Consider the following 288,358-nt stretch of genomic DNA (forward strand, 5'->3'; position numbering starts at 1 on the left):
TTCCAGTTCATACTGATATATGCATGATTTTGTCTGTTAATCTACTCCAGCTTCCAGTTCACACTGACATATCCATGCTTTTGGCTGATAATCTACGGAAGCTTCCAGTTCATATTGACATATGCATGCTTTTGGCTGATAATCTACTCAAGCATCCAGTTCATACTGACATATGCATGTTTGTGTCTGTTAATCTACTCAAGCTTCCAGTTCATACTGACATGTGGATGCTTTTGGCTGATAATCGACTGATAATCTACTCAAGCTTCCAGTTCATACTGATGCATGCTTAGGTCTGATAATCTACTCACGCTTCCAGTTCACACTGACATATGCATGCTTTTGGCTGATAATCTACTAATAATCTACTCAAGCTTCCAGTTCACATTGACATATGCATACTTTTGGCTGATAATCTACTCAAGCTTCCAGTTCATACTGACATATGCATGCTTAGGTCTGATAATCTACTCAAGCTTCCAGTTCATACTTACATAAGCATGTTTTTGACTGAAAATCTACTCTAGCTTCCAGTTCACACTGACATATGCATGCTTCTGGCTGATAATCTACTCAGGCTTCCAGTTCATACTGACATTTGCATGATTTTGGCTGATAATCTACTCAAGCTTCCAGTTCATACTGACATATGCATGCTTTTGGCTGATAATCTACTCTAGCTTCCAGTTCATGCTGACATGTGCATGCTTTTGGCTGATAATCTACTCAGGCTTCCAGTTCATACTGACTTATGCATGCTTTTGGCTGATAATATACGGAAGCTTCCAGTTCATACTGACATATGCATGCTTTTGTTTGATAATCTACTTTAGCTTCCTGTCCATACTGACATATGCATGCTTTTGGCTGATAATCTACTCAAGCTTCCTGTTCATACTGACATATGCATGCTTTTGGCTGATAATATTCTTAAGCCTCCAGTTCATACTGACATATGCATGCTTAGGTCTGATAATCTACTCAAGCTTCCAGTTCATACTGACATATGCATGCTTGTGTCTGATAATCTACTCAAGCTTCCAGTTCATACTTACATAGGCATGTTTTTCTCTGAAAATCTACTCCAGCTTCCAGTTCACACTCACATATGCATGCTTCTGGCTGATAATCTACTCAGGCTTCCAGTTCATACTGACATATGCATTCTTTTGGCTGATAATCTACTCAAGCTTCCATTTCATACTGACATATGCATGCTTTTGGCTGATAATCTACTCAAGCTTCCAGTTCATACTGACATATGCATGCTTTTGGCTGATAATCTACTCTAGCTTCCAGTTCATGCTGACATATGTATGCTTTTGGCTGATAATATACGGAAGCTTCCAGTTGATACTGACATATGCATGCTTTTGTTTGATAATCTACTCAAGCTTCCAGTTCATACTGACATATGCATGCTTTTGGCCGATAATCTACTCAAGCTTCCAGTTCATACTGACATATGCATGCTTTTGGCTGATAATCTACTCAAGCTTCCACTTCAAACTGACACATGTATGCTTTTGGCTGATAATCTACTCAAGCTTCCAGTTCATACTGACATTTGCTTGCTTTTGTCTGATAATATACTTAAGCCTCCAGTTCATACTGTCATATGCATGCTTAGGTCTGATAATCTACTCAAGCTTCCAGTTCATACTGACATATGCATGCTTTGGTCTGATAATCTATTCAAGCTTCCAGTTCATACTGACATATGCATGCTTTTGTCTGATAATCTACTCCAGCTTCCAGTTCACACTGACATATGCATGCCTTTGGCTGATAATCTACTCAAGCTTCCAGTTGTGCAGCAGAGAGGGTGAACGAACCTTTTGCTTGAGCGTCATTTTTGACAAAATTAAGCTTCCTACGAAAACGACAAAAATAATGTCACTAACGTTAAACCATGGCCTCTAACTTTACCGAGAATTTCTCTTACTCGTTTACCCACTGGACGTTTCTTTAAGGTCGTACCCTCTCTGCTACTATAATTAGATCATTATTATATCATTAATGGCGCCAGCTATGGAATCTTATACCGCTAGATTAGCTAGAGAAAGACTAGAAGCAAACAAAAAGGTTTTGCCTGTTCGTGATTCTCTTAGAGAAATCTTCAAGAACGTCAGGAAGCTCAAGTTGAATTTGCAGAAGATACGGAAAGGTTTTTTAAACCTATTATAAAGCCTTGAGAAAGAACTGCTGGGCAAACTGAAAACAATAGCGATAAGAACTAAACAAACAAAAGAAACTGAAGAGATCTTTCAGCTGCTGCTCAAGCTAGACCTCCTCATCTTGAAGATGAACTTGAAGGTGCTGATGGTTGACAACCAGAAAAGAAAACAAAAGAGATAAACTACCTGATGAATTTGCTGAAGACGTTGTTGGTATAGTAAAAAAAATGAAAACAGCAAGATATTCAGCAGAATTTGCTGTTACAGGTTTTAGTAATAAATATAAATATTTAAAACATGAATATGCTGATAAATCGGTTTCAAGGGATACTTAGACAAGTTGGTTGCTGCGATTACGTAAGGGAGGTAAGCAAGCTAGGGGAGGTAATTTTGATTTTATTGCATATAAAAATGAAATAGGAAAATTACTGGCTCTTGGAGAACAATTAAAAATCCAACCTAAACCTGGACCTGTAGTTAACCCTCAAAATAAATTTACGAAAAAAGGTTTTAAAACTGTCGCAAAGGCAGACCCAGAAGATGTTTATAGAATTGCTTTAAAGTATGAAAATAGGGGTAAATATGTGAGAGTGAAATATGTTAAATCTTTGACAAAAAGAATGATTGGGTTAAAGATGTGTATATCGTCTCTACTAATCAAAGTTCTCTCAAGGATGATGATCTTAATATTCAAAGATTTAAAGGAGAATTAGACCAAATGGAACAATCACAACAAATTGTAACCAAAGAACAACCACAATCTCCTTCACTACCACCACCTCCTACACTACAACCACGATCTTTTAGACCTAAGCTCAAATTTACAGATGGTCTTGGATTACTTATTGTGAATCAATTTACACCTGTTGGTTTAGAAACTATCAGAAGTAAAATTTATTCTGAGGTAATAGACATTGCGGCTATATGAAAGTAGTAAATATTTATTACCTGAAAAAACTGCAGGAAAAAGTTGGGCTAAAGATGTATTAATGGTTAAATATGGTCCTGGACGATATCGTGTATCGTGATGGAGTTTTTCAAAATTCATTTCGTGATGAAGTGAAAAAAAAGACAAAGATTTAAAAGAAGAAGAAGCTATCTTTGCTGAATTATCAAAATATACGCAAAGCTTTGAACCACAAACCGGATGTGGTTGCATTGCCTGCCCTAGCAACATCATCTCCGACGTTGACAGACCAGAAGTTATGATTGAAGGAAAGCGCGCAGGAAATAATTCTCCAAAAATTATCAACGAAATATCTGATATTTTTCAAAGATTATTTACAGGAGGTGATATGGGTCGCAATATTTGTCATTCTCTCATTAATGAAACTGTCGATGATTAATTATCACAGCGACTGAAACAACTATTTATTCAGTATACAATTAAAAAATGATTATACACACTGCTCAACATGGACCTGTATTGGTTAGGGTAGTAAACTCACGATCGCTAATTTACAAAGTGATTTACGGAGATGGACTCGGTGATGTTGTTCAAGGTTTATTTAAGAGAATGGCTCCAAAAGAAATACCGACTGCAAAACAATTAGGGATGAAGGCTATTGAGGCTGTTCGTGATAAAGGTATTTGTGCTATTGGTAATGTTGCCGGTAAAGCATTTTCATCAATCAAAGAAAGATTAGCTCGATTAGTACGAAAAAAATCACAACCAGTAAAATTACCCAGCACTGAAGTTATGCCTGCAAATGTCAGTAAAATAATAAATCAAGCTGCAAATCAAAAACTAGCAGACTTGGCTGGTATTCCCATATCAGAAAAAGAAAAGAAAAAATATAATTGCAAGTTTAATGGCAGGAACTGGTCTTCGTGTTAGACGATAACAATTATAATAAATGTTACAACATGTATCCGACTCAACGTTCGATATGGACTCAACGATTCCTAAAGATGAATCTATACGCGATTATCAGTAGTATTATTATGTTATGACGCACGTGTATCTCACGCACGAGGAAGAATCGAATTACAAGTTCTAGATACAAGCAGGTATTTCTTACATGCTGAAGCATTTCTTGAAGTAGAAGGTAGAAATTTGAAAGCAGATGATACAGCGTACGGACTTGGTGATCAAGTTGGTTTTGTTAAAAACGGTGTCATGGCATTATCTAACAGTGCTATATACATGATTGACATTTGTTGATATTGCTACGACGATACATGGTCTCGCAAGATATTCAGATGATTATTCAAAGTCAGCTGGTACGTAAATGATGTTTGCAAAGGACATAGTTGATCAGCCTGAGAGTAGAAACGTACTAAATGCAGCTGGAACTGAAGTTGCATCGATGAACGAAAATTTCAACTTAGGACCTGCCACACGTGGATCAATGTTAATGACGAAGAAAATGTATCATGCGTGAATCCACTGCCTTAGAATTTTGTAGAAATGTTAGAAAATTTTTTTGGGCGCTAAACATAATGTGGTATTTTAAAAAATGCCACCGACAATGATGCAATCTGGCGACCTAATGCATTGATGCTGGTAAAGGAATAATAGCAAAACTGTCACTATGGGTGCCTGTAATGACTCCATTGCTTGCTGAAGAAAAAGAACTAATTGTTGTAATGAATTCAGGTGGTTAATCATTGTTGTCATGGTTGACAATGACTACAGATATCGTTCAAAGCAATGCGGCTGGGTTATTCACATGGCAAATAGCATCACATCAAGGAGTTTCCGCGCCACGACATATATTCATCACATTTCAGGAAAATGCTAGAATAGATTCACAGGAACGAAATTCCATGGTATTTGACACACTTGGAGTTTCTGAAGTAGCTTTGAGGATAAACGGACATCAAGAACCATCTGAAGAAGTATTGTTAAATTTTGAACGCATGTTGCACGTGCTTATCATCGGTTGATGACATTTATGGCGCGTGATCAAAATGATGACACTGGTTTACAAATATCTCAGCGGGATTTCACAACATTATATCGGATTTATTACTTTTCGTTGGAACTGTTGGATTTATTCAGGCAATCTGTCGTTGATATACACTTCCGAGCTCGTGTAGCTCGACTGCCCGCTGGTGGTTACAGAGCAATTGCTGTCATACTCAGCGACAAATCAATGTTACTTGAAGGTTTTGGTGGACGAATGAGAATTATTGACGCTCCAGTAGAAAAAGTAATTAAATCACTTATCGTATTATAAAAATGTCACTCTGACTTCCGGTCAGGTGAAAAACTTACAATCAAAACTTGCAAGTAAATGCGGAACAAAAGTAACAATAAAAAAAATCGAATTTCTAGAGTCCGTCCAAAAAAATTATCATTAACCACTACTCAATTCAGACACTTTAATAAGGCTTTAGAACAGAAAACCGGAGTTCAACTTCATCTTTCTCCGGGTTCCATTAAAGACTCAATTAAAACAGGCGGTATATTTCCACTTCTTGCAGCTATACCAGCGTTAATAGCCGTTATAGCTCCAGCTATTGCAAAAACAGCTGCACTTGGTATTTTAACTGGTGCTGCAGGAGGTTTTGGTAAAATGGCTGTTGATAAAATAACAGGAAAAGGATTTAGAAAAAGGGGAAAAGGCCAAAGATTACCAGGAACCCATATCGGTACGGAAAAGGTCTGAGACTTCCAGGAACACTTCGTTAATTCTTCCAATGTCAAATTTTTATTTACTTGATGCTGCTAAAAATTAAATATCGAACATTTTAGAGGAGTTTTTATGCGCGATCAATTACCGAAACAGCTGCATAATACTGAGACAGGAATTATAAATCTTGATGATAATTCAGGGCCTGGTACTCATTGGGTTGCATACGCATTTGATCCACGTGGTGCTATTTATTTTGAGTCATACGGGCTTCATCTGCCAATATAAATTTTAAAATACGCCAGAAACATTCCATTCTGGTATTCATCATTGCCAATACAAACACTAACTGATCCGCCAATGTGTGGTAATGAAGTAATTAATGTACTCAGTGATATATCTTCATCAACATTACCACCCCATAAAGCCGTGCACGATTATACAAGTAACCTGCGTCGTTTTAAACAGATCTTAAAGTATGATGGTTTATATGTACGGAAGATCTTCCATCAAAAACAAGAAAACAAAGATGATATTGATTTGTCAAATTACACGACTAAAGATGAACTCGCTGATATTATGAACCTCTATGGAGTTGACCGAGATGAAGTTGTTATTTTTCAGGATAAAAACGGTGTTTAAAGACGAGCAATATCAAATAGAATGACATAATTCGTAGGGTTCTAGGTGCTTATGAGGATAACATTGCAGTATTTAGTGACAGTGGTAGAATCAGAGATTCATATAAATCAATCACATCTATTAGAAATGAAATTGCAAAAAGCGTTGCTAAACGTTTGAGATCTACCGGTGATATAATTACAGGTGTACTCAGCAGGAACGGAAATAAAATAGTTGTTTTAAGAGATCCAACATCTGATGAGGTTGCTGAAACAAACAAAAAAATATGTAGACACAGTAGATACTAAATTAACCACGCTGCGAGCTGAGTATGACGCTCACGTAAGTATGTTACAAATCTTCGTAGAAAGTTTAGAAAAAATTAATGAAACCGCAGAGGAGTTCTTTGGAAATCCGTTGACTGTTGATGTTAAACTATCAGAAATTAACACAAAACTTGGTGATATTAAGACAGCTATGTCAAACATTGAAACGATAAAATAGCGATTAGGTGTTATCAGAGATCCTAAATCATTTTCAGAGTCAATCACGATAACGAAGAGTAATATCGACGATATTGGAAAGAGACTAGAATATGTTATAAATGTAATTACTGATATAGTAAAAAAAATTAAACTGATTAAAATTCCCCATAAGCGAATTACCAATATAGTATACACAGTAGCGCCTGACCAAGCATTATGTTCACCACTCAATAAAACCATTAAACATCACGCTGAGGTTACCGGTATATACAGGCTTTTAGTACTTGGTGTTGTAGCATTTATAATATCTACCACGATTTCACGGCGTTATCTGTCAGGTGGATCTATGTTAGTGATGTTAGATCAAAACAACGAGGTAACATTTATTGTGGGAACCGAAGAATAGATAAAAACTCGGCTTAATTTATTATTCATGCCTTGAATTAGTAGCTAAATTCCCATCTAATTAAATAATGAGCCTTCCGATCAACGATCAACACTATAGATACAATCAAGCACGGGAATGGCAAACAAAATTAACAAATATCGTTTACGAGTATATAGTAAAAGCGAAACAATATCCCAGACGTGTAGTTATTGTTGACATAATTGTTTATTCAGCGTCTGCTGTTATTACTGGAACTGGCATATTATTATCAACAATAATACCATCACTAGTGATGGCACCAGTACTTGCAACAATTTGTGTTTCAGCTGCAACAACGGTTGCCGGTATTCTTAATATCATTGCAAAAAAAATATGTACATGCACAAATGCAAAATTGCGTGATTATATAATAACATTACACACAGCGACGTTAGCATACTCCAAATTATCCTCGTTATTATCAACAAGCCTTAGTGATGGAAAAATATCAGATTTTGAGTTAATGGATATGATCAAATCTACAAAGAAGCAATGACTGTAATTGACTTTGAAAATTGGGATTTAAATAATGTCAACTCCGAACGAGCTACTTCAACAAAATGTAACGAACAAAGCTCCAACAAAAACAACTATGTTATCAGTTAGCTCAACTAATCCATAATTTTGTGTTAACTTTCCAACACAATTCCAGTGAAAGAAATCGTACTAGCACAATTACGAGTATATCACAGTTGGCCAAATATCAGATCAAAATCATTTGGTGGATTACAGGCAAATAATTCACTTGTATTTGCAAATAAAAATAAAGATGATGGAACACCAGACTGGAATGTTTTCGCTATTCCTACAGGTAATTATCAGACTGAATAAATCAATGATGAATTCCAACGTAGAATAAAATATATAAGTGGAAGAGAATCCAAAAATGATATAACAGTTTATGAGCCAACTTTAACATCTGCAATTGAAATATATTCTCCCGATTACGTTGTAGATATTTATCAATCATCAATTAGATCTGTTTTAGGTTCCCTGGAATTCCACCAGGGCATCATGGACCATTAGAACTAAGTTAAATGAATTTCTAACAAATGAGAAAAATGTATGACAACTCCAGAATACCGAGATGGATATCCGTGGCGTCAATATACAGATAATCCTATTAAACTTTATAATGGTAGAATATTTCCTAAAGCACCGTTTTCAATAACTGAAGTTGACAGAAAAACTTACACTGAAATTGTGCATGAAACAGATTTCAGGTCATTGGCAGATAAAATTAACACTGAACGTATAACTACATTCACGACATTAGTGCAATTATTTAAAAATTATATCCTGGAGTATCCTAATAAAGATCTAAAAAAAGAAAATTACTGAAACGATACAACATTTAAATCAGATTGTATCAGTTCTTGAATTTGCTAATCGAGTTATTATCGAAATAATAAATGCTAATACTTATGATATAGAAAAAGGAAAAGAAATAACAAACATCAGGCAATTATATATTGATCACTATAAAATAGCTGAAGAGGATTTATTAAAATTTGTACTACCAGGATTTGAAACAGATGATCTAAAATGAAGACTTAACGATTTCACCAACGGAAACTTTTTTAAAATGATCGAGTCATGGAGAAAAAAAAATTCCACCAGCAGGTATTCTCAAACATAACAATGATCCATACGGTGGTGGCCGTCGTATTTCACCAGGAATTGTAAATATAACATTAAGTCAATCAAGTTGAAAAAACAATTATGCGAATTTACGTGAACAACAACCTCAACGTGAGCCACAAATTCCTAAAACTGAACCACAAAAACCAAAAATTCCTGAGCCACAAATTTTTTAAATACAAAAAGTTCAAAAACAACCTCAACTACAATATTTTAAACCACAATCTTTTAAACTACAATCTCCTAAATCACAATTTCTACTAATTGATATTAAGAATAAATTTACAACTAGTGGTTTAGACAATATTTGTTTTGTGTCATCGACGTCTTTTCCAAATTTGTCTGGGTTGTACCACTGACTGCCAAATCGAGTAGTGAGTTAGTGCGAGCCCATAGAATGGTGGTGAAACGGAGTGGTCGTCACCCTATTAGATGGCAAACTGACAAAGGCACCGAATTTCAGAACCAAGCGTTCCAAAAAGAATGAAACAAAAACGTGACATTCATTTTTTCACCATCGAGAATCCCGAAACTAAAGCTAGCATCGTGGAACGTTTTCAACGCACTTTGAAAGAACGCATGTGGAAATATTTTACGCATCAACACACTCTCAAATACATCGACATCTTACCGTACCTGGTTCAAGCGTACAACCAATCTTACCATCGGAGCATTGGGTGTGCCCCCCAAAAAAGCGACTCCCGACAACGAAGTGACTGTTTATGAGCGCCTGCTTGATACATCCCCGACGATGGCTGTTCCCAAGAAAGGAGGAGTGTTGGCAGCAGGAGATTTCGTTCGGTGTCCCCGGTTTTGAAACTGGTGGTGACACGAGGTTTGCACGCTTTGAAATAAGCCGCATTGACACACGGCAAAGAATTTTATTCAAAGAAGCTTTCTTGAGAGCAGGCAAAGACATTTTGGGCCGACTATAAACTCCTATAAATGCTCTGGACGCTGCGGAGTCAGGCATTCCTGCTTCCCTAACGTCACAGCAAGGTCAATGCAGAAGGAGACGACGAAGACACTCCTCAAGAGGACTTCACACCCCTTACTAGAAAGACCAGGAAAAGAAAGCCGTCTGATACTTAGACGTCTTTGATTATTAAAAAACAGAGGAAAAAAAGAAAGAAAGAAAATGGTGCATCGATAGTCTTGTGCCTGTTCCAAGTCGGAACTGGATTTCTTTTCCATGCCACCCAACGTGATGACGATGAAAGAATCCCAACGGGTCGAATGTCATCCCGTCTCCTCTGTAGAGGACTCAGGATTAGTTTCCATTGAGTCTGAAATCAAAGGACAGCCCGACGATTACATTGATCTGAATAGCAGTTCCTTGTACTTGTACCCGTCAACAATTTTATGCATTCATTGTTCAGTTGAGTCGATTTGTACTTGAATAACAAACTAGTCAGTAGCAGCATGGACACTTACCCTTACCGATCGTACCTGGAAAATCTCTTGACGTACGGAAAAGAATCCAAGAACACTTATCTCGATGCTTGCGTGGTATGGAAACCTGACAGAGCAGGCAAATTCAACGATACCGGTTTGATTATAAATAAAGAACCAAAACACAATGTGGGATTGAACGGTCGACGAAACAAAATCAAAGTACCCAACAAAAATTTAGAACTGATGCATCGTTTGCATTTAGACATGTAGTTGCAAGAGAAGTATTTGATGAACGTAGTGAATGTTAGCCTGAGACTGAATAGTAGCAGTGCCGCTTTCCATTTGATAGCTGAGTCTGCCTATTACAAAACCATCATTCAAGACGCCAGACTGTACGTGCGACGTGTGGAAGTGTTACCTAAAGTGGGAAACGACATCAGTCACACTTTGAGCAGAACGACCTTCATGTATCCGATATGAAGTGGGGAAGTGAAACATATTACCATTCCCGCTAGACATAAATCGATGATCGAAGATAATCTGTTCCAAGGACAGTTAACCAAAGCTTTGATCATTGGTATCGTCAAAAATACAGCCTTCAATGAAGTCTTCGTGGAAAATGCTTTTGCGTTTCAGCCCTACAACGCGTCCAATATCGAAGTCAATCGAGATGGCAAGACACTGTGTACCAGGCCTTTCGAACCTGACTTTAGTGACGAGAAGAAGAATTACTTGACATCGTACCTGTCCCTGTACGAAGCCACCGGACAGTTAGGAACCAATACCAGTCACTACAATACGTACGAGGATTATACAGAAGGATACACTTTGTGGGCCTTTGATTTCACTCCAGACCAAGGCAGCGACGAGGGACATTTCCGCTCTATAAAATCTAGCTAGATTCGTGTGAAACTTCAGTTTGCTAAGCCAATACCCTTAAATAACACGGTGAACTTAATCTTGTCTGCCGAATTCGATAATACCGTAGAAATCAACAGTTTGAGAGAAGTCACTCTAGACTATTAGAAACTACGGAAGCCTGTTATCCTTCTTTGAATAGTGGAGAATCTTTGGAAATGGAATGGGAGAATACCTTGAAAACAGAACCCTAAGACAAAAACGAAGAGGTCATAGTCCAGATGGTCAGAACAAGAACAACACTTAGTCTCCTGTTTTGCCAACCACCTGGCCGAAAAATTACGGAATTGATCAAGAAAGATTGCTCTGGATGTCAAACGATCATCCCAGTCAAATTTAACACGGCAAATGTCTGATGATGAGTAAAGAAGAAACATTGGACGAGTATCTGGACGAAGCTAAGAGTCTCATCTCGGAAGAAGTGGTGTGGCAACAGTGGTATAAAGATTTGCGTGATCATTCCACTCCTCCATTGATTGCCCTAGAGATCCATCACATCGAAGCTCTCTAGACTCAGAATGCAGAGCCGAAGCGAAGAAACGGTTATTTTTCAGACATTGTCAAGCAAAAATTCAGGATTGAATTGATGACTTATCATTACCTGTGAAACAAACAACAAAAACAAAACAACAAAAAATTGATACCTTGGAACTTTATTACCTTTTGAACCACAGTTGGTTGTTTTTGAATAAAAAATGTTGTGTTTTTAAAAATGTGTCGGTCGTTTGTTTTCAATTTTTATCATTATACATGTTCTTGTACTTCTCTCTATCGCTCACCCTAAAATCAACAATTATAGTGTTCCGACCCGAAACAAAAAAATTGTATGGATGTTTTATATCGCGTCCGAGCTTGAACAATATAAAGCGAAGCCTTTGTTCTCAAGCAAAGCGGACTAAGCTATTGTTAATATGGGAAGAAAACAGCAGAAACATTTGTAGAGGTGCCAATAGAAGAAATTGGAGAAATGCGCCACCAACAGCCCATTTCTAGGCTACCCCAATACTCTAGAAAAGACATACTAGCTCAATTGCCAATTGTATGTTAGTAAGTTAAATAATAGAAGTGTGTCTATAAGCACTTAGTTTCTTTGTTTTATGTATAAAAAAATAGAAGTGTATCTATAAGCACTTCCTTTCCCTAGCTTGTCAAAAATTAGTCTGTATGTGTTTGTGTTTGTAGCTAGTGTTTGTAAGTTAAAAGTGAATGAGTGTTTCTTTTAGGTCCGTGTGTTCCATGCTTTTTTGTTATAATATGGGTCTTGTAAGTTTTGGTAACAAGGTATTTTCCTTCACGTCCACGCTTGCCATATATAAAGGAAGCGCTCTTCAGTCTGGTTACAGTCCACAGCGAACAGAGCGGCTAGCAACACAACACTAATAGAGCTAGCGACGGATATAATATCCGCTCAAGCACTGAGTGCACTTAAGGGCCTCGGCCTCGTAGTTGCTTCATGATGGCGCCTACGAGAACAGGTGAAACGTACAATCTTGCTCTTAATTTGGGAAAACGACTAAGAAAGCAAGCAAATGCCCAAGAGTCGTAAGAGGAGACAGCAGAAACAGGTGGAGCAGCCTACGCAGACCCAGTTATCGTGCCACTCTAGTTTTACGAGCCACAAAATGAACAAATTTCAGCAGCCGACCTCTCCTAAAATTTCAGCCAAAGAGGCCAGGACAAAGTTACAGGATATTCAACAACAACAACCGACTAAACAGTAGTCTTTCGTATGCCAATTAGTTCAAGATTTTGTCAGTCACATAGAGGCATTAAGGCAAGAATTTTCACATTATTAGCAAATTTAAAAGTATCCTCCTCTAGCAAAGAAGAGGTAGAGGAACTGGAAATATTAGAGGTGGTGGATTCTGACACAGTTCAAAATGAATTCCGGGAAATGGGCTTGGGACCAGCGATGGACGATGTGAAAAGGACGGGACATTTGATCAGTGCAGTGAAATACCTCGCCTGACGATATCTGGACACATACAAACCCTGACCGGCTCAGTGGCACTATGGAGTCTGAATAAGCAACTGTTTCTACGGAGATGCCTATAAGAGATACCCAATGCATCAGCTAGTGGATGCGGCCAGCTACATAGCTGCGTTACAGAACTACCAATTGCCTGAAACTATCAGACAGGACAACGTCACCGCTGAGAAATACAAAGAGGCAGAAGAAAGACATGTAACTTTTGCCTAAAATGCCCTTCCAAGGGTTACCAATATTGCATCTTATCCAGGAAGCCATTCTGGCTTGGTATCCAAATTCGATAAAACCAAAGCCTCGCCCGGACCACCTGTATCTTGACGGAGATATGGAACCATTTCCACACGTCAAACCCAAGTATCCTATGTGACATCATCGTAGCGACCAAACGCAACAGGCGTCACATACTGCTTTGGTTGACACATGGAATAGTCAATAACAGACTGCAATTCATCCTTTTTGAACATGTGTGTGTTGGGTCCATTACCTTTCATGAAAGCCTTTCATTCAGGTCGTTAGGGACATTTAGTTCCACGATCTGGACATAAACGCTAGAGAGTGATGCTCTAATTCCGACCCCCCCAGGAGTATTTATCAGTCCTCCTTGCGAATATAAACCAGTGACACATGTACAATTTTACAATTACGCAAGCCACTATAATTTAATCAATCAATCAATCAATCAGTCTGGCTACCCGTCGTCAATTCGTGAGCTACGAAAAATGAGCAACAGAATCGCAAAACTCCAAATGCATCTGGAGTATATCAGGCGCATTTTAGACAAGCTAGCCTAGCTATGGAGGCCACAGTTGAACAAGGCAGGATATAGAAGGAGGAAGAGGAGAAAAATAAAAAATAAGAAGAAGAAAAGAAGATATGTATCCTGCCTCACCTCATGCTGAGACATGTGTATGAAGTCAAGCTGAGGTGAGGACGCATTCACGGGCATTAACAGCACCAGCACAACCACGTCAGCTCCAGCAACTGCCACAACCACTACCAAGAGCAGTAATCCTCCACATGGAAAACTGGAAGGAGGTGTTGGAAGTAAGGAGACCACAGCAGCAGCATCCACCAGCAGGAAGAAGAATTGCAATGTAGAGAGTCTTCAGGGTCCCGCAAACTGAAGCTTGTGATGATGATGCTTCTCAAGATGCCACAAAACTCTCAGCAGCTACAGTCTATTGAGACATTTACTGCAGCCGTCGTTGTGTTCGCGATGCCAGGCCTGGGAGATGTTTTAGTTTTAGTTCGATTTTTTTTTTTTCTTTGATAGGATTTAGTGAAAAGTATCTGTGTTATGACCAGTATTATTAACGTTACAGTTTTGATCCCTTGCAGAATTTTAGTGTTTAAATAACAATTTAGTGGATGTGATATTAAAATTAACATCTCTATGACTTCATAATTCATCGTGCCTAATCAAAGACTGAAAAATTTAATTGTTAATAATTTTGAGTCCACCCTACAGGATGTGTTTAAAAGGTCACCATAAAGATGTCTCCCCATATTGGATGATGGCACTTCAGCTTTGGAATGTTCATGGTTACATCTAGCACGCGCCTGTGCTCAATCAGAACCCGGATGAATTTCCACAGGAGTACCACTATTCAGTAGGGCATTGACAAGGGAGACAACTTCTACCATTATGTCCAATTGAAGGAGGAAGAAAGTTCTTCACAGATTTAGTGTCTTTAACACTTTAAATACTTTCTGTCGAAGTTAAAACATACGAAAAAAATTTTAGACATGTTATTACTAGAATCATATTCAACATGAGTTAAGGTGGACTAATACAAACAAATAAACGAGTATGCAAAGTTTATTTGACATTCGTAAAAAGTAACATTATTTATTCTGATAAGTTGAAAATGAATGCAAGACTTAAAAATAAACAGGTAAACTGATAATTCATCCTATTAGTATATTTCTCAACCATGTAATAGATTATTTCTATCTGACCATCAATGCATGACATATGGGTAAATATTTGTCGAGGAGCAGCTCCATACAGTGGCTCGAGGCCTCGATCAATTAGGTAATGTAAGACGGAAACGTCACAGCAGAACAATGAGTTATGGCTCCTTTACAATTTTCAACCTCGTTGGCCATAATAGGATTTTTCTCAGCCAAGTACTGGGTCGTTTCCAACAGACTCATGATACATGGAGCATGTTCCTGTGTAGTTGTGGTTCCAGGCCCTGAACAATTAAGTATTGCAAAATGTTGATATTACTTTTTAGAACAGCATACTGAGGCACTGTTTCTTACGAAATATGAAGTGCATTGATCACATCAAGATAGTTCACATAGATAGACTCGGACCAGTTAGATATTGTAAATGGGATACCCTAGTGTTCTGAACATCAAATTAATCTAATGCTGCTTTATAATTGTCCAGCTCATTGATCCTATCACGATTTTTCTTAATATTCCCCGTACAAAGGTAGCCATGGGTCGGGGAGGGTGCCCATCCCATGGATTTCCTTACAATTCCTTTTTTCTGTACATTTCATGTCTTCTGTATAACGGGTTAAAGCTGCTACATTTTGAGCTATTATAAGGGGACAAGGTACGAGAAGAAACGAGGATAGCTTGAAGAAAGAATACACTATAGGATGAAGGAAAGAAAAGAGAAAAATATGTGAAGAAAGAACACACTATAGGATGAAGGAAAGAAAAGAGAAAAATATGTGAAGCAGAAGAGATAAAGAAACATGAGTATTGTAAGAGTATAATTAATAATAGGCACACGTATACAGCTTATAAAACTTTTATGACGATATGTACAAATGAATAACCAAGACATAAGTCAAGATTGAAGATGCATCAACTAATATTCATACATATAACTTAAAGATTTCAAACAATAGACAGAAACAGACTGTGATACTACTATGTTGATAAATGTGTGCCATTCAGTTTCAAACCATTCCAGATTGTAATTTCTTTTGGCTCATTCGATCTCACAAATGTGGTGTCGTTTAAAAATTATAACAAAAATATATCGATGGAGGTTTTTGGCACATATTATATATGTATCATTTAGATATCAGCAATATAATATTAATTATATTGTCTGTTTCTGATATACCGACAACTATTCCTGTATTTTTATAGCATTTTTTTTTCCTTTCTACCTTTGGTGGAGATACAAGAGTTAGATTTAGGTATTAACCAACTGATTTATAGGTAATCCTATATTCTTTATAATTTGAGCAGTACGGTGTGGTTGTCTATGTGTATCTCGGCGACAGTGCACAGTGAGTAATGAGACATTGATACTGATCAGGAGGTGAAATCTGACACCCAATGTACGGTGTTATGTTTATTGTCTAGCCTCTCATAAAAGTGCCGGATAACCTATGACAAGAACATCACCGTGAGTTCATCTTGGAAGGTACTTTAGAAAGATTTATTATCGCTTGGACACAAAGGAAAGTTAAAAATGTAGAGAGTATATAGGAAACGTAATTGTGCTCTGATTCGGTCGCACACAGTATATTTGTTTGTAAACGACGACATTGAATCTCGGGCTTGTATTTCAGTAGAGCGAGGATATCTGCATAGGAGTCGGACGTTTTAACACATTAACCCCTGGTGACGAGTTTAAGTGGCAGGAGGTAGTAGCCTACTGCCGAGCTCTGTAGCGTCAAGGTCATGTAGGATACACTAAAGTGGGTGGTATTATAGAAAGGTAGACAGATGTAACTCTATAATGCTACCAAAAAATCAGGAATTTCTAGTTGCACTACAAAATACAGAGGGCAAAACCTAATTTTTTTAACCCGATTTTTCTACCCAAAATTCGCCCCTGGTCGGAATCCGATTTTGTGTCCGGATTTTAGACTTTTTGGTCTCAGATCTAAGGCAGACCGGTATGAACTGCAAAACAGACAGATGAACCTTTGCAAAAATTAGAATAAGATGGGCATTCGGAATAAAGAGTGGTCTCGATACGAACATAACGGGTCCTTAAGGTGGCGCTATACAGTTTCGCATTTTCCATAGGGTTAAGATTTTAAAGAAAAAGAATTTCCCCGGCTTTCCTCACTGGTTATACTGGCTATTTAAAAAAGACCTTGTATATCTTAGGTATAATTAAAAGAACCTTTAATTCCCTTTATTTTGATGTATGATTGATGGGTGTACTATGGGTTATAGAGTGTACAGCTTGGCCTTATTTCAAATGTGAACCTTTCAAAAAAGTGCTAGCTCTACTTGGTCATTTTCACTTCCTGAACTTCAGAGGTAAATTGTATAAAAAAGAGCCGATAACTTTTTATACATTTTATATATTTGGTAATTCATTCATTGCACTTTCAGAGGCTGGTATTGTCTAGTCTGGCAAAATTAATTTTCCCTGTTTTAATAGCTGCTATGTATAGTGTACTTTAGACTAATTCAGGCTGATTTTTTACCACAAGGGAGCAGTCATTTTAGTTAGCAGTGTGCTTAAATCATGTAAAATTTCCAAAAGTACAATATCCAAAGAAATATCATCCACATTACATTACTGTAGCATATAGGTATGCCAACATTCTCTCCATTGTGCATGTTTTAAATGCAAACTACTTCACCTTACATACGTCACTCTCTCTAAAGTACATATTAATTGGTGAGCGCCCCCTAAACAACAAAATAATGAAACCTCCAACTTGTACCCTTCTGCTCATGCGCGAACAAAATAGCCAATGAAAAAGGATGTTCCTAACACAGCTAGGCAGTATGTTATTGGAAGATCACCTAGAAGTTGGTGTTTTATGATTTATTCAGAAATAGCTTTCAAAATGTGTTTCCTACTCGAATTTCAGACGAAATCGACAAAAACCTCCAGGGGTTAATGTGTTAACAATAAAGTACGATGAAATCTCTGAAACGAAATCACCTTATCGGTACTATATATTAACACAAGGAGTACAAGGGTGACACCAACCACGGGGGCTTGTATATTTGCTTACAATTTACCTGTCATACATATACTATATATTATATACGCTAGTACATGTATGACAGGTAAACTGTAAGCAATGATTATGATACGAGCTTCTGTGACTCCAACGGATGGCTCGATTCTACTTTTGTCACGCGTCTTTTATCGCTTCAGATTTGCAAGAAGACTGAAAAAACTACAAATGTCCATTCAATAGACAGTAACGTACCCAGGCACGACTCTCGGACGACCATTGTATGAATGTAACCCGGTGAGTTAACCTTTATTGTCACCATTACGGTCACAAAGTCTTTCTTCAGGAAGTTGTAACTACAGATTGGCCTGCTGTTTAAAGCCGCAGCGTAGAGGGTCACGTGATTTGCGTGAACTATAAACGTGCAGACGGTACACTAACAGAATATTAATGGAAGTGATATGATTACTAAGTGAAGTGCTATTGCAAACAGACCTGGTACTTTTAGAATAATGACATATGATTCTGATACATACATCAATATTGTCATTATGCCTGCATTTACTAAATGTATGTTTTTTTTAAAAAAATTCGTTATTTGATCTTTTTATATTTTTAATGATCAATTTTGGAAACATACATCTCTCGACATAACACTTTTTAAAATAAATAGACTAAATACTTAAAACGTTGAACAGGGATCTACTAAAGACCTATAGTATACATGAACCGTAAACACGGTGAGACATATACACAGAAATACATTGTCAAACAAATCATATCATTATCGGAAACACTTTTTTTCCTTTAAAACTGAACTTTTCTAAAGCAAGTTATGTCAAGAAAATCAACTATACTTTATGCTTGAATAAATCAAGTTCATGTTCATTTTAATAAAATATCGTCTCTTCGTTACATTTGCCTTTTATTGCATTTTGCCTTCCGCCGCATAGTCATTAATACAGTGCATTTTTTTAATGTTCACCGTTTGTCCATGCTTTGAGCAGCTTACTCAATACTTTCTTAAGCCCGTTTGTCTATGCATCCATCCATAAACATACCTGACACCCTTCCAGCGTCCTAAGTAGTGCAGTGGGGCACAACGGGGGAATCCTGTGTCAAAAAGATCTGCGGAATTTAGGGCTAAACGGGAATTTAATATTAGGCCGCCATTTATCAGCACTTATGGTACAAAGGAAAATTAACACCAGTCTACCGCCTTTGTCGTTTTAATGTGAAAAGTGTTAGTGCTATGTTGTACTTATATATATATATATATATATATATATATATATATATATATATATATATATATATATATATATATATATATATATATATATATATTCAGACTAACTATGAAATAAAGTGAATAATGTTAAAAAGAAAGCAAAGGAAATAATATTTTTCGATTTTTGTTATTAAAGGAATAAATTATACATTTCGGCTGTCCTCTGCTTGTTGAAAAAGTAAATGGTTCAGACAAATTGAATTTTGAGGATATTGAAAACGCAACCTATCTGAATGACTACTTTGCATCAGTCTCCATCATTGATGACGAGCAGGGGAGTTGTGCTCTGAGAACGGTGTTCCATTACTGGGGAATTTTTTGGTTCTTTTGCGCGTTCTCTTACTTTGTTGCACTCTCCATTGTCCCGCTCAAATCTAAGTAACATGCTTCCCCACTTCCTTATTGCGTTCTCTCACGTTCTTATTTAGCACTTCACCACTGATAATAAAGACATTGTCCTAACTCCACAATTGTAAGGCACTGACAGAACTTTTGACTATGTACAAATTAGAGAACACGAGATCTTACGTCATCGTGTAAATGTCGCGTGTTTGGGCAGCCGGGCCAGATCTTATCAGTCAAGATCTACTCGGGAGAGTCTCAAATTCCATAATCAAACCCCTTGTACTTCCCTTTAATAGATCTTAAAATTAGAGATGATTTGCTACCATATAAAAAATTTTTAATATTTGCCTATTTTCTAAGACTGGAGATTAATGTTTATTATTCAATTATCGTCCTTCGTTGCGTGGAAAAGATTTCTGAAAGGATTTTGTTTAGGCATTTGTTTAAAAAAAAAAATTCGGAAAATAAACTTACGTATAAGTCAGGGTTTCAACCGATCACTTCAACAGCATACAAGCTGACCGACATCCATTTTCATCTTTTTTTAAATTATCAATCACAGGACACTAGACTTTTTAAATGCCATTATTCCATCAGTTGTTGCCCACAGTGAAGGCCCAAATATAAGACATTCGAATTCTCTTTCTGTCTTCCAGACATAATTAAATAAAAATAGCAAATTCATCTTGCTGGTCCATAAGCAAAAGAAAGATGTTTTGCATGCTACACTGATGAATAGCTATCCAGTGCTTAAGGCGGATTTATATTTGAACCTGAGAGCGTTTGCTACGTAGCTATTTATAGAATTAGGGATTCTCCATCGGTAACGTAGAAACTGTGTCAGCATCAAACAAATAATTCTACTAATGGTAGGCGATCAATATGGTCTTAATATTTTATCTAAATTAGCATGCGTGACCTGAGTAGAAGATCAATATTCAACAAAAGGATGTGTTGTTTTGCTTGACATACGAATGACTCTTTGATTTGATGCTTTCATGAGTTCATTGTGACTTGGCCGAATTTGACTTAGTATTTGATATTCAAAAAAAATATCCTTCTGCATTTGATTTTTTTAAGCCTGATATCTGAAAAGAGCTGTGCTAAAATGCACGTTGTGAAGCTCTTGTGACTTTGTGTTCCACCAATTTCATTTAGTGAATGATTTGGACTTCATATTTTTATTTGAATTGGTGTGTGACTACCATAGTTTAGTTTTAATGTGTTCAGGTGGAATATTAGGTAATTTTTGTTATGTAAGTCTCCTTTTCTATCCACCGCCCCTGTGGCCTGTGGTTAGAGCGGAATCCTTGGATGCGGGAGTTCTCGAGTTCGAATCCCGGCCGTGTCATAACAAAGACTTATGAAAATGGTACAGACAGCTGACTCGCTTGGTGCTCAGCGTTAAGAAGTTAGTGTTAGGACTTGTCGGCCTGTTGTCAGGATAATGTGACTGTAGGACATGATGATATATGTCTGTGGCATGATGCCCCCATTGCTAGGCATCTCTATCAACTACCACAGTGTAGATATCGTAGCGATATGATTAAAATTGTTAAAGTTACGTTAAACAATTCCAAATAAATCTGTTTCTATAGTAATACATGCACATATAGAGCTTTACCTTGACCTTTTACTCATTTAATGCATAATATGACAGGGCTGATAATATATTTCAGTCTTAAATTGAAGGGAGATAAATGGTTATAGTAACAAGATAACTCTTGATTAGACAGACTTATAATAATACTTCTGATTATCTGAAATGCAGTTCAAAATCTTAAATGTTGCCTGAAATGCATCATTGCTATTATTGATGTATATGAATTTGCCATATAATTAATACTCATTCATGTAATCTTTGACAAGCAGGACTATGCACACTATTAACCAATGCACTTTACTAATATTCATAGATCTATCAAATGAATCAATGATATAGGACTCCCGATACACAATGATATGGAATAATGTGAACCAGTCTAGAAAAGGGTGAAGATAAAATAGAGCATATATGGGTTTGGCGGGTCAGGATTGGTTGATAATGAAAGGAAGATTTTAGTAAACAAGAATCTTTTGATAACTTATCTAAGTTGTAACTGGAGACAAAAACCCAGAGACATGGTATAATTGATGTTATTTCAGTTCTTTTACAGACTTGAGCATGGAAAAATCATTTCTGTAATTAGCTCCTGACACTTTGGTGCAGAACTTAGAGCTAATTTCAAACACAAGATCCAGAAAATGCCACAGCTCGGATGGTTTTCTCTGCACAGAAGCTTTCATCAAGGATGTATCTATATTGATAAATATAGCATTGGTCCAGAGCATTCAGAAATTTAAAGGTATTGAATTTTAATATAATTGTGTATGCATAGGGTTACTATGGGAACTGAATTAGTACCACGAGTCCTTTAATCTTCCATGTATCATTTCCGGTGCACGACTGCATATATCATAAAAATATCTTCCTGCGTTAAGACCAGGTATATTCAGTTTTGAAGTACAAAAATACTACCTCCGGGCTGCACGTTATTTGGACCAGATACATCAATATATCCTTTATTAACGCAAGAAATTAATACATTATCTATACCTTTTCTCAACTGGAATTTCTGGACTCAAAATTAACGCGTGGATTATCACATTGTACAAAAACGGAGTGTTGAAATGTTTCATCAGGTAGTTTCCATAGAAACTTCAAGGTTTCCATGGCATCCTCCATCTCTAATGTGATGTACTTGTTGTCAGGGTCTCTTGTAAACATATCTGTGCTCAGCACATACGTCTGGAGTAATCTGACGCATATAACAAGTTTTAAGATTCTCAGTTCTTGCTCGTGTAATTTAAATTCTGATAAATAACCATATATAATCAGTCTTGCTACCTCCAACGGATCATACTGCCTTTTGCAAGACGTCATCAAGTCTGCCACGGCTGTTGCGATCTCGTACACGTAATATCCTACACAACTGTCTCCAAAATCAATAACGGCAACGATCTTCAGATCAGTATTATTTCCTTCCCCTGTGATCTGTTTGGAATCATCTGATGCACCACCGTTCACAATTACGTTACAGTTGTTGATATCGCCGTGGCACGTCCCTGAAAAGCATAACAAACTAAAACTTTGCTAGTGTTGCGTATTGTGTAAATCACACACATACACACGACAGTGATAATTAAAACTTATAAAACTTTCGTTATGACGTGCTTTTAGATCTTTAATCTAACGATGCATCACATCATTACATTAAAACTCAGGCTTGGTTTGGTTTGGTTTGGTTTAATAGGGCTAAACACATTCTTTAATATCTTATAGGGCTATAAATAACGACCAATTTATTTTGGTGGAGGAGGAAACCTCGAAGACTCCGAAGAGAACCATAGACTCACGGAGAGCTACTGAGAAGTGATCTCACATACCCACGTTCATCTTTGCTAGCCAAGGTTCCGATAGGATAATCCTATCTACACCTTGGCGGATCGAACATATATATTGGGATCTTGTCCTAGCGACATTAATTGAATTTCATAAGTTGCAGTATGTAGCGTTGCGCATTGTACATCGGCCGAAAATGATGGTGGCAATTAACCTGAAAAGGACAACTGGAAGTTTGACATCGCAAATATGACTATGTACCAGAGGGAAGCCATTACATGTGTATTTGAGTGAAAGGTATTTGTGCAAACACGGACCGGCAGAGGAAAACTGTTTATTTATCAGTCCATTCAAGTTGTGTGCTCCCTACGTCATTTAGAATCAGTGTTCAGATTTGAACAACTTAATTTTGATTGGATGCGGTAAGTTGCCGCCGCATCCAGTGAAATTCATAGACCCGAAGCACAGAAATATTTGCTCGATAGCTTACACGTAAAGTCCAGGAGCTGCTGAAGCCGCAATGATTACCACCACCACCCGCTCCCCCTTAAACATGAGCTCGTAAGAAGCGGAACTTTTCCTAGAGGAAATTTAGAAAATAACTAAGTTCTCTTCACAGCTTCATAGTTAAAATTACGCACAGGAAGCGGATCAGAATCGCGAGATTTCAGGGCTTTACCATTCTCTAGACCGCTTGCCTAATTCTAGACCCGTCCTTGTGGAGATGAGAAACGCTTGCTTATCTAGGTATCATGGGACGTTTTGCTCGATAGGTGCTTTTTGCAAGCCTGGCGGTACATCAATATGTATCTTTTCCAAAAACGTATGTATATATGATGAGATTGGGAGAGTAACTCTCCTCTACTTTGTAGAACCAAGCTAAAAATGTTCCTCTTATACAACAAGGTTATAATATTACTAAATTACCCCTTTGCAGAGTGTCCAGTATCGGTAAGACACTGTCTTCATATGCCTTTATCACTGCCCTTCCCAATTCCTGTTGGTCAGCAGAAAGGCTGGTCAGCAGTGAAAGGAGTGCGGTCACGCTGGTCAACTGCCAATCGTATATTATTTCCAATGCCGGATGATAAAAATTCTGTTAAGAGTGAACGATATTAAAATATTTCTCAGTGCGAAAAGTATTTTTTCATGACAAAGTATTGACCTTCCATTATATCGTCTAAATTGCTTACAATATCTGCGTGGAAGTAATTGACCTGCCATTGAACCAGTGACTGAATTAAAGAAAGATATTTTGGTATTCAAACAATAATTGTGCAATACACAATTGAAATTTACGAAGAAGAAAAAAAAACAAAATAGTTAACACAAAAAATGTTTCCCTGTGTCTTCTTAACAGCCTTTGTGGCATTTCTAGATGATGTTAATAAGTTATGTTGTGTTCTTTCCAAGATTGTTACACTTCGAATCCACAAAACTATTTGCTTTATATGGATACAATGTAGTTTGTTTTTCAGAATTTAAAACAATTGTTTGAATCTATTGATACATTCTTCATTTATGTTTCAATTTTTTTATCTTAACAAAGAAATAAAAAAAGCAAGCAGTACCCTTCAAATAAACAACAGACACACCAAACTAGTCACTAGAATAGCAGCTATAACAGGGGTCGGCAACCTACGGCACATATGCGTACGAATACATTAAAACTGAGTTACATCTTTCCGGAATTCATTACTCGTGGTTTAATTTTATTGAATAATTAACTTTATGAACAGCGACGACAAAAAGCGTCTCTTTTGAGACTCTAACACCATAGTAGAAAAACTGACGCAACATGAAAAAATTTGTCTTGTCTTTACGAAGCTGCATCTATTAATTCCTAATGCTTTATTTCAATTAAAATTTTAATCAAATAAACCTTTTTATTCCTTTTAGGAAAGTGACTTCTTTTCTAGAGTGCACAAAATGACAAAATGTTGCTCTAGGAAGCATTTTCTAAATTATCTGTCAAACATTACTATACCATACGTTACAATCTTTTCACACATACCCTGAAAGAGTTGTCCACCATTCCAGTAAGCTTTCCTATTTCCGGGAGCAGATGAAGAGGATTTCCGGCATCTAAGAAGGTAGAACCCGGAATGTATTCCAACAATCTCAAAATGAATTTTTCTGTGACATAAAAAAACAAAAACTAAATAAATAAATATAAAGGTACTAATTTATACCGCGCGGTGACATCATCTCTTGTGCGCGGTGACAGCAGTTATTCCACTGGTTTATTTACAAACTGTGCAAACAAAGAAAAAATTACAAAACATTTCTTTATGCAGCAGCAAATATTTTTATTTCCATTAATAAACTATGAATGATATTAGTAGATGAAAAATGAAGTGCAAACTAATAACAACCAAATGTCATTCACACATATTATATTCATGTTTTATTTCACATCTTTTTTACACACAAAGAAAATAATCTTATCTTACCCAGTACAATATTACTGTTCATTGACTCATCGTGTGTCATATTTAAGTTCTAAACAAGGCATACTATAAACGCATAATGTTAACCCGCACAAAAGATTACTTCTTACGCCAAAATGTTTTTTTTTTTTTATAATAATGCAAGTTTCTCAGATTATATGAATGCTGTTTCCTAGATTCTTTCTTACTTCCTTCCCTTCTAGTTTTGGAGAATAAGAGAACGGGGGTTAACAAAGCTTAATATACATGCGTAGGCAATGAGAAAACATGCACTAAGAAAGGTGAATATGCGTAGAAAGAGAATTCAACGTTATTATCGTCAAATCCAGCGGAGGGGTAGCGGTGTCAGCGTCACTGTGATCGAGTGACTAGTGCTATAAAATTGTAAATAAATGGTACGTGGTTGGACTGCGATTGGGATCTATTAAATGAAACCTGGAAAATTGAAAATCAGTGTAAATAGACTTCGAATATTGATGTCACAAGTACCAGCGTGTGTTCTCAAAAGTGAGACATAGAACTAATAATGTATGTATGTATGTATGTATGCATGCATGCATGCATGATAGATAGATAGATAGATAGATAGATAGATAGATAGATAGATAATTTTTTCATCGACTTGTCACATACATATCTTGCATTATTATTAGCTTTTAATTTTCTGCCCCACTCACCACCGGACAGCAACATCTGCCTCATTCACCATCGGAAGGCAACATCGTTATCGTCCAAAGAAAGTGATAAAATTGCTGGATTTTATAAATAAGACAGAATGCAAGTAATGACAGTTTCGTACGAGAAGATTTCCTTTTAAAATAATTTAAAAATTAATTCTAAAATAACTTGTGGTGCTAATGAGAATGCACATGAACCATACTAAATAAAAACGTGTCATATTTTGCGTACGTGAATCATACTAAGTAAGAACGTGTCATTATTGTATACACGTGAATCATATCAAGTTTGAACGTGTCAGTATTGTGTGCATGCGAATCGTACTAAATGAAGAGTGTGTCGCTATTGTATGCACATGAATCATACTAAGAAAGTGTCATTATTTTCTGAACGTGAATCGTACTAAGAACGTGTCATTATAGTATGCAAGTGAATCCTACTAAGAACGTGTCATCATTGTATACAAGTGAATCATACAAAGAATGTGTAACTATTTTCTGCACATGAATCATACATATAACGTGTAATCATTGTATGTATGTGAATAATTCTAATTAAGAGCGTGTAATTATTGTATGCACGTGAATCATAGTAAGAACGTGTCATCATTGTATGCACGTGAATCATACTAAGCACGTGTCATTATTGTATGCGTGTAAATCTTACTAAGAACGTGTCCTTATTGTTTACATGTGAATCATACCAAAAAAAGAACGCGTTATTAATGTTTACACGCGAATCATAAATCATACGCAGTAATGACGTGTCATTACTGTATGCACGTGAAAACATACTCAGTAAGAACGTGTCATTACTGCATGCATACTAAGTAAAAGCGTGTTAATTCTGTATGCACGTGAAACATACTAAATAAGAACGTGCCATTACTTCATGCATGTGCATTATACTAAGTATGCACGTGCCATTATTGTACGCACATGAATCATACTAAGTAAGCACGTATCGTTATTTTAATAATATAGTGAGAGTCTCACACACTAAAATTAGTACATTATGTGACACAATTAAAAGTATGGATTTCATGCTTACACTGAGAAGAAAACTTTAACATCCATTAATGCAAAATCTATCACAACTGTTTATATATAAATTAAATTGTATTTATGTCCGCTTCAAATGTACATCATTCAGAATATCTACATAACCATTTTTTCCTTCTTGCTGGTGAAGTCATACAAAAATGACCAAGCTCACCCAGCCCTGTATGTCAATGCTAATTCGTAGAAGCAGCACATACAAAAGGGTTCCTTAACTGATGACACGTGGTGAGAATCGTTACAAAGCTTTCTTCTTAGCAAAATTCCTCGTCATAGATTTCTGCACCATTCGCTTTGCCTGATGATGCGTCACTTCCGATTCCACACAATGATATAATTCATCGGCCTAATCATCTTCCGAAATGCCTCCAGAGGCTCTCCCAGTCGGTGCCATCGAAGCTCCTTCCATCTCAGAGAATGAGATGTCAGGCTTAGGGAAGGCAGGTTTGAATTTTTTCCTTACATCTGCCATGTTTGAAAGTTCTGAGATTTTTGTAGCATGGCCAGAAGCCGATTCAATATCCTTGAAATTTCGCATTAAAACATTACTTTTTGCTCCCTTACTCTTTAGCTTAGAGAATACATGCTCGTGAATTTCCTCTTCTTCAATTTCCCTTCCAGCCGCCACTTCAAGCTGTACTTCCTCGTCCACGTTGCCATCCATTCTTCCAGGGACATCTCTTCTCTCGCACCACCAACGATAACCCGAGTTAGCAGCTTTGCCTTTCGTAGAGGGACGTACTGACCACCGGTTATGTAGGCAATCGCCATGAAAAATTCCTTAAATGGTGTGATGTCAGGTTCGCATACGACTAAATAAATAGTGTTTCCCATTTCAGCCATTTGTCTTGTGATATCCAATGGGTCTAGCCCTAAGGGGCAGCCAGTGGGAAACCCGTCACTTCCGCGTCCAAGCCCGTGCGGGGGAGCGTCTGATATAAATACACAAATTTTGGTCGCTTCTGGACGCCAACTAAGTTTTGTCAAATCGTGAAGAACATCAGCGACTGCTTCTGCCGTGTCCCCTTCCCCTTCAGCGCTGCATGCGTCTAACCATGATTTCATGGTTTTGGGGGATGGGGTAAAGTCGTGTACCCGTGTCCCAAATTAACTGTCCTGGGGCGGGTGATCCGAGTACTCAACTAAAGCCAGTTTAATATCAATTTTCTCGCTGGCCACTATTTCCTCTACAATTGTTCGAATATTCTGTCTTGCCGTTTTGATATACGACCCCATATTTCCAGTATAGTCCATGGTAAAAACCAGATCTAAAACTTTACTGTCATGCCGAACAACTTGTGGTCTCTCGTCTTTCTCCACTGATAGCACACCGGTTTTTGATCCGGGTTTTGACGCAGCCCCTGTTGAGTCTGGTTCAGATTTACTTTCCCCAGAATTGGACTTTGAATCATCTTCACCATCAGCTCCAACAACACCGATCATACGTTTCAAATAATCCATTCTTAAGGAAAAGCCATATGCAGTTAGTTTATGAAGGTTAACACTACTTTTATATGTGTTCGATGTGATCAACTAAACATTGCAAGTTCTCTAGCTGCAATCTCGGTTGCAAATCCGCGTAAACAAACGTCACGTGACTTTGCAGTTTAAAGTCTATTTCTAGAGTATTACATCGGCTTTTACGTGATTTACGTGATAAGACAGGTTAGGCGTAGCAGTATTTTCTCTCATATCTATTAATAGCAAAACTAAACACACGTGATTGAATGTGTTGAACACAGTGAATGAAACTCTACACCGTAAATCTCTTTTTTGCGTTAGATCTGTGTCATTGAAAGTTTTAGAACAGTCACTCAACAGGCAGGCTTCCTCAGCGTAATTAAATATGCATGCTTCATCTAAACAAAAACGTTACAAAATAGGCATAAACGGGACTCAAAGCCTTACTCCGTGCCGTCTAAACCTAAGATTACTTACTTGTTTATTTGATTATTTACTATGTCTGGCCACTGAAAATGATATTTCGTATAGTCAAGAAATACTGCATGCGTGATTTGGGACATGCAGACGATTTTATTTAACGTCATTTTGCATATTTATTGAAGATAAATTTATTGACAGGTACAAAGAAACAAAAATATTAAGAAAAAATATTCAGAACTTTATCAATAATCGTTTTATGTCGACATTTCATTTAACGGGTATGTTATGTAATCAAAATTATGTACTGAGCTGGATGATGACGACCACGAAGACGACGAAGATAATAAGAATGATGACAAGATGGCAGTTCTGGACTTATTCATTTTGCGCAAGTCAAAATAGCGATACCATTGGAGAAAAGGACAGTCAGACAAACAAAAATCATATACGTACTGTACAATCCATCTTCTGTAGGCAGATCCTCTACACTAATTAGCTGTTTTTCCAGATTGAGAATAACCCCAGTGGTCGGGATTCCAGATTTCTTTAGATGCATAATTAACTGACTTTGGGCTTCTGCATTAAAAGAGATGTGTAAAGTAATACAACATAATTAAGGTGTGAAAAGGTAATACAAGATAATTAAGATGTGATAAAGTAATGTAACATACATGTAATTAAGGTGTGAAAAGGTAACGCAACATAATTAAGATTTGACAAATTAATACAACATAATTTAGCTCTTTTCAATAAACATAAGAGTTGAAAAGTGAAATTATCGTCTTCAGAATAAGCCTAATAATCGTCGTTCGTGTTATCGTTGTTAACACCATTATATTGAAGAAATAACGATCGTGCTCGTGTAATCGTTTTCTTCGTGGCTTATTTTAAATACAACTGATGGATCATATATCAAACATGCGGACCTAATATATACAGAAACACAAACGAAATTATCTCCCTGGGGATGACAACGACAACGAAGATGGTTTATCTCTTCTTTGTTGTCTTAGATGTGTTTCACCTAAAAAAAATAACGTCTTCGGTTTATTTTCAGAATGTAAAGTACAGCTTTAAAAGTGAATCACAATATATACAAATAACACTAACCAATGACTATTATTGCATACCTAAATAATTGACGTCAGCCAAACTTTCCGATCCAACGATCTTCAAAACATATCCGGTGCAGTGTTTCTCCACATTGTCATACGGATCATTATCCTCATCTCGTGCCACCTGAACCTTCAAATTTAGATCAGTATATCCAACTAGAGGTGTTATTTTCAAGGCTTGTAAACCATGACGCTTTTGGACGAGACTTGTAATATGTTCCAATGTCACCCTTGGCTTTACACAAGTCTTTTTTGTATCCATTTACATCCATACATTAAAAGGCCACTCCCATACCCATCGCATAATGGTCACAAAGTGCGAGTTGTCCAAGTATTTATAGGTGTGACAAAACGAATGTTCACAGCGCGATTGCAGACTAAGGGAGACAACTCATACTATTCTTAAAATAATTGAGTTTTAAGACTGGTGTTTAACACTTAGATAATGATAATAAGAACAATAAGATTGATACTTTACAAAAGTGTGTGTGTGTCTGTGCGTGTTTTATGGATTTTTAATGTAGCTTTAAAACCTTCAACCGTATCACTGTAATTGCTTCAGTGTGGCAGTTGGTAGTGACGTTTAGCACTGGTGCATCATGCCGCAGACTAGTCCTATATGTAAGACCTTGACGCTGGTATTTATGTTTTGGGCGTACAACATGTGCTATGTCTTACACTGTATGACTTGCCGCAGGCATGTAGCATGATGTCCCACCCAATAACATTATCCTGACACGAGGCCGACCAGTCCTATCACAACATCTTAATGCTAAGCACCAAGCGAGGAAGCTGCAAGTACCTTTTGTATAAGTCTTTGGCATGACTGTCTCGGATAACTCTGGGTTCGAATCCGCAACCTCGCGCAATCTAGGCAGACGCTCTAACTACTTAGGTCACTGTAGTCTGAGTTTCCTCTGACCCTTGCCACCCCATTTTTGATATTTGGACATTTATGTTGGGGTGTAAGGTCAGAGTCCATTCCCTATCGAAAAAGGGTAGCCGCTTACTAGCCGGCCCAGCAAACTTGAACGACCTTTCATTGAGATATACCTGCATGAAATTGATAGAAACAGAAGAAAAACGAGAAATGTAATTACAGTAGTGATAGGTAACTATTATCCATGTTGTAAATGTGTACACATTCTACAAGGAATACAGCACTTGATGAAATTCGCCTGGAATACAGCACTTGACGAAATACACCTGGAATGTAGCACTTGATAAAATATACCTGGAATACAGCATTTGAAGAAATGCACCTGGAATACAGCACTTGATGAAATTCACCTGGAATACAACACTTGATGAAATATACCTGGAATACAGCATTTGAAGAAATGCACCCAGAATACAACACTTGATGAAATATACCTGGAATACAGCACTTGATGAAATTCACCTGGAATACAACACTTCATGAAATAAAGATGGAGTACAGCACTTGATGAAATAAACATGGAGTACAGCACTTGATGAAATTCACCTGGAATACAGCACTTGATGAAATATACCTGGAATACAGCATTTGAAGAAATGCACCCGGAATACAACACTTGATGAAATTCACCTGGAATACAGCACTTGACGAAATAAACATGGAGTACAGCACTTGATGAAATAAACATGGAGTACAGCACTTGATGAAATAAACATGGAGCACAGCACTTGATGAAATACACCTGGAATACAGCATTTGAAGAAATGCACCTGGAATGCAGCACTTGATGAAATTCACCTGGAATACAGCACTTGATGAAATAAACATGGAGTACAGCACTTTACGAAATAAACATGGAATACAGCACTTGATGAAATAAACATGGAGTACAGCACTTGATGAAATAAACATGGAGTACAGCACTTGATGAAATAAACATGGAGTACAGCACTTGATGAAATAAACATGGAGCACAGCACTTGATGAAATATACCTGGAATACAGCATTTGAAGAAATGCACCTGGAATGCAGCACTTGATGAAATTCACCTGGAATACAGCACTTGATGAAATAAACATGGAGTACAGCACTTGACGAAATAAACATGGAGTACAGCACTTGACGAAATAAACATGGAGTACAGCACTTGATGAAATTCACCTGGAATACAACACTTGATGAAGTACAAATGGAATACAGCACTTGATGAATACACCTGAACAGAAATACTTAACATATGTACATAAGCATAAATAATAATAATAATAATAATAATAATAATAATAATACTAATAATAATATGTAATAATAATAATAATAATATAATAAGCATCAACGTTCTTTTAGTTGAGAGAACGATTTTCGATATTCTTTTATGAATAGAAGTGAGTTTTTTCCTTCATTTAAACCACTCTTTTATATAGTACAAATTCTGACAGAATTACTACCCACCCCTCCCTTTATGAACGCTTTCAATGGACCAATACTTATAATTTTATTTGTTGCTGCCGTGGTTGTTCCCGGTTCAACGTCATTTTTTTTCAGCACATAATAATACATGGCATAACGAGCTCCAGTGTTTTTTATTTGCCTTAGACAGAAAAACATGACCTTTTTCTCAGTTCTTTTATATCGGTCGATTCGAAAAATGATCACCAAAATATTAACAATATCGGTAAGAATAAAACGCTCCATAAGGCAGTGTAAAGATAATTTTCCCACGATCATAGTAAATCAGTAAAGAGAATACCGTGCAAGAAGTTCAAGGGCTTATTCGGACCAATCAGAATCACATAAAATGACATGTTAACGTATGATAATATAAAAAATATTAAGCTGCACAAGCTATTTGTAAAGTGTACAGACTATGTAATAAACAATAATATGAGTCGAAAATGAAATATAAATATATCTCATTAAGTATGAAAAATACAACTAGGAAGTTGGGGATGTTGGTTTTTAAAATCAGACTTCACAGTTTTAGCATATATTAATATTCAGTGAGTTAAGTTAAATGATTAAAAGTCTTGGTTCAATCCACTACATATAATAGACCCACATGTTCGCACTTTTCTTTCATTGATGCAGATATTCCTTTCAGTATCAGTAATTCCAAATAAGCCTTTAAAATGCACTACGAAAGCAACTGTGTAACATTTTATGTTATTTATTTGATAACTTGCAAAAACAAATATGTTGGACAAACACCGTCAGCAGGTATTTATATGCATAAATGAACATAGATTTGACATAAATAACTTTATCGTCCATCTTTTAAGTCTCGTGTCTCCACGCGCTTTAATGACGGCTTCCATAATTTATTTCATTTGTTTTCATTAATTGCAATTGGCATTGTTAATTAGGAAATGGAACTTATGTTTAAAGACATATTGCATTCAGCGTGTGGATACTATCTATCAAACGGGTTTAATTATAAGATCATACATAAACCAGATTGATAAATTAATTATATTTGTTCATTTCTTTTGTTTTTGGTGTAGGTCATAAACACATACTCTAAACCAGTGTGTTTGGGCTTAAACCGCTTTGAAGAATATGCCTACAATGTTTTGGAGTATCTCTACTTCTCATAGGTAACTTACACAATGCAGCTGTGCTTTTTTCATACGTGTTTGGTCATGTTTTACATGATAAAAGGATACAAAAATGTATCCAAAAAAATATGTACATGATTAAAAACAAAACCACACCTTTTTTGGTGTCAGAACCGTGCTTTAAAAAGTTGATTTAGTTCGGCTAAGCTCATTTTGAGATAGTGTGCTGACAGTGCTTTGGGTCATTTCTATATCCCCATGACTACTTTCAATCTGTGATTATTGGTGTGTTTCTTTTACACACACACACACACACACACACACACACTACCCCCCCCCCCCCATCCCCCAGAGCAATCTGATTTGGTTAGGCTTAGTGAGCCATCTGTGTGTTTGCCTATAAGGCTTTCGTTTTTTTTTTTTTAATTATGAAATGATCATTCGCTGTGCAGAGAAAACTAGAGCGCAAGATTATTTCATTGTGAAGAGAAACCAGGATACATGTACATTAGACTGGTCCCTTCTTTCCCCAGTTCTGCTTTATATATAACGAAAATTAGCTTAGCTATAGTTATGGAACTGAAGATTTTTAATTTTATTTATTATTCGAAACAAAATGCTCAAAAAGTCAATACGCATGTATGCTTCCGGACAGTTTTCTGGAAGATACATTACCTGCAATTTTCCCTACTTTAGGATGGTCTTAATGACCATTTCCATTTTTAAGGCTTGTGAGAATTTCCAACAGAAAATATTTAATTAATGTACATGTTTTACAAGTTATAAAATCGGAGTCAAGACCAAATACGGACAAGGTAGAGAAAATGTGAATATGCACTACTGCTTGTGTGTGGGGTTTTTTTTTTTTTTTTTTTTGTATTTTTTTTTTTTCTTAAACAAATTCAATCTTATGTTTGATTTCCAAATCTCTGCAGGTAACGTAGTGTAACGGATTTTGGCCGTTTGGTACTTTATTTCTCTATCACTTTTGATACAACTACGGCATGTACTTCTGACGCTTTATTTGTTATTGACACCTTATGCAATAAACTGGATTAAAAGCATGAGAGAGTCAGACTTTTGTATGCATACTAAACACATTTATTCAAGAGCCAAGAGTCAAATACATTACACAGCAATAAACTGAATAGTCAACAATCACCTAGATTCACATCATGCTAGATTCACATCATGGTGGTGGAGATGCGAACTTTGACTTCAGGTCTGACATTCGAGTATTTTTCTTGTACGGTTCATTTTTATCATTGCTTACAGTTACTGATGGGGGTGGGGGGAATATCTCCAACTCTCTGTACATATGTGACTTGTCTCCTAAATAGTTTATATATGCTTACTGGCTGTGATCAAAAGGGGGGGGGGTACTACTGAGAAGTTTCTCTTTATTCATATAATACACAATCTTGGGCAGAAATTCTAATACATAATGTTGACATAAGTTAATGGGACTGCAAGTCAATGAAGGTAACTCGTCCTATGACTGTTTCCTAAACATAAAAGAGTTGTGTCCCAAAGACCGCGTCCTAACCGACGATTATTTGAATATGGATGTGGTATGGGAGGGGGAGATGCGTCCTAACCGACGACTACTTCAAGTTGGATGTTGAATAGAGGGAGATTATGTTCGCCCAACATACATTTATAGAACTGAATAGGTGCGATATGAGAAAATAATTATTTTCATCCAATGATCACCCAATCTTTACTAGTAAAAGCGTGATATGTGAAGAGATAAATGGGCTCATTCAATGACCACACATGACTAGTTAGAAAGGGGCGATATGTGGTGAGAAAACGTCACCAATGATCACCCAACGAAGTTTTCTAACTCTAGTGTATCCCGACCTCAAGGCAAACTCTTTTACATTTACACAACTGGGACTTGCAAACAAGTCTTATAAAAAAAAAAACAGGAATTAAATGTGACATAGATAAATATCTCAAAGTCATGAATATGGATCATAGATGAAATACTGGAAGTGAAGAATTTATTATTTAAGAATAATACGAGAAACTGAAGTTCTACTTTAAGTACTGAAATTACAACATTATCTCTATGTATCTGAAAATGATTTAACTAACGAAATTGTCAATGCGACAAAAGTAATTGCAAATAAATACTAAAAAAATGTATAGAAGATTCTAAAATAAATTGAAGTAGACAACCATGTCTCACTATATTGACTCTTAAACCTGGCTGTTACATGTTACTTTATATACCCAACAAATCTTGGCTTCGGAAGGTCTCTTGCCTCCCTGCTTATGCATCGGCGTTCTGGAGTTCTGGTTCCCAGTTCGAACTTTCCCGGGACTTAAATACCATATAGTTGGAATTTTGCTGGAAAACCGTTGAAAGTTGGAAGAGTGTTGGAAAAGTGTTAGATGTTGGATAAGTTGGAAAACTGTTTGAAAATCCTAACTCATCTTGAGACCATAAATCTATGCAAAATTATAATTTCCAATTAAAACGATACTTTTGTTGAAATTATCATCAGGGAAAAATACTTTATTGAAATTTATCCAACATCCATTGTTGAATCGTTGAAACATACATTGCCTGCGTATGTCTTTGTGGTGTGTGTGCTCCAATATTTTAATAGAAATTTAAACAAATAAAACATATTTGTTAGCAACAAAATTACGAGTAATTTATAAACTTAATATGGGCCACAGCAGTACAATGGAGGAAGATTACGTCTATTAGTCTATGCATGTATTTTCTATTAATATGTACATGTATTTTCTATTAGTCTATGCATGTATTTTCTATTAGTCAATTTATGCATTGTCTATTATTCTATGCATGCATTATCTATTAGTCTATGCATGTATTTTCTATTAGTGTATGCATGCATTTTCTATTAGTCTATGCATGTATTGTCTATCAGTCTATGCGTCCATTTTCTATTAGTATCTGCTGTATTTTATATTATATTGCATTCTATTTTCCATTTTCTCTTGTCATAATTGGTCACTCCAGTGATGCCTCATTACAACAACATTTAAGATTGCATCTTTACCATTTTTATGCCTTTGGTACGACTCGGCCAGGGTTTGAACCTGCGGCCTCCCACATTCGAGACTGATGTTTAAATCACTTAAGCCATCGGAGAGGTGATAAATTAAATTTATGTCAATGCTAGTCCAGTGGGTACAAAACTGAGCCAACACCTTTGTACTTACGTAAGGTAAAATATATTGTGAAAAGTTCGATTATTTTATATCTATATTCTTGTTGTGTGGCCATTGGTATAAACTTACTTTAACAATGAAACTAAACAATACGTTGAAATTTAATATAAATGGCTACTACAGGTCAAGCTTTGTACAAAGAATAAATTTTGTTGTTGGAAAATTAAGACACTACTCTTTAAGGTATGTGAGTATAATTAATTACCCATTTCAATTACAAGATACGTGAAGTAGTATTTTGTTTACAAATTTTATAATATAATGCTATTGGACTATGATGGGAATTTTTTATACTACGCTAAAAATCCATCTCAAAAACACACACACACACACACACACAATTTGATCAAAGAAATATGTATACTGTAACATAAGCAGACAGTATTATTTAATATGAACAAAGAAATATTCATGCTGTATCATACGTAACCAATACTATTCAATATGACCAGAGAAAAATGCATGTTATACCATAAACAAAGAATACGCCTATTGTACCACAAGTAAACAGTATTTATAGGTTACTGCATTTGTATGGGAAAATATGAACGAGTTTTGGGATGGAATACTGCACGACCTGGGGAGTGAAGTATATCCTTCCGACAAAACGAGTTCGTATTTTCCCATACAAATACAGTAACCTTTTTATTATATGCTCATTTTCGTATTCTACCTAAGGTTTAATTATATAAACACAATACACTACAAGAAACAACGTAAATGAATGTATGCCGCATTCCAAACTAAATACACAAGCGCATATTCATCATTACACAACAACAACATTATTACTGTGCACATAACTCCGCCCAAATTTGAACTTAGTCGCGCGCTCGACATAACGCTGGTATGCAAAGGAAGAGTCCATGCGGAACTTGCCAGGCGGTGATGTAGAGTTCGTGCTGAAACGGGGTATCTTGTATCGATACGCCCGGAAAGGATCCGAGAGTTATAAGCAAATGATTGTACCTCAGTCTAAAATAGAAGAAGTGCTTAAACTAGCACATGAGAGTCTACTTGTTAGTGACATGAGCGTAGCAAAGACGAGAGATAGGTCAGTGAGGTAATTTTCCTGGCCAGGTGTTTATGGGGATGGAAGGAGGTTATGTCTGTCGTGTAACAGATGTCAGCGGGTGGCACCTAAGACCTCACATCGCCCAGGGCCACTAGGAACCATCCCTCTTTTTGATGAACCTTTCTCGAGGGTGGCGATATACTTGTTCGGTCCGATAAAGCCTGCGTTGGAAAGTGGTAATCGTTATATGTTATGCTACCCGATACCCGGAGGCCGTTGTGTTGAAGAACATTGATTCAGTTTCGGTGGCTGAGGCTTTGTTAGGAGTTTGGTCCAGGGTTGGTGTATCTGAAGAGATACTAACCGACCAAGGGACACGGTTTGTTAGCCAGGTGATGGAAGAAGTGAACCGGTTACTTTCCATTAGGCACCTGACTACTACCTCGTATCACCCGCAGTGCAAGGGTCTAGTAGAGCGTTTCAATGGGACGTTGAAGCAAGCTCTGAAAAAGTTGTGCGAAGGTCGACCCAACGACTTAGATCGATACCTTCCCGCGATACATTTCGCGTACCGCGAAGTACCCAGGCTAGTCTAGGATTTTCACCTTTCCAACTAGTATATGTAAGGACAGCGAGAGGGCATAAGGCGGTATTGAAACAGTTGTAGACGGATGAAAAAGCATCAGAGGAAGTACGAACAACGTATCAGCATGTTGTTGATCTCCGTAACAAACTGGACGAAGTTTGCAACTAGGCCGATAAGAATCTCTGTGACGCACGGGACGTCAAGCCAAGTACTACAACAAGAAGATGAAGGAACGGAAGTTTGAAGTGGGTGACAAGGTGTTGTTGTTGTTGTTACCGTTGGAGTACAACAAACTCCAAGTATCCTGGGAGGGACCGTTCGTTGTAACGGAAAAGAAGGGTGGGCAGAATTACCGTGTCCGGGTAGGAGATAAAGAGAAGTTGTACCACGTTAACCTTCTTAAACGCTATTGTGAAAAGGAGACACCCATTGAGTTCGGGGTTGCTACAGTTGTGACTGAAAAACCCGACGACAACGGAGGAGTGGCGGAAGTACCTCCTAGTTGTCCTTTGACGAGGGTTGAAACCTACGTCGACGTCATCCTTGACGTAACATTAACTTCAGAACAACGTGAGGAGGTGGATGAAATACTCCACGACTACTCAAGTGTAATGACAGAAAGACCAGGCATGACATATTTGGAAGTTTTCAGTTTGAAGCTGCTGGATGAAACGCCTGTGAAATTGAAACCGTATCCACTACCTCATGCGATGTTAGAAACTGTACGGGACGAAATTAGAACTATGCTTGACTTAGGGGTCATTGAACCAGTCGAATCTGCATATAGTTCACCGGTTGTTTTGGTCAAGAAAAAGGATGGTGATCACCGCTTTTGTGCCCACTATCGGAAATTAAACAGGATAACAGAATTTCAAGTCGAAATGTTACTGGATCCGGCGTCCATATTTGCAGGAGTAACCAACGCCAAATATTTCTCTAAAACAGACCTGTCCAAGGGATATTGGCAAATTCCAGTTCGCAAGGAAGACCGTCCAAAACTTGCCATTACAACACCAGATGGGAAATACCAATAGGTAGTCATGCCTTTCGAAGTCCAGAATGCACCCAGCATTTTCACCCGAATGATGAGGAAATTGCTAGAACCTTTATGAGGGACCGGAGTTTCAAATTTCATGGACGATTTGTTCTTGGCGACACCTACTTGGTAAGAACACATGGTCTTACTGAGAAAAGTTCAGGAACGACTTAGACAAACGGGGCTCACTGCCCTACCGTCTAAATGTCACATCGGGTTTCGGAGAATGACTTGTCTAGGACACACACTCAGTGGAGATACAGTAACCCCAGACAGTGCTAAAGTCGACCAACTTCGTAATGGTGCACGTCCAACTAAGAAGACAGAAGTGCGATCTTTTTTAGGACTTGCAGGTTATTATAGTAAGTATGTCGCAAACTTCAGCGCTATTGCTAGTCCGTTGACTGACTTGACACGGAAGAATGCTAAGACGAAGATTTTTTTGGACAGGCGCTTGTGAGATAGCATTTCAGAGTTGAAGCATAGGTTAGCGTCACACGCCGTAGTGAGGCTACTGGACGTGACAAAGGACTTTGTCTTACGTACCGACGCTTCTGACAAGGGTCTTGGTGCAATTTTACTGCAGGAACATGATGGGAACTTATTTCCGGCTGCTTATGGTAGCAGAAAATTATCGCCAGCAGAGCGTAATTATTATGTTACCGAAAGGGAATGCCTAGCGATTATCTTTGGAATCTCTAAATTCTAGCGCTATCTGTATGGACGAAAGTTTATTCTGGAAACTGACCACCAACCACTTGCTTATTTGGCCCAAGCTAAATTGACAAATGGACGTTTAATGAGATGGTCATTTAATGAGATGGTCATTATTTCTCCAGCAATATCAAGTTCAGTTTCGTTACATTAAAGAAAGCGCCAATGTAGGAGCAGATTTTCTGAGTAGACTACTTGATTCTGAGGTGAAGGGGTCACTTCAGGACATGTAAACAATGACTGGGAATACAGCTTCAGAATTCGGAGAGCAAACTCCCTTATTTTACTCTTAAAGAGGGGCCTATGTGAAGTTCGAATTTTGAATTACGGAAAATTTTAAAGCTGAATGCATTGAGCATTAAAGTCTTGTCGCATTTAAGCCTGAACAGTCTTTGTGAAGGGTCACTTCGACCTTTCTCCGTTCATCTCCCCCATGTCAGTGTAAACTTCAAAGGGACATCATTCCGACCCATTGTAATTGACAGGGGTATCTTGACACGGTCCTTAGAAAGTAAACATTTGAGCTGCCAACCTATGTCCACTTATCATATTTTCAAAGGGAAATTGTCACGCACTGCCGTTTACAGATTATAAACCTGATGAAAGGAATTATTTCTTTGGGAAAGATTAGAGACCACCGCCTATGATTGGGCAGAATAAATTAGGGCGTTCACTTTAGAGCAATCTGACTTTAAAGTGATGACCTTAGTCTGAAAATTTCCTAGAAGATGAAACTTAGTCGACTGCGAGGAGGCCTAAAGCCATTAGTGCTTTCCTCGTGAAACAAGGGACCAGGTGTTCGTCGTGTAAAAAGAAGGCATGTTTAGTGTTATGACGCACAAGTCCTGAAAGAAACAGCGATACGGTACGCAATTTTAGTTTGGTGTCATATTCTATTATTTGATTGTCTGTTTTATGCAAATATGTTTGCTATGACTAGGTTTCCATATTGTGTATCGTTTATTCAATTCAACAACTTCATGCTTGAATAAATCAAGTTCACGCTCATTTTAATGAAATATCGCCTCTCCATTACGTCTCTTCGTTAATTGTGCCTTTTTTTCATTTTGTTTTCCGCCGCTTAGTCAGGCGAGCATTAATACAGTGCATTTTTTTAAAAATATAAACCGTTCGTCCATGCTTTTAGCATATTACTAAATGCTTTATTAAGCCAATTTGTCTATACATCCGTCCATGTACAAACATGAAACCCTTCCAGCGTCCTAAGTAGTGTAGTGAGGCACAACGGATGAATCCTGTGTCAAAAGGGTCGGCGAATTATAGTGCTAAACGGGAATTTAACATTAGGCCGCCATTTTTCAGTACTTAGGGTACAAAAGAAAATTAACGCGAGATCACTACCTTTGTCGTTTTTTAGTGATAAGTGGAAATACCTTGTGCTATATTTTTCTATGCTCCTCTGCTTGCTGAAAAAGAAAATGGTTCAGACAAATTAAATTTGAAGGAAAAAGCAACCTATCTGAATGACAACTTTGCATCAGTCTTCATCACTGATGACGAGCATGGATGTAGTGCTCTGAGAACGGCGTTCCAGTACTGTTTTTTCATCTTTTTTGCGAGCATTTCCTTCTACTTCGTTTTAGTAGATCTTAAAATCAAAAATATATCGAACCATATGGAAAATGTTAATGTAGTACATATTTTTAAGAATGGAGATTATGGAATGGATGTATCGTCCAGGATCCATTCTTCGTTGCAATTACGTTACATATGTTGATATCGCCGTGGCACGTACCTGAAAAGCATTAAAATAAAAATAAAACGTTGATAATGTTGCGTATTGCGTAAATCACACACACACACACACGACAGTGATAATTAAAACTTATACAATTATCGTAATCAATTACTTTTAGAACTTGAATCTAACGATGCGTCATATCATTACATTAAAACTCATTTCAATACATTATATGGTTATAAATATAGTGGCCAATATATTCTGGTGGAGGAGGAACACTGGAAAGCTCTGAATAGAACCAGAGACCCACGGAAAGCTACTGAAAAGTGATCTCACATACCCATGTTCACCTTTGCTAGCCAAGGTTCTGATATGATAATCATATCAACACCTTCGCGGATCGAACAGATACATTGGTGCCTTGTCCTAGCGACATCTATTGAATTCCATGAGTTGCATTCCGTAGTATGTAATGCCAACAAACCAAAAGCGTAGTACATTTGACATCGGCCGAAAATTGTTGGGGCAACTGACCTAAAAGGGTTACCTGGAAGTTTCATATCGCTGAGCAATCCACGAGATACGACAAGGTCTCACTGGACAGTTTATCTGGTGAATTTTCATCCAGCAATGATCAATTAGAGAAAAATGAGAATAATTTTGCACTGAAGATACAAATAAAAACAAACTAATGATTTTTGTAGAAAGCATATATGGGAGATTTTGACTGCAGTAATCAGGTTAATTCCTGATGCAACTGGTGACTTTATACTGAACCAACACTGCCACCAACCCCTAAATTTTACATTCATTTTTGACAAGAAATAGCTATTTTGAATATTTTCCTGTGACAAGGCAGCTAAAAGAATCAGTATGTGCCTTATGCATGAATAAAGTTCACTAGTCCTATAACAAATTAGCATACTTTTCATCACCCCTCAACCATCTAGAGTTTTAGATATTTACCTATGTAGCAGACACACATAAGGGGGCAGGGTCCAGTTTTTATGTACAAATTTAATGCCGCAATCAGTGACCTAGTATAAAAAATCATAAAAAATCAAATACACAAGTGAGGTCAAAAATGTCCATATTTTTAGATACCTATATTAAAACAAAGCATAATAATAGTATTCACTTGACCAGAGAAGTCAATGGCAGTTCACAGCAGAAGAGGATCATGCACCCCAACCCCTATTTTATACCTGAATTTTTCACATCCAAATGCCATTTTTGACAGCATGTGGTGCTCACAGTGCAAACGCAAGCCCTTTCCCTGGATGAAAATTTTGAAAAACATTGTCTACTAAATAGTTGGATGCAATTCAGAATAGTTGTCATCCAAGCCGTTTTTGAGATACTCTAGTTGCCTTGAACCCACGTGTTTACTGCTATGGGAGGCTAGCTCTTCTTCCTAGCCAACTATTGGTATTTCACTATCAACATACTGCAGAGCAGCTATGGAAGGTGTACATGACAGACATCAATTTCAAGAACAACACCAGCCCAAAACACCTAGTTCATAAATATATCCATACCTATCAATACTAAACAATAATAGCTGAAAAAGTCACACCATAGCCTTAAGTTAAGAAATTTGCCAGGGGCCAATTTACGAAACTGGACCCTGCCACCTAAATACGTAAGCCAAGTTGGCAGCTCATTTGCAGCCCAAGTTACGCATTTGATCTCAACTGCTCATCTGTGACAGGCAGTCACCAACAAGCTAACCTATTTCCAAGCCTAACTCAAAGTAAATCTAAACCACATTATAGATTTAGCTTATGTGTGAATTTATAAATGCTAGGCTTGTGATAATTTGGTTCATGCCTTCTACCTTAAAAATTAGGGGGTGTCAAAATACGAAACTATCCAGTGAAACCCAAGTGAAAGAAATGTCAGTGGAGTATGTACTTGTTTTCTGAAATGAAGTGGCGCGTGGGAATGCTTTCCTTACTTAAGTTCACCTGTCAACCATTTTACGTAAGTTCACCTGTCAATTACTTTAATCTGCGTTATTAAATTATAGCTTACAGGTAAAGTCCATGAGCTGCTGGAGCTGTAATTCACCCACACACCCACACACACCCCAACGAAAAATGAGCTCATAACAAGCGGAGGTTTAGAAAATATGTTTTCTTTACAAGTTTGAAGTTGCAATTATGCCCAGGACGCGGTTCAGATACATGAGATTTCGGGCTTTACCATTTTCTAGACCACTTGCCTACTTCTAGATCCGTCCTTGCGGAGGTGAGAAACACTTCCTTTACACGGGTATCAAGGTGCTTTTTTCCAAGCTAGACGGTACACGAATTGGCTTGTTTCAATAAAAGTATATATATATGGGGTAACTCTCCTCTACTTTGTAAAGACTACCTAAAAATGTTACTTTTATACAACGTTATAATATTACTAAATTAATTCTTTGCAGAGTGTCCAGTACCGGTAAGACCCTTTCTTTATATGCTTGTATTACTGCCCTTCCCAATTCCTGTTGGTCAGCAGATAAAATTGATGCAAGTGAAACTGTTATCTCAAATTCATTCCTCGTGGTATAGTTGTGTTCATTACGTTATTTACATATGAAAAGCGAAGCGAAAAAGCGTCTCTTCTGAGAATCTAACACCTTAAAAGAAAAACTGACGTCACATGAAGAGATTCGTATCGTCATTTCGAAGCTGCATTTATATATTCCTAATGCTTTATTTCAATTAACATCTGAATCAAATAAACTGTTTATTAATTTTAGAAAAGCTATTTCTTTTCTAGAAATCACAAAATGACAACTTGTTGGCGGGTGGTGGTGGACAGTTTCTTAAATGACCTATCAAACAGCAATGTATCATACTTTGCAATCTTTACACACGTACCCTGGGAGAGTTATCCACCTTTCCCGTAAGCTTTCCTATTTCCGCGAGCAAATGAACAGGATTTCCGGCATCTAAGACGGTAAAACCCGGAATGTATTCCAACAATCTCAAAATGAATTATTATGTGACATAAAAATAAATAAATAAATAAATAAATTAAAAAAGGTGTTACTGCTACGGACTGTGCAGACAAACGAAAACTCAAAATGTTTTTTTTATGCAGCAGCAAATAGTTTTTAATGCCATTAGTAAATTATTAATAACATTAGGAGTTGAAAAATGAAGTTCAAACTAATGACAACCAATCGTCATTGAGGCCTGTTTTACTTATGTACTTATTGCATGTCTGCTTTAAAAAAATGATCTTACCCAAAATAATATTACTGTTCATTGAATCATCGTGTGTCATATTTAAGTTGTATAATAAGCATATTGTAAAAGCCTAATGTTAGACCACACAAAAGACGACCGCTTACGCCAAAATGATTTTATAATAATGCCAGTTCTCCGATTATAGTACTGCTGTTTCTGCTTCCCTTCTATTTTTGGCGAATGAGAAAACGGTCATTAACAGAGGTTAATATACATACGTAAACAATGACAGAACATGCATTAACTGATATTAATATACATACGTTGACAATGACAGAACATGCATTAACAAACGTTAATATGCATAGATAAAGGGTTCAACATTATTATCAACAAATCCGGCGGAGGGATAGCGGGTGTGAGTCATCAGCGTTACTGAGATGTAGTGAATATTGCTATAGAACTGAATAGATGGTACGTAGCTTGACTGCGATAAAATATATATTAAACTAAACCTGGGGTCACGTTATAAGTAAGGAACAATAGCCAGATTGTAACATGTATATGCTAGGCCCTGAGGCTAATTATTCGCCTCATAAATTTTGCGAATGTCAGCCTGCGAACAATGAGTGTCAAAGCGATGTGTGCACAGCTGGCCGGCCGGCTTATGTTACGATAGTATAAGCCGACATCAAAAGGACGGGTGGGAAGCCAGTTGTATATAACATGGCCATAGGAACTTATTACTGGCGCCTTATTTGGCTGCATGCGATTCACATGTAAGTGGCATGAATTGCCGGTGTTGGGCTCAAAGGAACATCAAGTGGGGGTCGTAAATTCACCCCGACAGACTACCGGGGAGGGGGCAGTGTCGGCTAATTATGTAGACCATGTGTGAATCGACATCCACTCGGAATTGAGCAAGGCGTGGACACCACTGGAATCGCAAGTTTAAATCTAGTGTCTTGAAACTAAACGTCAGTAGTCGCTAAACCATCTTGCGGGAATTATATAAGGAAGTATACGCTACTCCGACGTTATTCGAAATTGGCGGGAAACATTGTTATTCTGGGAATTACAAAGGAGCTTCGGACAGGTCAGTGACTTCTTTGCTCGACTGTCGCAATCTATTACGGCAATGTAATTGTACTTTAATTATGTGCGGTATGTATACATCATTACTAGAGTCGTTAGTACGTAGAATTGTCCTTTTATAGTGTTGGATCTGCGTGCATATTTTGAGATATGAGCAAAGTAACCTCGTGCATTTTTTCATGTGATATTCTAGATTTGCAAATGTTGAATTGAATTATAACTTTGTATAATGGTTGCAGTGCGCAACATTAGTTAATAGGGGTATTTGACTATTTGTGTATACTTTGTAGGAGTATAATGTGTAAGGATATATCAGCGCATGGATATGTGGATATCTGTGTACACTTTGTAGTAGTGTAACGTACAGCAATGCGTCTGATTATGTGATATTGTTCTGTATAATAAGATCTATGAGAATCTATATATACCAATGTGATGAAATCTATTGATATATGCATGATAAGCAGTTGATGCCGTGTATACCATACCAGAAAGTATGGGTATTTCGATGTGCACGAATGCGTGACCAAAGAAGGTAATGGCTTGTCTGATGATAGATGGTTGTTTAGTATGAGACTAGATAGCTAGAGGAATATACTAATGTCCTTGTGTGTGTTCGGACAGGAAGCTTTTAGGGACCGGAGGAGCTGTAGGAGACAGAGAAGGGAGATACCCTGGTACAGTTTTTCCTGAGTCTCTGGGAGACAAGGAAAGGAGAGAACGGAAGTGGAGGAACTGGAAGGGTGAAGAACGTGGTTGTTGGACTGAAGGGGTACTGGGTACCAGTCAAGAAATACTACAGATGAGTAGAAACTCAGGACAGGAGGAAAATTTATCACACTAAGTCAGATCATGAAATAGGCCGTCACTTGGTCGAGTGAAACACGAGTGATACGGTTTGGAATACTGAATTTCATATGAGGAAGGACTATTTGTTATTGAATGGCATTAAATTTGTTGTTTATTTGAATTTCACCTTTTGTGTATTCAGTAATTTAACTATCGGCATCGCTGACTGGGGGCTCGGAGCTTTCATCTCTATCACTACTTCAATTTCTAACAAAAACGAGCCAGGGTGGGTCTTCTGAAATAATTAAAGATAATACTGGGAGCACCCAACCCCAACCTAAGGTAGTCTACGAGACCTTTACACCTGGAGAATTGAAAATCAGTATAAATTGAGTTTCAATAGTGATGTCACAAGTACCAGAGTTACTGTGATGGAGTGAATAGTGCTAAAAGCTGTGAATATATGGTACATCGTTGGAATGCGAAATAATTCTCTTAAATTAAATCTGGAGAATTGAAAACATCTGCCTCATTCAACATCGGTAGGTAACATCTGCTTCATTCACCACCGGTAGGTAACATCTGCTTCGTTTAACACCGGAAGTCAACATCTGCTTCATTCACCAATGGAAGGCAACATCTACTTCACTGACCACCGGAAGGCAACATCTACCTCATTCAACACCGGAAGGCAACATCTCAGCGTCCAAAGCAAGTGATAAAAGTTTTTGGATTTTATATATAAAATAGAAAACACAGAGAAAGTGTTAAGTTCAAAATTGTATATTTTATCATGCTTTAAATCTGAGCCTGCTGGGAGATCGTGGTGGCGTGTGTCTACTATAAACAGGCAAACACTAACACACTGAAAGATAGAGGGGAAAGGAAACAGACAAATAATGTTTCTAATATGCAATAGTATGTTATGGAAGAGTATGACAATGAACGCTGATGTATTAATCTTTTTTATGTGGTGTTCTTCAATATAAAACACGTCGACAAGGACAAATAAAAAAGGCTGAAAGAAGCTATGAAAAAGTTACATACAATTCATGCTTCATTGAAATGAAAACGATTTTTCACATCAAGTTTAAATATGAAAGGAGTAAATGTTTACAATCACACACAACAAACAAGTTAATATTACAAAATATTTCACGCTACATTATTTCCTTGGGTCAGTTAGAAAGAAGAGTAAATTGTGTCACACAAAATGTCCAGTTTTGGAGTAAATTTCGAACAAACAAAACAAACGCATGCATGTGAGCACAGGAAACAAAATGTATCTATATAATACAAACAATGATAAAACAGTGACACTTTCTGACGAGAAGATTTTCTTGTAAAATGATAAAAGAGATTCATTCTAAAATAACTTTGGTACTAATGAGAATGCACATAGAACGGGTCATTATTATCCATACGTGAATCATACTAAGAACGTGTCATTATGTATACACGTGAATCATATTAAACAAGCATGTGTCGTTATTGTATGCAGCTATTCGTATTAAGTAAGAACATGCATTCTAGCTGAGCAAATGTCATTACTGTATGCACGTGAATCATACTAAGAAAGTGTCATTATTTTATGCACATGAATCTTACCAAGTAAGAATGTGTCATTAGTGTATGCACGTGAATCATACTAAGAACGTGTCAGTATTGTATGCACGTGAATCATACTAAAAACGTGTCATTATTGTATTCACGTGAATCATAATAAGAACGTGTCAGTATTGTATGCACGTGAATCATACTAACAACGCGTCATTATTGTATGTACGTGAATCATACTAAGAAAGTGTCATTATTTTATGCACATGAATCATACCAGGTAAGAATGTGTCATTATTGTATGCACGTGAATCATACTAAGAAAGTGTCATTATTTTATGCACATGAATCATACCAAGTAAGAATGTGTCATTATTGTATGCACGTGAATCATACTAAGAACGTGTCAGTATTGTATGCACGTGAATCATACTAACAACGTGTCATTATTGTATGCACGTGAATCATACAAGAACATGTCATTAATGTATGCACGTGAATCATAGTAAGTAAGAACGTGTCATTATTTTATGCACGTGAATCGTACTAAGAACGTGTCCTTACTGAATACACTTGAATCACACCCAGTAAGAATGCGTTATTAATGTATACGCGTGAATCGTACTAAGTTATAATGATTTATTACTGTATGCACTCGAGTCATACAAAGAACGTGACCTTACTGTATGCACGTGTGTCATATTAAGAGCGTGTTATTACTGTATGCATACTAAGAACGTGTAAATTCCGTATGCACGTGAAATATTCTAACAAGAACGCGTCATTACTGTATGCATGTGCGTCATACTAAGTATGCACCTGCCATTATTGTATGCATATGAATCTATCTAAATAATCACGTATCGTTATTTTAAATTAGAGTGACTACCAGTCGCTTACACTAAAACTAGTACATTGTGAAAAGCAATTAAAAAATATGGCTTTCATGCTTACACTGAGATAAAAACTTTAACTTCGATTTATGCAAAATCTATCACGATTGTTTTTATAAAAAAATCAATGCGATTAAAATGTACATCAATCAAAATATCTACATAATCATTTTTTCTTCTGGCTGGTGAAGTCATTCAAAAATGGCCAACTTATTTTTAATGGGAGCCCACAAAGCCTTGTATATTAATACTAATTCGTAGAGGCAGCACATACAAAATGGTTCCTAAACTGATGACATGTGGTGAGAATCGTTACAAAGCTTTCTTCTTAGCAAAATTCCTCATCATAGATTTCTGCACCATTCGCTTTGCCTGATGATGCGTCACTTCCGATTCCACACAAAGATATGATTCCTCGGCCATGTCATCTTCAGAAATGCCTCCAGAGGCTCTCCCACTTGGTGCCATCGAAGCTCCCTCCATCACGGAGAATGAGTGGACATGCATAGGGGCGGTAGATTTGAATTCTTTCCTTACATCTGCCATGTTTGAAAGTTCTGAGATTTTTTTAGCATGGTCGGAAGCCGATTCAATATCCTTGGAATTTCGCAATAAAACGTTAGTTTTTGCTCCTTTACTCTTCAGCTTAGAGAATACACGCTCGTGAATTTCATCTTCATCAATTTCCCTTCCAGCCGCCACTTCTTGCTGTACTTCCTCGTCCACTTCCGCCATCCATTGTTCCAGGGACATCTCTTCTCTCGCGCCCCCAATGATAACTCGAGTTAGCAGATTTGCCTTTCGTAGGGGAACGTACTGACCACCTGTTATGTAGGCAATGGCCATGAAGAATTCTTTAAAAGGTGTGATACTAGGCTCACATCCTACTAAATAAATAGTGACTCCCATTTCAGCCAGCTGTCTTGTGATCTCCATGGGGTCTAGTCCTAAGGGGCAGCCATTGGGGAATCCGTCACTTCCGCATCCAAGCCCGTGAGGGGGAGCATCTGATATAAATACACAAATTTTGGTCGCCTCCGGACGCCAACTAAGTTTTGTCAAATCATGAAGAGCATCAGCGACAGCTTCTGCCGTGTCCCCTCCCCCTTCAGCGCTGCATGCGTCTAACCATGATTTCATGGTTTTGGGGGATGGAGTAAAATCATGTACCCGCGTCACAAATGAACTGTCCTCGGGAGGGTGATCCCGGTACTCAACTAAAGCCAATTTAATATCACTTTTCTCACTGGCCACTATTTCCTCTACAATTGTTCGAATATTCTCTCTTGCCGTTTTGATGTACGACCCCATACTTCCAGTACAGTCCATGGCAAAAGCCAGATCTAAAACTTTACTGTCATGCCGAACAACTTGTGGTCTCTCGACTTTCTCTACCGTTATCATGCCGGTTTTTGATCCGGGTTTTGATTTATCCTCTGTTGAATCCGGTTCAGATTGACTCTCAGCAGTATCCGACTTAGAATCAGTCTCACCAGCTCCACCAACACCAATCATACCTTTCAAATAATCTATTCTTAAGGAAAATAAATACGCAGTTTCTATGTGAAGGTTAACACTACTTATATGCGTTCTTTGTGATCAACTAAACATTGGAGTTCTCAAATAGGGGAATAATCGCTGTACAGATCGCGTAAACAAACGTTGCGTGACCTGGCAGTGTTAATGTCTATTTATAAAGTATGACATCGGTTTTTACGTGATAGGATAGGTTAGGCGTAGCAGTATGCGCGCTCCTATATATTAACAGTAACACTAATCATGGTGTCGGTTGATGTAGTAAACACATTAAATGAAACTCTGCAACGGAAATCTCTTTTTCTGCGTTAGATCTGTGTTACTGAACGCTCTATACATAAACGTTAGAAAATTGGCATAATCGGGACCCAAAACCTTACTCCAGCCGTCTAAACCTAAGATTACTTATTTATTTATCTAATTATTTATTATGTATTGTCGCTGAAAGTGATATTTCATAGAGTCAAGAAAATACTGCATGCGTGATTTGTGACATGCATACCATTTTATTAAACGTTATTTTGCATATCGATCAAAGATAAATTTACTGCATGGTACAAAGAAACAAAAATATTAAGACAAAATATTCAGAACTTTATGAATAATCGTTGATTGTAGAAATTTCATTTAACGGGTCTGTTATGTAATCAAAGTTACGTACTGAGCTTGATTATGATGTCGAAGACGACGACGACGATGATAATGATGATGATACCACGGTAGTTCTGGATTTATGCACTGTGCGAAAGCAAAAATAGCGATACCGTTGGAGAAAATGACAGACAGACAAGCAAATATCTTGTACGTACTGATACAATCCATCTTCTGTAGGCAGATGCTCTACTCTAAACAGCTGTTTTTTCCAGATTGAGAATAACCCCACTGGTCGGGATTCCAGATTTCTTTAGATGCATAATTAACTGACCTTAGGCTTCTGCATTAAAAGAGACGTGAAAAGTAATACAACATAATTAAGGTGTGAAAACGTAATACAAGATAATTAAGATGTGAAAGGAAATACATTATTAAGATATGAAAAGTAATGCAACATAATTAAAATGTAAAAAACCATTACACCATAATTAAGCTATGAAAAAGCAATACAACGGAATTAAGAGGTGAAACGTAATACAACACAATTAAGATATGAAAAAGTAATGCAACATAATTAAAATGTGAAAAACTAATACACCATAATTAAACTATGAAAAAGCAATACAACAGAATTAAGATGTGAAACGTAATACAACATAATTAAAATGTGAAACAAGTAATACAATATAATTAAAATGTGAAAAATACAACATAATTAAGACGTGAAAAGTAATGTAACATACTTAACAAGTAAAAAGTAATCCAAATTAATTAAGTTGTGGAAAAGTAATACAACATAATTAAGATGTGGAAAAGTAACACAACATAGGATGTGGAAAAGTAATACAACATACTTAAGATGTTAAAAATTAATACAACATAATTTAATGTGAAAAAGTAATACAACACAATTTACCACTTTTCAATAAACACAAGAGCTGGAATGTAAAATTGTCATCTTCAGAATAACCTAATTATCGTCGTTTGTCATGTCGTTGTTACAGACATTCTCTCGAAGAAATAACTATCGTGTTAGTGTTACCGTTTTCTTCATGGCTTACTTTGAATGAAACTGATGGATCAGTATAAACATGCTGACTTAATACATATCAAAACACAAAAACATAATTCTCTTGTTGCTGATGATAAGGACGATGACGACGAAGATGGTTGCTGCTCTTCTTCGTTGTCTTAGACGTTTTGCCCCAAATATAATAAAGTCTTCAGTTTACTTTCACAATGTAAAGTACAGATTTCAAAGTGAATCACAATCTATACAAAGTAACACTAGCCACTGGCTATTATGCATACCTAAATCATATAAGTCAGCCAAACTTTCCGAGCCAACGATCTTCAAAACATATCCGGTGCAGTGTTTCTCCACATTGTCAGACTGATCATTAACCTGATCCCGTGCCACTTGAACCAGGAAATTTAGATCATTAAATCCGACAAGAGGTGCGATTTTTTTCAGGGCCTGTGAACCAAAACGCTTTTGGACGAGACTTGTAATATGTTCAGATGTCACCTTTGGCTTTACACAAGTTTTCTTATCCATTTACATCCATACATTAGTGTTAACTCCCATACCCATCGCATAATGGTTAAAAAGTGTGACTTTGTCAACATATTAATAAATACTACTGGGGAATGTTATCAGAGAGATTGCAAACTAAGAGAGAAAACGCATAATATTCTTAAAATAATTGGGTTTTAAGACTGGTGTTTAGTACTTCGATAATGATAATAAGAACAATACGATTGATACTTTATAAAAGTGATTGTTTTATGGATTTTTAATGTAGCTTTAAAACATTTAGTCATACCACTGTGATGTTTGCACTGTGGCAGTTAGTAGTGACGTCTAACACTGTGGCATCGTGCCGCAGACATGTAGCATGATGTCCCACCCGGTAACATTATCCTGACAAGAGGCAGACCTGTTCTATCACAACATATTAATGCTGAGTACCAAACGAGGCAGCTGCAATTACCATTTTTATAAGTCTTTGGCATGACTCTGTCTCGGTTCGAACCCTCAACCTCTGCATCTAAGGTTGACGCTATAACGATTTAGGCCACTGGAGCAGTCCTTTACAAAATTACCATGAGAAGATGCAATAATACTAGCATGTAAGAAAGAATAATGGCATGTAACAAAGTTGTAAATGAGGTTAATAAGCATGAGCAATGACATGTAACAAAGTTGTAACTTAGACTAAATTGCAAGAGTATGGGCATGTAACAAAGTTATACCTGAGGTTAATATGCAAAAGTAATGGCATGTAATAAAGTTGTAAATGAGGTTAATAAGGATGAGCAATGGCATGTAACAAAGTTGTAAATGAGGTTAATAAGGATGAGCAATGGCATGTAACAAAGTTGTAAATGAGGTTAATAAGGATGAGCAATGACATGTAACAAAGTTGTAATTTAGACTAAATTGCAAGAGTAATGGCATGTAACAAAGTTATATCTGAGGTTAATATGCAAAAGTAATGGCATATAATAAAGTTGTAACTGAGGCTAACAAGCATGAGTAGCGACATGTAACAAAGTTGTAACTTAGGCTAAATTGCAAGAGTAATGGGATGTAACAAAGTTATACCTGAGGTTAATATGCAAGAGTACTGGCATGTAACAAAGTTGTAAATGAGGTTAATATGCAAGAGTACTGGCATGTAACAAAGTTGTAAATGAGGTTAATATGCAAGAGTAATGGCATGTAACAAAGTTGTAAATGAGGTTAATATGCAAGAGTACTGGCATGTAACAAAGTTGTAAATGAGGTTAATATGCAAGAGTACTGGCATGTAACAAAGTTGTAAATGAGGTTAATATGTATGAAATATTTGAAAATGAAGCTTGTTTGTTGCATATCAATTTTTGCTGCATGGGGTTTATTGTGTTTATAAAAAAACATTATTTTGAATATGAAGTGATGGTCAAGTTTGTTATACGACAAATAAGACACATATTTTGTGGCACATACGAGAAAGTTGTATAATCACAAAAAGAAGGGTATAATAGAAACAAAAGAAAAACGAGAAATGTAATTACAGTAGTGATAGGTAACTATTACCCATGTTGTAAATATGTACAGATTCTAAAAGGAACACAGCACTTAATCCAATACACCTGAATGGAAAAACTTAACATATGTACATAAATATAAATAATAATAATAATAATAACGGTCAAAGATGAAATATAAGCATGCGTTTTAAGTATGAAACAATACAACTAGAGAGTTGGGCATGTTGGTTCTGAAATCTGACTTCACAATTTTAGCATATTTCAATATCAATGAGTTACTGTTGTTAAATGTTTAAAAGTCTTGGTTCGTCAACTAAATACAATAGGCACAGATGTTCGCACAGTTCTTTCATGGATGCATATATTCATTTCAGTATTACTAATTCCAAGCAAAGCATGTAAAATGTGTTAGAATACTAACTATGTAACATCTAATGATATTTATTTGATAACTTGTAAAAAGAAATATGTCGGACAAACACCGTCGGCAAGTATCAAACAAACATAGATTTGACATAAATAACTTTATCATCCATCTTTTAAGTCTCATGTCTCCACGCGCTTTAATGATGCCTTCCATAACATATTTCATTTGTTTTCATTAATTGCAATTGGCATTGTTAATTAGGAAATGGAACTACTGTTAAAACCGTTTTGGATTCAGCGTCTGGATACTGTATGTCGAACAGGTTTTTATTTTAAGATTATATATAAACCAGATTGATAAATTAATTATATTTGTTCATTTTCTATTGTTATTGATGTAGGTCATAAATAAATGTTCTAAAACTGGTGTGTTTGTGCTTAACCCAATTTGAAGAATTTTCCTATAATATTTTGGAATATTTTTACTTCGCAGAGATATCTTACACAACGCAGCTGTGCTTTTTCCGTCCGTGTTTGTTCATGTTTTACATGATAAAAAGATACAATAATGTATCCACAATAATATGTACATTATTAAAAACAAAATCGGGGGGGGGGGGGTTGTTTTCTGTTTTGTGTCAGACCTGCGCGCTGAAAAGCTGGTTTAGTTGGGTTGGCTCATTTTGAGATAGGTTGCTGACAGAGCTTTTGGTCATTTCTGTATCTCCGCGACATTTTTCTATCTGTGATCATTGTTGTGTTTCTTTTACAACACACGCTTAGTAATCTGAGCTAATTAGACTGAGCCCTTCGTAAAGCGTTTTGTCTATAAGGTTTTCGCTTTTTCTTCAATCATGGGATGATCCTTCGCTGTGTAGAGAAAACCAAAGCGCAAGATTAATTCATTGTGAGGAGAGACCAGTTTACATATACAGTAGACTGGGCCTTCTTTTTCCAGTACTGTTTTATATATAACGAAAATTAACTTACCTACAGTTATGGATCTGAAGTTTTATAATTGTATTTATTGTTCGTAGAAAACACACAAAAATTGAATACCCATGTATGCTTCCGGACAGATAAATTGACTTCAATTTTCCCTACATTAGAATGGTTTTAGGGGACCATTTCCAATTTTAAGACCGCTCCGGTGGCCTAGTGGTTAGAGCGTCCGCCTCAGATGCGGGATGTCGTGGGTTCGATCCCCGACCGGGTCATACTAAAGACGTACAAAAATGTTACTAACAGCTGCCTCGTTTGGCACTCAGCATTAAGAGGTTAGTGTTAGGACTGGTCGGCCTGGTGTCAGGATAACGTGACTGGATGGGACATCATGCTACAGCACTGTGGCATTATGCCCAAGTGCTAGACATCACTATAAACTGCTACACTGCAGACATCGTAGCAATATATGACTGAAAAATTGTTAAAGCTTCGTTAAAAAATCAAAATGACACATTTTAAGACTTGTGAGAATTTCCAACAGAAAATATTTAAATAATGTCCATGTTTTACAAGTTATAAAATCGGAGTCAAGACCAAATACGGACACGGTAAAGAAAATGTGAATATTCACTACTACTTGTGGTTTTTTTTTTTTTTAACTTTCTTTTTCTCAAACAAATTTCATCCTTGTGTCTGATATCCAAATCTCTGCTGGTAACGTAGTGTAACGGATTTTGGCCGTTTTGATACTTTATTTCTCTATCACTTTTGTTACAACAACACATGTACATCTGATGCTTTTTTTGTTATTGACACCTTATGCAATAAACTCGATTAAAAACATGACAGAGCCAGATTTTTGTAAACATACTAAACACATTTATTCAAGAGGCAAGAGTCAAATACATTACACAGCAATAAACTGAATAATCAACAATCACCTAGATTCACATCATGGTGGTGGAGATACGAACTTTGACATCAGGTCTGACATTCGAGTACTTTTTCTTGTACAGTTGATTTTTATCCTTGCTTGCAGTCGCTGATTGGGTGGGGGGGGGGGATATCGTCAACTCTCTGTATCTATGCGACTCGTCTCCTACATAGTTTATTATTGCTTACTGGCTGTGAAAAAAGGGGGGACGGGTACTGTTGAGAACATTCTCTTTATTCTTATATTACACAATTTTGGGCGGAAAATGACTTTATCACTTAGAATTCTTGTAGATAATGTTGACTGAAGTTAATAGGACTGCAGTATATCAAGGAGACAACTCGCGTGCACCTGTTCCTAAACACTTAGAAAGCGTCCGAACCGAGCACTACTTGAATTTGGGGGGGGGGGTTAAGGAGGAGGGAGATTATGTTCGCCTGACGAACGCATGTAAGTTCATCAGACGGAGAGTTTTAGACAATGAAACTGTGATATCTGAAGACAAATATATACAGTCAATGATCACACGTACATTTATAGAATTGAATAGGTGTCATATGAGGAGATAATTATTTGTATCCAATCATCACACGATCTATACTAGTAAACTCGTGGTATGTGTAGAGAAAAAGAGCTCATCCAATAACCACGCACAACTAATATTAGCAAAAGTGTGGTATGTCAAAGAGAAACTGGACTCATTCAATGACCACACATGACTAATTAGAAAGGAGTTATATATGGTGAGACACCGTCACCAAAGATCACCCAAACGAAGTTGTATCACTGCAATGTATACTGACGTAAAGGCGAACTCTTTTACTTTTATACCACTGGGAGTTGCAAAAAAATCTTTTCATAGAACAGGAACTAAATGTCACATAAAAACATCTCAAACTCATGAATATGGATCTTATATCAAATATTGGAAGTGAAGAAATTACCATTTTAGAATAATACGAGAAAAAAGTTCTACTTTAAGTATTGAAATTACAACATTATCTCTATATATTTTAAAATAATTTAACATACGAAACTGTCAATGCGATAAAAGTAATTGCAAATAAATACTATTTTAAAAAAATAGAGAAGTAACTAAAATAAAGTGGAAAAAAGTCATATTTGTTGAAATTATCGTGGCTGGAAAAAACTTTATTGAAAATTTATCCAACATCCATTGGTGAAACGCATTTTGGTAACTCGTATCGCCCTCTTTACGGGTATAACATACTGGACCTATCTTGCTCAGTGAGCTGTTTAGGTTCGAAAAAGTAATATAAGAAAGAGTGAAAAGAACAAGCTTTGAAACATTTAAGAAAAAATATATTAACCTGGAAAAACACTGTAAAAATGAAAAAATAAGAACTTACCGTTTTAAGAATCAAATCCAAAAATATTCCAAGAATATTCGACGAATACAATTTTAGAAGTCATAATAATGAAATGTTCTTATGAATTCAAGTTCGAGTCCCAATGAAAATCCAAGATGGAAGGCGATGACATCTGCTGTGTCCTGTAAATTGCTGTAGTCTACAGTCTCTTGTAGAAACACAAGAAATAACACTCTGGTGTTGGAAATCCGAATAAAAGTTTTAAGAAATGTCTTTGTTCAAGAATTCTGTATGAGCACTCAAATTTTTACAGAGAAACGAATTAAGCTTTCAGAATCCAAATAATCTGAACTAAAATTAACATATAACTCTAAAACTGGTTGCAACAGAAGAAAAAGACTTGACATCAAGTGTTTTAAGCCCAGACTGAGATTATTTCTCTAAAACAATCATTATACAGTAATTTGAAACGTAGAATATGTACTCGTATGAGGGTCACGAAATCGTGATTATATCACGTACTCCTAACATGACCCTGACAAAAACCGATCAATTTACTCTAAGAATAAAATATTTTTAAAAAGTTGTTTACTTCACTAAAACTATTTACAAGTCTAGGGTCGCATATCCCATACAGCCTCGATCTCACTCTTATTAGTCCCACAATAAAAATAAATTTAAAAAAAAAAAACAACTTGTTCATGTGGCTGTTACTAATTTTAAATTAAGGTCAGGAACTAGGTCAGTATTAGGTGTTTACAATTACAGTCAGGTCAAATTGATTTTCTGAAGAAGAAAAAATCAAAATCATGTAAACAATGTTATTATATTAAAAAAGCATGTAACAGAATATAAAATTAAATCTGAGAAACAAACAATAAAATTAAAATAAATATAAATTAAATCAGATATACGTAACACTTTCCCCCATACAGAAAAAGATTTCTATGATAAAGCTTTCTTTTTACCATATATTAATTATACACGAGGTTAAAGAAACACATAAAAGTACTCTCATGAATTATACACAGTGCACATGAGACAATACATTTCTACACACGGGAAAGTGCATCTGCTATTAAATTATCTTGTCCCTTGATATGCATGATTATTATAGTGTAACAACAAACTCGACCTTAGTAGTCTTTGATTTTTGTTTTTGATCTTGCCGATGAAAGTAAGGGGGTTGTGGTCACTAAATACATTAATCGAAGAAGGGGCTGAAATAATGTAAACTTCAAAATATAGTAATGCCAATATCAAAGCCAAACATTCCTTCTCGATTGTTGAATAATTTCTTTGATGCGGATTTAATTTCTTAGAAAAATAGCACACTGGATGATCAATACCATTTTCATCTTCGTGAATCAAAAAATTGATAAATTAATTGTCAAACTTGCATCTGAGTATGTCAGAATTTACGAATTATTGCTAAATGTTCTTTCCGGGTGTCGTAGATGATGATACCATCGGTGTAAGCATCACAATTTTCTAGACTAGAGGTGATCATATTCATAAACGTTGAAATTTACTTGGCGACCCTTTCATTCCAAACGGCATTATTTTATATTAGTAAAGTCCATCCTGAGTCACGAATGCCGAAAATTCCTTTGCTATTTCCGTTAGTTGAATTTGCCAAAATCCTTTCAGAAGGTCAAATTTGGTGACATACTTGGCATTTCCGATCTAATCAATAGTCATCGATTCTGAGTAATGGAAATGAATGGGTTTTTTCCACACTAATCACCATCCTAAATCAGTGCACATATGGAAAGTATTATCTGGTTTTAGAACAAGTATGCATGGTGAACTCCAGTCACTTTTACTGGGCTCTGTAAAATCATTCTCCAGCAAATACTGAATTTCTCTTTCAACTATTTCTGTTTGAGAGGGTTCATCCTGTACGGGTGTTGTTTCACAGGTTTGGAATTTACAATTTCAACGTCATGACAATTTTTGTTGGTTCTTGTAGAAACATCTGGAAATAAGTGCCCATATTCAAATAATACCTGTTTAAATTCATTTCTTTCTTATTCTTGCAACTGTGAAAGTTTCTGGTCCAATTCTTTCATAAATTCTGATTTCCGAAGATTTGTCATTCCAATATCAATAGAAAACGACGATATTCGTTCACTTAAATCTTCACTGAATGGAACAGGTACAACAAAATTAATTGCACGTTTAACCTGGCTATCTCTTTCAATATAATGGTACTCCTATAATTTATTAAGATCCCAGGAGCATTAACATTATAATTTAACTCATTCATTTTATTCTTGAGTTTGTAAGGGCCGTAATATCTAATCTAAAGAAAAATTTCAAGAATGAGCAAGAGACAGAACTCAATTACCAGACTTAAAAGTTCTCTCCATTGTAGTTGTCAAGCCATAATTTCACCTTTGACTTGAACTGCTGAATTCCAAATTCAAGTATAGCAGGTTGGAAAGATCCAGACTTAAAAATTGACCCTTGACCCGATTGGACAGATTTGGGAAGGCCAAATTGAGTAAAACACGTTATCAAAGTTTTAATATTCCTCAAAGAAATTGCCTCTGGAAACCTTGATGACGGACACGGTCTTAGGTAAGGTACCAACACAATCTACCATAATTCTACTAAATGATTCGTCAAAGGCAGAACTATATTGTAGATGAGCCTTATGTATCTTCTGATTGTGTTTTTCTACCATTTGATAAGTATAACAAGATCTACAGTATTTACCAACATCACATTTTATTTTTGGACAATAGAAGTGAGTCAAGATCTTGTGACAAGTTTTATTAATCCTTATATGACCAGCCAAAGGAGTTTCATGGGCCACACTAAGTATTTCCTGTCTGTAAGGTTTTGGAACTACAATTTTATAGTTCACTGATCACCAATCACGAGGAAGTACATCGGGAGGTCTCCATTTTCTCACAAAAATTCCATTTTTAATGAAATAACACACAAGAACTTCAGTCGCTTCTGTTTCACTAATGGCCATTTAAAACAAACAGGAGATCTCATGATCTTTTACCTGTTCGACGACAAGTGATTGTTATTTATCACCCTGATTAGAATAAAGAGATTGAGTAGTTACAAGAGGTTCACTGTGATCAATACATTCTGACTGATCCAAACAAGGAGTGAAAGTGACCTCATCAAATGCCTGACCAATACATGTGACAACTAAAGGAATACTTTCCTGATCAGCATCATTCTCAAGAGCTTTCTTTGTCATAGCACTAGTAACTGCACAAGCTGTGTATAATCAGGGAATTCTTTTTCAATAGGATCGACTTCCTGAATCAAACAAGGCTTGTGAGTTACAAGTGGATTACCCATAACAATATATCCAGCTAGGTCGTTGCCTAGTAATAAATAAATGCCCTCAACAGGTGAAACAGACACTGTTCTGTCATCGGTCCTGAAACTAAGTCTGATGACATATTCACACACTGGAGAGGAACATCAATAAAGCCTCCCTGAATAAAAACACTCATTGGAAGAAGATTTCTCCGTAAAAGACAACATACCTTATAATAAAAGACTGATAATATCCTGTCCTTTAAAATTTTAATAGGGATGGGATTGGCCGAATCACACAAGAGTGATATAGAACCCTTCAATATGAATGCTTCATAATTCACTATAATAAAATCAGACTGGGGTTTATTAGATCCCACAAATGTATTGCTTTCAATACATGATCATGACCGAGACCTTGACCTCCTAGAAATAAGGGCATTTGGAACTGGTCTGTCCTGATTCTGATGCTTATTTTTCAATTTGTAGCAACTAGAAATAACGTGTCCTTTCTTCTTACAATAGGTACACGAAAGAAGAGACAAGAATTTTTGATCAAGCTTATCAGAAGCTTGATTTCTAAAAGTTGTGCTAGATTGAAATCAAGTGCTTGTATTAGGCTGAAATACATTTCTACCAGAAAACTGCCGAGTTGAAGACTTGCCTACAAAATAAATTTTATGAGCTAAGAAAGACTCGTCAGCAGTGAGCAGCATTTTCCAAGGTTTCAACCTTATGCTCATCAAGATAATTCTTAATGTCAGTATGGACAGTTCTTGAACGCTTCAAGTAATACAAGTCGTCTGAGATTTTCATACTCTTGACCATTTTTTCTAGAAGTGAATCACCTATCAAATTGTCGTGCTTTTCCCATGCAAATTCGACACAGGTCTGGTCTTTTGATTTTCTAGAATTCCTAAAACCTTGTTGATAAGCCTCAGGGACTAACTCATAACCTTTCAAGACATAGTCCTTAACTAAATCTTAGTCAGCACTCTGCTCTAGTGACAGTGAAATGTAAATATCACGAGCTTTACCAGTAAGTACACATTGTAATAGTAGAGTCCAATGCTCTCTTGGCCACTTCATTTCAGCAATTTTTTTTCAAAACGAAGACAATATTTGTCTACTTCTTTTACCAGAGAAGGGGGTACTAACTTGATATTTCTTAAAGCATCAAAAGTAGAAGAGTGATTTTCCTTGCCAGCTCTAATTCTTATAATTTAATTTGAAATTTCCTTTCTTTCTTTTCTCTGTGCATTTGCATTAGCCTATCTTGTTTTTCGTTCTGCAACTGAATTTGTCTTACTTCCCTCTCTCTCTCCATTTGTATATTTTCTATCTGAACCTGAACTTATCTCTAATTCAAACTTTTTAAACTGTACTTCCTATTTAAAAACTGCCTACCACTCCTGGGTAAAATTAAAAAATTATCTTCATTTGATTCTACCGTAAAACAAAAAGCCTGTTGATATCACTAAAGATTTCTAAAATGTGAAATAATACTTGGGATTTAATAAATTTCAAAAACTGGAGGAATTTAAATTTGAAAGAACAAAGTTTTTAGAAATATTTTAACCAAAATTCATATATCTCTTGTTATGTGTCTAGGCTCTTATAAAAAGTAACAAGAAAAAAGTGAAGACAACAAGCTTTGTAAAATTTAACAAATAATTTATTTTCCTATAATTTCAAGTGAAAAATGAAAAAAAAGAACTTAGTTTTACGAATCAAATCCAAAAAATAATCCAAGGAGAAAAAAATGTCCTAGTAATTAAAAGTCCTGAATAAAATGAGTTCAAATCCTGATGAAATCCAAAATGGAAGATGACATCTGTTGTAACCTGTGAAGTGATGGAGTGTCAACAGTCTCTTGTTGAATCACAGAAAATATTATTCCAGTTTTTTAATTCTGTATAAATTTCGATAGATCTCCTTGCCCAAGAATTAATTTAGAGCACTAGCATTTCCAGGGAAAATAATCACTTAAAATCCAATAATGTGAAGAAAATAAAATCTATGCCCAAACGAGTCACAATAACACAATTTAACATGTCAAAAGTTTAAAGCCCACTGACTATTTCTATACAAAACATTAGGTATAAGGTTGACTTAAGATGCAAAACAGATTCCAGGATAAGGGTCTCATGGTCATCCTTCCAGAACAAAACAGACATATTTATGAGAGAAAACACAAACTGACATATCTTCCTTGTTCTAATTAAAATATTTATATACATTTTTATGCTAAAAAATGTATGCATCTGCACAATGAAATTCTCAATTTAAGTCTTCCGGTCAAATTATCTATAATCATTTATAAAACAAAAACACATAACAGATAATATTCTACATAATACATATACATTTTGCTAAGGGTAGTGTACATGAGATATTATAACAAATATACTTAATTTTAGGTTTCACGTTGTAACACAGCTGCATAAAATACATACTAGATTACATATGAGAGAGAGAGAGAGTGAAACTAATGACGAGTATTTTAACAGTATTTAGTTGCTGCAATATGAAGCTCTTACCAGTTAATTTTATTGTTTGTTTTTATTTTTCAAGCTTTTGCATGCGTAAATGGAAAGCCTGTCATTACTGGTCAATATCGTCAATCATATTTGCTCCATCATTCCATACAAATTAGAAAGGAAATAATTTTGTGTTTAGTTTGTGCCCCTCCACACACATACACACACTTACAGTACAAAATAAATTGATAAACATACACTTGTTTGAAAATAAAATGAAAGAAATTAACCTTGCATTGTTATCATATATTCCTTCTTTTTTCATCATGCGAAAATTATTTTTACAAAATATATATCCACTAACTCTGTATACGTAGCGGATGCTGGCTTGCATATACATCCTTAGTGAAGTGTGTATCACTTATGTCAAATAACAAAATCGCAAATGAGACGAAAGTATCACCCGACTCCTTGAAGGCACCTGCCATTTATGCATGATAAGTTACTTATTGCAAACTGACCCAGATTCATTGTATCCAGGTTAACTATATGTCTGTATCTCGCAAATAATGAAAATCTATTTTAAACTACATTCAATGTGAGTGCAAATGATAATCTTTTTGCTAGCATGAGTTACAAAAGTATTATTAAAGCAAGTTATTATTGTGTATACTATTTGCCCTGCAAACATCAATTATGATTACATATGGCAAACAAATAGAAGCCCAGGTGATAAACACAACCGGCAGGGAGCAATAAACTCATTGCTTAAACTTACCAATAGGATATCAAATACATAGGTTATTTTATTACAATGCAAACCAACTCTGGAAATTTGACTTAAGTATCTTTTTAGTGTGCCAATTTTTTCTTCTGAAGTCGGCCAACAAAAGAAGTTAAGTTTGGTTCCTTTGGATTCTTTAAGTGTGTCAATTTCTTTCATCTTTTTTTAACTATAAAGTCTGCCGACACAGGGAAGCCAGGATTGATTATTTTTGCATGTATTAATGGAAATTTTCAAAATAAATTGAAACAATGGAACAGTTTTGAAAGCGACACAATCTAGTGCGTTGTGCACACATACCGATATAAGGCTGAACAGTAAATTAGTTTTCATTAGTTTCATCTAAATATTCCCTATCCATAGTTTATAGTGTTTTATTTTTTGACAACAAGAAGCATATACTTCGTCTTGTAGGGATAAATGTACGTCATTTCCGGTTGCATTCTCAATAGGTGGAAAATTGTAACTAAGGGGAAGTAACAGTGTTGTATACTTCTATTTCAAGTTATTAAATTATTATTTCTTCTTTACACTTGATAATATTTTTGTTCTTTTTGTGCAAGTATAACTATTTTTAATCATGTAATGCAAATCTGATATAAACAGGAAAATGTTGAAGTATGGCCAGTGACCTTTAACAGTGTATTATAAAATGAAATGTCAATTTGAAAGAGAAAATTTAGAGCTGGAAAGGCACAATTAAGAATGCTAACATAATATTAAAAATGCACATAAAATCACTCATATGGAATCCAATGAACAAAACTGCATCATATCTAAGACACTCAGTAATAAATATTGACAGATGTAAAGATGCAATCCAGAATATGCATCCTACATACAGAATAATATAAATCAGAAAATAAAGCATGTAATAACAATAGAAAATGCTTACAGAGAATTATTGTTTAATGCCCCACCAGAATACAATAAAATACCTTTACAGATTTCTCATTTAAACATATTTTGTCCCTATTGTATATTAACTGAAATATAGCAACAGATTTCACATTTAAACAGACTGTGTCCCTATTGTGTATTAATTGAAATATAGCAACAGATTTCACATTTAAACAGTCTGTGTCCCTATTGTATATTAGCTGAAATATAGCAACAGATTTCACATTTAAACTGATTGTGTCCCTATTGTATATTATCTGAAATATAGCAACAGATTTCTCATTTAAACAGATTGTATCCCAATTGTATATTAACTGAAATATAGCAACAGATTTCACATTTAAACAGACTGTGTCCTTATTGTATATTAACTGAAATATAGCAACAGATTTCACATTTAAACAGACTGTGTCCTTATTGTATATTAACTGAAATATAGCAACAGATTTCACATTTAAATTATTGATATTAGTTTTTAAACAGAAATCACCAAAATCACATTAAGCATTTAAAAGGTGGCATTCATTTTTCTTTGGATACTTTTATCCTCTTGATGTTTAAGTATCCAGTGCCCTCTCTCTCTCTCATTTATCTTCTTAATCTGTTTCCTTGTGTATTAAAAATGACAAGTAATCCTTTATTTATAGTTATACATTTATATTACGCATGTAATATTCTATGTATACATTTATATTATACATGTAATATTCTATTTATACATTTATATTATACATGTAATGCTTTATTTATACATTTACACTACACAAGTAATATTCTATTTATACATTTATATTACACATGTAATATTCTATTTATACATTTATATCATACATGTAATGCATTATGTATACATTTATATTACACCTGTAATATTCTATTTATACATTTATACTATACATGTAATGCTTTATGTATACATTTACATTACACAAGTAATATTCTATTTATATATTTATATTATACATGTAATGTTTTATTTATACATTTACATTACACAAGTAATATTCTATTTATATATCTATATTATACATGTAATGCTTTATTTATACATTTACATTACACATGTAATACTCTATTTATATATTTATATTACACATGTAATACTCTATTTATACATTTATATTACACATATAATATTCTATTTATACATTTACATTACACATGTAATACTCTTTTTATACATTTACATTACACATGTAATACTCTATTTATACATTTACATTACACATGTAATACTCTATTTATACATTTACATTACACATGTAATACTCTATTTATACATTTACATTACACATGTAATGCATTATGTAGACATTTATATTACACATGTAATATTCTATTTATACATTTACATTACACATGTAATACTCTATTTATATATTTATATTACACATGTAATACTCTATTTATACATTTACATTACACATGTAATACTCTATTTATACATTTACATTACACATGTAATACTCTATTTATATATTTATATTACACATGTAATACTCTATTTATATATTTATATTACACATGTAATACTCTATTTATACAGTTACATTACACATGTAATGCATTATGTATACATTTATATTTCATATGTAATACTCTATTTATACAATTATATTACACATGTAATACTCTATTTATACATTTATATTACACATGTAATACTCTATTTATATATTTACATTACACATGTAATACTCTATTTATATATTTATATTACACATGTAATACTCTATATATTTACATTACACATGTAATACTCTCTTTATATATTTATATTACACATGTAATACTCTATTTATACATTTACATTACACATGTAATACTCTATTTATACATTTATATTACACATATAATATTCTATTTATACATTTATATTTCATATGTAATACTCTATTTATACATTTATATTACACATGTAATACTTAGAGGAATAGCAAATATGTTCAAGCTCATCTACAGTTATTTGAGCTGTTATTTTAGTTGTATTTGTTTAATAGTCGGACATATATTTCTCAATCACACTCAGAGTTAACTGTATTTGTTACCCAACACTTTATTCAGAAATTTGGAACAATTCACACACAAAGAGGTACATGTAACTGTATTCATCACCCAACACATTATTATTCAGACATTTGGGACAATTGTATATCATGATGTTTAATTTGTTACCATCGAACTAATTTTAACAGATTAAGTATGGTTTGACGTCATAAATGTAGACAGGTATGTATAATTTCCTTTATGCAATATTCATCAAAGTGGATGCCCATTTTATACATTTGTATTTAAAAATTATTCTGACAATTATTATAAAGCAGATAAACATTTGCATTGATCTATGAGGGCAGTTTCAAAATAGTTCCGTTTAACATTAAAATTGTAAATTTATCTTCTTTGACATAATTTGATTAAAATAAAGATCTCTGACATAGCTGAGACTTTTTGGAAACTGACAATAGGTCATACTCTGCTGACCTTTGGAGTAACCAATTAAATTACTTGTGAAAGTCAAAAACTTCGTTCAGAATATACCATTTCTGACAATTACAGTCCCTAATATGTAATGCAAAGCTTATTTCTACAGGTTACTAAAAATTAAGACCAGGTATTCCAAACTTGGCAGAAAATGAACATTTGGTAGTGTCAGAGAGACATATCTATTTATAATAAAATGATCTCGATTTCAATCAGATTGTTATTTAAGGTTAAATTGGCTTTTTTATGAACTAGCTTTATACCAGTTATCAATTTGTATTAATATAGATCAGAACCAACATTTAATCGCATCATTTTATATGCCATATCTGACAGTTTATTTTCCCTACCATTGACGAGTTAGATGTAAAATGATGTAGCTAACTAATCACACCAGGTAGTAGAGTGCTGTTTGCTTGCAGCCAAACATGTCAGTCCTATTTACAAACAAGCTGATTTCTAAACATGTGGTTATTTCTTATTACTTTGTCTTTTTATTCTTTCATTTAGTTGGCAAAGTGTTGCTTCTTTTTTGAAAAATGTAGATATTTGTTCATCTATGTGCATTATTTTTTGTGTTTGTGGCTCTATGTATGTTTTTTTATTGGACACTACTTGAGGTCAGTACATGCAGAAACTTTGTTATATTCCCCATACCAATGTCCATTTTTGTGTCATAATATAATACGTGTACTGCTGGGTTTGCACTCCCATCTTTTCTAGTTCTGAACCTCTTTGGAATCTTGAACCTGTCAAAGCTTAGATCTTTGGCTACCTTATGCGAATGTGCATGTCAGCTCATAAATGCAAGTTCAAGCAACTACAGTAAAACCTGTTATGAGAGACCGCCCCTTCTGCCAACCAAAAGTGGTCTCTCAAGACAGGTGGTCTCTCATAAGAGTTGTGTGAAAATGGACTGATTTCAGGGTCAATAGTTAGCATTGTTGAAAAATAAATAATACCCATACTCACTGTACATGTATCATATCCTTTATTCATAAATCTTGTTAAATATTGCATGCATTCCTCTCAAAATATCTTTATATAATCAAGATATACATCTATCAAACAACGAGAATAAAATTTATATTTCAACATCACATTAATATGTACAAAAAATGAACAGTTAGATATGATGTATATATCTTATTCTATACACTTATTCACTTGTTTTTTAAGAAATCCATTATACTTCTTTCTTGACATGTTTTACTCAGCTGTTGACTGTGTATATCCATCATTACTCCCTTTGATGTTACTCTTACTGGCTATTCACATGACTTCGGCACTACAATGGTGGTTAGTGACATGTACTTTAGTCTGGTTTACTGCAGTTTACAAATGACACCATATGCTGGAGTTGTAAATTTTACAAAACTGGTACTGTAGCAAGACAAATTCTTTTTAAATACTTTATTAGAGCAATCTTTACTATTTATGCAGTCTTTGTTACAAAGGATTAAATGATGGTTAGAGGTGTTTATCTCAATATATGGTTGTTCAACTATAGTGTTATTTAATGTGCACTTTGTTTGCATACTACATTTATCCCGAGCTCTAGTGTTTACAAAGGATTAAGTTAAGGTCAGTGGTGTCAATCTGTTTTGTTTGTTTGGCAATGCGGTCGTTCATAGCAGTGTCAAAATGCATATTTTGCCAAGAAATCGCGGTCGCTGGTCATGTTCAGCAGGTGGTCGTTCATAACAGAGCATTTATATAGTAAAATCGATCCGTGCATTACGATTGTGGTTGAAAATGACAGGTGGTCGCTCATAGCAAAGGTCGCTCATGACAGGTTTTACTGTATTGAAAAAAACACAAAAAGGAAAGAAATAAGCACATGGCTGCTACATTTTTGGTTAAATTTGGTGTCATTTATCTTCTTTCCTAAACCATTTATTTAGGATTACTTTCTCTGCATAAAATGTTTTAGTAATGTATACACCAGAGCTGTCGCAATGATCATGCACAACCTCAACTTGAAATTAATAACCTTGGAAGTGGTTCATAGCCCTACCCTTAAATTATGTACACCTACATAGTATTATAAGGGGAGTAATACATGCAGTGAGTGTGGATTGCTGGGTTTGTTGGCCCCTTCCCCCCAACCTGCTCTCTTTGACTCAACTTGGAAACCGTTGAGATTAGCACCCAAAACAGATGTGGTGGTTCAGAGATTAATGCATAGGGCACATGACCTAAAAGATGCAAGTTCAATTCCCATCACCTGATCAAACTGGATTGACTACCAAATTTCTTAGGATTTTGTGTACAAGGATATTACACATGTACCAGTGAAATAACTACATTGGTACAGGCTTACATGCATGTGCAATGTACTTGATCCAAACACACACACCAGTGGAGACAGATAAATGAAACTGGATTTTTCTACAATGCTTTAACAATTTTCCAGTCATAATGCTGTCTGCAGTGTGGCACTGAGGCATCATGCCATAGACAAATAGCTTCATGTCCCACCCAGTCAAATTATCCTGACACCAGGCCGACCAGTCCTAACACCAACCTCTTAATACTAGGAGCCTAAACAGGCAGCTGCTAGAAAACATTTTTATGTCTTTGGTATGACTTGGTCAGAGTTGGAACCTGCAACCTCCCACATCCATGTAGGATGCTTTAACAGCTTAGGCCACCAGAGCAGTCAATGCTAGTCCAATGGTGGTTTGAGCGTCCACTTCAGATGCAGGAGGTTGTGGGTTTGAACCCAGGCTGAGTCATACCAAATACATATAAAAATGGTACTAACAGATGCCTTGCTGGATGCTGAGCATTAAGAGGTTAGTGTTAGGACTGGTCGGCCTGGTGCCAGGATAATGTGACTGGGTGGGACATCATGCTACATGTCTGTGGCATGATGCCCCAGTGCTTGACATCAATTTAAACTGCCAGATTGCAGATATCATAGCAATATGACTGAAAAATTTTTAAAGCTTCATTAAAAATGCAAATTACAAGCACACAAACACACAAACAATTGGATCAAAGAAATATGCATGTTTCATCATAAGGAAACAGAATTTTCAAATATGACCAAAGAAATATGCATGTTGTAGTTGTACCATAAGCAAGCTGTATTATTTAATGTGACCAAGCAAACAGTATTATTTAATGTGACCAAGGAAACTGTATTATTTAATGTGACCAAGCAAATGGTATTATTTAATGTGACCAAGCAAATGGTATTATTTAATGTGACCAAGCAAATGGTATTATTTAATGTGACCAAAGAAATGGTATTTTTTAATATGACCAAAGAAATGGTATTATTTAATATGACCAAAGAAATATGCATATTGTATCATAAGCAAACTGTATTATTTAATGTGACCAAGCAAACTGCATTCTTTAATATGACCAATCTGTATTTTCTTTAATGTGACCAAGCAAACAGTATTATTTAATGTGACCATGCAAACTGAAATTCTGTTATGAGCTTCAAATATGCAACTGAATGGTAAGATACAAATCAGTTAACTTTGTTGTCTTTTATTACATTAAAACAGTAATCAATGTTGTATATGAATATACTACTGACAGAAAGCAAAACATGTAGCAAATAATCACCTCATGAACTCAGATATTTCTTTCATAGGTACACTCCTAATGCTCTGTAATAATTTATATTCAGCAGGTACATATTTAGTCATGTAATTAACATAAACCATATTTCTGCAAAACTAAATATGCCTTGAATCAAAAAGGGACACAATGGCAAGCAGGTCTGCATGGATCACGACTGCTTGGTGCGCTCCTCCAGAAAAACTTTAATCCCTGTTTTTGCTTTCATTATCAAATCTGGAAAACGCTCCACTTTATGACTCAGGTCGACTTTTATTTTGAACCTAAAATAATGAGCAAAAGTTAAAGCAGCTTGTGTAAAACTTTTCATGGGTTATGGGTATTGATACAGATACTAGTATTGCATGGGTTACGGGATATGATACAGATACTAGTACTAAATGGCTTATGGGTAATGATCACATACCAATATTGTATGGGTTATGGTGTATGATACAGATACTAGTACTCTATAGGTTATGAGTTATGATACAGATACTAACACTGTATATTTTATGATACAGATACTAGTACTGTATGGGTTATGATATAGATACTAGTACTGTATGGGTAATGATATAGATACTAGTACTGTATCAGTTATGATATAGATACTAGTACTGTATGGGTTATGGGTTATGATGTAGATATAATATATGTGTTATGGGTTATGATACAGATACTAGCACTGCATGGCTTATAATACAGATACTAGTACTGCATGGGTTATGGGTCACAATACAGATACTAGTACTGTATGGATTATGATAAAAATACTAGTACTGCATAGGATATGATAAAGATACTAATACTGTATCGGTTATGATATAGATACTAGTACTGTATGGGTTATGGGTCACAATACAGATACTAGTACTGTATGGATTATGATAAAAATACTAGTACTGTATGGGTTATGATACAAATACTAGTACTGCATGGGTTATGATACAAATACTAGTACTGTATGGGTTATGATACAAATACTAGTACTGTATGGGTTATGATATACAGCTACTAGTAGTGTATGGGTTATGGATTATGATACAGATACTAGTACTGTATGGATTATGATAAAAAATACTAGTACTGTATGGGTTATGGGTCATGATACAGATACTAGTAGTGTATGGGCTATGATAGATATTCTAGTATGGGTTATGATACAGATACTAGTAGTTTATGGGTTATGGGTTTTGATACAAATGCTAGTACTGCATGGGTTATGGGTTATCACACACATATTAGTACAGTATGGGTTATCATACAGATACTAGTACTGTATGTGTTATGGATTATGATAGAGAAATAGTACTGTATGGGTTATGATACATATGCTAGTATTGTATGGGTGATAGGTCATGATACAGATGCTAGTACTGCATGGGTTATGGATTATAATATAGATACTAGTACTGTATGGGTTATGCATTATGACAGATTCTAGTACTGTATGGATTGAGTTATGATACAGATACTAGTACTGTGTGTGTTATGATACAGATACTAGTAATGTATTGGTTATGATACAGATACTAGTACTGTATGTGTTATGGATCAGATACTAGTATTGTATGGATTATGATAGATATTCTAGTATGGATTATGATACAGATACTAGTACTGTATGTATTATGACAGATATTCTAGTATGGGTTATGCATTTTGATACAGATACTAGACTGTGCTGTATGGGTTATGAGATATGATACAGATACTAATACTTCATGAGTTATGCATTATGACAGATTCTAGTACTGTATGGATTGAGTTATGATACAGATACTAGCATTGTATGAGATATGATACAGATACTAGTACTGTATGGGATATGCATTATGACACAGATTCTAGTACTGTATGGGTTTTGATACAGATACTAGTACTGCATGGGTTATGATACAGATACTAGTACTGTATGGGTTATGATACAGATACTAGCACTGTATTGGTTCTGATAGAGAAACTAGTACTGTATGAGTTATGATACAGATACTAGTACTGTATGAGTTACAAGTTATGATAAAGATATTAGTACTGCATGCGTTATGAATAGTAACAAAGTTTATTGATTTCTGCAAACAGACTAAGGCTATAAAATAAATAAATATGAATCTGCTTTAATGAATCATAACAAATTATAAACTCTCAATTAATAATAATAATGTTTAGAATCTAATCATGCAGAAATAAAAACTGTGCTTTAAAAATACTTGATATGCCCACAAGATGACCTATTAATAAAATCTAAGGACGTAATTTGACCCTAAGTGCTCATGGGCATGACCCTTAGTCCCTATGGCCCCATGGGCATGACTCTTAGTTCCCATGGCCATGACCCTTAGTCCTGATGGCACATGGGAAGGATCCTTAGTCTCTATGGCTGTGCGCATGATCTTGAGTCCTACAGGACCATGGTCATGACCCTCAGTCCCCATGGGCATTACCTTTATTCCCCATGGGCAGGACCATAGGGAATGAATGCTACAGGTATAAGGGAAGAATATGATGTCTTTATATATGTGTAAATCAGATGCAAAAAAGAACAACTGTAAGCAGCAAATTATCATATTTTTTCCACCTCTCCCATTCAAAGAGAGAGACCAAGAGCAAAATTGGTACAAGGTGATATGAAAAAATATGTAATCATATTTTTTTTAAATGAATAGGATACACAATTGTTGTCCTACTTCTTGACTATATTGCTCAACCTAGGACATAAGCATGAGGCAAAGGTGATTTTTGGAAAGAGGGTTTGGTTTGCTTTCTGGATTTAATGCCATTTTCTGCACTTGTTAGGTTATACATGACAATCAGTATATCTTGTGGAGGAAAAACCTGAAAAGATCCTGGAAACAACAAAACGACCCATGGGAAGCTACTCGCAAGCTTTCTCAAATATCGACTTTGGCTGAGCCAAGACTCAAACCCACATGGACTGAGGTGAGATGTGAGTGATCTGTAAACGCGTGTGCCTTAGACCACTCAGCCATCCCTGGCCTTAGACCACTCAGCCATCCCTGGCATTAGACCACTCAACTATCCCTGGCCTTAGACCACTCAGCCATCCCTGGCATTAGACCACTCAACCATCCCTGGCCTTAGACCACTCAGCCATCCATGGCCATAGACCATTCAACCATCCATGCCCATAGGCCACTCAGCCATCCATGACCATAGACCACTCAGCCATGCACAACCTTAGACTACTCAGCCATCCGTGGCCTTAGACCACTCAGCCATCCATGACCTTAGACTACTCAGCCATCCATGGCCATAGACCATTCAACCATCCATGCCCATAGACCACTCAGCCATCCATGACCATAGACCACTCAGCCATGCACAACCTTAGACTACTCAGCCATCCATGGCCTTAGACCACTCAGCCATCCATGGCCTTAGACCACTCAGCCATCCATGACCTTAGACTACTCAGCCATCCATGGCCAAAGACCACTTAGCCATCCATGACCTTAGACTATTCAGCCATCCATGGCCATAGACCACTCAGACATCCCTGGCCTTAGACCACTCAGCCATCCATGACCTTAGACTACTCAGCCATCCATGGCCAAAGACCACTTAGCCATCCATGACCTTAGACTATTCAGCCATCCATGGCCATAGACCACTCAGACATCCCTGGCCTTAGACCACTCAGCCATCCATGGCCATAGACCATTCAGCCGTCCGTGGCCTTAGACTACTCAGCCATCCATGGCCACAGACCATTCAGCTATCGATGGCCATTGACCACTCAACCATCCATGACCCTATGGAAAGAGGGAAGGATGGGATCATATAATATCCAAACTATGATAAGCATAAGTGAATTATGTGAAATCTTATTTACTTTAAAAAATAAGAAGAAAAAAAACAAGAAATGGGTGGTCTACTTTTTGACCCCAAGGCCACATCTAGGAATGTAACCCAAGAGACAACACAGTTTTGGGACAAAAGGTGACACAGGATCATACAGGTAATATTCCAGGTTTGTAATGAATTGTACATAAAGGTTAATTAAGGCATGAGAAATATAATCAAAATTTTAACCAAAAGGCATCCAATATACTGATCTTATAATTAATAATAATAATAATAATAATAATAATAATAATAATAATGAGGACTTTGTATAGCACCTAATCTTTAGAAGCTCTAAGCGCTTTACAACATTAGACAACATCTATAACATAAAAAACATGTATAATGATACGATTACAAAAAACAAACACCATGAAATTATAAAACATAAAAAAAAATTTTTTTACAAATCCCACCCAGCAACTTGCCTTAGGGGTTGGAGTGGTATATTCCATGAGGCAAAGTGTATGATTCCAAACATGAAGTGAATTGGACACAAGTAAAAGAAAAACATTTAAACAAAACAGTTGTCCCTTTAATAATTATTGACCTCATAGACCCATCCAGGGTCAAAATCTAGAGGAATTAGTGGTACTGACAAACCCCATCCAGGGCCAAAAATCAATAGGAATGATTGCTACTGAGAGACTTCATCCAGGGACAGAATCAAAAGGCTTTAGTTCAATAAAATTGGGAATCTTTTATTTGCCAATCAATTGTTGGTGCTTGCATAACACACAGTAGTGTAGAACATGGTTTCTTTGAATTATGATTGAGGGCCAGTCTTTTTCACATAATAGTTGCATCAATAAGCGGGATTAACTTCTAATTAGTTGCACTGGCTTTCTTGCTTGTTTTTTTAAGACTAACCTTTAGCTATTGTGTAGTTTGGCCAAAGCTGACCAGAATATGAAAACAGGGCATGTCCTGGAGGACAGTAAGGGGAATCACAGGGAAAAACAGTGCATCCTTTGCAAATTTCACACATATTGGACCCGGAAGATTGGTCAATATTTAGTGAAACCAAGATTTTAAAAATGCCACAAAAAAAACCAATCTCCATATTTTTTGTATTCAGTCTCCCTACTTGGATTTTGAAAAGTTTACAGGTATGCCTTACATCCCTTTTACAAAATTATGGTAATTGAGCTAATATTATGGAATGAAAGGCAATTACACATCATTGTACTGGTATAGTTGCTGGTCAAAATTCCCTCTTAACACACGCCAGTTTCAAGGTTTTAATGATTAAGTGGTCTGTATTGCTGTTGGAAAATGAAAGACAACTCAGGCCAACTATCAACAAAGGAGACTCCGAAACATCAAGCTTTCCATTATGTGGATAGTTATGAATTTGTTTAGCCATAACACAATACTAAAGTTGATTGATGATGATCTTAGATGATTATGAGAATATTTTAGCCTTTATTATTACCACTCTTTGTGAACATGTAAGTTATACTGGTTATGTGCCTTGTAAATTGAACGTGCATACCTTTCCATAAATATTACCTCAGTTTGTAGCATACCTTTCCATAAATATTACCTCAGTTTGTAGGATCACTTGTATCTTTAAAAATGAGTAATCTGTGAGCACATGATTCAACATAAATGAAACAGCTGTTAAGGACTAGCTGAAATGTTATGTGGAAGAATGCAATTTGGTTGAAACAATGAATAAAGCCAAATCTGCATCTAATATGTTTGGGAATAAATAAGGATTTAAGTGATGCTATGCATGCTTTACACTGTGTAAGTTACTGTACATTATAGTTCAGCCTGGTCTCCTGGGTAAACTCAACAGGCCCGCGAATAATGAAGTCTGTATTTTTTTACCTTTATTTAATTTCGCATGGAGAAATCAGAAAATATGCACATGCAAAATAATCACAAAATCAATCATGGTACAGTGTGACCCCACTAAAACACAGTAGATGGGAGCCATTGAAACCGACTGTGTAATAGACCGAACCGTGTTATAAGCAACCAGGTCAGTTAGCTGAAGAAAATGATGCATGTACCCCAACAAATTTGCTGGGTGGGGGGGATAGGTAATATGTGCTTCATTGGCACAGTTACCATCTTAAATCGATGCACATTAAATGTGAAATACACCTGTAGTGAAAACAGATAAGGTATATATATTTTTATTCAGAGAACCAAGGACTGCTACATATATGTGTATACTGTTTTTATATACATGTCTTATGTATAGCATGAATAGAGTATCAACACCATATACTCACCCGCAAATCTCATCACATGCATTGAATCCACAATACAAGTAATTCCATCGAAAAAATCCACACAGATTTAAAATATTTCAATAATTTTGTCACAGGTCATATAGGTTTGAATTCAGTGGATAAACATAGCACAATCACATAACAAATGATGAAGAACATTTACTTTTCAGTACATACCAAGTAGGTAAAAGTTAGTTTGCGTTTTAAGCCAATGTTTGTAGCATTCATAAGCACAAACTTTTCCCTGCAAAAAGGAAACTTTCATGGCACAGTAAACATGCTCCAGACACAGGTGTTCTGGTCTGATGACAAGGATTAGTACATAATATGTGGGTATTCTGAAAGATTTAATTCTGAGTGGAAATAAGAGGAATTTTACTTACTATCCACACACAAATGTCAGACTATGTAAATATGTTAATTACTAGCAAGCGGCCGAAACTCTGATGAAAGATAGATTACAAGATAATGCCTCGTCAGGATGATCTCTGCTACCAGAAATGTCAACAACAAAAGCGGATATCTCACAACATAACTACTCATGCTCAATGTCAACATAAGCGGATTATGATATAACAACGCACTGATAAGATGACTTGTCAATATGGACAAAGAAATTGTTTATGTAACAACAGATAAATTTCAGTGCATTTTGTATCAGGTTTGCGACTTCCTTTCATGGGGCCTCTGAATTTCTCCACTCCAAACCAATGGTTATATATAAAAGTTTAAACAGACAACAATGTTGCCAATAACAAAAATCACCAATGTTATATGTTTGCTGCCAATTAGGAAAATAAAATCACAGTTTGCGATGTTGGCTAAGCCCTACGCGATCCTAGAATAAACATTTTACACTTTATTTTTCATACTTTAAAGAAGAAAAAACTTCTTTTTGTGTACTAGAAAAATACATATGAAATTTCAGAAGCCACTCCATGATCGTCTTGTATTATTCATGCGCGATCTCTTCCCCCAAATGACAATAAATGTTTAACATTTTCTGCATACTTTTGAGATTATTGTTTTTTCGTGTGCGAGAAAAATGCATGTATATAAAATTCTGGGAGCCACACCACGACCGTGTTATATCCGAATTCGCATTATAATGGAGCACGCTATAGTGGGGTCACACCATAATTTGTAACAGTTAAATAAGTGTCGGGACACTGAAAATGATTTTTTACATGCATATATCTTAGGACATGGAACAAATTTTTTTCATGTCCCAAGATTTACAGCCATTACAGTAGTCAACAAAAAGACTTAAAAACTGTTAAGTTTAGACAATGGCCGCAGATAAGCCAACCCCCTCTTCTTCCAGGGCTTTATATTTTCCTAAATTATTTGGCTTATATGCAATTATATACGATACTTTGAGAAAATGAATCAGATGGCATAATATTCCAAATATAAAGGAAAGTCATAAAAGGGTTGTGGAAACATAAGTAATGAAACAACAACTTCAACCAAAATGAGTACCATCATAGTTCTGGTCCTCTGGTCCCACCCAGGGGCAGTCCCAAGGGAGAGGAGTAGTGCTCAAAAAGGAGGAATATATAATGGCATTATATGCCAAAAATGCCATGAATCAGGTGAAGGATTACGACAATATAAATGAAAATAAGCAAATTTAAATTTGTTTCCAATACATGTATTATATCGATGCTGTGGCCCCATCCCAAAGGCTGGAGTGATACTGAGAGAAGGAGAGTATATGTTAAAATAAGTAACAAATGGACAACCAAAATCCTAAATGCTCCCTTTCTCAAACATTTTGGCAGACGGTATGATGTTTTAAATCTAAAGTTTCATTTGTAGTTGAAAAATGTATCTCCATACCTCTGCACGATGCGAGCAAGAACCACCCTCTGTTCGTTCAAAGCAAAGTTCTTCCCTATGCAGTTTCTGAAATAATATTGGGGGAAAAATGAACACTAAAATATTGCTTTTTAATGCTTGATTTCTCCATCATATTTCTATTATATACAGTAGTCCCCCTCTTATAAGGCCACCCCTAATGCAACAGGGAAGTGGCCTTATAATGAGGGTGGCCTTTCTAGAGGGGAATGACAAATGCGAATAGTAAATACTTACGAAGTCACAAGTATATTTAATTCTAAAACATTTAATATTTTCATTAAAAAATCACATGCATGTTGTGAAATAAATGTAAAACAAACTGTTTCATCATTTTCAAAAGAATGTTATGAATAACCATAGATATAGTTTTAAAACTATAAGTATGTTACAGATCACATCATCTGTCACTTTGTTGGCAACAGTCTAAAAAACAAACCAGTCTCATCACAATTAAAAATATCCTTGCAGTCATATCCCCTGCACATATCGTTTAGTCTTTTGTTCCAATCTTCAATGACTTTATTATTAACATCAGCTGATTCTCCACTAAGGACAGAACACTTAACATTGTGTTGCACTTGAAATCTGGTCAACCATCCGTTACTTGCGGTAAAGTCATCATATCCCAATTCAACTGACAAAATTGTTGCTTTTTCTTGTCATTCAAATCAGGATACAAACATCTCCTGGCTCAAACAATCTTCCTTTCGCCATCCATTTCACCTTCCCACTTCTGCAGAATTGTTTCCTTATCTTTCACGATATTGTTTATCTGAGTGTTTCCGACATTAGTTTTCTGCAAGTATCCTCGACCCCCCCCCCCCTCGGTCAGTTGAATTACTTTCACTTTCTCTTCTAAACTGAGAATTTTTCTTTTCCTTGATGACATGTTGATCTGATCTTGTCACGTGACTCGTTAGTCGCAGTCTGGTACCCTATTGTTTTTATACATTTCTTTACACTAAGTGATTCGATAGGCTACGATATGTAGCATTAACACCACGCAGATTTGACCTCACGGCTGTTAGGATTTGTAATTTTGAGTTATTGTCAGTAGCCATTAATTATCAAAGTGAACAAGCTCAACATCTTACTAAGGGAAGCCATAAAGGCTATCAAACCATTTTACTGCTGACTTGTGTATGTACATCAATGCTGCCACTTCTCAGCTGTTACTACTGTTCAATAATTGTAATCTTAACAATTATAATAGTGACTAAACTGGACATCTTATGATAACACAGCAGTATGTCTAATTGGATTACATGTACTTACCCTTTTGTATGGATTAAAATTTGAGTCTTTCTTGGCTTTATGGAATAAATGTGGCTTCTCATGAGGCGTAAATGATATTATATTAACCTTAGTGGTACATGTACATTAATCAACACTTCTTTCAGTAACGAAAACCTGACATTGGGAAACAGAAATCGGATTACTCAACACACGTTATGAATAAAATACTGGTTCTGGATACATATTAAAATAAAATGCGGCTGCTTGTGAGGGGTAAATTTTATATTATTGCACTATATTATTGCACTAATATGCTGGTCACGTTAGCCAGGTGGCCTTTCGTGAGGGGTACTTTTGAACACAAACTCGTCGGTGCCAACAGATTCTGGCCGTAAGAAGCGGGTGGCCATTCAAGAGGGGGACTACTGTATGAGTATTTAAAATACCTCACCTTATCCCTGTTCATTTCTTACTGTTTTAGTTTGCTTGCTTGTTTGGTAATTGTGGATGGACGCAGTTCATGTGTGACATTATAGCAACGTTTTTGTTTTCGTTTATTTTAAGTTTTTATTTTTCCCACTTTTTATATATAATTGAATGTTAATTATGCAGTCATAAGGCATCCTGACCAGATTCCAGGGTCGATAGCATATGGGAAACTGGTACCTTACCCATTACTGCCTCCTCAACTCAAACAGATTCATCTCAAGCGTATTAACTGCCACCCTGTGAGAACAAAGTTTGTTTCTTATTTTCTTATTTTTGTTAATACAGGAAACTTTATGACAATCCCCAGTCAGATAAAGTTGGGACTTTTGAGGGTACATGGCCAATGACAAATTTTGACTCGAAATTTTATCTTTCATTTTACAAACTTTTACATACTTTTAGCATCGGTGTATTTAACCTTGCAGTATTTCATGTTAACATTTATATGGAAAGATCTGTCTTCCTAAAATCGTTTGCAATTCTTTAAATTTACATTTCTTAACTTTCCTTTAAATTGGCACCATACAGAAAGTATTGATCAGACATGGCGTTAAACCTTAATGCATACCTACCCATTTACTTTCATCGGCACTAGAGACAGGTGTTAATCCATAATACACATGGAATGTTAAACCCTAATACATGTAGACTTGGCGTTAAACCTAGTGTAGCAGCTAACAAGAAAATATGTCATCAAACATCATCTGTGTAAAGATTTATAATGTATCCCACTTTCAGTCTAATCTAGATGTCAAGCCTTGTTCTTTGAATAAACAAATCCATGCAGACTTTACAAATCTTTCACTATAACCCCATACCATGTCTTTTTGTTTCAGATAATGATAAATTACATGTTTTTGTTTTGGAATAGAGAAAATCATTGGCATAAACACACACAAATAACACATGTATGTATACAAATACAGACAAATGTACCTTGATCCCATGGAGAATGGAATGTAGCTGTATATATCTTCGATATTTGCTTCTTCGAACCTTTCAGGTTTATACTCCTGTAAATACATGTAAAAGGTATTTATATCAATATTACATAATTAAAACTCAACCTCTCTTGCATGCTTGGCTGCTTTATTATATATGTTTTTAAGTTTATATAGCTGGAGTTGAAATATATTCAGTTTTTATTTCTGACAATTTCAATGCAATCAAGTGCAATATTATTTATTGTACTTGTTTTAGTTTCTTTTGGGGTTTTGGGTTTTTTTCTCAGTGAAATGCCATGTCAAAAAGGACATTAAAGTAGAACAACTGACCAATGACACTATCTATAATGTTAATGCAGATGGAACACAAAAATGTTGTTGACTGAAATGGTGATTATTTTATTAAACCATTTAAGTAGCATATTATGGAGAAAATAAAATCTATGTTTGTGACAAAGCACTTTCCCAGCAAAATGAACTAAAGAAAAGTACACCATATTTCATCATTATCATCATCATCATCATCAGTCCCATATTCTGGTAGACTGTTGGGGCAACACAACCAGCTTCCTCCATTCCTCTTGATTTTCTGTCTTTCTCAGTGAGTCGCTCAATGTCAAGCCTGTCCACTCTCGAACGTTATCTTCCCACCTCTTTCTCTGCCTGCCTCTCTTTCTTCTTCATTGTACAGTACCTTGCATGATTGTCTTGGCAAGTCCTGATGATCATGAGACATGCCAATACCACTGCAGTTTGTTTTTCACTGTGATCAGGAGGTCTTCATGAGGCCCAATGGCTTGCCTGATCCTTTGCCGTATTTCTTCATTGGTGACATGGTCTTTGTATATGATGCAGAGGATCTTTTGAAAACATATCTCTGTCGCCTGTATCCTTTTCTCTAAGTCAGCTGTTATGGTCCATGATTCACAGGCGTAGAGAAATATAGAGATCACCAGTGAGTGCATCAGTCTGACTTTTGAAATGAGTGTGATGTTCTTGTTATTCCAGATGGACTTCTGTTTTGTCAGTGCTGCTGTTGTCTGTGCAATCCTGGAGAGTACTTCAGGCTTTGATCCTTCATCTGATACAATTGCCCCCAAACAGTTGACGCTGTGGACTATTTCTAACTTCATACCTTGGACCCTGATGTCAGTGTTGATACCCTTTGTGTTGTTGGTCATGACTTTGGTCTTCTCTGCACGGTCTTCTTTGCACTGATTTTCATGCCGTAGGCTGCAGAGGTTTTGTCGAGGCTCTCTCTACTAAGCTAGTAATTTTTGCTCATTTCCTGCTAGTCCATCAATGTCGTTGGCAAAATGTAACAATCTGCCTCCCATGCTGACCAGCCCTTCATGCTTTTCAAGTACATCAGCCATGATTCTCTCCAGAAAATATAGTGTGGGAGAGAGAAAACAGCCTTGTCTGACTCTGTCGTTCTGAACCAGTCCCCTATGCTGCCAGTGAAGTATACTGCACTGGTGGCCTTGGCATAGAGGTACTCTATTACTGTGATGAGGTTGGCATTGATGTCATACAGTCTCATGGTTGCACACCAGGCTGCATGCCCTACCCTGTCAAATGCCTTCTTGAAATCCAAGAAGACATGGTACAAATCTTGCTGGTGATGGAGGTACTTCTCACACAATATCCTGAGGTTGCGCCCTGCTCTGAAACCTGCCAGCTCCTCTGCAATAATCTTTTTAACCAGTCGCTTTAGTCTGTTCAGCACTATCCTCGACAAGACTTTGCTTGGAAGTCTTATAAGACTGATTGTACAGTGGTTTTGACACTGTTGCAAGTTGCCTTTCTTGGAGAGGGTGATGATCAGTGATTGGGTCCACGGCAATGGCCATACTCCTGTTTTCCAGATCTCGTTGCAGATGTTTGTGAGGGTGCTAATCATTGCTTCTCCCCCAGCTTGGATCAGTTCTGCTGGGATGTTGTCCACTCCTGCTGACTTCCTCTTTTTCAGCAATCTCACTGCGGCTTCTACTTCTTCATGTAGGATAGGGTGATTGTCATTGTTAGTTGCTGGAGGGATATTCAGTACCTCTGGATCTATTGTGGCTCAGTGGTTATAAAGTTCTGAGCAGTACTCTGTCCATCTTTTCAGAATATATTTTTCTTCTATGAGGCAGTTTCCAGCTTTGTCCTGTAAGGAGGTAGCCCGTTGTGGTTTTGTGCTTGTTAGAACTTGGACCAGTTGGTATGCTTTCCTGCTGTCATTCCTTTTCAAGTTTCCCTCAATGTCTTTGGACTGTTCTTCTATCCAGTTCTCTTTTGCTTTTTTCATGCTTTTCTTGACTTCCCAGTTGACCGCCTTGTACTGTTCTGCCCCTTCTGTATCATTCTTTTTCTTTTTCAGTTCCCTCCTCTTGTCACACAGATTTAGGACCTCAGCCGTGACCCAGGGCTTCTTGACTGGCCAATGTCTACCAAGGATCTCGCTGACTGTTTCGGTCATTGCTGTATTGAAGGTGATGATCAACATGTCCATGTCTGTATTGTCAGCATCAAGGATGGTGAGTGGTGCAAATTTCCCACCAATCATTGCCTGGAAGGCTTCTGCTACTTCGGGATCCTTCAGTTTCTCAGATCAAACTTTATTCTTGTGTGGCTCTCTTTCTTGACCTTCTTTAGATGTAGCCTGAAGGTCATCATCACCAGATCAAGGTCACTTCCTATGTACATTCAAGGAAAGCTTTGAGTCTTGGCGATGTTTAGACTTGACTGTATGTGCCTCTTCACCATGATGTAGTCGATATGACTGTGATGGTCTCTGCTTGGGCTGTGCCATGTCCATCTTCTGGATACTTTGTGTTGGCAGAAGGTGTTTGCCAGCATAAGGTCGTTGTAACTAGCAAATTCCAGGATCCTCAGTCCTCTCTCATTCATCTGTGCATTGCAGCAGCACCCACATGTTCCTTTCCAGTTCATGCAAGCATCCTTGCCTATCTTGGCAATTGATTAGCCTTGCACAACCAGAATATCTTTCTCTGGTGTTTGTCCACAACTTCTTGTAGATGGTCATAGAAGTCTTCCACATCTGTGTTACCATAGTCTGATGTTGGGGCATATGACTGTATTATGGTGATGTTGAACAGAGTTGCCCTGAGGTGGATGATAACCAGCCTGCTGGAGACTGGCCAACATCCCATGACATTACTCACGCTGTTCTTGTGTACAAGGAGCCCAACTCCCTGCTCATGTTTGTCTTCTCTACCAATGAAGTACAGTTTGTGTCCTTCCAAGGTAGTTGTTTCTCCAATGTTCTTCCATCGTATCTCACAGAGTCCTAGGATGTTCAAACAGAATCTATTCATTTCATATGTAAGTTCCTCAAACTTTCCTGTTGCTCTCAGTGTTCTCATATTTCCAGGTGCCAGTGGTGATGTTCCTGACATGAATCTTGCTGCTCTGAGCACCAGTCATATACTTTCTACCTCCACCCTGGTGCATGACGGAAGGCGCAGCCCTTGTTGAACTCGGCGACGACTGAGCCGGTATGGGATGAGTAATGGTTGTCATTTTTTGTGGGGTGTGTCTAGGACAGTCCAACCCTCTCCAGGCCTGACCACAGCCGATTTTCTCCAACTTAGTGGCTTGCCTTGGTCACCACATTTACCCCTCCCCAAAACAAAATATATACCTCCAACACCCTCTTCCTCTTCCTTTTTGTCCTCTTCTGTCCAAAATCATACCCTCCTCACCAAAAAGTTCTCGCCCGTGCAAGTACCATGTGATGGCTTAATACCTTAACATGGGGTTCTGTGGGTAGCTCAATCCCTATCAATAAAAGCTGGGAATCTAACACTTCCCTTTCCCCATCTCCCCCTTACCATAGGGTCTTGCCATATATCTGAACGATGGTTGACGGTGTCCATATTGATATCAATACGAGACCCAGCTGGGAGCTCGATCCCCTCCACCACAGTGGGAACATCTAACTGCCGTGAAATAGCAGGTACCGTGCTGAACATCCGCATGTTTTCCTTGATCACCATGTTCAGGTACTGTAGTTGTGGCAAGTCTTCCCTGGTAAAAAAGAATACACAGTGGTATTTTGCAATAGGCATGATTAATGACCTTTTGCATTTACCATTAAATTTTTTCCCATATATCTCTCTTGATATATACCATATTTCGTGTTATTTTTCGTACACGAAAAAATAATTATTAATTTCAGTGTAAGAAAATTATATGTAAAATAAATGATTACCATTTGGTGGTACTGACCGTGTATGAAAACCAAAGGGATCTTACCTAAACAAGTTCTACGGAACAAACGCTACTCAACAACCTAACGGTACAAACGTACGAAGTAAATGTATATTTTCTGTCTCATTATGATCTCAACTCAAGAATCTAATTACAATAAAAATAAAAGTACTCCAAAATTTTTGCTTTTATGATAGAGAGAGAGAGAAAGGATTATGTCTCGGTGTGCAAGCTCGTCTGCATTTAGAATATATGCAGCTGTTATGTTATGTAATGTTGGCAAAATGATTAAAATAGTTTTAACATGTATTAGTTACGGGTATTATGTATTGGTAAATTGTACGCAATGATATGAGACCACATTGTCAAAAAATTAAGTGCAACTTGTATTTTTACATTAACAATAAACTCATTATCAAATTGCAATAAAAAATAAAGAATTTGAAATCTGTTATTAGTTAATGCGTGCAAACGCATATGTGTGTGTGTGAGAGAGATGAATCAAAATTTTGTCAGTGTACAAGACTGTATTTATTCAGGGTGGTTTTTATTTGTAGCATTTGCAAAGAGAAGAAGAAAAAAAGACTGTTACCTGACGATTGTGATAATCCTCATGTATTATGACCCTACAATATTCCATTACCAATAAACACCGCTAAATCAAAAATTCATTCTTGATTTAATTACAATGTACATTATCACAACAGCCACATAGCTATGCAGTGTTATTTACATGGTAATTAAACATGCTTAGCCTTTGTGTTATTCCAGTTGAAACCAGATTGAGTGCAAGAATGGACAGAAGAGGTCAAATCAGTGAGGCTGCCAGTAGGCTCTCTTTATGGAAATGAAAATTTGTCACTGTATTATTGAAGTCGTTGTCCATACAGCAGATGTTATAAGGACAAGCAATCATACGCATTACTTGTTATTCTAACTCGCCAATAAAGATAACAGTGGGGTATATCATAGAATAGATTTGCAATAAAATGTTAATTATATCAATGTCAAAACAGGACAAGTACTTAAAAGATAGTATATGTATATATAAGAATCAATTTAATGGAGTCAATAACTTTCATATTTACGATAAAAAATGACTAGGTTTTTATATTTTATGTCTGTATGACTATAATGAAACAATTAGACTATTTGACCAATGGTCTGTGGTCTTCACTTTAGTGTGTACTGAGAAGTAATTTTTGTTGGATAAGAAAACATCAAAGGTCTTCAAAACTAATTTTAAAATGCACATGGTGTTTTGTTACGGTGACGAACTTAATAAGGAGAACTAATTAGTGATAATATTTAAAGGTGTGGTCTGTGAAGTCCTTTGTCCATTTGTTAATAAACACCAGTAGATATTGTAATGACAAGAAGAGAGCTTATGCACATGGGCACCCACAGGATTATTTTGCATGGGGGGAGGCAGTCAGTCACTACCAGAAGAGTTAGTATAATAAGCAGTCTGAAACTAAAACTAATATTTACTAACGTTTTGAATGGAATTTTGTGACATATTTTCAGCTTCATTCTGCATTACTAAACTTGTCTGAGGGTCATGTGACCAATGTATGTCTGTCTGTCCTCCTTATCTACATGCATACATAAGTGCATTAATCCTTCCATACAATTTATATACAGCTATACGTACTTATATCCATACAATGATTAAAAGTACAGTATACTCTAAAAATTCATAAATTAGCCATAGTTTACTTACATTTGCAATTTTGTCAGGCTCATTTTTGATGGAGGCTGATGAAACTGTACTTTTATGTGAAAGTATCAAGATTTTCTTAAAAATGTCTACTGAAGTGGCTGACAGCACATGATACAAATAATTATTAAAAAATGCATATAATGTAAAACTGAAGAAGAAATTGCTTGCTGTATTTTCATTGACACACAATTTTACAACTAAATTTCCTGATATTGTTCAGAACATCTGCATCGCTTCTTAAAAGATATGTGTATCTCCCTAGGTAAAAATTATTGCCGCTTGTGTGAAATTTCTTAAACTTGTTGCATTTTGAGATCGGAATGCTGCAGATATTCTACAGATTATTTTCAAGACAGGTTTCCATTTGAAACTATTTTGTTTTTTAAGACATTACATTTCATCAATTTTTCATTTTATTAATGTAATCTTTTTACTATTTTACTTTCGAGGTGTAGAGACAAAAGTGACAAAAGAGACCATACTTTCTTACCAATCGAGAGATGTCTTTTCTCCCATGATACCTGTAATTTCTTCGTACACTTTCTCTTGTGCCACAGGGTATTTCCCAAGAGCATAAATTCCCCAGTAAATTGCTGAGCTCGTTGTGTCATGACCTATAAAATTGTAATAACAATGTACTTATTTATTTATAACAGCTGCTTATCAGAGGATAAATATAAAAACTGCAACCTAAAGAATCGTCAAATTAATGTGCTGTAAATTATTCTATTTGAGGCATAGAATAGATCTGTTACTTTGGATCTGAATGTCTCAAAATCTTTTTCATATATCAGCATGACAGAGTTTTCTTTTATTCAAATGCCTACAAAAAAAAAATATTTGATCAAGTATGCAAAAATTAGGCTTTAATAAATGTATGATTTGTTGAAATTGAGACCAAGGTCTGAGACTTATTCTTGTGCTTAAATAGCTGGATGCAGTATATTTTAACACATTTTATTGGTGTTCTATAGAACCTTCTGGTGGAAAGCGTTTTCATATATAGATATATATATACCCCTACATACACTATGCATGCACACACAAACACAGGCCACAACATGCTACAAGATGCATATGCATAAAGGTAATGGTTACAAACACTGTTTACATTTGTGCCCGACTCTGAAGAGATTGAATTAAAAAAAGGGTTCAGTGAACACTATACAGTCTGAAAAGATATTACAGGAATTCAAGATAAAAGTATTTCTTCTTTTTAGCCATGGAGTGTTGAAACCATCTCTAATATTTTTGATAACAAGATAGCAATTAGAAGATCTTCAAGATGGCTGCCGTATCGGCAATACTGGATTTCAGGTTGACAACGTTTAAATTAGGCTTAACTAGGCTTTATAAGATGTCTTTTAGCAAGCACCTTGTTAAATATGGCCATCCATACAAGTCAAATAGTTATAATCATAGTTACAATATGACCACTGTGGTGGGAATTTCACATGTCCTAACAGCAGCATTTTCATCTAAAACTAACTGCCAGAGTAAGATGTGAGAACCCCTTATCAAATGATTTGCTGTTGAGGAAGAGTACAGATAACACGATTTTCAAGGTGGCTGCTATGGAGGCCATATTCGATGATTGAGGAGCACCATTTTTATTCTGAACCAACTAGACCTAGGGATGAATGTGTGTGCAAAGCTTCTTGGCAATCCTCCAAGTAGTTTAGGAGAAGTAGCAATGACAAACTTGTGCTAATGGACAGTTGGAAAACAGATGATGGACAACAAGTGATCTCATAAGCTCTTCTGGTTTGTAACGAGTGGAGCTAAAAAGGCAAACCTCAAACATTTTTTAATTCCATATGAAAACCTTTTTTTCTACAGAAAGCTTTGATTCTGTACTCAACAGATGTAAAGAAATAATGCCACTTAAATAAAGACCTTTATGTTTATTAATTCATTGTCCATATTCTGAAAAGTCATATTATAGTACAATTTTGTAATATCCAAATTGTGCCATTAATTTAAATGAAATCCTCAAATATATTTGCAATAAATTTTGAAAAACTTTGAAAATGTCAACTTAAAGAGTAATTATGCGACTTAGCATTATCCCTCTAAAAACAAGACCAAAATATCAAAGTTTAAGAGCCTCCCCCATTTGAAAAACATCATAGTTTAATTCATTACCTTTCAACATAGCATGAGAACAGGAATGGCCTTAGCAAATGCAGGGCCCAATTTGAATCATTTTGGATGCCCCCCCCCACGGATTTATGCTATGGGCCCCTTGTGAGTACTGCATTTGGGAAAAAACTTTTAAACAAGTTTTATGTGACACTGAACTTAAAATTTTCTTTCATCGTTTTAAAATTACTTTTTCTCTATAGATATATTTTTTAAAATTTCTAATGTGTGGGGCCCCTATGAGTGCAGGGTCCGATTGGGCCAAATCCACCTAAAGCTGGCCCTGCATGACAAATTGGAGAAAATATGTTTATGAGTATTGTAAATATTGTCCTCCTTGTCTTGAAATCTGAACTAAATGCAATTCTTAAATATTCTCTTTTCTGCAATATTATCATACAAATAATTTGGGGAAGAAATATGTGTCTTTCACGATGTTCCTTATACTTCACTAATGATCATTACGATTACTAATTATATAAAACGAGTACAGTGAAAGGGCCCCCTCTGTTTAATAGTCCTCTCTGTTTATGACTGAAATATTTGATAAAAAAACATTTTTTTCTTTCAGTCACAGTAACCTTGATCTTTGACCTGATTATCGATAGGCTTCTTCCTTACCCTAAGCATATGGAAGGATGGACAACATAACATAACAGCTCTGCTTTTATTGAAGGTAATTAGAACTTAAATTAAGGATCATTTACATGTTGAGGTCATGAAGTAATGGCAACTGCTGCCGTCATATTAATGCCTAATAACTCCCTCCAAGGTATTGTATAAAACTGATTGTCATTAAGACAAGAGACATAGAATTATGTGGTAGCTTTAGTCAAAAGGACTTTAAGTGGTACCACATGGTAATGTAAGAAACAAATTCTACTTAGTTCACATATTTGATACTGATTAATATGCTGACCCATAGGACTTAGCCTGTGTTTTCATCATTGTAAAAGTAAGAATTTAGACTGCTAATGAAACCTGACTTTGCCTCTTTTCTTTAGTTTTGATATACTATCACCCTGGTGTAAAACTACCAATTTGTTCGGGGCCCTGAGTGGCCGAGTGGTCTAAAGCGCTCTCTGTTACGGATCACTGCCATCTCACCACTGCCTGCGGTGGTTCAAGTCTTGGATTCAGCCAATGTGGGTATGTGAGAAAACTTGCCAGTAGCTTCTTGTGGGTCAGTGGTTCTTTCCGGGGTTTTCCCGGGTTCTTCCTCCACCATTAATACTGGCCACCATGTATAGCCTATCATGTGCTGAAATATGGCATTAAACCCCACAACATCATCAACAACAACAACCAATCTGTTCTGTGTATGGTGTAGTCATCTGATAGCTAAACTTGTGTGAACATTCAAGAATTTTAAAATCTATACTGGTTATTTCACTGTGAATTACAAAGAACACCATATTAAGCATAATAAATGGCACCTTTTAGATTGAACAAGTTGATATATATTGAAAATCAGTCAGGATGAAAGTAAGAGTATTGATTTATTTCCTTCCTTCAATATTGTGATAATACTAAAAAATACCAGATATTCAAAATACTCCGCACTTCTGTGTTTTCAGCTCAATTTAAAAATTTCATTCACGAGTGTACAGAACATAATATTTTTGTTTATTGATTAATTATTGTAATTTATTTAGATCATAATATATTTCTTTTTATTGATTAATTAATTGATTAATTATGGCCATTTGTTTTGATAATTATTTAAAAAAATAATGATTAATTACTGTAGTTTGTTTAGATCATTATATATTTGTTTTTATTGATTGATTAATTACTGTAATTTGCTTAGATCATTACCTGACTAATTATTCTTATGCTCACTTACATGCCCACTTACTTAATACTTGCACAAAATCTTTAGACACTTAGTGACTGAAAAAATAGATCAATGAAAGTAAAATTATGAAATCTGTGACGTACTATAGCCCTTTACCTCACAAAGCATAGTCACAAAGTGCAGCGAGCTATAAATAGAACACCTATTACCTATTCCACTCCTTATGCATAGGCCTGCCTGTTAACTGTTAAGCAATGTAGTGTATGTTACGTTTAACAGCAATTTTAACCATTTTACATTTTTGGGACACATCTATTTTGTGTGGAAAAATTTAAGAGTAAAGTCTGATTGTTATAGCTGTGCAATTATTTTTCACAGAAGAATTTTTCATGTGCTTTACGATCTTGAGAGAACTCGTTCACCGTCAAGTCAGTGAGACAGCATGACCAAATGTAGCTGCCATTTCTCATACTCGAAATTTACAAGTTTTTTGTCCGCATCTACATCACTAAGTCATCTGAATTTGATAATTTATAAAAACTAATTGCTGCCTACATTGATATAAGAGCCTTTACCTAAGTTATTGAAGCTTTCATAGTTGTGATTCTAATCGTGAAAACTTCGTAAGTACTGAATGAAATCCGTGACCTCCATTTTGCAGAGTGAAGATTATGAACCAGTTACTTTAAATAGCAGATATCGACCAGAGCATAAACAGTGACCACGTGATCTGACATAATTGTCATTTGCAGAAATGAATGTAGTATTTAATAGGGGGTTTTCCCCAAAGGTGGCGCTATGAAAACTGGCTTAAAATGGCTGCTGTTTACAGCAGACATCAAAAGGCGCTTCCATGCAAATGGAGTAGAGACGTCCAAAGGTGCTTGCATGAGGTAAAGGGATAGCTAACTTGAATGATAAATCTAACATTTTCCATGAAAAAAATCTCTTTTATAAAAGTTTTGATGAAATTAGTTAAACAATTCAAATTTAGAACTATGATATAACAATTCTGGAGAAAAACATTCATACTTGAATTACTGCCCCGAGTTACAAAAAGAACTAATCAAACAAAACTTTTTCAGGAAAAGTGTAAAATATAACAATCAAACTTTAGGGTAACCAGTTCATCATATATTGTTTTACACTGATGCACTGTTAACTTCAATACTTGTGCAAATAAATTATATTTACAGTAAATGTGTATGAATACAGTTTCTTTTGATAGCACCCAACCATATCAGTACCACTATGGCAGAATGACACATAATACGAATATGGCTGTCACCTTTAAAACTGTAAATGGAAGGTCTATAAAGGGCAATCAATGGACCTGTTTTTGCCATTCTTTAAAAGAAAAAAGTATCAGCAATAATTTGGCCGATGATTTTTTTCTGTTTGGGATAAATACGACAAGTTACATCTTGCTCAATATGCCACCATATGTTAAATGGAAATTGCCTGCAAACATGAAGGTGTCCACTTCCTGTCTTATCTCTTCATCGGTCAGTCCCTGTCCATTTTCATCACGTGCAGTCAACAAAATATCCAGGAAGTCCAAACGTCTTTTCTTCACTTGATCTGGATTCTTGGCCTGCGAGAAGATCATGTTAAGTCAGACAGAAATGATTTTAGGTAACTGTATAACTTTGACATCCAATGGCATTCAGTGATGATAAATTTAATTCATTGTTTTAAAAACAACCTAACAATCTCAGCTGCTTGTCCTGTCGTTTCAGGCTTTGAAATGAGCCAATTAATATTTTTATGGATATGATGGGTCAAAGCAATATTACAACCCCATCATTAAAAGATCAACATTTCTTGGCAAATATCTGAGTCAGCATCTGCACCATCCTTAAATTGTGAACTTTTAAAGTTTCTTCACCTTCACATAACAAATCACTATAAACAAATTGTACTCTTCAAGTTTCTGTATATCTCTTAACCATGTCCAAAAGTGTTTAGTTCCAATTTGGATCTTTATTCATATTTACATTGCTAGATTAATTTGGGGTGCAGGAGGCACTTCCCCTGCCAAGTGTTCCCTTTACCCTCATTTATGCTTCTGAGACACCCAAATGCTTAATTTGACTCCAAGTTTTGATACCAAAGTTTGGTTTTTACTCAGTCTGACCCCAACTTTTTACACCATGGAGATTTTTAACTCTCAGTCTTGCACCCTTAGGGAATACACTGCCTGCCCCACACCCACACCCTAGTTACAGAGGTCCAGTCTGGTTGCCATGGATAAAATACTGTGTTTAATTAAACCATATAACGGTCTGAACTGTCTAATACTTAACCTAACAAAACTATAATAATTATACACATATAACGGCGAGTTCAGTGACAGCTTTCAGGGTGTATTTGTAGATATGTATCTTTCACGCAAATGGCTACAAAGCTGAAATGACCCTAGGACCCCCAAATCCATAATCCGCCCTTGAATTATTTGTTCCAAGACTGAATGTATCAAATATCAAATTTGGTTAAACATTCCATATACCTGTGAAATGTTTCCATATTTCTGAACTTTAAAAACTCACAAATTACAAAATATGAATATTTGGAATGTTCACTGCAAAATTTCAGCCAAACTTAAGAACATGTTCTCTGCCAACAGATATCATACTGATATCACAACCATCTTTCAATCTAATAAAACTTGAGATATGCATAAAATGGCAGATGTTATTGGCACCATTATGAGTTCAGGTTTTGTTGGTCATTTGATTCACGAATCAAGTGACAGAGTTCATATTTTCAAAAGTGAAGACACCATTTGGTGAACTTCAATGCTAACTATATCAGTCCATTATCGACTTTCCCTAACACGATCTACAAGCTGAAAATCAATGGCAAGTATAAATATTCAGAACAGAAACTTTCGAAGGTCACCAGATCATGACTTTTTACATGTGTGTGTGTGTGTGTGTGTAATAGCATTTAACAGCACAATAATGGCTATATGGTGCAAATAAAAGGTAATGTTCTAAACCTTTCCAAAAAAATTTAAATATGAAGTACAATAATGAAAACTTTGTTATAATTCTTTAAAAGATACATAATACAAAAAAGGGGAAAATATTTAAAAGCCTTAAAACACATGGATATAATTTTTATATAAGCTGCATTCCCTTAAAAGTCCAAGATTTACTTGTGTGGTACATCACCCTAAAATGTTATCACTGAATTCGCATCAAAATACTTCTACATCAAAGTGTGGCCTTATGCCGAAGCTCACTTGTAATCAGACAAACTGTCAAAAACCATCTTTGAAAATGTCACTGCTTAATGTTACCTCCTGTAATTAATAGCTGAAAAAATACACGAAACTAATTTAACTGTTCTGACATGGCACTGAAAATTTCATTTATAAATAAATATAAAACAAAATCTTAAAAGCAAAATGATAATACAGAATATTTGCTAAGGGAAAATATTTCTGATTCAATCTGAAATGTTATCTTCATGCCATCGTCTCCTCTGCAAATAACTAAATTCAATGAAAATTTGGTAAAGTTCATCTTCTAAAGCTTTGAACATTCTCCTGCTGATAGTTCATCCTTAGCCTCTCCTTCAAATACAAAATACTCTCCCCCACCCAACCCCAACCCCCACAAGAGTCATCACAGAAACAAAACATCACTAATCATATTTGGTATCAATCTTACATTACTTTTAATACTGCCTTCTGATGCAAAAAACAGAAGAAAGAAGAACAATAATTTGAGACAATTCGTGTCTCATTTTGAAGAAGCTGGCTATCACAGAAATAGGTAGTTCATTGTAATATGAATTAATATACCAAGCAAGCTGTCAGAACTACAACAAACTTCATGATAATATCTGTGGACAGCATTAAAAATTTCTTATTCCCTTTTCATGGGGCAGATTCAGGAATATCATTTAGGAGCATCATGAACATGAAGGGAAGGAATCTGTGGGATGGAACCCAGGTGGCAGTGATCATGAGGGCAAGGGATCTGTGTGATGGAACTGAGGAGGCAGTGATCATGAAGGCAAGGGATCTGTGGGATGGAACCCAGGTGGCGGTGATCATGAGGGCAAGGGATCTGTGTGATGGAACCGAGGAGGCAGTGATCATGAAGGCAAGGAATCTGTGGGATGGAACCCAGGTGGCGGTGATCATGAGGGCAAGGGATCTGTGGGATGGAACCGAGGAGGCAGTAATCATAAAGGCAAGGGATCTGTGGGATGGAACCCAGGAGGCGGTGATCATGAAGTCAAAGGATCTGTGGCATGGAACCCAGATAGCAGTGATCATGAGGGCAAGGGATCTGTGGGATGGAACCCAGGTGGCAGTGATCATGAGGGCAAGGGATCTGTGGGATGGAACCCCCTAGGAGGCAGTGATCATGAGGGCAAGGGATCTGTGGGATGGAACCCCTTAGGAGGCGGTGATCACGAGGGCAAAGATCCAAGAAGCTCTTGCATTTCCAAGGTACATTTTTAACCAGCTAGCTGCAAGAAAAACTTACTTAGGAAACATTTCAGAAGTTTTGTGCTCATTTTTTAACCGAGTTCGCTGACTCTCCCCATCCTCAAGCCACATATATACCTTCCCCCAGCTTTTAACCATTATCATACAATGAGCAAGAGTTAAGTCAGCTTGACCTATGATAAATTTGGTGTCACACTTTTCTGATGTAAGCTGATGTACTGAAGAAAAAAAATTAATCTCAAAGAAGTAAAATCTAATCTTCTAATCTACATAGGTATATGACAGTAAGGAAATTATTTAATGATCTTTCATTACTGAAGAACCAGTTCAAATAATTACCAGCGCATTTCTGCGAGCTCCTATTATCTTCATTGCAAATTCATGGACGTAGACACATAACTCTAGGAACTTCTTCCCATTTTTTGTCCGGTAATACACAAAGTCAGGATACACAAACGGGTTCCTATAATAACAATAGTAATAATAATAATAACAATAATAATAATAACCAGAGCAACTGCAATGGCTGCTGAATGCAAATCCTCATGTTCTTTATTGCACATTCAAATTCCTTTCCATTACTTTCCTTTATACTCATACACCCCACAACCAGCTAACACCCATCCCAGACATGAACACAATGATCATACTACTAAATCTGTTAGATATATGAAGTGTCATACTGCTATGACTGTGTTTATAATGTCTAGTCAGAAACGTTTTGAAAATGCCATTGTAACTGTAATTGTTTACATATGATATTTAAGCCCCTCCCAGGGCCTCAGCTATGTTAACCAAAGATGAGCCCATCACCGCTTACAGATGGTTAGCATAAAGGAAATAAAATTATAAAGGTTTGGAGATGTGGTAATGGACAGACAAACATACAAATATAGGATATCATTATCTCCTCCACTATACTGCAGGAATAGCAACAATAATAATTAGGAACATAATAATTCTTTATCAACTCCAAATGCAGAAAATGTTGAGCAACTTCTTTACTTCTTTGTGTGTTTGGTTTGTTTTTAAATCACTGCATTGAGGACTAGACTCAATGAAATTGATAAAATGCTGCAGAAAATTACCAAGCATGGGAAAAGAACCTGCCATTATTGTCTACACAATACTAAGTTTGGGAAAAATATATTGGATTACTTACATAAATCTCTCTATCACAAGAACTGATAGCGTTTTCACTGCAGATACGTAAGGATGGTCATCACTACAATATATAGGAACATAATCTGTCACAAATGCCTCTACAATATACAGGAACATAATCTGTCACAAATGCCTCTACAATATACAGGAACATAATCTGTCACAAATGCACTACAATATATAGGAACATAATCTGTCACAAATGCACTACAATATATAGGAACATCATCTGTCACAAATGCACTACAATATATAGGAACATAATCTGTCACAAATGCACTACAATATATAGGAACATAATCTGTCACAAATGCACTACAATATAAAGGAACATTTTGCAGACATGACAGTTCTTCCTATTTCATCTGGAGTCTCTTGATTATGTACAGAAAACGCAATAGCACAGAGCACAATCCTCCTCATTAAAACATAATACCATAGATAAATCTTTTCAAGTTGTTCTGGGTCAACAGGAAGTAACAGAGCAACTGTCATATAGACAAATCGAAATATCTTGGTTTTTCATATTTGCAAGTCATTCTGAGTCAATAGGAATTAAGACGACAAAATTTAAATATCACTGTCTTTATATTTTCTGAGTTGACAGGAAGTAACTGGATATCTGTTATAGACTAACCAAAATATCTTGCTTCTTTTATATTTCCCGAGAAAATACACCAAAAAATGCTTAAAAGAAAGATTCCAGTAATAATTCTCTTCAATCACTAGATGGAAAGAAAAAAATTATGTGTAAATTTATTTCTGCGTTGACAATGCAATCTAGGCATTTAACGAAAAAAATAAAGGTGACCAATACGCATTCTGTGTTATTTGCAACTTCTGCATATTTCATGGAAGGAAAAACCATGCTGAAAAACACTGCAAGAATTCCACTCATATAACTAATGATAAATTGGTAGGGTCAGCAACAAAACTTACCATATTACTTTCATTGAGAGATGATAATTTAAACTTATATATACAATAATAATATTGTTTTCTGAAAAAGAAACAAAAAAAAAAAAAAAAAAAGAATGAGGTCATAAATAGATTATAATGGATGGGGCACACGTGTGTGATAATCCCACTTTACAAACCCAGTCTCCCACTTTAAATGAACAAATTCCCAGGGGGCCCCGAGTGGCCAAGTGGTCTAAAGCACTCTCCGTTACAGATCACTGCCATCTCACCTCTGTCTGCGTAGGTTCAAGTCTCGGATCTGGCCAATGTGGGTATGTGAGAAAGCTTTCCAGTAGCTTCTCGAGGGTTGGTGGTTCTTTCCGGGGGTTTTCCCAGTTCTTCCTCCACCATTAATACTGGCCGCCATGTATAGCCTATCGTGTGCTGAAAAATGACGTTAAACCCTACAACAACAACAACAACAACAAATTCCCGGTTTCATTATGATACAAGTTGGCATGTCTGACATGATGTGGCATAAATATAAAGTAATTTTAATATTTTAAGGAACACAATTTGTCATAAATACAAAGTAATTTTAATATTTTAAGGAACATAATCTGTCATAAATACAAAGTAATGTTACTATTTAAAGGAACATGATCTGTCATAAATACAAGTAATGTTGCTATTTAAAGGAACAATGATCTATCATAAATACAAAGAAATTATTAGATATACAACATTTGTGCCAAAAACATCTTTGTCTCATACTGTGTTAATATACATATAATAAATTGGCTAGAAAACTCATCCACAGGTTATTATTCCATAAGATATGCCTGATCACAAAAAATTCAACTGTCAAAAAAGTCACTTAAGGGTCAATTATTTGACTTTTTGGTTCTTTTTTTACCATATTTAAAATGAATTTGCTTCCTTTGAAGTAAAATCTGATGTGTGACCTAACATAAATTCTTGGACCATGGTAGCACATTTGGTGGGGCATCAGATTTGCAATACATGCATCACAAGTTTGATGCCCACTCAGGCCAACAAGGCATTTCCTTGGGAAAGACATTTTTTAGCTCTCATTTCCTCAGCGTAATATAGCCAATAATGTTTTAAAAGTGCCCTTACAAACAAAATTTAAAAATTTATCCTTGAAATGTGTGGAAGCAAGTGATTTTAAAAGGAAATAAATAAAATAAAAAGCAGGAGGCCAACTGTTACAAATATAATGGTAAGTATGAGATTAATTTTAGAAAGTCCCATTCTGAGTTTATTTAAATTTTACCCTTTATCCTGAACATTTCCTTCATAGGAAAGAGCACAGCGAAGTAACGTAGCAAGTGTCACATGACTACATATCTCGATGCTTTGCCCTGTTTTACAAGCACTTGCAAGATTGGTCTAAAATAAAAACAAAAGCAATAAAATGTAAGTTTGTTTACCACCGATATTGCAACAAAACTTTGCTGAAATAATGTTAGAATGCATTTCTTATTGCAAAAAGGCTCAAATCTGAGATGATTTTCAAATGAAACGGTACTTTTTAGCCTGTTTCATTAATATACAACAGCGTTACTAGTTTCCTAGTGAGTCTATTGTTCAATCACTCCATGTCTAAAGCTGTTGTTTATAATGCTGCTGTTTACGTTTTGTCTAAATTAAATTTCTTATCAATCACACGTATACCAGAATCTGCTAACCATACAGGGTATACATTCCATCCATGCACACACAGACACACAAATACACACTCATGGAGAGAGAGAGAGAGAGAGAGAGAGAGAGAGAGAGAGAGAGAGTTATGAATTTTCCAAATCACTACTGATTTTTTTTTTCTCATATCTTAAGCAAAAAGGTCACATGACCTGACAAGTTGAAAAAAGTGTCCTTACTCTTTTCAGAATAACAAAATGTATGATGGGCATTTACTCTGCTTCTTATAACATCGCCCATCATTATTTTTGCTAAAAACAAGTCTGGAAAAGGCTCAATTAAGTTGTTCACTTTGAAAAAGACTGATGAAATAAATATTGCATAATGAAAAAGTAAACAAAGTACATGATGTGAAGGAGGATGAGAAACTTCGCAATATTCATCAATATCACCATCACAACCATCATTATCATCATTATCATTACCATCCTCATAATCATCAATCACCACAGACTAACTTTTTTCCGTTACCAGTAAGATATCCGCCACTTGGTTGTATTCGGTTACATAAGGCCGTAGAATGTCAAAATGGAAGGCAGGAGTCAGTAAACGTCTGTTCCGCTCCCACTGTGGACCTCCCATAATTGTTATAAGTCCATTGCCTTAAAAATGAAAACAGATAAGGAAATTACAAGCAAAACATACATTGTTTCAAGATCAGAAACTAATTTGTACTCAAACATTTCCACAATTCTAGCTGAATAAAATTACTGTTACCTGGCAAAATAACTATAGCTATGAGACCTAACAAGGTATTGCCCTTCTTAAGAAGCATGTACGTCTGTTTGTTATCCAAATTCAAAGCAAGCCATCAAAAGTCGATATGAAGATGTGGAAATATTCATAACCATGGCAGTTGGTTACAACAAGCGTTTAAATTTATCTACCTTCAGGCTGAGTTTGCATCATATTTTTTCCCTTAGCCAAATTTTTGGATATATGTGTATGTGTCTCATGAATATAATAATGTTCAAATAAATATTTATCTATTGGAAAAATATTTCATATATGCAATGTCGGTGATTGGAATACACATTACATCCGAAATTTAATAAAGTAAAAAAAATTATATATATTCAAGTTATGATCATTAACTTTTGATGGCTCACCTAAGAAAAAATACTTTTTGTCCTTCCAGTATTGATTGAACAGAATGATAACCATAAGTTTTAATATTGTTTGATATAAATATTGTTTCTTCTTCTTCCTGCAACAGCAATAAGCATTGATGTGTCTGCATATAATTACTGCATTGATATTAATGTCTGTATATAAATACTGCATTGATATTAATGTCTGTATATAATTACTGAATTGATATTAATGTCTGTATATAATTACTGAATTGATATTAATGTCTGTATATAATTACTGAATTGATATTAATGTCTGTATATAAATACTGCATTGATATTAATGCCTGTATATAATTATTGAATTGATATTAATGTCTGTATATAATTATTACATAGATATTAATGTCTGTATATATTTACTGAATTGATATCAATGTCTGATTATAATTATTACATAGATATCAGTGTCTATATAATTACTGCATTGAAAATAATTTCTTTATATATGTAATTACTGCACTGATATTAATGTTTGTATATAATTACTGAATCGATATTAATGTCTGTATATAATTACTGAATCGATATTAATGTCTGTATATAATTACTGAATCGATATTAATGTCTGTATATAATTATTACATAGATATTAATGTCTATATAATTACTGAATTGATATTAATGTCTTTATATAATTATTACATAGATATAAATGTCTGTATATAATTACTGCACTGAAAATAATTTCTTTATATATGTAATTACTGCACTGATATTAATGTCTGTATATAATTACTGCATTGATATTAATGTCTGTATTTAATTATTGCATTGATATTAATGCATGTATATAATTATTACATAGAAGTTAATGTCTGTATATAATTACTGCAGTGATATTAATGTCGGTATATAATTATTACATGGCTATTAATGTCTGTATATAATTACTGCATTGAAAATAATTTTTTTAATATAATTACTGCATTTATATTAATGTCTGTATATAATTACTACTTTGAAAGTAATTATGTAATTATCACACTGATATTAATCTCTGTATATAAGTACTGCACTAGATGAAGTTACAGATTGGGATATAAAATATAAACAAATATGAAAAGCACATTCTCTGTAAAATCAAACTTACAAATTTACTTTTCAACTTCTAGCTGAATAACATTATTACAGCTTACTTTGCAAAGCAACCATGTAGTAGAGGTCAGACTGGATATTGTTCATGTTTACATGGAGAACCAACCTTATAGTATAAAGATCAGAGTAGACATTATTTAAGTTTATGTGGGGAACCAACTCTATAGTAGAAATCAGAGTAGACGTTATTCAAGTTTATGTGGTGAACCATCTCTGTAGTAGAAATCAGAGTAGATATTATTAAGTTTATGTGGCAAACCATCTCTATAGTAAAAATCAGAGAAGATATTATTCAAGTTTGTGACAAACCAATTCTATAGCAGAAATCAGAGTAGACATTATTCAAGTTTATGTGGTGAATCAATATTATGGTAGAAATTAGAGTAAACGTTATTCAAGAGTACGTGGCAAAACCAACTCTATAGTAGAAATCAGACAAGACATTATTCAAGTGTAAGTGGCAAACCAACTCTATAGTAGAAAACAGACAAGACATTATTCAGATTTACATGGAAAAGCAAATAAAGTAGAGACCAGACAACACATTATTCAAGTTTATACATAGAACCAACTCTATAGTGGAAATCAGACTAGACATTATTCAAGTTTACGTGGCGAACTATCGATATAGTAGAGGTCAGATTAGACATTACTCAAGTTTACATTAAGAACCAATCATATTTAAAGATAAGACAAGAAATTATTAAAGTTTACATTGACCATAGTGCAGGTCAGACTAAACTTTAGATGGAGAACCAAATGTACATGAAGACCAGACATGGAAGATCTCCAATTGGTAATGATCTAATACTGAAGTTATGAAATGAGTTAACCTTGCTCTGTTTATGAGATAGTTCTTATTTTAGTAGGAATAGTTTGGATAGAAAGAAAAATGATGAATTCTGGCATACATTAAATTTTGGTTTAGATGCTGTACATTTCAATTCTTGCTCATGATAAAATAGTCCAAGGCATTAGTTGAAACAATAATGCACAATCTGATAACCAATAACATTTAGAAGCAGACTTTAGTTGTTTTTTTAAATTATAATTCCAAGAGAAACTGTCCTTCTAAATAAATTGATTATTTAACATGGACATCAATTTTAACACTTGATCTCCAATTAAAGTTTCCGTGTCATGGCATATAACTCACACACTTGCTTCGAGTACTTGATATGTCATATACATGGCTTTCGACGACAGTTCACACTTTTTACAGTGTTTCCACCTAAAGTGTGTTGATTCCACTAAAGTAGCATTCCAGTTGTTGGATATTCATGTGAAAGGATGGTTGTTACTTGATGCAGAAATTTTACTAAATCCAGATTATAAAGGTATTACTGTTGAGTGCATAATAGTGAACCAAGATTTAATGTACTGTGACCAGATACTTGAATTATTTATTCTGGAAGAACACTGCAGTTGGATAACTTGCTTTTATTTGGGAGACTGGCACAGAACGACATTCCTTTTAAAAGAGATGTGAGTTTACTTACTCCTATAAACTGACATTTAAACCATTCTTGTCATGGAGTTAGGGTGCATTGTACCCATGTTCTAGTTTTACATTTGGACCTCCAGCCCTCTATTCATTGACCGATACTCTTAATTTCATTTGTAAATGAGCCCCCGTGGGATAAATTGGTGATATTTGGACAGAAGTAACCATGTCTTCCAAATAAAAATAGGGCCATCAGTTGTAAAGATGGCCATAAAAATGTTGATAGTAATACTAAAGAAGAAAAGATTACAGAAGGTAGAACAAGAAAATTCTCAAAGTTGCAGCCAATGAGTAATGAGAATACTGTACAAGAATGTCATGGGCTTATTTGGACCAATCAGACTCACAAAAAGTGATATGCTAACAAGCTGACATATCAAAAGTATTAAAATGCAAACAATGTGTGTGTGTGTGTGCATGTGTGTGCATGATTTGGATATTTAATTTAGCTTTAACAATTTTTCAGTCATATCACTACAATGTCTGTAGTGTGTCAGTTTATAGTGATGTTTAGCACTGGGGCATCATGCCACAGACATACAGCATGATGTCTCACCCAGTGACATTATCCCAACACCAGGCTGACCAGTCCTAACACTAACCTCTTAATGCTGAGCGCCTAGTGAGGCAGCTGTTAGTACCGTTTTTATGAGTCTTTGGTATGACTTGGCTGGGGTTCAAACCCACGACCTTCCACATCCGAAGCAGACACTCTAAGCACTAGGCCACCAGAGCGGTCTGTATGTAAGTGTATGAACTATGTGATAATAGATGTCACTAAAGTGTACATGGAGAATCAACTATATGATAGATATTAGACTAGGTGTTGTTTTTCAAGATACAAGTGATTCCTGGTATTTCATGTTTTATTTGGGGGGAGTCTTCTTTTTACCCCCATCCTTTCAGAACCTGTAACATTCCATCAGATGTCTACACCACCTAGTTCAAGATGGAAGAGTCAACAAGCTAAAAGGAAGACATTCATACTAAAAAATTCCAAGTCATTCCAAGATATTATAAGCATTTGTGTTGGGACTGACACTGAGACAAGGATATCAATCTAGTGATTCCATTATATTTTATGTTTTGTTTAGCAGGGCTCATCAGAGCAAAGGACAAATGCATAACTTTAACAGGTGGGGCCCGCATAGGGCAGTGGTCTAAGGTGCTTGCCTTTACATCACATTCACATATCTCACCTCTGTCTGTATGAATTCGAGTCATGGTTCTACTAACATGGGAATGAGAGAAAGCTTGTCAGTGTTTCTTCTGAAGTCTTTGGGGTTCTTCCTCCACCAAATATATTGTCCGCTGGAGATCGCCTATAATGTACTGAAAAATGGCGTTAAACTCCAAAAAATCAATCCTTGTCTCAATGAATCTTCCACAAGACAAAAAATTTAAATCCTCGCTTGTCTTTGTGCCATTCATTCTCACCCATTTGCTTATCCATTTATTTATAAACGAGTCATATAATTTATTTTTATATACATGTAGTTTGTAATGGTTGATGTGCAATATACATAATTGTTTATAAAACAGATGTCATTAATCTCTCAAACTAAGGTATATCAATTACATATATGGTATTCTGCTGAAACCTGTTAGCATGTGCTTCTCATGAGGAGACAGAGACAAAATACCCGAGATAATGGACTCATAATAAGAGCAGTAAGAATTGCAATTTCACTAATGTGGGTGAGGAAAGCTATGTCAACGTTGTTCTTACCCAACCATGGCTCCAGAATTGTGTATGCGCCACCAACCCCCTTGGTCTTTGAGGTGGAGGATTTCAAAATGGCCTTTATGGTGTCAGGGTGTTCTACGCTGTAGACCGGATAAAGGAATAACACCCACAGCACATGCCATTTGGCGCCAGTCCTCTGCACATCCTCCATCAGCCATCTGTGATAATCACCTACCTCCTTCATCTGGTGAAATACAAATAGATGTGATTCAGCAGTCATTGTCATTGTTGTTGTTGTTGATGTTGTTCAAAATGTATGCTTCATACCATTTATTATCTGTTGCATTATCAATGTCAGTGATAAAGAATAAAACATTACAGATCAAACAAAAACTCGAGTTGTCTAACCACCTGTAATCTTATGCATCACGAGATTCTTGATGGTCAGCTTTGACCTTCGAAGACCACAGCTGGAACAATTAATACTCCTGGGATCATCAATTAATTGGAAAATAAATGTTTTGCATAAAAGCATACAACAATTTCTCATAACTGAATTTCCTTCATCCTTTTTCATGACAAGTCATGATTTCATATTTTATTTTTTATATAATTTTTTGCTTCACTTTGATTGGATTTAGTGAAAATGATTCTATTATGACCAGTTTGATTACAGTTTACAATTCTGAATCCTTTCAGAACTTTAATGTTTGAATAACAAATTCAAGGTTATGACATTGGTGACTTCATAATGCATCATGCCTAAGAATGAAAGATTGAACAAACATAAGGGATAATAACTCTGAGTCCACCCAACAGGATTTGTTTAAAAACTCACCATAAAGAAGTCTCCCCATACTGGATGATGGTACTTAAGTTTTGGAATGTGCCTGGTTACATCTAGCACGTGCTTGTACTCAGTTAGAACTCGGATGAATTTCCACAGCAGTACCACTATAAACCCATACAGCAGAGCAGTGACAAGGGAGACAACTTCTACCATTATGTCCAGTGGAAGGAGGAATAAAGTTCTTCACAGGTATAGGTTCTTAAAACTTTAGTTATATTCTGTCAAAGTTAAAACAGAAAATAAGTTTCAGACATATTATCTACAGAATTAAATTCAACACAAATCAATGTTGACTGATAGACAAATAAATGACTAGTATAAGCAAAGTTTAATGACGTTTGTAAAATGAAAAATTATAAATTCAAATATGCTGAAAATGATGGCACGACATAATAAACAGCTAAACATTTAAACATTTAGAATTAGGTTCATGTCACTAATTTAACTCACCCTGAAAAGTTGTCAAAGTTAAAAAATATCTTTCGGAACAATACTCTATTGCAGTGTTAGGAGACCTGGACATTTTCTAAATTTATATAATAAATAAAATTATTTTTAAAAGAAAAGGGTTGTCATAGATTGTCATTTTTGTAATTTGTTGTGGATAATTTACTGCATGGCACTGTTTTAAATTTACAATATATTTTTACTAGTTCAAACCATAAAGCAATTAATTTGTTTTATTAGGTCAAACCTGACAGCAATTAATTTGTTTTTATTAGTTCAACCCTGACAGAAATTAATTTGATTTTACTAGTTCAACCCCAAAAGCAATTTTTTTTACTGGTTCAACCCCTACAGCCATTAATTTCCTTTTACTAGTTCAAGCCATAGTGAAATGGACTATTGACCAACCATATGACCACTCAGCAATAGGTATTCATACATCACAAGGTAAAACTAAGAACTGCAAACATGCCAGTACATTCTGTATGTGGCATATGCAACAATGAGTCTGTGCATTTTATTATTTGTTACTCATTCACCTCAACCTAATTTTACATGCATTACTTATTTAACCTGACTTAACATTCATTTCATGCATGTTGCTTATTTGCCCTGACTTAATGTTTGTGTTATACCTGTCACAAATTCAGTGAGACCTAGCATTCATTTAATCCTTTCCACATATTCACCTGGACTCAACATCATTTTATACTTAACTTAAGAGGTTGCGTCTTTGCTATGGTTAGTTCATGATCATTAATAATTTCCCTTGCTCAGAACATAAATATCTCAAGAGTTCAAAATGTTCAGCAAAACCACAGTGCCTTCATCAACTAACAACTTGCCCTTGTGAAGGACAAAACTGAAAATGTTAAAAAAATGTGGTTTGGTTTATTATATCAAATGTAATGACTGTGAGAAAGATTGCATCAGTGATACAGACAGAGTGTAGGAAACCAGGATTAAGGAACACATCAGTAGACAGTCATCAGTCATATATGAACATTGTGGCAATATGGGACATTCCATCATCACAATCAAACCAAGGTGATCACATCAGAGAACAATATATGGAAAAGGAAGGCAATGGAGGTGATTGAAATATGACAGCAAAGGCCAACACCAAACCGGGACAAAGCACAGGTGCTCGACATGAGCTTGATGTTGAAAAGAAGCAATAATCTGAAGGAAGAAGAATCTACCGAGTGACAAAATTACCTCTGATTACCCCTATGTCCCATTCTAACATAGGACTCAGTCTATCATACTATAAAAGAGTCAGTGAATAATAACTTGAATAAATAAATCTACCCAAACAAGGCTATATACCCCTCTACATCACCTAGGTAGCAATCACCTTTTTCTGAAAATATTCTGTCACTTCTTTTAATCTTATGAAGATACTTTATTCCAGACAAAATGCTTTGAATAATACTCACTACAACTTTATGTATATTGTTTTAAATTATAAAAATTATCATAATTCAGACATCTAGCATGTTGTCTGTTAAAGCTTTAGAGACATGTCATTTTATACATTTCTCCAAACCTAATTTTAAAATAAAAGAATGCCTGGAAACAAATTAATCTGTATTTACTGATGCTTTCACTAAACATACTTTTCAAAACATTTTGCTAAAATACCACATTTTGAAAATAAATTCTTCTTACATGAATCCCCAGTTCTTGTAAGATTTATAAACTTACCACATCTATATCCTACAATCTTAAAGAAGCCATTATTTAAGTATTTCATTTTCATCTTCTAGGTGATGCACATGTATGTCCTGTCCTCTACTTTGTCTACACAAGATTTTTTTTCAAACGCATTTTATAATATAAATTTTTCAGCACCATAAATATCAAGTTAACAAGGTCAATAACATCTGTGATGAAACATAAAACTGCTGAAAGATGGTCTTATTTCCTGTACCACATCTGGACCATATCCATCCTTTCGATCAGCAGGGTTTCAGCTGTAGATGGATAGCCTGGCACATAAATATTTACATGCATAACTCTATCACAGCCTCTTACAACTGAATAGGAGTAGTGGTAATATCCTCCACAACTGCCCATTGAGATCACCCATCAGGGTCTAGCATCTGGTATTAAATGGCATAACTGCCCATTGAGATCACCCATCAGGGTCTAGCATCTGGTATTAAATGGCATAACTGCCCATTGAGATCACCCATCAGGGTCTAGCATCTGGTATTAAATGGCACATTTGCCCATGGAGAATAACCCATTTTAGGGTCTGGCATCTGGTATTAAATGGCACAAATGCCCATGATGATCACCCATTAGGGTCTGCCATCTGGTATTAAATGGCACATTTGCCCATGGAGAATCACCCATTTTAGGGTCTGGCATCTGGTATTAAATGGCACAAATGCCCATGGTGATCACCCATTAGGGTCTGCCATCTGGTACTAAACGGCACTACTGCCCATGGATACCACCCATTTTAGGGACGGGCATCTGGTACTAAATGGCACAACTGCCCATGGAGATCACACATTAGGGTCTTCCATCTAGTATTAAATGGCACAACTGCCCACAGAGATCACCCATTAGGGTCTGGCATCTGGTATTAATTGGCACAACTGCCCATGGAGATCACCCATTTTTGGGTCTGGCATCTGATATTAAATGGCACAACTGCCCATTGAGATCACCCATTAGGGTCTACCATCTGGTATTAAATGGCACAACTTCCCATGGAGATCACCCATTTGGGGTCTGGCATCTGGTATTAAATGGCACAAATGCCCATGGTAATCACCCATTAGGGTCTGCCATCTGGTATTAAATGGCACTACTACCCATGGATATACCACCCATTTTAGGGACTGGCATCTGGTATTAAATACACAACTGCCCATGGAGATCACACATTAGGGTCTTCCATCTAGTATTAAATGGCACAACTGCCCACAGAGATCACTCATTTGGGGTCTGGCATCTGATATTAAATGGCAGAACTGCCCATAGAGATCACCCATTAGGGTCTACCATCTGGTATTAAATGGCACAACTTCCCATGGAGATCACCCATTTGGGGTCTGGCATTTGGTATAGAATGGCACAACTGCCCATGGAGATCACCCATTCTCAGCCTGGCATCTGGTATTAAATCTTACTCAATATAGGTGCCATTTTGTTTGTAAATGTTCCTGCCAAGACGATCACAAAATGACAGTTAGGGCAGTGCCACAGAATTCAGCATCCATCCATCCAATGACTTCACACCTGACCAGATGCCAGGCATCAACTTTTACTGATTCCACCTGGCAACTCTTCACACAGAAGAACAAGGAAGATTTTGCAAAAACAACAAGCCTAATCCCATACAGAACAGAGAGTACAGCGGCCATTGTGGTCAACAGAAAGCCATATTCTCCCTTCCAAACCATTTAGGTGAAGTAAACACTGGCAAGAGTTAATGATCTTCTTACTCTGCCAGAAAGGGTCCTCTTTGGCCACTAACATTTGCTTTGCCCTGATGCGCTGTGGAAATTATGCACTTTACCACCCCCCGATATGAGAAGTACAGGTTTGGAATTTTGTTTCAAGCCAGTCCAAGACAAGCTGATGTGATCAATTGTCACTTAACAGAAACTTCCATGCAACAACTTTTTAGGGTCAGAATCAAGACTGTATCTTTTAACTCAAATTCAGGTAAACATGTTTACAGTAATAATAATCTGAATATTAAATCTACATTAATTAAGAAATATTAGCTATGTATTATGTTGTTTACAAAATAAATGTCCCTGGTCAGATATAAAGAGAACTTTATTTTGGACAAGGTCAAGTACTAAATACAAATGTATATAACATATAAACATTAGGAAAATCCAACAAATAATACATATTAAATATACTTAACAATCTTAAGTACCTGATCATAAACTTACTAAATGCACAGCAGAAAATGAATGGTATATGCGTCTTCTCATAAAACGTTTACTTCTTAAAAAGATGACTAAACCAACTATTTTTTAAAAACAAAAAATAAATTAAAAAAACACGCCCACGACATTGAATGTTTGTCAAGCTATACTTGATAAATGATTTTCTAAAGTATTCTAGGTCATCCACGCTACCCCACCGCCCAAACCATAGGGTCAATGCCCACTTCTGCCTGTGGTTGCTTGAATTACCATATTAAAATACTCATTACGAACGCATTTTCTGCTCTGTGTTAAATAGTATAAGTAATTTATTTATTTATTTATATAAAATATATTCAATGACACCAGTTTTCAAATGGGAAACAAATCTTTCGCATATGCCACAGCCGTTTCAAGGGCAATTCAGAGACAGACAAGTCGGAGCGGGCAATTAGGACCGGACAATTCAGAGAAACAACAATTCGGAGACGGACAGTTACTGTTCGGTGAATGGACAATTCTGAGGGGAGGGGACATTTCGTTGACAGAAAATTCGGAGATCGTGAGCATGGAAATTTCTAATAATAAATCAGGGTGACTTAACATTACTCGCATATAAAAACTAGATTTGATACATCAATTTGAGTTTAGAATTTTGAGCTAAGTTATAGAACAAAATATATCTGAATACATTCAATACTCAAATGATCAAACACAGTGTAATAATTCTTAGTTTAACAAAACGTTCTATTTTATGAACAAAACGCTTTTTTGTTTTAAGAATTGCAAACAAGCTTGATCAATTCACCAGATTCAAAATTTCCATTATCACTAAAAAAAATTGCTTTTCGTAAACTGTTTTAAGCCAGATATTTATGCATTTTCGGTTCATGCTGTGTCTACAGCCACTTAAGAAATCAACTGAATCATAAGTACAATAACTGGTATAATGCAATCGAGATGGCGATCCAAATCTCGTTATTCCATCTTTCGCAGTGGAAAAGTGGCAACATCCTTTGCATGAACAATTACTACATCGCCATATTTCCTTCATCTCCGTTATTTGTTTTTTTAAATGTGAACTGTTCTTTTTCTGAATTGTCCATTCTCCGAAATGTCTGTCTCCCAATTGTCCCTTCTCCGGACTGTCTGCTTCGAACTGTCCGCCTCAGAATTGACCAGGCATCACCGGAGACGATTGACATTTCTTTTCAATACAGTTTACTCAGTCCCATTTTGCTCACAGGTGCTCGATGTGAACTTGATGTTGAGAAGAAAGAAAGAAAAAAACTATAATCTGAAGGGAAAAAAATCATACAGAGTGACAAAACTATCTTAGATTACCCCCATGACCTGTTCTGACATAGGACCCTCTCTATCATAATATTTAAGTACTTGTATATTATGATAGAGAGGGTCCTATGTCAGAACGGGTCATGGGGATAATCTAAAATAGTTTTTTTCCCCTTCAGATTATTAATTTTTTTCTCAACATCAAGCTCGCATCGAGCACCTGTGATTTTGCTAGGAACAGACACACCAAAGATACAAAACTACAGAGTAAGAGTTAAATATAGTTTACATTAGATAAGGTGATCTTTATTAGTCTCAAATAACAGCGTAGACAAAACGTATAACTTAGTTTAAATAATTAGTCAATACCTCGGCAAAATCAACACTAGCTCTGTGTAAATATGGAAAAAATACAAGCAGCACATACGCTTATTGCATTTCACAGTTTGAAGACTAGGTTCAATCCTTTTGGTAAACTGTCTACAAAAAGTTTGTTCCAAATATTTAATACTAAAATAGCACTAACTTTGAACATTGGGTCAGAAGCTTGGGGTTTTTACAAAGCAAATGACACTGAAGCTGTGCATATGTAATTTTGTACATACATTAATTGCCATTATAAAACACACTCCAAATCCTTTTATCTAGAATGAGTTAAGTAGAAAGCCAATGCAAGCAGTAAGATACAGAAGAATTCTCAAGAACTGGCTCAAATTATACAAGATGATTGATGAGAGATTCCAAAACAATTATATGACCTAGAACTGACATGGGGCGAACACTGACTGCTCGGTAAATAAAAGCTAATAATTTACTGTTTTCATAAAGAATGGGAAAAGTTTGATCAAGAGGTGATGAGAATATCGTATTCATCATATATAAACAAGATTGTAAATATATTTTTCTTCAAGAACTAAATGGACAGATAACGATTTTATAACAAGATCAGAAATGATAGGAACAATCAGTACTATATACTGACCTTACTATATAGTCGGTTAAAACTATATACGCACTGTTGGCTTACTATATATGACCTGTGATGGGACCTATCCTTTAATAGCAAACAAAACTAAGTTAAAGAATATCACCTATGTTAAAGTACTGTGTTCGTTTTTCTGTAGACCTACTAGAAAAAGTTTTAATTTACTGTTAAATATGATATGTATAATATTTCAAGAATACTTATTTATATACATATATCGCTTATTCTTTGCAGGAAAGACAAAATAAATTGTTTAAATCACCTGACAATCTAAACAAATCATCTTCATTTTCAAATTAATATGCTTTCCAAAATATACCGTGATATAGAACGGTAGTGATTGACCTAAAACAAATGAGAGACCTGCATGCAAACAAGCACATGTTAAAACCAACATACAAAAAAGCTGCTTCCACTAGACTCAGAAACCAGACCTCAGACCCCACACACACTCCAAGACTACACACTGTATTTTACACTATGCTGTATACGGCCAGGGTGGGTGGGTGGGCGGGGGTGCTGCAACTACTTTTCACAGTCTGCATATAACGTTAATTTGTACAAGTGTTTCTACCCAGTAACTCACCACCCGTTATTGTATGAATCCCACGACGTAAATATTATAGAAATGTTGTTGAATAAGAAAACCTCATTCCGCATCTTCCCTGAACATATCGTTGGACCCACATCATATTTAACCAGAGAAGAACTCTGTTCTGACTTTTCCCTCGAAATATCACTTGATCCTCCCAACATTAAGCCAGAAAGAAGTGTATACCACTTTCATAAGAGGCTACTTTCCTTGTTATGTTGCGGGTCTATTATCTACAAGCGAAAAACAGTGTATTATTGTACATATTCAGTAGTCTTCAAATGTGCTTTTCGTTTTTAAAAAAAAACAACACAACATGACCTTGTCCAATTAGTGCCATTTAAAAAAAAACAACACAACATGACCTTGTCCAATTAGTGCCATTTTTGTGTTTCAGATGTTAGTAATAAACTGTCACGAAAAAACCTGGCTGTCTTTGCTTTAGTACTAATATTAGTACCCTTACTCGTACCTCGTGGACTTCAACCACAACAAATCAAGCTGAGGATACGACATCGTAGCTATCCTTGCTTATATATTTGGGTCATAATTTAGGGAACATTTTCCATTTGTGTAACCTTCCATGTATAACTGAGAACGAAATGGCCATGTGTTGAATTTTCTAACACACCAAGAATCACACACTAAATAATGACATCGGGAAAGAAACCTAGGACAAGAAAGTACCAAATCACAAAATCCCAAAACCTGTCCATGTGAAAATCTACGTGATACTTTCTGAACTAACCTTAGCTCCCGTTGCCTACAGTCGACAGCGTAGTATACTATCGTCCAGAAAGTTGTGTAAAACTACAGCCAGCATGAAATTTGATCACACCATTTAAAACTGTACGAAGTTAAGTCAACATCGGCAGAAGCTAATCAGATCGGACTTGACTAGATTTCTATTTAAGTGAAGCCACTTAAGAGTAAATGAAGTCCCTTGGATGGTCAGCAGGCTATCGTGTGATTGATGGTGATTGATAGTATGTCACGTACCTTCAATTTGCTTATGCATACTGTACGTAGGTCGGCTGAAGATGTGCTAAATTAGTCATTAGTGCAGAAGACAAAAACATCAGCGTCTAGAGATGGCCTCGAGATTACTAGCACACAATTTAGGCGGTCGAGTGGTACCACTTAACGGGAACATGTGGATTCTGTTAGGAACCGTTTCGGACCAGAGTCGTTTTGGCCCGGGTCGTTTCGGCCTACTATTCTTATGAGGTCGATTCGGCCCGGCAACGTTTTGGCGCGGGACGATTCGTATTCTGAATTTCATAAACTGTAAACGAAGGTATGACATAGACAAATATTACATTTTATGTTGATATTTTCTTTAAACAAACAAACAAAAATATATACATATTTAAATAGTTCAAAGCAGTTGACAGAAAGAGAAAAGTAACTTACACAATGGAAACGTCTACAATTCAATGTGATGTCTGTTTTTGGTTATTTGGTCTACACTGTTTCAGTGGCCTTTCTTTGCGTAAGCGCTAATTTAAATCATGACGGTTTATCTAAAACCACGGACGCAAATATCATAAACTATCAGGCCAGTTTCTTTGATTTAAATGTGAACGAGGTCAGTTCCATCTTTATTCATTTCTAGTATTCCCTCTGTGTGTGTGTGTGTGTGTGTGTGTGTGTGTGATTTGGATTTTTAACGTAGCTTTAACAATTTTACAGTCATAGCGTAACGATGTCTGCAGTGTGGCAGTTAGTGATGCCTAGCACTGGGGCATCATGTCGCAGACATGTAGCATGATGTCGTCCCACCTAGTCATAGTATCTTGATACCAGACTGACCAGTCCTAACACTAACCTCGTAATGCTGAGCGCCAAGCGAGGCAGCTGTTAGTACCATTTTTGTAAGTCTCTGGCATGACTCGGCCGTGGATCGAACCCCACGAACTCCCGCATCCGAGGTCGACGTTCTAACCTCTAGACCACCGGAGCGGTCGGGATGGGAGGGTGATCGTGGTTATATCTTTTCATCTTCGCTAGCCAAGGTTCCGATAATCCTATAGGGTTATCATAACCTTGGCAAGCAAAGATGGACACTTCGATGAATACCATTTTTTAATTTATTTAAATTGCTGAATACTATTATTATTATTATTATTAAAAAAAATATACGGTTGCTAACCCCGAAGCATTTTATTATTATTTTTACGGATCGACTAATAGATGCGATATTTGTCGTTTCGCAAATTTATGCAAATTTACATTCTTCTGATTGATGAATGCATGATATATCTCAGTGTCACTTTGCAAAATGTTTTGTGCCGGCTTTTCTGGACCAGGCGATTATGTGGCGATTCTTACTTATCCGTTCCTTTTTCCTAATCACATCTTAAAATGTGTGATCTGAAAGCGTCCGCTATACATTGATATAACATGTACATTTAAAAAAATTATTAAACCTAATTTGTATTTTGTTCATAAGAAACTACTGTCTATTGAATGTACGTTTGTGTGACACCGAGAACGTATGGTTGTCAAAGTACAGAAATATAATTTCACCAGTTTCAAAATAATATAGCCTTGTAACTTATTTAGATTATAATTTCAATGCTGATTATAATGCCTCTATTTAGGGTTCCAGTAAACAACAAATGGACTGAATAATTTATAATACCATTTTCAGTACAGAACTACGAAACGACCAGGGCCAAAAACGACTCTGGGCCGAATTGACCCGGAACCCACTTAATTCCAGCTACAGCGTCTGGGACCAAGCTGCATTTTCTGGGTTAAAATGTGTTCTCTCTCTCTCTCTCTCTCTCTCTCCACACACACACGAATATATATATATATATATATATATATATATATATATATATATATATATATATATATATATATATATATATATTAACTTTCCAAATGGAATACAATTTATCAATTTGTGACTGAAAGGAAGCGAGGAATAACCAGTCTTCGATAAAAATCAGATCGTAGTGAAATTAAATTCCGTCTGTACGCCTTATCTTTAGGCGGAAGGATACAATTTCGCAAATGGCCCCTTTAAGGTTATGGTGTGACTTTTTGCGGTATTATTGTGTAATGATTAAATATATGGATATATTTGTAATCTGGTCTTTCCGGCTTGTGTTCTTGAAATTGATGTGAGGTATGTACACTTCAGTTAGTCACTGCACAGTACATAGCTAGTGAAATACCAATAAACGGCTATGAAATAGAGCTAGCCACCACTGACACCAACAGACACGTTGGTTCAAGGCAAGTTGAATATCTCAAATTTGCATCAAGCTATTAAGCATGCCGTGTTTTTCAAAAATACCACCCAAGGAAGGGCTTGTGCTGCACTGCGAACATCACGTGTTCTCAAAAATGGCATTCGGGCATGAAAAATGCATATATACATTTTTGGGTGGGGTGCATAAACTTGTTATTCCCTTGACTGGCACTGACTTTGTCAGGTCAAGTGAATGGTATTCTTATGTTTTGCTTCATTATACCTATCTCAAAATATTGACCTTTTTACCTCACTATGTATTTATTTTTTATTATTTTGTTGAAATTTTCATATTAGGCATGTGGCTGCAACATTAAATTTGTGCATAAACAATGTCTTTTGCACCCTTAGTTACACGAAAATCTGACCCAGATCGCAGATGCTCTGACGTTTCTCCGGAGTGATCGACCCTTTGGGGGGGGGGGGGGCTGGGATTTTTTATTTTAATACAAAATAAAATTAATGTCAGACCCTCAGAAAGCTTGAAGAACAAAACTGCATGATAAGGAATTAGACTCTGAATACCTTAATAGGTATAAAGGTGCAATGCAACGCTGAAAAACTGTTTCACATTCGAGCAGAAATTTAATACGGGTGTGCACGGTACGAAGTTATTTATAGACTTGCCTTCTGCTAAACATTATTATCTGCCTTTCTGACCTTCATATAGATCTGAAAACGTGAGTCGATACGAGTGTGACCGTCGCAATGGCACCAAACATCGCGGTCCTTGGGGCCGGGGTTGTGGGACTTTCAACTGCAGTCCGCATTCAGGAGGAAATTCCTGGGGCAAATGTCACCATTGTCGCCGACAAATTTACGAAGGATACAACAAGCTATGGCGCCGCCGGAATGTTTCGCCCCACACTTTTGCTCACGCCAGCACCGACTGAGGAAATCTTCCGGTAAGTAGCAAAACATTATCGTGAAACCACAGTAGTCTGACGTTTTATCAATAAAGTACGGCGAAATCTTTGACAAAATGAAATCACCTTATGTGAAACTGAGTGTGTTCAACGTGCAGGTAAATGGCTAAGTTCACACGAACATATCACGACTGAATCAATCACTGTATGATATCCTAGCACTATAAAACTTGTATATAAATGCGTACATATTCTGGCATTTTGTCGTTTTCTGTTTAATAGTGCTTTTATTAGAACATGGGGAAAAAAATTGCATGGAAGAACATTCTCTCTCTCTCTCTCTCTCTTTGCCAATTTATTCATCTACTTTTTTTGACACTTATTTCTTCTGTGATATATACATGTTATTCATCATGGAGTATGTAGGACAACAAACAGATCGACAACGAACTATGTGAGAAATGTACAAGGTAAGACCAACATCATTTAAATTATAGACGTTTTCACCCATACGGGCATGTACGTCTGGTTAATGTCCATAAACGGACTATTTAATTGATCCCGGGGGAAGTCAGTTGCCTCCACCATTTTCGGCCGATTTATAATGAACCTTTGTTGCACTCTATTGGTCAGTTGGCATTACATACTAAGGGAGGCAACTCGTGAAATCCAATAGCTGTCGCTAGGGCAAAGCACCTAAATATCTGCTCGATCAGCCAAGGTGTAGATAGCAAAGATGTTTAAACGAAAATATGACAGTTGCCATGCTTATTAAAACTAATCGTTTTAACGACTGTTACTGTATTCATGGCAAATTTGGGGAAAGCTTCCACTGATGGGGATGGAGGTTTTGGTAGCATGAATATTGGTGAAGATAGTAGCGTGTCATTCTGACTGAAGGTAGTAGCGTGTCATTCTGGCCCAAAGTAAACAATATATATAAAATATTGTAAACTGCGTGTCTGAATTTTTATCAAAAAAATCTTTCGCAGAATTTTTATTCGCAGTAAACACGTTGGCTTTTGAAAACAGCTGGACAGATTGTTTGTTTCTTGGCTAATCATGTAACTTTGCTTATTCTTGCATTAGTTGGTCTGTTGTTTACGTGTCTGATTAGTGGTGCAGACAAGGAAACAATATGATTTTAAAAAACTAATTACCTTTTTCAAGAAGTAAATTAAGACCTCATCCAAAATTATAAATGATTGTTTCATTGTTTCGTGGTGGTTGTGTTTTAAATCGCAGGCTGTTGCATTTACTACACTGTCACCATTCTGTCCGCCCTATCTGCACAAGTTTGTTTTTCCCCCACGTTTATTCTATTTCTTACCTTTTTTTTTGATGAATTGTTTTAGACTGCTTATCGGCTGGTGTACTCATATCTTTACCACGTAGGCATTTATAGCAGTGTCCCGTCCTAGTTTAAAGATATCTGATGACCTTTTCAGGCTAATGTATTCAGCAATGTTATCAATTCTCGTTACTTGACGACAAAAATATATCCTGAAGAGGTTAAGGTTGGCCTCAGAAACGTATATACTGTATACACCTGTCTACAATAGTACTCATCTCATTATAGTATTCATGTAATTATAGCACTCATCTTATTATAGTACTCATCTCACTATAGTACTCATCTCATTATAATACTCTGACCAACATTAATAGCCTCTTTATTGCAGCTATTGATTTATATTTCGTAGTCGCTGGTGTGAAGACTCTTTCCGGTGGTATGACGTCATTAGCAGGTCTGATGAATCTCCAGCTGCCGGAATCTATCCGATTTCGGGTTATGAATTGTCCTCGGAATTCAAGGAGGTTTGTAGTTACCTAACAACCGGAACAACTCGTGTCTTTTCTACAAAAATCCGCCTCGGAAATACTTCTATAGAATGATACTCTTGTTGGTTACCTCCCCTTACTAAGGAACCCCCGCCCCCTTTGTCACCATGTTGTATTTTGGTGATAAAATGCTATCTGGAGAACACTAACATTTTATATTTATCTAACACTTAGGGACCAGCCATTTAATATTGGAGGGCGAATAAAGTGGGGAGGGGGTTGGCAGAAATAAAGCAGCATGAAATAATACTATCACTCGGATAGGAGCAAAACCTACTTATGTATATCTTGACTTTAAAAAAAATGTATCCTGGTTGGAAAGAAAATCGTAGCCCCATCCTCCAACCCTGCGAATGATTGGCCCCTTTATTCATGTTGTATTTTTTACTGTGATATTTTATCTTATTTGTCTTTGGAGTAGAATCGGAAGATTTTTTATACCATATGAGAGTTAAAGCTCCTTAGATTTCTTATTTTTAATGATGGATTAAAAAGGTAATGATGTGTTATGGTAGCACACGAACAGGCGTCCAAATTTACCAAGGATACTACAATACAGAGTATCATTAGCCTCGGTCACCCGGTCAGCAGTGGGTAACAGATCAGGGTCAGGAAAATAAACCAAGTGAACCGAAAATGAGATATGTTACCATTGGTGGCGCTGTGAGTCCTGACTGAGATTAAATCAAAATAAATATGAAAACGAAGCATGTCAATTTTCATATCTAGGGCCAAGAAAAGTAAAAATTATATCAGTCGGGAAGAATGTTGTAAGAGCAATTTAGCAGTATACAAGTCCGATGTCGTTTGACGTCATCCGCATAATCTCGATAATGTCAACACTTTATTAAGGGATTAGATCAAAACGTATCCGCGTTAAGGATGCGTAGCTTTTGCATTTTTGTTTTTGCTCCCGACAAATATATGCAACTATAGAACACACTTTGGGCAGGTAGAGACTAAATGCAACGGAGTCGCCAAATTTAGTCTGGTTCCTTTATCATTGTTCATGATGGAATTTCATCGCAGTCAGAGGAAGTAATATCGGGAACGAGTCAAAGTGCTTGTGTGCTTATCAATGAGACGATGAACTATGGTTTGGCACACCTTAGGGGTCAAAACATTTTTTATTGCAGCGATAAATTCTGAAAGACAATAATTTGTAAGGAGCACGGGAAATCGCCGGAAAATGGCTGAGAATTCAGTTGCACACTGAAATAAAAAAAACAAAGCAAAATATAAAACTTGATGGAAAGCATTATGATAAATTTATGGAATTATTTGCAGTTCAGTCAAAGAAAGTTCACTAGCAAGTTCATAATTGACACAGAACCTCTTTAACTTTTCTTCAAAGAATTATTTCAATCCAGAAGTCGCCGTAATGAATGCATTGAATGTGCGTGACTTGCACATGACATTATTTTTTGTGTGAAAATGGTACATGTATGTGTAGTGGCGGCAACTGCTGTATTTCCAGCGAGCGTGTCCCGTTTGGTCATCGAACTGTTTGGGAAGAAAAAGTGAATTGAGATTTCTATATAACGTTTATCAAAGTAAATTGAGATTTCTAGATAACGTTTATCATCATAGTTTTACAGATTTTTATTCGACAGAAATTTGATTTGATTTGATTTTTAGAAAATACTAATTTGTCTATTATAATGAGTTTAAAGGAGTTTTGCCTTAAAACTGCAGGCTGCTATTGTGCTTACATTCCTGTCCAAAGAACAAACAAAAATAAATTGGTATAGGTTTCTAGCTTTCTAACGTTCATTGCTACATATATATCCCATTATTTCATTACCATAAAAATATTTTGTCATTCAGTTTTATAATAACAAAAACATTACTATCCAATTTCATTTTCACTGGCTATTTAATTCGTTGTATGTATTTCTAAAAGAATATATTCCTCATTTTCTTTCTTCACTTTATTCCTTTCTGCAGCACCTCTTTCACGCGTTTTTGTATTTCGTGATCGGCTGCAGGCACCCATAATTTGCTTGAAGTTTGTGTTATTTTTAAATCAGAGAAAAGTATGTACATTATCGCATTTTATTCTTCTTTTCTCACTTGTCAGGATTAAACCTGTTGACCTTTAAGGTCAAATTCGATGGGTCACCGTTGTGAATCTCAACGCTTGAAACTAAATATGACCTGTTTTGAACCAGTCTGGATATAAACTACATTTGACCTCCAGTCTCGATTTACTGGATTCTCTCTCTCTCTCTCTCTCTCTCTCTCTCTCTCTCTCACACACACACACACACAGACAAAATAATTACGGTTTTTACCGCGAAGATATTGCATTTAGTAGTCTACCTTTAATGACTACATTTGCAAACTTTGCTAAATATTTTTTAACTGTCACTGTATGAAATTCTTTCTTATTTGACCCCCTCTTAGGGTCCCAGGACAGGAGTTAGTAATAATATCCTTGTTGTATGTGGTTCCTTGTTTAATAAATTTCCACCCAGTGGTATCTGTTAAGATCAGTCTAATGAAAATCAGATCTCCAATGTAATACACGAAGATCTGACTGCGACCGCTTAGGTCAAGTTCTGGTGACCTATGCTGTTGCCATAATCACTAATTTTATCAGCTAATCAGATGAAGTCTTATGTCTTTGATTTGATTGGACAGTGTGGATGAAGCGCCTGAATTTGTACAGAACGATTTGATTCACTTTCAAATTTTTGAAAGCTGCATTTCCAAGGTCAGCAGAACATGACCATTAAATGGTAATCGTCAGATCTTCACGTAGGACAGCGGAGATCTGATTTTAGTCAGATTGGGTAAAGATAGCATTATAGAGAGACATACGGACGGAACATCACAACGCAAAGCTTGTGAATAATTGTCATTCACACAGGTGATCATTTACCGTAAGTCTGGTAAAATGTACACTTTACTATTTTATATTGTTACCTTTTAAGCCTGGTAAAATGTACACTTGATTATTTGAAATCGTATTATTTTACAGTATCCCTACCATTATAAGATTATCTACAATTTCCGAGAAATGACTCCACGTGAAATGCAGAGTTTCCCTGGAAATTACAAGTAGGTTGTATTCAATAAATTATTTCTTCTTTTTCTTCTTCTATGAAATACCTTCATCATCATCTTTATTTCCTTCCATGGAAGATTACATGATATAAGAATAAATCATCTGAATACAATCAATAAATATAAAAAAAAAAAAAAAAAAAAAAAAATATTCTATATTGGAATACAAATTCTTACACAATATCAATCAACAAAGTGTTCGTCAACTCATAAGTTGCAAGTTTCAGTACCTTATTTACAGAAGATAGCTGCACACTGCATGACAAAGTATGCTGCATACAGGACGAATAGCTTGGAGTTTTCTTTGTCGATTACTCCTGATGGTAACCTTTTACCTAAAAGATATTGTAGTTGCAGCTCATCTTCTGCATTAAATAACGTAATGTGCAGGCTCAGGGGAAATTTATCAGTAAGGAAATCCCAGAAAGAATTTCGAAAGTTCGACATATAAGGACAACTAACACAACAATGAAGTATCAAGTCTGTATAAACATTCCCACATCTAATACACATATCAAGCTGTGTTTGTGGAACAGCAGCCCATAGTTTAGCTACATATGTAAATACCTTAGTGTGTTGTCTAGTTTTAGCCGACTGCCACACTGAGGCAGGTCGTAAGTATTCGTGTATCGAAGAGAATCTATCAAAATCTGCTTGATTAGACATACGAACTCTCCAGAGGCTATTTTCAAGACCAACAATTTTTGACCTTACAATTTCTTTCCAATTATGTTTATCTGGAATTTCAGAATAATGTAAATAATCAGTTAGATACCCGAGCAAGTCAAACTTCTTTGAGGTATAATATAAATTTGAAATTAACCCGCAGCTTGACATGCATCCGCTCAGAATGAAGTGAAATAACGCAACGTTAAACACACGTATAGTATGTACATTGTTAGGCATCAAACACAATCTGTGTAAAAACATCAATTTTCTTCTATCAATTTCGGACTGCGCTGATGTCCATCCTAGCATTCCCAGGGCAATGTCTGATCTTGTATGTATTGGAAAACCTTGTAAATGTTTGGCAAAATACCTCAGAGTTTTATCCAATAAAGCGAGGTCACTTTTTGAAATGTTACACCATAATTCACTTCCATAAAACATTGAAGGGAAAATTACCTTTTTAATTACATTTGCAGCAACCAAAGGATTTAAACCATTCGGTTTAATGCCAATACCAAACAGACCGTGAAAAGATTTTTTCCCTTTCTTGCATGCATCGAGTATTGCGTCATGCGACGTCAGCTTTGAGTTAATCCGGTGACCCAGGTGTGTTGCCGAATCGGTGACCGGCAAACATGACGGGCCAAGATACCATTTCATATTGATAAAATTCTTGTATTGGGGTCCGAAAATGATAATGTACGACTTTGTAACACTAAGCTCGAATCGCCACTTATTACTGTAGTCGTATGCTATATCTAACAGCTTTTGTAGATTGCTAGGATATATAGCCAAAAGTGAAATATCATCAGCTAGGGTTGGATTTCCCACAGCTAAGGATCCAATCTTTGCTCCAAATCCACTATTTTCTAACTGTAGCAGCAAGTCATTTATAAATATTGTGTACATCAAGGTTGACAAAACACCCCCTTGTCTCACTCCTTGGCCAATTGAGAACCAATCTGAAAATTGCCCATTTACAAGAACTTTACTCTGTAAATTTGTATACATGTTAAAAAATATCAAAAGGGATTTACCCGTAATTCCCAACGTGAATAATTTAAAAAGCAGTCCTTCGTGCCACACGGTATCAAATGCCTTTTTTGTATCAAGAAAAGCAGCAAAAACCCGTGAACCCATGTTTACATTATATTGTACTGATTGCAACAGCACAAAACTCGCTGTTGTGCAGCCTAAACCTTTTTGGTAACCATGTTGTTGTGAACTGGGTATACTAGAATTAGTATCTTTGAGCCAAGTTACCAAACGTTCATGAATAATTTTCTCAAAGGTTTTGTAGATAACAGGCAGTAAAGTAACAGGCCTGTAACTTTCGAGGGAGTTCTTTGATTTTCTGTTACCTTTGTACAGTGGTATTACTAACCCTTTTTTGCAATCTACAGGTATGTAAGATTGATCAATCATCCGAGTAAATAAAATTGTCATACACTCGATGAGGTAGTCGCTGCCATAGATCAAATGTTCATTGCAAATTTGATCATGGCCCGATGCTTTTGATTTCTTTAGACCTTTAATGATTTCTCTTACTTCATTTAAACTGATACTGGTCTGTAAGGCCTCGATATGGCTTACTTCGTCCTGTAGACCCCGATTTAATTCTCTCTCTATAAATTCATAAAAGTTTCCGTCAAAACTATGGTTTAAATTCGGCGTGTGAATGTCCTCATAGTATCTAGCAAAGCCATTTGCGATGGAATCATCATCACGGACACAAACTCCATCAGTTGATAGTTCCTGACAAAAATTTGTATTGTTCCCTCTCTTAATGTTGATCATTTTCCAAAAGTGTCTTACATCGCATTCATGTGCTTTTTCAATTTCTTCATACACCTCCCCCATATATTTTTCCACAGCCAGTTTTTGAACGTTTCTAAAGTCTCTCTTCTTATCTTTATATTCTCTGTAAGAATTAAATTGACTACCCCTCGGTCTTCCCTCATTTATCCAAGTATACCTAGCTTGTCTTTGAAGTTTATGTACTTCTTTGAGTTCATTTGACCAATATGGTTTGGCATGATAATTGAATTTAGACTTTGGAAGCGCGATGTCGCTTGACTGCTGTATTGCATTAACAATGTGCTGGTAAAAGCTATCAACATTGTCCGAAATAGTATCTATATCTAAAGTTTTCAGGCGAAGGTCCAGCTCAGATTGATAGTTTTTCAAGATATCAGCGTTTAATTTATTCCAGGTTATGTTGTTTCGCTTCATAGACTGTCTGAAGTCTCTCCCACAGGTCACTGTACGAAGGGAAGTAAGGATAGGGAGGTGGTCAGATATCGCGTGCTCTTCGTGATCTGAAACAATGTGCACACTTCGTAATCTACCTATGCATTGATCCGACAGTACAAAATGATCAATCATCGTTCTTGCTGGGGTGAACGTATAGCATGAACCAGTGCATATTATTAAATGTCCAGCACTCACTAGATTATTATATCGCAAGAACTCATGAAATACTCTATCTTTGTAATCTCTGAAAGTGGCTGGTTCAGCTACTGCATTGAAATCACCAGTAAAATACACGTCCCCCAGCTGTGAGTACTGATCATAGAGATTTTGAATCAACTCAATTTGCGCTTTGTAACAATCTATGCCATATAATAGGGTCGGCATATATACACAAAAAATATATACATTTTGCATATCAGGAAATTTGAATTCTATGCCAACAACTCTGTCACTATTAACTTCATCTATAAAGTTAGCATATCTCATGAGAGAAGTTTTGCAGAAGATTGCAACTCCTCCTTTACCACATTTTATTAACATACAATTAGAGGAAATATCCTCTGCCTTAGCAGTGCATTTATAATCAGAACGAATAGTATCGCAAAATGGAAGTATGTGCTGTAATAGTTTATGTTCAGTTACGCAAGCTACGTCAACATTATATTTATCCAGCATTGCACTAAAGCTAAGAGCAGAGGACATAATTCCTCTAACATTCCAGGTCAGTATATTAAGATTCATATTAACTTGCAATATAGGCATATTAATACTTATGCATCGTGAAAGCAGGACTAAATTGACAAAGATGACAAAACACATTAACTTAACATTAACTTCTATGAAATACCTTATATTTACCCCAAATGAATTCAATCATATTTCTGGCTACAATGGAAATTTATCTTATTTTTCAACATTATTGAATGGTATTCCGAAAAAATAAACTTGGTACAGCTATCAAATCACCTATTTTAAGTCCTTATTTCTGTGGCAAACTAAACTCAGAAAAAAATATGAGAGTGCAAGAAAAAGTTCAGTATCCTTGTGAAAAGGACATGATGCCGGGAGCCTTACTAATTTCCTGTTTAAGCATCTTATACCGGATGTACTGAAAAAAAATATGATTACGTTGCTATAAACCACCTCCATGCATTCCAAAAGGTAAAATGACGCCCTACAGACCTGAAGTGTTTCGTTACATTTGTCTCTTTTCTGCTTCAGTACATGTCTTCACGGATTCATATATAACTTCCTTTTAAGTGAAGAAAAGGGTATTACACCATTCTGAATACTTTTGCTTGGTGGCGCAATCTACAAACACATTCTAGTGATCCTTGTACGGTTTTTAGCTCCAGGTAGAAAGTTCAGATACGAATGGACCTGTGTCAGTCGTGTCTTGCCTCATGCATTGAAAAGCAATTGTTATTTTAAATTTATCAAACATCACGGGCTGATTTTAGCCAAAGTTGGCAAAGATCATTATTGTATGAGGCGCCTTCAGTTTTTGTTTTTTAACAAGTCATATCGATGCGCCATTAGATATGACCGTCATTACTAAAAACTGCTAAATTTATCAAATGGGATAGAGATGCATCCTAGAAGGCAGACCTGGTACAAATGGTGTCTACTTCATTCAAATACGGCCAATTGTTGCTAAAAATAGAACATATGTTGTTGCTAAAAGTAGAAAACAAATCTGTAACCGACATCTCCAAAACTGCAGAATAGTATTGATCCAAACATGACAGAAAGTTTTCTGAAATGAAGACTTTCAGATGTTATAAAAATAATGTCAGTGATTTATGTCGAATTTGGTACAGTTCAGTTTAAGGTGGCGTTGTTGTTGGTGTTGATGATGTGAAAAAGTCATTTAAACATTTGTTTATCCTTGGTAACAGTGGACATATTTGATGGTGATGCGAGATCAGCATCATTTGAGCGCATTTAAAAGACATTCATGCCAGAATGCTCTATGTTAAATATTGTCGAATTCTGTTGGAATGATTTTTAGAAGAATTCACTAAAAGGTTTTCCTCAGTTAATAATGGTTGACATATTTAATAGTTCATTATTTGACACATTTACAATTCCTGATGCCTAAATGCTAGGCATCAAATAAGGCCGAATTATTTTAAGCGGTCCTTGAGAAGTCATTCTTTTTTTTAATTTTAAATAACGACGATCATAGTTGATGACGGGTCGTTATTATCTGAATGACTTAAAAGAGTTTCATAACATAATGCTTTCTGTCAGATTTGTTCAAATTCGATTATACAGCTCTCGATTAGAAGTCTTTTACATTGGTCATTAATTTTAGTAACGATGGCTATATTTGATGACCCGTGTATATTTGTGGAGCAAATTTGTAAGAGTTCCATACCAAGATTCATTCTTTTAAATTTGATCAAGTTCTGTTGAACGAATTTTGAGATGAGAAGAAGTTATATATTAAAACTGTTAACGGATGGTGCAAGACGGACTAAAGACCATACCATAATCTAACCAAGCCTAACCGCCATGTCAGGTAAAAACCTTTAAATGACTGCTTCAAAACTGTCGAATAGAATTTGATCATATATGACAGAATGGATACTATAAAAGGTAAGATCTTGAAGGGATTTAGCCAAAAGTACTGACTAGAACTTGGCCATTCTTGGAAAAAAGACATAACGACTTTTTCAAAAATATGTTAAACATAATTTGACTAAATTGGACAGGAACGGTAATGACAAGGAGATGTTTCAATTTTGCACAAATGATGCAGTCCTTTTCAAATATGGACACCGTTGCTAAATATTGTGGAGAAACAAAATTTGCAACGACTTCTGAAGGACTGCTCAGTATTATTGGACCAATCATTAGTGAAAGCGTCCTGGCATAAAGGGCCTTTAAATTTGTATGAATAATGTCAATCCACCACTGAAACAAAAACAAGCACAACCTAAATAACCGTTGAACAGAATTTGACCAAATTAACATAAAGGACCCTAGCATTGAGTAATTTTAGTATCAGACATATGATGCTGCTTTATCATCAGCTGTAGATGATGATACCAAACTAATAAAATCTTGAAACAGTTCCTTTTGACATATTCAATCAACACCGTTCCAAGAAATTTAAAACAGATGCCTCCTAATGGCTCAGATTTTTTGGCAGGCTGCATCTGCGCTTAGCTATTACGCAGAAGTCATCTAGGTAAGCGATCTCTGGTCCACTTGGGTCTTTTTGTTATTGCTTGATGGGCGTTATTTTCACTAGCTACTAATGTGTTGGTATTACCATTCTCTCACTAGTATCAGCTTAATCCGCATACCACAGATAATCTACGCTACGGGGATTTAATCTATAGTAGCATACCTCGGATAATCCACAGTACGATGATTTAGTCTTTGTTAGTCAGAAAACAACTGTCCGTAAACATGCATGTCTTTTCAGAAGTTTTGTTCACCTGCACAGGATCCTCGGCTAGCCGAGTCGTCTAAGGCGGTCTCATCTACAGAAGTTGTACGGAAGTGGGTCTTTGCCTCATTCGCTATCCTATGCGTCCCAGGACACCCGTCCTCGCCACAAACCCCAATGACAAACTGTTCCCCATGTGACCCATATATGTTTGGTTACTGTTTTGTCGAGGGACTGCTAGAGTTATAAACACCCACGTGAGACGAATGAGCCAGACATGGGGGTTATAGTCTCGTAGGCTGTCCATGTTCCCAGAGTGTATTGAATAAGGTCCAATAACCACTTTTGTACTTCTTCATGATAGTCTGCAACGATGCTGGGAAGGAAAATGTCTGCAGAGAGACGGGCAAGTTTTATGGTAGCGATCGATATAAACGCTGCAGGGGGATTTTTTTTATATTATTATTTTACTTTCTCTGTAAATCAGTGTTGTTTCTTATATGTGTTCTTAACTGTATGTGATCTTCCAATTCCGACAGCAAAGTCTCAAACTCAGCCGCACTGATTATTTTATTCTCGATTGCTACAGATTACAATTTACTGATTGTATTGAGACTGGTCGTGCGGCCGCAAGCAATCAGAATAGACACATACTCGGGAATTTAGCCGCATCGAAATTAACTTGCTCACGCCACCAGACACTATCGATATAACTCCGACAACAATACCGACTGTTGCATCTACAATGGTGAATGGTGTCGTGATTCCAGTTACACCAAGACCTACAGTAGCTGCTGAAGCGAACCCTCAGATAGCATCTACGACCAGACACGAGCGTTTGTATTTCACGATCAACGCGGTTCTCTTGATAATTTCATATTGCAGCTGTTGCTCCGCTTCGATTATATTTTCACAACGGTAAGACTGAGGGTCTGTCATAGTTTTCCATAAATATTAAAATCGCATATTTTAATTGCACGACAGGCAGACCTTGTTCGGTCTCATCATCACCTGCAAGCGCAATACGCGCACGCACTTCTAGCCAATTATCCTTTTTGACTGGCACAACTGTCGTGCAGTTTTAACTGTATATTGAAATTTCTCTGGAACTATGACATTCATTTAAATTCTCATATTACTAGCAGATGGAACGTGCCACTTAATTTCATTCTTAACAATGCAGGACGCAGCTAATTGTGCTGTATCTGTATACTTGTACGTATTATATATATATATGTTTTCTTTTATGTTTACAGGTTTTTTTATACCTATTATCTATATTTTAATTTAGATGTATGGGCTAGGTGGTCTGAAATAAAGAATTCTTATCTTATCTTATGGCTGTTAACATTCGTTGCCAGCTGATCCATCACCCCGTTAGTAGATTCCGCAACCACATCACCGCCGGCAGATTCCATTACGTATATAATAATGACAAAAGTGTAATCGCGAAAACAAACTCCGAAGGCGGCTAAAATCCCATCAGGATTAAAGCTGAGAGCTTCAGCATGAATTCTTCTAGATCAAAAATAATTTTGATAATGCAGCAGTGTAAACTGTCATAGCAATGATGTCCCTTCCTGGTCATGTGTAATATTAATAGTTCATAATCAGTACCAAAATATCGTTTATCATTTATCAACATTCCCATTCGACCCTGCTGGGTACCTTTACTTCCATTGATGATAAACAAGTATGATTCAGACTCGAACACCTTTAAAGTGTGAGGTTTAGGTATAACAAAACCATTTCCATCAATGTAAGTTAATTTAAGGTGATCATTTTCAACAATTGCCATTTCAATTGGTTTATCTCCTTCTTTGAATAATATTACCATAATTGCACTCCAAAAGCTCAGCATGAGGGCACATGAGTATGTTCGTCTTGCACGCATTGTCTTGCTGAAATATTGACTTTATCAACATAGTTTATCAACATAGTTTTTGATAATGCAACCGACACACCGCTGTCTCTGATTCCGACCGCTCCGGTGGCCTAGTGGTTAGAGCGTCCGACTCGGTTGCGGGAAGTCGCGGGTTCGATCCCCGGCCGAGTCATACCAAAGACTTAAAAGTGGTACTAGCAGCTGCCTCGCTTGGCACTCGGTATTAAGAAGTTAGTGTTAGGACTGGTCGGCCTGGTGTCAGAGAATGTGACTGGGTGGGACACCATGCTACATGTCTGCGGCATGGTGCCTCAGCGCTAAACTCACTATAAACTGCAACACTGCAGACATCGTAGCGATATGACAAAAATTGTTAAACCTACGTTAAAAATCCATCTCTCTCTCACTCACACGCACGCGTCTCCGACTCCACTGTTATCAGTGAGCTCAATTCTTTGCCACAAAGTCGCCTTTAAGCCTAATAATGATATTATGAGTGTTCAAGTTTGACGTTTTGAGTTTGGCTAATAATGATATCATGAGTGTTCACGTTTGACGTTTTGAGTTTGGCAGACTGATCTTCAGAAATCACAAGCTCACATGGAACAATGCAAACAACAACCTATCTGGCAACAGGGAGAAATCCGCTTTGGTGGCGAATCTGCATGGATCCACATCAGCACCGTTTCGTCTACCAGATTAACAACCGTAAATGTTGGTAGACATGGTTGTATACGATCACACTTCCTTTGATGTTAAATTAATAAGTACTTGCAGTGTTGGTGAGCGCTGCAGTGCAAACAATGATTCAGCGACAAGATGGCCGAATATCGGGCCATCCAACCGTGTTTGTACTGGCATATTCAAATGAAACAACGGTAGACGATTCTGTCTCCACGTCCAATAATGCTCTGGGATAAATAGTTAACCACTCCGACTGGCGTTGCAAGTCCATACGAGTCAAAATACAAACTATGTTGAGGTGTCATCACGTAGGTGATGCAGTGAGTGCCAGGGCCTATTGACGAATGCAGATTTACGATGCCCGCTTCGCATGTAACAGGGTCACAGCATAACATCGATAGCCATCACGGACGTTACCGACATGTGCATAAAAATATATGTCGGTTACTTGAACAACCCCAGATGCTCCAGTGAGAAGTAATAATTGGGGCGCAACATCCGAAAGTTTTGTGAAATCTGCAGACCCGTGTCGGCTTTTTGATGCCGGTCCATGTACGACCACAGATTGTGTCATGCCCATGCAATATGAGCGGCGTCTGCATACCTAAGGCGAATTTCTTCAGAGGGTTCAAGATGGCAGAGCTCATTTCCGTAATAGGTCATCTACACGGGTTTTCTTGCGTTTACTACTCTAACAGGTTTCACACGTCCACGCACGATTGTCATTATTATTATATGTTAGGCCTATCTCTAATGTCACACGGCGCAGATCCACTATGTGCCCATATTGATCCACAAATGAAAAAACGAATATGGGTCAGTCGATTAATATTGCATGACAGATAAACGGGTGCCATGGGCATAATCGAGATAAAGTCACCTGGTTCCACGGTGGGTGAAAACCCAAACAAATTTACTCTTGTACAACTACTCCTGTCGTCTCGGGTGTGCTTCCGTAACTGACATTGACGGTGTCACAGGTTAAATTAACTTGCTTCGTGGAGGTAATTCTCACCATGCGTGCCGGCGATAGCAGAAATGCCTCCACTGTATCTGGAGTACAGTGAGCACGATAAATGACTGGCTGCTCTGTTTTGTCATCACATCGAACCACTACATAACAAGTCCCGCATGGAATTTGTTCTGCGACTTGCACTGTTTGATCGATATCAGACGTATTCGCGTCTTTGTCAGCAGAGCTTTCTACTGCAACATTCAGGCATTCAAAATCGGGGTAGATGTTATAGGGGGTTTTCGTCTATCGCTGCTCTGCAGTAAATTTGACAATGATTTTACCAGGCGGGGGGGGGGACGTGTGGTCTAAAGCTCTCACCGGATCACTGCCATCTCACCTCTCTGTGGGTTCGAGTCTCAGGCTCGTCTAACGTGGGGATATGAGAAAGCCTGCCAGTAGCTTCTCGTGGGTCTGTGGTTCTTCCCGGGGTTTTCCGGGGTTCTTCTTCCACCAGTTATACTGGCCGCCATGTATAGCCTATCTTGTGCTGAAAAATGGCGTTAAACCCTACAACAACAACAACCAGGCTTCGGGCATGATTGTGTGCTGTGGTTTTTCCAGTGATGCCGCTACAGTAAACGTCGTGACTGGTGAGTAGTTGAGTTGCATGCAAAGTTTGCACGGGTATTGCTTGCTGTGCCTGTTGGGCAGCCGACCAAGATTTTTTATTTATACGTAGTGCGAGACCGACTCTCATTCTTTAACACATTAACCTCTGGAGCTTTTTGTCATTTTCCTGAAAATCAAGTAGAAAACACATTTTGAAAACTATTTCTGAATAGATCCGAAAACACCAAAACCCCAACGATGCCCATCTTTTCCTGCTATTTGCAAAGGCTCACCTATCTGTTTGCAGTTCATACCGGTTTGCCTTAGACGTGAGACCAAAAGGTCTAAAATCCGGACATAAAATCGGATTCCGACAACGGGCGAATTTTGGGTAGAAAAAAAGTCGCGTCCAAAAAATGAGGTTTTTTTATCTGTATTTTGTAGTGCAACTAGATATTCCAGATTATTTGGTATCATTGTAGAGCTACATGTGTCTACCTTTCTATAATACCAACCACTTTAGTTTATCATGCATGACCTTGGTGCTACAGAGCTTGGCAGTAGGCTACTACCTTCTGCCCCGTGAATTCGTCGCTGTGGGTTAATGTGTTAATTTTACTGATTATCAGCAGCAAATTAGTCTGGGTTAGGCCGTTTGTGTGTGAGTTTTCCCCGGGTTCTTCCCCCCTCCCCCAATACACTATCCACCTTGTATAGACTATAGTGTGTTGAAGAATGTTGTTAAACCCACAAAAACAAACAAACACTTCACCTGCACCCTCCAGGGCAATGCATTTGTGTTAAAGTGTGTTTATTACTGAGTTAAATATGCAAAGAAATCCTTGTAAGGTCTAAAAATCCACATACTAACTGAAATCCCTTGTACTTGTGCATTTTACAATTTGTTGCAGATGTGGCTGGTGCTACACAACATTAATAATTGAATGTCGATACTATCAGCCCTGGCTGATGAAAAGGTATGTAAAATTTTTTTTAACTCACCTTGACATTTTAGTATGACTTGGCCACCATCATGTTTCTTCTATCAGCTTTATATGGTTTCAACCTCTCACAAATTCCAAGCTAAATTTAGACTACTTGTTAAAGTGCATGATGTTTTCAAGACCTTTTGATTTTTATTACTTTTTAAAATCTGAAGTATATCAATAACTGCCAGTTGTAATGACATAAATATTACAATACCTGCCAGTTGAAATCATTTTAAATTATTACATTAGATGCCAGTTATAATGATATAAACATTGTTAACAGTTGCCATTTGTAATGTTATCAATATTGTAACAGCTGCCATTTGTAATGTTATAACCATGTGTTCTTTAGATTCAGGAAAAATGGTGGAAAGGTTATCTATCATACTGTGAAGAATTTGGAAGAAGTAAGTGTGGGAACTTACATATCTTTATTATTTTGGGGGGAATCCCCTGCATACTTTGTACACTTATGGAATCCCCTGCTTACTTTGTACACTTATGGAATCCCCTTCTCTCTTTGTAAAATTGCAAGTAAATTAGATTATCTAATTATTGGCATCAGTTTCATTAAAAATTGATGCCTTGTACTTTACATGTTTAAGTTAGCATTAAATAATTAATATTGGAATTTATTGGACATAGTCTTTAAATATTATTTGCTTTGACTGCAGCTGTTTCTGCAGTTTATTAGATTAAAAAATAAACAATCATAAAGCAATTTATTAATTGGACCTTGTAAATGCTACCTTGATTAGTGATCAACATTCATGTGTATATTTGGATCCATCTTTCTGGCCACGTAGTTATTTATCCATTTATGTATTGATCCAGGCAGCCATCTACCTGTTTGTTTCTCTCCAAATCTCCACTAATTGTTCTCTGTGTGTGTCTCTCTAAGTTAGTAATATTACATTCTTTTCAGTTTACGGAGAAGTATGATCTTTTAGTAATATTACTTTCATTTCAGTTTACAGAGAAGTATGATCTTCTAGTCAATTGCAGCAGTCTCACCAGCCGAGAACTCTTTGGAGACAAAGAAATGACCCCAATTAGGGGTCACTTAATACGGGTAGAATATCATGAAGGGCAGTGAGATTTGAATACATATATATTATTTTGTACTTTGTCTAATTTGCAATAATTGGAACAAAAATATCAGATGAAGCATCATTAATTGGATCTCTTAGTGCCTCAAGTTACCTATCTATGCATGTATGTATCTGTTTATCTGTCTGTCAATCTATATTATATATATAGAATGTGTGTGTTTTTTATATAGGTCTTTGGATTGAGGAATGACTGAAAATGAAGCTAACTAGTTTGTGATTCATTGAGACTGTAGCCAAGTGAGCAGAGATCTCTGTATCAATTACATTCTTTTATCTCTTTTTTTACGAACAATTATATATATATATATATATATATATATATATATATATATATATATATATATATATATATATATATTACTCATCTGACTGTAAGTAAGCCTAGGATATGGTATTGAATGTAGACAGTCCCTCGTCCATCAACATCTATTTTTCAGGTGAGTTCATTGTACTATAGTAATGTATTACTAACACATACATATGTAACAGGTATCAAGTATGTTAATATGCACATGTAATGTGCAACTACATAACAACACGCACATGTTACGTGATAATTATCATGTATGGATGCACATCATTAACTTACGTAAATGATAACTATCAAAATATGTAAATGATAACTATCAAAATACGTAAATGATAACTATCAAAATATGTAAATGATAACTATCAAAATACCTTAATGATAACTATCAAAATACGTAAATGATAACTATCAAAATACGTTGTAAATGATAACTATCAAAATACATAAATGATAACTATCAAAATACGTAAATGATAACTATCAAAATATGTAAATGATAACTATCAAAATATGTAAATGATAACTATCAAAATACGTAAATGATAACTATCAAAGTACGTAAATGATAACCATCAGGTATGAGCATGATATTAACACATACATACTTGGTAGTAATACATACATGAAGTACTTGGTAGTAATACATACATGAAGTACTTGGTAGTAATACATACATGTACATACTTGATAGTAATACATACATGTACATACTTGATAGTAATACATACATGAAGTACTTGATAGTAATACATACATGAAGTACTTGGTAGTAATACATACATGAAGTACTTGATAGTAATACATACATGAAGTACTTGATAGTAATACATACATGAAGTACTTGGTAGTAATACATACATGAAGTACTTGATAGTAATAAATACATGTACATACTTGATAGTAATACATACATGAAGTACTTGATAGTAATACATACATGAAGTACTTGATAGTAATACATACATGTACATACTTGATAGTAATACATGAAGTACTTGATAGTAATACATACATGAAGTACTTGGTAGTAATACATACATGAAGTACTTGGTAGTAATACATACATGAAGTACTTGATAGTAATACATACATGAAGTACTTGGTAGTAATACATACATGAAGTACTTGATAGTAATACATACATGAAGTACTTGATAGTAATACATACATGTACATACTTGATAGTAATACATGAAGTACTTGATAGTGATACATACATGAAGTACTTGGTAGTAATACATACATGAAGTACTTGGTAGTAATACATACATGAAGTACTTGATAGTAATACATACATGTACATACTTGGTAGTAATACATACATGAAGTACTTGATAGTAATACATACATGAAGTACTTGATAGTAATACATACATGAACATACTTGATAGTAATACATACATGAAGTACTTGATAGTAATACATACATGAAGTACTTGGTAGTAATACATACATGAAGTACTTGATAGTAATACATACATGTACATACTTGATAGTGATACATACATGAAGTACTTGGTAGTAATACATACATGAAGTACTTGGTAGTAATACATACATGAAGTACTTGATAGTAATAAATACATGTACATACTTGATAGTAATACATACATGAAGTACTTGATAGTAATACATACATGAAGTACTTGGTAGTAATACATACATGAAGTACTTGATAGTAATACATACATGAAGTACTTGGTAGTAATACATACATGTACATACTTGATAGTAATACATGAAGTACTTGATAGTAATACATACATGAAGTACTTGGTAGTAATACATACATGAAGTACTTGATAGTAATAAATACATGTACATACTTGATAGTAATACATACATGAAGTACTTGATAGTAATACATACATGAAGTACTTGGTAGTAATACATACATGAAGTACTTGGTAGTAATACATACATGAAGTACTTGATAGTAATACATACATGTACATACTCGGTAGTAATACATACATGAAGTACTTGGTAGTAATACATACATGAAGTACTTGATAGTAATACATACATGAACATACTTGATAGTAATACATACATGAAGTACTTGATAGTAATACATACATGTACATACTTGATAGTGATACATACATGAAGTACTTGGTAGTAATACATACATGAAGTACTTGGTAGTAATACATACATGAAGTACTTGATAGTAATACATACATGTACATACTTGATAGTAATACATACATGAAGTACTTGATAGTAATACATACATGAAGTACATGGTAGTAATACATACATGAAGTACTTGATAGTAATACATACATGTACATACTTGATAGTAATACATACATGAAGTACTTGATAGTAATATATACATGAAGTACTTGATAGTAATACATACATGAAGTACTTGATAGTAATACATACATGAAGTAATCTTTGTTATATTTTATTGTTTTCTGTTGCTTTTCGTGAATGATGCAGATATGCCATTAAATATGGCTGCCATTATTGAATATAGAAAAATCTTTATAATTTTTCAAAAACCACATATTTGACATTTTAGCATAAGGTCTTTCAAGTTTTGTGCAAAATTTGACTTCCTTTCTGTGAAACATAAAGACTTTTAAATGCCAAACAGAACCGTACTAACACAGATTTCTTGGCTAACTGCTCTTTCATTTGACTTTGAGAAAGATGTGTGCCAGTTTAAGGCTCTCATTTCAACTCAGGCCTCTTAGTTTTATATGGCTGAGCTTTGTTTCAATTTCTGCAGGTAAAAGCACCGTGGGTAAAACATTTTCTTATTGTAGACAACGCTGATACCTACATATACCCAGGGTAAGTAAAATACATCACCAACAAGTGCACTTAAGTTAATAAACTAAAACATCATGCTACCATCAAGGTAGTTTCAAATCACAACCCTTCCTATTAGATTCACAATTTTGTCATGATTTCATTGCACTGTCATTTGAAGGTTTTGTGAATTGTGGGGATTTGTATCCTGTTACTTATGGTGATTTTGAAAAAGAAAGTCATTATCCTAATAGGTGATGAAACAAATGAATAAATAGAAATAAGAATTATATATTGTCATTATAAGGTTAGGTATCATTACTTGTGTATTAGATGAGAGTTAATTGCAGGTATGTCTACTAAACACAAATGCTTATTCCATCAACTATGTACCTTCATTTTGGGAAATATGGTCAAAAGGGTATAGGGGTTAAAGTGTGAAGGCAAGTTGCCATAACCTGCAGGCCTGTGTTTGAAACTCACTTGGGAACAATTTACAATTAGGTAGTTAATTGCTTCAGCTGTTCAGACTTTTATAAGAACTGTTCAGTACTCTCACTGATAAAAATAATTTAATTTCTAGACAAGACAATGTTGCCCTTGGTGGAACACGTCAGAAGGGAATTGAGGACGTAACACATGAGCAGGTTCACTTTGACGACGTTATGAGGAGATGCTGTGCTGCTATCCCCAGTTTGAAGGTAAAATGACTCTTCATTAGTTTCTTGAAGGACAGTGAAATCCATGAAAATTGTGTGTTGTGCATAAAAGTGAACATGTATGTGATATTTCAGTTAATTCGCTATGATGTCTGCAGAACGGCAATTTATAGTGATGACTAGCACTGAGGCAGCATGCCATAAACATATGATATTATGAACCACCAAAAGTGAAACTGACCTCTTAACCCTTTACCTCATAGAGCATAGTGACAAAGTGCAGCACGCTATAAATAGAACACCAGTTACCTAGCCGACCACATATGCATAGGCCTGCCTGTGAATTGTTAAGCAATGTAGTGGTGTTACATTTAACAGCAGTTTTAACCATTTTACGTTTTTGGTACACATCTGTTATATGTGGAAAAATTTAAGAGTAAAGTCCGATTGTTATAGCTGTGTAATTATTTTTCATGGAAGAATATTTTATGTGCTTTAAAATCGAGAGAGAACTCGTTCACTGTCATGTCAGTGAGGCCACATGACCAACCGTAGCTGCCATTTCCCATACTCAAAATTTACATGTTTTTCGTCTGCGTCTACATCACAAAGTCATCTGAATTTGATAATCAATAAAAACTAACTGCTGCTTACATAAATATCAGAGCCTTTACCTAAGTTATTGAATCTTTCGTGGTTGTGATTCTAATCGTGAAAACTTCATAAGTACTGAATGAAATCCTGCCTGTGAACTGTTAAGCAATGTAGTGTATGTTACATTTAACAGCAATTTTAACCATTTTACATTTTTGGTACACGTATATTATATGTGGAAAAATTTAAGAGTAAAGTCCAATTGTTATAGCTGTGTAATTATTTTTCACGGAAGAATTTTTTTATGTGCTTCAAAATCGAGAAAGAACTCGTTCACCATCATGTCAGTGAGGCCGCGTGACCAACCATAGTGCCATTTCCAATACTCGATATTTACAAGGTTTTCGTGTGCATCAACATCACTAAGTCATCTGAATTTGATAATTTTTAAAAACTAATTGCTGCCTACATCAATATCAGAGACTTTACCTAATTTATTGAATCTTTCGTGGTTGTTATTCTAATCGTGAAAACTTCGTACGTACTGAATGAAATCCGCGGCTGCCATTTTGGAGAGTGGAGATTAGGACCCAGTTACTTTAAATAGCAGATATCAACCAGTGCATGAATAGCGACCATGTGATCTGACATAATTGTCATTTGCAGAAATGAATGTAGTATCTAACGGGGTTTTTCCCCAAAGGTGGCCCTATGAAAACTGGCTCAAATTGGCTGATGTTTACAGCAGGCGTCAAAAGGCGCTTCCATGCGAATCTTGTAGAGGTGTCAAAAGGTGCTTCCATGCGAATGGAGTAAGGGCGTCCTAAGACGCTTGCATGAGGTAAAGGGTTAACTCATTAACCCCTGGAGGTTTTTGTTGTTTTTGTCTGAAATGTTAGTAGGAAACACATTTTGGGGGCTATTTCTGAATAAATCCTAATACATTGACTTCAAAGAGATTTTCCATTAACCTAGTGCCTAGTTGTGTTAGAAACATTGTTTTTCATGGGCTATTTTACTCGCACATGAGCAGGAGGGCAAAAGTTTGAGTTTTGGGGGTTTTCTTGCTTACAGACCCATCATTTTCGTATTGAGACCACTCTTTATTCCAAATGCCCATCTTATCCTACTTTTTGCAAAGGTTCACCTGTCTGTGTGCAGTTGTAACTGGTCTGCCTTAGATCTGAGGCCCAAAAGTCTAAAATCCGGACACATAATCGGATTCCAACCATGGACAAATTTTTGTGGAAAAAAATTGGGTCAAAAAAATTAGGTTTTTCCCTCCATATTTTGTAGTGCAACTTGAACATCCAGATTATTTGGTGTCATTGTAGAACTAAATCTGTCTACCTTTCTATAATACCACCCACTTTAGTGTATCTTACATGACCTTGGTGCTACAGAGCTTGGCAGTAGGCTGCTACCTCCTGCCGTGTAAACGTGTTTCCAGGGATTAATGAGTTAATGGTGAGTGCCATTCAAGGCAGCTGCTAGTAACATTTATAACAAATCTTTGGTATTACATGGCTGGGGTTTGAACCTGCAATCTCCCTCATCTGAGGCAGATGCACTGACCACTAGGCCACTAGAGTGATCCATAATGGTGGGAGACAGCTTCATCTACCATCTATACTCACTTATAAGTTGGATCCAATTGCAGACTGCATAAATGCAGATCTGCCATCACATAATACATCATCAAATCTGGGTCTGGGCAGTCTGTTAGTAGAAATCAGTAGAACAAATTATATAGACCCTGATCTGCTGGAGCATTAAGAGATGGCAGATCATGGTCTATGTTGTTTGCAGTTGGACCTGAGTTATAATCCAGAATGTACAGTAGTTGAATTTTTCATTGCTGATTTCAGTACATTCATCACTACATGCTGCGACACATATTCCATTACTGTTGTATAGAGCATTGAGACCTTTTGGCTGACTGAATGTATTATCATAGAAAAATTAACTGTAATTACTAATGTTAAATGGAAGGTATCAAGTTTGTATAGCTGGATTAATTTTTGTACTTTGACAAAACAGTAAGAGAAAACTTTTTCACGTTATTAAACTTAAGTAAGATTGTCCTACCCCTACCTCCAATGTAAGGGTCAGTACAGTGATAAGAGTCATAAGAAGAAGGGGTGGGTGTGGTGTGCTAATAAGCACCCAAAATCTCTCCCCCTACCACTCTCTCTCTCTCAGCACATAGTACTTGACTTCTGTTCACCAGTATGCTGATAATGTTCTCTATATTTTGTTGTTTTAATCTACGTTTAAATTACATGTCCTTCCTAATATAATAAAGAATTATTGTGGAAATCAGTTCATAAATCAAAGGTTGGACTATATGTCTCGATCCACTCCTGTATGAAGAAACGGTGCCAAATTGTATTTATACAATTAGCTTTCTGTCAGTATAGTTGATTATCATACCTTATTATATTATATTTCATTATCATACTTTATCAGTGTTATACAATATTTAATTATTGTACTTTTTTCATTATTATATTTTATTACCATACTTTATCATTATTATATATTTCATTATCATACTTTTTCAGTATTACATTATAGATATTTATTATCATACTTTAATTATTGTACTTTTTCAATAATGTTATATTTCATTATCGTGCTTTATCAGTATTATATAACATTTAATTATTGTACTTTTTCAATATTCTATTATCAATATTATATTTCATTATCATACTTTATCAATATTTTACAATATTAATTATATTTTTTCAATACTATATTTGTTCCGCTGCAGACAGCTAAGATAGAACAGCAGTGGATTGGTTTACGACCTTTCAGAAGTGTTGTACGAGTTGAAAGTGAAGAAGTCAATATCAACGGAAAAACATTGAAAGTAAGTGAAATTTATTTTATTTGGCATTAGAAATATTTGTATTAAATGTCATGTTATATATATCTGTAGTTGGCACAATTGTAAGATTATGATTTCTTACATAGTTGCTGGTAAAATAAGCTTATTGTTTTTTGTTCAAGTGGATCCTTTGAAAACTAAAACAAGTTTAAACAGTCAAACCTGTTTACAACAGCCAACCACGGGAAAAGGTAAAGTGACCTTTGTAGTCAGGTGACCTAAAAAAGCAGATTCATCTCTCAGTCTTGGTTCATGACAAAATTTATTATGAACCAAATAACATTAGCATTATTATTAGCAGTAGTATGCTACCAAGATACATGTATTTAGCTTTGTTATTTGGCAGTATGAAAATTAAATTATAATGAATTAGTAGGCTACCAAGATACATGTATTCAGCTTTGTTATTTGGCAGTATGAAAATTAAATTATAATTTTAAAAAATTCCAATAAAGGAGACTGTATTCTTGCTTGGATATTTGACTTGCAAATGACACAAGGTGTTATCTTCTCTCCTGTACAGAATTAACTGTGCTCATTTATCAGTACCTGATTCTGTCAGTTAATGTCTCATAAAAAACTGGTAATTTAAATATACCACCACCAAATCAAGAAAACTTCAACTGTGCATATTATAATTAAGCATGAAAATAAGTGTTCACACGTTAAATAATTGATGGATTAAGCAGTTGCTCAAACTCATTGTGATAAAAGGGCAATTGGCTTTTGTTTGTGACCTTAGATAATGAAAAGAAGCTTCCTGGGGCTATTATTAGTAGCGCCTACACTATTATTTCAAGTTTCCTCTGACCCTTCCCACCTCATTTTTGATATTTCAGTATATATGTTGGGGTATTGGGTTAGAGTCAATTGCCTATTGAAGAGTTAGAATTCGCTATCACCATGTGGTGGCACCATAGGGTAGCCACTTACCAGTGGGACTAGCAAACTTAAACATGTTATATCAAATCATACTTGCATGAAATTGATGAGAAAATAATTTATTTTTTGAGATAATGCAACCAATATTATCTTTATGCATAGCTGCCAACCTTCCAGGCTCACAATTAGTGAAAATAGGGATAAAAAGTCGTGAATTTGGACACGAATTCATGAAAAATACCATGACAATAACTCCATCCACTCTGACTACTCCGACCGTCAATACTACACTATATCAAGTTCGCAAAATAAAAATAAAACACTACATATATGCAGAAATATTTATTTATCAAGACATGATACTGTGGCAGACTTGAACTTCCTCAACTGCTTGATTGTAAATTTGTTTTCTAAACAGTTCCAACTTCTTACCTGCTGGTTGATCTTGGGGACTAAAATTGCTGACAAATTTTCTGCAGCCAAGGAGGCCCTAAAGTCTGTCTTTTTTTTCCTCACTAAAGAAAATACTCTTTCGCTGTCACTGTTGCTGTGAGGAATGCACAGGAGCTGCAGCATTTTTGGTTCTTCCACAGGAAAATTTGGAAGCAATTTTCGAGACCGGGAACACATGTCAGAACAAATGTTTAGCTGATAAAGGTAGATTGTGTTCGACACAAGAAAACTCACAAATAATGCTTAAGCGTTGGTAGCCTGCGGGTCTTCCGCCAATGGTTTAAAATATTCCAGCGTTGAAATCTGCGAATTCTTAATTTTCCCAACTTCTACGTGCTTTTTGTAACCGACATTCTTCCTCACATCGTCTCTGTGATGGCACACTGAGTGCAAAAAGCATGAATGAATATGGTAGAATGCACAGCCAATTTTGGATATATTCCAAATTAAACTTCACTTTTTGAGTAATACATTTCTTTTTCCTTAGTGGTGAAGACATTTTCAAAATCTGAAATGCGATGCTGAACGGTAATTCGAATCAGTGTTTTGACGCATGCGCGGAGCAAATTTCCGGTTAGGCCCCAGTTTCTCTCAAAAGCACTTGTAAAACTACTCTTATACATATAGATTAAATTAGGCTAAAATGCTTGCGACCGGGCCAACTGTACTAATCGGCTGTACATCTACTAATATCGTGACCAGCAGTACCGGGCCATTTCGGCAACTGCAAATATCACGACTAGCGCTTAACGGGAAATCGGTTATTTTATTAAAGATTTAAAATAATTGAGGATCGGAAAATTCATGAATTTTTGTTCTCCGGCGTGAATTCATGAATCGCTGAAAAAGTTGTGAAATTCACACTAAATTCGTGAGGGTTGGCAGCTATGCTTATGTATTTAATCTGCTTACAGTCAAGACAGAACTACAGCATTGATGAAATTTGACTTGGTAGTCGCTATTTGCATTTCTAGCCACATGGCTACACAGATCTTGGAACTTACATTTCAGTGACATAAGAAGCCCAGTAGTCATGTGATATCAGCAATAAACCCTGTTTCAATGTTGTACAAAAATATGAAAATATTAACTTAAAGTCACATACCATTTTTAAAAGAAAGGACATATATTTCTCAACATATTATTCAGAGAACAATGACCATAAATGAGTTGCTGTTGCAGCGACTTGGACAAATTCATCAAGAATAGAGCAAGTGTCAATTTTTTTTATTGTATCATGCAACTGTGACGTTGACATATGCTTTGCTTAATGAATCTGGCTGTGTCAGAAATGTTTGATTTTTACTGGATTACGGTAAGTACAATCAAAATATAAAGCATATTAACATTGATTCAGGTAATATACCTTTATATATACCTGGCCTTGCACGTTGAACACACAAAGTTTAATGTTGCATACTTGGAACGGTAATTGCAGGTATGCTCTAATGATCATGGAAACCAGGATGAAATTGCTGCTTGGTAAGAAACACTGGGCCAATGGCCGCAGAGGACAGGTGACTGCTGATTACATGACATTATATTAGAAATTAGCAAGGGAAATTATAATGGCCATTATGACCAGGTGACCACTGAACTGAGGTGACTGTTATGACAAGTTTGTGTATAATTTGCACAAGATCTCAAGTCTTGGTGTGAGATCTGATATCTATCTATATGAAATCTCACATCTTGGTGTGAAATCTGATATTTATTTGTATGAGATCTAATGTTTTGGTATGAGATCTGATATCTATTTGCATGAGATCTAATGTCTTGGTGTGAGATCTGATATCTATTTGTATGAGATCTAATGTCTAAATATTTGTTTCTTCATCTCTCAGGTTGTGCATAATTATGGCCATGGTGCAAACGGTGTGACCCTGAGCTGGGGGACAGCTGTTCACGCCACAGAAATTGTCAAACAAATGTTGCAGAATGCAAGATGTGTTCCTTCCAAACTATAGCAACAAGAGGTTAACAACAAATGTCACAGACCATTGATTTTGATGAATGATATTTTAAAACATCTAATTTACCAGGACATAACTGTTTGTAAAATGCTATCATTTTGAGTTTGATGGTATATTTGTCATATACACAGATTTTTCAGTGATCATTCACACAGATGCAGCTTCGACTTCAATATATACAAAGTATTCTAGTCTTTAGGTCATTATTATACAGTGTTCCCACACTACCAGGAAATCAGGAAAAAGTTGGGAGAAATGCTAAAATTACCAACCATGAAAAGTTCTTAAATTTTGAAAATATTTATGAAAGTCGAGAAAAACCCAGGAATTTTCCTCCATAACTTGATGTCCGAAACAATGACATAATTGAGTTGTAACTGAACTGATTGCAAGTTAAATTTGTTGTGTTCTAACCAGAACATTAGGAGGTTGCAGTATGGATCATTTGGGTGCTTGCCATAAATATATTTGTTGAGGCAATCCAAACGCTCAGTGGATTAGATTTGTCTAGTAGACAGTTTGATATCCATATCTTTTGTTTTATAGGGAAGGTATGGAAAGCAGTCGAGCATTACAAGAGGCCAACATGGTGGCGTTAAAGCATAGCCACTTAGCGGATGGGCTAGCAAACTTAAACATTAAATTGAGTTATACCTGCATGAAATCGATATGAAAATTATTTATTTTCTCAGAAATGGCAAGTATTAAAATCTTTGTCTTTAAATCTGCTGAAAGATGGTAAAACTAATGCATTGATGAAATTTTAGCTGGTACTAGCGATTTCAATTGCTAGTTGCACAAGCACACAGAACATCACAACTGCCATTTTCAAATGATGTAGAATAAAATATTAAATGAAAGTTGTGTACTAGTTGTAATAAAAATACAAAAACAAAAGAGCACAAAATTCTCTATATTTATTCCAAGACCAAGGAGTTTGCTGTTGATATCACGTGACTATTGGACTTCTGATGTTGTTGTTTGAGAGTTTTAAAGTCTTCTGACTTAATGCAAATGGCGAGTCCAGGTCAGGTTTCATCTATGCCGAGTTTCATCTAGTCTGTCAGCAGATTAAAGACATAATGATTATAACACTTGCCAGTACTGAGAAAATAATTTTCCTATTGATTTCATGCAGGTATAAGTCGATATAACCTAGTTTAAATTTGCTAGGCCCGCTGGTAAGCTATCTTACGGTGGCGGCAGATTCTAAATTTTTTATATGTAATTGCTCAGAACCCGCACTCCATCCTAAATGTCCAAATATGAAAAATGAAGTTGGAATATTCAGAGGAAACCCAGATTAGACAAATTTTGAATCTCTGAGCTAAACTTTGATGCAAAACTATTACAGATTGACATGTAGCTTGAAGCATTGGTTTCAGTTTTTAAAAAGAATGCAGGAGAAATGGGAAATTGTCATCCCTTTTATTATATATTAAGAAATGATTAGAGCCCATGTATCAGTAAAGGTTTTGGGACTGGTTTATTGGACTACAAGAAGATAAGTTGATGTTGCAGAAAATTCAGAAAATTTGTTTATACAGCCCTTTTGTAAATGTCTTTAAATGATGGGATTTTTAACCAAATCATCCTAAGGAGTTTAGGTTGGTTGAAAAATCTTGTTTGAGATTTTATTGGAACACATAAATTCAGGGTGTAAACTTTTTTGTTACAAGATAAGATTCTAATACTTTGCATTTATTGGGTTTTTTTCATACTGTGATAGGAAATGTTTACTTTGTATATCATGCACATATATTGCTCTAGAATTAAAGGTTTGAAAGGAAACAAAATAATTTATGCGTATTATGTTGTTTCCACATAGCAACATAATGCAGGTCAACAAAGTAAAGTTTGAATTTGTATTTTGTACATTAAAATGGCTTTAAATGCCAATTTATGGGAATATAGTCAAATTTGTTTCATGACTCATTTTGTGGTTTTGTACATGATCATCTTTTCTGACATATATTTTGGAGAGTCTTGAAAGAGAAACATCTTCAGATTTGGAAAATGCATGTTTTATAATCCAAAATGTTCTTTAATTCCATTCAGCAATGGTCATATGTTAACCTTGAAAAAATTAATTTCATCCTGGAAGAAACATGGAAAAGACCTGGAAATTTATATTTAGAAAAGTGTGGGAACCATGTATTACAATCAGATAGCATATGTCTAGTCTATTCTTAATGTGTGTGTGCTAAATGTGTGGAGAGTGAAAGAGAGGATACAAATAATAGAATGTCTGATGTTGGAAGATGGTGTTTTGAGCAAGAGGAGGAGGTTTGTACGGTTGTCTTTCCATTTTCCATTTTATAGTTTCATACAGTTCTTGGGCCTAACTTTATTGTTCTGCTGATCTCTCCTACTATCTTGATTTTGTCTTTTAATTTTGTTTTATCTTGTCATGCTGGTAAATGGACATGTACCAATCAGATTACTCATTCTGCTTAATCTGTCAAATTTATTTTGTCTTGCCATGCTGGTAAATGGATATGTACCAATCAGATCACTCATTCTGCTTAATCTGTCAAATTTATTTTGTCTTGTCATGCTGGTAAATGGACATGTACCAATCAGATCACACATTCTGCTTAATCTGTCAATTTCTGTTGTCTTGTCATGCTAGTAAATGGACATGAACCAATCAGATTACTCATTCTGCTTAATCTGTCATTTTGTTTTGTCTTGTAATGCTGGTAAATGGACATGTACCAATCAGATCACTCATTCTGCTTAATCTGTCAAATTTATTTTGTCTTGTCATACTGGTAAATGGACATGTACCAATCAGATCACTCATTCTGCTTAATCTGTCAATTTCTTTTGTCTTGTCATGCTGGTAAATGGACATGAACCAATCAGATCACTCATTCTGCTTAATCTGTCAAATTTCTTTTGTCTTGTCATGCTGGTAAATGGACATGAACCAATCAGATCACTCATTCTGCTTAATCTGTCAGTTTGTTTTGTCTTGTAATGCTGGTAAATGGACATGAACCAGTCAGATCAGTCCTGCTTAATCTGTCAATTTCTTTTGTCTTAACAAATTGGTGACCACATGAGATTTGTCACACTGCTGATTCTGGCTGTTAATTTATTTTGTGTTTCATCAAAGTAGTGATCAGTGCGTACCAATCAGGGCCGATGGGTCTATGTAATAAGCTTATATGCAGAATGATGTTAACACCTGTATTATCGTTAGTAATTATGAATGAATAAACACTGACAACATTATTGTTGTCCCTCTTTAATATCAATTCACAGAAGGTTTATTTTAAATGATAAAAGAGACAAAATTACAAGTAGCATTGTTTGATCGTCAAAGAAACTACAAACACAAAGCAATACGTAATATTTATCAGTGCCTGATAAAGGTACTCATTAAGGGATTGAAAGCAGTGTAGCAGTGTCTTGTGCCAAGCCCACAGGGTCAAGACATTGAATCTCTTATCAGTCTTGAGATTTGAGTTTTAAACATAGCTTTAACAATTTTTCAGTCATATCGCTAAGATGTTTGCATTGTGTCAGTTTATAGTGGGGCATCATGCCACAGACATGTAACATCATGTGCCACCCAGTCACATTATCCTGATACCAGGCTAACCAGTCTTAACACTAACCTCTTAATGCAAGGCAGCTGTATGTACCATTTTTACAAATCTTTGTTATGACTTGGGGGGAGGTTGAACCTGTGGCCTTCCGCATCAGAAGCGATAGTCAGATTTTCCACTACACAAAAACAATAAAAAACTCCAAGTAGTTTAATTACTTGGAAGACCAATATGGCTATAACGTGTAAGTATCTCATTCTCAAATTTTTAATGCTTGTATTGTATTCGAAGCTCAAATACACAATCTAGAGAGAGCTAGTGGAAAAAGTGTTTTGAATCACATGACCATGTATCTGAGACAACAAGAATACACCTTTTTATTACTCAGATAAGCGAACTAGAGACAGCAAATGAGAAGGCTGGTTTCAATCAAGATCTCTCGATCGATCAGTCTCTCAAATGACTTGGTTCAATCCTGAACTGAACAAGACAAGACACTATTATAAATTGCTTACTATTCAGATTTGTGACCTGATTGGTTTGGTAGTGACATAATCTGAAAGTTGCTATAGTTACCCGCTAAATGGTTCTAATAGTATGGCAACTTAATAGCTTCAGCAATACATTGTGAAGTTTTAAGAATAATAGGTATTCTTGTACTCGCTCTTAAGTTTGTAGATGGTAGATGCCTTCTGTTTCACAAGAACTGCAAATGCAATGGTTTTGTCAGCAAATTTTTGGCAAGTAAAGCTTGTTTGTTTCTATCTTTGTGATTGAAGGTGTGTGTGTTTGTGAATGTGTGAGTGATCTTCCGCACAGTATTGATACTCAGTGACAATTCATGCTAGGATAATAAATCAAATGACATCGATTTGGGTGGGAAACTTTATTCCTGAAGACAAGTGTTGGGAAATCATTACTTAGCAATGTGATTCAGCCTGGGCACCGTACCATCACCCCAGCTTCCACGTCTCTTGCCAGGCAACTACAGTTTGTCCTCACCAACCCCTGGATCTCTGCTTGGAATCCGCTGGCACCAACAGGATGACATGTTTTTACAGAGTCCAGGCAAACTGTAAATACGAAAATGTATATTACAATGTATAACAATAGTACAATGTATATAGTATTGGCAAAAGCTAGCTTTACATAATCTCTCGTGTCTTAGATTCGATCCCTTATACTGTCACATGCAAGGAGAGTGATTTCCCCTATATATCATTACAAGAATAAGATTTATGATACATGTTTGCATTTTATACATGACTGTTTAAATTTGCAGTTAATGGCAACTGTAGAAATGATAAGGTTTTGTGATATTTGACCCCTGGGTCAGCAGTTGGGTCTCGTTTCTTGCTGCCAAACACATCCATGGCTGTGCACAAGTCATCAAGGACTTCCAGACAAAAGTAATATGACAGATATGTAAATGGATTATGAGAATTGCACTATATGTGCATGCAGGATCCGGAAGTTAAATCGAAGGAGAAAAGGTTTATGCCAGGGTCAAGGCTTGCAGAGTCCCTCATAGAAATTTTATTCTCTAGAGTTAGATTATCTTGTCCATTCTCATACATGGAAGATTTGTTTGTTTTACTATATAAAAAAGCTCATTATACAGTACAAGATATGTGTACATCTAACTCATTGCAGTAACATCATTCAACTTTTCCAAGCACAGATTGAATACTAATGATTTTAGGGTGATCATAATCAAATTTAAGTCAGGGACCAAATATTTATTTAACACTGTAAATTTCCTGTCCATTGGATGGGAAAATATATGTATTATACTGATTTTCAACAACTTCGGTACTTACGTCTCTCCAGAACTTTTGTTTTTAAGGCTGGTCCATTTTGTGTGCAGGTTAATTTCGTGCAGGAATTGTTTTTGGTTTCTGTCCATGTGGAATCAACAGCATGACATTCTGAGCTTCCCACAGTCTGACATCCTTAAGATCAAAGAAAATATTTTCTTTTCTAAATTATTTTATAACTTTATTTAAGACGAGCCTTGGAAATACCACCCTTATTGGCTGAAAACAAACTTACATAGTTTCTTTCCAATCGGTGTTCCTGGAAGCATTGAATATTCTGAGTGTAGTGAATTGTTAAAAATGAACTTTGAAAAAATGTTTTGCTTTATGACTTTACTATTTAGACAATATGCTGCAACAAGACTTCCACGGAACTCTTTGTATCCATGTCAGTAGAACCCATGTATCACAATAAACTTTCTGCTTAAGCAGGCGAGACAGGACAATATATACTCCTAGCATGTCAGTATACAAACCTTTGGCCCATGCTAATTTTATATCAAAGTTTGAGTCAAATGCAGCAGAAATGAATATCTGTATGTTTCTAAAACTTCAACATAAACTTTAACACAATAATTAACCAAGCTTTTTCCTTACACAGGTGAGATATGCAAGGCTGAGAACTTCTCATATATCAGCATGTAAAGTTTAATACACAGTAATGTGGCACTGCAGATATTATGTACTGCTGAGAGAGTGACAGGTGTAAGGTGACGTTTGTATTTTCAACATGCACAATGGCAAGAATGTTGTTATACTTCTATGTTACTTTCATGTACTGTGGCCGACACATTTTTGTTTGTGTTACAACTCTATGGTCTTAAAATAAGTAGCAAGAAGAGTGAAAACCAACAGTTCTGGTATACCTGAAAACAAAATTTATTTCCCCAGAATACAAAGTGAAAGAGTAAAAATAACTTATTGTGGTGAATGAAATCCATGTCTTAAATGTTCCATGAAGTCCAAAAGTATAGAGTTCCAATGGTAGTCTGAATGATAACCTGTATTGTACTGATGTATCAACAGTACAGAAGAATCACTATGATATAAACCTAAAATGTCTTTAAATAAGTTCACAGTAATTCCATATCAGCTATAAGTCCAAATAGTTTTTAAATGAATTCACAGTAATTCCAACAAATGATTAAATTCAATAAGTGAATCAATCCTCCCAATATAACTGAACAACTTCCAACACTGGTGTTTACTACTAAAAATGCATAATTCTACGTAATAATTCTCTTTTATATATATATTACTAAAATGCAATAGATAGCATCATACATTCATAATCTCAACAGCAAGCATATCAGCTATTTTAGTACAGACTAATCAGAAATTAGGCCATCCTGGCTTTTCATAACTCGTGTCCTGAAATTAGATCATGTGGTGTTTACTTGAAAAAAGTACAACTTAACCATGTAACTTTATGAATGAATTTATGCACATACATCAATGACAACTTCTAAGAGTATGAATTCATTCATAAAGAAAATTACTGTTAACATCAGTTGGTGGGGGGGGGGTTGGTTTAAGGAATCAATCCACAAATGTGCACACAAACTGACACTGAACAGGGATGGGGGCCATTACAACCTGTCGCATATCTGGGACAATCTGTTAACATTGCTGTCCATTCAACTGAGCGATGTTAACAGTAAGCAGAGATTAAATCAGTCTGCTGATGAAGTCCTTTGCGTGAGGATGAAAGCTTCAGGTTAGCTTTTTCTATATCGTTTGTGTATGTGGTTGAAAAGTTAAAAATATGAATAATAATACTACACAGTTAAGCTTTCACCAATGAAATTTAGTATTTAAAAACTAACTAAATAACCCATACTAACTATAACCATGAATGATAATACACATTATATATATATATATATATATATATATATATATATATATATATATATATATATATATATATATATGTGTGTGTGTGTGTGTATGTATGTATGTTGTACTGTGGAAATTGTACATGATCTAAGCACAGAGCAAACCAAACTGGCTGCTCCCATGTGTGAAAAAAAAACAGGCTAAAGTATACTATCTTCAGTAATTATTAAAAAAGAGAAAGTAAAATTTGCCAGATATACAAGCTTCTGAAAGTGCAAAGCATGTCAGCTCAGTTTTTACAATTTACCCTTGAAGTCTAGGAAGTGAAAAATACCGAGGGGAGACAAGTTTTTTATAGGTGCACATCTGAAGTCGGGCCTTGCTGTATATTCTATAATCTATCAATCTTACACCAAATAAAGGGAATTAAAAGTTCTTTTAACAATACCTAAAATATACAATGTCACTCTAAATAACCAGTGAGAAAATCTGGGAAATTCTTTTTCTTTAAATATCTAACCCTATGCAAAATATGAAACTGCACAGCAGCAACAATTTTTTTAGAAGGATCAGCTGAATGTAGTCACTGATGTAGAAAAATGTGACTTTCAGAGACTTTTAAATTGAAGCATTTAAATATTTTCCACCATGATGCTTAGGCAGGTGAGACAGGTAAGACATAAAATGTTAGCATATCACAAATTGGTGAGATAGGAAAGATAGGAACTCTTACATACCAGAGACAGGTGAGACAGAAACTCGTAGCATACCAAAGACAGGTGAGAAAAGCAAGACAGGAACTCACAGTATACCACAAATAAGCGAGACAAGTAAGAAAGAAACTTGGTAGCATAGCACAGACAGGTAAGACAGGAGCTTGTAGCATGCCAAAAACAGGTGAGACAGGAAATCATACCACAGATATGTGAGAAAAGCAAGACAGATACCCATAGCATACCATGGATACATGTGACAGGTTAGACAGAAACTTTTAGCATACCGCAGAGAGGTAAGACATGAAGTTATAGCTTACCACAGACAGGTGAGAAAGACAAGACATGAAAGTATACCACAGACAGGTGAGACAGGAACTCCTGGCATATCACAGACAAGCAATACAGGAACTTTAGCATACCACAGCATAAATGATAAGTAAATATAGGAGCTCACAGCATACCACAGACAATTAAGACAGGATACTGACAACAATGATATTATCTATGGATACTGACAACAATGCTAGTCTAAATGTAATTTTACAACAAGGCTATTCACTATGGAAATTGACAACAATGCTAGTCTCCATGGAAAATTACAACAATGGTAGTCTCTGGAAATCTATAACAGTGCTAGTCTCTATGAAAATTGACAACAATGCTAGTTTCTATAGAAATTGACAACAATGCTAGTCTCCATAGAAAAATACAACAATGCTAGTCTCTGGAAACTGACAACAATACTAGGGTCTCTTTATTGAAATTATATGCAATGGGTTTTTTTCTGAATCTGTGGGGGAAAATTAAAATAAAATTTGTAAACAGAAGTTCGAAGAAAAGTCATTCTTTCAAACGAATCGGAGACTGGATATCATCATCCTCTTGCAATATGTCAAGTATCACAGTGGTTTAATATCGCCTTCTGGCGTCATTATGACTTTGATATCACAAGATATCATAACTAGCGTCCTGTTGTTTTATGTTATATTTTTTTCAAACATGAAAAACAAATGAACAGTAAGGAAAGAGACGGACTTTAAAACAATATTTACCTTCCACAGTCGACATTACTTGGCGCGACACGTGAGTTGCGTTGACAATTACGGCGCATTTCCGTCTAAGACAGTCTTCCGACCAGGATGCATCAGCGGGCATGCACTTGCCGTTCCACTTGCATCCTTACAAAAATAAAATATAATTGTTGCAAGCATGCGTAACTCATTGTTATCCAACAGTCTAAAGTATACATGACTCATTGGTATGCACCAATCTGAAGTATACACGACTCATTGTTATACACCAACATAAAGTAGTTCCTTTTCCAGGAGTGTTTCATGCAGTAGATATGTTGACCTGTTACAGTCAATGGAAGTACATAAAAGCTTTAATTTTCTTAAGCCATATGTGTCGATTTATGCCATTTAATTGTCTTGCAATAAACGTTGGCACGGTTAACCGATTCGGACTCGTTGTTTGGACTTGCAAAATCGGCTGAGCCAAGGTGCTTTACGCGATATAACCATCAGAGTGTTGGTGTGCCGTGAAAAAGCATGAAACCGACCCAAACTAGACTGACTAACAAAATATACAAATTTGTGTTCACGTAAAAAAGAAGAAAATGAAATAGCTGACCATATGCTACTGTTTCAGTCCGGACAACAGTGCCGCCCCCTATTGCTAACTTCTTGCACCTGTAGTCCACACAGTTTTCATCATCGGTCCAGGTGGAATTCTCTGGCTTACATATGCCCCTCCAGTCACAGCCTTTAATGAAATAATAATAATAATAGAAGTAATACTAATAATAATCGTCATCTGTTATTAACCAAAGTGAAGCCAATTTTTAACAAATTGTTTTTATTCTATCAGTTATTTTAATCAGTCCCATTCATAAAGGTAAGTTTTTAACAAATGAGTCGCAATTCCTCCACAAAAAGGACAAAATTGTTATATATATTGACTTTACTAATACAAAGTAGATGCTTAAAGAAGAGAAAAATGTTAGTTCTGGGATGGCGTTAGCCCAACCAAAGTTGAAGTTGTCTTGATGTTTAAAAGTAGATTATACTTTTATTACACTACAAATCAAAGAACAAGCGTCCTTCCGAATAAAACAGAACATTTTAAGCAGGCAATATAATTTTTCAGCACAGAATGTCCAATGTGTCTGATGTCGCATTGTTTGATGCACTACCCGTACAGGTGACGATCCATGTTTAAGTAACCTTAAGGTGTCACTTTCACAGCTAAACATTAGATTGATACTGCTATTTATTCATGTGAAAGAGGGCTTACTGGATGCAGAAATTCACATCTTTACTGTAATGTATTCGTGACCGGATATTTGCAGTGTTTGATTTGAAACAGTCGACAACAGAATATGCAAATAAATTTCATTTTGACTCGGAATTGCATCACATATTTACCGCGTAAATATGCAGTAGTTGGACAACCTTCTGTCACTTTGGAGACCGATTTATGTCCACATTCTTCTGCGAATAGAGGTGAGTTTATTTACTTCTGTAGGTTAATATTTAAACCACGCGGGTATATAGAGTGGATTCCATGCTACAGATATACGGTCCCCATCAACCCCCACCCCACACAAGCAATACCCATAGTTTTACTTGTTATTGTTTTTGTCACGGGGTTTTAGCCATTTTTCATGCTATGATATGTTATACATGACATAAACAAACCCCTGTGGGGGGAAATTAGCCATATTGAAGCAGAGAAGACCATTTTTCAACAAAATTCCAAGTCGATTCGAAAACTGGCAGCCAGAAATGTTCTTTGAAAACAACAACAAAAAATCGAAAAGGCGGGGTAAAAAAAGTTTCCCCATGATCGCAGCCAATCAATAATGAGAATACTGCGCAATAATTTAATTGGCTTATTTAGACCAATCAGAATCACAAAGTAATATTTTAACGTTTGATAATATCAAAAATAAGAAACTCATACTATAGGAAAACTATACGTAATATGTGATAGGAAACTATATTTGTGATTGACAGTCATCTAAAAACGTTACAATTACTCTAATTAGCATGATGCAAGTAGGGGAACTTTATTCTACTTATACGTATGTTGTAGTAAAGACAAAACAGATTAAAAGGACACGCATGACACTATAAACACGTGTGTGTGTGTGTGTGTGTGTGTGTGTGTGTGTGTACACCTACCAATACAAATGAAAACATTACCTGCCGTAAGTACTTGCAATCCTATATTCAAGGAATGGTGCACACATTTATAGGTAATACAACCCTCGGTTCTTTGCTCTCCGACAGCAATGCAATTGTTCTTAGAATCCTTGCATCCTAGAAAATAAAGCAAGTACTTCGTTTCACTCATGCTGACCTAATCATCTCTTCACGTTCTTTCTCACACCCCTATACCACTCTTCTTGAAAACATTATACAAATTCATATTAAAAAGCTGAAGAGTTAAAGTCTTCGCAAAATCGAGTTAAGTATTCACAAAATCGCGGGAATTACCAAGAGAATTAGAGTTAAGTCTTTACAAAATCGCGGTAATTACCAAGAGAATTAGAGTTAAGTCTTCACAAAATCGAGGTAATTTCGGTTGGAATGAAAGTCTTGACCAAGTCGCAGTAATTACCGGTACAGAGGTAATTAGAGTAAAAAATCTTCACCAAGGTGCGGTAATTACCGAGAGAATTAAAGTCTTTACAAAGATCAGGTAATTACAGAGGGAATTAGACTTAAGGTCTTCACAAAGGTGTCTCACATTTACTGACATTTATACATAGTTACTTTCATCCTACAGGAATTTTGTGTGTATCTTACTGCCGTCCTGTATGAATTTCGTGTGTATATGTGTATATGATTGTCAACCTATATGTTTTGTGTGTATATCTCTGTATATGACTGTCTTCTGATAAAAACTTTTATATGCAGGCCGTTAACATCATTCTGCATATAAGCTTATTACATAGGGTTGTTTTCACAGACGTCACGATTGAGTACGCAAATACCCACAATGCAATGCGCGCGCACTTGCGCCGCCATTCTGAGTCCCTAACAAACCTTTGTCAAACATCAGTCATCATGTATATTCAAGATAATAATCTGATTTAACTGTCGATAAGGACATTTACGTCATTGAAACAATGCATAGATTAAACTTGAAATTAAGTGCCCTATAAAACGAAAATAAAAATAAGGCTGGAAGGTACCTTGCTTTTATCGAAAGACAGAATAGTGAATCTGAACCGTAATCATGTATATTGCTATCAAACAGAAATGCATTCTTTTTTTACAAACAGACAATATTTACATTTTTAAAAAGTGTGTCGTATCATATCCCTAAGATTGTCATCTTGAAAGAGTATTTCCGGACAATGATTTTCGGGATAAAATATCAGTTACGAATTAAAATTTCATAGCATGTGTTTTATGCCAGAAGTTTTATGTACAAATACTTTTCGCGACAACAGGTGTTTGTGCCAAAAGACAGTTGACAAACCAGTTTAATTAGTATGGTCAAATATTGTATTTGATGTGGAGATGACGGACGTAGCATGATACTGAATGAAAGCGATAACCATTCAAAGACGTTTCATCTTCAGTGTATTCAAACAAACACGTGCAAAACGGAACATGACTTTGTGTCGAATGTCAAAACGAAGTATTCCTGAAATGATTTTAGAAATATGAAATTATATATTAACAATTAACTTTTTAACTTGAACAATAACCAAATGAATGATTTCAGCCCATGAAAATTGAAAATCATTAAATGTTTCTACTTGTTTCTGTATCCATTAGTTTATGCTTTGTTTATCGATTGATCTATTGGTTTATGAAAGAATAACTAAGATTGTTGAAATTTAAACTTTTTACTTGAGGAAAACAAGTAGAAATGTCACGCAATCAGTCTCGTGTGGTTGACATGCACAACAGAATATCATGTATTATTATATTCTTATGCACAAAATGAGACGTGCCTTCGTAATTATGCAGAAGAACAATGTTATTAGGTGCCGGTTGGAGGGGCTAGGTGCTCAAAATGGCGGATATGGAAGTAGACACGTTTTGTGACGTCACGTGAAAACAACGGATAGGAATTTTGTGTTTATCCGTCGTCTTATAGGAATTTTGTGTAGATAATAAAAACGCTTTTGACAAGTTACACAACTCGTACAGTCTGAATATTACTGACAATATAATAATAATAATAATAATAATAATAATAATAATAATAATAATAATGTGTTTGGCAATGACCTCTATATCACTATATTAGTATGTTTGGCAATGGCCTCGATATCATAATAACGTGTTTGGCATGGCGTTGATATCATAATAATAAAAATACGTTTGGCAATTGCATAGATATCATAATATGTTTTGCATGGCGTCGATATCATAATAATAATATGTTTGGCAAAGCGACGATATCATAATAATAATGTTTCGCATTGCGCCGATATCATAATATTAATATGTTTGACATGGTGTCGATATCAAAATAATATGTTTGGCATGGCGCCGATATAATAATAATAATAATAATAATAATAATAATAATATGTTTGGCAATGGCATCGATATAATAATAATAATAATAATAATAATAATATATTTGGCATGGCGTCGATATCGTCATAATAACATGCTTGGCAATAATAATAATAATAATGAGGACTTTGTATAGCGCCTAATCTTTGGAAGCTCTAAGCGCTTTACAACATTAGACAACACCTATAAGATTAAAAAAACATATAATAATATTATTACAAAAACAAACACCATGAAATTAGAAAAACATGCTGAAAATATTTCAGGTACGAAACATTATTAGGTCTTTAAGTTTGTTCTTGCAGTCGAAATAAGTGAGTTTTGAGAGCACTCTTGAATGTGATCACTGTGTCTTTGTGTCTAATTTCAGTGGGCAATTCATTCCACGTTGCTGGACCCTGGTATGCAAAAGAACGCTGTCCATATGACTTTGTTTTCATAGTGGGAATAACGAGTATGCGATTGTCAGGAGAGGAGCGTAAGTATCTTGCTGGTGTGTACACATGGGTGAGGTCGGATAGCTATGTTGGGCTAGAGTCCGACAGTGAAACGTAGCACAGAGAATAAATTTTGTGTTTGATTCTGGATCGAATGGATAGCCAGTGTAGGGTACAGAGCAGCGGGGAGGTGTGCTCTGATTGTGGTACTCTTAGTATGATCCAAGCAGCGTCGATATCATAATATTAATGTGTGGTAATGGCATCGATATGATAATATTAATGTGTGGTAATGGCATCGATATTATAATAATAATATGTTTGGCAATAGTGTCGATATCATAATAATATTATAATAATATGCTTGGCAATGGCGTCGATATCATACTATTAATATGTTTGGCATGGCGTCTATATCATAATAACAATATGTTTGGTATGGCGTCGATTTCATAATATTAATATTTGGCAACGGCATCGATATGATGGTATATATCAATATGATTGGCACTGGGGTCGATGTGATAATATTAATATGTTTGACAATGGAGTCGATCTGATAATGTTAATATGTTTGGCAATGGCGTCGATGTAATTAAATGTAATAGTTTGTATCATCAAGCGATGTATATGGAAAGTGAAGTAAATACCATTATGATAATGTATTTCAAGAAAAATACACGGTTATATAAAAATACAAATTGTGAAGTCCTTAAAGGTCACCGGCCACCTATATTGTACAAACGTGTGATATTATTATTGTTATAAACAAAACGCAATGGTTACACTGAACCTGGGAAAAATCATTTGCCAATAAACCCAGCGATGACTTGGTATGAACGTTTTCTTGAATCTGACGGCAAAACCATAATTTTTACAATAATATCAATAAGGCAAAGACATAAAATAATGTTTAATGCTGAAAAGAGAATGATGTATCAGAATCATGGAACGTTTACGAAACGTTTATCTCAGTAATAATAAAATAGAACTTAACTGAAGTAACTATGTAAAGCAATATGATAAAGTAATTATCATGAAAAGATACGCTAGTGACACCTTATATTTAAACGTGGATACTAATCCAGGTGTTAATGAAAACCTTAATTTTAACAAAAAGTCTTTGTTATGCCTGAATGATTGGGAGAACGAAAACCGTCTAATTATAGACAATAACTTTAAACCTTATGATCCAGCTTATCCTCAGTTAACCATATAACTTCAGATACGACATTAACGTCTTTACTAATTGAAATTTCCCCCCAAGCTTCTAATATTATGATGAAACAATTTCATTTCGTTCAAGTTTGCAGTTCCTATATTTTTTCAACTTCTCCCAGTTGTGCTAAAAGATAAAATAATTTCAATGTAAATTACAATATTGTTATTGATATTAAAAGATATAATTATTTAAATGTTATGACGGTCTTATTCATGGTACTTAAAAGATACAATCATATAAATGTAATTTAATAATTTTATTGATATTTAAAAATAGAATAATTTAATATTGATCTTAAAAGATAGAACAGTTTCAATTTAATGACAATATTGTTCTTGGTATTTAAAGATTGAAGCATACAATATATCGAAAGATACAAATACATTTACAGTTATCTAAATCAAATATCACATCTACTAAACGTGTGTGACAGAGTAAAACACATTTACAGTCACTTGGTATTGTAAAATATCAATGTATGACAGAGAAAAACAGAGTATTAGTCACTCACTATTGTAAAATACCAGTGTGTGACAGAGAAAAACAGAGTATTAGTCACTCACTATTGTAAAATATCAATGTGTGACAAAGAAAAACAGAGTATTAGTCACTCACTATTGTAAAATATCAATGTGTGACAGAGAAAAACAGAGTATTAGTCACTCACTATTGTAAAATACCAATGTGTGACAAAGTAAGCTTGATATGAGGCCACTCGGTATTGTACAACACAAATGTGTGACGCATTAAGACTTCAACTAGAATCGTTTTGGGATTACCCAGCTAGACTTGTAACCAGCTTGCCCAGCTAGAATTGTAACTAGCTTGCTCAAGTAGAATTGTAACCAGCTTGCCCAATTAGAATTGTAACTGACATGCCCAGCTAGAATTGTAACTAGCTTGCCCAGCTAGAATTGTAACCAGCTTGCCCAGCTAGAATTGTAGCCAACTTGCCCAAGTAGACTTGTAACTAGCTTTCCCAACTAGGCGTGTAACTAGCTTGCCCAGCTAGACTTGTAACCAGCTTATCCAGCTAGAATTGAAACTAATTTGCCCAGCTAGAATTTAGCAAGCTTGCCCAACTAGACTTGTAACTAACTTGCCCAACATGGCTTGTAGCACTCTTGTCCAACTAGACTCGTAACTAGCTTTCTAAGCTAGACTTGTAACTAGCTTGCCCAGCTAGACTCGTAACTAGCTTTCTGAGCTAGACTTGTAACTAGCTTGCCCAACTAGACTTATAACAAGCTTGCCATCTAAACTTTTATCTAGCTTGCCCAACTAGACTTGTAGCTAGCTTGCCCAGCTAGACTTGTAACTAGCTTCCCCATACAAGTAAATATCATGCAGTTAACTACCAATCAGTATATGAATCACTGATGTAAAAAAAGCTGTCTAAAACTGTCACTGTTCTATAACAGATTAAATATCGTGGCCCTTATGTATCTATAAGAATGTCTTCAGTCTTTGGTTGCGATATCTAAGTAGTCTCTTACAAAATTTTGACTTGATAATACTTATGACCTACAAGCTCAAACATTATGCCTCATCTTTCTATCCAGATATAATTAAATGCTGGAATTCCCATTCAGTCCACTGCCGCCTGTCTCCGACTTTGGAAGAGTTTCAGTAACGTAAACAAATAATACATTGATAAAGCATCGCAATATTTTCGTAAATGCGATAGGAAGCTCAACAGTTCTAACCAAACTGTACTGTAATTGTAGTGGCTTAAAAATGATCCCATAAATGACGTATCATGCTTATGTGATTTAGAGTTTGAAAATTCAACATACTTTTTCTTGCTCGTCAAAATTAGCAGCAAAAGTGTCTCAATCTATATGGCATGACTTTCCTATCAAGGTCTTTCAACTTTTAAATGACTCGGTCGAGCATTAACGATCTGATAAATTACTGTGTCGAGCAGTCATTATCTGATAAATTATTCTGTCCACCATTCACTATCTGATAAATGGCTGTCGACCATTCACTATCTGATAAACGAGTCTGTCGAGCATTCACCATCTGATAAATGACTTTGTCGAGCATTCACCATCTGATAAACGACTCTGTCGAGCATTCACCATCTGATAAACGACTCTGTCGAGCATTCACCATCTGATAAATGACTTTGTCGAGCATTCACTATCTGATAAATGTTTCTGTCGAGCATTCACCGTCTGATAAATGATTGTCTAGCATTCACCATCTGATAAATGACTATCGAGCATTCACCATCTGATAAATGACTGTCGAGCATTCACTATCTGATGTTTCTTTAGAGCATTCACCGTCTGACAAATGACTCTGATGAGCATTCACTATCGGATAAATAATTGTTTAGCATTCACTGTCTGATAAATGACTGTCAAGCATTCACCATCTGATAAATGACTGTCGGGCATTCACTATCTGATAAATGACTGTCAAGCATTCACCATCTGATAAATGACTGTCGAGCATTCACTATCTGAAAAATGACTGTCGAGTATTCACCATGTGATAAATGACTGTCGAGCATTCACTATCTGATAAATGTTTCTGTCGAGCATTCACTATCTGATAAATGACTGTCAAGCATTCACCATCTGATAAATGACTGTCGAGCATTCACTATCTGATAAATGACTGTCGAGTATTCACCATGTGATAAATGACTGTCGAGCATTCACTATCTGATAAATGTTTCTGTCGAGCATTCACTATCTGATAAATGACTGTCGAGTATTCACCATGTGATAAATAACTGTCGAGCATGCACTATCTGATAAATGACTGTCGAGTATTCACCATGTGATAAATAACTGTCGAGCATGCACCGTCTTTTCGTGTTTTCTTATCGTTTTTTCCATTTCTTTTTGCTTCATTTTTCTTCAACTTCTGGCATCACAATCTTTGCAAATTTTGTTAAAATGTGTTTTGAATTTATTTACTACTTGCTTCCTAACAAATATTAAAATTGCCATGTGCCACCATATTTCACTGTGATAAGGGATATAACTCTGTATAAGTTATTATCACTTATGCTCCGATCACAATGTCACATCTATAATACTGCCCCCCCACCAAAAAAAAAAAAAAAAAAAAATTAAAATGCTGAAACGAATAGATAGCTAGCGAAGCTCGGGAGGGGCTCAAAACCCGCTCACGCAGGAAGCCTTTATGATAATGTGCACGTGTAAAGCAGGGCATTAGAAGCTATATAGCTTTAACAGTTTTTGGAAAAAATGTGTCCCCAGAAGTGCTCCACATCAACCGTCTCTATCTTTCCGTCTTGCGCAGACAACACCACGGAAAGAAACCAAGAAAGTGTTCGTAAGACCTTACATAAATTACAAATACTCCACTCTACGACACAGAACTGACTTTGAGTTAACGAAGAACGCGCACCTATCAAGTTGCGCTACATATCCAAAATGTACGCACTGACGACAGCAAGTTTCCATCTCCCTTTTGGTAAAATCTAATTCTGAATTATTAATTTAATTCTTTACCTAACTTTAAGGGTTCGACTTTGTGGCTGACGTTGTTTTCAGACCTGTTCACTCTACAGATGTAAGCCACGCAATCCTCTGACCAGACTTCGTTCACCGTCTTACACTGGCTATTCCATTCACAGGCTGATCAAAATATAATTGAACAGCTTAATTGTCCGTCCTATGACGGGAATGATAAAAGAAAGTTCAAACATAAAAATAAAAAAGTGAAAAAAACAAATTAACAAAATTGGGATAAGCGAGTTTAAAAGAAAGTTTGAACATAAAAATTCAAAAAAAGTAAGAAACTTTATTTTTAAATTTTGAAGCCGCCTTACGCGTCGAACTCGTGATCTCTTCTTGTTCGACAACCCGGACACAGAAAGAAAAACAAATATGGGTGTTTATATATAAGAGAGGTCAGTCCTTTTAATCATGAAACTTGGTTCAAGACGGCGTATACGTATTAAATATTTCGTATAATAAAATTGGCATTACTAAAACATACTTTATTATTACAAAGTCATCATTCTCTAAATATATTCTATTAGTTTTAGAAACAATAAAAACGTTTTATGAGTAAATATTGCTTGCTCTGCAATTTTGAGTATTGATAGTGATACATGTATATGCATACAGGATATAGTAGTATTGGTAGTGATGATACATGTATATGCATACAGGATATAGTAGTATTGGTAGTGATGATACATGTATATGCATACAGGATATAGTAGTATTGATAGTGATACATGTATATGCATACAGGATATAGTAGTATTGATAGTGATACATGTATATGCATACAGGATATAGTAGTATTGGTAGTGATGATACATGTATATGCATACAGGATATAGTAGTATTGGTAGTGATGATACATGTATATGCATACAGGATAGTAGTATTGGTAGTGATACATGTATATGCATACAGGATAGTAGTATTGGTAGTGATACATGTATATGCATACAGGATATAGTAGTATTGGTAGTGATACATGCATATGCATACAGGATATAGTAGTATTGGTAGTGATACATGTATATGCATACAGGATATAGTAGTATTGGTAGTGATACATGTATATGCGTATAGGGATATTATAGTATTGGTAGTGATACATGTATATGCATACAGGATATAGTAGTATTGGTAGTGATACATGTATATGCGTATAGGATATAGTAGTATTGGTAGTGATACATGTATATGCATACAGGATATAGTAGTATTGGTAGTGATACATGTATATGCGAATAGGGATATTATAGTACTGGTAGTGATAATGCACGTATATGCATACAGGAAATAGTATTGGTAGGGATACATGTATATGCATACAGGATATAGTAGTATTGGTAGGGATACATGTATATGCATACAGGATATAGTAGTATTGGTAGGGATACATGTATATGCATACAGGATATAGTAGTATTGGTAGTGATACATGTATATGCATACAGGATATAGTAGTATTGGTAGTGATACATGTATATGCATACAGGATATAGTAGTATTGGTAGTGATACATGTGTATGCATACAGGATATAGTAGTATTGGTAGTGATACATGTATATGCATACAGGATATAGTAGTATTGGTAGTGATACATGTGTATGCATACAGGATATAGTAGTATTGGTAGTGATGATACATGTGTATGCATACAGGATATAGTAGTATTGGTAGTGATACATGTGTATGCATACAGGATATAGTAGTATTGGCAGTGATGATACATGTATATGCATACAGGATATAGTAGTATTGGTAGTGATACATGTGTATGCATACAGGATATAGTAGTATTGGTAGTGATACATGTGTATGCATACAGGATATAGCAATATTAGAAGTGATACATGTATATGCATACAGGATATAGTAGTATTGGTAGTGATACATGTATATGCATATAGGACATAGTAGCATTGGTAGTGATTCGCATTATGCTTAGTATCACACTTAGTATTTGCATTACGCTTGGTATTCGCATTACCGCTCGTAGTATTCGCATCATGCTTAGTATTCACATTACGCTTAGTATTCACATTGTGCTTGGTATTCGCACTACGCTTGGTATTCGCATTATGCTTGGTATTCGCATAGTCCTTGTTTCCTCTAACCCTTGCCACCCCATTTTTGATATTTGGACGTTTATGTTGGGGTGTAGGGTCAGAGTCAATTCCCTATCGAAAAGTTGGAATTCGCCGACACCATTTGGTGTCGGCATAGGGTAGTCACTTACTAGCCGGCCTAACAAACTAAAACGACCGTTCATCGAGATATACCTGCTTGAAATCGTTAGGAATATGATTTATTTTCTCAAACATAGCGAATATAGCATTCGTTATGTCTTTAATCCGCTGGCAGATGAGATGAAATTTAAGACATTTGACCTGGAGCTCGCCATTTGCATTCTGAGTCACATGACTACACAAATCTCGCAACCTACATGTCAATGGCATCAGAGGTCCAATAATCACGTGATATCAACAATATACCATTTTGAAAGTTGTTGTACATACAATTCGAAAATATTAATTAAAAGTCTCGTAATACTTGTAAATAAATATAATGTACACTTAATTCCCAGCATTTATTCTGAGAACAACGGCTAGAAACATGTCGGTGTCGCAGCAAGGTGGGGAAAAACAGTGTCATCAAATTCTAAGCACGTGTCGGCAAAGTATTATGGTGGTATCACGTGACTACCGCATTTACCTGTGTTCTTCGCTTGCTGAATGTTTTTTTTTCCAAGTTGCTGAAATATTTACAGATTCCTGACCGTTGTTTTCAGAATAAATATTTTTAGAAGTTTATGTTCTTTCATTTGTCTGTCAATAGTACGTGACTTTCATTTATATGTTCGATTTTCTTTCCTGTAGCAACATTAGAAATGATTTATTGTTTATATCACGTGACTATTTGAATTATGATGTCATTGACATGTAGGTCGCGATAGTTGTGTAGTCATGTGACTCGGAATGCAAATGGCGAGTTCCAGGTCAAATTTCATCAACACTATTGTTCAGGCTAGTCTGTCAGCGGATTAAAGATATGACAAATGCTCTACTCGCAATAACTCGCAATATCTGAGAAAATAAATCATATTCCTATCGATTTCATGCAGGTATATCTCGGTGAAAGTTGGTTAAAGTTTGCTAGGCCAGCTAGTAAGCGGCTACCCCATGCCGACACCAAATGGTGTCAGCGAATTTCAATATTTCGATAGGAATTGACTCTGACCCTACATCCCAACATAAATGTCCAAATATCAAAAAAGGGGTGGCAAGGGTTAGAGGAAACTCGGACTAGTATTCACATTACGCTTGGTATTCGCATTATGCTTAGTATTCGCATTACACTTGGTATTCGCATTACACTACTCTTTGTGTTTTCATTACTCGTAGTATTCGCATTACGTTTTGTATTCGCATTACACTTAGTATTCGCATTATGCTTGGCATTCGCATTACACAACACTAAGTATTCGCATTACGCTTGGCATTCGCATTACGCTTAGTATTGACATTACGCTTAGTATTATATTAAAATCTTTTACTGATTATTATTGACAGCCATTGGACCGCTCCGGTGGCCTAGTGGTTAGAGCGTCCGCCTCGGATGCGGGAGGTCGTGGGTTCGATCCCCGGCCGAGTCATACCAAAGACTTACAAAAATGGTACTAACAGCTGCCTCGCTTGGCGCTCAGCAATAAGAGGTTAGTGTTAGGACTGGTCGGCCTGGTGTCAGGATAATGTAACTGGGTGGGACATCATGCTACATGTCTGCGGCATGATGCCCCAGTGCTAGGCATCACTATAAACTGTCACACTGCAGACATCGTAGCGATATGACTGAAACATTGTTAAAGCTACGTTAAAAATCCATATCACACACACACACACACACACACACACAGACAGCCATTGGAAGAAAAATGGAGGACATATTATCCACGTTTCTGTTATTCCGTCCGTTCGTCCTTCATACATCCGTTTCCGGTCTATAACTTTAAAGACTTTTGAGATTAAGAAATGATATTTGGTTAATTATAACCATCATTAAAAGACTATCGGGTACCACATTGGAGGTCCCATCTTCTAGGTTAAGGTCACGTGCCATTATTATCATGTTTCTATCATTTTCCTTCCGCTCTCTATCTAAAGAATCAACTGAGATTAAGGTTTGACCTTGGTATCACTAAAGGATGTGTTGCGCATGACACAGGGCTGTCATATCACCAACGTCAAAATCATATCTCAGTATTTCACATTTTTATCACCCTATTACTTTCGCTCAATAGCTTTAAAGTGAGTTGAGTTTAACATGTGAAACATGGTATACTTGTACATAATTATTAAAGGCTATCAAAATATGTGTCGCTCGACATTGGGGGAGGAGGCTTATATTTAAGATCAAGACTTTCATTTTTTCCGCCCTTACCCTTCTGCTCTATAACTTTAGGTCCGTTTAAGATTAAGGAGTAGAGGATTTAGCATATGTCCACACCATTACTAAAAGTTGTGTCTCATACTACACTTGTGGGTTTGCAGTTGAATAAGTACTTTTTGCAATTGTTTACAAGTCTCGAACCAGAGTGATTATGTAACAATTGCGATATTAATCACGTGATTGGCAGTCACGAACCGAATTGATTCAATAACGTAATGATATTAAGAACGTAAATGGTAGCTTTCTGATATGTGCGTATTTTGGGCCACATACATCTACAATATTTACCTGGTGACACAGCTTATAAATATATCATTATCACTAACGCATCTTTAAAATGTTTTGTTAACATTTAATATTTGTCTAATTTAATATTTATTTAATTTAATATTTATTTATCTATCTGCATTCAAGGAATAAACAACTGTGATGTGAGGAGTTTGCCAAACACAAATAAACTCAGCATCTGTCCATCCACGTTTCGTTGACGTTCTTGCAGTGTTCATTCCACATGCACCCATTGCCGGTTAGTAAGTTAGTACATTCGTGGAATAAACACATGTGATGTGAAGAGTTTGCCAAATACAAATAAACTCTTAACATCCGTCCATCCACGTTTTATTGACGTTCTTGCAGTGTCCCTTCCACATGCACCCTTTGCCGGTTAGTAAGTTAGTACATTGGTACGAATTGCTACGTTATTAGTTTAAAAACAATATGCCTAAGTGTATTAGTTATAACAGTCCACTTCCCATAGTCCAAGAAAATATGATACGGTAACTATACAAAAATCTCTTTCTGTCCATTCGTTTTTAACGCCTGGGAAAGGCATTGATTACACTGGTCAACAGTGAAATCATTACTGACTTGAAAAGGCCTTAATCTGTAGTATTTTGGTGTGCCGAACACGAATATAACCGTGAAAAATTTGTATTGGCTCTCGTTTTGAAGATATTCATATACCTCATTTTCTATGTTTCACTGTGTAAATTTCTCCAGTAGGACTGCAGCAACATCCGGAATAATGATGTAACATTGCATAATACCATCATGCTCACATCATCCACAGTTGATTGCATCATTTTCTGATGCAATGCAATACTAATGCCATGCGGCTGCTGAAGTAAGTTGACGTCAGCAGTGTACTATACATGTGTAGGCCTATTATACTAATGCCAGGCGGCTGCTGAAGCTGACGTAAGCAGTGTACTATATAAAGCCCAATCAGATAGGTTCAGCATTTAAAATATTTTAGACGTGCGAGACAGTTCAAGCTACTGTTACATAAAACTTATTATTTTATCCATTTACATACACTAAAGAACAGTAATGCCTCGAAAGTGTGTTAATACCGCGGACAATTTTTGCTATATTTGTGGGGAAGTGACATTTGCCAACCAGAAGAAAAGTATCAATTCTCAAGTGAAGAAGGCATATCATCTTTACTTCGGATGCAAGGTTGGTGACCAAGACAAGCCTTGGGCTCCGCATATATGCTGTGCTACATGTACAACACAGCTTTCACAGTGGTTGAATTGCAAAAGGTCATCAATGCCGTTTGCAGTCCCAATGGTGTGGAGACAGCCAAGCAACCACCTAAATGACTGTTACTTCTGCTTGGTTCCTCCTCTTTCCGGCGGAATAACGAAGCGAAAGAAGTCGAGAATAGTCTACCCAAACATTCCGTCTGCATTGAGACCAGTTCCACATGGTGAGGGACTTCCTATTCCAGAACCTCCAGCAGAATATTCTCTTGATTCATCTGACGAAGACAAAGGTGAGTCGACCTGTTCTTCTCCTGGTCCATCAGCATGCAGTGATCCAGATTTTCACTGTGGTGCATCATCAACCCCACACAGAATAACACAGGAAGAACTAAATGACCTGATTCGTGATTTGGACTTATCAAAGAACAAGGCAGAATTGCTAGGATCAAGACTCCAACAATGGAATCTTCTAGAAGAAGATGTCACAATTACTGCATATCGAAAGCGCCACCAGCAATTGGAGCCTTTCTTCAGAAAGGAAAGTAATCTGATATTCTGTTCCGATATTGAGGGCCTCATGAATGCTTTAAAAATCACTCATGACCCACAAGAATGGAGACTATTTGTGGACTCTTCGAAACTGAATCTCAAGGCTGTGCTTTTGCACAATGGAAACATTCTTCCATCTATTCCAGTAGCGTATGCTGTCCACATGAAAGAGACATACGATAACTTAAGGCAGCTACTGAATTCCATTGAGTATAACAAGTACAGCTGGCACCTCTGTGGTGATTTGAAGGTAGTTGCCCTTTTAATGGGACTGCAGCAAGGATATACAAAATACATGTGTTTCTTATGCGAGTGGGATAGCCGAGCAAGGGAAATGCACTACATGAGGAAGGAATGGACTCACAGGCAGAATGTAGCCATTGGAGAGAAGAATATCCAACACCCAGCTCTGGTTGAGGCTCAGAAAATCTTGCTACCACCCCTTCACATCAAACTAGGTTTGATGAAGAACTTCGTGAAAGCCATTGACCGGACTTTGCCAGCATTCCGATACCTGCATGAAAAATTCCCTCGACTCAGCGAAGCAAAGATTAAAGAGGGAGTTTTTGTGGGTCCTCAGATTCGAGAGCTTTTCAAAGATGACCGGTTCAACAACTTGCTGGAAGGTGACGCGAAACAAGCATGGAATGCTTTTCGCCTAGTTTCTACAAACTTCCTCGGAAATGTTAGGGCAGAAAACTATAAGGAACTAGTAGAAGACATGTTGATGAAGTATAAGAAACTTGGCTGCAATATGTCTCTAAAGATTCACTTCCTTCATTCCCATTTGGATTTCTTTCCTAGCAACTGTGGTATTGTTAGTGATGAACACAGCGAACGTTTTCATCAAGATATCGCAACAATGGAACAAAGATACCAGGGAAAATGGTCCACTACAATGCTGGCTGACTACTGCTGGACACTCCTCAGAGATGCTCCCGAACAGCTGTACAAGAGACAGGTGAAGAAATCTAAGATGTAGTCAATGACTTGATTTTTTATAGGTAGGCTATTACAGTTGACCTTTTACTATTGGAATGCATTTCGTTATGTAAACATTAATTTCTTGCAGATTACAAAAAAACTAGAGCCAATTTTGCAATTTGACTGTCATATTCGTGTTCAGCACATAAAAATTGATAAGAATTGACTAATTTTATTTCAGTAACATGACTTTTGTAAAAATTTGTTGTCCAGTGTTACAGGATGTCACGGAACAGTGGCGTTGCAAGAAATTATGCAACCCCACTCCCTCTGTCGGCAAAAACTTAATTCTGGGGCGCCATCCCAACAAAAAGGAACATTGTTGATGGGAATTCTGGGCCTGAGGCCGCTGTTAGTCACTCTTATAAAAGAATCATGAAATCTATTGGTTGTCTGAGATGTCCACCTATGAACCAAACAATTGCTTTGTAAGTCAAAATTAAAATCCATGCAAGTTTCTTTACTATAACCAGTTCAGATCAATTGTGTTATATGAGTTCATAGCTGTATTTAATTAAAAAGAACGAAAGGGAACAGGATGCCATCACATAATCTAAAAGCTGCTTTAGATTTAGTAAATGTTACGAGAAGAAAAAAAAATATTTGTGTTTCTTTTATGTTATGGAAATGGATGGCACAATTATTTTTCTTCATTTTGTGGAATCCTGCTTGCAATATCTTTTAAATGTGGCTGTGTTTGTATTTAGCTTCTAATTACAGTAAACTAATTCGTTTACAAATGAAACGATATTGACAAGTCATTTATTGGTCCTCATGATTCAACTAGTTAATAGAGGGGTCTCAAACTCAAATCACCCTGAAGGACACGTAGGGGCATTTTCGAAGACCTAAGGGCCGCACCACGTTTGTTATCTCTCGTGACACCAATCGTTTTTCGGGCCACAGGAGACGGCTTGGCGGGTCGTATGTCTCATGGTATTTGATACTGTTACACGTAAAGTCTCTCTGTCTCTCTCTCTCTCTCTCTCTCTCTCTCTCTCTCTATATATATATATATATATAGGTAGACATACATACATACATATGCCTACCTACCTACCTACCTACCTACATACATAAGCCTACACACACACACACACACACATACACACATACATACATACATACCTTCCTGGATGATGTCGAAATAAACAGTGGTTTTATTCTCGCTCAGCTTGCAAACTACCTCATAACAGTTTCTAGCAACTTTCTCTCCTACACTGTAGCATTTGTCCCCATCGCTGCATCCTGTCATGTGAAAGCTCAAATGAAAACCACCAATCTTTGTGTTTCCCAGTTAAGCTTTAAACCCTTTTAAGGGATTATGTTTTATATAACCAACTAAAATGTCATTATAAGAACTAGTAATAATTTGGTATGCTTCGTGTGCTTTCGTTAAGAAAACACGGAATATTTAGTGCCGAGGAAATTGGAGTAAAGTTTCTTGCCAAAGAACACGCCACGCTAGCTGACCGAGGCTGATACGATTTTAGGATTCGAACCCTCACCTTTCCGTCGTAAGTCCAATACGCAAACCATTGAGACAACCATTGAGACAAAACGACTAATTCCCTTGTAATGAACTTATACAGGCAATTGTACGTTGTATTTTGAGATAATTCGTTAACCATAATTATGTATCGCCGTTCTAGGCATTAAATGCTTGGATTAAATGAACTATGATCACCTAGATAAAAACAATATTTGCTTAATTCTTTTAATTGTAAAATATCACTAATCAGGACGGAAGAATATCAATTATGATTTATGTTATAATTCATATTTATGTTTTAGTAATTCTGGAATTTCCTTAACATGCAGGCAATACTGTCAGGAAGAACTACTTCTTTATGGGTATTATTTGGTACACATACAGAGGATCACGTTTAAGTGAGCTAATTATAAACGTATATACTTTATTGAAATAAGGTGTCACCGTGGCCAGTGGCTTGCATTCCTAACTCAAGATCTAAAGGTTCTGGGTTCGAATCCTATTATTAGACCAGCGGGAGTCAGCTACCGTGGTGTGCCCTTGAGCAAGGCATATGCCTTAAAACAACAAACAAAACAAGAAACTATTGAAATATCGATTATTAACCAAATACAATGTTTAGTAATGAAATTGTATTGTTCTATTAGCTATCATGTAAAGATGCTAAGCCAGGCCTTCAGTAAGATATTGTAATAAATTTGGAGTATGCGCATTGGTTATAGCGCCCCATTTTAAGGAATTCATAAATTTTAGTGATTACTTGTCTAATTATTGTAATTCAGTGCAATGGAAATATTCCTTAGCCCGAAATAATTAGCCAATTACTAGGAGCAAACGTCACGGAGTCAAGTGTTAGTGAGTTTTCATGATGCCATAGTGGCATAGTTCACCAGTAGTGAATTCAGGTCAAAACCGAGTGAGTGTCTCTGAAATACCATAGTCGCTATCAAAATTTAGTGGTGTACATTGGTGGTGTGACTGCAGTGGCAGTATTTATGGTAGGAAACCGGTAAATTGCACAATGGGACTAGTAAGAAGGGACTTAGCAGATACCGTTTATGTTGCCATAGTGGTAAATGTGATGCAGTTGCCTGGAAACCATGGATTGACTGGCCTAAGGTGGGGTAGCTAAAATAGTTCCCGGTATTAGGGGATAGTTGTATAGTTTCTACGACGTGAGCTGCTGACGGTACGGAAAGTTGATGAAGAGAAACCATGTAGATGTGCGGTTGATATATATTTGGCAAGTTGTGAGATTTGTGGTCTTGCATTGATTAGAGTAAAATTTATGTATGGAATGGACACGTTGGGCTTTCTAATTTACAAATGAAGTTGTATAGAAGTCTTTGGAAATTTGGGGTAAACTTGTAACTTCTATCGGGAATCGCGCCAAGATTTGACACCGCTCGGTCAAGCAAATATCCCTGGCTTGTAACAATTTTGTGTGATTCTAGTAAAGATGTTACATCAGGCCGTCAATACGATACTGTGTGATTCTAGGAAAAGATGTTACGTCAGGCCTTCAATAAGATATTGAGTGATTCTAGGAAAAGATGTTACATCAGGCCTTCGATACGATATTGTGTGAATCTAGTAAAGATGTTACATCAGGCCTTCAATACGATATTGTGTGAATCTAGTAATGATGTTACATCAGGCCTTCAGTGAGATATTGCGAAAATCTAGTAAATCTGTTACGTCATCCCTTAGTAAGATATTGTGTGATTCTAGTAAAGATGTTACGTCAGGCCTTCAGTAAGGTATTGTGTGATTCTAGTAAAGATGCTACGTCAAGCCTTCAGTAAGATATTGTGTGATTCAAAATAAAAAATATAGTATACATACCGAATTCCGTGGGCTGTACAGTCAGCTTGTAGTGATCTGTGCCAACGCTAAGGTCACAACGGTACGTGATACAGCCATGTTTCCATGTGGAATTCACGGCCTTGCACGAGTCCATCCACGTACAATCTGTAGTTGAGATAGTAACACATGTTAGATGTTGTAAGAATAATTTAACTTGCAGCAAACAAAAGTAATTTGCAACCTTTATGCCAACACAACACGACTTATAGCAATTGGCATATTTATGACTAGGTTACGCTAACACAACAAGGCTTTCAAAAATTGACTAAAACTATATTTTAAAGGAAATATGTGCTCGTTTCGATATGCTGCCAAAGTCCCTGTCTGATTGGCCCCCCACCGATTTAAAAAAACGAAAAGTACGAACGAGATAAAAGATGCATATAACTTAGTTCATTTATTGACTTATAATTTCAACCTGATTACGCCCGAGCGGTTGGGGACATAACACCGTTAGTGTCTGCGCGTTTCCTTCCAAACGGACGTTTTCCGCGTACAAGACTACCCTGCTTGCCAATCATTTACAGTTCCTGGACAAGTCCATTTTCAGCGAAGGGGTGTGTGAACTACCACGAATGTACATACACAGAAGGAAATATGTTGTTGTTGTTGTTATTGTTGTTCTAGGGTTTAACGCCATTTTCAGCACAAGATAAGCTATACATGGCGGCCAGTATAACTGGTGGAAGAAGAACCCTGGAAAACCCAGGGAAGAACCACCGACGCACGAGAAGCTACTGGCAGGCTTTCCCACATACCCACGCTAGCCGAGCCTTGGACTCGAACCCACGCAAACAGAGGTGAGATGGCAGTGATGCGGAAAGGTGAGCGCTTTAGACCACTCGGCCACTCGGGGCCCCCTAGAAGGAAAATAGTAAGTAGTCTGCTTCCGATACTGACAATGTCGAATCTTGCAAAAGATTAGAATGACAACTATAAATTTGATTTTCACGTGCATTTAACAAGCGGTGTAATTTCTATGTTTATGGATACAAAGGAATATAACTACAAAATCTCAGCATTATGGTAATTTACGGAATTATTGGGCAGTTACCTTATATGATGAACTACGTAACACTGTAGGCCGATAAATCAGCCCTTCACCCGTGATGATATTGATTTTCGGGCTGATATCACGTATTCATTAAAAGCTGCAATTATCTGCAAACAAGTTTGTCTGCACACATCGATGTATATTTTATACACTTACTGCTATTTCTCGTAGCTGTGCAGCTACTGTCGGCTGATGTGTTCTTTTGGTGGCATGTAGATTATATTTCCTGAGCAAATCATATGTTTGGTGACTGTAAATCCACCTGGAATAGCACAGTCATCCGTCCTGTGGCCGTTTTGAATTTCGCGCTTGATATGGTTGTTACTAATTACCGGTATGTGTCTAAAGTGTACGCGGGTTTGTTCCGGAATGATTTGCATGCATATTGTAATGAACAAGTGACATGAGAACCACAAAATCGTCCATCAGTATCAACACAGAATTGTGAGGTTGATTTATCGGACTAGTCACAATCTTGTCTGAGGAAAAGAAACAAGTCCATAGTGTACGCAATATGGCGCCGTGTTAGTATAGAAAGTTCGTTAAGCATGAAAGGCGCAGAGGATGTCAGTGTTAGGGCCACTAAGGTCACAGTCAGGTCAGAAATGATAAATCAGTCAATGTTACAAACAAATGGGGCGGTATATTCAGACTATAGAAAATGTGTCAAAGCAGTTAACGTACTTCTGATTAATAACAACAATCTACAATGTCCATTGAATATAATGTCCTATTTATTTGACTATTTTGTATCTCCAATTTTGTCTTATGGCTGTGGAAGTTTGGGAATTTTTGAAAGCAGACAAAGTAGCTTGGAAACATAGAAAATATTGCAAGTGGTTACTATATACTATTATTACATCATCCCGTTTGTTTGTAAACCAACCCCAAACCCTGGCCATCGATTTTAACAACGAAAAGCGTCAAGGATAAAAAAATGCACAATACTTGGTTATTTCATTTCATTGATTTATAATTTATAACCTGATTGTCATCAAGGGGTCCCTGACACTGTTGAATTATCTTCGTTTCAACGTAAATGGAAGCTCCCGGTGTCAACAAGCAAAGGGGACTGTTCTCTGTCTATTTCTGGTTTCTTTAATAGCTTGTCTGTTTCCGTAAAACTTTGTCGTCTGCGTCCAATATTTGCATTGTCTAATCTTAATAATTCTAAAACAAACTGAACAAAGAAATAGGAGGAACTCTTGTATATATGTATTCAGAGAGATGTAAATGCAAAATTTACTGAATTATTGAGATTTTCAAAGACCGTGAACTACATCATAGCTGTTGCTTGAAAAAATAGACTGACCCAAGCAAATCTATCGCGAACGTATTGCTAAAGAAACTCCTGTTTTATTCGAAACGCCAAAAACTTGACTGTTTTCGACCCACTGGCGACAGTTAGATTCGAACTTGTAAATCAATGAATGAAATCACTATGTTTGTGCATTTTGTATATCCTTGATTCTTTCTATTTTTAAAATTGGTAAGGGGGTACAAACAAAACGGATCATATGAGTATACTATAGATATTAACCTTTCTGCCAGTAATAATTTGTATATGGAAAGTTGGGACGATATCTACTTTACCTAAATAGATATCCTTAAGTACTGGTTAAAATTCTTAAAGAAAAATAAGTATATTCTTCAGAAGATACACCAATTAATGATTCGCGATTGCGAAAGAAAGAGTTCTAAAAACTGGTTTTAAAAGTGAAAACTCTACTATTGATATCAGGATTTGGACACGTCTGGTATTACTATAATTAAGTCTGATATTACCCTAATTAGGTCTGGTATTACCCTAATTAAGTCAAGTATTACCCTAATTGAGTCTGGTATTACTATAATTAAGTTTGGTATTATCCTAATTAAGTCAGGTATTACCCTAATTGAGTCTGGTATTACTATAATTAAGTATGATATTACCCTAATTAAGTCTGGTATTACCCTAATTGAGTCTGGTATTACTATAATCAAGTCTGGTATTACCCTAATTAAGTCAGGTATTACCCTAATTGAGTCTGGTATTACTATAATTAAGTCTGGTATTACCCTAATTAAGTCAGGTATTACCCTAATTGAGTCTGGTGTTACCCTAATTAAGTCTTCGCTTTTTAACCAAAACCTATTGCCATTTCATTCTGACTGGCATTATATATAATGTGAAAGCAATGTTCAAGATGTGATGTGATGTGATTTGGATTTTTAACGTAGCTTTAACAATTTTCCAGTCATATCGCTACGATGTCTGCAATGTGGCAGTTTATAGTGATGTCTAGCACTGGAGCATCATGCCGCAGACATGTAGCATGATGTCCCACCCAGTCACATTATTCTGACACCGGGCCGACCAGTCCTAACACTAACCTCTTAATGCTGAGCGCCAAGCGAAGCAGCTGTTAGTACCATTTTTGTAAGTCTTTGGTATGACTCGGCCGGGGATCGAACCCACGACCTCCCGCATCCGAGGCGGACGCTCTAACCACTAGGCCACCGGAGCGGTTGCAATGTTCAAGACCGCTCCTTATCTTAGAATATTTGCTAAAGCCAAGCACAAGGCTTTATGTGAATTAAGCGTTTTATTACAAACATTAAATATCGGGATTTGTGAATTTGGTGTAAGTAATGAGAACGAAGATGAGTGTCGTCTGCTTTAAATCTGTCCTCTATATATCTCTCACTTAGAAAATCTTATATTGATCCTTAATACTAGCAGAAACCAAACATGTATCTTCAGTTAGACATCTATTGGTCTGTTGTACGCATCATACCAGAATACAGCCCGGCTGTAATAAGTCATCTACTTGTGCAACGATGTTCTGACCGTCTATATGCCCTTTAATTGCTTACAACACTAAAATAAAATACCACATCTAAATTGGCACGTGAGGATATTGATTTTTAGCCATGCGAGTGACGTGCCTTATGTCTATGACTAACATTCGACTCAGATGCATTATATCTAAGACTAACAATGCGAGTTAGATACCTTGTATGTAGAACTAATAATGCTAGTAAGATATCTTGGACTAACAATGCGAGTGAAATGTCTTGTACCTAGCACTAACAATGCGAGTGATACACCTTATAACTAGGACTAACAATGCGAGTAAGATACTTTATATTCAGGATTAACTATGCGAGTGAGATGCATTATATCAAGATCTAACAATACGAGTGAGATGCATTATGTCTAGGACTAACAATACGAATGAGATGCATTATATCTAGGACTAATAATACGAATGAGATGCATTATATCTAGGACTAATAATACGAATGAGATGCATCATATCTCATACGAACAATGGGAGTGAGATACCTTATATCAAGATCTAACAATACGAGTGCGATGCATTATATCTAGGACTAACAATGCGAATGAGATGCATTATATCTAGGACTAAACAATACGAATGAGATGCATTATATCTAATACTAACAATGCGAGTGATGCATTATATCTAGGACTAACAATGCGAGTGATTCGTTATATCTAAGATAACAATGCGAGTGAGATGCATTATGTCTAGGACTAACAATACAAATGAGATGCATTATATCTAGGACTAAACAATACGAATGAGATGCATTATATCTAATACTAACAATGCGAGTGATGCATTATATCTAGGACTAACAATGCGAGTGATTCGTTATATCTAAGATAACAATGCGAGTGATGCATTATATCTAGGATTAACAATATCATTGAAATACAATTCATCTAGAGTCATGAATGACATATCTAATATCTCAAAGACTAGCAATGCGAGTGAGATGCTTTATATTTAGGACTAACAATACGCGTTATATACCTTATATCCAGGACTAAGAATGCAAGTGAGATGCATTATATCATGGACTAACAGTGCGAGAGAGATGCAAGATCTTACAATACGAATGAGATGTATTATGTCTAGGACGAAAATGTGATGAGGATTTATTATATCTAGGACAAACAATATGAGTAAGATACATTATTTCAAGGACAAACATTCCGGACAAAACGCTGTGGCAAGCAGTGATATACATTGGTACTAGATCCCGAAGTATCATTACCTTGACCGATGTCTTTAACCAGAAACTTTTCTGTGTTATTGACCATCTGCATTTGACAAGCTTGCCGGACACAACCTTCCGCACGCAACACTGACCATTCTTCGCCTACCGTTTTACACTTGCTCTCAAATGAACATCCTGCAACGGTAAGATAATAGACTGTCTATTGTACATTAATAAACGACACGTTCTACCAATTTCATATATTTTGTATGTCAAATATATTATTATTTTTTCGAACGACTAAGCAAAGCCATGTATTTTCAATGGCATACCTACATTTTCAATGTTCTTGATACAAAAGGAATGGCATTCTGTGTTCCAAATCAAACTTCAATGCATATCACATTAGCCCTAAACTTAGATTTAATTCTTTTGAGATGGGTTAGAAAATGGACCTACCACCTAAAATGATTTGCAGCACGTTGATTCTGTCACAGGATAAAGCAAGAAATAACTTGGTTTTGTCTTAGAACGAGTTGACCATCTTTAGTTGTACATGCGTACAACGGTAGCTAGGGTGAATAACTCTTTTTTCCAGGTAAGCGACTGTACTAGCATGTATCTCGTCGAAAATTACTTACTGCGAGAGACACTAATATCACGGTATATACGGGTATTTTACCCTATTACTCACTCTCCTATGGATTTAAGGTAGATTCCATTTCTAACCGACACTGGTCGTTTTGGAGCTCGTCAATGAGTGAACGTTCTCCATTGTGTTCTCCGGCCATAGGGGTAAGTGTTAAATTTATACTTTATTTGATATGTGAAGCTTATTCAGGTTTTAATGACGTATCGTGTAATTATGCATTTATTACTACGTAGATTTGAAAAGTTGTGAACTTTGAATTATAAGTTGCTATTATTAGAGTTTAATTTATTAGCATATATCTAAAGATTTTTTCAGAACCCATTATTATGACCAGTTTGGTTTTACTGTAGCTGTTCAGGGCTGTTTAGAGCTGACTGGAGATGTGTAGGTCTGACGGTAGCTGTTTCGTGCTGCGTGCTGTGTATACGTATGTGTATACGTGTGTCTGTACACGTGGTGGAGCCACGAATGTAGACGTAGCCAATACAAGGGTGCTGTATGCTGTCTGTACGTACGTGTATACGTATACGTGTCTGTACATGTGGTGGATCCGTGATGGGTGTGAGCGGCCGATAAAAGTGTGGGCCAACCCAGGAACTCTGTGAAACTGTGTGGTTCATCAGTTTATGAATCATACGGCTGTACAATTGTCAAGAGGCATGTTTGTTCCAACTGATGTTTCAACTGAGTACATTTTCAATTACATGAGATTTTGAATCTTATTTGTATTATAGAAGATTATATGAAATCTAACTTACATTGCATATTATAGGACATTATGTGAATCTCACTTACAGCGCGTATTATTTGAAACATATTTGAATTCCTTGAATTGAATCTCTTCATTTTATAAATTTCCATTGTCCATCACATTGTGTTTGCATTACTCATTTAGTCCAAAACCCACTCGGTTACAATTGTTACAGAATCCATTTTCCAAAATGCACTTCTTGGTGACAGTTTTTCGTTCTGTCGCTGTTAAGGGCGATAACCTCTCCGTCCTTGTCTGTGCATCCTGTAACTTCTACAAAAAAGATACTTTCAGAGATCGATAACGACAGACAGGATATGGTCGTGTTCTGTCGTACACACTGGAAATATTTATATTTTCATTTTTAATTTTTACTTTTAAGATCATTTCATAAACCTTTAGTTTTTGTGATCTTTAGAAACGTGATCACCATTATTTGTATCACTGTACATGAAGGCATCTAACCCGTGATTAATGATATAATTTAAATCGCTCACTTCCTTTTCAAGTGTTTAAGGGCCTTTGTACTTAGCCTGATGAGGATTTGAAGTAAGGGCAAGAAGAGCCAAAACTTATCACCAAGCTAAAAACTAGTCTTCTTTGTATTTTTGTTATACCTTAATTTCATTTTTGTCAGAGTAGAGTGCATATTAGTTCTTACAACATCACAAGCCCTTGACAGCTTGCATTTAAAATAAGAAACAGTCGAAAAGATAAATTGTGTATCTTCATTTCAAAGAAGTTTCCCTTTCTACAACTGTAATGGTCCATGGACAGTATGTCTAAAAGATAAACTGATTCACTAACAGCAAACAATAGTAAATGAAAACCTTCGTCCCAATCTTTTACGGTATTAAAACAATACGACCGAGTAAATGACGGCATATAATAAACCAAATAAACTTACCAATAATGCAAATTAAATATACATAATAGTACACACACTAACGTACAGTCCGTTGTCACCTGAAGCTTGACCATCATTTTATTCTTGCTCATTGGACATTATGCACTCTTTTGAGTAAATAGACACATAATTTCGCTTTGGTGCCCTTTCAAAGCAAATCAGGGCCCTATTGAAATTTTGGTTCCCACTCCCCAAACACTTCACCTGATCTGGTCTTGCACAATAGAAATTATCCATCATAACTGCTTACCGCATTCTATAGGCGTATAATGACACAAATGAAGCACGGTGTTGTTGTTTTCAATCTTAATGGCTGGAAGAGTGCCATTCGCGATGCCTCTGTTACCGCTCTTGTCATCATTAAACTCAAGGTACTGTATGGATGACGTCATGCCTAAAATAAGATAAAGAAATGTGTATTAATATTGGTAATCAACAAAACCCGCTCTTCAGACTCGGTGTAACTCGCCCTGCAGACTCCCGTTTAACAATTGGTTATGTTAGCTGTTGTTTAGTTCTTAATTAATTTGTCACATCTTTTGACTGAAAATTAATGAAAAAAACACGATACTGTATCACCACAATGGACTTGACTTTCACTTGGAAGACTTTTTGTATAAAGTGTAAACTGAAACGGACACCATACAGTGGACACTTTCACAAATCCCTGCTGAAAGTCATTTTTTAAACTGCCCTTCAAATAACAGACGCCCATTTGACACTTGAGAGCGCAGAATACTCTGGGATAAAACGGTGGACATCGCGTGTGTGGATTTCCTTCCATACAGCTCGTCAAAGCCACTATCCATAATAGATTTGTGAAGCTAAATTTTGAAACTAATGCGATCTTGTTTCAATCAGATCAAAAAGTGTACAATTATAGACATGAATACACTACTGATGAATACATACATGAACACGCGGCTGATGAACAAAGAGTGCACTTACGGCCGTGAACACGCGGCGGGTGAACCACCAAGAGTGCACTTGCGGCCGTGAGCACGCGGCGGGTGAACCACCAAGAGTGCACTGGCGGCAGTGAGCATGCGGCGGGTGAACCACCAAGAGTGCACTGGCGGCTGTGAGCACGTGGCGGGTGAACCACCAAGAGTGCACTGGCGGCCGTGAGCACGCGGCGGGTGGACCACCAAGAGTGCACTGGCGGCCGTGAGCACGCGGCGGGTGAACCACCAAGAGTGCACTGGCGGCCGTGAGCACGCGACGGGTGGACCACCAAGAGTGCACTGGCGGCGGATGAACCACCAAGAGTGCACTGGCGACCGTGAGCAGGCGGCGGGTGAACCACCAAGAGTGCACTGGCGGCCGTGAGCAGGCGGCGGGTGAACCACCAAGAGTGCACTTGCGGCCGTAAGGGTAACCGATCGGTTCCAGATCCACGGTGAGTCAGGGATTGTCACCCATTGCATGTGAAGACTGGAACCGAAGGACTCCGCGGAGGAACCACCAGCTGGTCAACGGGCAGAAAGGCGGACCCAGCAAAGCGATGCAGAACGCTAAGAGCAAGGCAAGAAACGTAGGACGCCTTGGTCATCCACTGCATCCAGTCTCCATTCCAGCCGTCTTGACTACGTCTTGCAACTGGACAAAGTGGAGCCTGGACGAGAGAGTGAGACTGACGAAGTGCAACTCTTCCTCACTTTAATCCAACTCACGCGCAAGTCATTTATGTCATCGCCCGTTACCCAAGTCCTGTGGCGATGGGCGAGCTGCTACGCGGCAGGTCCGGATGCACTGGCAGCCATAGTGGCGGACCTGCACGAAGGCGGCTCAGGTCATAAGGTCGTCTTCCATTGATCTGAAGCAGAAATGGATTTCGGCAGCCGTCTAAGTGACTAAACAGACCTGTTCAGGATATGCTGCTTACCTCCACAGCCTGAGAATGGGGCTAGAAAAGGTGCCCTAAAAAAAGCCTGCTTCATCTACCCCGACCAGCTTACCACGGCTGGAGGGAATCCCATTCTTGCGGTCGAAACACAAAGAAAACCCAAAAAGTTTCACTCACTCTTGGTGCGTGGAACATACGCACTCTATTAGATCGTGCAGAGGCTGACAGACCAGAGAGAAGAACTGCCCTGATTGCAAGAGAACTTGTTCGCTATAAGATAGAGATAGCAGCCCTGAGTGAAACTCGCTTGGCCGACGAGGGCCAACTGACTGAAGTTGGAGCTGGTTGCACCTTTTTCTGGAGTGGACGTGGCACCGATGAACGTCGGGAGTCTGGAGTTGGATTCGCTGTCAAGTCAAGTTTGGTGAATAAGCTCTCCATCTTACCAAATGGCATTAATGACCGGCTTATAATGCTGAAGCTACCTTTACATGGAAAAAAGCAAGCCACACTCATTAGTGCTTATGCACCAACCATGACCTACTCGGAGGAAGCCAAAGACAAGTTCTACCAGGATCTGGAAACTCTGATTGCTTCGGTACCAAAGTCAGACAAGCTGATCATTCTTGGTGATTTTAACGCCAGAGTTGGCGCGGACCACATCTCGTGGAAGGGAGTTATTGATAGACATGGAATTGGCAACTTCAACAGTAATGGACATCTACTCTTGAGAATGTGCGCAACATTTGATCTCCTGGTCACAAACACCATCTTCCGTCTGCCTAACCGCAATAAAACAACTTGGATGCACCCACGGTCTAAGCATTGGGATAAGATCGACTACATCTTAGTTCGTAGAAATGACAGGCAGGATGTCCGTGTGACCAAGGCCATGTGTAGTGCTGATTGCTGGACAGACCACAGGCTACTGATCTCCAAGATGAATCTAAAAATTAAATCTCCCAGACGCCCACAGGGAATTAAAGTCCCCAAACGACTCAACGTCTCCAGGCTAAAAGTCTGCAACAATGAGCAAGCTCTGTCTGAAACTCTGACAAGCCAGCTAGAAACCACAGACTCTGATACCAACGACGTAGAGAAATGCTGGATGGCCTTCAAACATCTGTTGTACTCCACTGCATCTAAAGCCCTTGGCGTCACTGCGCGAAAGCACCAAGACTGGTTTGACGAGAACTGTGAAGAAATACAGTCCCTGCTAGAGGAAAAGCATCATCTCCATCGTGCATACAACATCGACCCCAAGTCCGCTGCAAAGAAAGATGCCTTCAGCGGAGTCCGCCAAGCTGTGCAGAAGAAACTACGCGAGATGCAGGACACATTGCTGAGCCGAAAGGCTGATGATATCTAGTCCTTTGCCGACAGACACGACATGAAGAATTTCTACAGTGCTCTTCGTGATGTTTATGGCCCAGTAACAGCGGGCACAGCCCCACTCTTGAGCTCCGATGGCAGCACTCTCATAACCGAGAAGGAGAAGATACTGGATCGCTGGGCGGAACTCTTTGGCGGTATCCTCAACAGACCCTCTTCCATCAGCGATGAAGCAATCAACCGTATACCACAGGTGGAGATCAACGATAGGTTGGCTGACACTCCAACAGTGCTGGAAACTCATAAGGCCATTGAGCACCTATCTACTTGAAAAGCTACAGGAGCAGATTCCATCCCAGCTGAGATCTACAAGTCTGGTGGGCCTAAGTAAGTGGGAAGACTAACAGAGATGTTCTGTGGCATGTGGAAGATGAAACGCATACCCCAGGAATTCAAAGATGCATCCATCGTCCAACTTTACAAACGCAAAGGCAATCGCCAGTCCTGCGACAACTATAAAGGAAACTCTCTATTCTGCATCGCTGGCAAGGTCCTTGCCAGGATACAGCTAAACAGACTTACATAAAACCTTGATCATGGCCTACTGCCAGAAAGCCAGTGTGGCTTGAGAAAGGAGAGAGGTACCATCGACATGATCTTTGCTGCCAGTCAGTTGCAAGAAAAATGTCTTAAACAAAATGTCCATTTATGCACCACCTTCGTGGACCTGACTAATGCATTCGACACTGTCAGCCGGGAAGGCCTTTGGAAGATCATGGCCAAATTTGGATGTCCAGAAGTCTTCACTGAAATGGTGAGACAGTTTCATGATGGCATGCTTGCCAGAGTCCAGGACCAGGGTAACTATTCCAAACCCTTTGCAGTTACGAATGGTGTGAAACAATGATGCATCTTAGCCCCCACTCACTTCAGCCTCATGTTCTCCGCAATGTTGATGGATGCTTTCAAGGACAGCGATGTTGGAGTAGGTCTCAGATACGGTCTGGATGGGAAGTTGTTCTAACCTGAGGAGGCTCCAAGCCAAAACCAAAGTCTAAGTTGAGAACATTCGCGACCTGCTGTTTGCAGATGACTGTGCCCTCAACTCCAGCACGGAGGCAGGCATGCAACAGAGCATGGACGTTTTTCAACAGCGTGCTCCAACTTCGGACTCAGCATCTCTACCAGAAAGACCGAGGTTCTGCATCAGCTATCTCCTGCAGAAGATTACCTGGAACCATCCATCACTGTCAGTGGCCATAAGCTCAAAAATGTAGACATGTTCACATACCTCGGCAGTACCCTCGCACAAGCAATCCACATAAACGATGAGGTCAACACTAGGATTGCCAAAGCCAGCATAGCATTTGGTAGACTCCGCTCAAATGTCTGGGATAGGAGAGGCATCAAGCTTGCCACCAAACTCAAAGTCTTCGCAGCGGTTGTTCTCCCCACCCTCATCTATGCTTGCGAGACATGGACTGTGTATAGCCGTCATGTTAAATAACTGAACCACTTCCGTATGAGCTCCCTGAGGAAACTACTGAAAATCAGATGGCAGGACAAGGTACCAAACACAGAGGTGCTCACTAAGGCCGGCATGACAAGCATCCACACCATGCTGTGCAAGGCACAACTCCGATGGGCTGGTCATATTGTCCGCATGCCGGTAGAACGCCTACCTAAGAAGGTCTTTTATGGAAAGCTACAACAAGGCAAAAGATCTCACGGTGGTCAAAAAAAGAGATACAAGGACACCCTCAAGGCTTCGCTGAAGAACCTAGGCATTGATCCTGATACCTGGGAGAGTGTCGTTGCTAATCGATCTGCTTGGCGCAGTCAAGTCAACGCTGGTGCGGAAGCCTTTGAGCATAAAAGACAGGTGGACGCAGCTGAAAAACCTGACCTGCGCAAATCCAGGAACATCAGTTCCGCAACTCCCGGCCAGCAACCTGCACATCCATGTCCCCACTGCAACAGACTTTTCCGGGCCCGGATCGGACTTATCAGCCATCTCCGGACCCACCCCCAGTGAATCGATGACATTAAATGGTCCTCATCGACACCGATGGACGAACATCATCACCATCATCATCATCATCACTTACAGCCGTGAGCAGGCGGCGGGTGAACCACCAAGAGTGCACTTACGGCCGTGAGCAGGCGGCGGGTGAACCACCAAGAGTGCACTTACGGCCGTGAGCAGGCGGCGGGTGGACCACCAAGAGTGCACTTACGGCCGTGAGCAGGCGGCGGGTGGACCACAAAGAGTACACTTACAGACATGAACACACGGCTGAGGACCACAAATAGTACACTTACAGATATGAACACACGGCTGAGGACGACAAAGAGTACACTTACAGACATGAACACACTACTGAGGAATACATACATGAACACACGGCTGATGAACAAAAAGAGTACAATTACAGACATGAACACACGGCTGATGACCACAAAGAGTACAATTACAGACATGAACACACGGCTGATGACCACAGAGAGTACACTTACTTACAGACATGAACACACTACTGATGAATACTAACATGAACACACGTCTGATGAACAAAAAGAGTACAATTACAGACATGAACACACTACTGATGAATACTAACATGAACATACGTCTGATGAACAAAAAGAGTACAATTACAGACATGAACACACTACTGATGAATACATACATGGACACACGGCTGATGAACAAAAAGAGTACACTTACAGACATGAACACACTACTGATGAATACTAACATGAACATACGTCTGGTGAACAAAAAGAGTACACTTACAGACATGAACACACTACTGATGAATACATACATGGACACACGGCTGATGAACAAAAAGAGTACAATTACAGACATGAACACACGGCTGATGAATACATACATGAACACACGGCTGATGAACAAAAAGAGTGCAAGTACGGACCTGAACACACGACTGATGGACAAAAAGAGTGCAAGTACGGACCTGAACACACGGCTGATGGATAAAACGAACAATTACGGACATGATTATTAGGACTTATCGTAACACTTCTGACAGTAGGAACTATCTTAATACTTCTCACTGTAAGACTTATCATAATACTTCTCACTGTAAGACTTATCGTAATACTTCTCACTGTAAGACTTATCGTAATACTTCTCACTGTAAGACTTATCGTAATACTTCTCACTGTAAGACTTATCGTAATACTTCTCACTGTAAGACTTATCGTAATACTGATGACGGCAAGACTTATCGTAATACTGATGACGGCAAGACTTATCGTAATACTGATGACGGTAAGACTTATCGTAATACTGATGACGGTAAGACTTAATCGTAATAATGATGACGGTAAGACTTATCGTAATAATGATGACGGCAAGACTTATCGTAATACTGATGACGGCAAGACTTATCGTAATACTGATGACGGTAGACTTATCGTAATAATGATGACGGCAAGACTTATCGTAATACTTCTCACTGTAAGACTTATCGTAATACTGATGACGGCAAGACTTATCGAAATACTGATGACGGTAAGACTTATCGTAATAATGATAACTGTGGGACTTATTGTAATACTGATGACTGCAGGACTTATATTAATACCTAAGATTTACTCACCTTATTTTCCACTTAGGTCTCAAAATTTCGTGTCCTATTGTCACAGATTGTTTATCAGCCTTTGGAATACCGTTCATTTCCACATAGGAACTGATGTAAGAGTTTATACCTCGTTTAAACAAATGAATAGATTTCTGTAAATTATTGATGCACCCAACGATATTAGCCATTCTGTGTTATCTCTCAGTAATAAATACATATCATGACTACATAAAAATGGCTTTATTTCAACTTCCGAATTTATTATGTATTGCTGAAATGGTACCATAATGTTTGGCTTTTTTATCTGTGTCATAACTTTGCCGTCTTAAAGTTGATGACTGTCGACTTCATACTAGTGTCTGATACTGTCTGAAAAGACCTTTTACTAGAAGTTGCTTGGTACCTATGCACATAATACGCAGGTTACGAAAGACCTTGTCCATGGATCCAGTCTAACTATTTCATCAACAGTTTATCTGTTGTTATTGTGCATAAAGAAGCAGGCCCAGCCATCTTTGTCACTCAAAATATTCATTTTATTGGTTCATATTTTTCTCGTATGCACCATAATTATATTTACTTTTGTACACATCTAATATAACAGCAGATGAACGTTCTCCGAAACCTTGGTTTGCAGGGTTTTTTTTATTAATAAAGTATTTCTTTTTCCCCTTTGAGATGTCTACATTTTGTTGAAATTTTAAAATTGTGCAGATCAAATGAAACTGTTTCATACATATCATATTTTTTTTTAATTTGAATACAGCATCATAGCGCACGTTTTTACATTAAGAGAACGTTTTTACATTAAGAGAACGTTTTTACATTAGGAAATAATCACATCCTTTTTATACTTACACGACTAATTCCTGCACATTTTTGTCTGCAAAATGTAGGCAGAAACCTCCACAACCAGAAGTTGCAATCTTAACAACGTATTTCAGTTCATTTTACGAAAAGGTCATATTGCACTTGATCTCAGTATTTCCAGTGAGTCTTCATTTTCAGGTTTTGAAGTTGAATTATCTGGCATCTTTAATGTATTGTATGTGAAAAATTAGCTTGTAGTCTTTAACATCGTGCCTTTTCTCCAGTTACCTTTAGAAGGAGTTCATATTTTTGAATGTTTTCTCATTTTATTTCTGCGGTGACCTTTAAAATATTTCCTCAATAACGTGATGAAGGCAGTCCTTCGCAAAGCATGTTTTGTATTTCAAAGTTCATTTTCACCTATTTTAAATTAAAGCATCCAAATAAGTCGTTTGCCAGATAACTAAATATGTATATTGATGTCTACGATAAGCGTTATTGTTTCACGGAGATAGCTTTAGTAGACCGTCAGCCTTTTATTTCTAGCTTCATTTTGGGAATAATACTTTTACATTCTAGTCTTAGGGTTCTATTCAACCTTTTCATTGTGTATCTTTTTTTTCTCTGAGTAATTTGACAAATATTCAATTATTTCCATTTCTTAGCATTTCCTTCACGCTTCTGTTGTAGAATCCATATAAAGGTTTTCGCTCTTGAAGATATCTCTAAAAGCGTCGTGTATGTAACTTTGCTTTGCTCTGCAAAGTTTTCGAAGTTAGTCATTTAAAACATTTTAAAGAACCAGAATACATACGTTCTGTTTGATAAATTGTCTTTGTATGTTATCAGGAAGCCAACAGGAAATAAATCTACAAACTGTATTTCAGCAATTTGCCATGCTTTTTCATCTTTCCTTCAAACGTATGAATGATTTCAGGTTTATGTCACATCTGGCTTATCCTATGGTTGAATCTAAACCAACTACTTAACGTCCACACGATTTTGAAGCTAAATTTGTTCTCAGTAAATTCTATATCTGATTTTCTTGACTGACCTCTGAACTCTACGGGAATCGTACTGAACATTTAGCGGAATTCAAATTTACAGACTTACATCAAATAAGCGATTTGTTCCCTCCTTATGCGGTACTGTTTAAGCCATCTTGCCATAATAGTTGATGATGGCTATCCCAGTATTATCATGTTATAATCAGTAAATGTAACCTGTAAATCAGAATCTTTTTCTAGTACAATATATATTATCTTTTTTCTAGCTCAAATCAACAAATATATATATATATATATATATATATATATATATATATATATATATATATATATATATATATATATAGTTCTTTAGACTTATTCTGTACCATAATTATCCTTGACCAGATATACATTACCTTATGGTACAGACATTGTTGATTTCGCGTTGAACACATGAAATATAATTGGACCTAAAGTTTTGAATTCAATACAATTTAGAATTTTGCCATTATTTATGATGTGTACAATATTTAATGTATGTTAATTGTCTGCATAGTCTCAGGGCCGTATCAGGGGAGGGGGTGGTGTTTCCATTAACACCCCGAGCTAAAAGGAAACATTACATAAACTCATACACAAATGTACAGTCACTTCACGCTTGAAATTTAACCATCATTTTATTCTTGCGGACATTTATTGGTATTATGCACACTTTGAGTAAACAGATGCATACTCGTTTTCATTAGTGCCCTGTCGAAGAAAGTCAGGACCCTTCTCAAAATTTTGGACACACACACACACACACACGACCTGATTGGTAATTTAGCAATTTTCAAATAGCCCCAGGTTCACCTTCGACCTTTTTCAACGGGGCACTTTATCGTCTTGTTGGCATAAAGATTTGTTGTTAATGTTTTTGATCTTACTTCGTTTTAATTTTTAAATGTTTTTCTCGTATCCCTATATAAGATGTACGAAACAAAAATAAAACGATTACTACATCTAATGCCAGTCTCCTCTCTTCCGATCTATTTAATCTGAGGAAGAAAAAATCTGTAATAGAGGAATCTGAGGATTACGAATTAAGTTAATCACGTACCTGACAAACTGAATTATTGTCAAGTCAATCAATACTGAGAGAAACATACTCCAGAATGACAAATTCATCCTGTCTGACATGGATAATTTCAAAAAAGCGAGAACCCAAATCTTATATATCACTGTCATGAAAAACATTTCATAATAAAACATTATCTTGGCCAATCATTAAATAAATTACATAAATAATATTTACACAAGTCGCTAAAAACCATACTTATTAGATTCCTTGATGATATTCATACAAGTCGCTTAAATTCATACTTATAAGAATCCTTGAAGAATTGCACACAAGTCGCTTAAACCATACTTATACATGTAACTGTCCCCGATGATATGCGCACAAGTCGCTTTATACTACATTTATTAGTGTCCTTGGAGATAAAATCATAAATACTAAGTATGTGCAAAATCTAGTAACAAATACAGTTTTTAGGATGGTCACAAGCCAATAAGATATATTGACACCTCAGTATAAAGAATTTCAATTCTCGTGCAGCTTGATGTTTACTTGTTTCACGACAGTACAAACCTCTTACAGCCTGACACTTCGTTTCTCCTGTCACCATGTAAAGAACAAAGGGGTTCTTCTTAGGTAGTACTATGTCCTTCGTAACCAGGCCATCGTCACGGCAACAAAAGTACAAACCGGTGTCATTTGCAAAATAGCCATCTGGAAGGATCCCCCCATTTTCAAGTAAGTGGACTTTGTCGTCTGCGTCATCCATTTGTGCATATCCACTTTTAAAACCTAAAGAAAATTAGCAACAAAAAAGAGATACATTGTATTCAAGTAGTTGGAGTAGAGCAAATACAGTGTAAGCAAATACAGCAATACGCATATTGACCAGTGACGGAAAAAAAGAAGAATATATCGAATATGATAAACACAATCAATATATGAAGCTGACTATTAATATCCAATTAAAACAAAACATGATAGATAATAGTCAACTGTTACCTGTAAGAAATAAGCATGATAGGGTAATAATCAACTGTTACCTGTAAGAAATAAGCATGATAGATAATAGTCAACTGTTACCTGTAAGAAATAAGCATGATAGGTAATAATCAACTGTTACCTGTATGAGATAAACATGAAATATAATAATCAACTGTTACCTGTAATAAATAAGCATGATAGGTAATAATCAACTGGTACATGTATGAAGCGTTTTAGATAATAATCAACTGTTACCTGTATGAAATAAGCATGATATATACTAATAACTGTTACCTGTAAGACATAAGCATAATATTTTAAATGTTCGGCAGCATTAATAGAATGCAAATATTGGTGTGTAATTTATTGTTACTACCTTTCATCCGTATGTTTTATTTTGGATTCATGGTGTAACATAATGTGTATTAGTTCAAAGCGTAACTTACAACATGTCAGAACAAATTTACTTGTCTAGTTATCTACTGAAGAAAACATTCGCAATTTCCGACATGTGACAAAAATATTTTATATTTACGTTCCTTGACAAAACAAATAGTTTTAATGCTTAATAGCCAAGTCTCCCTGTGCGGACAACGTTTTCAACTCACTGCATAAAGTTAACGTAAAATAGTCACTCACTCAGGCAAAGCCTCTACTTATTCAGAAAGCTAAATACGTTTTTATGAATCATCAAACGTACATCAGGTGATTTACCCCAATGACAACTCACCATTTGGGCACATGCCACCACTCTGGAGGATGCAGTATCTGCCAGGCTCCCAGTAGGTCTGATATCTTGAAATAAGGGACTTGTCTTTCACAGATTTGTGAACACAGAAGAAAAACTTCATATATTCCTCGGTAAATTCTCCAAATAAGTCAAGAGGGGTCGAATAATTATATGTTCCTTTGCCATATTCCTTCCGGTAACCTTCCCGCCAATCTTCAGCTACGTCAACTGGGCAACCGGAACTAGGTTTCAGCATAGCATAATCCCCATCTGGCCACTGCATTATTTCTACGGGTTATAATAGCAGATTTGTGACACATTAGTACTGTCTATGCTATAATAATAATAATAATAATAGCAACGATTGTAACAAAATTAATAACTACAGCAATAATGGGTTATCTACACTCCAGTATTTCAAAGTGAAATCAGGTTTCCACGACAGGATGTTTAAGTGTTATCCATCTTTATTTTTTCTTTTTTTAATTCCATATTAAAGGGAGATAACTCTTTCAGTACAAAGAATTGAAATGAAACCAAAATCATTAATTTCTTTTTTTTTTTTTTTTTTTTTTTTTTTTGCCTAATCCAAAATTCCCTTCATTATAGAACTACATATGCCGTTTGATCTTAGTGAGATGGAAAAAAATTATACTGGGGGGACGGCTGGCAGGGCCGAAAAGAGGGGGGAAGCAACCGCTGATATATCCCCGACGCCCAGGACCCAGGCTTGTAAGGGAGCCCTAGCCGAACAACACTTTTTAACTTTATAAAAGAATTTTTTTTTGTTTGAAGAAGAGTTAGGATAGGCCTGGGTGTTTCTTACCCCAGGGCGATTGATCGCTCTCTACGGCCCTGGGGGTGGGTCTATCCTTGTGTAAATTTCAACTGAAAAATCAGATTTGTCTTATTGGGAGAGTGAAAATAAAAATACGATTCTAGTGATGGCTCTATGGACTGCGTGAAAATCTCTAAGCTACAAATATCCACGCTGGGATCAGATTGTCGGAGCACGAATTAGACTGTCGTCAAGCTATCTTTTATATGCATGTTTTCCTCAAATTTGTGTTTATCAATTTCTCGTGTTTCTAGTACTTCCTTTGCTGTCCCTTGAATAACAGTTGAAAGCCGTTATTAACGAAGAATATTACGTGGTGCTGAGGGCAAGATCAGACATCTGCTGGTAAGATTTACAATTTGAGATCTAACTGATCTGTTCTTGGACCTGTTCTCTTCATTCTGTACACTCAGTCGCTCTCAAGTGTCATAGATCATCATCCAGTGTCTCACCAATTGTACGCTGATGACACCTAAATATACAGATCTAGCCACCCAAGTGAAGTTGATGCTACCATCCAAGGTGTAGAGAGGTGCATTTCTGATGTGAAAGCATGGATGACATGTAACAAGCTATAGATGAATGATGATAAAACTAAGGCCATTCTGATTACAACAGAAAGACTTTCTCATTCAAATCCTTTACCTCAAACAATAAATATCAGCAACGCCAACATTAAATTCACACAATCAGTACGAAACCTAGGTGTTACTCTGGACAGTACTCTCACATTGCACCAACATGTCATGAACATATGCAAGGCTGCATATCTTGATCTGACACGCATCAGCTCAATTCGCAAATGTTTTTCAGTTGATGTCACTAAAACACTTGTGTGTTCATTAGTACTTTCAAGACTGGACTATTGTAACTCAATTATGTCTGGTTCATCTCAATATCTACTCCAGAAACTTCCAAAAGTTCAAAACACAGCTGCACGGATCATACTTAGAGTACCACGATCAGAGCACACCTCCCCGCTGCTCTGTACCCTACACTGGCTATCCATTCGATCCAGAATCAAACACAAAATTTGTTCTCTATGCTACGTTTCAATGTCGGACTCTATTCCAACATACCTATCCGACCTCACCTATGTGTACACACCAGCAAGATACTTACGCTCCTCTTCTGACAATCGTATACTCAGTATTCCCACTATGAAAACAAAGTCATATGGACAGCGTTCGTTTGCATACCAGGGCCCAGCAACTTGGAATGAATTGCCCACTGAACTTAGACACAAAGACACAGTGATTACATTCAAGAGAGCTCTCAAAACTCACTTATTTCGACTGCAAGAACAAACTTAAAGACCTAATAATGTTTCCTACCTGAAATATTCTCAGTATGTTTTTTATTTTTTAATGTTTTTCTAATTTCGTGTTGTTTGTTTTTGCAATAATATTATTGTTTCTTATCTTATAGGTGTTGTCTAATGTTGTAAAGTGCTTAGAGCTTCTAAAGATTAGGCGCTATACAAGGTCCTTATTATTATTATTATTATTACCCGCATAACCGGAGCAAAACCATCCAATCTGCTGACCATTATGTGTGTCCACATTGTTATTAAATACAGGGTATAGGGCTTTCTTCTTTACATTTGTCACTGTGGTATATACTATTAGAAGAACATGCAGTTTGAGGTCGAAATTAATCCCTATTAATTGCTGTGATTCTGATGTTTCTCATTTCTGTCCACGTGGGTTACAGTCTCGGCTCTGCCAACGTGGATATGAGAGAAAACTTGCCGTTGCTTCCCGTGGTTCAGAGTTTCCTCTCGAGGTTTGCCGTGGTTCTTCCTTCACCAAATAATAACTGGACACCATGCATAGATATTCCTGTGCTACAAAATGGCGTTAAACCCACAAAACCAAACATGCCTTTAATGGATTTTCCGAAAAGATGATATAATATCAATGACGACTAAACTAAGAAATAATGAACAAGCATTCTTGTAATTAATTTGTAAGAAATTTCCTAAAAGGCCACCTGTCTCTGGATACAACATGCGTAAATAACAAAAAAAAATAAAATATTTTTGTTTTAGAAAGTCCAACAATTATGTGACCTGTTAGTATTTATCCATAAAACCTTTGTGTGTAGCTATTATTCAGACGAACGGTGTTATTTTTAAAACGGAGAGAACAGCCTTTGGAAAAAATATTTATACAGTATTATTACAATGTACACTGCATTTATTTGGATCAGTTTACTGAAACAGTGAACAATAAAGTTGTCCATTTCTCACCATTTACCGTCTTTTATTTCAGTTTTGAGTAACTTACATAGAAATGTGGACTGACCTGACAACTTAAAATCGTCATATGCAGGTAATTGCTATATCGAGTTGGTCATTATTACTGATTTGCATCTCTCGTGAAGAATGGCACCCAATATAATAAAGCCCTACGCAGTAGTCTTGTACCGGAAATACCTATACACACACAAACATACCTGAAAAAGATCTTTACCAGCTACAACTAGTACTACTTTTTATAATAATAATAATAAATAAATAAATAAATATGTAATAACAGGTTAGCAATAAATACAACACCAGCTACTACCGTCATGTCGGCCAGTTCTGCGCGTCGGGTAATTCTGCGCAACGATACGTCATTTCTGTAAACATTGGATCACGTGCTATTTTGGGTCAAAAATCCATTTCGTCTCCAGAAAGAACAATCGTATTAATTAAGAAAAGTTATATTCATAAAGTGTATAAAAATATCCCACATTTAGACTCGAAATGCGCATAAAAATGTGATTTCTAAACGGCAACGTGAAGACCCACTCCATGACCTTCTTGAACCTGTAATCCAGAAAAATCGATTTACTATGCATCTTTTAGAATAATACAAATAAATACATTATATAAAAGATGGAAATCTGTACCTTAAAACAAAACTGTATTTTAATCCAAGTTTCCAATTTTGCAAGAAGTTGTCCCACACGTACAAAATCGTCTGCTATCCAACGTGTCTACTTGCCGCTAGAACAGAAATTATCAACAAAGTCCTCGGCGTATAGTCTGTTTCTAAATTCTGTAGTAATTTTTCCCCATCAACAAGACGTTGTAATCACATTACATCCTATTCATTGTTGTTTCTCTTCCACGTAACAGCTTATTTTTCATAAATATTGAACTTTACTAACCTTTTTACAAGATCGGTTTAGTTTGCTTAATACCTCTTGCCATTTATTGGCATTTTTACTTTGAATTTTGTAAAACTAGCTATAAACCTCACCTAATTACTCGACTGAACTGCTGATAGAAACAGTCCAAAGTAATATATTTCATTTTTGTAGCCCAAATGGATAAACATGACATCTTTTCAAAGCTATGCGCAGAATAGGCCGACATATCGCGAGTCAGGAAAACAGGGTGGTGGGGGTGGTATCCTCTGTGTCCAAAATTGATATTATTTTGAACAGAATATTCTGGTGACCATTGCATCTTTTCAAATGGTAAGCATTGGTGTATTTTATTTTTGTCAATCGCTCGAATTCCGTATGCGTTTTGCTTCAATATTGGAAACGAAAACCTTAGGTGCGCAGAAATGCCCGACAGCAGTGTACTTCAACCACAATAATCCTCAACTGCAAAATGAGATGCGAAAGACAAATGTTGCCTTTGAGATAGTAAGAGATGAAAAAATGTAATAGGAAATTTATCTCCACCTTACTATTTTCGAAATCACCATGAATTTTAATGCCGACAATGAGTTGATTTTTAGGAGGTTTTATTGTGCCAACTATTCTTGAAAAAGTAAGTTTTTCAAAGTGAAAAAACAAAAACGAAAACAAAACCGTGCCATTTAAAAACAGAAATCCTCGATCCGTCCGTCTATAAAAGTGTGTTTGGGTCCATTTTCATGACCTAAAACAAGGTTAGAGGGTATACAATTTTCACTTATAAGGGAGTAATTATGGAAACATTAAAACCTCTTGTCCATACCAATACTTTTTAGCTGTTCAAGTATTCGGTTGCTATACTCTCTCTCTCTCTCTCTATCCCTCTCTCTCTCTCTCTCTCTCTCTCTCTCTCTCTCTCTCTCTCTTGTGTACATGTTCGCATGTGTCTCCGGGCCATTCGTACTAGAGACAGTGCATACATCTGATTAGACCGCCAGTCAAAGAAAAAAAAAAAAGGCGGAGAACAACTTGCTGGTCTAACATCTGATTAAATCACAGGGATTCGTAACGATGCTTACAATTTACCTGTCATACACGTACTATATAATTACTATAGTACAGGTATGAAAGGTTAAATTGTAAGCAGCGATATGAGCCCCTGTGATTAAAAATCAGATTTCCGCTGTCCTACGAAAATGGACAATGCGTTTCCTGGCTTTTTTAAGTCATCACATATGCTCGAAAGCTTTGGGCATAGTTTGTATTTAATAATGTTGGCTATATTTAGATTTAAGCGAGCGCAAGACTGAGAACCTGTTCAATTAAGAGTGCAAGTGTTAAAGGCATGTATCCCGTGATAGCTCAGTTGGTAGAGCGGAGGACTGTAGATCATAATATGAAGTAATCCTTAGGTCACCGGTTCAAATCCGGTTCGCGGGAAGAATCTTTTTTTTTTTTTAATTTTATAAATATTTTTGGTCTTTCCCGTGTTTTTTCGGGTGTGTGTGTGATTTGGATTTTTAACGTAGCTTTAACAATATCATACAATTTTAAATACACTATAGATCACCCCCTTCCAATCCTACCATTCACTCAACGATTGCGAGCAACGAGCCTTTTTCCAAAATTTTAGTTTTTCAATTTCAGCTTTAAATAAATAAATAAATAATTAATAAATAAATAAATACATAAAAAGTATTTTCCTCATAGAACATTTTCCTTACACAACAACAATAAAAGAAAAAAAAATATAAAGGTAGACAAGTTATAAGGCAAACACATACGGGTGGGTGGTTACATAAATCCGAAGAATTTTAACAATAACATCAATAGGTTAATGTAATAAGTATACACGTGTACCTTGTTAATAAGTTTCACTTTGCAAACTAACTTAAAGTGCTTCCATTGATAAACCATGAGAATAGGCGGACGGACCAATGCATTCTGTCTCACGTTCACTCAGTATATCGGTTACTGCATTTGTATGGGAAAACGAGTTTTTCGGATGGAAATATTGCATACATTGGAAGTGAAGTATATCCATCCGACAAAACGAGTTCATATTTTCCCATTCAAATGCAGTAACCTTTTTATTATATGCTCATTTTCTTTTTCTACCTAATGTTTAATTGTGCATAAAAAAGATATACACTACACGAAACAAAGTAATTGAATGGATGCCGTATTCTGAACTAAATACACAAGCGTAGATTCATCATTACACAACAACAACAGTATTAATGCGCATATAACTCCATCCAGAAAAATTTGAACTTAGTCGCGCGCCAGACATAACTTTCAAAAGAAAATGGCGTTTTGGTCTACTTAAAATTGAAATTTGGAGTCATACTGTGAATGAATGCGCATTGCAAAACTTTTCCATTTGATCTGGAATGAATAGATTTTTGTATTTTTGTCGTTTCTACGAAATTTTGCGATTATGGAATGGATTTATGTGCCAATTCTACTTGAAATGTTTCGGATTTCAGCAGCGACGGAGCAGCGTGTTGACATCTGCATTTGTGTTTCTGTTCTGCCGTTGAATGTTTGAAATCATACGGTGGGGAAAATATGAAGACTTTCAATTGTAATGATCAAAAAGATGCTATAGAATATAATGTTCATTTCATTTTGAGTGCAGTAAGAAGGGTGTAATTGCACTTGGAATATAGTCGAAATTACAGTCCCATTTCGAAACGTGTAATCAAGTTTGAGAACCCATGACACGGCTCATGTAATTCAGGTTTGCAAAATTAAGAAAGTACATTTTAAGGAAATTCAGGATGCAAAACTGTAAGTATATTTTTTGTCATTCTTATTCCCATCTAAACAAAACCATTTATGCCTTGCCACTTACATGTTATATGTAAGGACCCTATCTGGCGCCTTCTGTATAGCTGGCCTAAATCCAAAACATTGTATTGAAAAGGTTAAAGCGGAATGTGCCAAAGCAGCTGGCATGTGGCAGTCAACGAAACATCTGCTTTAGTTCATTCAGTTGGTTTACTTCATCCACAGACAAATAAAATAAATCAAAAGTGATGGCGTTGTGCGTCCATCGTTTGTTTACAATAGAAAGTCGTTCCTTTATTCACTTTAGTTCAATATGAATTGCACGCGAGTTCAGTATCGTAAATTACTGCACAATTCTGACAATATAAAGTTAACGGAGAAAATATAATAATAATAATAATAATAATAATAATAATAATAATAAGGACTTTGTATAGCGCCTATTCTTTAGAAGCTCTAAGCGCTTTACAACATTAGACAACACCTATAAGATAAAAAGCATATAATGATATGATGACAAAAACAAACACCATGAAATTAGAAAACATTAAAAAAAACATGCTGAGAATATTTAAGGTAGGAAACATTATCAAGTCTTTAAGTTTGTTCTTGCAGTCGAAATAAGTGAGTTTTGAGAGCACTCTTGAATGTGATCACTGTGTCCTTGTGTCTAAGTTCAGTGGACAATTCATTCCAAGTTGCTGGGCCCTGGTATGCAAAAGAACGCTGTCCATATGACTTTGTTTTCATTGTGGGAATACTGAGTATACGATTGTCAGAAGAGGAGCGTAAGTATCTTGCTGGTGTGTACATATGGGTGAGTCGGATAGGTATGTTGGACTAGAGTCCGACAGTGAAATATAGCACAGAGAACAAATTTTGAGCATATATTAATGCTCTTTACACATGGGTTAACTCAGTCCCTACTATTCTCAAGAGCCTCACAAGTGTGTTTATAGGAATAAATGAATTTTTGCGGGAACTGGCCAGTGTACTTAAATAAATAAATGAATTTTTGAGGGCCCGACCGGTTTGCTTATATAAATAAGTAAATTTATGTACCGTGGCATGTCCTGCCATTCTGTACCGTGGGTATGTCTGCTTATTCTGTACCGTGGCATGCCTACTTTTTCTGTGCCGGGAATCATGTATGTTTATTCTGCACCCTTCACATGTCTGCTTATTCTTTACTGTGACATGTTTGTTTATTATGTCACGTGGCATGTCTGCTTATTCTGTACCGTGGGCATGTCTGCAAATTCTGTACCGTGAGCATGCCTACTTATTCTGTACTGTGGCATGCTTACTTATTGTGTACCGTGACATGTCTGCTTATGTTGTACCGTGGGCATGTTTGCTTATTCTGTACCGAAGGCATGTCTACTTATTCAATACCGTAGGCATGTCTGCTTATTCTGTGCCTGGGCATGTCTGCTTATCCTGTACCGTGGGCATGTCTACTTATTCTCTACCGTGGGCATCTTTACTTATCCTGTACCGTGGGCATATCTGCTGATGCTGTACCTATTCTGTATCGTGGGCATGTCTGCTTATTTTGTACCATATCGAAGAATATTTCTATCTTAAATTTCTTGAAACAGCGATAACCTGGAATATACACAGTGAGCCAGCGATCTCTATAATCCTTTATCACATACATACATTTGAAGATCATTATTCTTCAGAAGTCTGGGATCTTGGGAGTAAATTTGTAGGTCCAGGTGATAAATAGGAAAGTCCATCAATAGGACTATATCATTACAGTCAAGGAAAGTTATAAAACTTTATCATGGCAAGTATTATCATTGATATGTTGTACCATATTTTTATACATACAGAAAATGAGCCCTTGCTGATACCTTGCTGGGTCTGATAAAATAAATCAGACCCAGCAAGACATACAGGGAATCAGTCCCCAGCAAAACATATAGAGAATCAGGCCCCAGCAGGACATATAGAGAATCAGTCCCCAGCAAGACATACAGAGAATCAGGCCCCAGCAAAATATATAGAGAATCAGGCCCCAGCAGGACATATAGACAATCAGACCCCAGCAGGACATATAGACAATCAGACCCCAGCAAGACATACAGAGAATCAGGTCCAGTAAGATATACAGAGAATCAGACACAGCATGACATACATAGAATCAGGCCCCAGCAAGACATATATAGAATCACGCCCAGCAAGACATATAGAGAATTATGCCCAGCAGGACATAGAGAGAATCTTGCCCAGCAAGACATATAGAGAATCAGACCCAGAAAGACATACAGAGAATCAGGCACAGAAAGACGTACAGAGAATCAGGCCCAGAAAGACGTACAGAGAATCAGGCCCAGCAAGACATACAAAAAATCCGGCCCTTTGAGGCATATAGAGAATGATCAATTACCAAGCAACCGATGCTGTAACAGCACATCAATCAAGTATGTATAGCCTGCTACTCTATTTACCTATGGTCAATGGAAAGCTATTAGTTTATGCCTGGTAGGAGTTTTTCAATAATATGGGTCCTTATATACGAAATATTCATGCGTATATGCAATATATAAAAACGCTGAGCCACAACATCTGTAAAAAGAAAATAAGAAAAAAAAACTGCCTCTTTGTCTTTCCTCAAATTTTGAAGACCGTTTTTCTTTCTGTTTCAGTGGTAAGTCTGGTATTTTCTTTAGGATTTTCTGGCAATCAATCATTGGAGGGGAGTGGAGGTGGCACAGTTAGTTTGTAAATTAAGGATTTAAAAGTGAGTTGGAGGAGTTAGTAGAGGTGGCATAGTTGGTATGTAAATTAAGGATTTAAAAGTGAGTTGGAGGAGTTATTAGAGGTGGTACAGTTGGTATGTAAATTAAGGATTTAAAAGTGAGTTGGAGAAGTTAGTAGAGGTGGCACAGTTGGCATGTAAATTAAGGATCTAAAAGTGAGGTTGGGAATGTAGTAGAGGTGGCGCCCAATTTATATAATAAAGGATCAGGTAATTAACAAATACCTCATATTTTTCGTGCGTAATGCACCATGGACCTTAAGTAACTGCCTTTCCCGTATATATGTCGCATCCATTTAGCACGAACATTTCGGATCAAACTGATTTGTGCAAATGTATTATGTCGTTTCTAGCAATCATCTAAGACAGAGTCAGGTTGATTGACTGAATAAAGTATTTATGTATTTCAATGATTGATTTAATACTTTCAACACAGCTACATACATTGGATGATTTTTACGAGTTAAGCAGACATATAATTTTTGTTTTGTTGAGGCGACAGGTTTCTTTGCTTGTGGTAGTTGTGTTGTGTACTTTTCATTTCTGCCTGAACCAAACGACTGAATGATGACTCGCTAACATGATTGATTGATCTATTTGTGTTGCGTATTTCACGGAATAGAAAAGGTTGTGTATAAAACTGAATATATATATATATATATATATATATATATATATATATATATATATATATATATATATATATATATATATATATATATACACTCATAAACAAAAATGAAAACCTTTAGCAAAACAAAACAGATGACCTGCAAGAAATAGGTACTCGTTAAATAAATGGGATATGATAAATCGTTAAACTCTTGGGAGAGTAAAGTACAGACAATATACAATATATCTTTTGTAGACCATGCAGAAACATTAGAGCACTCTGGAGACAAAATGATCGAATCCTAAAGTAACGAGCCATAGTCCCGAAATAATCTACTGTAGACTAAAAGACCAAGCCGGTGCAACAACTCACCCTTGTTCTTCAACTCAATTGAACACTTAATTGACTTTATTCGAAAGTTAATTCATACATTTCAAGCATGATCAGCAATATATAAGACGTTTTCTAACAAAATACTAATTTTGACGAAATGATTTGAATTGGGCAATGAGGATAGGCAATGCTGATTGTGAGACACCGTGCTTTTAATACATCAAAATAAACCAGATCTAGTAAAATCAATTTGCACCTTTCATATTTTACGTTGAATTAGGAAACCTGTTGTCCGAAATGTTTAAGTCATCTACCTGGTAAGGTTACATTTAATCCAACCAAGAACAGCGTAGATCTGAGATAATTTCAACATTCACGAAATCATGGTTGATGAACCTCACGGTAGTACAATTACAGATGATGGCTTGTTGTTGTTGTTGTTGGGTTTAACGCCATTTTTCAGCACGCGACTGGCTATACATGGCGGCCAGTATTAATGGTGGAGGAAGAACTCGGGAAAACCCCAGAAAGAACCACCGACCCACGAGAAGCTACTGGCAAGCTTTCTCACATACCCACATTAGCCGAATCCGAGACTCGAACCTACGCAGACAGCAGATGATGGCTTGTATTCAAAGGACTGTGACGAAAATAATTTCAGAACTACAGAAGATGGATTTATTGGCGAAAAAAAAATGAATTTAATATGACTGATTATGTCAGAAGCCATTACACCGAGCACAAACAACAATTTGGATCTGGATATTATTGGAATTTAATAGGCTGGAATTTATTTATTTCTCTAAGTTACAAAGTGAAAAATTAAGAAGCACTAACAATATTGTTAATTATATTCCCTATAATCTTTAACGTTCTATCACAGGTTCAATAGTATAGAAATTTCTGAGTGAATTCAAATAATCTTGAATGTCTTGATGTACCAATTGTCTGAATGTTCTGATGTACCACAATGATGTAATCCAGAATGTCTTTCATTGAGTTCAAAATAATTCAAAATTAATGTTTTAGTGCAGAAATCAATGAGCACCTTTTGTAATTCCAATTTTTATTTAAATAAATCATTCCTCTCAAATTATATCGGAGCACAACTGCAAATGATTCCACAAACTGTTCTTAAAACAGGACTGAATCATACGTTTACCAAACCCCTATTTATATACATATCACTTGATTTAAAACGTAATAAAATGTTCTGGAAAACCAGTCTTTCCCAATGGAAAATTCCACTTACTCATAAATGAGTTTTAGCCTTGAATTCTACTTTAAATAAACACATTATTTACAATTTACAATCTTGAAAAAAGTCTGGTTTGCAAGTATTCCATCCACATGTCTCAATCGCGGATAAAACTCAAGAACACTGTACAAATTGAATAATCATAACAATATATATGGTTCTGTCTGTCATCTTTGTTTACATGTGATGAAGTTGTTATCTCTGTTCACTTAAGAGGATTTCAAATAGCCAGATAGTGGGAATATGCCAGTACGAAATAGCCTGACAGTAGGGCTATGCCAGTGTGAAATGCTTAACAGTAGGACTATGCCAGTATAAAATAACCTTACAGGACTATACCAGTATAAAATAGTCTGACAGTAGTACTATGCCAGTATAAAATGGCCTGACAGTAAAACTATGCCAGTATCAAATAGCCTGACAGGACTATGCCATTATAAAATAATCTGACAGTAGTACTATGCCAGTATAAAATAGTCTGAGAATAAAATTATGCCTGACAGTAGGACTGTGCCAATAAATATCAAATTAGGTAAGACTATATCACTTTACTCCAACTGCCTCGAGCTTAAATAGCATACGTCTGTTGTTGTTCCGAAAAGCAACAAATAAAGCCAAGCATATATGAGTGACTTGGTGTATTGTACTAATACAAAACTGGCTAGTTTGTTATGCATATGTTTAGGTACTCAAGTCTGACTGATCCAGTAAGTAGCTGTCATAACGGGGAAAACTTGAGTTGAAGTGTTGGAAAGTCTCCAATATAACCTTATTTAGTGGATACACGAAGAAGGGTTGTATTAAATTTCAGTATATATATATATATATATATATATATATATATATATATATATATATATATATATATATTATATATATATATGTATCTTTTCCTTAACAGTATTAAAGAAATTGAAATTTCGGTATTATCAAGTTCAAATTAAATTGCTCAATTGCTCTTTCTGTAAAGCATCTTTATATAGCTACAAAATGTAAAATTTAAAAACACAATCTCTACAGCGCTTTTATTCGGCGACTTTGATTGGACCTTAAATAGCCATAGAACAAATGAGCTACTTTATTTTTTATTCAACATTTATCATTGTGGTAATATCAGCATTTTTTTTAATGATTCTTGATTTAAGACAACTTTTGAAACATTCTCACATTACTCTTACCGCGTAATAGTATGTGTATATTAGAATATTTGTTTCACTCACCAGGACAAGGAGACTTACCATATTTCGGCTTGTCAGTACTTGTCTCTGCTTCAACAGAAGGAATCGCCGCAACGAGAAGTATAACCAAATACCACATGGCTTCTCAAACGACTTTTTCCTAAAATAGAGATTTCACATAATCCAATGTGTAATTATCACCTCAACTTAATTCTCCTGCCTATTACAGGTTTAACTACTTTCGTGCTTTCAGCTGCTTACGTTTCTAAAGCAGTAATGGGGGAGTGGTGCTAGTTGTTAAAACCAACAGAGGAGCCTGTATGACCGCCCCTACCTAGTTCCATCTTCCTGCGTCATGGGCCAGATATAACGGTTGTGTGATATTGTATCCCTCTGATTCCTTCATTTCAAAATACAGTGAACTCCTGTATCCAATTATTTTTGCAAATTTTCGTTGCAGTGAAATTGATCCAATTGGTCTTATCGTAAAGATGAATTTTTCGCTATATTTTTTATATTCCCCAAAAATGTTTCAGATTCAAGCATGTAAAGATGTCTCACTCAATGAATTTTCTCGATTTTCATATTGATCTCCGGCACTGAATAGGAGAGGCAAGAAACGTCACCGATGCATGACGCCAGGCAGAAATTGTCGTCTGCTACCTGTTATCAATCACATCAGGTTCCTTTATTAAGATGCATTAATTACCGACATCTTGGAAGGTCAAAAGCACATAGATATACAGAAAAACGAGAGTCATAAACCGTATTTAAAAAATGGTCTTTTGACAGAGATTAATGCTTGTTTACATATTATGTGTTGTAGATGACATATAGCTTCATGAAGATATAAAATGCATTTATTTGCTTGCATAAATGATTAATGATGTAAAAAATAATCTGTGCGGGAATACAAGTTAACACAGTTTTGTTTATTGTTGTTATGATTGTTCTAGGGTTTAACACCATTTTCAACACAAGATAGGCTATATTGCGGCCAGTATAAATAGTGGAGGAAAAACCAGGGAAAACCCCGGAGAGAACCACCGACCCACGAGAAGCTACCAGCAAGCTTTCTCATATATCCACATTGGTCTTTCTCATATATCCACATTGGTCGAGCCCGAGACTCGAAACCCACGCAGACGGACATAGGACACAATTAATTTTACTATATGTTCTCTACATTTGTTTCTCAGCACTGACCTTTCCACTGTGTGACAATCAATACAAATCATATGTTAATCTAAAACCCTTCAAAGATGACTTCACGGTGAAGTTCTCGTCAGGTTGACCTGCTCTTTTTTTAGATGCTGGACTGTCAACATAGCAGCATGTAAACAGAACACAGATTTCACTTCCGGATCATCACCAAGGCCTTATTACTCACTGTGCACTGTCGCCGAAATACACACAGACAATAACACCCTGAGCTCATATTATCAAGAATAAACAGTTACCTTTAAATCCCTACCAAAAATGCATAAATAAAACTCTTCACCACCAAAATGAGAGAGGAAAAAATGTTCTAAAAATAGACTAGAACTACATTCGTGGGTACTGAACTGGAAGTATTAATTGTGACGTAATTCCTGACAGGCTCCATGTTTTATGCCAATTTTAGTCAAACTTTTATATTTGCATGCTACACCTATTTCAACTTTATACATGAAGTCTTTTTGAATTTCCTTGCAAACAAAACTTGTGACACCTGTCAGAAAGTATGTAGTGCTGGTGTTCCACAAGGTGCAAGTTCTGGTCCAAGTGCTCTTGAGAAACCAAAACTAAATTTGCTATATCTTCCTTAATTATAGGAATTTTTCAATGCAGTAAAAACCTAATTGTGATACAAGATAAGCCCTGTCTGAAAATATGTTTGAAAGTTACAAATAGTGATAAATTAAATTTTAATGGCAAATTAAATAAACATTTAAATTTTCAAAACTAAATTTTATTGAAAACTTAAATTTTCATACAAGTTTTAAAAAACAGTTTGACAAATTTTAGACAGAAAAGTTGAATAATGAATGGTATTTAAAACAAATGGTAGTTTGGGCCTGTACAACTGATAACATTTTTCCCAGGGGTAGTGAAGCATTATAGCTCATAGTGATTTTGGCAGCAAACCTCAATATGCCTGTCCAGATGCATATAGGTGTACACACTAAAGAAACAATGACAGGTGCAATGTTCCACATTTATTGTGTCTGGTACTTAGGCATTTGTTTCCATAACTAATAGCACATTTAGAATTAAAGTTCTGATGGGACCAGTAACCATGTTTTATAGCAAAAATGCATTCCATTTCAATGTCGATGACTACAAAAGGTGGCATTGGGATAGGAAAATAGTTCCAAGGAGGCTCTACCTTACTGAAAAATGGTGCTGATCTCTCGTGAAAACCTAAGCCATGTCTTTGAGATGCTATATATCAGTGTGGTGATATGAACTAATCTTAGTCACTTATGGCAGTACACTGAAATGCCCTTATGAAACCTTGCTATCACCACCGGACTACTGGAAAGCTTCCAAGCTGATCCAACTCTAACACTTTGTTCCAGATACCAGGCTAGACCTGAAAAGATACAATATGTTTCAGTTAATTCTATAAAACAGTAAGATCTATGTAAATGAAGTTAAAATGTGTTAGATATGGTGATTTCAAAATAACATTAAGGTTGCAAGCATGGGGGAAAATATTAAACTTGACAGAGTGAAACTCAGAAATGTGAAGCAATGGCCATGTATTAAAGTGATAAATTCATCCTAAAAATATATGAGGTTTCTAGAAGCATATTTAGCCATTTACAAGTTAAATAACTAATCAGGTAGACTATGTATCATAAAGTTTAAGGCAATGTTGGGGCGGTGAGGTTTGATCATTGGTGCAAACATTAGTACATACCAGTATACAGGAAAGTCAAGTGACAATGTACTAAATTAGAATATGTTACTATAAGCAATCTTATTCATGAGGAAAATAACAATTTTAGATATTGCAAGTGAATACAGCCAAATGTGGTCACACAAATCAACTATAGGTACCAATAAATCATATATCATCAGCTAAATGTGAAATTCTGATCCCCAAAACTTGTAAACAAGGATGGAAATTTGCATATGTGGGACATATACAATGTATTTGTTAAGATCAAATGTGCAAACATAATTCAAATGATCTATTTGAACATTTATAGTGTATTTTTAAGAGTGTTGGTTACCAATTATTAAGCTCATTGATTGAATGGAATCATATATCAGCTGATGATTCAATACCGCACTCTGTCAAAGTACTAAATTGAAATATGTTACAATACATAGGCATATTCATGATGAAAATAACATTTTGGGATATTTTCAGTGCACATAGCCATAAATGTGCCTTACAAATTCACTATAGGTACAATGTCAGCCTATATGGCGTACTGAATAAGAACTTTTGATCCCAAACATTCTAAAATGGATGGATATTTGTTCATGTGGGATATGTAACCATGTTAAGATCAGTTGTACAAAGTTAAATTCAAATAACCTGTTTGAATATTTCTTATGTAATCTTTAGAGTGTCAGTTAACAAATATCATCAGTAATTAATAGTACATAAAGCAAGATGGATCATTAGAATTCCCATAACATCGTATAGGCCACAATGCCGCACTACATCAATCAATATCTTAACCTAACTGAACAATAAAATGGAATGCATTTTGTGTTCAACTTACATCATTTTGCTGCTTTCTTACATCCAAGGGTAAATATACCTGGGGAAAGCATATTTTATCCCTTTGACCTGTATTTCATTCTCAGATAGTTTAAAATGATTTAGTAGAGAACTTGAGTAGGTTCTAGTATAAAGTTTTCATCGCTGTCCTCTCACTAAATACATTATAACAATATTTATAAACAGTTACTGAAGCAATACAAGCAGATGTGTGTTACTCAGGAAGTGACCCCATCATAAACACATAAATTACTGCTTGGACACCTAATAAATAGTCTGAATGGCCAATAGAAATTATAATTTTGTCTTCGTGTATTTTAAATGAAGGTCTCATTTGGACTTACAAAGATATTATCTCTGACAAAATGTGACAAGAATCCAACATTGGAACTTTTATATGGTGTAGGAATATATACATGCTGATAACATTTAATATGATTCCCAAAAATATTATATATGTGCATTTTAGGGGAATTTTTTTTAAATTATATATTTTTTAAATTTTATTAAAATTTTTAAAATAAAAATTAATTTTTTACTTTTAATTTCATTCTTATATTTTCAAAGTCAACATACATGACATTAAAATTTCATGTGTCTATCATTAATACTAAAGATTAAACAGTTACCTTTAAATCCCTACCAAAAATGCATAAATAAGACTCTTCTATCACCACCAAAATGAGAGACGAAAAAATGTTCTAAAAATAGACTAGAACGACATTCGTGGGTACTGAACTGGAAGTATTAACTGTGACGTAATTCCAGATAGAGGTGAGATGGCAGTATCCGTAACGGTCAGTGCTTTAGACCACTCGGCCACTCGGTGCCCCCACATATTGTTTATAGTGATTTAAATGAAAGAATAATGTTTTAATTGTACAGAGTCATGTTGCTAGTGTACTACGCCAGTGCAGTATAAAACGAGAGTCACTCGAAGGCACTGATGCTCAAAGGGTTGAAAATAATTTCCAGGAGCTCAAGATAAGATCAGTTCTTCCTTTTAACTGTCGAATGTTGAAAACAGCTCTGATATTCTTCAGCAGGATTTTAAAATTAGCTGCGGTGGTGGCCACATTGGATGTTATCTTGGCACCATTGTCACTTACAACAAAGTTTACATCATTAAAAGTCTTCTAATGTCGTAAAGATCACCCATTCAGGAGAAGTTGTTAGAATATGACTTCTAAGACAGCCGTCATGGCAGCCATAATTGATATAACAACAGGTACCGTTTCCATTTAGGACCAACTATGTACCATAAGAAGTCTATTGCTGAAAACACCATGCTCATATATCCATCCATTTGGAGACGAGTAAATATGGCAATATTTAGAAGATATGGCCATCCATTCAGGAGTAACGGCAAGACATTTTCAAGATGGCTGGCGTGGCGGTCATACCGTTCGTAACATTTGCAAAAATTTCAGTTTGAGATCAACCGGACATCATAAGAAGTCTTCTGGTGAAAACCCTATGTCAGTATGACTTTGAGTTCAAGTCGACTTATGAAAATAATATATTAAAGAAGGATGCCATCGCTGCCATATTGCAGGGCTCGGGAAAACCACTCGTCCTCTCGTGCTGACTAGGTAAAACTTGGCAGGACGAGTAAAATTTTACTACCTTCTAATCCCATGAGAATAAATTTTATTACATTTTCAACCCTTGCCAACCCCGAACTTCAAAATAGCTTAATATTTGGTGTACGTCAGTTGTAAATAACCCATAACTAATTTCTCAAGGTGTAAAAGGAAACAAATTATCTTTTACATAGGTACCGGATATAATCTTTATTATAACACACTTCAGTATTATTATGAACATATTATGCTGCAGTTTAAACTTATCCTTTGATATATATATATATATATATATATATATATATATATATATATATATATATATATATATACAGAGTTAAATTGAAGAAAATATGACCCCAGGATGAGTGTGGGTTAAATATGTTTTTTTTTTAATTAAATATTTAACGCCAACAACATTCTTGGTTTCAGTATATAAAACACTGCAGTGATATCAATTCGACCCCTTGACGCAACGAACCATTCGCGATACTCTGATGTTTTGATCGTATCCATACCTTTTACCGCTCCAATATGACGGCGCAGAGCACACGGTAGATACAATATAACATTACATAGTAACCTGTAGATAATAACATAACGGTAAAGAATACAAGATACAATATGACGGATCAGAGTGCGCGGTAGATACAATATGATGGTTCAGAGTGCGCGGTAGATACAATATGACAGTACAGAGTACGCAGTAGATACAATCTGACGGATCAGAGTACGCGGTAGATACAATATGGCGGTTCAGAATACGCGGTAGATACAATATAATGGTACAGAAGACGCGGTAAATACAATATGATGGTACAGAATACGCGGTAGATACAACATGATAGTACATAATAGGCAGTAGATACAATATGATGGTACATAATAGGCGGTAGATACAATTTGATGGAAAAGAATACGCGGTAGATGCAATATGCTGTTACAAAATTAGCGACGCTCCGGTGGCCTATTGGTTAGAGCGTCCACCTCGGATGCGGGAGATAGTGGGTTCGATCCCCGGCCGAGTCATACCAAAGACTTATAAAAATGGTACCAACAGCTGCCTCGCTTGGCTCTCAGCATTAAGAGGTTAGTGTTAGGACTAGTCGGCGTGGTGCCCGGATAATGTGACTGGGTGGGACATTATGCTACATGTCTGCGGCATGATGCCCCAGTGCTAGACATCACTATAAACTGCCACTCTGCAGACATCGTAGCGATATGACTGAACAATTGTTAAAGGTACGTTAAAAATCCGAATCACACACACACACACACACACACACAGAATAAGCGGTAGATACAATTTGATGGTACAGAACACACGGTAGATACTGTTGATTTTCTAAAATCTGAACTAAAATCAGCATGAATTTTTGTCTGAACTTCGTTTATTTTTCCCGTATTGACGAAGTTAATATCTAGAAAATTATTGAAAGTGAAAATCTGCATTGTCTTTTCGTTAAGATTGCAATTTAATGGAACTAACATAACGTCTTTTCAATAAAAATAAAATACATCTTGCGCATAAATAAAGAGCACAAGAAGTTTCTTATTTTTTTTCCTTCAAATCTATAACTATTTTCTGTTTTCTTCGCAATAGGACTTCCACACCCTACTGTATAAAAATTTCATACCATACTGTATCAAAATTCCACACTCTACTGTATCAAAATTTCACACCCTACTGTTCGGAAACACCAAGCCTCCAAATAAAGAAAAATAGAATTCGTTTAAAGTCCACGATTTATTTAGTAAACCATTGAATAATAAATAATTTTGACAATGAAAATCTTTGTACTTAATCAGTAGTAACAATATTATCTCGTTCGATTTCTTTGTTTCTTAAAATGATACGGCATTTTAGTTACCTAGAAATGGTTATGAATTGACATTATGTATCCGATACGTTAATGTAAAATATCCTTTGCCCAATGCCACACAGTTTTCCAACACAATTTTTAAAATAGGATTTATTGAGGTTGATATGCTGTATCCTTTGTATCCTTTAGTATGTATCATTTGAATACATTCTTGTACCTGACCTAAATGTTTTCAAAGACATTAGAATATGACGGAAGTGTTTGTATGAACTCTGTGAGATACTGTTGTAATGTAGAACATTAGTGTCGTTCGTTAAGTTTGAGTTTCGATGTACCTGATAGGTGTTTATTCCGATCACAGGCTTACGAACTGTTTATTCCGATCACAGGCTTACGAACTGTGACATGCTCTTGTTCACGAGTGGACGATTTCTATCAACAGTTCTAAATATGTTTTATGTACGCTTATTATTCGTTTTCAACGTTCGCATCAGATGCGGGAGGTCGCGGGTTTGAACCTCGGCCGAGTCTTACCAAAGGCTTATAGAAGTGGTAATAGTAGGTACCTCGCTTGGCGCTCAACATTATGAGGTTATTGTTAGGACTGGTAGGCCTGGTGTCAGCATACTACGTGTCTGCAGCATGATGCCCCAGTGCTAGACATTGCTATAAACTGCCACACTGCAAACATCGTAGCGATATGACTGAAAAAGTGTTAAGCTACGTTAAAAATCCAAATCACACACACACACACGTTCATTCGAATTATACATTCTGTCTTTATTTGACATGTACTGTTAAATATCAAGGATGGCACTACATTTTATTAATTTTCTTTATATTCCAATGTGACCCTGAGTTCTTTAACCTTCACTTCGTGTCTATGCGTTTTGTCCGATGAAAAACAAAGGATACTTCCTACATACAATTCTGGTGGAACAATCATAACGTGTCAGCAAAATATTTAATTGGCAACAAATGGCAACGTATTGTAATAAATTTGGACTATGCGCATTTGTTTATAGCGACCCGTCTTAATGAATTCATAAATTTGTGTGATTACTTGTCTGATTATTGGAATTCGGTGCAATGGAAAATATTCCTTAGCCCGGAATAATTAGCCAATTACTAGGAGCAAATGTCACGGAGTGATATGTGAGTGAGTTTACATGATACCATGGTTCACTAGTAGTGAATTCAGGTCATATCATAGTCCCTATTAAAATCTAGTTGTGTTCATTCGTGATGTGACTGCAGTGGCAGTTTTTACAGTAGGAAACCGGTAAATTACACGATGGAATAAATAAGAAGGGAACTCGGCAGATACCGTTTATGTCGCCATGGTGGCAAATGTGATGCTGTTGTACTGGCGAAATGTGCCTGGAAACCGTGGATTGACTGACATATGGTTGCGAAGTTAAGATATTTCCATGTGTTAAGGGATAATTGTATAATTTCTACAGCGTGAATTGCTGGCGGTACGGAAACCTGATGAAGAGAAACCATGCAGATGTGCGGTTGATAGATATTTTGCAGGTTGTGAGATCTGTGCTCTTGCATTGATTAAAGTAAAATTTATGCGAAGAACGGACACGTCGGGCTTCTAATTTACAACTGAAGTTGTATGGAAGTCTTTGCAAATTTGGGGTAAATTTATGACGTATAGCGAGAATCCGGCCAGGGTTTGACGGTCAAGCAAATACCCCTGGCTTGTAACAGTATATTTCCATTTAATATGTTTTGGTAATCTCAGCTTGTACGTGTGATTTGGTCGATAAAACCTTAGTTTCTTTGCAGTTGTGTCCTTTAAAAAAATTGTATTATGTTTATGTATTGCTAAAACACAAAAGCAGAACGATTCATTTTATCTTACGTCACATAGGCTATATCGTATGGAGGCAATATGAGTAAAGTGCCTTGCCCAGGAACACAAAATGGCGGCCTACATAGCAGGATCTGGGCAGGATCTGAACCCCCGCCCTACTGATCGCGAATCAATTACGCTAACTATTGAACCATTGCGACTGTTTTGGAGCGGTACGAAGCCAAGAAGTTACAGCTTTGTGCATACTATCTTGGGTAATGCGCCTTTGTTCATTTAAGGTCAAAGAAATGATAATATTATAGTCCGTCTTGAAAACAGTGTGTAAGTGAAAGCTTTTTTGAAGGTTCATGCAGTATTACATCGTTTTGCCTATATAACTATTCTCGAGGACAAAATAAAAGTACTTCCTCGACACACATACATGTGTACACACTGGACTGAATTCAAATAATTATTCCTTATCTAAAATTCTAAATTCTTCTTCAAGACAAACATCTGCGATTATTTCAGATAAAATTTTCTAGGCGTGGCCGACCTTGGGCTACATTTATCATGAAATACTATTAGGACACATGCACTGACAGTAACGCTAACACACACATACACACACACGCACACACGCAAGTACGCACAAGGAGAAATATTACAAAGAAAACGAAGAGGAAAGCATCATTCATTACGAAGATTTAGATTTGTTCTATGTGTAATTAATTTTAAAAATTGTAGCTCGCAATAAAAACATATTTTTCTGAACATGGAACAAACGCATTAGATTGTTTTTACAACCTATTCCTGATCGTAGTTATTGTCCCGTGTTGGAGGGTCAAAACAGCTTTAGATCATTAAGTCAATATTATTTGTTTTTTGGTACCATTGTTGTGTCTTATACAAATAAAAAATAAACATGGATTCACCCCATTTGAATCTCAATTCATCATTAATGGTTTGGGTTTAGCCATTTAGGGTTCTAATTGGTTGTAGGCCCGGAATGTATTTAAATATTTAGAAATTTGACATACGCTGTTTGTAACATATCGTTGATTGTAACTATTGCTGTATGAAATCTTTGTATCTACAAAAAAAATCAGCAGCATTTCGAAATGAAATCATACTGAAGAAAATTATAGCCTAAAGATGCGAGTTTCAATCTAAAATGAGTATATTTTATTTAAATTGTGCCGTCAGTTTATTTTGTAACCTTATTCGCTAGTAATAACGCTACACAACCGTTGATTATATGCAAAACATTAAAATAACACAAACATAAGGACCAATCTGAAATTGTATGACTTGTTTATGATATATTTGTAATGGTTCTCAATAGCAATTTGCTGTACCCTGGATTAATAACACCATTTCTCGTGCATCCACCTTTGAGCTTACCAGGAGGAAGGATGTTTCCTTTCTTATACTTAAGATATAGAATCTGTCCTGTTTGAAGGTTATGACCTTGAACAATACTGTCTGAAATACTTAAATCAACATTTACAGTAGAGTATCACGTCCAGTACGCTAGATACACTAGGTATGGATTATTACAGTTGGGTGCGGTTAATTGCGAGTTGGAAAACTAAATGGAAACTAACCTACTAAACTGACAGTGGACCAATATGCCTGACTTTAAAATTCCTCTTTGAACAAAGAAATGACCGAACATGTTTTAATTCTCAACCTATGAACAGGCTTTTCCATCCAAGTGATCACCCAGCGACACTTGACCAAAAGCGAATACCACCATACATTCCTTGCAACCATTCTGTTAATTTTATCCACAATAATGCAAATTTACGACATACACCTCATGTTTAGTCGAGTATCAATAAGATACTGGAATGGTATACCGGTCATTTATTCTAGTAACAGTAAGATAGTGGAATGGTATACCGGTCATTTATTCCAGTAAAAATAAGATTCTGAAATGGTATATCTGTCATTTGGAAGTGTACTTCGAAGAGAAAGAAACGGGAAACAGACACGAAAAATAAAGACGTCATTGGAGATGACAAGGTAGAAGACATTGCAGAACAGGCCATTTTGTGTAAAAACTACATCGTTTTAATTAGAAATGACTGACTGGAGTTCGTCATAGTCTTACGTGAGAAACTGGTTGATTGTAAAGGTTTGGAGCTAGTCATCGTCTGACGATAGTGGCCACTAAAGAGTATTTGTTAAAAGTTTTAATCGCAACCCAGGCTGCCAGGATCCTTTCTCTCACGCACATCCTCACATAAAGCATACATAATAGCAAACGTGTTTTTTCTTTAAACTTTTGAAGCAGTAAAACAAATAATATTTTTTAGGACGGAACAATGATTTTAGTTTTTAATCTTCTAAGGGAAATTCCATGTTTACTTTTTTTATTAAAACACTGTTCGACTGCAAGAATATTTTAGCCCGTTAAATGTCTTTTCTGAGTTAATTGGCAATTAAAACACCCTATAAAAAGCCTATTGTCAATCTCTCTCACTCCCCACCCCCTCATTGCATACAATCATTTTCCGCAACTATAAGGTCAGATGTAGCCTTTGAAATTGAATATATAAAAGCAGTTCAATGGTTCATATTTATTTATTTTTAATTTAACATTTACAAAATGACAGGGGGACCCCAAATGGCAGTGTTCTAAAGCGCTCACCGTTACGTATCACTGCCATCTCACCTCTGTCTGCGTAGGTTCGAGTCTCGGATTCGGCCAATGTGGGTATGTGAGAAAGCTTGCCAGTAGCTTTTCGTCGGGTCGGTGGTTCTTTCCGGGGTTTTCCCGGGTTCTTCCTTCTCCATTTATACTGGCTGCCATGTATAGCCTATCTTGTGCTGAAAATGGCGTTACACCCTACAACAACAACAACATAATGACAAAAACTTAGATGGCTCCTGTTTAAACATTTGCTTAGGCCTTTTGGTTACAAATCAAATAAAAAATATCTTGATAATTTTACTCATTAGCATAATCATCATCTTCGTCGTCTGCATCATCGTCATGATTATCTTTGTCGTACGTGTCATATAGTTACATAATGCCATAAATACGTTATGAGAAAACGATACACGTAATGGGTCTATATAATTCACTGAATCGATTCACCTGCACAAATTCAGGAAAGGTAATTCCGTTCACACGCAGAAGATGTACATACCTAGCGAGGTTCGAACTTCATATTAGAAACTTTACACGTTTTGATAAATAATTAGTTAACATCTTTATCTATAAACAGGTATGAATGCATATTTAAAACCAACTCGAAGAGAACTGAGGGGAAGAGCAAGCAGTCTATATCTCAGCATGTATCTTGTACTAACTTAAGACCGCTTTACCAGACTTTCAATGGGTTGTTTTCATCGACGTCACGATTGAGTACGCAAATACCCACAATGCAATGCGATCACACTTTCGCCGCCATTACGAGTCCCTAACAAACCTTTGTTAACATTAGTCATCATGTATATTTAAGATAATAATCTGATTTAACTGTCGATAAGGACATTTACTTCATTGAAACAATACATAGATTAAACTTGAAATTAAGTGCCTTATAGAACGAAAATAAAACTAAGGCTAGAAGTTCCCTTGCTTTTATCGAAAGACATAATAGTGAAGCTGAACCGTAATCATGTATATTGCTATCAAATAGAGATGCATTCTTATTTTACAAACAGGCAATATTTACATTTTTAAAAAGTGTGTCGTATCATATCCCTAAGCTTGTCACCTTGAAAGAGTATTTCCGGACAATGAATTTCGGGATACAATATCAGTTATGAATTAAAATTTTACAGCATGTGTTTTATGCCAGAACTTTTATGTACAAATACTTTTCGCGACACCAGGTGTTTGTACCAAAGACGGTTGACAAACCAGTTTAATTAGACTGGTCAAATATTGTATTTGTTGTGGAAATGATCGACGTAGGATGATACTGAATAAAAGTGATAACCGTTCAAAAAGACGTTACATCTTCACTGTATTCAAACGAAACACATGCAAAACGGAACATGACTGTGTCGAATGTCAAAACGAAGTATTCCTGAAATGCTTTTAGAAATATTAAATTATATATTAACAATTAGCTTTTTAACTTGAAAGATAACCAAATGATTGATTTCATCCCATGAAAATTAAAAATTATTACATGTTTCTGCTTGTTTGTGTATCCATTAGTTTATACGTTTGTTTATCAATCGATCTTTTTGCTTATGAAAGAATAACAAAGATTCTTGAAATTTAAACGTTTTACTTGAAGAAAACAAGTAGAAAAGTCACGCATTCTGTCTCGTGCGTTTGACATGCAGAACAGAATGTGATGTATTATATTCTTACGCACAAAATGAGACGTGCCTTCGTAATTATGCGGGAAGAACAATGTTATTATATGCCGATTTGAGGGGCTAGGGGCTCAAAACGGCGGATATGGAAGTACACACGTTTTGTGACGTCACGTGAAAACAACGGATAGATCGAGTCGAAAATCAGGACATGCAAGGTTTCGAAACAGACATGTTCCTCAATTCAGCGTGTCTGTACACGCGACCAGATGATGTGAGTGCAACCCATCCGTGAACCTAGCAACGAGATGCTAACTGGCTCTCTCTCGCATGGAAAGGACTATTGGTTTCTTTCTCGTCTGCTGTACTTAAACCATGATTTCAAACTGTGGTATCTGACATCTTTAAAACTTGTTTACTATGCCTCTTTTGATATTATAGAAAGCATGTGGCATGTACCTTCGCATTGAACTATACGGTCTTTATCTCCAACTGGATGAGTATATAAGGAACTGTCTTTACTTCACAAAGACACAAGTGAATCTCATCCTTGCTAAACACAGGCCTTCTCTCCGCCATGTCATTGTTTCATACTGTCGCTCTGCTCTGCCTTGTGGCCGCCTGCAGCGCCCATCTATGCCTCCTCAATCCGATGCAAAGAGGAAGCGAAACCGGAATCAACAAAGCCGGAGCTGCAGATTGCCTTCTTCTGACTGCTCCATGTGGAGGGAGAATGAAAGGGACTGGCATAACATTGACAGGAGGACAAAGTTACACCGTAGTTTTCCAGAAGAACCTTGACCATTGGACCAAGGCCACACCGGGAAACTTTGTGATCTCCTTTGGCATGGAGGGGGGACAACTGATATCACTTGCCACATTGCCAGATCATGGGGAGCCATCACTGACGTTGTACCAGCAGGAAATAACAATCCCGATGATGAAGGGAAATTTCATCCTTCAAGTGACCTACAACCCTAACAACCCCCAGGCTCCCTCACATTTCTACCAGTGCGCTGACGTCCATGTCATGTAACGAGTATCGTGTAGTGCATTGAATAAGCAAAACGTCACTCTTCAACAGAACGAAATTCTCTCTACGAACTTGTTCATTTGTGAACTAAAGTAAGCGTTCTTTGTGATTAATTGGAACATATTCCTAAGGAAAGCTTGGTATCAGATTCATTGCTGATTTTGTGAATACTTTATATTCTTTATGACATGTTCTTATATTTGTTAATTATTCAATTTAAAATTTTCTGTGAGAAAAGAACGAAACAAACTTCCGTTAGTTCTAAAGCGTTGTTTTTGATTTTGTCTTGTTGGAAACCAATACCCCGTGTTCCATACTCGATATTAGAAATATTATTATTTCACACACAAAAAAAACCCGTTGTATATTACTCATATAAATGTTACTCAAAATACTGTCAGGGTAATTTCCATAACAATCTCTTCAGTGAATTGTATCATACACGAGACAGGTACTTTCCTTTATGTGTGCTGATTGCGATGCTACTTTTACAAAATTTGGAACGTTTTAGCTTCAAACTGGAAAGGCCATTCGAAAATACTTTCTTTATCGTATATTTGACTTTCTCTTACTCGCTTTTCTTCTATCTTTCCCTACTTTGATATCACTTTGGGAGAGTTGTTGGTGTGATTGTTGTTATCTTATGTTATGTAGCATAACAACGAATGATATGTGTATAGTTATTTAATTCTTTCTTGAAAAGAAAAATAAGACAGATTTTACAACGGATAGCTGTGTAAATATGATTTAAATGAGATGCCACGGGTTTGGTGACAGACAAAAATAGAAAAGACGTCTTTCGTGGTTTGAAGCAAAAATGTTTGCAATAATGATGTGACAGGATGAGTATTTGTCGTCACATACATACATACATACATACATACATATATATATACATACATACATACATATATATATATATATATATATATATATATATATATATATATATATATATATATATATATATATATATATATATATATATATATATATATGACAAGCGCGTTTTATTATGGGCCAAATAGCACGTTCTATTATGCAGCGAATATGAAATAGCACGCTCTGTTATGCAGCCAATAGGGAACAGCACGTTATATTATAGACCGAATAGGGAGCAGCACGTTTTATTATGGACGGAATAGGGAATAGCACGTTTTATTTCATAATCAATTATTAAAAGAGAATGTCAATACTTTGAGAAGTGAAATTGTAATTGTGACTTCAACGTTTGGATCCAAAAATGGAAAGTCAACATTATTTTGTTCTTGCAGGAAAGAAGAATCTGTATTACATTAATATATATTTATTTATAGTTGTATTACGTTTATATTCGGGACTGAATTTAGTATAAGTTAAGGTTGTGTAAACCTCAGTTATCATGGAAAAATATACACCCCTTGACACAAGCTATGCTGGATTTTATTCTGGTTTCTGAAAGCGACATACTTTGTACGTATACCTATGGATAATAATAGCCCGTTCTTAAAATATTTTGACTTGCAACCGTGTTTAAGGTTTCTTTTTTACTTTTCGAGCGATACAGCAAAATAGCAGGCAAAATATGAAAGGGTTATGTATTACGTGCATACATAGTACATATTACTCTATAACTATTACCAATTACCAGTATAAAGATTACCTATTACCTGTACCTATTACGTATATCACTTTCACATGTAGAAAGAGTACATATTACCTGTATAAAGATTACCTATCACCTGTATAAGGAGTACCTATTACGTGCATAAAGATTACCTATAACCTGTATAAAGATTATCCATTACGTGCATGAAGATTACCAATTACCCGTACAAAGATTACATAGTATCCATATAAAGAATATATATTATCTGTATAAAGATTACATAGTACCTGTATGAAAGGTACCTATTACGTGTATAAAAATTACATATTACCTACATAAAGATTAACTATTACCTGCATAAAGATTACCTATTACGTGTATAGCATGGGCAAAGAAGTTTTTCTTCTTTGAGATTTACATTTTAAACCATGCTTGCTGTTTTGTAATTAGACATCGACGTAGACCCCATAGTAAACTAACATTAAATTCGAGTGGAATCGGAGGAAAAGGAGGGTCCCATGAGTCCCAATGCTTACAGTGAATTGATTCAAATTACATGTCGATATTTTGTAACTTAATAAATCTTTGATTATTTTAGTCGAGCGGTTTCCAAGAAAAAGGATACTATATATGTAATAAATAGTTCAGGCTAATTGACAAACACGGAACGTCCACATACATATAAACCATTGGTCCATTACATAAAATATATTTTCTGTTTTTAGCTTTGATTTGGCTTTTGATAATATGGAATCCTATTGTACGTATAGAATGCATTTTTTGACGAATACTTGGTGTGAGATGAGACAAATTCGAAGTCTATAATGGGAGGCTTATACACAATGCCTTACAAAGATAATCTATCATCGGAAGAATTTGGTCCATCAGAGACCCTGTACAAAGATAATCATCGGAACAATCTGGCCAATCAGAAACCCTGTACAAAGATAATCATCGGAACAATCTGGCCAATCAGAAACCCAGTAAAAAGATAATCTATCATCGGAAAAATCTGGTCAATCATAAACCCTGTACAAAGATATTCTATCATCGGAACAATTTGGCCAATCAGAAACCCTGTATACATTTTTTTAGTTTGAATCCGTATCTGGACATTCTGTACTCAAGGTTAAGCTTATGGACCTTGGAAAAAGTTGAGACCAAGCTTTTCAATCGGAATCGGGAGAAAGGATGGTTTATATGGGTACGTCATACAAGCCTGCCAGAACTTTCTGGTCAGAAATCCGGAGATTTTTATGTCGTATCTGGCTTTTATCCTGAGATTTGGTAGGCTTGTATATACCTTTTTCAGGAAGTCAAATCTGGACTTTTGCACTCCAATATTTAACGTAGGGCAACTTTTAAGCGATTGTCATTAACATAGTGTATGTTCGTCAAGAAAGTTTCAAACAAATTTGTAAAGATTTGACATTTGTACACCCTTCACAGAAATAGTGTGTTTAAAAATCGTGAGTGGATAGTTTAGTAATCTGCCTAAAAGAGAAAAGTAGATATGAGCACAAATAACATCAGAGAGGACCAGAACAGCGGAAAGGATTTGTGGGCCTATGGAAAAATTATCCATTAGGCCCCAATGAATCACAACGGTGGACCCCCTTACCGTTGTGGTCCCTCGTAATTTGTCCTACCCTGTCCGCGGTCCTGGGTAGGACTTGCAAAGTTGGATGATCCATTTCTGAAAGGAAAGGGGTGAGTGGACGATTTTTCTATGTGACCAGAGTTACAATTTGTATAAATCTACGTGTATTTAGATGACTCTTCAAGACTATATCCTCGAGAAATTATGAGGACTTACAGATCTCTTTGTTGCATATAATTAATTTCATAGTGGATGGATGCATACAGGTGAACACAGCATTATCAATACCAGCGTAATCAGATCCCATACCCAATCCAAGAAGCCACACGAGTTCACACGAGTTGATGTATCTGCTTAATATGTGATGTGCCGCCTTTGTTGTTCATTGTTGACTGCTAACGTGTTTATTCTCGGAGTATTCATTACCATGCAGTCATAAGGGGGGGGGGGGGGGGTTAAGATGAGAGTCACGATGCAGTAACATAAAACAATAAATACTCATTTATTGTTAAAAATGCTTGATGAAAACGTACAGTTCAACTGTTATACTTGTGGGCTGACATATTATTGGATACTACTATCTGCGGCGATCTGTAATGACAAATGTTCTATTCATGTAAGAAGTGTAGGTCACTCGAGTTGCCCTGCGTCAAAGGCGCATGACCGTACCGGATGCGGCTATGGGATAGGTTTGGCCAGCTAAAAATAGTATTTGAAAATGATCTATAAAAAAGAAATCCAAAATCACCTACAAACATCTATCTGGGGTGCGGATTAGTTGATGGAAATGGTTAATCCAATCAAACATATAATAAACTCACGCCATGTTTAGCTTTCCTGCTTTCAGCTAAATGCTCACGAACTCGATCGTCAATCTAATGTGTAATCTAATGTGTAATATACGCCCAAATGATTATTCACAGTTTCGGAACCTAAATTCCGGGTATTTTTGCACAAATCCGAAGACCGTGAGACTGAGCTAAAATGCCGGAGAATCAGTCTTTTAATCGGAAATTAGGTAGGACCATAAGAAGCCAATACGGTAAGGGCTGGTTTTTTCAACACTTTGCACAACGCGAAAACCTTTTTGATGTACTTTCATTTCAATCCGTCTTTGATATTTTTTTGTCATGGGACTGCTTGAACAAACAGGAAAGGTTTATGCTAAATACGTCGGGTGTATTTTAAACAATCGTGTGCTCAGTCCATAGAAGTTAATAGAAATTACCTTTCAAGTCCGTTTATGGCTATACAATGGACTATACGATCCTTTTTTTGAAGCATCTTGATATGAACTCCGTATTTAGGACTCTGTGATCTAGAATGTTTGGACTACTAGAATAAGTATTGAGGACAACTGAATCAGGAAAAATTGGAACTCTAGTTTGGAACTGTTATGTGTACCCCAGAGAAAATGATCCTATAACTTCTCTAATAAGATTCCAGTCTAAATTATTCTTTTTTTTTAAATCGGTTTTTCCACTGCTGTATGTAGCTTCAAGTTCGCGGAAAAAAGTTCAGAGGAAAATTGGTCCAGAGATGGGGAAATGGAAGGTTTGAGTATAACCTGTATATAGAGGTGACCGCTGATATAAATAATACTGTAAGACACCGGGATTAAAGTATATTCATTCAAACCACTGGTTATTTTTTAGTCAGTGATCGGTTCAAACGCATAATAGAAGAAGTCCTGTTTGAATGTTACGACTTACAACACTGTCGGAAATAGTTAAATAAACATTTCCCGTAGATTATGATGGCTATGCTAGACTCTATAGATGGTTTACTACATTTGGATACGGTTGATTGCCTGGACAAGCAAGACACGCGAGAGATGGTTACTACTGCTGGGTACGGTTAATTGCATAGAAAGCAAGATAAGAGAGAGTTTGCTACTGTTGGGTACGGTTGATTGCATGGTAAGCAATATACACGAGCGATGACATACTACTGTTTGATTGTCAAGTAAGCGAGATACGGGAGAGATTTACTGTTGTTGAGTACCGTTAATTGTCTAGTAAGCAAGATACGAGAGAGATTTACTACTGTTGGGTACCGTTGATTGCCTAGTAAACCAGGTACGAGATTAGTTACTACTGTTTAGTATGGCTGATTACTTAGTAAGCAAGATACGCGAGAGATGGTTTACTACTGTTGTGTACAGTTGATTGCCTGGTAAGCTTGACATGCAAGAGCAGCTTTACAACAGTTGGGTGTGACATGCAAGAGCGGTTTTACAACAGTTGGGTGTGACATGCAAGAGCGGTCTTACAAAAGTTGGGTGTGACATGCAAGAGCGGTTTTATAACAGTTGGGCGAAGTTAGCTGTGTTTTAGATAATGGCTATGAAACTGAGAGTGAGTCAAAAGTTTCCACCTTAACATCTCTTCGTGGTTTTGAAGTAATGTTTATCTTGGATAACTAAAACATTGCATATTTTATATGTGCACAAAAAATTAGCATTGAACAATTACCATTTCGAGCATAGAGACAGATTTCAATGCAAATTAAATAAATTTCGATTTTGAGCATAAAGACAGTTTTCATTGAAACATAAATACGTTTCCATCTGGAGCATGGAGATGGATTTCATTGCAAATTAAATGCATTTCCATTTTAAGCATAGTGATAGATTTCAGTGAAAAATAAATGTTTCCATTTGGAGTACAGAGACAGATTTCAATGCAAACTAAATGTATTTTCATTTTCTGCATAGAGACAAATTTCAAGGCAAACAAAATAAGTTTCCATTTTCTGCGTAGAGACAGGTTTCAATGCAAACTTAATGTATTTCCATTTCGGACATAGTGACAGATTTCAGTGGAAGCTAAATGTATTTCCATTCTCAGTATAGAGACAGATTTCAATGCAAACTAAATGTATTTCCATTTCGAGCATAGAGACAGATTTTAATGCAAACTAAATAAATTTCCATTTTGGGTATGAGACAGATTTCAATGCAAACTAAATATATTGTATTTCCATTTTGAGCATAGAGACAGATTCAATGCAAGCTAAATATATTTCCATTTTGAGTATAGAGAGATTTCATTGCAAACTAAATAAATTTCCATTTTGAGCATAGACAGATTTCATTGCAAACTAAATATATTGTATTTCCATTTTGAGTATAGAGAGATTCAATGCAAGCTAAATAAATTTCCATTTTGAGCATAGAGACAGATTTCATTGCAAACTAAATAAATTTCCATTTTGAGTATAGAGACAGATTTCATTGCAAACTAAATAAATTTCCATTTTGAGTATAGAGACAGATTTCAGTGCAAACTAAATGTATTTCCATTTCGAGCATAGAGACAGATTTCATTGCAAACTAAATAAATTTCCATTTTGAGTATAGAGACAGATTCATTGCAAACTAAATAAATTTCCACTTTGAGCATAGAGACAGATTTCATTGCAAACTAAATAAATTTCCATTTTGAGTATAGAGACAGATTTCATTGCAAACTAAATAAATTTCCATTTTGAGCATAGACAGATTTCATTGCAAACTAAATATATTGTATTTCCATTTTGAGTATAGAGAGATTCAATGCAAGCTAAATAAATTTCCATTTTGAGCATAGAGACAGATTTCATTGCAAACTAAATAAATTTCCATTTTGAGCATAGACAGATTTCAGTACAAACTAAATGTACTGTTTAATTCACAACTTTAGTTTTCCACCTTGCAACTGATTGGTCAACCAGTAAGAAAACCGAACTACACTTCATAAAAAACTAAGCTAACTTATTAAAACGGATTCTATGAAATCTTCCCAGTTGTAGGAACACCGGACCACAATGGCTGAGATATGTGCTAATGACTCGGCTTGGTGAGTCCTTTTCTCACATCCTATTCCATCATAACTGTATGTGAGTAATCTCACATTAATAACGCGTGAACCTATATACACATTGGGCAAGATCGGTTTATTTAGCTCATGATAGCCTTTCCGGTGGACTAGACCGGGAAATCCTCCTCCGGGATAATAATATGATGGCTGGAACTCGGCGAGGCCTCGTTTCCTAAGTTCACACTAGTGTATATGATATACTATGTGACGCTGGTTGACAAAATTGACATGCGACTCGGAGAAGGAATGTGATGTGATGTGATGTGATTTGGATTTTTAACGTAGCTTTAACAATTTTTCAGTCATATCGCTACGATGTCTGCAATGTGGCAGTTTATAGTGATGTCTAGCACTGGGGCATCATGCTGTAGACATGTAGCATGATGTCCCACCCAGTCACATTATCCGGACACCAGGTCGACCAGTCCTAACACTAACCTCTTAGTGCTGAGCGCCAAGCGAGGCAGCTGTTACAAACAGATATATATATATATATATATATATATATATATATATATATATATATATATATATATATATATATATATATATATATATATATATATATATATATATATATATATATATATAATTTTATCAAAGTACACACACATACACATATTGCAAACTGATCCTGAATAACACCTAAAAAGTTCTGATCTGCGTACATATTTACTTGACTTGTCTACAGTAGCTGCTGTTCCTCGGTGCTTTTTCTCAATTGTTTTTATTCCTCCATATTTTTATCAATTATGCCATGTTTCTTACGCCAATTATTTAAAATAAAGTATTCAGTATTGTATACATACACGCGCCTTCATATCTTCTCCTATAGATAAGAAAGAGATAACGGCCGTCTGACAAGTTTAGACAGAATTTAAAATATAATCTGTCACGGTCAATCAAGTCACGATTCCTTTCGCAATGGCAGTACATTTACATTCAATCTACATGACGGGAAATCCCTGTAAACACTTTAAAAGGGAACTAGGGCCTGTTTCTATAATAATAATAATAATAATAATAATGGGTCTCTTTCATGGGCTTTCTGCATGATAGATTTGAAAACATAATGCTAGATGTGTGATTGTACACCATTCCATCCTAGGATCCTATTTAGCACAACCATTTTCTTTCCTGTATCTTTAATGTTTTTATAGCGTTCTATCCTAGTACTTTATGTAATTCTACCCATCTTGATTTCTATGTCGCTAAAAAATTTACATTTCATCCAATGACATTATGTAATACAATCATAGTCGTTCTCTGTCTTTAAAGTTTGTACAACATTCCAACTTTTGACATTAAGTTATGCAACCTTGCCTCTTCCTCTGTGTCCTTAGTGTTCATACCACATTCTATCCAAGTACATTATACAATGAAATCCTTTTCTTTCTCTATGTTTTTAATGTTTATACATCTCATCCTAAGACCTTGTGTAAGAAAATGCATCTATTTCTGTGTCGTTAATGTTTATGCAACATCTCATCCTAAGACATTGTGTTATAAAATGCATCTCTTTATGTGTCGTTAATGTTTATAAAACATCTCATCTGAAGACTTTGTGTAAAAAGATGCATCTCTTTCGATATTCTCCTAACGTTTTGCAAATAAACATATGCTGATATCGGCGAGTTTATATAGAGACGGAAAGAAGAATATTTCCGAGATGTCAGAGTCTATTATAAAGACATTTCACTAATCGCTGTTTGGTCAGATAAAATCAGTATGTTTGGTCAGATAAATTCAGTATCTGTTTGATCCGATGAAATCAGTATCTGTGATCATGCGATGAAAGAAATCTTATATTTGTTTTCAGTTCAAATGAAAATCGAATCTTAAATTTGTGCTCATTTTAAATCACTTTTTTTACGAATCGTAAAATTTCTACCTTTTATTCGCTATGGCTGGGATTTTTTTATATTCGACTCTAATTTGAAATAAGCTTTCATGTAAGGTCATGTGTGTGTGTGTGTGTGTGTGTGTGTGTGAGAGAGAGAGAGAGAGAGAGAGAGATTTACTGAGTGAATAACGGACATATTTTATCGTGTGTGTTGGGTGAAAAACTCAGTCCTAATTCATGGCAAAATAAAGCATGTCAAGTGAAAAACTGAAGAAGAAAAATTACTTTTGTGTGACTTGAACGTGGTATTTATGCATGACAGTTGGCCATGTGTATCATTAGACCAAGCAAGTAACAAAATATGTTATGTAAAACATGAACATCTAAGAGTTAGTGTGCAAATATTTCATTAAAGTTAGAAATGATGGCATAAAACATTTAAATTTAGTAATCACAATGTAAAATTTAAGGTTTGATTACATTAGGAAAAGCTATCCTAATTGTACACTCTTTTTTTTACAATGTAATTTTTTTAAAAAGACATTCAAAGAGAAGAATTAAGCTATTGCATATAGATAGAGCTGTAACTTTTATAGCAATCAATATGACGTTTATAAATACGATGCTAGCAAAACTGATGTACTTCAAAGTACATTAAGAAAAGAGACGAAGAAAATGTGTTCGAGCCAAGAAGGAGTTCTACTGGCACAAACTATGTTAAACTACTCGCTAAAATCTGGCTATTCCCCTCGAGGTCTTATTTGGTCAGTAACTATTGCATTAAACTTGGGTCGGCTACTACAGCGTTTCCCTGGACAAGGCACTTTAATCGTTGGCACGACGTGACTTTCGTGTATTGCTGTGTCGTAGAGTACCTAAAAGAACAACCGAAAGTTTTACAGTATGCAGACTGTGCTGCTACTGTCTGTATATTCCTACCTTTTTCACTACAGCCATAATATGCAGACTAATTTGGAATGATGGCAATATATCATCTACAGGTGTCCAATCATAATCCAGTTATATATAGATACAGGCGTCCAACTGTAATTCAGTGATTCTGGAAAAATAAACACAATTAGAAATACAAAGTGTCGCCTAGGTTAGTCCAGTTAAATTCCTACAATAGCGTCAAATACTCGTGTTTTACGAAGTGACAACAAATTTAAGGAGAATGATGAGAAAGGAGACGAAAAGTGCAGAAAAGACCATTTTGTGAGAAACAACTTGGTTTTATTCAGGAAAGGCTGATCTGATTTGATAATCTCCACATATGACGATAGCATTAGTCTCCCCTCTCTGTCTCTCTGTTTCTATATAATTTATATATATATATATATATATATATATATATATATATATATATATATATATATATATATATATATAATGCTCTTGCTATGTTGCAATGTCATTACGTTAACAGTTTATTGTCTTACCAGTTGTAGACAATGACACTGATCCGTTACGGGAAATAGGAGAATCTCATTTCGTATGACCTTTTATGCAAATATTGCAGAAAGGAGTCAGATGTATTTTATTTAGGACGGAGACTTTGTTCATTATTTTGTAGATTTCTTAAGGAAGTTCCAGGTTTACACGTTTAATAAAGACATGTATCAACGGCAAAAAAATATGTTAACCCGTTCGTGCATTTATTTAGACTGATAACCGACTGGCACTTTATTCATTGATAGTCCTCTCTCCGCCTCGAATGCGGTAGGTCGCAGGTTCGAACCCCGGCCGAGTCATACCAAAGACTTATTTAAAAAATGCTATTAACAGCTGCCTCACTAGACGCTCAGCATTAAGAGGTTGGTGTTAGGACTGGTTGGCCTCGTGTCTCAATAATGTAACTGAGTGGGACATCATGCTACATGTCTGTCATCACTATAAACTGCCGCATTGCAGACATCGAATTGGTAAGACTGAAACATTGTTAAGGTGGCGCTCTACAGTTTCGTATTTTGCATAGGGTTAGAATTTTAAGGAAAAAGAATTTCCCATGATTTCTTCACTGGTTATACTGGCTATATAATAAAGACTTTGTTTATCTTAGGTGCTGTTAAAAGAACTTTTAATTCCCTTTATTTTGATATATGATTGATGTGTGTACTATGGGTTCTAGAGTATACAGATTGGGCTCACTTAAGATGTGCTCATTTAAAAGAACTGCTAGCTCCGCATGGTCATTTTCACTTCCTGGACTTCAGAGGTAATTTGTAGAAAAAAGAGCCGATAACTTTTTTTACTTTTCAGATATTTTGTACTTGGTTCATTGCACTTTCAGTAAATGCTATTGTCTACTTCAGCAAAATTCGTTTTCCCTATTTTAATAATTGCTAAAGTTAGTGTACTTTTGATTAATTCTGGTTAATTTGTCAAGCACAGGGGAACATCCATTTTGTTGTACCGTGTGCTTAGATCATGTACAATTTCCACAAGTACAGTATCCAAAGAAATGTCAGCCACATTACATAAAAGTAACATAGAGGTATGCCAACATTATCTCCATTGTGCATCTTACAAATGCAAACAACTTCACCTTACCTACGTCACTCTCTCAAAAGTTAAAATTAATTGGTGAGCGCCACCTAAAGCGACGTTAAAAATCCAAATCACACGTATGTATGGATGGATGGATGGATGGATGGATGGATGGATGTACGTACGTGCTCACGCACGCTTGCATGTATGTGATGTGATGTGATTTTGATCCTTTAATGTAGCTATAACAATGTTTCAGTCATATCGCTACGATGTCTGCAATGTGGCAGTTTATAGTGATGTCTAACACTGTGGCATCATGCCGCAGACGTGTAGCATGATGTACCACCCAGTCACATTATCCTGACACCAGGCCGACCAGTCCTAACACTAACTTCTTAATGCTGAGCGCCAGGCAAGGCAACTGTTAGTACCATTTTTGTAAGTCTCTGGTATGACTCGGCCGGGGATCAAACCCACGACCTCCCGCATCCGAGGCGGACGATCTAACCACTAGGCCACCAGAGCGGTGGTGCTTGCATGTATGTATGTATGTATGTGTTCGAGTCCCGTTCTGACGACATGTTGCTTTGGTTTCTCTGCGAGACAACAAGTATGTAACTTCAAGCAAGTAGATGCAGCTAGTGTGTAACCTCAAGCAAGGAAAGACAGCCATTATGTAACCTCAAGCAAAGAGATACAGCCAGTAGGTAACCTCAGCAAGGAGAGACAGCTAGTATGTAACCTTAAGCAAGGAGAGACTGCAAGTATGTAACTTTAAGCAAGGAGAGACAGCAAGTATATAACTTTAAGCAAGGAGAGACAGCAAGTATATAACTTCAAGTAAGTACATACAGCAAGTAGTTAACCTCAAGCAAAGAGATACAGCCAGTAGGTAACCTCAAGCAAGGAGAGACAGCTAGTATGTAACCTTAAGCAAGGAGAGACTGCAAGTATGTAACCTTAAGCAAGGAGAGACTGCAAGTATGTAACTTTAAGCAAGGAGAGACAGCAAGTATATAACTTCAAGTAAGTACATACAGCAAGTAGTTAACCTCAAGCAAAAAGATACAGCCAGTATGTAACCTCAAGCAAGGAGAGACAGCTGTATGTAGGTTGAAGAATAGACTCTCTTCCAGAATCCCAATATTAATGTGGTGGTTTTTTTTTGATCATAACATTGATAAAGAGCTTGAACAGAACAGAGAGGGAGGGAGAGCAAGTAGTATACATTTCAGCATGTCTCTCAAGTAGTATATATTTTTGGTCAATGCCAAGGAAATATTGTACTGATTTAAGACCATTTTACCAAGTTAACAGTAGCTCGAGTCGAAAATCAGAACACGTAAGGTTGGTGACAGTTATGTACCTCAAGACAGTGTGCCTGTCCACACGACCAATATGATGCTAGTGCAACTCATCTGTGAACCTAGACTTTAGAACGTCGAAGCTAATCTGTCAGTTCTATCACAGAGAAATGTGTTGTGTTCTTTACGTCTGCTTTGCTTCCCGTGGTATCTGCCATCTATGAAACACATTTTATATCTGACTCCTTTCATATTATGGAGGAAATTTCCCATGTACTTTCACATCAAACCATACGGTCCTTATCTCCCACTGAATGCGTATAAAAGGAACTGTCTATTCCTCGCCAAGACATCGGTGAATCTTTCGCCCATTCTATACACAGGCTCAAGTTCCGCCATGTCATTGTTTCATAATGTCGCTCTGCTCTGCCTTGTGGCCGCCTGCAGCGCTCATTTATGTCTCATCAATCCGATCCAAAGAGGAAGCGAAATGGGAATCAACAAAGCCGGAGCTGCAGATTGCCTTCTTCTGACTGCTCCATGTGGAGGGAGAAGTAAGGATACAGCTGGCGTTACACTAACAGGCGGACAAAGTTTCACCGTTGTTTTCCAGAAGAACCTTGACCACTGGATCAAGTCCACACCGGGGAATTTCGTGATCGCCTTTGGTATGGAGGGGGGCCAAATGACGACCCTCGCCACAGTGATGGATAATGGTGAACCATCCTTGACGCTGTACGAAAGGACAGTTACGATCCCGATGATGAAGGGAAATTTCATTCTTCAGGTTACTTACAACCCGAACAATCCCCAGGCGCCTGCTCATTTCTACCAGTGCGCCGACGTGCATGTGATATAAGGCACTGTGAAGAGCGCATTGAAGCAGTAAAATTCCATGCTGCAGATAAAATTCTCTCTACAAATATGTTCCCTTGTGAACTAAAATTAACGTTTCCTTTGAATAACTGGACCATATTCCGGAAGACATCTTGATTTGAGGTTCAGTACGGACTTCGCGAATCCTTTATATTCTTTGGTACTTGTTCGCGTAATTGTTAGTTATTTATTTTTAAATTTGCTGTTATAAAAGGAGGAGACAAACTTCTGTTGATTATCATTGTTTTGTTTTTTTTTTGTACCTTTTTAAATGTTTTTTATTGTGGTTTGTTTTTGCTTGGGGGGGGGGAATATGCCGAGTTTCATAATGGATATTACAAATATTGTCATTTTTCAAACGAAAACAAAATAGATTGGATATTGTATATTTAAATTTGCCCCAAACAATTAGAGCAGAGCAATTTTCTTTTATTTTAAATTTGTTTAATGCATGCCATGTTAGACCTGACAGGCACGTTCTTTGCTGTATGTTGATAGCGCCGCTACATTTAATGGTGAGAAGGCTAATCGTGAATAATTCACTCTTCTTGAAAGCCTCATTCTTTCCAACAAATCGCATTAAAAATATAATGATATTCTGTAAGTGTTCCAGATGAGGTTCGAATTCGACAAATAACATCGGCATACTAAATTACGACCTCTGAAAACTCGCTAGAAGCAAGATGAAAACTGATGAATGTATACTTATGATCAGCCGCCTGATGTCTTGAACAAGTCAAGTTCAGTATGCTATCTGAACTAATCTGCACAAATGTAATGTCTGTGCAGTCAGCATTATAAGTCGACAAAGCAAATTACTCTGCAAAAGTTTAGTTTTATCATACCTTAGTATCAGATACTGCATCTGTCATATTACTTACCTTCATTTTTAATACTGTATCTGTCATAATACTTACCTTCATGTATGATACTGTATCTGTCACAATACATACCTTCATGGGAACCGAATGGCCGAATGGTCTAAAGCGCTCTCCGTTACGGATCACTGCCATCTCACCTCTGCATGGGTTCGACTCTCGGATTCGGCTAATGTGGGTATGTGAGAAAGCTTGTCAGTATCTTCTCATGGATCGGTGGTTCTTTCCGGGGTTTTCCCGGGTTCTTCCTCTACCATTAATACTGGCCGCCATGTATAGTCTATCGTGTGCTGAAAAATGGCGTTAAACCCTAAAACAACAACAACTTACCTTCATGTCTGATACTGTATCTGTCATAATACTTACCTTCATATCAGTTATCCGCTACTGTACCTGTCACAGTACTTACCTTCACGTCAGCTACTGTATCTGTCATAATACTTACTTTGATGTCAACTACTCTATTTATGACTATAGTTACCTTCGTGTCAGCTACTGTATTTATGATAATACTTACCTTCTTGTCAGATACTCTATTTATAATAATACTTACCTTCGTGTCAGCTACTGTATTTATGATAATACTTACCTTCGTGTCAGCTACTCTATTTATAACAATATGTACCTTCGTGTCAGCTACTCTATTTATGATAATACTTACCTTCATGTCAGTTAATGTATCTGTTATTTTCCTTGTTTTGGTGTTAGCTACTCTATGATGTCTTTTCAATCAGCGATATGAGTGGAAAAGTACATTATTCCGCATACATTTATTCTAATCTTACATTAATATCAGCTCATTTATCTGTCATAATACTTACCTTCATGTCTGATACTATATGTCATAATACTTACCTTGATGAATGATATTATATCTGTCATAATACTTACCTTCATGTCTGGTACTATATCTGTCATAATACTTACCTTCATGTCTGATACTATATCTGTCATAATACTTACCTTCCTGTCCGGTACTGTATCTGTCTAAATACTTACCCTCATGTCTTATACTGTATCTGTCACAATACTTACCTTCATGTCTGATACGGGGCATAAGTGGCCGAGTGGTCTAAAGCGCTCTCCGTTACGGATCACTGCCATCTAACCTCTGTCTGCGTGAGTTCGAGTCTCGGATTCGGCTAATGTGGGTATGTGAGTAAGCTTGCCAGTAGCTTCTCGAGGGTCGGTGGTTTTTTCAGGGGATTTCCCCGGTTCTTCCTCTACCATTAATACTGGCCGCCATGTATAGCCTATCGTGTGCTGAAAAATGGCGTTAAACCCTAAAACAACAACAACAACAACAACTTACCTTCATGTCTGACACTGTATCTGTCATAATGCTTACCTTCATATCAGTTATCCGCTACTGTACCTGTCACAGTACTTACCTTCACGTCAGCTACTGTATCTGTCATAATACTTACTTTGATGTCAACTACTCTATTTATGATAATACTTACCTTATTGTCAGCTACTCTATTTATGATAATACTTACCTTCGTGTCAGCTACTCTATTTATGATAATACTTACCTTTGTGTCAGCTACTCTATTTATGATAATACTTACCTTCATGTCAGTTAATGTATCTGTTATTTTCCTTGTTTTGGTGTTAGCTACTCTATGATGTCTTTTCAATCAGTGATATGAGTGGAAAAGTACATTATTCCGCATACATTTATTCTAATCTTACATTAATATCAGCTCATGTATCTGTCATAATACTTACCTTCATATCTGATACTATATCTGTCATAATACTTACCTTGATAAATGATATTATATCTGTCATAATACTTACCTTCATGTCTGGTACTGTATCTGTCTAAATACTTACCCTCATGTCTTATACTGTATCTGTCACAATACTTACCTTCATGTCTGATACGGGGCATAAGTGGCCGAGTGGTCTAAAGCGCTCTCCGTTACGGATCACTGCCATCTAACCTCTGTCTGCGTGAGTTCGAGTCTCGGATTCGGCCAATGTGGGTATGTGAGTAAGCTTGCCAGTAGCTTCTCGAGGGTCGGTGTTTTTTTCAGGGGATTTCCCGGGTTCTTCCTCTACCATTAATACTGGCCGCCATGTATAGCCTATCGTGTGCTGAAAAAATGGCGTTAAACCCTACAACAACAACAACAACATGTCCGATATTGTATCTGTCAAAATACTGCTTTAATTCGCACTGTGATTAACATCAGCTGAAAAGGGTGTCTAATCTGTTTAATACCCAAGAAAATCTCTCTCTCTCTCTCTCTCTCTCTCTCTGCTTGAAATATCCGCTCTTACGATGTCATCAGGTGCTATTTCAAGTGCCATTTTCTTACACTGTATTAGACAATAGGACCAGCAAGTCATTTCAGGTGAAATTTGCTGACACTATATTGGACAACGGGATCAGCAAGTCACTTCCGGTCCTATTTTTCTTACGTTATATTGGACAATGGAATCGGCAAGTCACGTCCGGTGCTATTTTCTTACGTTGTATTGGACAATGGGATCAGCAAGTCACTTCCGATGCTATTTTATTACATTATAGTAGAGAATGGGATAAATAAATTATATCGGGTATCATTTTCATACAGAATATTTGGACAATGGAGTCAATGGGTCATTTCGGGGGCGATTTTTTAATACAATATATTGGACAAATTCGCCCACTGAGTGGTTACGCGTGCGATTTTATACGGTATAGTTGACGATTATTTCATCCAAGACTAGTTTCAATAATTAGTATCAATCTGAGGAATGCAGTATTGTGAGTACCGTCACATCGGCCCCTGCAAATCAGGAGTTGAATGCCAAAATATAAATTTACTCGACTGGACGAAAGATATAAGAAATAGAAAACTTTCTTGGCGCTGGGACTTGTGCACAGTCATCTCTTTGATTTGCACTATTATTTTTAATTCAAAGAAAATATCAACAAATTTGTATTTTATATTTAGTTCCGGAACATTGTGTTATATCAACAAAGAACGAGCACAAGACACAACGAATCACATTTTCATGACGTCAGTCAGAGTAAACACTTTTCCATCAAGTTTCGCTCGCTGCTAGGTTTTTGTCATTTCATATTACTTTACCATCCGTTACATTTTGCGATTTTAGGTATTTTGCGTTTTTTGTTCCAAAGGCACATTTTTTAAAAAAAATTGAGATTCTATGGTAACACTTAATTGACTTTATTCGAAAGTTGATTCATATATTTCAAGCATGGTCAGCAATATTTAAGACGTTTTCTAACAAAATACTAATGTATGAAGATTATTTCACTTACCAACCAATCACGTTTGTTTATACTTGTGTATTCAAGCTCACGATAAAGGACAAAATAAATAGAGACTGAGTACCTCGTGAAAAATAAGTTTGACGAAATGATTTGAATTGGTCAGTGTTGATTGTGAGACACCGTGCTTTTAATACTTCAAAATAAACCAGATCTAGTAAAACCAATTTGCACCTTTCATATTTTACGTTGAATTAGGAAACCTGTTGTCCGAAATGCGCAAGTCATCTACCTGGTGAGGTTACATTTAATCCAACCAAGAACAGCGTAGATCTGAGATAATTTCAACATTCACGAAATCATGGTTGATGAACCTCACGGTAGTACATTTACAGATGATAGCTTGTATTCAAAGGACTGTGACAAAAATAATTTCAGAACTACAGAAGATGGATTTATTGACGAAAAAAATTAATTTAATATGACTGATTATGTTCGAAGCCATTACACCGAGCACAAACAACAATTTGGATCTGGATATTATTGGAATTTAATAGGCTGGGGTACATTTATGAAGTAATGCAACTGGCTGAATGTTTGTTGGATCACTGACTGTTAGATCACTGACTGTTAGATTACTGACTGTTAGATCACTGACTGTTAGATCAACGTTTGTGACCAGATGGTAACCATCAGATCATGGTTTTGTAACGTTAAATCAAAGAACAAAGTCTCGTATAATATGCATCTTAGATGGTAGTGGTGGAGATAAAGCATTTTTACATTATCTGTCTCCACTGTTAAATGCAGCATTTGGAAAACAATTATATATTACATGTCTGTTTCCACTGTTAAATACAGCATTTGGACAAAATCATGTATTACATGTCTGTTTCCACTGTTAAATGCAGCAGTTGGACATAAAACGTATTTTACATTGTCTGTTTCCTCTGTGAAATGCAGCAGTTGGACACAAAACAATTATTACATTGTCTCTTGCCATTGATAGATTCACCAGCTGGATACAAAACAAATGTTACATTGTTTCCACTGTCAGAAGCACGAGTTGGATATAAAACAATTATTAATGTTGTTGTTGTAGGGTTTAACGCCATTTTTCAGCACACGATAGGCTATACATGGCGGCCAGTATTAATGGTGGAGGAAGAAACCGAGAAATCCCCAGAAAGAACCACCGACCCAAGAGAAGCTACTGGCAAGCTTTCTCACATACCCACATTGGCCGAATCCGAGACTCGAACCCACGCAGACAGAGGTGAGATGGCAGTGATCCGTAACAGAGAGCGCTTTAGACCACTCGGCCACTCGGGGCCCCCAATTATTAAGGATATTCAAGGCTATGTTAAAACGTAATTTGAGGAACTATTATCAGGTGATCAATGATACATCTCAGATGAAAACTGTATGACGAGATTTCAATATATGAAAATAGTATGACGAGATTTCAATATATGAAAACAGTATAACGAGATTTCCCTATATGAAAACAATATGTCGAAATTTCAATATATATAATAGTATGACGAGATTTCAATATATAAAACACCGTGGCGAGATTACAATAGTATGTATCGATTTCGACCGTTGTTAGTGCCGGTCCTTGATATTTAATGCATGTGTTTTCGTATCAATCCAATTTATTTATCAGATGCACGTTTAAAGTTTGTTACTGGCATGTATTGACTCGTATTCAACTAAGAGATGTCAGTATATGGATGCCTAATGAATAATATTCATTTACTTTGACATGTCTGTGTGATATAACGCTATTATTCCATCTAATTCCACACTCAGTTGTCAAAAACAAATGAAAGTATGTTCGCAACTAAGTTCACCACCTCATATTTTTAAATCTGCATCATGCGCATGTTCAGAAATGCAGAAATTGTGAGCAGAGTAAAGTTTCTGTTTTGTCAAAGATATTCCGAAATTATTTAAAATATCATATAGTATCAATTCCATATGAACCTATAAGTGATTACAGGTTAAGATGTTACATAACAAGCTGAACATATTGATCGCCATGATATATCGTTGAATAGTATAGACTGGGGATAAACCTGTCTCCGGGTTGGATATACATTTTACTACCTCGTTGAAACCTATCTATGTATGAATGTGGACAAATGAGTTTCCTCGATAATGAAATTCTTACAGAATGAAATATATGTTCCATCATTGCTTACTTACATTTTCTATTTCCATCTATTACTTTCTTTATAAGCGTCTTGATGAATAAACGAACAATGGTATTTATTTCAGGTAATTTAAATTCAAATTGTATTCGTTATGGGATGGATTCTAGATTTACCTCGTAAGTAATTATCACCTCTAACCTTGTCTTTACGTATTTCTGTTCCACATATATGACATATATTTGATGAACTAAAACGACGTTTATCTTCGCCTGTGAACAACATAGTTTTTTGCATTTTTTGGGAGTCTAATTCTTGAAACACTACATTGGCGATTTTTCCCAACGCACCTTAAAATACTTTCATTGCAGGTTTGTACTCTAAACAAATTAATCTGTGTTGCTTTTGGGTTGATTTGACTTACAACAAATCCCAATGGCTGTTTTGATTCATCAGGATGTGCCTTTGGAACATTCTGATTTTACAGGATTCTTTTACTACATCATTCTGTGTGTGGCACATTGTTACATTCAAAATCACGACGAATAGCATAACATCTTTAATTAGTACCGAGTTTTTGTTTTATTTTACAACTGAATATTTTCAAGCAATATGTATCTCAGGTTATCTACATCGTAGCTTAACCATTTATGTTCATGATCATTTTTTTCTGGCATATATAAAACATTATGCAATTTTTACTGTGTAATGAGTCTAGGTCTTAAATATGTAACAAAAAGAAGCGAAACCTTCGAGTTTAGAAAACTCAATAATTTAATTATTTCTCTAAGTTACAAAGTGAAAATTTAAGAAGCACTAACATATTGTTAATTATATTCACTATAATCCTTAATGTCCTATCACAGGTTCAATAGTATAGAAATTTCTGAGTGAATTCAAATAATCTTGAATGTCTTGATGTACCAATTGTCTGAATGTTCTGATGTACCACAATGATGTAATCCAGAATGTCTTTCAATGAGTTCAAAATAATTCAAAATTAATGTTTTAGTGCAGAAATCAGTCAGCACCTTTTGTAATTCCAATTTTTATTTAAATAAATAATTCCTCTCAAATTATATCGGAGCACAACTGCAAATGATTCCACAAACTGTTCTTAAAACAGGATTGAATCATACGTTTACCAAACCCCTATTTATATACATATCATTTGATTTAAGACGTAATAAAATATTCTGGAAAACCGATCTTTCCCAATGGAAAATTCCACTTACTCATAAATGAGTTTTAGCCTTGAATTCTACTTTAAATAAACACCTTATTTACAATTTACAATCTTGAAAATAGTCTGGTTTGCAAGTATTCCATCCACATGTCTTAATCGCGGACAAAACTCAAGAACACTATACAAATTGAATAATCATAACAATATATGTGGTTCTGTCTGTCATCTTTGTTTACATGTGATGAAGTTGTTATCTCTGTTCACTCAAGAGGATTTCAAATAGCCAGATAGTGGGAATATGCCAGTACGAAATAGCCTGACAGTAGGACTATGCCAGTGTGAAATAGCTTAACAGTAGGACTATGCCAGTATAAAATAGCCTTACAGGACTATACCAGTATAAAATAGTCTGAGAGAAGTACTATACCAGTATAAAATAGTCTGACAGTAGTACTATGCCAGTATAAAATGGCCTGACAGTAAAACTATGCCAGTATCAAATAGCCTGATAGGACTATGCCATTATAAAATAATCTGACAGTAGTACTATGCCAGTATAAAATAGTCTGACAATAAAATTATGCCTGACAGTAGGACTGTGCCAATAAATATCAAATTAGGTAAGATTATATCACTTTACTTCAACTGCCTCGACCTTAAATAGCATACGTCTGTTGTTGTTCCGAAAAGCAACAAATAAAGCCAAGCATATATGACTGACTTGGTGAATTGTTTTAATACAAAACGGGCTAGTTTTGTTATGTATATGTTTAGGTACTCAAGTCTGACTGATCCAGTAATTAGCTGTCATAACGGGGAAAACTTGAGTTGAAGTGTTGGAAAGTCTCCAATATATCCTTATTTAGTGGATACACGAAGAAGGGTTGTATTAAATTTCAGTATATATATATATATATATATATATATATATATATATATATATATATATATATATATATATATATATTCATCTTTTCCTTAACAATATTAAACAAATTAAAATTTCGATATTATCAAGTTCAAATTAAATTGCTTAATTGCTCTTTCTTTAAAGCCTTTTAATATAGCTACAAAATGTAAAATTTAAAAACACAATCTCTACAGGTCTTTTATTCGGAGACTTTGATTTGATTCTTGATTTAAGACAACTTTGAAACATTCTCACATTACTCTTACCGCTTAATAGTATGTGTATATTAGAATATTTGTTTCACTCACCAGGACAACGGGACTTACCATTTTTCGGCTTGTCAGTACTTGTCTCTGTTTCAACAGAAGGAATCGCCGCAACGAGAAGTATAACCAAATACCACATGGCTTCTCAAACAACTTTTTCCTAAAATAGAGATTTCACATAATCCAATATGTAATTATCACCTAACTTAATTCTCCTGCCTATTACAGGTTTAACTACTTTCGTGCTTTCAGCTACTTACGTTTCTAAAGCAGTAATGGGGGAGTGGTGCTAGTTGTTAAAACCAATAGAGGAGCCTGTATGACCGCGCGTAGTTCCATCTTCAATATCGCACTCTGTCAAAGTACTGAATTGAAATATGTTACCATACATAGGCATATTCATGATGAAAATAACATTTTGGGATATTTTCAGTGCACATAGCCATAAATGTGCCTTACAGATTCACTATAGGTACAATGTCAGCCTATATGATGTACTGAATGTGAACTTTTGATCCCAAACATTCTAAAATGGATGGATATTTGTTCATGTGGGATATGTAACCATGTTAAGATCAGTTGTACAAAGTTAAATTCAAATAACCTGTTTGAATATTTCTTATGTAATCTTTAGAGTGTCAGTTAACAAATATCATCAGTAATTAATAGTACATAAAGCAAGATGGATCATTAGAATTCCCATAACATCGTACGGGTTGTTTTCACAGACGTCACGATTGAGTACGCAAATACCCACAATGCAACGCGCGCGCACCTTGTGCCGCCATCTTGAGTCCCTACCAAACCTTTGTCAACATTAGTCGTCATGTATATTCAAGATAATCTGATCCAACTGTCCACAAGGACATTTACTTCATCGAAACGATACATAGATTATACTTGAAATTAAGTGCCCTATAACACGAAAATAAAAATAAAGCTGGAGGTTCCCTTTCTTGTATTGAAAGACACAATAGTGAAGTTGAACCGTAATCGTGCATATTGCTATCAAATAGAAATGCAGTTATTATTTTTTTACAGACAGACAATATTGAATTTTTAAAGTGTTTCATATCATATCCCTAAGCTTGTCAATTTGAAAGAGTATTTCCGGACAATGATTTTCGGGATACATTATCAGTTACGAATTAAAATTTCATTGCATGTGTTTTATGCCAGAACTTTTATGTACAAATACTTTTCGCGTCAACAGGTGTTTGTACCAAAGACAGCTGACAAACCAATTTAATTAGTATGATCAGATAATTGTATTTATGGTGGAGATGATGTACGTATGATGATACTGAATGAAAGCGATAACCATTCAAAGAAGTTTCATCTTAAGTGTGTTCAAACTAAACACGTGCCTAACAGAACATGACTTTGTGTCGAATGTCAAAGCGAAGTATTCCTGAAATGATTTTAGAAATACGAAACTATACATTAACAATTAGCTTTTTAGCTTGAACGATAACCAAATGATTGATTTCTTCCAGGAAAATTGAAAATCATTACATGTTTCTACTTGTTTGTGTATCCATTTGTGTATGCGTTTGTTTATAAAGCGATCTCATTGTTTATGAAAGAATAACAAAGATGGTTGAAATTTAAATGTTTTACTTGAGGAAAACAAGTAGAAAAGTCACACATTCGGTCTCGTGCGGTTGACAGGCGGAACATAATGTGATGTATTATTATATTCTTACGCACAAAATGAGAAGTGCCTTCGTAATTATGCGGGAAGAACAATGCTATTAGGTGCCGGTTTGCGGGGCTGGGGACTGAAAATGGCGGATATAGAAGTACACACGTTTTGTGACGTCACGTGAAAACAACGGATAGGCCACAATGCCGCACTACACCAATCAATATCTTAACCTAACTGAACAATAAAATGGAATGCATTTTGTGTTCAGCTTACATCATTTTGCTGTTTTCTTACATCCAAGGGTAAATATACCTGGGGAAAGCATATTTTATCCCTTTGACCTGTATTTCATTCTCAGACAGTTTAAAATGATTTAGTAGAGAACTTGAGTAGGTTCTAGTATAAAGTTTTCATCGCTGTCCTCTCACTAAATACATTATAGCTATGTTTATAAACAATTACTGAAGCAATACAAGCAGATATGTGTTACTCAGGAAGTGACCCCATCATAAACACATAAATTAACTGCTTGGACACCTAATAAATAGTCTGAATGGCCAGTACAAATTATAATTTTGTATTTTAAATGAAGGTCTCATTTGGACTTACAAAGATATTTTCTCTGACAAAATGTGACAAAAATCCAACATTGGAGCTTTTATATTGTGTAGGAATATATACATGCTGATAACATTTAATATGATTCCCAAAAATATTATATATGTGCATTTTAGGGGATTTTTTTAATGTTTTTTTTATTAAATTTTATTAAAATTTTTAAATAAAAATTAATTTTTTACTTTTAATTTATTCTTATATTTTCAAAGTCAATATACATGACATATTAAAATTTCATGTGTCTATCATTAATACTAAAGATTTTATACCAATCTAAACTTTACTCCAGTACTGCCCTGACAGGACATAGGACACAATTAATTTTACTATATGTTCTCTACATTTGTTTCTCAGTACTGACCTTTCCACTGTGTGACAATCAATACAAATCATATGTTAATCTAAAATACCATCAAAGATGACTTCACGGTGAAGTTCTCGTCAAAGGTTGACCTGCTCTTTTTTTAGATGCTGGACTGTCAACATAGCAGCATGTAAACAGAACACAGATTTCACTTCCGGATCATCACCAAGGTCTTATTACTCACTGTACACTGTCGCCGAAATACACACAGACAACGACACCCTGAGCTCATATTATCAAGAATAAATAGTTACCTTTAAATCCCTACCAAAAATGCATAAATAAAACTCTTTTATCACCACCAGAATGAGAGAGGAAAAAATGTTCTAAAAATAGACTAGAACTACATTCGTGGGTACTGAACTGCAAGTATTAATTGTGACGTAATTCCAGACAGAGGTGAGATGGCGGTATCCGTAAAGGTTAGTGCTTTTGACCACTCGGCCACTCGGTGCCCCCACATATTATTTATAGTGATTTAAATGAAAGAATAATGTTTTAATTGTATAGAGTCATGTTGCTAGTGTACTACGCCAGTGCAGTATAAAACGAGAGTCCCTCGAAGGCACTGATACTCAAAGGGCTGAAAATAATTTCCAGGAGCTGAAGATAAGATCAATTCTTCCTTTTAACTGTCGAATGTTGAAAACAGCTCTGATATTCTTCAGCAGGATTTTGAAATTAGCTGCGGTGGTGGCCACATTGGATGTTAGCTTGGCACCATTGTCACTTAAAACAAAGTTTACATCATTAAAAGTCTTCTAATGTCGTAAAGATCATCCATTCAGGGGAAGTTGTTAGAATAGACTTTTAAGACAGCCGTCATAGCAGCCATAATTGATATAACAACAGGTACCGTTTCCATTTAGGACCAACTATGTACCATAAGAAGTCTATTGCTGAAAACACCATGCTCATATATCCATCCATTTGGAGACGAGTAAATATGGCAATATTTAGAAGATATGGCCATCCATTCAGGAGTAACGGCAAGACATTTTCAAGATGGCTGGCGTGGCGGTCATACCGTTCGTAACATTTGCAAAAATTTCAGTTTGAGATCAACTGGACATCATAAGAAGTCTTCTGGTTAAAGCCCTATGTCAGTATGACTTTCAGTTCAAGTCGATGAAAATGAAAATAATATTTTAAAGAAGGATGCCATCGTTGCCATATTGCAGGGCTCGGGAAAACCACTCGTCCCCTCGTGCTGACTAGGTAAAACTTGGCAGGACGAGTAAAATTTTACTACCTTCTAATCCCATGAGAATAAATTTTATTACATTTTCAACCCTTGCCAACCCCGAACTTCAAAGTAGCTTAATATTTGGTGTGCGTCAGTTGTAAATAACCCATAACTAATTTCTCAAGGTGTAAAAGGAAACAAATTATCTTTTACATAGGTACCGGATATAATCTTTATTATAAAACACGTCAATATTATTATGAACGTATTATGCTGCAGTTTAAACTTATCTTTTGATATATATATATATATATATATATATATATATATATATATATATATATATATATATATATATATATATATATATATATATATATATATATATATATATATATATGTATAACAGAGTTAAATTGAAGAAAATATGACCCCAGCATGAATGTGGTTAAATATGTTTTGTTTTTTTTATGAAATATTTAACGCCAACAACACTCCTGGTTTCAGTATATAAAACACTGCAGTGATATCAATTCGACCCCTTGACGCAACGAACCATTCGCGATACTCTGATGCTTTGATCGTATCCATACCTTTTACCGCTCCAATATGACGGCGCAGAGCACACGGTAGATACAATATAACATTACATAGTTACCTGTAGACAATAACATAACGGTAAAGAATACAAGATACAATATGATGGTTCAGAGTGCGCGGTAATTACAATATGACAGTACAGAGTACGCAGTAGATACAATCTGACGGATCAGAGTACGCGGTAGATACAATATGACGGTTCAGAATACGCGGTAGATACAATATAATTGTACAGAAGACGCGGTAAATACAATATGATGGTACAGAATACGCGGTAGATACAACATGACAGTACATAATCGGCAGTAGATACAATATGATTGTACATAAAAGACGGTAGATACAATTTGATGGAAAAGAATACGCGGTAGATGTAATATGCTGTTACAAAATTAGCGACGCTCCGGTGGCCTATTGGTTAGAGCGCCCGCCTCGGATGCGGGAGATAGTGGGTTCGATCCCCGGCCGAGTCATACCAAAGAGTTATAAAAATGGTACTAACAGCTGCCTCGCTTGGCGCTCAGCATTAAGAGTTTAGTGTTAGGACTAGTCGGCGTGGTGCCCGGATAATGTGACAGGGTGGGACATTATGCTACATGTCTGCGGCATGATGCCCCAGTGCTAGACATCACTATAAACTGCCACTCTGCAGACATCGTAGCGATATGACTGAACAATTGTTAAAGGTACGTTAAAAATCCAAATCACACACACGCACACACACACACAGAATAAGCGGTAGATACAATCTGATGGTACAGAACACGCGGTAGATACTGTTGATTTTCTAAAATCTGAACTAAAATCAGCATGAATTTTTGTCTGAACTTCGTTTATTTTTCCCGTATTGACGAAGTTAATATCTAGAAAATTATTGAAAGTGAAAATCTGCATTGTCTTTTCGTTAAGATTGCATTCTAATGGAACTAACATAACGTCTTGTCAATAAAAATAAAATACATCTTGCGCATAAATAAAGAGCACAAGAAGTTTCTTATTTTTTTCCTTCAAATCTATAACTATTTTCTGTTTTCTTCGCAATAGGACTTCCACACCCTACTGTATAAAAATTTCATCCATACTGTATCAAAATTTCACACTCTACTGTATCAAAATTTCACACCCTACTGTTCGGAAACACCAAGCCTCCAAATAAAGAAAAATAGAATTCATTTAAAGTCCGCGATTTATTTAGTAAACCATTGAATAATAAATAATTTTGACAATGAAAATCTTTGTACTTAATCAGTAGTAACAATATTATCTCGTTCGATTTCTTTGTTTCTTAAAATGATACGACATTTTAGCTACCTAAAAATGGTTATGAAGTGACATTATGTATCCGATATGTTAATGTAAAATATCCTTTGCCCAATACCACACAGTTTTCCAACACAATTTTTAAAATAGGATTTACTGAGGTTGATATGCTGTATCCTTTGTATCCTCTAGTATGTATCATTTGAATACATTCTTGTACCTGATCTAAATGTTTTCAAAGACATTGTATCTATATGTAGTGTTTACCATTTGTATATATACATACACATATATGGTCAGTGAAATTATTTAATCAAATATAAAGCCTTTGTTCAAAAGATTGTCTAAATCCAAGCTATTCAACGTTAATATTACATATACAAGAATGTCTAAATCAAATATATTCAATGTCAATATTACATACTGATGCAAACAAAAACAAAAGTAGCTCCCCAACACACATACATACGCACACACTGGTCCTAATCCAAAATAAAGTTCTCTTATCTGATGTTCTTGACTCTCCTGGAAGACTGACATCTGCGACCAGGTCAAATACAATTTTCTAGGTGTGACCGACTTTAGGTTACATTTGGGACGAATACTACGAGGACACGTGCACTAAACATAATACAGAGAGAGAGAGAGAGAGAGACGTAATTGAAAAGGAAAACATGTATCATTCATGACTAGAACGATGTGGGGCTATGTCCCATTGTCTTGTTTATTATTCGCAAATCAAATTTCGCAAGAAAAGCACTTTTGTACAACGTATTATGTGTAGATCACCGGTCAGACATTACGCGATCTGTTAGAATGTGACGGAAGTGTCTGTATGAACTCTGTGAGATACTGTTGTAATGTAAAACATTAAGATATTTCCATGTGTTAAGGGATAATTGTATAATTTCTACGGCGTGAATTGTTGGCGGTACGGAAACCTGATGAAGAGAAACCATGCAGATGTGCGGTTGATAGATATTTGGCAGGTTGTGAGATCTGTGCTCTTGCATTGATTAAAGTAAAATTTATGTGAAGAACGGACACCGGGCTTCTAATTTACAACTGAAGTTGTATGGAAGTCTTTGCAAATTTGGGGTAAATTTATGACGTATAACGGGAAATCGTGCCAGGGTTTGACACCGCTCGATCAAGCAAATACCCCTGGCTTGTAACATTATATTTCCATTCAATGTGTTTTGGTAATCTCACCTTGTACGTGTGATTTGGTCGATAAAACCTTAGTTTCTTTGCAGTTGTGTCCTTTAAAAAATTGTATTATGTTTATGTATTGCTAAAACACAAAAGCAGAACGATTCATTTTATCTTACGTCACATAGGCTATATCGTATGGAGGCAATCTGAGTAAAGTGCCTTGCCCAGGAACACAAAATGGCGGCCTACATGGCAGGATCTGGGCAGGATCTGAACCCGCGCCCTACTGATCGCGAATCAATTACGCTAACTATTGAACCATTGCGACTGTTTTGGAGCGGTACGAAGCCAAGAAGTTACAGCTTTGTGCATACTATCTTGGGTAATGCGCCTTTGTTCATTTAAGGTCAAAGAAATGATAATATTATAGACCGTCTTGAAAACAGTGTGTAAATGAAAGCTTTTTTGAAGGTTCATGCAGTATTACATCGTTTTGCCTATATAACTATTCTCGATGACAAAATAAAAGTACTTCCTCGACAAACATACATGTGTACACACACGACTGAATTCAAATAATTATTCCTTATCTAAAATTCTAAATTCTCCTTCAAGACAAACATCTGCGATTATTTCAGATAAAATTTTCTAGGCGTGACCGACCTTGGGCTACATTTATCATGAAATACTATTTAGAAATTTGACATAAGCTGTTTGTAACATATCGTTGATTGTAACTATTGCTATATGAAATCTTTGTATCTACAAGAAAATGAGCAGCATTTCGAAATGAAATCATACTGAAGAAAATTATAGCCTAAAGATGCGAGTTTCAATCTAAAATGAGTATATTTTATTTAAATTGTGTCGTCAGTTTATTTGGTAACTATATTCGCTAGTAAAAACGCTATACAACCGTTGATTATATGCAAAACATTAAAATACCACAAACATAAGGACCAATCTGAAATTTTATGACTTGTTTATGATATATTTGTAATGGTCCTCAATAGCAATTTGCTGTACCCTGGATTAATAACACCATTTCTCGTGCATCCACCTTTGAGCTTACCAGGAGGAAGGATGTTTCCTTTCTTATACTTAAGATATAGAATCTGTCCTGTTTGAAGGTTATGACCTTGAACAATACTGTCTGAAATACTTAAATCAACGTTTACAATAGATTATCACGTCCAGTACGCTAGATACACTAGGTATGGATTATTACAGTTGGGTGCGGTTAATTGCGAGTTGGAAAACTAAATGGAAACTAACCTACTAACCTGATAGTGGGCCAATATGGTTGACTTTAAAATTCTCTGTTGGTGACTCTGAGGCAAACTTTAATCAAGGTAACTAAGGCATTGTATAGTCGTTTAACATGCATCGAGAAAAGCAGTAACAGAAAAAAAATTCCTCTTTGAACAAAGAAATGACCGAACATTTTTTAATTCTCAGCCTATGAACAGGCTTTTCCACCCACGTGATCACCCAACGACACTTGACCAAAAGCTACAGTCTTAAGATACGCGAATATTAGGACTTGTATGAGGTTTTTAAATTGTTTTATGGATTAGGTATGGATATAGTAATGGTGGTTTCTTAATTAAACTTAAATGTAACCGTACTTAAGTGCAACATTACTTAAGTGTAAGCAGCTGTTACGTAAAAAATGCCCCATATGAGAAAAACGGAGCTTACAAGAAGTGGCTATCACTTCCAGACCGCCCTGCCCCAAATGTACATACATACACTTTCGCCCGCGAACAAACAAACACACACGTATCACCAATGATACCTACTTGGATTTGATATATGTCCTATATTTACTTATTTCCCAACCAATAACCACTATTCCTTCTTTATTTCCTTCCTTTCTTAACCTTTCGTTGAAATTTTGGATTTTAAACATGGGATATTTTTCCATTTAAATTTATTTTCAAATCAGTGACCCAGTAATGTACGAATGAATGCGTTTACTTTATTAAATTCTGAAGAAGATAAAAAAAAACTAAAGCCGACCAAAAATGTTCAGATAGAACATCGATTTTTATAAACTGCCGAGGTCAACGAAAGCACCATATATTCCTTGCAACCATTCTGTTCATTTTATCGACAATAATGCAAATTTACGACATACAGCTCATGTTTAGTCGAGTATCAATAAGATACTAGAATGGTATACCGGTCATTTATTCCAGTAACAATAAGATACTAGAATGGTATACCGGTCATTTATTCAAGTAACAATAAGATACTGGAATGGTATACCGGTCATTTATGCCAGTAACAATAAGATAATGGAATGGTAAACCGGTCATTTATTCCAGTAACAATAAGATACTGGAATGGTGTACCGGTCATTTATTCCAGCAACAATAAGATACTGTAATGGTATACCGGTCATTTATTCCAGTAACAATAAGATACTGGAATGGTATACCGCTCATTTATTCCAGTAAGATACTGTAATGGTATACCGGTCATTTATTCTAGCAACAATAAGATACTGGAATGGTATACCGGTCATTTATTCCAGCAACAATAAGATACTGGAATGGTATACCGGTCATTTATTCCAGTAAGATACTGTAATGGTATACTGGTCATTTATTCCAGCAACAATAAGATACTGGAATGGTATACCGGTCATTTATTCCAGTAAGATACTATAATGGTATACCGGTCATTTATTCCAGCAACAATAAGATACTGGAATGGTATACCGGTCATTTATTCCAGCAGCAATAAGATACTGGAATGGTATACCGGTCATTTATTCCAGTAACAATAAGATACTGTAATGGTATACCGGTCATTTATTCCAGTAACAATACGGAACTGGAATGGTATACCGGTCATTTATTCCAGTAACAATACGGTACTGGAATGGTATACCGGTCATTTAATCCAGTAACAATACGGTACTGGAATGGTATACCGGTCATTTATTTCAGTAACAATAAGATACTGGAATGGTATACCGGTCATTTATTCCAGTAACAATAAGATACTGGAATAGTATACCGGTCATTTATTCCAGTAACAATAAGATGCTGGAATGGTATACCGGTCATTTATTCCAGTAAGATACTGTAATGGTATACTGGTCATTTATTCCAGCAACAATAAGATACTGGAATGGTATACCGGTCATTTATTCCAGTAAGATACTATAATGGTATAGCGGTCATTTATTCCAGCAACAATAAGATACTGGAATGGTATACCGGTCATTTATTCCAGCAGCAATAAGATACTGGAATGGTATACCGGTCATTTATTCCAGTAACAATAAGATACTGTAATGGTATACCGGTCATTTATTCCAGTAACAATACGGAACTGGAATGGTATACCGGTCATTTATTCCAGTAACAATACGGTACTGGAATGGTATACCAGTCATTTAATCCAGTAACAATACGGTACTGGAATGGTATACCGGTCATTTATTTCAGTAACAATAAGATACTGGAATGGTATACCGGTCATTTATTCCAGTAACAATAAGATACTGGAATAGTATACCGGTCATTTATTCCAGTAACAATAAGATGCTGGAATGGTATACCGGTCATTTATTCCAGTAAGATACTGTAATGGTATACTGGTCATTTATTCCAGCAACAATAAGATACTGGAATGGTATACCGGTCATTTATTCCAGTAAGATACTATAATGGTATACCGGTCATTTATTCCAGCAACAATAAGATACTGGAATGGTATACCGGTCATTTACTCCAGCAGCAATAAGATACTGGAATGGTATACCGGTCATTTATTCCAGTAACAATAAGATACTGTAATGGTATACCGGTCATTTATTCCAGTAACAATACGGAACTGGAATGGTATACCGGTCATTTATTCCAGTAACAATACGGTACTGGAATGGTATACCGGTCATTTAATCCAGTAACAATACGGTACTTTAATGGTATACCGGTCATTTATTTCAGTAACAATAAGATACTGGAATGGTATACCGGTCATTTATTCCAGTAACAATAAGATACTGGAATAGTATACCGGTCATTTATTCCAGTAACAATAAGAGGCTGGAATCGTATACCGGTCATTTATTCCAGTAACAATAAGATACTGGAATAGTATACCGGTCATTTATTCCAGTAACAATAAGATGCTGGAATGGTATACCGGTCATTTATTCCAGTAACAATAAGATACTTGGATAGTATACCGGTCATTTATTCCAGTAACAATAAGATTCTAAAGTCGTATACCGGTCATTTATTCAAGTAAGAATAAAATACTGGAATGGTATACCGGTCATTTATTCCAGTAACAATAAGAGGCTGGAATGGTATACCGGTCATTTATTCCATTAACAATAAGATTCTATAAACGACGACGTGAACTTCGATGAGAAAGAAACGGGAAATCGGAAAAATAAAGACGTCATCGGAGACGACCAAGAAGAAGACAGTGCAGAACAGACCTTTTTGTGTAAAAACTACTTCGTTTTAATTAGAAATGACTGACTGCAGTTCGTCATAGTCTTACGTGAGAAACTGGTTGATTGTAAAGGATGGTTGGAGTTAGTCATCGTCTGACGATAGTGGCCACTAAAGAGTATTTGGTAAAAAGTTTTAATCACAACCCAGGCTGCCAGGATCCTTTCTCTCACGCACATCCGCACATAAGGCATACATAATAGCAAACGTGTTTTTTTTTCTTAAAAAAAAAAGCTTTTGAAGCAGCAAAACAAATTATATTTGTTAGGACGGAACAATGTTTTTAGTTTTTAAACTTCAACGGGAAATTCCACGTTTGCTTCTTTTTTTTTTTTTATTAAAACACTGCTGGACTGCAAGAATATTTTAACCCGTTAAATGTCTTTTCTGAGTTAATTGGCAATTAAAACATGCTATTAAAAAGCCTGTAGTCAACATTTATCTGTTTCTATAGATTTTTGTATCAGTACATACCTACGCACACGCATGCACATGCATATATACCCACAATCTAATCTCTCTCTCTCTCTCTCTCTCTCTCTCTCTCTCTCTCTCTCTCTCTCTGCATACAATCATTTTCCGCAACTATAAGGTCAGATGTAGCCTTTGAAATTGAATATATACAAGCAGTTGAATGGTTCATATTTATTTATTTTTAATTTAACATTTACAAAATGACAGGGGGGCCCCAAATGGCAGTGTTCTAAAGCGTTCATCGTTACGTATCACTGCCATCTCACCTCTGTCCGCTTAGGTTCGAGTCTCGGATTCGGCAAATGTGGGTATGTGAGAAAGCTTGCCAGTAGCTTCTCGTGGGTCGGTGGTTCTTTCTAGGGTTTTCCCGGGTTCTTCTTCCTCCATTTATACTGGCTGCCATGAATAACCGATCTTTTGCTGAAAATGGCGTTAAACCCTACAACAACAACAACATAATGACAAAAACTTAGATGGCTCCTGTTTAAACATTTGCTTAGGCCTTTTGGTTACAAATCAAATAAAAAAATATCTTGATAATGTTACTCATTAGCATAATCATAATCTTCGTCGTCTGCATCATCGTCATGATTATATTTGTCGTACGTGTCATATAATTACATAATGCCATAAATACGTTACGAGAAAACGATACACGTAATGGGTCTATATAATTCACTGAATCGATTCACCTGCACAAATTCAGGAAAGGTAATTCCGTTCACACGCAGATGTACATACCTAGCGAGGTTGGAACTTCATATTAGAAACTTTACACGTTTTGATAAATAATTAGTTAACATCTTTATCTATAAAGAGGTATGAATGCATATTTAAAAACAACAAAGAGAACTGAGGGGAAGAGCAAGCAGTCTACATCTCAGCATGTAACTTGTACTAACTTAAGACCGCTTTACCAGACTTTCAATAGATCGAGTCGAAAATCAGGACATGGCAAGGTTTCGAAACAGACATGTTCCTCAATTCAGCGTGTCTGTACACGCGACCAGATGATGTGAGTGCAACCCATCCGTGAACCTAGTAACGAGATGCTAACTGGCTCTCTCTCGCATGGAGAGGGCTATTGGTTTCTTTCTCGTCTGCTGTACTTAAAACCATGATTTCAAACTGTGGTATCTGACATCTTTAAAACTTGTTTTCTATGCCTCTTTTGATATTATAAAGAGCATGTGGCATGTACCTTGGCATTGAACTATACGGTCTTTATCTCCAACTGGATGAGTATATAAGGAACTGTCTTTACTTCACAAATACACAAGTGAATCTCATCCTTGCTAAACACAGGCCTTCGCTCCGCCATGTCATTGTTTCATACTGTCGCTCTGCTCTGCCTTGTGGCCGCCTGCAGCGCCCATCTATGCCTCCTCAATCCGATGCAAAGAGGAAGCGAAACCGGAATCAACAAAGCCGGAGCTGCAGATTGCCTTCTTCTGACTGCTCCATGTGGAGGGAGAATGAAGGGGACTGGCATAACATTGACAGGAGGACAAAGTTACACCGTAGTTTTCCAGAAGAACCTTGACCATTGGACCAAGGCCACACCGGGAAACTTTGTGATCTCCTTTGGCATGGAGGGGGGACAACTGATATCACTTGCCACATTGCCAGATCATGGGGAGCCATCACTGACGTTGTACCAGCAGGAAATAACAATCCCGATGATGAAGGGAAATTTCATCCTTCAAGTGACCTACAACCCTAACAACCCCCAGGCTCCCTCACATTTCTACCAGTGCGCTGACGTCCATGTCATGTAACGAGTATCGTGTAGCGCATTGAATAAGCAAAACGTCACTCTTCAACAGAACGAAATTCTCTCTACGAACTTGTTCATTTGTGAACTAAAGTAAGCGTTCTTTGTGATTAATTGGAACATATTCCTAAGGACAGTTTGGTATCAGATTCATTGCTGATTTTGTGAATACTTTATATTCTTTATGACATGTTCTTATATGTGTTAATTATTCAATTGTATAACCTTTATATTCTTTAGTACATGTTCATGTATTTGTTAATTGATCAATTTAAAATTTTCTGTGAGAAAAGAACGAAACAAACTTCCGTTGGTTCTAAAGCGTTGTTTTTTATTTTGTCTTGTTGGAAACCAATACCCCCTGTTCCATACTCGATATTAGAAATATTATTATTTCGCACACAAAAAAAACCGTTGTATATTACTCATATAAATGTTACTCAAAATACTGTCAGGGTAATTTCCATAACAATCTCTTCAGTAAATTATATCATACACGAGACAGGTACTTTCCTTTATGTGTGCTGATTGCGATGCTACTTTTACAAAATTTGGAACATTTTAGCTTCAAACTGGAAAGGCCATTCGTAAATACTTTCTTTATCGTATATATGACTTTCTCTTACTCACTCTTCTTCTATCTTTCCCTATTTCGATATCACTTTGGGAGAGTTGTTGGTGTGATTGTTGTTATCTTATATTATGTAGCATAACAACGAATGACATTTGTACAGTTATTTAATTTTTTCTTGAAAAGAAAAATAAGTCAGACTTTACAACGGATAGCTGTGTAAAGATGATTTAAATGAGATGCCACGGGTTTGGTGACTGACAAAAATAGAAAAGACGTCTTTCGTGGTTTGAAGCAAAAATGTTTGCAATAATGATGTGACAGGATGAGCATTTGTCAGCAAAAATGTTTGCAATAATGATGTGACAGGATGAGCATTTGTCGTCATATATATATATATATATATATATATATATATATATATATATATATATATATATATATATATATATATATATATTGGACTAGCGCGTTTTATTATGGGCCAAATAGCACGTTCTATTATGGACCGAATAGGGAACAGCACGTTATATTATAGACCGAATAGGGAACAGCACGTTATATTATAGACCGAATAGGGAACAGCACGTTTTATTATGGACGGAATAGGGAATAGCACGTTTTATTTTATAATGAATTATAAAAAGAGAATGTCAGTACTTTGAGAAGTGAAATTGTAATTGTTTCAGGTGACTTCAACGTTTGGATCCAAAAATGGAAAGTCAACATTATTTTGTTCTTGCAGGAAAGAAGAATCTGTATTACATTAATATATATTTATTTATAGTTGTATTACGTTTATATTCGGGACTGAATTTAGTATAAGTTAAGGTTGTGTAAGCCTCAGTTATCATGGAAAAATATACACCCCTTGACATAAGTTATGCTGAATTTTATTCTGGTTTCTGAAAGCGACATACTTTGTACGTATACCTATGGATAATAAAAGCCCGTTCTTAAAATATTTTGATTTGCACCCGTGTTTAAGGTTTCTCTTTTTTTACTTTTCGAGCGATACAGCAAAATAGCAGGCAAAATATGAAAGGGTTATATATTACGTGCATACATAGTACATATTACTGTATAACTATTACCAATTACCAGTATAAAGATTACCTATTACCTGTACCTATTACGTATATCACTTTAACCTATCACATGTAGAAAGAGTACATATTACCTGTATAAAGATTACCTATCACCTGTATAAAGAGTACCTATTACCTGCATAAAGATTACCTATCACCTGTATAAAGAGTATCCATTACGTGCATGAAGATTACCAATTACCCGTATAAAGATTACATAGTATCCATATAAAGAATATATATTATCTGTATAAAGATTACATAGTACCTGTATGAAAGGTACCTATTACTTGTATAAAAATTACATATTACCTATATAAAGATTAACTATTACCTGCATAAAGATTACCTATTACGTGTATAGCATGAGCAAAGAAGTTTTTCTTCTTTGAGATTTACATTTTAAACCATGCTTGCTGTTTTGTAATTAGACATGGACGTAGACCCCATAGTAAACTAACATTAAATTCTAGTGGAATCGGAGGAAAAGGAGGGTCCCATGAGTCCCAATGCTTACAGTGAATTGATTCAAATTACATGTCGATATTTTGTAACTTAATAAATCTTTGACTATTTTAGTCGAGCGGTTTCCAAGAAAAAGGACACTATATGTGTAATAAATAGTTCAGGCTAATTGACAGACACGGAACGTCCACATACATATAAACCACTGGTCCATTACAAAAATTATATTTTCTGTTTTTAGCTTTGATTTGGCTTTTGATCATATGGAATCCTACTGTATGCATAGAATGCATTTTTTGACGAATACTTGGTGTGAGATGAGACAAATTCGAAGTCTATAATGGGAGGCTTATACACAATGCCTTACAAAGATAATCGATCATCGGAACAATCTGGTCCATCAGAGACCCTGTACAAAGATAATCATCGGAACAATCTGGCCAATCAGAAACCCTGTACAAAGATAATCATCGGAACAATCTGGCCAATCAGAAACCCAGTACAAAGATAATCTATCATCGGAAAAATCTGGCCAATCATAAACCCTGTACAAAGATATTCTATCATCGGAACAATTTGGCCAATCAGAAACCCTGTGTACATTGTTTTAGTTTGAATCCGTATCTGGACATTCTGTACTCAAGGTTAAGCTTATGGACCTTGGAAAAAGTTGAGACCAAGCTTTTCAATCGGAATCGGGAGAAAGGATGGTTTATATGGGTACGTCATACAAGCCTGCCAGAACTTTCTGGTCAGAAATCCGGAGATTTTTATGTCGTATCTGGCTTTTATCCTGAGATTTGGTAGCTTGTATATACCTTTTTCAGGAAGTCAAATCTGGGTTTTTGCACTCCAATATTTAACGTAGGGCAACTTTTAAGCGATTGTCACTAACATAGTGTATGTTCGTCAAGAAAGTTTCAAACAAATTTGTAAAGATTTGACATTTGTACACCCTTCACAGAAATAGTGTGTTTAAAAATCGTGAGTGGATAGTTTAGTAATCTGCCTAAAAGAGAAAAGTAGATATGAGCACAAATAACATCAGAGAGGACCAGAACAACGGAAAGGATTTGTGGGCCTATGAAAAAATTATCCATTAGGCCCGAATGAATCACAACGGTGGACCCCCTTACCGTTGTGGTCCCTCGTAATTTGTCCTACCCTGTCCGCGGTCCTGGGTAGGACTTGCAAAGTTGGATGATCCATTTCTGAAAGGAAAGGGGTGAGTGGACGAGTTTTCTATGTGACCAGAGTTACAATTTGTATAAATCTACGTGTATTTAGATGACTCTTCAAGACTATATCCTCAAGAAAATATGAGGACTTACAGATCTCTTTGTTGCATATAATTAATTTCATAGTGGATGGATGCATACAGGTGAACACAGCATTATCAATACCAGCGTAATCAGATCCCATACCCAATCCAAGAAGCCACTCGAGTTCACACGAGTTGATGTATCTGCTTAATATGTGATGTGCCGCCTTTGTTGTTCATTGTTGACTGCTAACGTGTTTATTCTCGGAGTATTCATTACCATGCAGTCATAAGGGGGGGGGAGTTAAGATGAGAGTCACGATGCAGTAACATAAAACAATAAATACTCATTTATTGTTAAAAATGCTTGATGAAAACGTACAGTTCAACTGTTATACTTGTGGGCTGGCATATTATTGGATACTACTGTCTGCGGCGAACTATAATGACAAATGTTCTATTCATGTAAGAAGTGTAGGTCACTCGAGTTGCCCTGCGTCAAATGCGCATGATCGTACCGGATGCGGCTATGGGATAGGTTTGGCCAGCTAAAAATAGTATCTGAAAATGATCTATAAAAAAGAAATCCAAAATCACCTACAAGCATCTATCTGAGGTGCGGATTGGTTGATGGAAATGGTTAATCCAATCAAACATATTATCATAAACTCACGTCATGTTTGGCTTTCCTGCTTTCAGCTAAATGCTCACGAACTCGATCGTCAATCTAATGTGTAATCTAATGTGTAATATACGCCCAAATGATTATTCACAGTTTCGGAACCTAAATTCCGGGTATTTTTGCACAAATCCGAAGATCGTGAGACTGAGCTAAAAAGCCGGAAAATCAGTATTTTAATCGAAAATTTGGTAGGCGTGACCATAAGAAGCCAGTACGGTAAGGACTGGTTTTTTCAACAGTTTGCACAACGCGAATACCTTTTTGATATACTTTCATTTCAATCCGTCTTTGATATTTTTTTTGTCATGGGACTGCTTGAACAAACAGGAAAGGTTTATGCTAAATACGTCGGGTGTATTTTAAACAATCGTGTGCTCAGTCCATAGTAGTTAATAGAGATTACCTTTCACGTCCGTTTATGGCTATACAATGGACTATACGATCCTTTTTTGAAGTATCTTGATATGGACTCCGTATTTAGGACTCTGTGATCTGGAATATGTTTGGACTACTAGAATAAGTATTGAGGACAACTGAATCAGAAAAAAAAATGGAACTCTAGTCTGGAACTGTTATGTGTACCCCAGAGAAAACGATCCTATAACTTCTCTAATAAGATTCCATCTAAATTATTCTTTTTATAAATCGGTTTTTCCACTGTTGTATGTAGCTATAAGGTCGCGGAAAAAAGTTCAGAGGAAAATTGGTCCAGAGATGGGGAAATGGAAGGTTTGAGTATAACCTGTATATAGAGGTGACCGCTGATATAAATAATACTGTAAGACACCGTGATTAAAGTATATTCATTCAAACCACTGGTTATTTTTTAGTCAGTGATCGGTTCAAACGCATAATGGAAGAAGTCCTGTTTGAATGTTACCACTTACAACACTGTCGGAAATAGTTAAATAAACATTTCCCGTAGATTATGATGGCTATGCTAGACTCTAGAGATGGTTTACTACATTTGGATACGGTTGATTGCCTGGACAAGCACGGCACGTGAGAGATGGTTACTACTGCTGGGTACGGTTAATTGCATAGAAAGCAAGATAAGAGAGAGTTTGCTACTGTTGGGTACGGTTGATTGCATAGTAAGCAATATACACGAGCGATGACATACTGCTGTTTGATTGTCAAGTAAGCGAGATACGGGAGAGATTTACTGCTGTTGAGTACCGTTAATTGTCTAGTAAGCAAGATACGAGAGAGATTTACTACTGTTGGGTACCGTTAATTGCCTAGTAAACCAGGTACGAGATTAGTTACTACTGTTTAGTATGGCTGATTGCTTAGTAAGCAAGATACGCGAGAGATGGTTTACTACTGTTGTGAACAGTTGATTGCCTGGTAAGCTTGACATGCAAGAGCAGTTTTACAACAGTTGGGTGTGACATGCAAGAGCGGTTTTACAACAGTTGCGTGTGACATGCAAGAGCAGTTTTACAACAGTTGGGTGTGACATGCAAGAGCGGTTTTACAACAGTTGGGTGTGACATGCAAGAGCGGTTTTGCAACAGTTGGTGTGACATGCAAGAGTGGTTTTACAACACTTGGGTGTGACATGCAAGAGCGGTTTTCCAACAGTTGGGTGTGACATGCAAGAGCAGTTTTACAACAGTTGGGCGAAGTTAGCTGTGTTTTAGATAATGGCTATGAAACTGAGAGTGAGTCAAAAGTTTCAACCTTAAACATCTCTTCGTGGTTTTGAAGTAATGTTTATCTTAGATAACTAACACATTGCATATTTTATATGTGCACAAAAAATTAGTATTGAACAATTACCATTTAGAGCATAGAGACAGATTTCAATGCAAATTAAATAAATTTCGATTTTGAGCATAAAGACAGTTTTCAGTGAAAAATAAATACGTTTCCATCTGGAGTATAGAGCCAGATTTCAATGCAAACTAAATGTATTTCCATTGTCTGCATATAGCCAGATTTCAATGCAAACTAAATGTATTTCCATTGTCAGCATATAGCCAGATTTCAATGCAAACTAAATGTATTTCCATTGTCTGCATATAGCCAGATTTCAATGCAAACTAAATGTATTTCCATTGTCTGCATATAGCCAGATTTCAATGCAAACTAAATAAATTTCCATTGTCTGCATATAGCCAGATTTCAATGCAAACTAAATAAATTTCAATGTTCTGCATAGAAACAGGTTTAAATGCAAACTTAATGTATTTCCATTTTGAGAATAGAGACTGATTTCAATGCAAATTAAATATATTTCCATTTTGAGTATAAAAACAGATTTCAAAGAAAACTATATATATTTCCATTTTGAGCATAGAGATAGATTTCATTGCAAATTAAATGCATTTCCATTTTAAGCATAGTGATAGATTTCAGTGAAAAATAAATGTTTCCATTTGGAGTACAGAGACAGATTTCAATGCAAACTAAATGTATTTTCATTTTCTGCATAGAGACAAATTTCAAGGCAAACAAAATAAGTTTCCTTTTTCTGCGTAGAGACAGGTTTCAATGCAAACTTAATGTATTTCCATTTTGGACATAGTGACAGATTTGAATGGAAACTAAATGTATTTCCATTCTCAGTATAGAGACAGATTTCAATGCAAATTAAATGTATTTCCATTTCGAGCATAGAGACAAATTTCAATGCAAACTAAATATATTGTATTTCCATTTTGAGCATAGAGACAGATTTCAATGCAAGCTAAATGTATTTCCATTTTGAGCATAGACAGATTTCATTGCAAACTAAATATATTGTATTTCCATTTTGAGCATAGAGACAGATTTCAATGCAAGCTAAATATATTGTATTTCCATTTTGAGCATAGAGACAGATTTCAGTGCAAACTAAATATATTGTATTTCCATTTTGAGCATAGAGACAGATTTCAATGCAAGCTAAATGTATTTCCATTTTGAGCATAGAGACAGATTTCAATGCAAGCTAAATATATTGTATTTCCATTTTGAGCATAGAGACAGATTCAATGCAAGCTAAATGTATTTCCATTTTGAGTATAGACAGATTTCATTGCAAACTAAATGTACTGTTTAATTCACAACTTTAGTTTTCCACCTTGCAACTGATTGGTCAACCAGTAAGAAAACCGAACTACACTTCATAAAAAACTAAGCTAGCTTATTAAAACGGATTCTATGAAATCTTCCCAGTTGTAGGAACACCGGACCACAATGGCTGACATATCTTTTAATGACTCGGCCTGGTGAGTCCTTTTCTCAAATCCTATTCCATCATTACTGTATGTGAGTAATCTCACATTAATAACGCGTGAACCTATATACACATTGGGTAAGATCGGTTTATTTAGCTCAGGATAGCCTTTCCGGTGGACTAGACCGAGAAATCCTCCTCCGGGATAATAATATGATGGCTGGAACTCGGCGAGGCCTCGTCTCCTAAGTTCACACTAGTGTATATGATATACTATGTGACGCTGGTTGACAAAATTGACATGCGACTCGGAGAAGGAAAGTGATGTGATGTGATGTGATGTGATTTGGATTTTTAACGTAGCTTTAACAATTTTTCAGTCATATCGCTACGATGTCTGCAATGTGGCAGTTTATAGTGATGTCTAGCACTGGGGCATCATGCTGCAGACATGTAGCATGATGTCCCACCCAGTCACATTATCCGGACACCAGGTCGAACAGTCCTAACACTAACCTCTTAATGCTGAGCGCCAAGCGAGGCAGCTGTTACACACAGATATCTATATATATATATATATATATATATATATATATATATATATATATATATATATATATATATATATATATATATATCAAAGTACACACACATACACATATTGCAAATTGATCCTGAATAACCCCTAAAAAGTTCTGAGCTGCGTACATATTTACTTGACTTGTCTACAGTAGCTGCTGTTCCTCGATGCTTTTTATCAATTGTTTTTATTTCTCCATATTTTTATCAATTATGCCATGTTTCTTACGCCAATTATTTAAAATAAAGTATTCAGTATTGTATACATACACGCGCCTTCATATCTTCTCCTATAGATAAGAAAGAGATAACGGCCGTCGGACAAGTTTAGACAGAATTTAAAATATAATCTGTCACGGTCAATCAAGTCACGATTCCTTTCGCAATGGCAGTACATTTACATTCAATCTACATGACGGGAAATCCCTGTAAACACTTTAAAAGGGAACTAGGGCCTGTTTCTATAATAATAATAATAATGGGTCTCTTTCATGGGCTTTCTGCATGATAGATTTGAAAACATAATGCTAGATGTGTGATTGTACACCATTCCATCCTAGGATCCTATTTAGCACAACCATTCTCTTTCCTGTATCTTTAATGTTTTTACAGCGTTCTATCCTAGTACTTTATGTAATTCTACCCATCTTGATTTCTATGTCGCTAAAAATTTTACATTTCATCCAATTACATTATGTAATACAATCATAGTCTTTCTCTGTCTTTAAAGTTTGTACAACATTCCAACTTTTGACATTAAGTTATGCAATCTTGCCTCTTCCTCTGTGTCCTTAGTGTTCATACCACATTCTATCCAAGTACATTATACAATGAAACCCTTTTCTTTCTCTGTGTCTTTAATGTTTATACATCTCATCCTAAGACCTTGTGTAAGAAAATGCATCTATTTCTGTGTCGTTAATGTTTATGCAACATCTCATCCTAAGACATTGTGTTATAAAATGCGTCTCTGTCTCTGTGTCTTTGAAGTTTATACAACATCTCATCTGAAGACTTTATGTAAAAAGATGCATCTCTTTCGATATTCTCCTAACGTTTTGCAAATAAACATATGCTGATATCGGCGAGTTTATATAGAGACGGAAAGAAGAATATTTCCGAGATGTCAGAGTCTATTATAAAGTCATTTCACTAATCGCTGTTTGGTCAGATAAAACCAGTATGTTTAGTCAGATATATTCAGTATCTGTTTGATCCGATGAAATCAGTATCTGTGATCATGCGATGAAAGGAATCTTACATTTGTTTTCAGTTCAAATGAAAATCGAATCTTAAATTTGTGCTCATTTTAAATCACTTGTTTTACAAATCGTAAAATGTCTACCTTTTATTCGCTATGGCTGGGATTTTTTTTGTATTCGACTCTGCTCATAAATCTAATTTGAAATAAGCCTTCATGTAAGGTCATGTGTGTGTGTGTGTGTGAGAGAGAGAGAGAGAGAGAGATTTATTGAGTGAATAACGGACATATTTTATCGTGTGTGTTGGGTGAAAAACTCAGTCCTAATTCATGGTAAAATAAAGCATGTCAAGTGAAAAACTGAAGAAGAAAAATTACTTTTGTGTGACTTGAACGTGGTATTTATGCATGACAGTTGGCCATGTGTATCATTAGACCAAGCAAGTAACAAAATGAGTTATGTAAAACATGAACATCTAAGAGTTAGTGTGCAAATATTTCATTAAAATTCGAAATGATGCCATAAAACATTTAAATTTAGTAATCACAATGTAAAATTTAAGGTTTGATTACATTAGGAAAAGCTATCCTAATTGTACACTCTTTTTTTACAATGGAATTTTTTTAAAAAGACATTCAAAGAGAAGAATTAAGCTATTGCATATAGATAGAGCTGTAACTTTTATAGCAATCAATATGACGTTTATAAAGACGATGCTAGCAAAACTCATGTACTTCAAAGTACATTAAGAAAAGAGACGAAGAAAATGTGTTGGAGCCAAGAAGGAGTTCTACTGGCACAAACTATGTTAAACTACTCGCTAAAATCTGGCTATTCCCCTCGAGGTTTTATTAGGTCAGTAACTATTGCATTAAACTTGGGTCGGCTACCATGGCGTTTCCCTGGACAAGGCACTTTTATCTTTGGCACGACGTAACTAACCTTCTTGTATTGCTGTGTCGTAGAGTACCTAAAAGAACAATCGAAAGTTTTACAGTATGCAGACTGTGCTGTCACTGTCTGTATATTCCTACGTTTTTCACTATAGTCACAATATGTAGACTAATTTGGAATGATGGCAATATATCAGGCGTCCAATCATAATCCAGTTATATATAGACACAGGCGTCCAAATGTAATCCAGTGATTCTGGGAAAATAAACACAATTAGAAATACAAAGTGTCGCCTAGGTTACTCCAGTTAAATTCCTACAATAGCGTCAAATACTCGTGTTTTACGAAGTGACAACAAATTTAAGGAGAATGATGAAAAAGGAGACGAAAAGTGCAGAAAAGACCATTTTGTGAGAAACAACTTGGTTTTATTCAGGAAAGGCTTATCTGATTTGATAATCTCCACATATGACGATAGCATTAGTCTCCCCTCTCTCTCTCTCTCTCTCTCTCTCTCTCTCTCTCTCTCTCTCTCTATATATATATATATATATATATATATATATATATATCAGCATGTCTCTCAAGCAGTATATATTTTTGATCAATGCCAAGGAAATATTGTACTGATTTAAGACCATTTTACCAAATTAACAGTAGCTCGAGTCGAAAATCAGAACATGTAAGGTTTGGTGACAGTTATGTACCTCAAGACAGTGTGCCTGTCCACACGACCAATATGATGCTAGTGCAATTCATCTGTGCACCTAGATTTTAGAACGTCGAAGCTGATCTGTGAGTTCTATCACAGAGAAATGTATTGTGTTCTTTACGTTTGCTTTGCTTCCCGTGGTATCTGCCATCTATGAAACACATTTTATATCTGACTCCTTTCATATTATGGAGGAAATTTCGCATGTACTTTCACATCAAACCATACGGTCCTTATCTCATACTGAATACGTATAAAAGAAACTCTCTATTCTTCGCCAAGACATCGGTGAATCTTTCGTCCATGCTAAACACAGGTCCAAGTTCCGCCATGTCATTGTTTCATAATGTCGCTCTGCTCTGCCTTGTGGCCGCCTGCAGCGCTCATTTATGTCTCATCAATCCGACCCAAAGAGGAAGCGAAATGGGAATCAACAAAGCCGGAGCTGCAGATTGCCTTCTTCTGACTGCTCCATGTGGAGGGAGAAGTAAGGATACAGCTGGCGTTACACTAACAGGCGGACAAAGTTTCACCGTTGTTTTCCAGAAGAACCTTGACCACTGGATCAAGTCCACACCGGGGAATTTCGTGATCGCCTTTGGCATGGAGGGGGGCCAAATGACGACCCTCGCCACAGTGATGGATAATGGGGAACCATCCTTGACGCTGTACGAAAGGACAGTTACGATCCCGATGATGAAAGGAAATTTCATTCTTCAGGTTACTTACAACCCGAATAATCCCCAGGCTCCTGCTCACTTCTACCAGTGCGCTGACGTGCATGTGATATAAAGCACTGTGAAGAGCGCATTGAAGCAGTAAAATTCCATGCTGCAGATAAAATTCTCTCTACAAATATGTTCCCTTGTGAACTAAAGTTAACGTTTCCTTTGAATAACTGGACCATATTCCGGAAGACATCTTGATTTGAGGTTCAGTACGGACTTCGCGAATCCTTTTATATTCTTTGGTACTTGTTCATGTAATTGTTAGTTATTTATTTTTAAATTTGCTGTTATAAAAGGAGGAGACAAACTTCTGTTGATTATCATTGTCTTTTTTTTTTGTACCTTTTTAAATGTTTTTTATTGTGGTTTGTTTTTGCTTGGTGGGGGGGGGGGCAATACGCCGAGTTTCATAATGGATATTGCAATTATTGTCATTTTTCAAACGAAAACAAAAATAGATTGGATATTGTATATTTAAATTTGCCCCAAACAGTTAGAGCAGAGCAATTTTCTTTAATTTTAAATGTGTTTAATCCATGCCATGTTAGACCTGACAGGCACGTTCTTTGCTGTATGTTGATAGCGCCGCTACATTTAAAGGTGAGAAGGTTAATCGTGAATAATTCACTCTTTTTGAAAGCCTCATTCTTTCCAACAAATCGCATTAAAAATATAATGATATTCAGTAAGTGTTCCAGATGAGGTTCGAATTCGACAAATAACATCGGCATACTAAATTACAACCTCTGAAAACTCGCTAGAAGCAAGATGAAAACTGATGAATGTATACTGATGATCAGCCGCCTGATGTCTTGAACAAGTCAAGTTCAGTATGCTATCTGAACTGATCTGCACCCATGTGATGTCTGTGCAGTCAGCATTATAAGTCGACAAAGCAAATTACTCTGCAAAAGTTTAGTTTTATCATACCTTAGTATCAGATACTGCATCTGTCATATTACTTACCTTCATTTTTAATACTGTATCTGTCACAATACTTACCTTCATGTATGATACTGTATCTGTCACAATACATACCTTCATGGGAACCAAGTGGCCGAATGGTCTAAAGCGCTCTCCGTTACGGATCACTGCCATCTCACCTCTGCATGGGTTCGACTCTCGGATTCGGCTAATGTGGGTATGTGAGAAAGCTTGCCAGTATCTTCTCGTGGATCGGTGGTTCTTTCCGGGGTTTTCCCGGGATCTTCCTCTACCATTAATACTGGCCGCCATGTATAGTCTATCGTGTGCTGAAAAATGGCGTTAAACCCTAAAACAACAACAACAACTTACCTTCATGTCTGATACTATATGTGTCATAATACTTACCTTCATATCAGTTATCCGCTACTGTACCTGTCACAGTACTTACCTTCACGTCAGCTACTGTATCTGTCATAATACTTTGATGTCAACTACTCTATTTATGACTATATTTACCTTCGTGTCAGCTACTGTATTTATGATAATACTTACCTTCTTGTCAGCTACTCTATTTATGATAATACTTACCTTCGTGTCAGCTACTGTATTTATGATAATACTTACCTTCGTGTCAGCTACTCTATTTATGATAATACTTACCTTCGTGTCAGCTACTGTATTTATGATAATACTTACCTTCGTGTCAGCTACTCTATTTATGATAATACTTACCTTATTGTCAGCTACTCTATTTATGATAATACTTACCTTTGTGTCAGCTACTGTATTTATGATAATACTTACCTTCATGTCAGTTAATGTATCTGTTATTTTCCTTGTTTTGATGTTAGCTACTCTATGATGTCTTTTCAATCAGCGATATGAGTGGAAAAGTACATTATTCCGCATACATTTATTCTAATCTTACATTAATATCAGCTCATGTATCTGTCATAATACTTACCTTCACGTCTGATACTATATCTGTCATAATACTTACCTTGATGAATGATATTATATCTGTCATAATACTTACCTTCATGTCTGGTACTATCTCTGTCATAATACTTACCTTCCTGTCTGGTACTGTATCTGTCTAAATACTTACCCTCATGTCTTATACTGTATCTGTCACAATACTTACCTTCATGTCTGATACGGGGCCTAAGTGGCCGAGTGGTCTAAAGCGCTCTCCGTTACGGATCACTGCCATCTAACCTCTGTCTGCGTGGGTTCGAGTCTCGGATTCGGCCAATGTGGGTATGTGAGTAAGCTTGCCAGTAGCTTCTCGAGGGTCGGTGGATTTTTCAGGGGATTTCCCGGGTTCTTCCTCTACCATTAATACTGGCCGCCATGTATAGCCTATCGTGTGCTGAAAAATGGCGTTAAACCCTAAAACAACAACAACAACAACAACAACTTACCTTCATGTCTGACACTGTATCTGTCATAATGCTTACCTTCATATCAGTTATCCGCTACTGTACCTGTCACAGTACTTACCTTCACGTCAGCTACTGTATCTGTCATAATACTTACTTTGACGTCAACTGCTCTATTTATGATAATACTTACCTTATTGTCAGCTACTCTATTTATGATAATACTTACCTTCGTGTCAGCTACTGTATTTATGATAATACTTACCTTCGTGTCAGCTACTGTATTTATGATAATACTTACCTTCGTGTCAGTTAATGTATCTATTATTTTCCTTGTTTTGGTGTTAGCTACTCTATGATGTCTTTTCAATCAGCGATATGACTGGAAAAGTACATTATTCCGCATACATTTATTCTAATCTTACATTAATATCAGCTCATGTATCTGTCATAATACTTACCTTCATGTCTGATACTATATGTCATAATACTTACCTTCACGTCTGATACTATATGTCATAATACTTACCTTCATGTCTGATACTATATCTGTCATAATACTTACCTTGATGAATGATATTATATCTGTCATAATACTTACCTTCATGTCTGATACTATATCTGTCATAATACTTACCTTCCTGTCTGGTACTGTATCTGTCTAAATACTTACCTTCATGTCTGGTACTATATCTGTCATAATACTTACCTTCATGTCTGATACTATATCTGTCATAATACTTACCTTGATAAATGATATTATATCTGTCATAATACTTACCTTCATGTCTGATACTATATCTGTCTAAATACTTACCCTCATGTCTTATACTGTATCTGTCACAATACTTACCTTCATGTCTGATACGGGGCATAAGTGGCCGAGTGGTCTAAAGCGCTCTCCGTTACGGATCACTGCCATCTAACCTCTGTCTGCGTGGGTTCGAGTCTCGGATTCGGCCAATGTGGGTATGTGAGTAAGCTTGCCAGTAGCTTCTCGAGGGTCGGTGGTTCTTTCAGGGGATTTCCCGGGTTCTTCCTCTACCATTAATACTGGCCGCCATGTATAGCCTATCGTGTGCTGAAAAAATGGCGTTAAACCCTACAACAACAACAGCAACATGTCTGATACTGTATCTGTCAAAATACTGCTTTAATTCGCACTGTGATTAACATCAGCTGAAAAGGGTGTCTAATCTGTTTATTACCCAAGAAAATCTCTCTCTCTCTCTCTCTCTCTCTCTCTCTCTCTCTCTCTCTGCTTGAAATATCCGCTCTTAAGGTGTCATCAGGTGCTATTTCAGGTGCCATTTTCTTACACTGTATTAGACAATAGGACCAGCAAGTCATTTCAGGTGAAATTTGCTGACATTATATTGGACAACGGGATCAGCAAGTCACTTCCGGTTCTATTTTTCTTACGTTATATTGGACAATGGAATCGGCAAGTCACATCCGGTGCTATTTTCTTGCGTTGTATTGGACAATGGGATCAGCAAGTCACTTCCGATGCTATTTTATTACATTATAGTAGAGAATGGGATAAATAAATTATATCGGGTATCATTTTCATACAGAATATTTGGACAATGGAGTCAATGGGTCATTTCGGGGGCGATTTTTTAATACAATATATTGGACAAATTCGCCCACTGAGTGGTTACGCGTGCGATTTTATACGGTATAGTTGACGATTATTTCATCCAAGACTAGTTTCAATAATTCGTATCAATCTGAGGAATGCAGTATTGTGAGTACCGTCACATCGGCCCTGCAAATCAGAGTTGAATGCCAAAATATAAATTTACTCGACTGGACGAATGATATAAGAAATAGAAAACTTTCTTGGCGCTGGGACTTGTGCACAGTCATCTCTTTGATTTGCACTATTATTTTTAATTCAAAGAAAATATCAACAAATTTTTATTTTATATTTAGTTCCGGAACATTGTGTTATATAAACAAAGGACGAGCACAAGACACAACGAATCACATTTTCATGACGTCAGTGAGAGTAAACACTTTTCCATCAAGTTGCGCTCGCTGCTAGGTTTTTGTCATTTCATATTACTTTACCATCCGTTACACTTTGCGATTTTAGGTATTTTGCGTTTTTTGTCCCAAAGGCTCATTTTTTAAAAAAAAATTGAGATTCTATGGTAACACTTAATTGACTTTATTCGAAAGTTGATTCATATATTTCAAGCATGGTCAGCAATATTTAAGACGTTTTCTAACAAAATACTAATGTATGAAGATTATTTCACTTACCAACCAATCACGTTTGTTTATACTTGTGTATTCAAGCTCACGATAAAGGACAAAATAAATAGAGACTGAGTACCTCGTGAAAAATAAGTTTGACGAAATGATTTGAATTGGTCAGTGTTGATTGTGAGACACCGTGCTTTTAATACTTCAAAATAAACCAGATCTAGTAAAACCAATTTGCACCTTTCATATTTTACGTTGAATTAGGAAACCTGTTGTCCGAAATGCGCAAGTCATCTACCTGGTGAGGTTACATTTAATCCAACCAAGAACAGCGTAGATCTGAGATAATTTCAACATTCACGAAATCATGGTTGATGAACCTCACGGTAGTACATTTACAGATGATGGCTTGTATTCAAAGGACTGTGACAAAAATAATTTCAGAACTACAGAAGATGGATTTATTGACGAAAAAAATTAATTTAATATGACTGATTATGTTCGAAGCCATTACACCGAGCACAAACAACAATTTGGATCTGGATATTATTGGAATTTAATAGGCTGGGGTACATTTATGAAGTAATGCAACTGGCTGAATGTTTGTTGGATCACTGACTGTTAGATCACTGACTGTTAGATTACTGACTGTTAGATCACTGACTGTTAGATCAACGTTTGTGACCAGATGGTAACCATCAGATCATGGTTTTGTAACGTTAAATCAAAGAACAAAGTCTCGTATAATCTGCATCTTAGATGGTAGAGGTGGAGATAAAGCATTTTTACATTGTCTGTCTCCACTGTTAAATGCAGCATTTGGAAAACAATTATATATTACATGTCTGTTTCCACTGTTAAATGCAGCATTTGGACAAAATCATGTATTACATGTCTGTTTCCACTGTTAAATGCAGCAGTTGGACATAAAACGTATTTTACATTCTCTGTTTCCTCTGTGAAATGCAGCAGTTGGACACAAAACAATTATTACATTGTCTCTTGCCATTGATAGATTCACCAGCTGGATACAAAACAAATGTTACATTGTTTCCACTGTCAGAAGCACGAGTTGGATATAAAACAATTATTAATGTTGTTGTTGTAGGGTTTAACGCCATTTTTCAGCACACGATAGGCTATACATGGCGGCCAGTATTAATGGTGGAGGAAGAAACCGAGAAATCCCCAGAAAGAACCACCGACCCAAGAGAAGCTACTGGCAAGCTTTCTAACATACCCACATTGGCCGAATCCGAGACTCGAACCCACGCAGACAGAGATGAGATGGCAGTGATCCGTAACGGAGAGCGCTTTAGACCACTCGGTCACTCGGGGCCCCCAATTATTAAGGATATTCAAGGCTATGTTAAAACGTAATTTGAGGAACTATTATCAGGTGATCAATGATACATCTCAGATGAAAACTGTATGACGAGATTTCAATATATGAAAATAGTATGACGAGATTTCAATATATGAAAACAGTATAACGAGATTTCCCTATATGAAAACAATATGTCGAAATTTCAATATATATAATAGTATGACGAGATTTCAATATATAAAACACCGTGGCGAGATTACAATAGTATGTATCGATTTCGACCGTTGTTAGTGCCGGTCCTTGATATTTAATGCATGTGTTTTCTTATCAATCTAATTTATTTATCAGATGCACGTTTAAAGTTTGTTACTGACGTGTATTGACTCGTATTCAACTAAGAGATGTCAGTATATGGATGCCTAATGAATAATATTCATTTACTTTGACATGTCTGTGTGATATAACGCTATTATTCCATCTAATTCCACACTCAGTTGTCAAAAACAAATGAAAGTATGTTCGCAACTAAGTTCACCACCTCATATTTTTAAATCTGCATCATGCGCATGTTCTGAAATGCAGTAATTGTGAGCAGAGTAAAGTTTCTGTTTTGTCAAAGATATTCCGAAATTATTTAAAATATCATATAGTATCAATTCCATATGAACCTACAAGTGATTACAGGTTAAGATGTTACATAACAAGCTGAACATATTGATCGCCATGATATATCGTTGAATAGTATAGACTGGGGATAAACTTGTCTCCGGGTTGGATATACATTTTACTACCTCGTTGAAACCTATCTATGTATGAATGTGGACAAATGAGTTTCCTCGATAATGAAATTCTTACAGAATGAAATATATGTTCCATCATTGCTTACTTACATTTTCTATTTCCATCTATTACTTTCTTTATAAGCGTCTTGATGAATAAACGAACTATGGTATTTATTTCAGGTAATTTAAATTCAAATTGTATTCGTTATGGGATGGATTCTAGATTTACCTCGTAAGTAATTATCACCTCTAACCTTGTCTTTACGTATTTCTGTTCCACATATATGACATATATTTGATGAACTAAAACGACGTTTATCTTCGCCTGTGAACAACATAGTTTTTTGCATTTTTTGGGAGTCTAATTCTTGAAACACTACATTGGCGATTTTTCCCAACGCACCTTAAAATACTTCATTGCAGGTTTGTACTCTAAACAAATTAATCTGTGTTGCTTTTGGGTTGATTTGACTTACAACAAATCCCAATGGCTGTTTTGATTCATCAGGATGTGCCTTTGGAACATACTGATTTTACAGGATTCTTTTACTACATCATTCTGTGTGTGGCACATTGTTACATACAAAATCACGATGAATAGCATAACATCTTTAATTAGTACCGAGTTTTTGTTTTATTTTACAACTGAATATTTTCAAGCAATATGTATCTCAGGTTATCTACATCGTAGCTTAACCATTTATGTTCATGATCATTTTTTTCTGGCATATATAAAACATTAAGCAATTTTTACTGTGTAATGAGTCTAGGTCTTAAACTATGTAACAAAAAGAAGCGAAACCATCGAGTTTAGAAAACTCAATAATTTATTTATTTCTCTAAGTTACAAAGTGAAAATTTAAGAAGCACTAACATATTGTTAATTATATTCCCTATAATCCTTAATGTCCTATCACAGGTTCAATAGTATAGAAATTTCTGAGTGAATTCAAATAATCTTGAATGTCTTGATGTACCAATTGTCTGAATGTTCTGATGTACCACAATGATGTAATCCAGAATGTCTTTCAGTGACTTCAAAATAATTCAAAATTAATGTTTTAGTGCAGAAATCAGTCAACACCTTTTGTAATTCCAATTTTTATTTAAATAAATAATTCCTCTCAAATTATATCGGAGCACAACTGCAAATGTTTCCACAAACTGTTCTTAAAACAGGATTGAATCATACGTTTACCAAACCCCTATTTATATACATATCACTTGATTTAAAACGTAATAAAATGTTCTGGAAAACCAGTCTTTCCCAGTGGAAAATTCCACTTACTCATAAATGAGTTTTAGCCTTGAATTCTACTTTAAATAAACACATTATTTACAATTTACAATCTTGAAAAAAAGTCTGGTTTGCAAGTATTCCATCCACATGTCTCAATCGCGGATAAAACTCAAGAACACTATACAAATTGAATAATAGTAGTGAACGGGGATACATTAGCGTCAATGGGAATTAGCATTACAGAGACCCCTGGGACAGATTAGCGTCAAGGGAAATTTAACATGGAGAAAAATCGTGGGTCAGATTAGCGTCAAGGGAAATTAACATGGAGAAAAATCGTGGGACGGTTTAGCGTCAAAGGAATTTAAACAGGGTGGGACTTTATAGCGTCAAGGGAAATTGAACATGGGATTTTTTTTTTTTTAAATTTTTTTAAAAAAGGGGTAGGCAATGGAAAGGCTATCTCTTTTCGAGAAATATGGCTGGCCCTGAAAAGGGCCTTTGGGTTTATGTTAATATTAATATTAACATAGATGGCATCTGTCACATCTTCTTCTTCTTCTTCTTAAACTCCTTCTAACTGCCGGTCCATACACAGGTACCCTCTTGAGACATCCTTGTCTTTCTATGTAAACTCTCCTCATCCATTGACTAGTATCTGTCCTATCAACAACAGTCCACTTGGACCTGACATACATGAGCATGTCCGTCCTAAACATCATGGAAGACACAAGGGTGGATGACTCAACTGTGGTCCACATCTTGAAGCGACGAGAATAGGTGAATCAATGCAGTGAACGGCGCTTATTTATAGGTACAGGAAGGATTGAAACGGATTGAATTCATTCACCAATCCGAACACGCGTTACAAAATTCAGTCAGCTCGCATCCAATCCGAAGAGAGCAGTCTGTGACGTCACGTGGTCTATATAGATTCGTTAGCGCTTGTGTGCAGTCAATCTATGCGACAGTGATTCAACATGACGGAAACTCAGAAAACGATCCATTGGGGTGCACCAGCAGGGGAGACTGCCCAAGGGAACCCGGACTTACTTTCAGAAGAGGTACATTGGGATTTTGTGGATTTTCTTACCTCGCAAGAATTTGTTCCGGAACCTTCGTTACCTTCTTCATTACCGCAAGTGGAGAATTTTAGACAGAGACAGAAAGAAGAATTGGAGAAATTTATGCAACGACAAAAGGAAGCGGAACAAGCTTTTCTCCTACAGCAACAGCAACAGCAACAAGAAGAGGTAAGAAAAAAACAACAGCAACAACAGCAAGAAGAAGTAGCAGCAAAGAAACAAGAAGGTGAAAATCAAACGGCTACGGTACTGTTGGACATTTTAGCGGAGTTAAGAAGTCTGAAACAAATGTATCAGACTTCTTTATCACGACCGAAGAGAATACGACCTTCCCGAGCTAAACACGCCAACCCTGTGACTAAGCCTGTCGTACCACCCTTAGTGATTTCAACCCAATCATCAGAAGTAGGCCTCGGCCGTGGCAAAGGCTTAAGGCAGTTAAAGTTGATTGGATAAACTCACTCCTACACCATAAAGAAAAAAGGCCCTTTTCAGGGCCACCCACATTTCTCGAAAAGAAATACAATTTCAATTTGCCAATAACTCAAAAATAAACCCCACCCATTTTACCCTTATAGTACGTGTGTTTGTATGAGTGCGTGAGTGTAGCTTCTTATTTTAAAATCAAAACTCAAAGACACTTACCTTATATCATTCATGTATTCTTTTATCCATTTTTTACAATCCAATTCACAATTCACCACAGAACACTTTAAAAAGTTCGTACACTTCTTCTTTCTCCTTATTTAGTCTCTCTGTTTTTTGAATTTCTTCACCGTTTTTTCCTCATTTTCTTCCCTTCTTCTTTTCTTCTCCTGTTTCTTTGCCTCTTTTAAATAGAATTGTCTTCTTTCTTCCTCTTCTTCCTCTGAAGAATCCCTCTCTTCTTTCGAAGAATCCCTCTCTTCTTCCGAAGAATCCCTCTCTTCTTCTGAAGAATCCTTCTTTTCTTCTGACTCCTCTTGTTTCTTTTTTGGGCAATCTGGAGACCAATGTCTTTAAAATAATAACAGGTATCTTGACTTTTGTCTTTTTTAGCCCCTGTTTTTTTTTTTCTTTTTTTTGACGGTCTGGACACTCTGAAGACCAATGCCCTTTCTTCTGACAGATATAGCAAGTATCTTGACTTTTATCTTGAAAGGAAGGAGAGTAGTTCGTCGGCTGGTCTGAAGAGAATTTTCTAATGACCCCTCGCAAAGCTCTGACGAAACGTTCCATCTGGGTAGTCTCTTCCATCGTTGTGCTCGGCTTGAGAGTGAAATGAATAGTGAAAGGACAAGACACACACCCTTTTTATATACGCTGGTTTGCCATGACTATAAATTAGTCTATGGTGTTTAAACTTGAGTCATTTGACGTTTTGCACTCGAGATGAAACGATCTCATTCATTCGAGAAGAAAGAAGAAGAAGAAGAAAGTAAGAGGCAGAAACGTGATCTATCGCCTCGTACCAGGGCTGAAATCTTGGCACAAATTCATGCCAGTGATTTTGAAGAGGACATGAGTGAACCAGAATCCGAACCCTCTAAACCAAGTTCACCACCCTTAGTCAACCCTGAAAAGTACTATTCCATTCGAGAGACGGAAAAGCGCTCCTCTAGAAAATTTAGAACCACGGCTTACACCTACACGGTGAAGTTTAAAGATTTCAAGGCCGACGTACCCTTGGAGAAAGCAGAAGGGTTTATCACCGAGATGTGGGATTCTTTGCTCACCGCACTCAAGCGACAATGTCAAGCCAAAGAAGACGATCGCTTGACACTATCCATAGATCACGACGGTTTGAAATCCCCTGTTTGGATCGAGTTTAGCAGACCCGCAGAACTGACCCCTTCCAAAGTCATGGACAAGATACAACAGGTGCAACAATCTAATGACCAGTTTGACATCACCGATGGTAAAGCCACACTGAAAATGGCCCACGTCTCTCCTCCTCAAGGAACTGGATGCAAAAAGATGTTATTGGTGGACGACCTTCGCAACACCAAAAAGAGTCTCGTCCGAATTAACAACCCTCAAGACCAGATGTGTTTAGCCCGTGCCATCGTGGTGGGACGAACCTATGCCAACAAGAACGACACGGTAGAATGGAAAAGAACCTGGAAAACTATTCAACAATCCGACCGAGCCAAACAACGAAATGAAGCAGAACTCCTGTTACAACAAGCCGGACTGTCCAAAGACACACCCTGTGGCATTCCTGAGATGCAAAAATTGCAAGATGCCCTAGCTCCACGCTACACCTTGAAAGTGCACACTCAAGAAATGCGTGGAACTCTGTTGTTTCGAGGCCAAGATTTTAAGGACGGAAAATACATTCATGTCTATCATCACGATGATCATTTCGATACCATTACCAGTATCACTGGATTCCTGGGACACGGTTATTATTTTGAGAAATGTGACTATGGTTATAACAATCGAGAGCAACACAAGCATTGTGGAATGAAATGCCCAGGATGTTTGGCCTCTCCACCCTGTCTGAGCGAAGGACCAGTACCTTCTTCGACTTGTTTGCGCACGTTTGTCAGTCCTACCTGTTACCAACAACATTTGAAAACACAAGGTTCACAGAAGAAATGTGCTTGTCAACTCCTGAGATTGTGCCCTACCTGTGGACAAGGCATACTTACCAATAATGCCAAGGCACACGTATGTCGAGGAAAGAAAAAATGTCACATTTGTCACCACATCGTGGACTTGGAACACCAATGCTACGTGCAAAAATACCAACCCCCACCAGAGAAAGAGGACGGTCACAAGAAGAAAGGCAATTTCATCTTTTTCGATTTCGAATGCATGCAAGAGACCGGCATTCACGTTCCTAATTTCTGCGTGGCTCATCGAGCGTGCGAGAAGTGCATTCAAGAACCTATCTTCAGTCATTGCCCTCACTTCAGCAAGATTCCTGGAGGACGTGAAAAAATCTTTCGGGGACCGAACACGTTAGCCGATTTTGCCCAATGGGTCTTAGACCCCATCGACAAGACGTGGAGCCAAGAGGACATCGAACGTTACGGAGATTGTCATCGTCATGCCACGGTGATGGCTCACAATTTCTCCGGATACGATGGACAGTTTCTTTTGAGATACTATACGGAACAAGGCACCGAACGTCCTAAAGTCACTTTGAACGGAGCCAAAATCATTTTCATGCAAGTGGGACAAGTGCAGTTTAAAGATTCGATGAGTTACTTGGCCATGCCTTTCAGCCGAATGCCTAAAACGTTTGGAATGACAGAAATGGCTAAAGGGTACTTTCCACACTTTTTCAATACGGAAGCCAATCAACATGCCGTTCTACCCCATTTGCCTGAGGCTCACTATTACGACCCCGACAACATGCGAACCGAACAACGAGAAGCTTTCTACGCTTGGTACCAGGCTCATGCCTCTGACCCCTTCGACTTTCAGGAAGAAATGCTAAAGTATTGTCGTTCCGACGTGGACATTTTACGACGTTGCTGTGGAAAATTTCGAGAACTGTTCATGGAACACGGAGGGGTCGATCCTTTGAAAGAAGCTTGCACCATTGCCAAAGCGTGTTCCTTAGTGTACCGCCAACGATTCATGCCTGAAAACACCTTGGCTGTCATCAGTCCTCAAACGACCCACTTTGTCAAACGTCAATACTCGGTCAAAGCCCTACGCTGGTTACATTACTTGTGCGACAAGGAAGACAAATGGATTCAGCATGCCCGCAACGGAGGAGGCGAAAAGACCATCGGAACGTATTCGGTCGTAGGCTGGGACTTAGAAAACCCCAAGATCGTGTACGAGTTTAACGGTTGCTTATTTCATGGATGTCCCGTCTGTTACCCTGACCGTGACACTAAAAATCAGTTTTTGCAACGAACCATGGAAGACTTGTACCAGGACACTTGTCAGCGACGCCTAAAGTTAGAACAGCAAGGATACCAAGTGGTGGAAATGTGGGAACACGAGTACGATCACCGTTTGAAAACCGATCCCGAGTTTAAACGCCTCGTGGAAAGCTACCAGTTCATGGACCCGCTGAACCCGAGGGATAGTTTGTACGGAGGAAGGACCAATGCCACCTGTTTGCTGTACCAAGCCGACGAAGAGAAAGGAGAAGAAATCAAATACTTGGACGTGTGTTCGCTGTATCCCTACGTGTGCAAATATTGTCGCTTTCCTGTAGGGCACCCGCAATTGTTGACGGAACACATCGACCTGAAAAACATTCGACAATACGAAGGCTTGATCAAGTGTAAAGTTTTGCCTCCCACGATCCTATACCATCCCGTCTTACCTCACCATTGTCAAGGCAAACTGATGTTTCCCTTGTGCCGTACTTGTGCCGAAACGTGCAACCAGGACCAACCTTGCCATCACAGCCAGGAAGAACGTGCCTTGACGGGAACCTGGGTCAGCGTGGAATTGTTCAAAGCTCTGGACATGGGATACCAGCTGTTAGAAGTGTACGAAATTTGCCACTTTCCCAAGACACAACAGTACCACAAGGGTGACCCTACTCAGAAAGGCATTTTCGCCGACTACGTGGATGCCTTTTTGAAACTGAAACAAGAAGCCAGCGGCTATCCTTCCTGGTGTCACACTCCCGAAGACCAAATACAATTCAAAGAGAAATACTACGAACAAGAAGGCATCTCTTTAGACCACATCGAAAAAAACGAAGGCAGGCGATCGTTTGCCAAAGTGATGTTAAATTGCTTGTGGGGTAAAATGGCACAACGACCGTGTTTACCCAAGACGGAATATTTGACAGAACCTTCCCGCTACTTCCAGATGATTCACGACAAAACCAAATACATGAAACACGTGGACGTCGTTCGAGAAGATTTGATCTTGGTCAATTACGAAGAAGATCTGGACTTTGTACAAGACGACCCTTTTGGAAATGTCATCATTGCGGCTTACGTGACAACTCATGCTCGCTTAAAATTGTACGAAGCTTTAGAACTGTTAGAAGAACGCGTCCTGTACTTTGACACGGACAGTTGCATTTACATCCATCACCCGAGTCAACATCACCCTGACATCGAAGGAGACCGTTTAGGAGCCTGGACAGACGAGCATCCCGACGACAAGATTCTAAGTTTCGTCAGTGGTGCGCCCAAAAATTACGGCTACGAATACCGGGACAAACAAGGAGAAGTGCACACGGAGTGCAAAGTGAAAGGACTGACTCTGAATCATCGTACCAGTCGAGTGGTCAACTTTGGGGTATTGAAAGAAGCCTTGCAATCGGGAGAGGATGGAAACTTTAAAGTGACCACTTATCAACCGAACAAGATTGTACGTTTACCCACTCACCACATCGTCAGTCGGCCCCTAGAAAAAGTCTATCAAATCGTGTACCAGAAGTGAGTGAGACTTCCCAATCACTTTACGTTGCCGTACGGTCACGTCGGTATTGGTCTGTATATGAAAAGGAACCCTAGGCAAGATCGATAGTTCATTGTTCATTGAAGTAACTTACCATGTCGTTGACGAAGAAGAAACCAGATTGGTTAGGAGTCAAATGTTGGACATCACCGAGACCAGGGTTTTGAGGCTTGGACACAAGAGGTGGCCCAGTATGCACGAGAGTTATTCAAGGAAAAAAGTTACTTTTCAACCTGTGTTAGTGACGGTGCCAGAAGAACCCGTCACCCAGGACAGGACTGTCGTGGACAGGCCTGAAAGACCCTTTCGGGAGGACACTTGTGTGACCTTACCCCCTACTATAGAACTGGTTAGAACTTTACCCAAAACATGTGGTTGTTGTACAGACACTTGTTTTTATTCCACGTTCATGGTTATCATGTGCCTTTTATTCTTGTACTTAAGCCTTTGGTTTTTATGTATTTTTGTCTTTCGTATTCATGTTTGAAAAAAACATTCAATAAACGTGTTCTGAAAAAGTATATAAACTCTTGTCTTGTTTGTTTTTCGTGTCACAAGTGACATTCCTCACACTATGGCTACCTCTGCTGTCTCTGCTCCCTCTTCCTCTACTGTCAAAGTCATCGACGAACACTTAGATCGTGCCAGTTGGGAGGCTTTGTATCTTCGCCATCCCTTTAACATGCTCATTGCTGGACCTAGCGGTTCTGGCAAAACCGAATTCGTCAAACGTTTGATCGAACATAAACATCATTTGATCGATCGACCACCTCAACGAATCGTGTGGTGTTACAAAGAGTGGCAATCGGCGCACAGCCTCTTGCGAGAAAGTCAAGGCGATTCCATCGTGTTTGTGGAAGGCATTCCTAAAGAAGACGACGGCATCGTCTCTGACTCCCGTCAAACCCATTTGGTCATTTTTGACGACATGTTAGGAGAAGACGAAGAAGAAATTAAACTGTGGTTCACGCGCAAAGGGCATCACCGTAATGCCAGTGTCGTTTACATCACCCAAAATTTGTTTCAACAAAGTAAAGCCCATCGCACCATCAGTCTCAATGCGCATTACGTGGTCTTGTTTAAAAGCCCTCGAGATAAATCGCAAGTGCAAGTCTTAGCCAAACAGTTAGGAACGCCTTGGCTGACTCAGGCGTACGACGATGCCACTCAAACTCCACACGCCTATTTACTCGTCGATTTGAAACCTACGACTCCCGAGGATTTGCGATTTCGTACCCACTTGTTTCACCACTGGTGCCAAGACGGAGGGCCTGTCCTGTACACGTTTCCGTCCTCGACTTCATTTCACTCCACATAAAAAAATCTGTAAAAACCTCAGACCCTTTTTCGTCTGTCTCACTCTCAGTGCGAACATGACGTCCCTTCAGTCGCATCTTCCCGTCAAATTGATTCGTGCCTTGTATGGCATCAGTCGAGAAAAAGATCCACAAACACGAGCTCGTGTCTTAGAAGCTAGTCTCAAAGAAGTCTTACGATGGTTCACGGTGACGGCACGTCAATTACTCCAAGGAATCATTCAGATTCCTCATCAAACCAAACGCTTTTTCGATCGAAACAAAGTCGCTTTGGTCCAACTGGCCGATCCCCGCATCGACACTCAAACCAAAAAACAAATCATTTTGAAACCTGGAGGGAGCGGTACTCTAGGAGGGGTCATCATTCGCTCACTCTTAAGATGGGATCCTAATGCCCCCAAAGTTATACCCAAGACAAAAGTCCAACGAAACCCCAAGAAGAAAAAGACCAGGTCCCCAAGGAGAACTTCTCCAGTGGCAGGACCCTCCTCTGACCAGACACCACCACCCCGGAAAAAGAAAAGATGCCCCCAGAAAAAGAAACAGAGAAAAAGTGCCCAGAAAAAGAAAAGTCCACAGAAAACTAGTCGCAAGAGAGGCACTTCGGCCAGGACGCAACCTTACACTCGCAAACCACGACCTGCCACGGCGGTGACTGCGTCTCCGGCAGCCTCACGTTTGTCCACTTCTCCGTTAATGACACCCAGAACTGAAGAGTACTTGGAGACGTTGATCACACCAAGAACTTCTCCGTTGATGACCCACAAAGAACTTCCCCAGTGGCAGGACCTTCCAATTTAGTGGCAGTGGCTGCTGCTCACAAAGTAACTTCTCCCAAAATCAAAGTTCAAGAAAGATCGGGCATGTTACAAAGTTTACTGGATTTGTCCAAGCAAGAACTGGCTCGATTTAGTCCGTTACGTACCCCTGCACGACGTGTCATGCCTGTCCTCAAACTAATACGACGTCAAGACAATCAGTGGCGACGCGTTCCAGTATAAAAAAGGCCTGTGACCAAGTCGGGGTATCAGTGTTTTTTGGTGCTCCTGAAGACTCAAAGATGTCACCCTCCAGAAAACCCCAAGGAAAGAAAAGGAAAGGACTGCCACCACGTTTAGCCAAACATGGGGACATGTTATCTGTCCTGTCCAAAGCTTCTCCACCCCTACGAAAAAAACTCATTCAAACGGCCTCCAAAGAGGTCATCGATACCGTGTGCGAATGTTGTTTGAACGTTTTGAAAGGCACGATCCCTTTGTCCAAACACCAGAAACAATGCTTAGGCAAACATCGTCACGTTCTTCGCCAAATGGTTCAAAAGAAAATTCCCATTCGTCAAAAAAAGAGGATGTTAGTGCAACGTGGAGGTATTTTACCTCTCTTGTTAGGCCCCATACTGAAAGGAGTCTTGGGAACCATGTTGGGGGGACTGGTGGGAGCAAGATAAAAAGGCCTCGGAAGTCCCAAGATCTCAGAATCGACCCCTGACAACCCCATGGAAGGACGAAAACTAGCTTTAGTGCCTTACAAACGATGGATGGAATACCATCGGTGGCAAGAACAACACACTCCGCATTTACCTCCCAATCCCCATTTGAGCGAGATGTCCCAGTTACAACACGAATTGCAGTCCTTGATGGATCGCCAAGATTTGTCCGAAACAGAAAAATCGCAAAAGTACGGTCAACTCTTGCAACGACTGCAACTCTTTCACCAGAAAGCTTTAGACGAAACAGCTCTACCCACTCTGAAAGATTTTAAGACCTTGATGAAAAGTCCAGCACCATCACCAGTACCAGTACCAGTACCACCAGTACCAGTGACCAAGACAGAAAAAGGAAAAGAAGAAGAAGAAGAAGGGTTTCAAACTCCACCAGAAAAAGTACGCAAGTTAACAACACCACCTACCTCCAGAATTGGATGGATTAAAAAGATGATGGCCACCCCTTCTTCATCACAAGAGAAAAAGAAAGTGAAGACAGAAGTGAAGACAGAAGTGAAACAAGAACCGATATCCCCCGCTCAGACATCCTCCTCCTCTTCAACACCTATTGCCGGTCGCACACGCAAAGCATTGCAATCCAAGAAAATACCCCAAGAGAAAAAGATTAGCCTCCTCCAAGAGTGGGTGCCTTATTAACACACCAACCAACACAAAAAAATGGAAAAAGTCTTAGCCAGCATTTACTACGATCCCTCCCATCCTGCAGGTTACGCAGGAGTTCAAAAATTGTATCGTGCTGCCAAAACGCAAATGAAAAGTCTCCGTTTACCTCAAGTGCAACGATGGTTACAAGAACAAGCTACCTACACTTTACACAAACCCATTCGACGCAAGTTTGCCAGAAGTCGCACCCGAGTGGAAGGCATCGATCATCAATGGCAAGCCGATTTAGCCGATGTCTCTCATTTGGCCAGCTACAATCGTGGCTACAAATATTTGTTTTGTGTCATCGACGTCTTTTCCAAATTTGCTTGGGTCGTACCCTTGACTTCCAAATCGAGCAGCGAGTTAGTGCGAGCCCTGCAACGGGTGTTGAAACAAAGCGGTCGTCACCCTCTTCGATGGCAAACGGACAAAGGTACCGAATTTCTGAACCAAGCTTTCCAAAAAGAATTAAAGAAACGTGACATTCATTTTTTTACCACCGAGAATCCCGAAACCAAAGCCAGCATCGTGGAACGTTTTCAACGCACTTTGAAAGAACGCATGTGGAAATATTTTACGCATCACCACACTCTGAAGTACATCGACATCTTACCGCACCTGGTGCAAGCGTACAACCAATCTTACCATCGAAGCATCGGACGTGCCCCGCAAGACGTGACTCCCGACAACGAAGTGCTGGTGTTTGAGCGTCTGTTTGGTACGTCCCCGACGAGGGCTTCCCCAAGAAAAGTGGAGAGTTGGCCGTAGGAGATTGGGTGCGCATTGGCAAAACCAAACGCACTTTTGACAAAGGTTACTTACCTAACTGGACGACCGAACTGTTTCGCGTCACTGGACGAGTGCATGGCCGTCATCCTGCCGTCTATAAATTGGAAGACATGAACGGAGAAGTGCTCAAAGGAACGTTTTATTTGCCCGAGTTACAACGTGTCACCAAAAAAGAAGACGACGTATACGACATCGAAAGCATTCTCGAACGCAGAACCCGTAAAGTGGGCAAACGACGTGTCAAAGAAGTCAAAGTACGTTGGAAAGGATATCCGCCCAGTTTTGATTCTTGGATCGACGCTTCGCAAGTCATCGACTATAAAAAGAAGTGACCATCATGCCTTTTCACACAGACGCAGCTACGTCGACCACTCCTCCTTCACCCAGTTCTTCTGTGCAAGATTTACAAAAACAACCCTTGTGGGTGTGGTGTGGAGAACGTGTGCCTAAAACGCAAATCGTCTTTTCCTGCCAAATCTTCGTGGTGTATTGTGTCATCGGGGCAGCCATCGCCAATTTGAGTTTGCAACAAGGAGACAAACAATTGTGGACCATTTTATTGAGCAGTTGCATCGGTTACCTGCTTCCTAATCCCTCCCTGAAATTCACCTCGAACGGGAACCAAGGGAACCTTGTGTCCAGTGCCAGTGCCAGTCACCACTCCAACCACAACCAGAACCCCATTTTGGGCGGAGACACGCCTCTGACGTCCACTAACCCCTCGGACAGACACAGAACTCTGGAATTATGAGTCACCAAAACCAATTTTACTTAACCTTACCCAGTGACAGTTCCATGGAGGTGTTTCCCAAGAACACGTTGTGCTGTTACACGGCCAAATTACCTCAAGCCATCCCCTTAGATCACGAAGCCCATTGGGAAGTGGCTTTAGTAGAAATGATTCACCCGACCCAAGTCCTCAATGTCCTTCCCAATCAAATTTTTTTTTATGTGGAAGTTCATGACGAACAATTGCAACAGTGGATGGATAGCAATGTCAAATATGACAAGAAAACCCGTACACAAAAGTACACCACCTATCACTTGTTCATTTCCCCAGGCT

General features: G+C 36.4%; 8 protein-coding genes, 1 non-coding gene and 1 pseudogene across 14 annotated transcripts; 5 read left to right on the forward strand and 5 right to left on the reverse strand.

Moving 5' to 3' along the window:
- Positions 1–21,897: 21,897 nt before the first annotated feature.
- On the reverse strand, positions 21,898–30,709 carry LOC149782619 (hydroxylysine kinase-like). Of its 2 annotated transcripts, none has more exons than XM_089934099.1 (5): positions 30,355–30,709; positions 29,678–29,800; positions 25,169–25,239; positions 24,082–24,250; positions 21,898–22,877 (listed from the first exon to the last, which is right to left on the reverse strand). In XM_089934099.1, exons 1-5 carry the CDS (start codon positions 30,599–30,601, stop codon positions 22,375–22,377), a joined length of 1,113 nt encoding a protein of 370 aa, XP_089790225.1. In that variant the 5' UTR covers positions 30,602–30,709; the 3' UTR covers positions 21,898–22,374. The 2 variants fall into 2 exon arrangements, with proteins under 2 accessions (XP_089790225.1, XP_089790224.1); XM_089934098.1 differs by having other exon boundaries at positions 25,169–25,290; positions 30,355–30,706.
- On the reverse strand, positions 25,544–29,265 carry LOC149782620 (uncharacterized; annotated as a pseudogene).
- Positions 30,710–48,113: 17,404 nt separating the features above from the next.
- Positions 48,114–51,304, reverse strand: LOC149782621 (uncharacterized). Its single transcript, XM_089934100.1, has one exon. It carries the CDS (start codon positions 51,127–51,129, stop codon positions 49,927–49,929), a length of 1,203 nt encoding a protein of 400 aa, XP_089790226.1. The 5' UTR covers positions 51,130–51,304; the 3' UTR covers positions 48,114–49,926.
- A 17,957-nt stretch (positions 51,305–69,261) lies between these two features.
- Positions 69,262–115,330, reverse strand: LOC149782622 (ultra-long-chain fatty acid omega-hydroxylase-like). Its single transcript, XM_089934103.1, has 13 exons — positions 115,139–115,330; positions 106,912–107,141; positions 106,116–106,317; positions 101,123–101,253; positions 100,224–100,339; positions 98,025–98,087; positions 97,202–97,325; positions 93,856–93,988; positions 88,945–89,068; positions 86,353–86,548; positions 82,506–82,582; positions 79,824–79,889; positions 69,262–72,152 (listed from the first exon to the last, which is right to left on the reverse strand). Exons 2-13 carry the CDS (start codon positions 107,074–107,076, stop codon positions 72,041–72,043), a joined length of 1,509 nt encoding a protein of 502 aa, XP_089790229.1. The 5' UTR covers positions 107,077–107,141; positions 115,139–115,330; the 3' UTR covers positions 69,262–72,040.
- Positions 115,331–118,047: 2,717 nt separating this feature from the next.
- LOC149782623 (D-aspartate oxidase-like) lies at positions 118,048–149,507 on the forward strand. 2 transcript variants are annotated; one of them, XM_089934110.1, is made up of 10 exons: positions 118,049–118,309; positions 119,974–120,088; positions 123,096–123,175; positions 134,548–134,613; positions 134,978–135,032; positions 135,596–135,697; positions 138,791–138,855; positions 139,397–139,514; positions 142,843–142,941; positions 146,139–149,507. In XM_089934110.1, exons 1-10 carry the CDS (start codon positions 118,113–118,115, stop codon positions 146,259–146,261), a joined length of 1,020 nt encoding a protein of 339 aa, XP_089790236.1. In that variant the 5' UTR covers positions 118,049–118,112; the 3' UTR covers positions 146,262–149,507. The 2 variants fall into 2 exon arrangements, with proteins under 2 accessions (XP_089790237.1, XP_089790236.1); XM_089934111.1 differs by lacking the exons at positions 119,974–120,088; positions 123,096–123,175 and having other exon boundaries at positions 118,048–118,309.
- Positions 149,508–150,695: 1,188 nt separating this feature from the next.
- LOC149782624 (uncharacterized) lies at positions 150,696–207,719 on the reverse strand. Of its 4 annotated transcripts, XM_089934105.1 has the most exons (13): positions 207,433–207,719; positions 194,455–194,742; positions 193,314–193,532; positions 183,346–183,489; positions 180,843–180,980; positions 175,700–175,825; positions 173,491–173,610; positions 164,896–165,021; positions 157,403–157,519; positions 155,829–155,960; positions 155,249–155,374; positions 151,645–151,776; positions 150,696–150,897 (listed from the first exon to the last, which is right to left on the reverse strand). In XM_089934105.1, the coding sequence occupies exons 1-13, from the start codon at positions 207,509–207,511 to the stop codon at positions 150,758–150,760; spliced, it is 1,887 nt and encodes a 628-aa protein (XP_089790231.1). In that variant the 5' UTR covers positions 207,512–207,719; the 3' UTR covers positions 150,696–150,757. The 4 variants fall into 4 exon arrangements, with proteins under 4 accessions (XP_089790231.1, XP_089790233.1, XP_089790234.1 ...); XM_089934107.1 differs by lacking the exon at positions 173,491–173,610 and having other exon boundaries at positions 207,433–207,718; XM_089934108.1 differs by lacking the exon at positions 164,896–165,021 and having other exon boundaries at positions 207,433–207,718.
- Positions 199,782–199,870, forward strand: Trnay-gua (transfer RNA tyrosine (anticodon GUA)). The gene is given in 2 exon segments: positions 199,782–199,818; positions 199,835–199,870. It is a non-coding gene; the product is annotated as a tRNA-Tyr (tRNA).
- Positions 207,720–221,105: 13,386 nt separating the features above from the next.
- Positions 221,106–221,873, forward strand: LOC149782626 (uncharacterized). The gene has a single exon (XM_089934897.1). It carries the CDS (start codon positions 221,165–221,167, stop codon positions 221,621–221,623), a length of 459 nt encoding a protein of 152 aa, XP_089791023.1. The 5' UTR covers positions 221,106–221,164; the 3' UTR covers positions 221,624–221,873.
- A 12,799-nt stretch (positions 221,874–234,672) lies between these two features.
- On the forward strand, positions 234,673–235,388 carry LOC149782627 (uncharacterized). The gene has a single exon (XM_089934898.1). It carries the CDS (start codon positions 234,703–234,705, stop codon positions 235,162–235,164), a length of 462 nt encoding a protein of 153 aa, XP_089791024.1. The 5' UTR covers positions 234,673–234,702; the 3' UTR covers positions 235,165–235,388.
- Positions 235,389–256,871: 21,483 nt separating this feature from the next.
- Positions 256,872–257,678, forward strand: LOC149782628 (uncharacterized). Its single transcript, XM_089934899.1, has one exon. The coding sequence runs from the start codon at positions 256,912–256,914 to the stop codon at positions 257,368–257,370; it is 459 nt and encodes a 152-aa protein (XP_089791025.1). The 5' UTR covers positions 256,872–256,911; the 3' UTR covers positions 257,371–257,678.
- The last annotated feature ends 30,680 nt before the right edge of the window (positions 257,679–288,358 follow it).

The sequence above is a fragment of the Sinohyriopsis cumingii genome, chromosome 15, assembly GCF_028554795.1.
Source record: "Sinohyriopsis cumingii isolate HCF-2022 chromosome 15, ASM2855479v2, whole genome shotgun sequence".
Lineage (NCBI taxonomy): Eukaryota > Metazoa > Mollusca > Bivalvia > Unionida > Unionidae > Sinohyriopsis > Sinohyriopsis cumingii.

Bases quoted from the DNA above. Each gene is read 5' to 3' on its own strand.
- LOC149782619 (XM_089934098.1), bottom strand. From the start codon at position 30,601: ATGGATACAAAAAAGACTTGTGTAAAGCCAAGGGTGACATTGGAACAT. The intron at 29,801-30,354 runs GTATGCAATAAT...CTTTTAATGCAG, and splicing joins GGCTGACGTCAATTATTTAG to AAGCCCAAAGTCAGTTAATT. The intron at 25,291-29,677 runs GTACGTATATGA...TTTATGTCACAG, and splicing joins TACAGAAGATGGATTGTACA to AAAAATTCATTTTGAGATTG.
- LOC149782621 (XM_089934100.1), bottom strand. From the start codon at position 51,129: ATGATTGGTGTTGGTGGAGCTGGTGAGACTGATTCTAAGTCGGATACT.
- LOC149782622 (XM_089934103.1), bottom strand. From the start codon at position 107,076: ATGGTAGAAGTTGTCTCCCTTGTCACTGCTCTGCTGTATGGGTTTATA. The intron at 93,989-97,201 runs GTAATTATTTGA...ATCTTCTCGCAG, and splicing joins GAGCTCGCAGAAATGCGCTG to GCCAAGAATCCAGATCAAGT. The intron at 72,153-79,823 runs GTATGGAGATAC...TCATTATTTTAG, and splicing joins CTTGCTCGCATCGTGCAGAG to GTTCAAAATAAAAGTCGACC.
- LOC149782623 (XM_089934110.1), top strand. From the start codon at position 118,113: ATGGCACCAAACATCGCGGTCCTTGGGGCCGGGGTTGTGGGACTTTCA. The intron at 118,310-119,973 runs GTAAGTAGCAAA...TATATTTCGTAG, and splicing joins CCGACTGAGGAAATCTTCCG to TCGCTGGTGTGAAGACTCTT. The intron at 123,176-134,547 runs GTAGGTTGTATT...AATTTGTTGCAG, and splicing joins AGTTTCCCTGGAAATTACAA to ATGTGGCTGGTGCTACACAA.
- LOC149782624 (XM_089934105.1), bottom strand. From the start codon at position 207,511: ATGTGGTATTTGGTTATACTTCTCGTTGCGGCGATTCCTTCTGTTGAA. The intron at 193,533-194,454 runs GTGAGTTGTCAT...AATTTTCTTTAG, and splicing joins TGGTGGCATGTGCCCAAATG to GTTTTAAAAGTGGATATGCA. The intron at 150,898-151,644 runs GTAAGTACCGAA...TCGTATTTACAG, and splicing joins AACAAAAGTTCTGGAGAGAC to TTTGCCTGGACTCTGTAAAA.
- LOC149782626 (XM_089934897.1), top strand. From the start codon at position 221,165: ATGTCATTGTTTCATACTGTCGCTCTGCTCTGCCTTGTGGCCGCCTGC.
- LOC149782627 (XM_089934898.1), top strand. From the start codon at position 234,703: ATGTCATTGTTTCATAATGTCGCTCTGCTCTGCCTTGTGGCCGCCTGC.
- LOC149782628 (XM_089934899.1), top strand. From the start codon at position 256,912: ATGTCATTGTTTCATACTGTCGCTCTGCTCTGCCTTGTGGCCGCCTGC.